General features: G+C 33.1%; 3 protein-coding genes and 1 pseudogene across 4 annotated transcripts; 1 reads left to right on the top strand and 3 right to left on the bottom strand.

The window, feature by feature from the left end:
• The first annotated feature begins 86,801 nt into the window (after positions 1-86,801).
• On the top strand, positions 86,802-87,395 carry LOC145769956 (uncharacterized). Its single transcript, XM_082581519.1, has 2 exons — positions 86,802-87,128; positions 87,217-87,395. The coding sequence occupies exons 1-2, from the start codon at positions 86,864-86,866 to the stop codon at positions 87,360-87,362; spliced, it is 411 nt and encodes a 136-aa protein (XP_082437645.1). The 5' UTR covers positions 86,802-86,863; the 3' UTR covers positions 87,363-87,395.
• A 24,751-nt stretch (positions 87,396-112,146) lies between these two features.
• LOC145769930 (BTB/POZ domain-containing protein 10-like) lies at positions 112,147-242,789 on the bottom strand. Of its 2 annotated transcripts, none has more exons than XM_082581480.1 (10): positions 242,551-242,789; positions 233,623-233,750; positions 193,417-193,579; positions 186,308-186,416; positions 158,811-158,919; positions 154,403-154,523; positions 137,675-137,772; positions 137,364-137,574; positions 136,772-136,980; positions 112,147-115,315 (listed from the first exon to the last, which is right to left on the bottom strand). In XM_082581480.1, the coding sequence occupies exons 1-10, from the start codon at positions 242,657-242,659 to the stop codon at positions 115,241-115,243; spliced, it is 1,332 nt and encodes a 443-aa protein (XP_082437606.1). In that variant the 5' UTR covers positions 242,660-242,789; the 3' UTR covers positions 112,147-115,240. The 2 variants fall into 2 exon arrangements, with proteins under 2 accessions (XP_082437606.1, XP_082437607.1); XM_082581481.1 differs by lacking the exon at positions 112,147-115,315 and adding an exon at positions 126,931-127,048.
• Positions 242,790-243,995: 1,206 nt separating this feature from the next.
• Positions 243,996-250,289, bottom strand: LOC145770563 (uncharacterized). Its single transcript, XM_082582248.1, has 4 exons — positions 250,071-250,289; positions 247,767-247,927; positions 247,440-247,564; positions 243,996-246,414 (listed from the first exon to the last, which is right to left on the bottom strand). The coding sequence occupies exons 1-4, from the start codon at positions 250,107-250,109 to the stop codon at positions 246,170-246,172; spliced, it is 570 nt and encodes a 189-aa protein (XP_082438374.1). The 5' UTR covers positions 250,110-250,289; the 3' UTR covers positions 243,996-246,169.
• Positions 250,290-282,781: 32,492 nt separating this feature from the next.
• LOC145771451 (U6 spliceosomal RNA) lies at positions 282,782-282,894 on the bottom strand (annotated as a pseudogene).
• Between the last annotated feature and the right edge of the window lie 5,464 nt (positions 282,895-288,358).

Genomic DNA, 288,358 nt, shown 5'->3' with positions numbered 1-288,358 from the left:
AGACAGTTTCGCAAAAAAAAATTATTTTTCACTGTATGAAATGTCTTAGAAAAATTTTTTTTGAAAAGACAATTTTTTTCAATAATTTTCACTTTTAGTACGTAAAAAAACCTTCTTAGACAATTTTTAATGACGTTAGTTTCAAACAAAAAGAATTAGACAACTTCGCAAAAAAAAATTATTTTTCACTGTATGAAATGTCTTAGAAAAATTTTTTTTGAAAAGACAATTTTTTTCAATAATTTTCACTTTTAGTACGTAAAAAAACCTTCTTAGACAATTTTTAATGACGTTAGTTTCAAACAAAAAGAATTAGACAGTTTCGCAAAAAAAAATTATTTTTCACTGTATGAAATGTCTTAGAAAAATTTTTTTTGAAAAGACAATTTTTTTCAATAATTTTCACTTTCACTTTTCGTACGTAAAAAAACTTTCTTAGACAAATTTTAATGACGTTAGTTTCAAACAAAAAGAATTAGACAGTTTCGCAAAAAAAAATTATTTTTCACTGTATGAAATGTCAGAAAAATTTTTGAAAATTTTTTTTGAAAAGAAAATTTTTTTCAATAATTTTCACTTTTAGTACGTAAAAAAACTTTCTTAGACAATTTTTAATGACGTTAGTTTCAAACAAAAAGAATTAGACAGTTTCGCAAAAAAAAATTATTTTTCACTGTATGAAATGTCTTAGAAAAGTTTTTTTTGAAAAGACAATTTTTTTTCAATATTTTTCACTTTTAGTACGTAAAAAAACTTTCTTAGACAATTTTTAATGACGTTAGTTTCAAACAAAAAGAATTAGACAGTTTCGCAAAAAAAAATTATTTTTCACTGTATGAAATGTCTTAGAAAATTTTTTTTGAAAAGACAATTTTTTTTCAATAATTTTCACTTTTAGTACGTAAAAAAACTTTCTTAGACAATTTTTAATGACGTTAGTTTCAAACAAAAAGAATTAGACAGTTTCGCAAAAAAAAATTATTTTTCACTGTATGAAATGTCTTAGAAAAATTTTTGAAAATTTTTTTTGAAAAGAAAATTTTTTTCAATAATTTTCACTTTTAGTACGTAAAAAAACTTTCTTAGACAATTTTTAATGACGTTAGTTTCAAACAAAAAGAATTAGACAGTTTCGCAAAAAAAAATTATTTTTCACTGTATGAAATGTCTTGGAAAATTTTTTTTGAAAAGAAAATTTTTTTCAATAATTTTCACTTTTAGTACGTAAAAAAACTTTCTTAGACAATTTTTAATGACGTTAGTTTCAAACAAAAAGAATTAGACAGTTTCGCAAAAAAAAATTATTTTTCACTGTATGAAATGTCTTAGAAAAGTTTTTTTTGAAAAGACAATTGTTTTCAATAATTTTCACTTTTAGTACGTAAAAAAACTTTCTTAGACAAATTTTAATGACGTTAGTTTCAAACAAAAAGAATTAGACAGTTTCGCAAAAAAAAATTATTTTTCACTGTATGAAATGTCTTAGAAAAATTTTTGAAAATTTTTTTTAAAAAGAAAATTTTCTTCAATAATTTTCACTTTTAGTAGGTAAAAAAACTTTCTTAGACAATTTTTAATGACGTTAGTTTCAAACAAAAAGAATTAGACAGTTTCGCAAAAAAAAATTATTTTTCACTGTATGAAATATCTTGGAAAAATTTTTTTTGAAAAGACAATTTTTTTCAATAATTTTCACTTTTAGTACGTAAAAAAACTTTCTTAGACAATTTTTAATGACGTTAGTTTCAAACAAAAAGAATTAGACAGTTTCGCAAAAAAAAATTATTTTTCACTGTATGAAATGTCTTAGAAAAGTTTTTTTTGAAAAGACAATTTTTTTTCAATAATTTTCACTTTTAGTACGTAAAAAAACTTTCTTAGACAATTTTTAATGACGTTAGTTTCAAACAAAAAGAATTAGACAGTTTCGCAAAAAAAAATTATTTTTCACTGTATGAAATGTCTTAGAAAAATTTTTGAAAATTTTTTTTGAAAACAAAATGTTTTTCAATAATTTTCACTTTTAGTACGTAAAAAAACTTTCTTAGACAATTTTTAATGACGTTAGTTTCAAACAAAAAGAATTAGACAGTTTCGCAAAAAAAAATTATTTTTCACTGTATGAAATGTCTTAGAAAAGTTTTTTTTGAAAAGACAATTTTTTTTCAATAATTTTCACTTTTAGTACGTAAAAAAACTTTCTTAGACAATTTTTAATGACGTTAGTTTCAAACAAAAAGAATTAGACAGTTTCGCAAAAAATAATTATTTTTCACTGTATGAAATGTCTTAGAAAAATTTTTGAAAATTTTTTTTGAAAAGAAAATTTTTTTCAATAATTTTCACTTTTAGTACGTAAAAAAACTTTCTTAGACAATTTTTAATGACGTTAGTTTCAAACAACAAGAATTAGACAGTTTCGCAAAAAAAAATTATTTTTCACTGTATGAAATGTCTTGGAAAAATTTTTTTTGAAAAGAAAATTTTTTTCAATAATTTTCACTTTTAGTACGTAAAAAAACTTTCTTAGACAATTTTTAATGACGTTTGTTTCAAACAAAAAGAATTAGACAGTTTCGCAAAAAAAAATTATTTTTCACTGTATGAAATGTCTTAGAAAAGTTTTTTTTGAAAAGACAATTGTTTTCAATAATTTTCACTTTTAGTACGTAAAAAAACTTTCTTAGACAAATTTTAATGACGTTAGTTTCAAACAAAAAGAATTAAACAGTTTCGCAAAAAAAAATTATTTTTCACTGTATGAAATGTCTTAGAAAAATTTTTGAAAATTTTTTTTAAAAAGAAAATTTTCTTCAATAATTTTCACTTTTAGTAGGTAAAAAAACTTTCTTAGACAATTTTTAATGACGTTAGTTTCAAAAAAAAAGAATTAGACAATTTCGCAAAAAAAAATTATTTTTCACTGTATGAAATGTCTTAGAAAAATTTTTGAAAATTTTTTTTGAAAAGAAAATTTTTTTCAATAATTTTCACTTTTAGTACGTAAAAAAACTTTCTTAGACAATTTTTAATGACGTTAGTTTCAAACAAAAAGAATTAGGCAGTTTCGCAAAAAAAATTATTTTTCACTGTATGAAATGTCTTAGAAAAATTTTTTTGAAAAGACAATTTTTTTTCAATAATTTTCACTTTTAGTACGTAAAAAAACTTTCTTAGACAATTTTTAATGACGTTAGTTTCAAACAAAAAGAATTAGACAACTTCGCAAAAAAAAATTATTTTTCACTGTATGAAATGTCTTAGAAAAATTTTTTTTGAAAAGACAATTTTTTTCAATAACTTTCACTTTTAGTACGTAAAAAAGCCTTCTTAGACAATTTTTATGACGTTAGTTTCAAACAAAAAGAATTAGACAGTTTCGCAAAAAAGAATTATTTTTCACTGTATGAAATGTCTTGGAAAAATTTTTTTGAAAAGAAAATTTTTTTCAATAATTTTCACTTTTAGTACGTAAAAAAACTTTCTTAGACAATTTTTAATGACGTTAGTTTCAAACAAAAATAATTAGACAGTTTCGCAAAAAAAAATTATTTTTCACTGTGTGAAATGTCTTAGAAAAGTTTTTTTTGAAAAGACAATTTTTTTTCAATAATTTTCACTTTTAGTACGTAAAAAAACTTTCTTAGACAATTTTTAATGACGTTAGTTTCAAACAAAAAGAATTAGACAATTTCACAAAAAAAAAATATTTTTCACTGTATGAAATGTCTTAGAAAAATTTTTGAAAATTTTTTTTGAAAAGAAAATTTTTTTCAATAATTTTCACTTTTAGTACGTAAAAAAACTTTCTTAGACAATTTTTAATGACGTTAGTTTCAAGCAAAAAGAATTAGACAACTTCGCAAAAAAAAATTATTTTTCACTGTATGAAATGTCTTAGAAAAATTTTTTTTGAAAAGACAATTTTTTTCAATAACTTTCACTTTTAGTACGTAAAAAAGCCTTCTTAGACAATTTTTATGACGTTAGTTTCAAACAAAAAGAATTAGACAGTTTCGCAAAAAAGAATTATTTTTCACTGTATGAAATGTCTTGGAAAAATTTTTTTGAAAAGAAAATTTTTTTCAATAATTTTCACTTTTAGTACGTAAAAAAACTTTCTTAGACAATTTTTAATGACGTTAGTTTCAAACAAAAATAATTAGACAGTTTCGCAAAAAAAAATTATTTTTCACTGTGTGAAATGTCTTAGAAAAGTTTTTTTTGAAAAGACAATTTTTTTTCAATAATTTTCACTTTTAGTACGTAAAAAAACTTTCTTAGACAATTTTTAATGACGTTAGTTTCAAACAAAAAGAATTAGACAATTTCACAAAAAAAAATTATTTTTCACTGTATGAAATGTCTTAGAAAAATTTTTGAAAATTTTTTTTGAAAAGAAAATTTTTTTCAATAATTTTCACTTTTAGTACGTAAAAAAACTTTCTTAGACAATTTTTAATGACGTTAGTTTCAAACAAAAAGAATTAGACAGTTTCGCAAAAAAAATTATTTTTCACTGTATGAAATGTCTTAGAAAAAGTTTTTTGAAAAGACAATTTTTTTTCAATAATTTTCACTTTTAGTACGTAAAAAAACTTTCTTAGACAATTTTTAATGACGTTAGTTTCAAACAAAAAGAATTAGACAACTTCGCAAAAAAAAATTATTTTTCACTGTATGAAATGTCTTAGAAAAATTTTTTTTGAAAAGACAATTTTTTTCAATAACTTTCACTTTTAGTACGTAAAAAAGCCTTCTTAGACAATTTTTATGACGTTAGTTTCAAACAAAAAGAATTAGACAGTTTCGCAAAAAAGAATTATTTTTCACTGTATGAAATGTCTTGGAAAAATTTTTTTGAAAAGAAAATTTTTTTCAATAATTTTCACTTTTAGTACGTAAAAAAACTTTCTTAGACAATTTTTAATGACGTTAGTTTCAAACAAAAAGAATTAGACAGTTTCGCAAAAAAAAATTATTTTTCACTGTGTGAAATGTCTTAGAAAAGTTTTTTTTGAAAAGACAATTTTTTTTCAATAATTTTCACTTTTAGTACGTAAAAAAACTTTCTTAGACAATTTTTAATGACGTTAGTTTCAAACAAAAAGAATTAGACAATTTCACAAAAAAAAAATATTTTTCACTGTATGAAATGTCTTAGAAAAATTTTTGAAAATTTTTTTTGAAAAGAAAATTTTTTTCAATAATTTTCACTTTTAGTACGTAAAAAAACTTTCTTAGACAATTTTTAATGACGTTAGTTTCAAGCAAAAAGAATTAGACAACTTCGCAAAAAAAAATTATTTTTCACTGTATGAAATGTCTTAGAAAAATTTTTTTTGAAAAGACAATTTTTTTCAATAACTTTCACTTTTAGTACGTAAAAAAGCCTTCTTAGACAATTTTTATGACGTTAGTTTCAAACAAAAAGAATTAGACAGTTTCGCAAAAAAGAATTATTTTTCACTGTATGAAATGTCTTGGAAAAATTTTTTTGAAAAGAAAATTTTTTTCAATAATTTTCACTTTTAGTACGTAAAAAAACTTTCTTAGACAATTTTTAATGACGTTAGTTTCAAACAAAAATAATTAGACAGTTTCGCAAAAAAAAATTATTTTTCACTGTGTGAAATGTCTTAGAAAAGTTTTTTTTGAAAAGACAATTTTTTTTCAATAATTTTCACTTTTAGTACGTAAAAAAACTTTCTTAGACAATTTTTAATGACGTTAGTTTCAAACAAAAAGAATTAGACAATTTCACAAAAAAAAAATATTTTTCACTGTATGAAATGTCTTAGAAAAATTTTTGAAAATTTTTTTTGAAAAGAAAATTTTTTTCAATAATTTTCACTTTTAGTACGTAAAAAAACTTTCTTAGACAATTTTTAATGACGTTAGTTTCAAACAAAAAGAATTAGACAGTTTCGCAAAAAAAAATTATTTTTCACTGTATGAAATGTCTTAGAAAAATTTTTGAAAATTTTTTTTGAAAAGAAAATTTTTTTCAATAATTTTCACTTTTAGCACGTAAAAAAACTTTCTTAGACAATTTTTAATGACGTTAGTTTCAAACAAAAAGAATTAGACAGTTTCGCAAAAAAAAATTATTTTTCACTGTATGAAATGTCTTAGAAAAGTTTTTTTTGAAAAGACAATTTTTTTTCAATAATTTTCACTTTTAGTACGTAAAAAAACTTTCTTAGACAATTTTTAATGACGTTAGTTTCAAACAAAAAGAATTAGACAGTTTCGCAAAAAAAAATTATTTTTCACTGTATGAAATGTCTTAGAAAAATTGTTGAAAATTTTTTTTGAAAAGACAATTTTTTTCAATAATTTTCACTTTTAGTACGTAAAAAAACTTTCCTTTCTTAGACAATTTTTAATGACGTTAGTTTCAAACAAAAAGAATTAGACAGTTTCGCAAAAAAAAATTATTTTTCACTGTATGAAATATCTTGAAAAATTTTTTTTGAAAAGAAAATTTTTTTCAATAATTTTCACTTTTAGTACGTAAAAAAACTTTTAGACAATTTTTAATGACGTTAGTTTCAAACAAAAAGAATTAGACAGTTTCGCAAAAAAAAATTATTTTTCACGGTGTGAAATGTCTTAGAAAAATTTTTTTTGAAAAGACAATTTTTTTTCAATAATTTTCACTTTTAGTACGTAAAAAAACTTTCTTAGACAATTTTTAATGACGTTAGTTTCAAACAAAAAAAATTAGACAATTTCACAAAAAAAAATTATTTTTCACTGTATGAAATGTCTTAGATAAATTTTTGAAAATTTTTTTTGAAAAGAAAATTTTTTTCAATAATTTTCACTTTTAGTACGTAAAAAAACTTTCTTAGACAATTTTTAATGACGTTAGTTTCAAACAAAAAGAATTAGACAGTTTCGCAAAAAAAAATTATTTTTCACTGTATGAAATGTCTTAGAAAAATTTTTGAAAATTATTTTTGAAAAGAAAATTTTTTTCAATAATTTTCACTTTTAGTACGTAAAGAAACTTTCTTAGACAATTTTTAATGACGTTAGTTTCAAACAAAAAGAATTAGACAGTTTCGCAAAAAAAAATTATTTTTCACTGTATGAAATGTCTTAGAAAAGTTTTTTTTGAAAAGACAATTTTTTTTCAATAATTTTCACTTTTAGTACGTAAAAAAACTTTCTTAGACAATTTTTAATGACGTTAGTTTCAAACAAAAAGAATTAGACAGTTTCGCAAAAAAAAATTATTTTTCACTGTATGAAATGTCTTAGAAAAATTTTTGAAAATTTTTTTTGAAAAGAAAATTTTTTTCAATAATTTTCACTTTTAGTACGTAAAAAAAATTTCCTTTTTTAGACAATTTTTAATGACGTTAGTTTCAAACAAAAAGAATTAGACAGTTTCGCAAAAAAAATTTATTTTTCACTGTATGAAATGTCTTAGAAAAGTTTTTGAATAATTTTTTTGAAAAGAAAATTTTTTTCAATAATTTTCACTTTTAGTACGTAAAAAAACTTTCTTAGACAATTTTTAATTACGTTAGTTTCAAACAAAAAGAATTAGACAGTTTCGCAAAAAAAAATTATTTTTCACTGTATGAAATGTCTTAGAAAAATTTTTTTTGAAAAGACAATTTTTTTCAATAATTTTCACTTTTAGTACGTAAAAAAACTTTCTTAGACAATTTTTAATGACGTTAGTTTCAACCAAAAAGAATTAGACAGTTTCGCAAAAAAAAATTATTTTTCACTGTATGAAATGTCTTAGAAAAGTTTTTTTTGAAAAGACAATTTTTTTTCAATAATTTTCACTTTTAGTACGTAAAAAAACTTTCTTAGACAATTTTTAATGACGTTAGTTTCAAACAAAAAGAATTAGACAATTTCGCAAAAAAAAATTATTTTTCACTGTATGAAATGTCTTAGAAAAGTTTTTGAAAAATTTTTTTGAAAAGAAAATTTTTTTCAATAATTTTCACTTTTAGTACGTAAAAAAACTTTCTTAGACAATTTTTAATTACGTTAGTTTCAAACAAAAAGAATTAGACAGTTTCGCAAAAAAAAATTATTTTTCACTGTATGAAATGTCTTAGAAAAATTTTTTTTGAAAAGACAATTTTTTTCAATAATTTTCACTTTTAGTACGTAAAAAAACCTTCTCAGACAATTTTTAATGACGTTAGTTTCAAACAAAAAGAATTAGACAACTTCGCAAAAAAAAATTATTTTTTACTGTATGAAATGTCTTAGAAAAATTTTTTTTGAAAAGACAATTTTTTTCAATAATTTTCACTTTTAGTACGTAAAAAAACCTTCTTAGACAATTTTTAATGACGTTAGTTTCAAACAAAAAGAATTAGACAGTTTCGCAAAAAAAAATTATTTTTCACTGTATGAAATGTCTTAGAAAAATTTTTTTTGAAAAGACAATTTTTTTCAATAATTTTCACTTTCACTTTTCGTACGTAAAAAAGCTTTCTTAGACAAATTTTAATGACGTTAGTTTCAAACAAAAAGAATTAGACAGTTTCGCAAAAAAAAATTATTTTTCACTGTATGAAATGTCAGAAAAATTTTTGAAAATTTTTTTTGAAAAGAAAATTTTTTTCAATAATTTTCACTTTTAGTACGTAAAAAAACTTTCTTAGACAATTTTTAATGACGTTAGTTTCAAACAAAAAGAATTAGACAGTTTCGCAAAAAAAAATTATTTTTCACTGTATGAAATGTCTTAGAAAAGTTTTTTTTGAAAAGACAATTTTTTTTCAATAATTTTCACTTTTAGTACGTAAAAAAACTTTCTTAGACAATTTTTAATGACGTTAGTTTCAAACAAAAAGAATTAGACAGTTTCGCAAAAAAAAATTATTTTTCACTATATGAAATGTCTTAGAAAAATTTTTGAAAATTTTTTTTGAAAAGAAAATTTTTTTCAATAATTTTCACTTTTAGTACGTAAAAAAACTTTCCTTTTTTAGACAATTTTTAATGACGTTAGTTTCAAACAAAAAGAATTAGACAGTTTCGCAAAAAAAAATTATTTTTCACTGTATGAAATATCTTGGAAAAATTTTTTTTGAAAAGAAAATTTTTTTCAATAATTTTCACTTTTAGTACGTAAAAAAACTTTCTTAGACAATTTTTAATGACGTTAGTTTCAAACAAAAAGAATTAGACAGTTTCGCAAAAAAAAATTATTTTTCACTGTATGAAATGTCTTAGAAAATTTTTTTTGAAAAGACAATTTTTTTCAATAATTTTCACTTTTAGTACGTAAAAAAACTTTCTTAGACAATTTTTAATGACGTTAGTTTCAAACAAAAAGAATTAGACAATTTCGCAAAAAAAATTTATTTTTCACTGTATGAAATGTCTTAGAAAAGTTTTTGAAAAATTTTTTTGAAAAGAAAATTTTTTTCAATAATTTTCACTTTTAGTACGTAAAAAAACTTTCTTAGACAATTTTTAATTACGTTAGTTTCAAACAAAAAGAATTAGACAGTTTCGCAAAAAAAAATTATTTTTCACTGTATGAAATGTCTTAGAAAAATTTTTTTTGAAAAGACAATTTTTTTCAATAATTTTCACTTTTAGTACGTAAAAAAACTTTCTTAGACAATTTTTAATGACGTTAGTTTCAACCAAAAAGAATTAGACAGTTTCGCAAAAAAAAATTATTTTTCACTGTATGAAATGTCTTAGAAAAGTTTTTTTTGAAAAGACAATTTTTTTTCAATAATTTTCACTTTTAGTACGTAAAAAAACTTTCTTAGACAATTTTTAATGACGTTAGTTTCAAACAAAAAGAATTAGACAATTTCGCAAAAAAAAATTATTTTTCACTGTATGAAATGTCTTAGAAAAGTTTTTGAAAAATTTTTTTGAAAAGAAAATTTTTTTCAATAATTTTCACTTTTAGTAGGTAAAAAAACTTTCTTAGACAATTTTTAATTACGTTAGTTTCAAACAAAAAGAATTAGACAGTTTCGCAAAAAAAAATTATTTTTCACTGTATGAAATGTCTTAGAAAAATTTTTTTGAAAAGACAATTTTTTTTCAATAATTTTCACTTTTAGTACGTAAAAAAACTTTCTTAGACAATTTTTAATGACGTTAGTTTCAAACAAAAAGAATTAGACAGTTTCGCAAAAAAATATTATTTTTCACTGTATGAAATGTCTTAGAAAAATTTTTTTTGAAAAGACAATTTTTTTCAATAATTTTCACTTTTAGTACGTAAAAAAACTTTCTTAGACAATTTTTAATGACGTTAGTTTCAAACAAAAAGAATTAGACAGTTTCGCAAAAAAAAATTATTTTTCACTGTATGAAATGTCTTAGAAAAGTTTTTGAAAAATTTTTTTGAAAAGAAAATTTTTTTCAATAATTTTCACTTTTAGTAGGTAAAAAAACTTTCTTAGACAATTTTTAATTACGTTAGTTTCAAACAAAAAGAATTAGACAGTTTCGCAAAAAAAAATTATTTTTCACTGTATGAAATGTCTTAGAAAAATTTTTTTGAAAAGACAATTTTTTTTCAATAATTTTCACTTTTAGTACGTAAAAAAACTTTCTTAGACAATTTTTAATGACGTTAGTTTCAAACAAAAAGAATTAGACAGTTTCGCAAAAAAAAATTATTTTTCACTGTATGAAATGTTATAGAAAAATTTTTTTTGAAAAGACAATTTTTTTCAATAATTTTCACTTTTAGTACGTAAAAAAACCTTCTTAGACAATTTTTAATGACGTTAGTTTCAAACAAAAAGAATTAGACAGTTTCGCAAAAAAAAATTATTTTTCACTCTATGAAATGTCTTAGAAAAATTTTTTTTGAAAAGACAATTTTTTTCAATAATTTTCACTTTTAGTACGTAAAAAAACCTTCTTAGACAATTTTTAATGACGTTAGTTTCAAACAAAAAGAATTAGACAACTTCGCAAAAAAAAATTATTTTTCACTGTATGAAATGTCTTAGAAAAATTTTTTTTGAAAAGAAAATTTTTTTCAATAATTTTCACTTTTAGTACGTAAAAAAACCTTCTTAGACAATTTTTAATGACGTTAGTTTCAAACAAAAAGAATTAGACAGTTTCGCAAAAAAAAATTATTTTTCACTGTATGAAATGTCTTAGAAAAATTTTTGAAAATTTTTTTTGAAAAGAAAATTTTTTTCAATAATTTTCACTTTTAGTAGGTAAAAAAACTTTCTTAGACAATTTTTAATTACGTTAGTTTCAAACAAAAAGAATTAGACAGTTTCGCAAAAAAAAATTATTTTTCACTGTATGAAATGTCTTAGAAAAATTTTTTTGAAAAGACAATTTTTTTTCAATAATTTTCACTTTTAGTACGTAAAAAAACTTTCTTAGACAATTTTTAATGACGTTAGTTTCAAACAAAAAGAATTAGACAGTTTCGCAAAAAAAAATTATTTTTCACTGTATGAAATGTTATAGAAAAATTTTTTTTGAAAAGACAATTTTTTTCAATAATTTTCACTTTTAGTACGTAAAAAAACCTTCTTAGACAATTTTTAATGACGTTAGTTTCAAACAAAAAGAATTAGACAGTTTCGCAAAAAAAAATTATTTTTCACTGTATGAAATGTCTTAGAAAAATTTTTTTTGAAAAGACAATTTTTTTCAATAATTTTCACTTTTAGTACGTAAAAAAACCTTCTTAGACAATTTTTAATGACGTTAGTTTCAAACAAAAAGAATTAGACAACTTCGCAAAAAAAAATTATTTTTCACTGTATGAAATGTCTTAGAAAAATTTTTTTTGAAAAGACAATTTTTTTCAATAATTTTCACTTTTAGTACGTAAAAAAACCTTCTTAGACAATTTTTAATGACGTTAGTTTCAAAAAAAAGAATTAGACAGTTTCGCAAAAAAAAATTATTTTTCACTGTATGAAATGTCTTAGAAAAATTTTTTTTGAAAAGACAATTTTTTTCAATAATTTTCACTTTCACTTTTCGTACGTAAAAAAACTTTCTTAGACAAATTTTAATGACGTTAGTTTCAAACAAAAAGAATTAGACAGTTTCGCAAAAAAAAATTATTTTTCACTGTATGAAATGTCTTAGAAAAGTTTTTTTTGAAAAGACAATTTTTTTTCAATATTTTTCACTTTTAGTACGTAAAAAAACTTTCTTAGACAATTTTTAATGACGTTAGTTTCAAACAAAAAGAATTAGACAGTTTCGCAAAAAAAAATTATTTTTCACTGTATGAAATGTCTTAGAAAATTTTTTTTGAAAAGACAATTTTTTTTCAATAATTTTCACTTTTAGTACGTAAAAAAACTTTCTTAGACAATTTTTAATGACGTTAGTTTCAAACAAAAAGAATTAGACAGTTTCGCAAAAAAAAATTATTTTTCACTGTATGAAATGTCTTAGAAAAATTTTTGAAAATTTTTTTTGAAAAGAAAATTTTTTTCAATAATTTTCACTTTTAGTACGTAAAAAAACTTTCTTAGACAATTTTTAATGACGTTAGTTTCAAACAAAAAGAATTAGACAGTTTCGCAAAAAAAAATTATTTTTCACTGTATGAAATGTCTTGGAAAATTTTTTTTGAAAAGAAAATTTTTTTCAATAATTTTCACTTTTAGTACGTAAAAAAACTTTCTTAGACAATTTTTAATGACGTTAGTTTCAAACAAAAAGAATTAGACAGTTTCGCAAAAAAAAATTATTTTTCACTGTATGAAATGTCTTAGAAAAGTTTTTTTTGAAAAGACAATTGTTTTCAATAATTTTCACTTTTAGTACGTAAAAAAACTTTCTTAGACAAATTTTAATGACGTTAGTTTCAAACAAAAAGAATTAGACAGTTTCGCAAAAAAAAATTATTTTTCACTGTATGAAATGTCTTAGAAAAATTTTTGAAAATTTTTTTTAAAAAGAAAATTTTCTTCAATAATTTTCACTTTTAGTAGGTAAAAAAACTTTCTTAGACAATTTTTAATGACGTTAGTTTCAAACAAAAAGAATTAGACAATTTCGCAAAAAAAAATTATTTTTCACTGTATGAAATGTCTTAGAAAAATTTTTGAAAATTTTTTTTGAAAAGAAAATTTTTTTCAATAATTTTCACTTTTAGTACGTAAAAAAACTTTCTTAGACAATTTTTAATGACGTTAGTTTCAAACAAAAAGAATTAGACAGTTTCGCAAAAAAAAATTATTTTTCACTGTATGAAATGTCTTAGAAAAATTTTTTTGAAAAGACAATTTCTTTTTCAATAATTTTCACTTTTAGTACGTAAAAAAACTTTCTTAGACAATTTTTAATGACGTTAGTTTCAAACAAAAAGAATTAGACAACTTCGCAAAAAAAAATTATTTTTCACTGTATGAAATGTCTTAGAAAAATTTTTTTTGAAAAGAAAATTTTTTTCAATAATTTTCACTTTTAGTACGTAAAAAAACTTTCTTAGACAATTTTTAATGACGTTAGTTTCAAACAAAAATAATTAGACAGTTTCGCAAAAAAAAATAATTTTTACGGTGTGAAATGTCTTAGAAAAATTTTTTTTGAAAAGACAATTTTTTTTCAATAATTTTCACTTTTAGCACGTAAAAAAACTTTCTTAGACAATTTTTAATGACGTTAGTTTCAAACAAAAAGAATTAGACAATTTCACAAAAAAAAAATTATTTTTCACTGTATGAAATGTCTTAGAAAAATTTTTGAAAATTTTTTTTGAAAAGAAAATTTTTTTCAATAATTTTCACTTTTAGTACGTAAAAAAACTTTCTTAGACAATTTTTAATGACGTTAGTTTCAAACAAAAAGAATTAGACAGTTTCGCAAAAAAAAATTATTTTTCACTGTATGAAATGTCTTAGAAAAATTTTTGAAAATTTTTTTTGAAAAGAAAATTTTTTTCAATAATTTTCACTTTTAGTACGTAAAAAAACTTTCCTTTCTTAGACAATTTTTAATGACGTTAGTTTCAAACAAAAAGAATTAGACAGTTTCGCAAAAAAAAAATTATTTTTCACTGTATGATATATCTTGGAAAAATTTTTTTTGAAAAAAAAATTTTTTTCAATAATTTTCACTTTTAGTACGTAAAAAAACTTTCTTAGACAATTTTTAATGACGTTAGTTTCAAACAAAAAGAATTAGACAGTTTCGCAAAAAAGAATTATTTTTCACTGTGTGAAATGTCTTAGAAAAATTTTTTTTGAAAAGACAATTTTTTTTCAATAATTTTCACTTTTAGTACGTAAAAAAACTTTCTTAGACAATTTTTAATGACGTTAGTTTCAAACAAAAAGAATTAGACAATTTCACAAAAAAAAATTATTTTTCACTGTATGAAATGTCTTAGATAAATTTTTGAAAATTTTTTTTGAAAAGAAAATTTTTTTCAATAATTTTCACTTTTAGTACGTAAAAAAACTTTCTTAGACAATTTTTAATGACGTTAGTTTCAAACAAAAAGAATTAGACAGTTTCGCAAAAAAAAATTATTTTTCACTGTATGAAATGTCTTAGAAAAATTTTTGAAAATTATTTTTGAAAAGAAAATTTTTTTCAATAATTTTCACTTTTAGTACGTAAAGAAACTTTCTTAGACAATTTTTAATGACGTTAGTTTCAAACAAAAAGAATTAGACAATTTCGCAAAAAAAAATTATTTTTCACTGTATGAAATGTCTTAGAAAATTTTTTTTAAAAAGACAATTTTTTTTCAATAATGTTCACTTTTAGTACGTAAAAAAGTTTGGTCAGACAAGTTTTAATGACGTTAGTTTCAAACAAAAAGAATTGGATAGTTTTGCAAAAAAAATTTATTTTTCACTGTATGAGATGTCTTAGATTACTTTTTAAAAAGACAATTTTTTTCAATAATTTTCACTTTTAGTACGTAAAAAAAATTTCCTTTTTTAGACAATTTTTAATGACGTTAGTTTCAAACAAAAAGAATTAGACAGTTTCGCAAAAAAAATTTATTTTTCACTGTATGAAATGTCTTAGAAAAGTTTTTGAATAATTTTTTTGAAAAGAAAATTTTTTTCAATAATTTTCACTTTTAGTACGTAAAAAAACTTTCTTAGACAATTTTTAATTACGTTAGTTTCAAACAAAAAGAATTAGACAGTTTCGCAAAAAAAAATTATTTTTCACTGTATGAAATGTCTTAGAAAAATTTTTTTTGAAAAGACAATTTTTTTCAATAATTTTCACTTTTAGTACGTAAAAAAACTTTCTTAGACAATTTTTAATGACGTTAGTTTCAACCAAAAAGAATTAGACAGTTTCGCAAAAAAAAATTATTTTTCACTGTATGAAATGTCTTAGAAAAGTTTTTTTTGAAAAGACAATTTTTTTTCAATAATTTTCACTTTTAGTACGTAAAAAAACTTTCTTAGACAATTTTTAATGACGTTAGTTTCAAACAAAAAGAATTAGACAATTTCGCAAAAAAAAATTATTTTTCACTGTATGAAATGTCTTAGAAAAGTTTTTGAAAAATTTTTTTGAAAAGAAAATTTTTTTCAATAATTTTCACTTTTAGTACGTAAAAAAACTTTCTTAGACAATTTTTAATTACGTTAGTTTCAAACAAAAAGAATTAGACAGTTTCGCAAAAAAAAATTATTTTTCACTGTATGAAATGTCTTAGAAAAATTTTTTTTGAAAAGACAATTTTTTTCAATAATTTTCACTTTTAGTACGTAAAAAAACCTTCTCAGACAATTTTTAATGACGTTAGTTTCAAACAAAAAGAATTAGACAACTTCGCAAAAAAAAATTATTTTTCACTGTATGAAATGTCTTAGAAAAATTTTTTTTGAAAAGACAATTTTTTTCAATAATTTTCACTTTTAGTACGTAAAAAAACCTTCTTAGACAATTTTTAATGACGTTAGTTTCAAACAAAAAGAATTAGACAGTTTCGCAAAAAAAAATTATTTTTCACTGTATGAAATGTCTTAGAAAAATTTTTTTTGAAAAGACAATTTTTTTCAATAATTTTCACTTTCACTTTTCGTACGTAAAAAAGCTTTCTTAGACAAATTTTAATGACGTTAGTTTCAAACAAAAAGAATTAGACAGTTTCGCAAAAAAAAATTATTTTTCACTGTATGAAATGTCAGAAAAATTTTTGAAAATTTTTTTTGAAAAGAAAATTTTTTTCAATAATTTTCACTTTTAGTACGTAAAAAAACTTTCTTAGACAATTTTTAATGACGTTAGTTTCAAACAAAAAGAATTAGACAGTTTCGCAAAAAAAAATTATTTTTCACTGTATGAAATGTCTTAGAAAAGTTTTTTTTGAAAAGACAATTTTTTTTCAATAATTTTCACTTTTAGTACGTAAAAAAACTTTCTTAGACAATTTTTAATGACGTTAGTTTCAAACAAAAAGAATTAGACAGTTTCGCAAAAAAAAATTATTTTTCACTGTATGAAATGTCTTAGAAAAATTTTTGAAAATTTTTTTTGAAAAGAAAATTTTTTTCAATAATTTTCACTTTTAGTACGTAAAAAAACTTTCCTTTTTTAGACAATTTTTAATGACGTTAGTTTCAAACAAAAAGAATTAGACAGTTTCGCAAAAAAAAATTATTTTTCACTGTATGAAATATCTTGGAAAAATTTTTTTTGAAAAGAAAATTTTTTTCAATAATTTTCACTTTTAGTACGTAAAAAAACTTTCTTAGACAATTTTTAATGACGTTAGTTTCAAACAAAAAGAATTAGACAGTTTCGCAAAAAAAAATTATTTTTCACTGTATGAAATGTCTTAGAAAAGTTTTTTTTGAAAAGACAATTTTTTTCAATAATTTTCACTTTTAGTACGTAAAAAAACTTTCTTAGACAATTTTTAATGACGTTAGTTTCAAACAAAAAGAATTAGACAATTTCGCAAAAAAAATTTATTTTTCACTGTATGAAATGTCTTAGAAAAATTTTTGAAAAATTTTTTTGAAAAGAAAATTTTTTTCAATAATTTTCACTTTTAGTACGTAAAAAAACTTTCTTAGACAATTTTTAATTACGTTAGTTTCAAACAAAAAGAATTAGACAGTTTCGCAAAAAAAAATTATTTTTCACTGTATGAAATGTCTTAGAAAAATTTTTTTTGAAAAGACAATTTGTTTCAATAATTTTCACTTTTAGTACGTAAAAAAACTTTCTTAGACAATTTTTAATGACGTTAGTTTCAACCAAAAAGAATTAGACAGTTTCGCAAAAAAAAATTATTTTTCACTGTATGAAATGTCTTAGAAAAGTTTTTTTTGAAAAGACAATTTTTTTTCAATAATTTTCACTTTTAGTACGTAAAAAAACTTTCTTAGACAATTTTTAATGACGTTAGTTTCAAACAAAAAGAATTAGACAATTTCGCAAAAAAAAATTATTTTTCACTGTATGAAATGTCTTAGAAAAGTTTTTGAAAAATTTTTTTGAAAAGAAAATTTTTTTCAATAATTTTCACTTTTAGTAGGTAAAAAAACTTTCTTAGACAATTTTTAATTACGTTAGTTTCAAACAAAAAGAATTAGACAGTTTCGCAAAAAAAAATTATTTTTCACTGTATGAAATGTCTTAGAAAAATTTTTTTGAAAAGACAATTTTTTTTCAATAATTTTCACTTTTAGTACGTAAAAAAACTTTCTTAGACAATTTTTAATGACGTTAGTTTCAAACAAAAAGAATTAGACAGTTTCGCAAAAAAATATTATTTTTCACTGTATGAAATGTCTTAGAAAAATTTTTTTTGAAAAGACAATTTTTTTCAATAATTTTCACTTTTAGTACGTAAAAAAACTTTCTTAGACAATTTTTAATGACGTTAGTTTCAAACAAAAAGAATTAGACAGTTTCGCAAAAAAAAATTATTTTTCACTGTATGAAATGTCTTAGAAAAGTTTTTGAAAAATTTTTTTGAAAAGAAAATTTTTTTCAATAATTTTCACTTTTAGTAGGTAAAAAAACTTTCTTAGACAATTTTTAATTACGTTAGTTTCAAACAAAAAGAATTAGACAGTTTCGCAAAAAAAAATTATTTTTCACTGTATGAAATGTCTTAGAAAAATTTTTTTGAAAAGACAATTTTTTTTCAATAATTTTCACTTTTAGTACGTAAAAAAACTTTCTTAGACAATTTTTAATGACGTTAGTTTCAAACAAAAAGAATTAGACAGTTTCGCAAAAAAAAATTATTTTTCACTGTATGAAATGTTATAGAAAAATTTTTTTTGAAAAGACAATTTTTTTCAATAATTTTCACTTTTAGTACGTAAAAAAACCTTCTTAGACAATTTTTAATGACGTTAGTTTCAAACAAAAAGAATTAGACAGTTTCGCAAAAAAAAATTATTTTTCACTGTATGAAATGTCTTAGAAAAATTTTTTTTGAAAAGACAATTTTTTTCAATAATTTTCACTTTTAGTACGTAAAAAAACCTTCTTAGACAATTTTTAATGACGTTAGTTTCAAACAAAAAGAATTAGACAACTTCGCAAAAAAAAATTATTTTTCACTGTATGAAATGTCTTAGAAAAATTTTTTTTGAAAAGACAATTTTTTTCAATAATTTTCACTTTTAGTACGTAAAAAAACCTTCTTAGACAATTTTTAATGACGTTAGTTTCAAACAAAAAGAATTAGACAGTTTCGCAAAAAAAAATTATTTTTCACTGTATGAAATGTCTTAGAAAAATTTTTGAAAATTTTTTTTGAAAAGAAAATTTTTTTCAATAATTTTCACTTTTAGTAGGTAAAAAAACTTTCTTAGACAATTTTTAATTACGTTAGTTTCAAACAAAAAGAATTAGACAGTTTCGCAAAAAAAAATTATTTTTCACTGTATGAAATGTCTTAGAAAAATTTTTTTGAAAAGACAATTTTTTTTCAATAATTTTCACTTTTAGTACGTAAAAAAACTTTCTTAGACAATTTTTAATGACGTTAGTTTCAAACAAAAAGAATTAGACAGTTTCGCAAAAAAAATTATTTTTCACTGTATGAAATGTTATAGAAAAATTTTTTTTGAAAAGACAATTTTTTTCAATAATTTTCACTTTTAGTACGTAAAAAAACCTTCTTAGACAATTTTTAATGACGTTAGTTTCAAACAAAAAGAATTAGACAGTTTCGCAAAAAAAAATTATTTTTCACTGTATGAAATGTCTTAGAAAAATTTTTTTTGAAAAGACAATTTTTTTCAATAATTTTCACTTTTAGTACGTAAAAAAACCTTCTTAGACAATTTTTAATGACGTTAGTTTCAAACAAAAAGAATTAGACAACTTCGCAAAAAAAAATTATTTTTCACTGTATGAAATGTCTTAGAAAAATTTTTTTTGAAAAGACAATTTTTTTCAATAATTTTCACTTTTAGTACGTAAAAAAACCTTCTTAGACAATTTTTAATGACGTTAGTTTCAAACAAAAAGAATTAGACAGTTTCGCAAAAAAAAATTATTTTTCACTGTATGAAATGTCTTAGAAAAATTTTTTTTGAAAAGACAATTTTTTTCAATAATTTTCACTTTCACTTTTCGTACGTAAAAAAACTTTCTTAGACAAATTTTAATGACGTTAGTTTCAAACAAAAAGAATTAGACAGTTTCGCAAAAAAAAATTATTTTTCACTGTATGAAATGTCTTAGAAAAGTTTTTTTTGAAAAGACAATTTTTTTTCAATATTTTTCACTTTTAGTACGTAAAAAAACTTTCTTAGACAATTTTTAATGACGTTAGTTTCAAACAAAAAGAATTAGACAGTTTCGCAAAAAAAAATTATTTTTCACTGTATGAAATGTCTTAGAAAATTTTTTTTGAAAAGACAATTTTTTTTCAATAATTTTCACTTTTAGTACGTAAAAAAACTTTCTTAGACAATTTTTAATGACGTTAGTTTCAAACAAAAATAATTAGACAGTTTCGCAAAAAAAAATTATTTTTCACTGTATGAAATGTCTTAGAAAAATTTTTGAAAATTTTTTTTGAAAAGAAAATTTTTTTCAATAATTTTCACTTTTAGTACGTAAAAAAACTTTCTTAGACAATTTTTAATGACGTTAGTTTCAAACAAAAAGAATTAGACAGTTTCGCAAAAAAAAATTATTTTTCACTGTATGAAATGTCTTAGAAAAGTTTTTTTTGAAAAGACAATTGTTTTCAATAATTTTCACTTTTAGTACGTAAAAAAACTTTCTTAGACAAATTTTAATGACGTTAGTTTCAAACAAAAAGAATTAGACAGTTTCGCAAAAAAAAATTATTTTTCACTGTATGAAATGTCTTAGAAAAATTTTTGAAAATTTTTTTTAAAAAGAAAATTTTCTTCAATAATTTTCACTTTTAGTAGGTAAAAAAACTTTCTTAGACAATTTTTAATGACGTTAGTTTCAAACAAAAAGAATTAGACAATTTCGCAAAAAAAAATTATTTTTCACTGTATGAAATGTCTTAGAAAAATTTTTGAAAATTTTTTTTGAAAAGAAAATTTTTTTCAATAATTTTCACTTTTAGTACGTAAAAAAACTTTCTTAGACAATTTTTAATGACGTTAGTTTCAAACAAAAAGAATTAGACAGTTTCGCAAAAAAAAATTATTTTTCACTGTATGAAATGTCTTAGAAAAATTTTTTTGAAAAGACAATTTCTTTTTCAATAATTTTCACTTTTAGTACGTAAAAAAACTTTCTTAGACAATTTTTAATGACGTTAGTTTCAAACAAAAAGAATTAGACAACTTCGCAAAAAAAAATTATTTTTCACTGTATGAAATGTCTTAGAAAAATTTTTTTGAAAAGACAATTTTTTTTCAATAATTTTCACTTTTAGTACGTAAAAAAACTTTCTTAGACAATTTTTAATGACGTTAGTTTCAAACAACAAGAATTAGACAGTTTCGCAAAAAAAAATTATTTTTCACTGTATGAAATGTCTTGGAAAAATTTTTTTTGAAAAGACAATTTTTTTCAATAAAATTCACTTTTAGTAGGTAAAAAAACTTTCTTAGACAATTTTTAATGACGTTAGTTTCAAACAAAAAGAATTAGACAACTTCGCAAAAAAAAATTATTTTTCACTGTATGAAATGTCTTAGAAAAATTTTTTTTGAAAAGACAATTTTTTTCAATAATTTTCACTTTTAGTACGTAAAAAAACTTTCTTAGACAATTTTTAATGACGTTAGTTTCAAACAAAAAGAATTAGACAGTTTCGCAAAAAAAAATTATTTTTCACTGTATGAAATGTCTTAGAAAAGTTTTTGAAAAATTTTTTTGAAAAGAAAATTTTTTTCAATAATTTTCACTTTTAGTAGGTAAAAAAACTTTCTTAGACAATTTTTAATTACGTTAGTTTCAAACAAAAAGAATTAGACAGTTTCGCAAAAAAAAATTATTTTTCACTGTATGAAATGTCTTAGAAAAATTTTTTTGAAAAGACAATTTTTTTTCAATAATTTTCACTTTTAGTACGTAAAAAAACTTTCTTAGACAATTTTTAATGACGTTAGTTTCAAACAAAAAGAATTAGACAGTTTCGCAAAAAAAAATTATTTTTCACTGTATGAAATGTTATAGAAAAATTTTTTTTGAAAAGACAATTTTTTTCAATAATTTTCACTTTTAGTACGTAAAAAAACCTTCTTAGACAATTTTTAATGACGTTAGTTTCAAACAAAAAGAATTAGACAGTTTCGCAAAAAAAAATTATTTTTCACTGTATGAAATGTCTTAGAAAAATTTTTTTTGAAAAGACAATTTTTTTCAATAATTTTCACTTTTAGTACGTAAAAAAACCTTCTTAGACAATTTTTAATGACGTTAGTTTCAAACAAAAAGAATTAGACAGTTTCGCAAAAAAAAATTATTTTTCACTGTATGAAATGTCTTAGAAAAATTTTTTTTGAAAAGACAATTTTTTTCAATAATTTTCACTTTTAGTACGTAAAAAAACCTTCTTAGACAATTTTTAATTACGTTAGTTTCAAACAAAAAGAATTAGACAGTTTCGCAAAAAAAAATTATTTTTCACTGTATGAAATGTCTTAGAAAAATTTTTTTGAAAAGACAATTTTTTTTCAATAATTTTCACTTTTAGTACGTAAAAAAACTTTCTTAGACAATTTTTAATGACGTTAGTTTCAAACAAAAAGAATTAGACAGTTTCGCAAAAAAAAATTATTTTTCACTGTATGAAATGTTATAGAAAAATTTTTTTTGAAAAGACAATTTTTTTCAATAATTTTCACTTTTAGTACGTAAAAAAACCTTCTTAGACAATTTTTAATGACGTTAGTTTCAAACAAAAAGAATTAGACAGTTTCGCAAAAAAAAATTATTTTTCACTGTATGAAATGTCTTAGAAAAATTTTTTTTGAAAAGACAATTTTTTTCAATAATTTTCACTTTTAGTACGTAAAAAAACCTTCTTAGACAATTTTTAATGACGTTAGTTTCAAACAAAAAGAATTAGACAACTTCGCAAAAAAAAATTATTTTTCACTGTATGAAATGTCTTAGAAAAATTTTTTTTGAAAAGACAATTTTTTTCAATAATTTTCACTTTTAGTACGTAAAAAAACCTTCTTAGACAATTTTTAATGACGTTAGTTTCAAACAAAAAGAATTAGACAGTTTCGCAAAAAAAAATTATTTTTCACTGTATGAAATGTCTTAGAAAAATTTTTTTTGAAAAGACAATTTTTTTCAATAATTTTCACTTTCACTTTTCGTACGTAAAAAAACTTTCTTAGACAAATTTTAATGACGTTAGTTTCAAACAAAAAGAATTAGACAGTTTCGCAAAAAAAAATTATTTTTCACTGTATGAAATGTCTTAGAAAAGTTTTTTTTGAAAAGACAATTTTTTTTCAATATTTTTCACTTTTAGTACGTAAAAAAACTTTCTTAGACAATTTTTAATGACGTTAGTTTCAAACAAAAAGAATTAGACAGTTTCGCAAAAAAAAATTATTTTTCACTGTATGAAATGTCTTAGAAAATTTTTTTTGAAAAGACAATTTTTTTTCAATAATTTTCACTTTTAGTACGTAAAAAAACTTTCTTAGACAATTTTTAATGACGTTAGTTTCAAACAAAAAGAATTAGACAGTTTCGCAAAAAAAAATTATTTTTCACTGTATGAAATGTCTTAGAAAAATTTTTTAAAATTTTTTTTGAAAAGAAAATTTTTTTCAATAATTTTCACTTTTAGTACGTAAAAAAACTTTCTTAGACAATTTTTAATGACGTTAGTTTCAAACAAAAAGAATTAGACAGTTTCGCAAAAAAAAATTATTTTTCACTGTATGAAATGTCTTGGAAAATTTTTTTTGAAAAGAAAATTTTTTTCAATAATTTTCACTTTTAGTACGTAAAAAAACTTTCTTAGACAATTTTTAATGACGTTAGTTTCAAACAAAAAGAATTAGACAGTTTCGCAAAAAAAAATTATTTTTCACTGTATGAAATGTCTTAGAAAAGTTTTTTTTGAAAAGACAATTGTTTTCAATAATTTTCACTTTTAGTACGTAAAAAAACTTTCTTAGACAAATTTTAATGACGTTAGTTTCAAACAAAAAGAATTAGACAGTTTCGCAAAAAAAAATTATTTTTCACTGTATGAAATGTCTTAGAAAAATTTTTGAAAATTTTTTTTAAAAAGAAAATTTTCTTCAATAATTTTCACTTTTAGTAGGTAAAAAAACTTTCTTAGACAATTTTTAATGACGTTAGTTTCAAACAAAAAGAATTAGACAATTTCGCAAAAAAAAATTATTTTTCACTGTATGAAATGTCTTAGAAAAATTTTTGAAAATTTTTTTTGAAAAGAAAATTTTTTTCAATAATTTTCACTTTTAGTACGTAAAAAAACTTTCTTAGACAATTTTTAATGACGTTAGTTTCAAACAAAAAGAATTAGACAGTTTCGCAAAAAAAAATTATTTTTCACTGTATGAAATGTCTTAGAAAAATTTTTTTGAAAAGACAATTTCTTTTTCAATAATTTTCACTTTTAGTACGTAAAAAAACTTTCTTAGACAATTTTTAATGACGTTAGTTTCAAACAAAAAGAATTAGACAACTTCGCAAAAAAAAATTATTTTTCACTGTATGAAATGTCTTAGAAAAATTTTTTTGAAAAGACAATTTTTTTTCAATAATTTTCACTTTTAGTACGTAAAAAAACTTTCTTAGACAATTTTTAATGACGTTAGTTTCAAACAACAAGAATTAGACAGTTTCGCAAAAAAAAATTATTTTTCACTGTATGAAATGTCTTGGAAAAATTTTTTTTGAAAAGACAATTTTTTTCAATAAAATTCACTTTTAGTAGGTAAAAAAACTTTCTTAGACAATTTTTAATGACGTTAGTTTCAAACAAAAAGAATTAGACAACTTCGCAAAAAAAAATTATTTTTCACTGTATGAAATGTCTTAGAAAAATTTTTTTTGAAAAGAAAATTTTTTTCAATAATTTTCACTTTTAGTACGTAAAAAAACTTTCTTAGACAATTTTTAATGACGTTAGTTTCAAACAAAAATAATTAGACAGTTTCGCAAAAAAAAATAATTTTTACGGTGTGAAATGTCTTAGAAAAATTTTTTTTGAAAAGACAATTTTTTTTCAATAATTTTCACTTTTAGCACGTAAAAAAACTTTCTTAGACAATTTTTAATGACGTTAGTTTCAAACAAAAAGAATTAGACAATTTCACAAAAAAAAAAATTATTTTTCACTGTATGAAATGTCTTAGAAAAATTTTTGAAAATTTTTTTTGAAAAGAAAATTTTTTTCAATAATTTTCACTTTTAGTACGTAAAAAAACTTTCTTAGACAATTTTTAATGACGTTAGTTTCAAACAAAAAGAATTAGACAGTTTCGCAAAAAAAAATTATTTTTCACTGTATGAAATATCTTAGAAAAATTTTTGAAAATTTTTTTTGAAAAGAAAATTTTTTTCAATAATTTTCACTTTTAGTACGTAAAAAAACTTTCCTTTCTTAGACAATTTTTAATGACGTTAGTTTCAAACAAAAAGAATTAGACAGTTTCGCAAAAAAAAAATTATTTTTCACTGTATGATATATCTTGGAAAAATTTTTTTTGAAAAAAAAATTTTTTTCAATAATTTTCACTTTTAGTACGTAAAAAAACTTTCTTAGACAATTTTTAATGACGTTAGTTTCAAACAAAAAGAATTAGACAGTTTCGCAAAAAAGAATTATTTTTCACTGTGTGAAATGTCTTAGAAAAATTTTTTTTGAAAAGACAATTTTTTTTCAATAATTTTCACTTTTAGTACGTAAAAAAACTTTCTTAGACAATTTTTAATGACGTTAGTTTCAAACAAAAAGAATTAGACAATTTCACAAAAAAAAATTATTTTTCACTGTATGAAATGTCTTAGATAAATTTTTGAAAATTTTTTTTGAAAAGAAAATTTTCTTCAATAATTTTCACTTTTAGTACGTAAAAAAACTTTCTTAGACAATTTTTAATGACGTTAGTTTCAAACAAAAAGAATTAGACAGTTTCGCAAAAAAAAATTATTTTTCACTGTATGAAATGTCTTAGAAAAATTTTTGAAAATTATTTTTGAAAAGAAAATTTTTTTCAATAATTTTCACTTTTAGTACGTAAAGAAACTTTCTTAGACAATTTTTAATGACGTTAGTTTCAAACAAAAAGAATTAGACAATTTCGCAAAAAAAAATTATTTTTCACTGTATGAAATGTCTTAGAAAATTTTTTTTAAAAAGACAATTTTTTTTCAATAATGTTCACTTTTAGTACGTAAAAAAGTTTGGTCAGACAAGTTTTAATGACGTTAGTTTCAAACAAAAAGAATTGGATAGTTTTGCAAAAAAAATTTATTTTTCACTGTATGAGATGTCTTAGATTACTTTTTAAAAAGACAATTTTTTTCAATAATTTTCACTTTTAGTACGTAAAAAAAATTTCCTTTTTTAGACAATTTTTAATGACGTTAGTTTCAAACAAAAAGAATTAGACAGTTTCGCAAAAAAAATTTATTTTTCACTGTATGAAATGTCTTAGAAAAGTTTTTGAATAATTTTTTTGAAAAGAAAATTTTTTTCAATAATTTTCACTTTTAGTACGTAAAAAAACTTTCTTAGACAATTTTTAATTACGTTAGTTTCAAACAAAAAGAATTAGACAGTTTCGCAAAAAAAAATTATTTTTCACTGTATGAAATGTCTTAGAAAAATTTTTTTTGAAAAGACAATTTTTTTCAATAATTTTCACTTTTAGTACGTAAAAAAACTTTCTTAGACAATTTTTAATGACGTTAGTTTCAACCAAAAAGAATTAGACAGTTTCGCAAAAAAAAATTATTTTTCACTGTATGAAATGTCTTAGAAAAGTTTTTTTTGAAAAGACAATTTTTTTTCAATAATTTTCACTTTTAGTACGTAAAAAAACTTTCTTAGACAATTTTTAATGACGTTAGTTTCAAACAAAAAGAATTAGACAATTTCGCAAAAAAAAATTATTTTTCACTGTATGAAATGTCTTAGAAAAGTTTTTGAAAAATTTTTTTGAAAAGAAAATTTTTTTCAATAATTTTCACTTTTAGTACGTAAAAAAACTTTCTTAGACAATTTTTAATTACGTTAGTTTCAAACAAAAAGAATTAGACAGTTTCGCAAAAAAAAATTATTTTTCACTGTATGAAATGTCTTAGAAAAATTTTTTTTGAAAAGACAATTTTTTTCAATAATTTTCACTTTTAGTACGTAAAAAAACCTTCTCAGACAATTTTTAATGACGTTAGTTTCAAACAAAAAGAATTAGACAACTTCGCAAAAAAAAATTATTTTTCACTGTATGAAATGTCTTAGAAAAATTTTTTTTGAAAAGACAATTTTTTTCAATAATTTTCACTTTTAGTACGTAAAAAAACCTTCTTAGACAATTTTTAATGACGTTAGTTTCAAACAAAAAGAATTAGACAGTTTCGCAAAAAAAAATTATTTTTCACTGTATGAAATGTCTTAGAAAAATTTTTTTTGAAAAGACAATTTTTTTCAATAATTTTCACTTTCACTTTTCGTACGTAAAAAAACTTTCTTAGACAAATTTTAATGACGTTAGTTTCAAACAAAAAGAATTAGACAGTTTCGCAAAAAAAAATTATTTTTCACTGTATGAAATGTCATAAAAATTTTTGAAAATTTTTTTTGAAAAGAAAATTTTTTTCAATAATTTTCACTTTTAGTACGTAAAAAAACTTTCTTAGACAATTTTTAATGACGTTAGTTTCAAACAAAAAGAATTAGACAGTTTCGCAAAAAAAAATTATTTTTCACTGTATGAAATGTCTTAGAAAAGTTTTTTTTGAAAAGACAATTTTTTTTCAATAATTTTCACTTTTAGTACGTAAAAAAACTTTCTTAGACAATTTTTAATGACGTTAGTTTCAAACAAAAAGAATTAGACAGTTTCGCAAAAAAAAATTATTTTTCACTGTATGAAATGTCTTAGAAAAATTTTTGAAAATTTTTTTTGAAAAGAAAATTTTTTTCAATAATTTTCACTTTTAGTACGTAAAAAAACTTTCCTTTTTTAGACAATTTTTAATGACGTTAGTTTCAAACAAAAAGAATTAGACAGTTTCGCAAAAAAAAATTATTTTTCACTGTATGAAATATCTTGGAAAAATTTTTTTTGAAAAGAAAATTTTTTTCAATAATTTTCACTTTTAGTACGTAAAAAAACTTTCTTAGACAATTTTTAATGACGTTAGTTTCAAACAAAAAGAATTAGACAGTTTCGCAAAAAAAAAATTATTTTTCACTGTATGAAATGTCTTAGAAAAGTTTTTTTTGAAAAGACAATTTTTTTCAATAATTTTCACTTTTAGTACGTAAAAAAACTTTCTTAGACAATTTTTAATGACGTTAGTTTCAAACAAAAAGAATTAGACAATTTCGCAAAAAAAATTTATTTTTCACTGTATGAAATGTCTTAGAAAAGTTTTTGAAAAATTTTTTTGAAAAGAAAATTTTTTTCAATAATTTTCACTTTTAGTACGTAAAAAAACTTTCTTAGACAATTTTTAATTACGTTAGTTTCAAACAAAAAGAATTAGACAGTTTCGCAAAAAAAAATTATTTTTCACTGTATGAAATGTCTTAGAAAAATTTTTTTTGAAAAGACAATTTTTTTCAATAATTTTCACTTTTAGTACGTAAAAAAACTTTCTTAGACAATTTTTAATGACGTTAGTTTCAACCAAAAAGAATTAGACAGTTTCGCAAAAAAAAATTATTTTTCACTGTATGAAATGTCTTAGAAAAGTTTTTTTTGAAAAGAAATTTTTTTTCAATAATTTTCACTTTTAGTACGTAAAAAAACTTTCTTAGACAATTTTTAATGACGTTAGTTTCAAACAAAAAGAATTAGACAATTTCGCAAAAAAAAATTATTTTTCACTGTATGAAATGTCTTAGAAAAGTTTTTGAAAAATTTTTTTGAAAAGAAAATTTTTTTCAATAATTTTCACTTTTAGTAGGTAAAAAAACTTTCTTAGACAATTTTTAATTACGTTAGTTTCAAACAAAAAGAATTAGACAGTTTCGCAAAAAAAAATTATTTTTCACTGTATGAAATGTCTTAGAAAAATTTTTTTGAAAAGACAATTTTTTTTCAATAATTTTCACTTTTAGTACGTAAAAAAACTTTCTTAGACAATTTTTAATGACGTTAGTTTCAAACAAAAAGAATTAGACAGTTTCGCAAAAAAATATTATTTTTCACTGTATGAAATGTCTTAGAAAAATTTTTTTTGAAAAGACAATTTTTTTCAATAATTTTCACTTTTAGTACGTAAAAAAACTTTCTTAGACAATTTTTAATGACGTTAGTTTCAAACAAAAAGAATTAGACAGTTTCGCAAAAAAAAATTATTTTTCACTGTATGAAATGTCTTAGAAAAGTTTTTGAAAAATTTTTTTGAAAAGAAAATTTTTTTCAATAATTTTCACTTTTAGTAGGTAAAAAAACTTTCTTAGACAATTTTTAATTACGTTAGTTTCAAACAAAAAGAATTAGACAGTTTCGCAAAAAAAAATTATTTTTCACTGTATGAAATGTCTTAGAAAAATTTTTTTGAAAAGACAATTTTTTTTCAATAATTTTCACTTTTAGTACGTAAAAAAACTTTCTTAGACAATTTTTAATGACGTTAGTTTCAAACAAAAAGAATTAGACAGTTTCGCAAAAAAAAATTATTTTTCACTGTATGAAATGTTATAGAAAATTTTTTTTGAAAAGACAATTTTTTTCAATAATTTTCACTTTTAGTACGTAAAAAAACCTTCTTAGACAATTTTTAATGACGTTAGTTTCAAACAAAAAGAATTAGACAGTTTCGCAAAAAAAAATTATTTTTCACTGTATGAAATGTCTTAGAAAAATTTTTTTTGAAAAGACAATTTTTTTCAATAATTTTCACTTTTAGTACGTAAAAAAACCTTCTTAGACAATTTTTAATGACGTTAGTTTCAAACAAAAAGAATTAGACAACTTCGCAAAAAAAAATTATTTTTCACTGTATGAAATGTCTTAGAAAAATTTTTTTTGAAAAGACAATTTTTTTCAATAATTTTCACTTTTAGTACGTAAAAAAACCTTCTTAGACAATTTTTAATGACGTTAGTTTCAAACAAAAAGAATTAGACAGTTTCGCAAAAAAAAATTATTTTTCACTGTATGAAATGTCTTAGAAAAATTTTTGAAAATTTTTTTTGAAAAGAAAATTTTTTTCAATAATTTTCACTTTTAGTACGTAAAAAAACTTTCTTAGACAATTTTTAATTACGTTAGTTTCAAACAAAAAGAATTAGACAGTTTCGCAAAAAAAAATTATTTTTCACTGTATGAAATGTCTTAGAAAAATTTTTTTGAAAAGACAATTTTTTTTCAATAATTTTCACTTTTAGTACGTAAAAAAACTTTCTTAGACAATTTTTAATGACGTTAGTTTCAAACAAAAAGAATTAGACAGTTTCGCAAAAAAAAATTATTTTTCACTGTATGAAATGTTATAGAAAAATTTTTTTTGAAAAGACAATTTTTTTCAATAATTTTCACTTTTAGTACGTAAAAAAACCTTCTTAGACAATTTTTAATGACGTTAGTTTCAAACAAAAAGAATTAGACAGTTTCGCAAAAAAAAATTATTTTTCACTGTATGAAATGTCTTAGAAAAATTTTTTTTGAAAAGACAATTTTTTTCAATAATTTTCACTTTTAGTACGTAAAAAAACCTTCTTAGACAATTTTTAATGACGTTAGTTTCAAACAAAAAGAATTAGACAACTTCGCAAAAAAAAATTATTTTTCACTGTATGAAATGTCTTAGAAAAATTTTTTTTGAAAAGACAATTTTTTTCAATAATTTTCACTTTTAGTACGTAAAAAAACCTTCTTAGACAATTTTTAATGACGTTAGTTTCAAACAAAAAGAATTAGACAGTTTCGCAAAAAAAAATTATTTTTCACTGTATGAAATGTCTTAGAAAAATTTTTTTTGAAAAGACAATTTTTTTCAATAATTTTCACTTTCACTTTTCGTACGTAAAAAAACTTTCTTAGACAAATTTTAATGACGTTAGTTTCAAACAAAAAGAATTAGACAGTTTCGCAAAAAAAAATTATTTTTCACTGTATGAAATGTCTTAGAAAAGTTTTTTTTGAAAAGACAATTTTTTTTCAATATTTTTCACTTTTAGTACGTAAAAAAACTTTCTTAGACAATTTTTAATGACGTTAGTTTCAAACAAAAAGAATTAGACAGTTTCGCAAAAAAAAATTATTTTTCACTGTATGAAATGTCTTAGAAAATTTTTTTTGAAAAGACAATTTTTTTTCAATAATTTTCACTTTTAGTACGTAAAAAAACTTTCTTAGACAATTTTTAATGACGTTAGTTTCAAACAAAAAGAATTAGACAGTTTCGCAAAAAAAAATTATTTTTCACTGTATGAAATGTCTTAGAAAAATTTTTGAAAATTTTTTTTGAAAAGAAAATTTTTTTCAATAATTTTCACTTTTAGTACGTAAAAAAACTTTCTTAGACAATTTTTAATGACGTTAGTTTCAAACAAAAAGAATTAGACAGTTTCGCAAAAAAAAATTATTTTTCACTGTATGAAATGTCTTAGAAAAGTTTTTTTTGAAAAGACAATTGTTTTCAATAATTTTCACTTTTAGTACGTAAAAAAACTTTCTTAGACAAATTTTAATGACGTTAGTTTCAAACAAAAAGAATTAGACAGTTTCGCAAAAAAAAATTATTTTTCACTGTATGAAATGTCTTAGAAAAATTTTTGAAAATTTTTTTTAAAAAGAAAATTTTCTTCAATAATTTTCACTTTTAGTAGGTAAAAAAACTTTCTTAGACAATTTTTAATGACGTTAGTTTCAAACAAAAAGAATTAGACAATTTCGCAAAAAAAAATTATTTTTCACTGTATGAAATGTCTTAGAAAAATTTTTGAAAATTTTTTTTGAAAAGAAAATTTTTTTCAATAATTTTCACTTTTAGTACGTAAAAAAACTTTCTTAGACAATTTTTAATGACGTTAGTTTCAAACAAAAAGAATTAGACAGTTTCGCAAAAAAAAATTATTTTTCACTGTATGAAATGTCTTAGAAAAATTTTTTTGAAAAGACAATTTCTTTTTCAATAATTTTCACTTTTAGTACGTAAAAAAACTTTCTTAGACAATTTTTAATGACGTTAGTTTCAAACAAAAAGAATTAGACAACTTCGCAAAAAAAAATTATTTTTCACTGTATGAAATGTCTTAGAAAAATTTTTTTGAAAAGACAATTTTTTTTCAATAATTTTCACTTTTAGTACGTAAAAAAACTTTCTTAGACAATTTTTAATGACGTTAGTTTCAAACAACAAGAATTAGACAGTTTCGCAAAAAAAAATTATTTTTCACTGTATGAAATGTCTTGGAAAAATTTTTTTTGAAAAGACAATTTTTTTCAATAAAATTCACTTTTAGTAGGTAAAAAAACTTTCTTAGACAATTTTTAATGACGTTAGTTTCAAACAAAAAGAATTAGACAACTTCGCAAAAAAAAATTATTTTTCACTGTATGAAATGTCTTAGAAAAATTTTTTTTGAAAAGAAAATTTTTTTCAATAATTTTCACTTTTAGTACGTAAAAAAACTTTCTTAGACAATTTTTAATGACGTTAGTTTCAAACAAAAATAATTAGACAGTTTCGCAAAAAAAAATAATTTTTACGGTGTGAAATGTCTTAGAAAAATTTTTTTTGAAAAGACAATTTTTTTTCAATAATTTTCACTTTTAGCACGTAAAAAAACTTTCTTAGACAATTTTTAATGACGTTAGTTTCAAACAAAAAGAATTAGACAATTTCACAAAAAAAAAAATTATTTTTCACTGTATGAAATGTCTTAGAAAAATTTTTGAAAATTTTTTTTGAAAAGAAAATTTTTTTCAATAATTTTCACTTTTAGTACGTAAAAAAACTTTCTTAGACAATTTTTAATGACGTTAGTTTCAAACAAAAAGAATTAGACAGTTTCGCAAAAAAAAATTATTTTTCACTGTATGAAATGTCTTAGAAAAATTTTTGAAAATTTTTTTTGAAAAGAAAATTTTTTTCAATAATTTTCACTTTTAGTACGTAAAAAAACTTTCCTTTCTTAGACAATTTTTAATGACGTTAGTTTCAAACAAAAAGAATTAGACAGTTTCGCAAAAAAAAAATTATTTTTCACTGTATGATATATCTTGGAAAAATTTTTTTTGAAAAAAAAATTTTTTTCAATAATTTTCACTTTTAGTACGTAAAAAAACTTTCTTAGACAATTTTTAATGACGTTAGTTTCAAACAAAAAGAATTAGACAGTTTCGCAAAAAAGAATTATTTTTCACTGTGTGAAATGTCTTAGAAAAATTTTTTTTGAAAAGACAATTTTTTTTCAATAATTTTCACTTTTAGTACGTAAAAAAACTTTCTTAGACAATTTTTAATGACGTTAGTTTCAAACAAAAAGAATTAGACAATTTCACAAAAAAAAATTATTTTTCACTGTATGAAATGTCTTAGATAAATTTTTGAAAATTTTTTTTGAAAAGAAAATTTTTTTCAATAATTTTCACTTTTAGTACGTAAAAAAACTTTCTTAGACAATTTTTAATGACGTTAGTTTCAAACAAAAAGAATTAGACAGTTTCGCAAAAAAAAATTATTTTTCACTGTATGAAATGTCTTAGAAAAATTTTTGAAAATTATTTTTGAAAAGAAAATTTTTTTCAATAATTTTCACTTTTAGTACGTAAAGAAACTTTCTTAGACAATTTTTAATGACGTTAGTTTCAAACAAAAAGAATTAGACAATTTCGCAAAAAAAAATTATTTTTCACTGTATGAAATGTCTTAGAAAATTTTTTTTAAAAAGACAATTTTTTTTCAATAATGTTCACTTTTAGTACGTAAAAAAGTTTGGTCAGACAAGTTTTAATGACGTTAGTTTCAAACAAAAAGAATTGGATAGTTTTGCAAAAAAAATTTATTTTTCACTGTATGAGATGTCTTAGATTACTTTTTAAAAAGACAATTTTTTTCAATAATTTTCACTTTTAGTGCATAAAAAAACTTTCTTAGACAATTTTTAATAACGTTTGTTTCAAACAAAAAAAATTGGATAGCTTCGCAAAAAAAAAAATACTTTTCACTGTATGAAATGATTCAGAAAAATTTTTTTGAAAAGACAATTTTTTTTCAATAATTTTCACTTTTAGTACGTAAAAAAACTTTCTTGGACAAATTTTAATGATGTTAGTTTCAAACAAAAAGAATTAGACAGTTTCGCAAAAAAAAATTATTTTTCACTGTATGAAATGTCTTAGAAAAATATTTTTTGAAAAGACAATTTTTTTCAATAATTTTCACTTTTAGTAGGTAAAAAAACTTTCTTAGACAATTTTTAATGACGTTAGTTTCAAACAAAAAGAATTAGACAGTTTCGCAAAAAAAAATTATTTTTCACTGTATGAAATGTCTTAGAAAAATTTTTGAAAATTGTTTTTGAAAAGAAATTTTTTTTTAATAATTTTCACTTTTAGTACGTAAAAAAACTTTCTTAGACAATTTTTAATGACGTTAGTTTCAAACAAAAAGAATTAGACAGTTTCGCAAAAAAAATTATTTTTCACTGTATGAAATGTCTTGGAAAAATTTTTTTTGAAAAGAAAATTTTTTTCAATAATTTTCACTTTTAGTACGTAAAAAAACTTTCTTAGACAATTTTTAATGACGTTAGTTTCAAACAAAAAGAATTAGACAGTTTCGCAAAAAAAAATTATTTTTCACTGTATGAAATGTTATGGAAAAATTTTTGAAAATTTTTTTTGAAAACAAAATTTTTTTCAATAATTTTCACTTTTAGTACGTAAAAAAACTTTCTTAGACAATTTTTAATGACGTTAGTTTCAAACAAAAAGAATTAGACAGTTTCGCAAAAAAAAATATTTTTCACTGTATGAAATGTCTTAGAAAAGTTTTTTTTGAAGACAATTTTTTTTCAATAATTTTCACTTTTAGTACGTAAAAAAACTTTCTTAGACAATTTTTAATGACGTTAGTTTCAAACAAAAAGAATTAGACAGTTTCGCAAAAAAAAATTATTTTTCACTGTATGAAATGTCTTAGAAAAATTTTTGAAAATTTTTTTTGAAAAGAAAATTTTTTTCAATAATTTTCACTTTTAGTACGTAAAAAAACTTTCTTAGACAATTTTTAATGACGTTAGTTTCAAACAAAAAGAATTAGACAGTTTCGCAAAAAAAAATTATTTTTCACTGTATGAAATGTCTTAGAAAATTTTTTTTTGAAAAGACAATTTTTTTTCAATAATTTTCACTTTTAGTACGTAAAAAAACTTTCTTAGACAATTTTTAATGACGTTAGTTTCAAACAAAAAGAATTAGACAGTTTCGCAAAAAAAAATTATTTTTCACTGTATGAAATGTTATGGAAAAATTTTTGAAAATTTTTTTTGAAAACAAAATTTTTTTCAATAATTTTCACTTTTAGTACGTAAAAAAACTTTCTTAGACAATTTTTAATGACGTTAGTTTCAAACAAAAAGAATTAGACAGTTTCGCAAAAAAAAATATTTTTTACGGTATGAAATGTCTTAGAAAAGTTTTTTTTGAAAAGACAATTTTTTTTCAATAATTTTCACTTTTAGTACGTAAAAAAACTTTCTTAGACAATTTTTAATGACGTTAGTTTCAAACAAAAAGAATTAGACCATTTCGCAAAAAAAAATTATTTTTCACTGTATGAAATGTCTTAGAAAAGTTTTTGAAAAATTTTTTTGAAAAGATACTTTTTTTCAATAATTTTCACTTTTCGTACGTAACAAAACTGTCTTAGACAAATTTTAATGACGTTAGTTTCAAACAAAAAGAATTAGACAATTTCGCAAAAAAAAATTATTTTTCACTGTATGAAATGTCTTAGAAAAATTTTTGAAAATTTTTTTTGAAAAGACAATTTTTTTCAATAATTTTCACTTTTAGTACGTAAAAAAACTTTCTTAGACAATTTTTAATGACGTTAGTTTCAAACAAAAAGAATTAGACAGTTTCGGAAAAAAAAATTATTTTTCACTGTATGAAATGTCTTAGAAAAATTTTTTTGAAAAGACAATTTTTTTTCAATAATTTTCACTTTTAGTACGTAAAAAAACTTTCTTAGACAATTTTTAATGACGTTAGTTTCAAACAAAAAGAATTAGACAACTTCGCAAAAAAAAATTATTTTTCACTGTATGAAATGTCTTAGAAAAATTTTTTTTCAAAAGACAATTTTTTTTCAATAATTTTCACTTTTAGTACGTAAAAAAACTTTCTTAGACAATTTTTAATGACGTTAGTTTCAAACAACAAGAATTAGACAGTTTGGCAAAAAAAAATTATTTTTCACTGTATGAAATGTCTTGGAAAATTTTTTTTGAAAAGACAATTTTTTTCAATAAAATTCACTTTTAGTAGGTAAAAAAACTTTCTTAGACAATTTTTAATGACGTTGGTTTCAAACAAAAAGAATTAGACAACTTCGCAAAAAAAAATTATTTTTCACTGTATGAAATGTCTTAGAAAAATTTTTTTTGAAAAGACAATTTTTTTCAATAATTTTCACTTTTAGTACGTAAAAAAGCCTTCTTAGACAATTTTTAATGACGTTAGTTTCAAACAAAAAGAATTAGACAGTTTCGCAAAAAAGAATTATTTTTCACTGTATGAAATGTCTTGGAAAAATTTTTTTGAAAAGAAAATTTTTTTCAATAATTTTCACTTTTAGTACGTAAAAAAACTTTCTTAGACAATTTTTAATGACGTTAGTTTCAAACAAAAAGAATTAGACAGTTTCGCAAAAAAAAATTATCTTTCACGGTGTGAAATGTCTTAGAAAAATTTTTTTTGAAAAGACAATTTTTTTCAATAATTTTCACTTTTAGTACGTAAAAAAACTTTCTTAGACAATTTTTAATGACGTTAGTTTCAAACAAAAAGAATTAGACAATTTCACAAAAAAAAAATTATTTTTCACTGTATGAAATGTCTTATAAAAATTTTTGAAAAATTTTTTTGAAAAGACAATTTTTTTCAATAATTTTCACTTTTAGTACGTAAAAAAACTTTCTTAGACAATTTTTAATGACGTTAGTTTCAAACAAAAAGAATTAGACAGTTTCGCAAAAAAAAATTATTTTTCACTGAATGAAATGTCTTAGAAAAGTTTTTTTTGAAAAGACAATTTTTTTTCAATAATTTTCACTTTTAGTACGTAAAAAAACTTTCTTAGACAATTTTTAATGACGTTAGTTTCAAACAAAAAGAATTAGACAGTTTCGCAAAAAAAAATTATTTTTCACTGTATGAAATGTCTTAGAAAAATTTTTGAAAATTTTTTTTGAAAAGAAAATTTTTTTCAATAATTTTCACTTTTAGTACGTAAAAAAACTTTCCTTTTTTAGACAATTTTTAATGACGTTAGTTTCAAACAAAAAGAATTAGACAGTTTCGCAAAAAAAAATTATTTTTCACTGTATGAAATATCTTGGAAAAATTTTTTTTGAAAAGAAAATTTTTTTCAATAATTTTCACTTTTAGTACGTAAAAAAACTTTCTTAGACAATTTTTAATGACGTTAGTTTCAAACAAAAAGAATTAGACAGTTTCGCAAAAAAAAAATATTTTTCACTGTATGAAATGTCTTAGAAAAGTTTTTTTTGAAAAGACAATTTTTTTCAATAATTTTCACTTTTAGTACGTAAAAAAACTTTCTTAGACAATTTTTAATGACGTTAGTTTCAAACAAAAAGAATTAGACAATTTCGCAAAAAAAAATTATTTTTCACTGTATGAAATGTCTTAGAAAAGTTTTTGAAAAATTTTTTTGAAAAGAAAATTTTTTTCAATAATTTTCACTTTTAGTACGTAAAAAAACTTTCTTAGACAATTTTTAATTACGTTAGTTTCAAACAAAAAGAATTAGACAGTTTCGCAAAAAAAATTATTTTTCACTGTATGAAATGTCTTAGAAAAATTTTTTTTGAAAAGAAAATTTTTTTCAATAATTTTCACTTTTAGTACGTAAAAAAACTTTCTTAGACAATTTTTAATGACGTTAGTTTCAACCAAAAAGAATTAGACAGTTTCGCAAAAAAAAATTATTTTTCACTGTATGAAATGTCTTAGAAAAGTTTTTTTTGAAAAGACAATTTTTTTTCAATAATTTTCACTTTTAGTACGTAAAAAAACTTTCTTAGACAATTTTTAATGACGTTAGTTTCAAACAAAAAGAATTAGACAATTTCGCAAAAAAAAATTATTTTTCACTGTATGAAATGTCTTAGAAAAGTTTTTGAAAAATTTTTTTGAAAAGAAAATTTTTTTCAATAATTTTCACTTTTAGTACGTAAAAAAACTTTCTTAGACAATTTTTAATTACGTTAGTTTCAAACAAAAAGAATTAGACAGTTTCGCAGAAAAAAATTATTTTTCACTGTATGAAATGTCTTAGAAAAATTTTTTTGAAAAGACAATTTTTTTTCAATAATTTTCACTTTTAGTACGTAAAAAAACTTTCTTAGACAATTTTTAATGACGTTAGTTTCAAACAAAAAGAATTAGACAGTTTCGCAAAAAAAAATTATTTTTCACTGTATGAAATGTCTTAGAAAAATTTTTTTTGAAAAGACAATTTTTTTCAATAATTTTCACTTTTAGTACGTAAAAAAACCTTCTTAGACAATTTTTAATGACGTTAGTTTCAAACAAAAAGAATTAGACAGTTTCGCAAAAAAAAATTATTTTTCACTGTATGAAATGTCTTAGAAAAATTTTTTTTGAAAAGACAATTTTTTTCAATAATTTTCACTTTCACTTTTCGTACGTAAAAAAACTTTCTTAGACAAATTTTAATGACGTTAGTTTCAAACAAAAAGAATTAGACAGTTTCGCAAAAAAAAATTATTTTTCACTGTATGAAATGTCTTAGAAAAATTTTTGAAAATTTTTTTTGAAAAGAAAATTTTTTTCAATAATTTTCACTTTTAGTACGTAAAAAAACTTTCTTAGACAATTTTTAATGACGTTAGTTTCAAACAAAAAGAATTAGACAGTTTCGCAAAAAAAAATTATTTTTCACTGTATGAAATGTCTTAGAAAATTTTTTTTGAAAAGACAATTTTTTTTCAATAATTTTCACTTTTAGTACGTAAAAAAACTTTCTTAGACAATTTTTAATGACGTTAGTTTCAAACAAAAAGAATTAGACAGTTTCGCAAAAAAAAATTATTTTTCACTGTATGAAATGTCTTAGAAAAATTTTTGAAAATTTTTTTTGAAAAGAAAATTTTTTTCAATAATTTTCACTTTTAGTACGTAAAAAAACTTTCTTAGACAATTTTTAATGACGTTAGTTTCAAACAAAAAGAATTAGACAGTTTCGCAAAACAAAATTATTTTTCACTGTATGAAATATCTTGGAAAAATTTTTTTTGAAAAGACAATTTTTTTCAATAATTTTCACTTTTAGTACGTAAAAAAACTTTCTTAGACAATTTTTAATGACGTTAGTTTCAAACAAAAAGAATTAGACAGTTTCGCAAAAAAAAATTATTTTTCACTGTATGAAATGTCTTAGAATAATTTTTTTTAAAAAGACAATTTTTTTTCAATAATTTTCACTTTTAGTACGTAAAAAAACTTTCTTAGACAATTTTTAATGACGTTAGTTTCAAACAAAAAGAATTAGACAGTTTCGCAAAAAAAAATTATTTTTCACTGTATGAAATGTCTTAGAAAAGTTTTTGAAAATTTTTTTTGAAAAGAAAATTTTTTTCAATAATTTTCACTTTTAGTACGTAAAAAAACTTTCTTAGACAATTTTTAATGACGTTAGTTTCAAACAAAAAGAATTAGACAGTTTCGCAAAAAAAAATTATTTTTCACTTTATGAAATGTCTTGGAAAAATTTTTTTTGAAAAGAAAATTGTTTTCAATAATTTTCACTTTTAGTACGTAAAAAAACTTTCTTAGACAATTTTTAATGACGTTAGTTTCAAACAAAAAGAATTAGACAGTTTCGCAAAAAAAAATTATTTTTCACTGTATGAAATGTCTTAGAAAATTTTTGAAAATTTTTTTTAAAAAGAAAATTTTCTTCATTAATTTTCACTTTTAGTAGGTAAAAAAACTTTCTTAGACAATTTTTAATGACGTTAGTTTCAAACAAAAAGAATTAGACAATTTCGCAAAAAAAAATTATTTTTCACTGTATGAAATGTCTTAGAAAAATTTTTGAAAATTTTTTTTGAAAAGAAAATTTTTTTCAATAATTTTCACTTTTAGTACGTAAAAAAACTTTCTTAGACAATTTTTAATGACGTTAGTTTCAAACAAAAAGAATTAGACAGTTTCGCAAAAAAGAATTTTTTTTCACTGTATGAAATGTCTTGGAAAAATTTTTTTGAAAAGAAAATTTTTTTCAATAATTTTCACTTTTAGTACGTAAAAAAACTTTCTTAGACAATTTTTAATGACGTTAGTTTCAAACAAAAAGAATTAGACAGTTTCGCAAAAAAAAATTATTTTTCACTGTATGAAATGTCTTAGAAAATTTTTTTTGAAAAGACAATTGTTTTCAATAATTTTCACTTTTAGTAGGTAAAAAAACTTTCTTAGACAATTTTTAATGACGTTAGTTTCAAACAAAAAGAATTAGACAGTTTCGCAAAAAAAAATTATTTTTCACTGTATGAAATGTCTTAGAAAAGTTTTTGAAAATTTTTTTTGAAAAGAAAATTTTTTTCAATAATTTTCACTTTTAGTACGTAAAAAAACTTTCTTAGACAATTTTTAATGACGTTAGTTTCAAACAAAAAGAATTAGACAGTTTCGCAAAAAAAAATTATTTTTCACTGTATGAAATGTCTTAGAAAAATTTTTGAAAATTTTTTTTGAAAAGAAATTTTTTTTTAATAATTTTCACTTTTAGTACGTAAAAAAACTTTCTTAGACAATTTTTAATGACGTTAGTTTCAAACAAAAAGAATTAGACAGTTTCGCAAAAAAAAATTATTTTTCACTGTATGAAATGTCTTAGAAAAATTTTTTTGAAAAGACAATTTTTTTTCAATAATTTTCACTTTTAGTACGTAAAAAAACTTTCTTAGACAATTTTTAATGACGTTAGTTTCAAACAAAAAGAATTAGACAACTTCGCAAAAAAAAATTATTTTTCACTGTATGAAATGTCTTAGAAAAATTTTTTTGAAAAGACAATTTTTTTTCAATAATTTTCACTTTTAGTACGTAAAAAAACTTTCTTAGACAATTTTTAATGACGTTAGTTTCAAACAACAAGAATTAGACAGTTTCGCAAAAAAAAATTATTTTTCACTGTATGAAATGTCTTGGAAAAATTTTTTTTGAAAAGACAATTTTTTTCAATAAAATTCACTTTTAGTAGGTAAAAAAACTTTCTTAGACAATTTTTAATGACGTTAGTTTCAAACAAAAAGAATTAGACAACTTCGCAAAAAAAATTATTTTTCACTGTATGAAATGTCTTAGAAAATTTTTTTTTGAAAAGACAATTTTTTTCAATAATTTTCACTTTTAGTACGTAAAAAAACTTTCTTAGACAATTTTTAATGACGTTAGTTTCAAACAAAAAGAATTAGACAATTTCACAAAAAAAAAATTATTTTTCACTGTATGAAATGTCTTAGAAAAATTTTTGAAAAATTTTTTTGAAAAGAAAATTTTTTTCAATAATTTTCACTTTTAGTACGTAAAAAAACTTTCTTAGACAATTTTTAATGACGTTAGTTTCAAACAAAAAGAATTAGACAGTTTCGCAAAAAAAAATTATTTTTCACTGTATGAAATGTCTTAGAAAAATTTTTGAAAATTTTTTTTGAAAAGAAAATTTTTTTCAATAATTTTCACTTTTAGTACGTAAAAAAACTTTCTTAGACAATTTTTAATGACGTTAGTTTCAAACAAAAAGAATTAGACAGTTTCGCAAAAAAAAATTATTTTTCACTGTATGAAATATCTTGGAAAAATTTTTTTTGAAAAGAAAATTTTTTTCAATAATTTTCACTTTTAGTACGTAAAAAAACTTTCTTAGACAATTTTTAATGACGTTAGTTTCAAACAAAAAGAATTAGACAGTTTCGCAAAAAAAAATTATTTTTCACTGTATGAAATGTCTTAGAAAATTTTTTTTGAAAAGACAATTGTTTTCAATAATTTTCACTTTTAGTAGGTAAAAAAACTTTCTTAGACAATTTTTAATGACGTTAGTTTCAAACAAAAAGAATTAGACAGTTTCGCAAAAAAAAATTATTTTTCACTGTATGAAATGTCTTAGAAAAATTTTTTTTGAAAAGAAAATTTTTTTCAATAATTTTTACTTTTAGTACGTAAAAAAACTTTGTTAGACAATTTTTAATGACGTTAGTTTTAAACAAAAAGAATTAGACAGTTTCGCAAAAAAAAATTATTTTTCACTGTATGAAATGTCTTAGAAAAATTTTTTTTGAAAAGACAATCTTTTTTCAATAATTTTCACTTTTAGTACGTAAAAAAACTTTCTTAGACAATTTTTAATGACGTTAGTTTCAAACAAAAAGAATTAGACAATTTCACAAAAAAAAAATTATTTTTCACTGTATGAAATGTCTTAGAAAAATTTTTGAAAAATTTTTTTGAAAAGAAAATTTTTTTCAATAATTTTCACTTTTAGTACGTAAAAAAACTTTCTTAGACAATTTTTAATGACGTTAGTTTCAAACAAAAAGAATTAGACAGTTTCGCAAAAAAAAATTATTTTTCACTGTATGAAATGTCTTAGAAAAATTTTTGAAAATTTTTTTTGAAAAGAAAATTTTTTTCAATAATTTTCACTTTTAGTACGTAAAAAAACTTTCTTAGACAATTTTTAATGACGTTAGTTTCAAACAAAAAGAATTAGACAGTTTCGCAAAAAAAAATTATTTTTCACTGTATGAAATGTCTTAGAAAAGTTTTTTTTGAAAAGACAATTTTTTTTCAATAATTTTCACTTTTAGTACGTAAAAAAACTTTCTTAGACAATTTTTAATGACGTTAGTTTCAAACAAAAAGAATTAGACAGTTTCGCAAAAAAAAATTATTTTTCACTGTATGAAATGTCTTAGAAAAATTTTTGAAAATTTTTTTTGAAAAGAAAATTTTTTTCAATAATTTTCACTTTTAGTACGTAAAAAAACTTTCTTAGACAATTTTTAATGACGTTAGTTTCAAACAAAAAGAATTAGACAGTTTCGCAAAAAAAAATTATTTTTCACTGTATGAAATATCTTGGAAAAGTTTTTTTTGAAAAGACAATTTTTTTTCAATAATTTTCACTTTTAGTACGTAAAAAAACTTTCTTAGACAATTTTTAATGACGTTAGTTTCAAACAAAAAGAATTAGACAGTTTCGCAAAAAAAAATTATTTTTCACTGTATGAAATGTCTTAGAAAAATTTTTGAAAATTTTTTTTGAAAAGAAAATTTTTTTCAATAATTTTCACTTTTAGTACGTAAAAAAACTTTCTTAGACAATTTTTAATGACGTTAGTTTCAAACAAAAAGAATTAGACAGTTTCGCAAGAAAAAATTATTTTTCACTGTATGAAATATCTTGGAAAAATTTTTTTTGAAAAGACAATTTTTTTCAATAATTTTCACTTTTAGTACGTAAAAAAACTTTCTTAGACAATTTTTAATGACGTTAGTTTCAAACAAAAAGAATTAGACAGTTTCGCAAAAAAAAATTATTTTTCACTGTATGAAATGTCTTAGAAAATTTTTTTTGAAAAGACAATTGTTTTCAATAATTTTCACTTTTAGTACGTAAAAAAACTTTCTTAGACAAATTTTAATGACGTTAGTTTCAAACAAAAAGAATTAAACAGTTTCGCAAAAAAAATTATTTTTCACTGTATGAAATGTCTTAGAAAAATTTTTGAAAAATTTTTTTGAAAAGAAAATTTTTTTCAATAATTTTCACTTTTAGTACGTAAAAAAACTTTCTTAGACAATTTTTAATGACGTTAGTTTCAAACAAAAAGAATTAGACAGTTTCGCAAAAAAAAATTATTTTTCACTGTATGAAATGTCTTAGAAAAATTTTTGAAAATTTTTTTTGAAAAGAAAATTTTTTTCAATAATTTTCACTTTTAGTACGTAAAAAAACTTTCTTAGACAATTTTTAATGACGTTAGTTTCAAACAAAAAGAATTAGACAGTTTCGCAAAAAAAATTATTTTTCACTGTATGAAATGTCTTAGAAAAGTTTTTTTTGAAAAGACAATTTTTTTTCAATAATTTTCACTTTTAGTACGTAAAAAAACTTTCTTAGACAATTTTTAATGACGTTAGTTTCAAACAAAAAGAATTAGACAGTTTCGCAAAAAAAAATTATTTTTCACTGTATGAAATGTCTTAGAAAAATTTTTGAAAATTTTTTTTGAAAAGAAAATTTTTTTCAATAATTTTAACTTTTAGTACGTAAAAAAACTTTCTTAGACAATTTTTAATGACGTTAGTTTCAAACAAAAAGAATTAGACAGTTTCGCAAAAAAAAATTATTTTTCACTGTATGAAATATCTTGGAAAAATTTTTTTTGAAAAGAAAATTTTTTTCAATAATTTTCACTTTTAGTACGTAAAAAAACTTTCTTAGACAATTTTTAATGACGTTAGTTTCAAACAAAAAGAATTAGACAGTTTCGCAAAAAAAAATTATTTTTCACTGTATGAAATGTCTTAGAAAATTTTTTTTGAAAAGACAATTGTTTTCAATAATTTTCACTTTTAGTACGTAAAAAAACTTTCTTAGACAAATTTTAATGACGTTAGTTTCAAACAAAAAGAATTAAACAGTTTCGCAAAAAAAATTATTTTTCACTGTATGAAATGTCTTAGAAAAATTTTTGAAAATTTTTTTTAAAAAGAAAATTTTCTTCAATAATTTTCACTTTTAGTAAGTAAAAAAACTTTCTTAGACAATTTTTAATGACGTTAGTTTCAAACAAAAAGAATTAGACAGTTTCGCAAAAAAAAATTATTTTTCACTGTATGAAATGTCTTAGAAAAATTTTTGAAAATTTTTTTTAAAAAGAAAATTTTCTTCAATAATTTTCACTTTTAGTAGGTAAAAAAACTTTCTTAGACAATTTTTAATGACGTTAGTTTCAAACAAAAAGAATTAGACAATTTCGCAAAAAAAAATTATTTTTCACTGTATGAAATGTCTTAGAAAAATTTTTGAAAATTTTTTTTGAAAAGACAATTTTTTTTCAATAATTTTCACTTTTAGTACGTAAAAAAACTTTCTTAGACAATTTTTAATGACGTTAGTTTCAAACAAAAAGAATTAGACAACTTCGCAAAAAAAAATTATTTTTCACTGTATGAAATGTCTTAGAAAAATTTTTGAAAATTTTTTTTGAAAAGAAAATTTTTTTCAATAATTTTCACTTTTAGTACGTAAAAAAACTTTCTTAGACAATTTTTAATGACGTTAGTTTCAAACAAAAAGAATTAGACAGTTTCGCAAAAAAAAATTATTTTTCACTGTATGAAATGTCTTAGAAAAGTTTTTTTTGAAAAGACAATTTTTTTTCAATAATTTTCACTTTTAGTACGTAAAAAAACTTTCTTAGACAATTTTTAATGACGTTAGTTTCAAACAAAAAGAATTAGACAGTTTCGCAAAAAAAAATTATTTTTCACTGTATGAAATGTCTTAGAAAAATTTTTGAAAATTTTTTTTGAAAAGAAAATTTTTTTCAATAATTTTCACTTTTAGTACGTAAAAAAACTTTCTTAGACAATTTTTAATGACGTTAGTTTCAAACAAAAAGAATTAGACAGTTTCGCAAAAAAAAATTATTTTTCACTGTATGAAATATCTTGGAAAAATTTTTTTTGAAAAGACAATTTTTTTCAATAATTTTCACTTTTAGTACGTAAAAAAACTTTCTTAGACAATTCTTAATGACGTTAGTTTCAAACAAAAAGAATTAGACAGTTTCGCAAAAAAAAATTATTTTTCACTGTATGAAATGTCTTAGAAAATTTTTTTTGAAAAGACAATTGTTTTCAATAATTTTCACTTTTAGTACGTAAAAAAACTTTCTTAGACAAATTTTAATGACGTTAGTTTCAAACAAAAAGAATTAAACAGTTTCGCAAAAAAAATTATTTTTCACTGTATGAAATGTCTTAGAAAAATTTTTGAAAAATTTTTTTGAAAAGAAAATTTTTTTCAATAATTTTCACTTTTAGTACGTAAAAAAACTTTCTTAGACAATTTTTAATGACGTTAGTTTCAAACAAAAAGAATTAGACAGTTTCGCAAAAAAAAATTATTTTTCACTGTATGAAATGTCTTAGAAAAATTTTTGAAAATTTTTTTTGAAAAGAAAATTTTTTTCAATAATTTTCACTTTTAGTACGTAAAAAAACTTTCTTAGACAATTTTTAATGACGTTAGTTTCAAACAAAAAGAATTAGACAGTTTCGCAAAAAAAAATTATTTTTCACTGTATGAAATGTCTTAGAAAATTTTTTTTGAAAAGACAATTTTTTTTCAATAATTTTCACTTTTAGTACGTAAAAAAACTTTCTTAGACAATTTTTAATGACGTTAGTTTCAAACAAAAAGAATTAGACAGTTTCGCAAAAAAAAATTATTTTTCACTGTATGAAATGTCTTAGAAAAATTTTTGAAAATTTTTTTTGAAAAGAAAATTTTTTTCAATAATTTTCACTTTTAGTACGTAAAAAAACTTTCTTAGACAATTTTTAATGACGTTAGTTTCAAACAAAAAGAATTAGACAGTTTCGCAAAAAAAAATTATTTTTCACTGTATGAAATATCTTGGAAAAATTTTTTTTGAAAAGAAAATTTTTTTCAATAATTTTCACTTTTAGTACGTAAAAAAACTTTCTTAGACAATTTTTAATGACGTTAGTTTCAAACAAAAAGAATTAGACAGTTTCGCAAAAAAAAATTATTTTTCACTGTATGAAATGTCTTAGAAAATTTTTTTTGAAAAGACAATTGTTTTCAATAATTTTCACTTTTAGTACGTAAAAAAACTTTCTTAGACAAATTTTAATGACGTTAGTTTCAAACAAAAAGAATTAAACAGTTTCGCAAAAAAAATTATTTTTCACTGTATGAAATGTCTTAGAAAAATTTTTGAAAATTTTTTTTAAAAAGAAAATTTTCTTCAATAATTTTCACTTTTAGTAAGTAAAAAAACTTTCTTAGACAATTTTTAATGACGTTAGTTTCAAACAAAAAGAATTAGACAGTTTCGCAAAAAAAAATTATTTTTCACTGTATGAAATGTCTTAGAAAAATTTTTGAAAATTTTTTTTAAAAAGAAAATTTTCTTCAATAATTTTCACTTTTAGTAGGTAAAAAAACTTTCTTAGACAATTTTTAATGACGTTAGTTTCAAACAAAAAGAATTAGACAATTTCGCAAAAAAAAATTATTTTTCACTGTATGAAATGTCTTAGAAAAATTTTTGAAAATTTTTTTTGAAAAGACAATTTTTTTTCAATAATTTTCACTTTTAGTACGTAAAAAAACTTTCTTAGACAATTTTTAATGACGTTAGTTTCAAACAAAAAGAATTAGACAACTTCGCAAAAAAAAATTATTTTTCACTGTATGAAATGTCTTAGAAAAATTTTTTTGAAAAGACAATTTTTTTTCAATAATTTTCACTTTTAGTACGTAAAAAAACTTTCTTAGACAATTTTTAATGACGTTAGTTTCAAACAACAAGAATTAGACAGTTTCGCAAAAAAAAATTATTTTTCACTGTATGAAATGTCTTGGAAAAATTTTTTTTGAAAAGACAATTTTTTTCAATAAAATTCACTTTTAGTAGGTAAAAAAACTTTCTTAGACAATTTTTAATGACGTTAGTTTCAAACAAAAAGAATTAGACAGTTTCGCAAAAAAAAATTATTTTTCACTGTATGAAATGTCTTAGAAAAGTTTTTTTGAAATGACAATTTTTTTTCAATAATTTTCACTTTTAGTACGTAAAAAAACTTTCTTAGACTATTTTTAATGACGTTAGTTTCAAACAAAAAGAATTAGACAGTTTCGCAAAAAAAAATTATTTTTCACTGTATGAAATGTCTTAGAAAAATTTTTGAAAGTTTTTTTTGAAAAGACAATTTTTTTTCAATAATTTTCACTTTTAGTACGTAAAAAAACTTTCCTTTTTTAGACAAATTTTAATGACGTTAGTTTCAAACAAAAAGAATTAGACAGTTTCGCAAAAAAAAATTATTTTTCACTGTATGAAATGTCTTAGAAAAATATTTTTTGAAAAGACAATTTTTTTCAATAATTTTCACTTTTAGTACGTAAAAAAACTTTCTTAGACAATTTTTAATGACGTTAGTTTCAAACAAAAAGAATTAGACAGTTTCGCAAAAAAAAATTATTTTTCACTGTATGAAATGTCTTAGAAAAATTTTTGAAAATTTTTTTTGAAAAGAAAATTTTTTTCAATAATTTTCACTTTTAGTACGTAAAAAAACTTTCTTAGACAATTTTTAATGACGTTAGTTTCAAACAAAAAGAATTAGACAGTTTCGCAAAAAAAAATTATTTTTCACTGTATGAAATATCTTGGAAAAATTTTTTTTGAAAAGAAAATTTTTTTCAATAATTTTCACTTTTAGTACGTAAAAAAACTTTCTTAGACAATTTTTAATGACGTTAGTTTCAAACAAAAAGAATTAGACAGTTTCGCAAAAAAAAATTATTTTTCACTGTATGAAATGTCTTAGAAAATTTTTTTTGAAAAGACAATTGTTTTCAATAATTTTCACTTTTAGTAGGTAAAAAAACTTTCTTAGACAATTTTTAATGACGTTAGTTTCAAACAAAAAGAATTAGACAGTTTCGCAAAAAAAAATTATTTTTCACTGTATGAAATGTCTTAGAAAAGTTTTTGAAAATTTTTTTTGAAAAGAAAATTTTTTTCAATAATTTTCACTTTTAGTACGTAAAAAAATTTTCTTAGACAATTTTTAATGACGTTAGTTTCAAACAAAAAGAATTAGACAGTTTCGCAAAAAAAAATTATTTTTCACTGTATGAAATGTCTTAGAAAAATTTTTGAAAATTTTTTTTGAAAAGAAATTTTTTTTTAATAATTTTCACTTTTAGTACGTAAAAAAACTTTCTTAGACAATTTTTAATGACGTTAGTTTCAAACAAAAAGAATTAGACAGTTTCGCAAAAAAAAATTATTTTTCACTGTATGAAATGTCTTAGAAAAATTTTTTTGAAAAGACAATTTTTTTTCAATAATTTTCACTTTTAGTACGTAAAAAAACTTTCTTAGACAATTTTTAATGACGTTAGTTTCAAACAAAAAGAATTAGACAACTTCGCAAAAAAAAATTATTTTTCACTGTATGAAATGTCTTAGAAAAATTTTTTTGAAAAGACAATTTTTTTTCAATAATTTTCACTTTTAGTACGTAAAAAAACTTTCTTAGACAATTTTTAATGACGTTAGTTTCAAACAACAAGAATTAGACAGTTTCGCAAAAAAAAATTATTTTTCACTGTATGAAATGTCTTGGAAAAATTTTTTTTGAAAAGACAATTTTTTTCAATAAAATTCACTTTTAGTAGGTAAAAAAACTTTCTTAGACAATTTTTAATGACGTTAGTTTCAAACAAAAAGAATTAGACAATTTCACAAAAAAAAAATTATTTTTCACTGTATGAAATGTCTTAGAAAAATTTTTGAAAAATTTTTTTGAAAAGAAAATTTTTTTCAATAATTTTCACTTTTAGTACGTAAAAAAACTTTCTTAGACAATTTTTAATGACGTTAGTTTCAAACAAAAAGAATTAGACAATTTCACAAAAAAAAAATTATTTTTCACTGTATGAAATGTCTTAGAAAAATTTTTGAAAAATTTTTTTGAAAAGAACATTTTTTTCAATAATTTTCACTTTTAGTACGTAAAAAAACTTTCTTAGACAATTTTTAATGACGTTAGTTTCAAACAAAAAGAATTAGACAGTTTCGCAAAAAAAAATTATTTTTCACTGTATGAAATGTCTTAGAAAAATTTTTGAAAATTTTTTTTGAAAAGAAAATTTTTTTCAATAATTTTCACTTTTAGTACGTAAAAAAACTTTCTTAGACAATTTTTAATGACGTTAGTTTCAAACAAAAAGAATTAGACAGTTTCGCAAAAAAAAATTATTTTTCACTGTATGAAATATCTTGGAAAAATTTTTTTTGAAAAGAAAATTTTTTTCAATAATTTTCACTTTTAGTACGTAAAAAAACTTTCTTAGACAATTTTTAATGACGTTAGTTTCAAACAAAAAGAATTAGACAGTTTCGCAAAAAAAAATTATTTTTCACTGTATGAAATGTCTTAGAAAATTTTTTTTGAAAAGACAATTGTTTTCAATAATTTTCACTTTTAGTAGGTAAAAAAACTTTCCTAGACAATTTTTAATGACGTTAGTTTCAAACAAAAAGAATTAGACAGTTTCGCAAAAAAAAATTATTTTTCACTGTATGAAATGTCTTAGAAAAATTTTTTTTGAAAAGAAAATTTTTTTCAATAATTTTTACTTTTAGTACGTAAAAAAACTTTGTTAGACAATTTTTAATGACGTTAGTTTTAAACAAAAAGAATTAGACAGTTTCGCAAAAAAAAATTATTTTTCACTGTATGAAATGTCTTAGAAAAATTTTTTTTGAAAAGACAATCTTTTTTCAATAATTTTCACTTTTAGTACGTAAAAAAACTTTCTTAGACAATTTTTAATGACGTTAGTTTCAAACAAAAAGAATTAGACAATTTCGCAAAAAAAAATTATTTTTCACTGTATGAAATGTCTTAGAAAAGTTTTTGAAATTTTTTTTGAAAAGAAAATTTTTTTCAATAATTTTCACTTTTAGTACGTAAAAAAACTTTCTTAGACAATTTTTAATGACGTTAGTTTCAAACAAAAAGAATTAGACAGTTTCGCAAAAAAAAATTATTTTTCACTGTATGAAATGTCTTAGAAAAATTTTTGAAAATTTTTTTTGAAAAGAAATTTTTTTTTAATAATTTTCACTTTTAGTACGTAAAAAAACTTTCTTAGACAATTTTTAATGACGTTAGTTTCAAACAAAAAGAATTAGACAGTTTCGCAAAAAAAAATTATTTTTCACTGTATGAAATGTCTTAGAAAAATTTTTTTGAAAAGACAATTTTTTTTCAATAATTTTCACTTTTAGTACGTAAAAAAACTTTCTTAGACAATTTTTAATGACGTTAGTTTCAAACAAAAAGAATTAGACAACTTCGCAAAAAAAAATTATTTTTCACTGTATGAAATGTCTTAGAAAAATTTTTGAAAATTTTTTTTGAAAAGAAATTTTTTTTCAATAATTTTCACTTTTAGTACGTAAAAAAACTTTCTTAGACAATTTTTAATGACGTTAGTTTCAAACAACAAGAATTAGACAGTTTCGCAAAAAAAAATTATTTTTCACTGTATGAAATGTCTTGGAAAAATTTTTTTTGAAAAGACAATTTTTTTCAATAAAATTCACTTTTAGTAGGTAAAAAAACTTTCTTAGACAATTTTTAATGACGTTAGTTTCAAACAAAAAGAATTAGACAACTTCGCAAAAAAAATTATTTTTTACTGTATGAAATGTCTTAGAAAATTTTTTTTTGAAAAGACAATTTTTTTCAATAATTTTCACTTTTAGTACGTAAAAAAACTTTCTTAGACAATTTTTAATGACGTTAGTTTCAAACAAAAAGAATTAGACAATTTCACAAAAAAAAAATTATTTTTCACTGTATGAAATGTCTTAGAAAAATTTTTGAAAAATTTTTTTGAAAAGAAAATTTTTTTCAATAATTTTCACTTTTAGTACGTAAAAAAACTTTCTTAGACAATTTTTAATGACGTTAGTTTCAAACAAAAAGAATTAGACAGTTTCGCAAAAAAAAATTATTTTTCACTGTATGAAATGTCTTAGAAAAATTTTTGAAAATTTTTTTTGAAAAGAAAATTTTTTTCAATAATTTTCACTTTTAGTACGTAAAAAAACTTTCTTAGACAATTTTTAATGACGTTAGTTTCAAACAAAAAGAATTAGACAGTTTCGCAAAAAAAAATTATTTTTCACTGTATGAAATGTCTTAGAAAAGTTTTTTTTGAAAAGACAATTTTTTTTCAATAATTTTCACTTTTAGTACGTAAAAAAACTTTCTTAGACAATTTTTAATGACGTTAGTTTCAAACAAAAAGAATTAGACAGTTTCGCAAAAAAAAATTATTTTTCACTGTATGAAATGTCTTAGAAAAATTTTTGAAAATTTTTTTTGAAAAGAAAATTTTTTTCAATAATTTTCACTTTTAGTACGTAAAAAAACTTTCTTAGACAATTTTTAATGACGTTAGTTTCAAACAAAAAGAATTAGACAGTTTCGCAAAAAAAAATTATTTTTCACTGTATGAAATATCTTGGAAAAATTTTTTTTGAAAAGACAATTTTTTTCAATAATTTTCACTTTTAGTACGTAAAAAAACTTTCTTAGACAATTTTTAATGACGTTAGTTTCAAACAAAAAGAATTAGACAGTTTCGCAAAAAAAATTATTTTTCACTGTATGAAATGTCTTAGAAAATTTTTTTTGAAAAGACAATTGTTTTCAATAATTTTCACTTTTAGTACGTAAAAAAACTTTCTTAGACAAATTTTAATGACGTTAGTTTCAAACAAAAAGAATTAAACAGTTTCGCAAAAAAAATTATTTTTCACTGTATGAAATGTCTTAGAAAAATTTTTGAAAAATTTTTTTGAAAAGAAAATTTTTTTCAATAATTTTCACTTTTAGTACGTAAAAAAACTTTCTTAGACAATTTTTAATGACGTTAGTTTCAAACAAAAAGAATTAGACAGTTTCGCAAAAAAAAATTATTTTTCACTGTATGAAATGTCTTAGAAAAATTTTTGAAAATTTTTTTTGAAAAGAAAATTTTTTTCAATAATTTTCACTTTTAGTACGTAAAAAAACTTTCTTAGACAATTTTTAATGACGTTAGTTTCAAACAAAAAGAATTAGACAGTTTCGCAAAAAAAAATTATTTTTCACTGTATGAAATGTCTTAGAAAAGTTTTTTTTGAAAAGACAATTTTTTTTCAATAATTTTCACTTTTAGTACGTAAAAAAACTTTCTTAGACAATTTTTAATGACGTTAGTTTCAAACAAAAAGAATTAGACAGTTTCGCAAAAAAAAATTATTTTTCACTGTATGAAATGTCTTAGAAAAATTTTTGAAAATTTTTTTTGAAAAGAAAATTTTTTTCAATAATTTTCACTTTTAGTACGTAAAAAAACTTTCTTAGACAATTTTTAATGACGTTAGTTTCAAACAAAAAGAATTAGACAGTTTCGCAAAAAAAAATTATTTTTCACTGTATGAAATATCTTGGAAAAATTTTTTTTGAAAAGACAATTTTTTTCAATAATTTTCACTTTTAGTACGTAAAAAAACTTTCTTAGACAATTTTTAATGACGTTAGTTTCAAACAAAAAGAATTAGACAGTTTCGCAAAAAAAAATTATTTTTCACTGTATGAAATGTCTTAGAAAATTTTTTTTGAAAAGACAATTGTTTTCAATAATTTTCACTTTTAGTACGTAAAAAAACTTTCTTAGACAAATTTTAATGACGTTAGTTTCAAACAAAAAGAATTAAACAGTTTCGCAAAAAAAATTATTTTTCACTGTATGAAATGTCTTAGAAAAATTTTTGAAAAATTTTTTTGAAAAGAAAATTTTTTTCAATAATTTTCACTTTTAGTACGTAAAAAAACTTTCTTAGACAATTTTTAATGACGTTAGTTTCAAACAAAAAGAATTAGACAGTTTCGCAAAAAAAAATTATTTTTCACTGTATGAAATGTCTTAGAAAAATTTTTGAAAATTTTTTTTGAAAAGAAAATTTTTTTCAATAATTTTCACTTTTAGTACGTAAAAAAACTTTCTTAGACAATTTTTAATGACGTTAGTTTCAAACAAAAAGAATTAGACAGTTTCGCAAAAAAAATTATTTTTCACTGTATGAAATGTCTTAGAAAAGTTTTTTTTGAAAAGACAATTTTTTTTCAATAATTTTCACTTTTAGTACGTAAAAAAACTTTCTTAGACAATTTTTAATGACGTTAGTTTCAAACAAAAAGAATTAGACAGTTTCGCAAAAAAAAATTATTTTTCACGGTATGAAATGTCTTAGAAAAATTTTTGAAAATTTTTTTTGAAAAGAAAATTTTTTTCAATAATTTTCACTTTTAGTACGTAAAAAAACTTTCTTAGACAATTTTTAATGACGTTAGTTTCAAACAAAAAGAATTAGACAGTTTCGCAAAAAAAAATTATTTTTCACTGTATGAAATATCTTGGAAAAATTTTTTTTGAAAAGAAAATTTTTTTCAATAATTTTCACTTTTAGTACGTAAAAAAACTTTCTTAGACAATTTTTAATGACGTTAGTTTCAAACAAAAAGAATTAGACAGTTTCGCAAAAAAAAATTATTTTTCACTGTATGAAATGTCTTAGAAAATTTTTTTTGAAAAGACAATTGTTTTCAATAATTTTCACTTTTAGTACGTAAAAAAACTTTCTTAGACAAATTTTAATGACGTTAGTTTCAAACAAAAAGAATTAAACAGTTTCGCAAAAAAAATTATTTTTCACTGTATGAAATGTCTTAGAAAAATTTTTGAAAATTTTTTTTAAAAAGAAAATTTTCTTCAATAATTTTCACTTTTAGTAAGTAAAAAAACTTTCTTAGACAATTTTTAATGACGTTGGTTTCAAACAAAAAGAATTAGACAGTTTCGCAAAAAAAAATTATTTTTCACTGTATGAAATGTCTTAGAAAAATTTTTGAAAATTTTTTTTAAAAAGAAAATTTTCTTCAATAATTTTCACTTTTAGTAGGTAAAAAAACTTTCTTAGACAATTTTTAATGACGTTAGTTTCAAACAAAAAGAATTAGACAATTTCGCAAAAAAAAATTATTTTTCACTGTATGAAATGTCTTAGAAAAATTTTTGAAAATTTTTTTTGAAAAGACAATTTTTTTTCAATAATTTTCACTTTTAGTACGTAAAAAAACTTTCTTAGACAATTTTTAATGACGTTAGTTTCAAACAAAAAGAATTAGACAACTTCGCAAAAAAAAATTATTTTTCACTGTATGAAATGTCTTAGAAAAATTTTTGAAAATTTTTTTTGAAAAGAAAATTTTTTTCAATAATTTTCACTTTTAGTACGTAAAAAAACTTTCTTAGACAATTTTTAATGACGTTAGTTTCAAACAAAAAGAATTAGACAGTTTCGCAAAAAAAAATTATTTTTCACTGTATGAAATGTCTTAGAAAAGTTTTTTTTGAAAAGACAATTTTTTTTCAATAATTTTCACTTTTAGTACGTAAAAAAACTTTCTTAGACAATTTTTAATGACGTTAGTTTCAAACAAAAAGAATTAGACAGTTTCGCAAAAAAAAATTATTTTTCACTGTATGAAATGTCTTAGAAAAATTTTTGAAAATTTTTTTTGAAAAGAAAATTTTTTTCAATAATTTTCACTTTTAGTACGTAAAAAAACTTTCTTAGACAATTTTTAATGACGTTAGTTTCAAACAAAAAGAATTAGACAGTTTCGCAAAAAAAAATTATTTTTCACTGTATGAAATATCTTGGAAAAATTTTTTTTGAAAAGACAATTTTTTTCAATAATTTTCACTTTTAGTACGTAAAAAAACTTTCTTAGACAATTTTTAATGACGTTAGTTTCAAACAAAAAGAATTAGACAGTTTCGCAAAAAAAAATTATTTTTCACTGTATGAAATGTCTTAGAAAATTTTTTTTGAAAAGACAATTGTTTTCAATAATTTTCACTTTTAGTACGTAAAAAAACTTTCTTAGACAAATTTTAATGACGTTAGTTTCAAACAAAAAGAATTAAACAGTTTCGCAAAAAAAATTATTTTTCACTGTATGAAATGTCTTAGAAAAATTTTTGAAAAATTTTTTTGAAAAGAAAATTTTTTTCAATAATTTTCACTTTTAGTACGTAAAAAAACTTTCTTAGACAATTTTTAATGACGTTAGTTTCAAACAAAAAGAATTAGACAGTTTCGCAAAAAAAAATTATTTTTCACTGTATGAAATGTCTTAGAAAAATTTTTGAAAATTTTTTTTGAAAAGAAAATTTTTTTCAATAATTTTCACTTTTAGTACGTAAAAAAACTTTCTTAGACAATTTTTAATGACGTTAGTTTCAAACAAAAAGAATTAGACAGTTTCGCAAAAAAAATTATTTTTCACTGTATGAAATGTCTTAGAAAAGTTTTTTTTGAAAAGACAATTTTTTTTCAATAATTTTCACTTTTAGTACGTAAAAAAACTTTCTTAGACAATTTTTAATGACGTTAGTTTCAAACAAAAAGAATTAGACAGTTTCGCAAAAAAAAATTATTTTTCACTGTATGAAATGTCTTAGAAAAATTTTTGAAAATTTTTTTTGAAAAGAAAATTTTTTTCAATAATTTTCACTTTTAGTACGTAAAAAAACTTTCTTAGACAATTTTTAATGACGTTAGTTTCAAACAAAAAGAATTAGACAGTTTCGCAAAAAAAAATTATTTTTCACTGTATGAAATATCTTGGAAAAATTTTTTTTGAAAAGAAAATTTTTTTCAATAATTTTCACTTTTAGTACGTAAAAAAACTTTCTTAGACAATTTTTAATGACGTTAGTTTCAAACAAAAAGAATTAGACAGTTTCGCAAAAAAAAATTATTTTTCACTGTATGAAATGTCTTAGAAAATTTTTTTTGAAAAGACAATTGTTTTCAATAATTTTCACTTTTAGTACGTAAAAAAACTTTCTTAGACAAATTTTAATGACGTTAGTTTCAAACAAAAAGAATTAAACAGTTTCGCAAAAAAAATTATTTTTCACTGTATGAAATGTCTTAGAAAAATTTTTGAAAATTTTTTTTAAAAAGAAAATTTTCTTCAATAAATTTCACTTTTAGTAAGTAAAAAAACTTTCTTAGACAATTTTTAATGACGTTAGTTTCAAACAAAAAGAATTAGACAGTTTCGCAAAAAAAAATTATTTTTCACTGTATGAAATGTCTTAGAAAAATTTTTGAAAATTTTTTTTAAAAAGAAAATTTTCTTCAATAATTTTCACTTTTAGTAGGTAAAAAAACTTTCTTAGACAATTTTTAATGACGTTAGTTTCAAACAAAAAGAATTAGACAATTTCGCAAAAAAAAATTATTTTTCACTGTATGAAATGTCTTAGAAAAATTTTTGAAAATTTTTTTTGAAAAGACAATTTTTTTTCAATAATTTTCACTTTTAGTACGTAAAAAAACTTTCTTAGACAATTTTTAATGACGTTAGTTTCAAACAAAAAGAATTAGACAACTTCGCAAAAAAAAATTATTTTTCACTGTATGAAATGTCTTAGAAAAATTTTTTTGAAAAGACAATTTTTTTTCAATAATTTTCACTTTTAGTACGTAAAAAAACTTTCTTAGACAATTTTTAATGACGTTAGTTTCAAACAACAAGAATTAGACAGTTTCGCAAAAAAAAATTATTTTTCACTGTATGAAATGTCTTGGAAAAATTTTTTTTGAAAAGACAATTTTTTTCAATAAAATTCACTTTTAGTAGGTAAAAAAACTTTCTTAGACAATTTTTAATGACGTTAGTTTCAAACAAAAAGAATTAGACAGTTTCGCAAAAAAAAATTATTTTTCACTGTATGAAATGTCTTAGAAAAGTTTTTTTGAAATGACAATTTTTTTTCAATAATTTTCACTTTTAGTACGTAAAAAAACTTTCTTAGACTATTTTTAATGACGTTAGTTTCAAACAAAAAGAATTAGACAGTTTCGCAAAAAAAAATTATTTTTCACTGTATGAAATGTCTTAGAAAAATTTTTGAAAGTTTTTTTTGAAAAGACAATTTTTTTTCAATAATTTTCACTTTTAGTACGTAAAAAAACTTTCCTTTTTTAGACAAATTTTAATGACGTTAGTTTCAAACAAAAAGAATTAGACAGTTTCGCAAAAAAAAATTATTTTTCACTGTATGAAATGTCTTAGAAAAATATTTTTTGAGAAGACAATTTTTTTCAATAATTTTCACTTTTAGTAGGTAAAAAAACTTTCTTAGACAATTTTTAATGACGTTAGTTTCAAACAAAAAGAATTAGACAGTTTCGCAAAAAAAAATTATTTTTCACTGTATGAAATGTCTTAGAAAAATTTTTTTTGAAAAAACAATTTTTTTCAATAATTTTTACTTTTAGTACGTAAAAAAACTTTGTTAGACAATTTTTAATGACGTTAGTTTTAAACAAAAAGAATTAGACAGTTTCGCAAAAAAAAATTATTTTTCACTGTATGAAATGTCTTAGAAAAATTTTTTTTGAAAAGACAATCTTTTTTCAATAATTTTCACTTTTAGTACGTAAAAAAACTTTCTTAGACAATTTTTAATGACGTTAGTTTCAAACAAAAAGAATTAGACAAATTCGCAAAAAAAAATTTTTTTTCACTGTATGAAATGTCTTAGAAAAGTTTTTGAAAATTTTTTTTGAAAAGAAAATTTTTTTCAATAATTTTCACTTTTAGTACGTAAAAAAACTTTCTTAGACAATTTTTAATGACGTTAGTTTCAAACAAAAAGAATTAGACAGTTTCGCAAAAAAAAATTATTTTTCACTGTATGAAATGTCTTAGAAAAATTTTTGAAAATTTTTTTTGAAAAGAAATTTTTTTTTAATAATTTTCACTTTTAGTACGTAAAAAAACTTTCTTAGACAATTTTTAATGACGTTAGTTTCAAACAAAAAGAATTAGACAGTTTCGCAAAAAAAAATTATTTTTCACTGTATGAAATGTCTTAGAAAAATTTTTTTGAAAAGACAATTTTTTTTCAATAATTTTCACTTTTAGTACGTAAAAAAACTTTCTTAGACAATTTTTAATGACGTTAGTTTCAAACAAAAAGAATTAGACAACTTCGCAAAAAAAAATTATTTTTCACTGTATGAAATGTCTTAGAAAAATTTTTTTGAAAAGACAATTTTTTTTCAATAATTTTCACTTTTAGTACGTAAAAAAACTTTCTTAGACAATTTTTAATGACGTTAGTTTCAAACAACAAGAATTAGACAGTTTCGCAAAAAAAAATTATTTTTCACTGTATGAAATGTCTTGGAAAAATTTTTTTTGAAAAGACAATTTTTTTCAATAAAATTCACTTTTAGTAGGTAAAAAAACTTTCTTAGACAATTTTTAATGACGTTAGTTTCAAACAAAAAGAATTAGACAACTTCGCAAAAAAAATTATTTTTCACTGTATGAAATGTCTTAGAAAATTTTTTTTTGAAAAGACAATTTTTTTCAATAATTTTCACTTTTAGTACGTAAAAAAACTTTCTTAGACAATTTTTAATGACGTTAGTTTCAAACAAAAAGAATTAGACAATTTCACAAAAAAAAAATTATTTTTCACTGTATGAAATGTCTTAGAAAAATTTTTGAAAAATTTTTTTGAAAAGAAAATTTTTTTCAATAATTTTCACTTTTAGTACGTAAAAAAACTTTCTTAGACAATTTTTAATGACGTTAGTTTCAAACAAAAAGAATTAGACAGTTTCGCAAAAAAAAATTATTTTTCACTGTATGAAATGTCTTAGAAAAATTTTTGAAAATTTTTTTTGAAAAGAAAATTTTTTTCAATAATTTTCACTTTTAGTACGTAAAAAAACTTTCTTAGACAATTTTTAATGACGTTAGTTTCAAACAAAAAGAATTAGACAGTTTCGCAAAAAAAAATTATTTTTCACTGTATGAAATGTCTTAGAAAAGTTTTTTTTGAAAAGACAATTTTTTTTCAATAATTTTCACTTTTAGTACGTAAAAAAACTTTCTTAGACAATTTTTAATGACGTTAGTTTCAAACAAAAAGAATTAGACAGTTTCGCAAAAAAAAATTATTTTTCACTGTATGAAATGTCTTAGAAAAATTTTTGAAAATTTTTTTTGAAAAGAAAATTTTTTTCAATAATTTTCACTTTTAGTACGTAAAAAAACTTTCTTAGACAATTTTTAATGACGTTAGTTTCAAACAAAAAGAATTAGACAGTTTCGCAAAAAAAAATTATTTTTCACTGTATGAAATATCTTGGAAAAATTTTTTTTGAAAAGACAATTTTTTTCAATAATTTTCACTTTTAGTACGTAAAAAAACTTTCTTAGACAATTTTTAATGACGTTAGTTTCAAACAAAAAGAATTAGACAGTTTCGCAAAAAAAAATTATTTTTCACTGTATGAAATGTCTTAGAAAATTTTTTTTGAAAAGACAATTGTTTTCAATAATTTTCACTTTTAGTACGTAAAAAAACTTTCTTAGACAAATTTTAATGACGTTAGTTTCAAACAAAAAGAATTAAACAGTTTCGCAAAAAAAATTATTTTTCACTGTATGAAATGTCTTAGAAAAATTTTTGAAAAATTTTTTTGAAAAGAAAATTTTTTTCAATAATTTTCACTTTTAGTACGTAAAAAAACTTTCTTAGACAATTTTTAATGACGTTAGTTTCAAACAAAAAGAATTAGACAGTTTCGCAAAAAAAAATTATTTTTCACTGTATGAAATGTCTTAGAAAAGTTTTTTTTGAAAAGACAATTTTTTTTCAATAATTTTCACTTTTAGTACGTAAAAAAACTTTCTTAGACAATTTTTAATGACGTTAGTTTCAAACAAAAAGAATTAGACAGTTTCGCAAAAAAAAATTATTTTTCACTGTATGAAATGTCTTAGAAAAATTTTTGAAAATTTTTTTTGAAAAGAAAATTTTTTTCAATAATTTTCACTTTTAGTACGTAAAAAAACTTTCTTAGACAATTTTTAATGACGTTAGTTTCAAACAAAAAGAATTAGACAGTTTCGCAAAAAAAAATTATTTTTCACTGTATGAAATATCTTGGAAAAATTTTTTTTGAAAAGAAAATTTTTTTCAATAATTTTCACTTTTAGTACGTAAAAAAACTTTCTTAGACAATTTTTAATGACGTTAGTTTCAAACAAAAAGAATTAGACAGTTTCGCAAAAAAAAATTATTTTTCACTGTATGAAATGTCTTAGAAAATTTTTTTTGAAAAGACAATTGTTTTCAATAATTTTCACTTTTAGTAGGTAAAAAAACTTTCTTAGACAATTTTTAATGACGTTAGTTTCAAACAAAAAGAATTAGACAGTTTCGCAAAAAAAAATTATTTTTCACTGTATGAAATGTCTTAGAAAAATTTTTTTTGAAAAGAAAATTTTTTTCAATAATTTTTACTTTTAGTACGTAAAAAAACTTTGTTAGACAATTTTTAATGACGTTAGTTTTAAACAAAAAGAATTAGACAGTTTCGCAAAAAAAAATTATTTTTCACTGTATGAAATGTCTTAGAAAAATTTTTTTTGAAAAGACAATCTTTTTTCAATAATTTTCACTTTTAGTACGTAAAAAAACTTTCTTAGACAATTTTTAATGACGTTAGTTTCAAACAAAAAGAATTAGACAATTTCGCAAAAAAAAATTATTTTTCACTGTATGAAATGTCTTAGAAAAGTTTTTGAAAATTTTTTTTGAAAAGAAAATTTTTTTCAATAATTTTCACTTTTAGTACGTAAAAAAACTTTCTTAGACAATTTTTAATGACGTTAGTTTCAAACAAAAAGAATTAGACAGTATCGCAAAAAAAAATTATTTTTCACTGTATGAAATGTCTTAGAAAAATTTTTGAAAATTTTTTTTGAAAAGAAATTTTTTTTTAATAATTTTCACTTTTAGTACGTAAAAAAACTTTCTTAGACAATTTTTAATGACGTTAGTTTCAAACAAAAAGAATTAGACAGTTTCGCAAAAAAAAATTATTTTTCACTGTATGAAATGTCTTAGAAAAATTTTTTTGAAAAGACAATTTTTTTTCAATAATTTTCACTTTTAGTACGTAAAAAAACTTTCTTAGACAATTTTTAATGACGTTAGTTTCAAACAAAAAGAATTAGACAACTTCGCAAAAAAAAATTATTTTTCACTGTATGAAATGTCTTAGAAAAATTTTTTTGAAAAGACAATTTTTTTTCAATAATTTTCACTTTTAGTACGTAAAAAAACTTTCTTAGACAATTTTTAATGACGTTAGTTTCAAACAACAAGAATTAGACAGTTTCGCAAAAAAAAATTATTTTTCACTGTATGAAATGTCTTGGAAAAATTTTTTTTGAAAAGACAATTTTTTTCAATAAAATTCACTTTTAGTAGGTAAAAAAACTTTCTTAGACAATTTTTAATGACGTTAGTTTCAAACAAAAAGAATTAGACAACTTCGCAAAAAAAATTATTTTTCACTGTATGAAATGTCTTAGAAAATTTTTTTTTGAAAAGACAATTTTTTTCAATAATTTTCACTTTTAGTACGTAAAAAAACTTTCTTAGACAATTTTTAATGACGTTAGTTTCAAACAAAAAGAATTAGACAATTTCACAAAAAAAAAATTATTTTTCACTGTATGAAATGTCTTAGAAAAACTTTTGAAAAATTTTTTTGAAAAGAAAATTTTTTTCAATAATTTTCACTTTTAGTACGTAAAAAAACTTTCTTAGACAATTTTTAATGACGTTAGTTTCAAACAAAAAGAATTAGACAGTTTCGCAAAAAAAAATTATTTTTCACTGTATGAAATGTCTTAGAAAAATTTTTGAAAATTTTTTTTGAAAAGAAAATTTTTTTCAATAATTTTCACTTTTAGTACGTAAAAAACTTTCTTAGACAATTTTTAATGACGTTAGTTTCAAACAAAAAGAATTAGACAGTTTCGCAAAAAAAAATTATTTTTCACTGTATGAAATATCTTGGAAAAATTTTTTTTGAAAAGAAAATTTTTTTCAATAATTTTCACTTTTAGTACGTAAAAAAACTTTCTTAGACAATTTTTAATGACGTTAGTTTCAAACAAAAAGAATTAGACAGTTTCGCAAAAAAAAATTATTTTTCACTGTATGAAATGTCTTAGAAAATTTTTTTTGAAAAGACAATTGTTTTCAATAATTTTCACTTTTAGTAGGTAAAAAAACTTTCTTAGACAATTTTTAATGACGTTAGTTTCAAACAAAAAGAATTAGACAGTTTCGCAAAAAAAAATTATTTTTCACTGTATGAAATGTCTTAGAAAAATTTTTTTTGAAAAGAAAATTTTTTTCAATAATTTTTACTTTTAGTACGTAAAAAAACTTTGTTAGACAATTTTTAATGACGTTAGTTTTAAACAAAAAGAATTAGACAGTTTCGCAAAAAAAAATTATTTTTCACTGTATGAAATGTCTTAGAAAAATTTTTTTTGAAAAGACAGTCTTTTTTCAATAATTTTCACTTTTAGTACGTAAAAAAACTTTCTTAGACAATTTTTAATGACGTTAGTTTCAAACAAAAAGATTTAGACAATTTCGCAAAAAAAAATTATTTTTCACTGTATGAAATGTCTTAGAAAAGTTTTTGAAAATTTTTTTTGAAAAGAAAATTTTTTTCAATAATTTTCACTTTTAGTACGTAAAAAAACTTTCTTAGACAATTTTTAATGACGTTAGTTTCAAACAAAAAGAATTAGACAGTTTCGCAAAAAAAAATTATTTTTCACTGTATGAAATGTCTTAGAAAAATTTTTGAAAATTTTTTTTGAAAAGAAATTTTTTTTTAATAATTTTCACTTTTAGTACGTAAAAAAACTTTCTTAGACAATTTTTAATGACGTTAGTTTCAAACAAAAAGAATTAGACAGTTTCGCAAAAAAAAATTATTTTTCACTGTATGAAATGTCTTAGAAAAATTTTTTTGAAAAGACAATTTTTTTTCAATAATTTTCACTTTTAGTACGTAAAAAAACTTTCTTAGACAATTTTTAATGACGTTAGTTTCAAACAAAAAGAATTAGACAACTTCGCAAAAAAAAATTATTTTTCACTGTATGAAATGTCTTAGAAAAATTTTTTTGAAAAGACAATTTTTTTTCAATAATTTTCACTTTTAGTACGTAAAAAAACTTTCTTAGACAATTTTTAATGACGTTAGTTTCAAACAACAAGAATTAGACAGTTTCGCAAAAAAAAATTATTTTTCACTGTATGAAATGTCTTGGAAAAATTTTTTTTGAAAAGACAATTTTTTTCAATAAAATTCACTTTTAGTAGGTAAAAAAACTTTCTTAGACAATTTTTAATGACGTTAGTTTCAAACAAAAAGAATTAGACAACTTCGCAAAAAAAATTATTTTTCACTGTATGAAATGTCTTAGAAAATTTTTTTTTGAAAAGACAATTTTTTTCAATAATTTTCACTTTTAGTACGTAAAAAAACTTTCTTAGACAATTTTTAATGACGTTAGTTTCAAACAAAAAGAATTAGACAATTTCACAAAAAAAAAATTATTTTTCACTGTATGAAATGTCTTAGAAAAATTTTTCAAAAATTTTTTTGAAAAGAAAATTTTTTTCAATAATTTTCACTTTTAGTACGTAAAAAAACTTTCTTAGACAATTTTTAATGACGTTAGTTTCAAACAAAAAGAATTAGACAGTTTCGCAAAAAAAAATTATTTTTCACTGTATGAAATGTCTTAGAAAAATTTTTGAAAATTTTTTTTGAAAAGAAAATTTTTTTCAATAATTTTCACTTTTAGTACGTAAAAAAACTTTCTTAGACAATTTTTAATGACGTTAGTTTCAAACAAAAAGAATTAGACAGTTTCGCAAAAAAAAATTATTTTTCACTGTATGAAATGTCTTAGAAAAGTATTTTTTGAAAAGACAATTTTTTTTCAATAATTTTCACTTTTAGTACGTAAAAAAACTTTCTTAGACAATTTTTAATGACGTTAGTTTCAAACAAAAAGAATTAGACAGTTTCGCAAAAAAAAATTATTTTTCACTGTATGAAATGTCTTAGAAAAATTTTTGAAAATTTTTTTTGAAAAGAAAATTTTTTTCAATAATTTTCACTTTTAGTACGTAAAAAAACTTTCTTAGACAATTTTTAATGACGTTAGTTTCAAACAAAAAGAATTAGACAGTTTCGCAAAAAAAAATTATTTTTCACTGTATGAAATATCTTGGAAAAATTTTTTTTGAAAAGACAATTTTTTTCAATAATTTTCACTTTTAGTACGTAAAAAAACTTTCTTAGACAATTTTTAATGACGTTAGTTTCAAACAAAAAGAATTAGACAGTTTCGCAAAAAAAAATTATTTTTCACTGTATGAAATGTCTTAGAAAATTTTTTTTGAAAAGACAATTGTTTTCAATAGTTTTCACTTTTAGTACGTAAAAAAACTTTCTTAGACAAATTTTAATGACGTTAGTTTCAAACAAAAAGAATTAAACAGTTTCGCAAAAAAAATTATTTTTCACTGTATGAAATGTCTTAGAAAAATTTTTGAAAAATTTTTTTGAAAAGAAAATTTTTTTCAATAATTTTCACTTTTAGTACGTAAAAAAACTTTCTTAGACAATTTTTAATGACGTTAGTTTCAAACAAAAAGAATTAGACAGTTTCGCAAAAAAAAATTATTTTTCACTGTATGAAATGTCTTAGAAAAATTTTTGAAAATTTTTTTTGAAAAGAAAATTTTTTTCAATAATTTTCACTTTTAGTACGTAAAAAAACTTTCTTAGACAATTTTTAATGACGTTTGTTTCAAACAAAAAGAATTAGACAGTTTCGCAAAAAAAATTATTTTTCACTGTATGAAATGTCTTAGAAAAATTTTTTTGAAAAGACAATTTTTTTTCAATAATTTTCACTTTTAGTACGTAAAAAAACTTTCTTAGACAATTTTTAATGACGTTAGTTTCAAACAAAAAGAATTAGACAACTTCGCAAAAAAAAATTATTTTTCACTGTATGAAATGTCTTAGAAAAATTTTTTTTGAAAAGACAATTTTTTTCAATAACTTTCACTTTTAGTACGTAAAAAAGCCTTCTTAGACAATTTTTATGACGTTAGTTTCAAACAAAAAGAATTAGACAGTTTCGCAAAAAAGAATTATTTTTCACTGTATGAAATGTCTTGGAAAAATTTTTTTGAAAAGACAATTTTTTTCAATAATTTTCACTTTTAGTACGTAAAAAAACTTTCTTAGACAATTTTTAATGACGTTAGTTTCAAACAAGAATAATTAGACAGTTTCGCAAAAAAAAATTATTTTTCACGGTGTGAAATGTCTTAGAAAATTTTTTTTTGAAAAGACAATTTTTTTCAATAATTTTCACTTTTAGTACGTAAAAAAACTTTCTTAGACAATTTTTAATGACGTTAGTTTCAAACAAAAAGAATTAGACAATTTCACAAAAAAAAAATTATTTTTCACTGTATGAAATGTCTTAGAAAAATTTTTGAAAAATTTTTTTGAAAAGAAAATTTTTTTCAATAATTTTCACTTTTAGTACGTAAAAAAACTTTCTTAGACAATTTTTAATGACGTTAGTTTCAAACAAAAAGAATTAGACAGTTTCGCAAAAAAAAATTATTTTTCACTGTATGAAATGTCTTAGAAAAATTTTTGAAAATTTTTTTTGAAAAGAAAATTTTTTTCAATAATTTTCACTTTTAGTACGTAAAAAAACTTTCTTAGACAATTTTTAATGACGTTAGTTTCAAACAAAAAGAATTAGACAGTTTCGCAAAAAAAAATTATTTTTCACTGTATGAAATGTCTTAGAAAAGTTTTTTTTGAAAAGACAATTTTTTTTCAATAATTTTCACTTTTAGTACGTAAAAAAACTTTCTTAGACAATTTTTAATGACGTTAGTTTCAAACAAAAAGAATTAGACAGTTTCGCAAAAAAAAATTATTTTTCACTGTATGAAATGTCTTAGAAAAATTTTTGAAAATTTTTTTTGAAAAGAAAATTTTTTTCAATAATTTTCACTTTTAGTACGTAAAAAAACTTTCTTAGACAATTTTTAATGACGTTAGTTTCAAACAAAAAGAATTAGACAGTTTCGCAAAAAAAAATTATTTTTCACTGTATGAAATATCTTGGAAAAATTTTTTTTGAAAAGAAAATTTTTTTCAATAATTTTCACTTTTAGTACGTAAAAAAACTTTCTTAGACAATTTTTAATGACGTTAGTTTCAAACAAAAAGAATTAGACAGTTTCGCAAAAAAAAATTATTTTTCACTGTATGAAATGTCTTAGAAAATTTTTTTTGAAAAGACAATTGTTTTCAATAATTTTCACTTTTAGTAGGTAAAAAAACTTTCTTAGACAATTTTTAATGACGTTAGTTTCAAACAAAAAGAATTAGACAGTTTCGCAAAAAAAAATTATTTTTCACTGTATGAAATGTCTTAGAAAAATTTTTTTTGAAAAGAAAATTTTTTTCAATAATTTTCACTTTTAGTACGTAAAAAAACTTTGTTAGACAATTTTTAATGACGTTAGTTTTAAACAAAAAGAATTAGACAGTTTCGCAAAAAAAAATTATTTTTCACTGTATGAAATGTCTTAGAAAAATTTTTTTTGAAAAGACAATCTTTTTTCAATAATTTTCACTTTTAGTACGTAAAAAAACTTTCTTAGACAATTTTTAATGACGTTAGTTTCAAACAAAAAGAATTAGACAATTTCGCAAAAAAAAATTATTTTTCACTGTATGAAATGTCTTAGAAAAGTTTTTGAAAATTTTTTTTGAAAAGAAAATTTTTTTCAATAATTTTCACTTTTAGTACGTAAAAAAACTTTCTTAGACAATTTTTAATGACGTTAGTTTCAAACAAAAAGAATTAGACAGTTTCGCAAAAAAAAATTATTTTTCACTGTATGAAATGTCTTAGAAAAATTTTTGAAAATTTTTTTTGAAAAGAAATTTTTTTTTAATAATTTTCACTTTTAGTACGTAAAAAAACTTTCTTAGACAATTTTTAATGACGTTAGTTTCAAACAAAAAGAATTAGACAGTTTCGCAAAAAAAAATTATTTTTCACTGTATGAAATGTCTTAGAAAAATTTTTTTGAAAAGACAATTTTTTTTCAATAATTTTCACTTTTAGTACGTAAAAAAACTTTCTTAGACAATTTTTAATGACGTTAGTTTCAAACAAAAAGAATTAGACAACTTCGCAAAAAAAAATTATTTTTCACTGTATGAAATGTCTTAGAAAAATTTTTTTGAAAAGACAATTTTTTTTCAATAATTTTCACTTTTAGTACGTAAAAAAACTTTCTTAGACAATTTTTAATGACGTTAGTTTCAAACAACAAGAATTAGACAGTTTCGCAAAAAAAAATTATTTTTCACTGTATGAAATGTCTTGGAAAAATTTTTTTTGAAAAGACAATTTTTTTCAATAAAATTCACTTTTAGTAGGTAAAAAAACTTTCTTAGACAATTTTTAATGACGTTAGTTTCAAACAAAAAGAATTAGACAACTTCGCAAAAAAAATTATTTTTCACTGTATGAAATGTCTTAGAAAATTTTTTTTTGAAAAGACAATTTTTTTCAATAATTTTCACTTTTAGTACGTAAAAAAACTTTCTTAGACAATTTTTAATGACGTTAGTTTTAAACAAAAAGAATTAGACAATTTCACAAAAAAAAAATTATTTTTCACTGTATGAAATGTCTTAGAAAAATTTTTGAAAAATTTTTTTGAAAAGAAAATTTTTTTCAATAATTTTCACTTTTAGTACGTAAAAAAACTTTCTTAGACAATTTTTAATGACGTTAGTTTCAAACAAAAAGAATTAGACAGTTTCGCAAAAAAAAATTATTTTTCACTGTATGAAATGTCTTAGAAAAATTTTTGAAAATTTTTTTTGAAAAGAAAATTTTTTTCAATAATTTTCACTTTTAGTACGTAAAAAAACTTTCTTAGACAATTTTTAATGACGTTAGTTTCAAACAAAAAGAATTAGACAGTTTCGCAAAAAAAAATTATTTTTCACTGTATGAAATGTCTTAGAAAAGTTTTTTTTGAAAAGACAATTTTTTTTCAATAATTTTCACTTTTAGTACGTAAAAAAACTTTCTTAGACAATTTTTAATGACGTTAGTTTCAAACAAAAAGAATTAGACAGTTTCGCAAAAAAAAATTATTTTTCACTGTATGAAATGTCTTAGAAAAATTTTTGAAAATTTTTTTTGAAAAGAAAATTTTTTTCAATAATTTTCACTTTTAGTACGTAAAAAAACTTTCTTAGACAATTTTTAATGACGTTAGTTTCAAACAAAAAGAATTAGACAGTTTCGCAAAAAAAAATTATTTTTCACTGTATGAAATATCTTGGAAAAATTTTTTTTGAAAAGACAATTTTTTTCAATAATTTTCACTTTTAGTACGTAAAAAAACTTTCTTAGACAATTTTTAATGACGTTAGTTTCAAACAAAAAGAATTAGACAGTTTCGCAAAAAAAAATTATTTTTCACTGTATGAAATGTCTTAGAAAATTTTTTTTGAAAAGACAATTGTTTTCAATAATTTTCACTTTTAGTACGTAAAAAAACTTTCTTAGACAAATTTTAATGACGTTAGTTTCAAACAAAAAGAATTAAACAGTTTCGCAAAAAAAATTATTTTTCACTGTATGAAATGTCTTAGAAAAATTTTTGAAAAATTTTTTTGAAAAGAAAATTTTTTTCAATAATTTTCACTTTTAGTACGTAAAAAAACTTTCTTAGACAATTTTTAATGACGTTAGTTTCAAACAAAAAGAATTAGACAGTTTCGCAAAAAAAAATTATTTTTCACTGTATGAAATGTCTTAGAAAAATTTTTGAAAATTTTTTTTGAAAAGAAAATTTTTTTCAATAATTTTCACTTTTAGTACGTAAAAAAACTTTCTTAGACAATTTTTAATGACGTTAGTTTCAAACAAAAAGAATTAGACAGTTTCGCAAAAAAAAATTATTTTTCACTGTATGAAATGTCTTAGAAAAGTTTTTTTGAAAAGACAATTTTTTTTCAATAATTTTCACTTTTAGTACGTAAAAAAACTTTCTTAGACAATTTTTAATGACGTTAGTTTCAAACAAAAAGAATTAGACAGTTTCGCAAAAAAAAATTATTTTTCACTGTATGAAATGTCTTAGAAAATTTTTTTTGAAAAGACAATTGTTTTCAATAATTTTCACTTTTAGTACGTAAAAAAACTTTCTTAGACAAATTTTAATGACGTTAGTTTCAAACAAAAAGAATTAAACAGTTTCGCAAAAAAAATTATTTTTCACTGTATGAAATGTCTTAGAAAAATTTTTGAAAATTTTTTTTAAAAAGAAAATTTTCTTCAATAATTTTCACTTTTAGTAAGTAAAAAAACTTTCTTAGACAATTTTTAATGACGTTAGTTTCAAACAAAAAGAATTAGACAGTTTCGCAAAAAAAAATTATTTTTCACTGTATGAAATGTCTTAGAAAAATTTTTGAAAAATTTTTTTGAAAAGAAAATTTTTTTCAATAATTTTCACTTTTAGTACGTAAAAAAACTTTCTTAGACAATTTTTAATGACGTTAGTTTCAAACAAAAAGAATTAGACAGTTTCGCAAAAAAAATTATTTTTCACTGTATGAAATGTCTTAGAAAAATTTTTTTGAAAAGACAATTTTTTTTCAATAATTTTCACTTTTAGTACGTAAAAAAACTTTCTTAGACAATTTTTAATGACGTTAGTTTCAAACAAAAAGAATTAGACAACTTCGCAAAAAAAAATTATTTTTCACTGTATGAAATGTCTTAGAAAAATTTTTTTTGAAAAGACAATTTTTTTCAATAACTTTCACTTTTAGTACGTAAAAAAGCCTTCTTAGACAATTTTTATGACGTTAGTTTCAAACAAAAAGAATTAGACAGTTTCGCAAAAAAGAATTATTTTTCACTGTATGAAATGTCTTGGAAAAATTTTTTTGAAAAGAAAATTTTTTTCAATAATTTTCACTTTTAGTACGTAAAAAAACTTTCTTAGACAATTTTTAATGACGTTAGTTTCAAACAAGAATAATTAGACAGTTTCGCAAAAAAAAATTATTTTTCACGGTGTGAAATGTCTTAGAAAAGTTTTTTTTGAAAAGACAATTTTTTTTCAATAATTTTCACTTTTAGTACGTAAAAAAACTTTCTTAGACAATTTTTAATGACGTTAGTTTCAAACAAAAAGAATTAGACAATTTCACAAAAAAAATATATTTTTCACTGTATGAAATGTCTTAGAAAAATTTTTGAAAATTTTTTTTGAAAAGAAAATTTTTTTCAATAATTTTCAATTTTAGTACGTAAAAAAACTTTCTTAGACAATTTTTAATGACGTTAGTTTCAAACAAAAAGAATTAGACAGTTTCGCAAAAAAAAATTATTTTTCACTGTATGAAATGTCTTAGAAAAGTTTTTTTGAAAAGACAATTTTTTTTCAATAATTTTCACTTTTAGTACGTAAAAAAACTTTCTTAGACAAATTTTAATGACGTTAGTTTCAAACAAAAAGAATTAGACAGTTTCGCAAAAAAAAATTATTTTTCACTGTATGAAATGTCTTAGAAAAATTTTTGAAAATTTTTTTTGAAAAGACAATTTTTTTCAATAATTTTCACTTTTAGTACGTAAAAAAACCTTCCTTTCTTAGAAAATTTTTAATGACGTTAGTTTCAAACAAAAAGAATTAGACAGTTTCGCAAAAAAAAATTATTTTTCACTGTATGAAATATCTTGGAAAAATTTTTTTTGAAAAGAAAATTTTTTTCAATAATTTTCACTTTTAGTACGTAAAAAAACTTTCTTAGACAATTTTTAATGACGTTAGTTTCAAACAAAAAGAATTAGACAGTTTAGCAAAAAAAAATTATTTTTCACGGTGTGAAATGTCTTAGAAAAATTTTTTTTGAAAAGACAATTTTTTTTCAATAATTTTCACTTTTAGTACGTAAAAAAACTTTCTTAGACAATTTTTAATGACGTTAGTTTCAAACAAAAAAAATTAGACAATTTCACAAAAAAAAATTATTTTTCACTGTATGAAATGTCTTAGATAAATTTTTGAAAATTTTTTTTGAAAAGAAAATTTTTTTCAATAATTTTCACTTTTAGTACGTAAAAAAACTTTCTTAGACAATTTTTAATGACGTTAGTTTCAAACAAAAAGAATTAGACAGTTTCGCAAAAAAAAATTATTTTTCACTGTATGAAATGTCTTAGAAAAATTTTTGAAAATTATTTTTGAAAAGAAAATTTTTTTCAATAATTTTCACTTTTAGTACGTAAAGAAACTTTCTTAGACAATTTTTAATGACGTTAGTTTCAAACAAAAAGAATTAGACAGTTTCGCAAAAAAAAATTATTTTTCACTGTATGAAATGTCTTAGAAAAGTTTTTTTTGAAAAGACAATTTTTTTCAATAATTTTCACTTTTAGTACGTAAAAAAACTTTCTTAGACAATTTTTAATGACGTTAGTTTCAAACAAAAAGAATTAGACAGTTTCGCAAAAAAAAATTATTTTTCACTGTATGAAATGTCTTAGAAAAGTTTTTTTTGAAAAGAAAATTTTTTTTCAATAATTTTCACTTTTAGTACGTAAAAAAACTTTCTTAGACAATTTTTAATGACGTTAGTTTCAAACAAAAAGAATTAGACAGTTTCGCAAAAAAAAATTATTTTTCACTGTATGAAATGTCTTAGAAAAATTTTTGAAAATTTTTTTTGAAAAGAAAATTTTTTTCAATAATTTTCACTTTTAGTACGTAAAAAAACTTTCTTAGACAATTTTTAATGACGTTAGTTTCAAACAAAAAGAATTAGACAGTTTCGCAAAAAAAAATTATTTTTCACTGTATGAAATATCTTGGAAAAATTTTTTTTGAAAAGAAAATTTTTTTCAATAATTTTCACTTTTAGTACGTAAAAAAACTTTCTTAGACAATTTTTAATGACGTTAGTTTCAAACAAAAAGAATTAGACAGTTTCGCAAAAAAAAATTATTTTTCACTGTATGAAATGTCTTAGAAAATTTTTTTTGAAAAGACAATTGTTTTCAATAATTTTCACTTTTAGTACGTAAAAAAACTTTCTTAGACAAATTTTAATGACGTTAGTTTCAAACAAAAAGAATTAAACAGTTTCGCAAAAAAAATTATTTTTCACTGTATGAAATGTCTTAGAAAAATTTTTGAAAATTTTTTTTAAAAAGAAAATTTTCTTCAATAATTTTCACTTTTAGTACGTAAAAAAACTTTCTTAGACAATTTTTAATGACGTTAGTTTCAAACAAAAAGAATTAGGCAGTTTCGCAAAAAAAATTATTTTTCACTGTATGAAATGTCTTAGAAAAATTTTTTTGAAAAGACAATTTTTTTTCAATAATTTTCACTTTTAGTACGTAAAAAAACTTTCTTAGACAATTTTAATGACGTTAGTTTCAAACAAAAAGAATTAGACAACTTCGCAAAAAAAAATTATTTTTCACTGTATGAAATGTCTTAGAAAAATTTTTTTTAAAAAGACAATTTTTTTCAATAACTTTCACTTTTAGTACGTAAAAAAGCCTTCTTAGACAATTTTTATGACGTTAGTTTCAAACAAAAAGAATTAGACAGTTTCGCAAAAAAGAATTATTTTTCACTGTATGAAATGTCTTGGAAAAATTTTTTTGAAAAGAAAATTTTTTTCAATAATTTTCACTTTTAGTACGTAAAAAAACTTTCTTAGACAATTTTTAATGACGTTAGTTTCAAACAAAAATAATTAGACAGTTTCGCAAAAAAAAATTATTTTTCACGGTGTGAAATGTCTTAGAAAAGTTTTTTTTGAAAAGACAATTTTTTTTCAATAATTTTCACTTTTAGTACGTAAAAAAACTTTCTTAGACAATTTTTAATGACGTTAGTTTCAAACAAAAAGAATTAGACAATTTCACAAAAAAAATATATTTTTCACTGTATGAAATGTCTTAGAAAAATTTTTGAAAATTTTTTTTGAAAAGACAATTTTTTTCAATAATTTTCAATTTTAGTACGTCAAAAAACTTTCTTAGACAATTTTTAATGACGTTAGTTTCAAACAAAAAGAATTAGACAGTTTCGCAAAAAAAAATTATTTTTCACTGTATGAAATGTCTTAGAAAAATTTTTGAAAATTTTTTTTGAAAAGAAAATTTTTTTCAATAATTTTCACTTTTAGCACGTAAAAAAACTTTCTTAGACAATTTTTAATGACGTTAGTTTCAAACAAAAAGAATTAGACAGTTTCGCAAAAAAAAATTATTTTTCACTGTATGAAATGTCTTAGAAAAGTTTTTTTTTGAAAAGACAATTTTTTTTCAATAATTTTCACTTTTAGTACGTAAAAAAACTTTCTTAGACAATTTTTAATGACGTTAGTTTCAAACAAAAAGAATTAGACAGTTTCGCAAAAAAAAATTATTTTTCACTGTATGAAATGTCTTAGAAAAATTTTTGAAAATTTTTTTTGAAAAGACAATTTTTTTCAATAATTTTCACTTTTAGTACGTAAAAAAACTTTCCTTTCTTAGAAAATTTTTAATGACGTTAGTTTCAAACAAAAAGAATTAGACAGTTTCGCAAAAAAAAATTATTTTTCACTGTATGAAATGTCTTAGAAAAATTTTTGAAAATTTTTTTTGAAAAGAAAATTTTTTTCAATAATTTTCACTTTTAGTACGTAAAAAAACTTTCTTAGACAATTTTTAATGACGTTAGTTTCAAACAAAAAGAATTAGACAGTTTCGCAAAAAAAAATTATTTTTCACTGTATGAAATATCTTGGAAAAATTTTTTTTGAAAAGAAAATTTTTTTCAATAATTTTCACTTTTAGTACGTAAAAAAACTTTCTTAGACAATTTTTAATGACGTTAGTTTCAAACAAAAAGAATTAGACAGTTTCGCAAAAAAAAATTATTTTTCACTGTATGAAATGTCTTAGAAAATTTTTTTTGAAAAGACAATTGTTTTCAATAATTTTCACTTTTAGTACGTAAAAAAACTTTCTTAGACAAATTTTAATGACGTTAGTTTCAAACAAAAAGAATTAAACAGTTTCGCAAAAAAAATTATTTTTCACTGTATGAAATGTCTTAGAAAAATTTTTGAAAAATTTTTTTGAAAAGAAAATTTTTTTCAATAATTTTCACTTTTAGTACGTAAAAAAACTTTCTTAGACAATTTTTAATGACGTTAGTTTCAAACAAAAAGAATTAGACAGTTTCGCAAAAAAAAATTATTTTTCACTGTATGAAATGTCTTAGAAAAATTTTTGAAAATTTTTTTTGAAAAGAAAATTTTTTTCAATAATTTTCACTTTTAGTACGTAAAAAAACTTTCTTAGACAATTTTTAATGACGTTAGTTTCAAACAAAAAGAATTAGACAGTTTCGCAAAAAAAAATTATTTTTCACTGTATGAAATGTCTTAGAAAAGTTTTTTTTGAAAAGACAATTTTTTTTCAATAATTTTCACTTTTAGTACGTAAAAAAACTTTCTTAGACAATTTTTAATGACGTTAGTTTCAAACAAAAAGAATTAGACAGTTTCGCAAAAAAAAATTATTTTTCACTGTATGAAATGTCTTAGAAAATTTTTTTTGAAAAGACAATTGTTTTCAATAATTTTCACTTTTAGTACGTAAAAAAACTTTCTTAGACAAATTTTAATGACGTTAGTTTCAAACAAAAAGAATTAAACAGTTTCGCAAAAAAAATTATTTTTCACTGTATGAAATGTCTTAGAAAAATTTTTGAAAATTTTTTTTAAAAAGAAAATTTTTTTCAATAATTTTCACTTTTAGTAAGTAAAAAAACTTTCTTAGACAATTTTTAATGACGTTAGTTTCAAACAAAAAGAATTAGACAGTTTCGCAAAAAAAAATTATTTTTCACTGTATGAAATGTCTTAGAAAAATTTTTGAAAAATTTTTTTGAAAAGAAAATTTTTTTCAATAATTTTCACTTTTAGTACGTAAAAAAACTTTCTTAGACAATTTTTAATGACGTTAGTTTCAAACAAAAAGAATTAGACAGTTTCGCAAAAAAAATTATTTTTCACTGTATGAAATGTCTTAGAAAAATTTTTTTGAAAAGACAATTTTTTTTCAATAATTTTCACTTTTAGTACGTAAAAAAACTTTCTTAGACAATTTTTAATGACGTTAGTTTCAAACAAAAAGAATTAGACAACTTCGCAAAAAAAAATTATTTTTCACTGTATGAAATGTCTTAGAAAAATTTTTTTTGAAAAGACAATTTTTTTCAATAACTTTCACTTTTAGTACGTAAAAAAGCCTCCTTAGACAATTTTTATGACGTTAGTTTCAAACAAAAAGAATTAGACAGTTTCGCAAAAAAGAATTATTTTTCACTGTATGAAATGTCTTGGAAAAATTTTTTTGAAAAGAAAATTTTTTTCAATAATTTTCACTTTTAGTACGTAAAAAAACTTTCTTAGACAATTTTTAATGACGTTAGTTTCAAACAAGAATAATTAGACAGTTTCGCAAAAAAAAATTATTTTTCACGGTGTGAAATGTCTTAGAAAAGTTTTTTTTGAAAAGACAATTTTTTTTCAATAATTTTCACTTTTAGTACGTAAAAAAACTTTCTTAGACAATTTTTAATGACGTTAGTTTCAAACAAAAAGAATTAGACAATTTCACAAAAAAAATATATTTTTCACTGTATGAAATGTCTTAGAAAAATTTTTGAAAATTTTTTTTGAAAAGAAAATTTTTTTCAATAATTTTCAATTTTAGTACGTAAAAAAACTTTCTTAGACAATTTTTAATGACGTTAGTTTCAAACAAAAAGAATTAGACAGTTTCGCAAAAAAAAATTATTTTTCACTGTATGAAATGTCTTAGAAAAGTTTTTTTGAAAAGACAATTTTTTTTCAATAATTTTCACTTTTAGTACGTAAAAATACTTTCTTAGACAAATTTTAATGACGTTAGTTTCAAACAAAAAGAATTAGACAGTTTCGCAAAAAAAAATTATTTTTCACTGTATGAAATGTCTTAGAAAAATTTTTGAAAATTTTTTTTGAAAAGACAATTTTTTTCAATAATTTTCACTTTTAGTACGTAAAAAAACCTTCCTTTCTTAGAAAATTTTTAATGACGTTAGTTTCAAACAAAAAGAATTAGACAGTTTCGCAAAAAAAAATTATTTTTCACTGTATGAAATATCTTGGAAAAATTTTTTTTGAAAAGAAAATTTTTTTCAATAATTTTCACTTTTAGTACGTAAAAAAACTTTCTTAGACAATTTTTAATGACGTTAGTTTCAAACAAAAAGAATTAGACAGTTTAGCGAAAAAAAATTATTTTTCACGGTGTGAAATGTCTTAGAAAAATTTTTTTTGAAAAGACAATTTTTTTTCAATAATTTTCACTTTTAGTACGTAAAAAAACTTTCTTAGACAATTTTTAATGACGTTAGTTTCAAACAAAAAAAATTAGACAATTTCACAAAAAAAAATTATTTTTCACTGTATGAAATGTCTTAGATAAATTTTTGAAAATTTTTTTTGAAAAGAAAATTTTTTTCAATAATTTTCACTTTTAGTACGTAAAAAAACTTTCTTAGACAATTTTTAATGACGTTAGTTTCAAACAAAAAGAATTAGACAGTTTCGCAAAAAAAAATTATTTTTCACTGTATGAAATGTCTTAGAAAAATTTTTGAAAATTATTTTTGAAAAGAAAATTTTTTTCAATAATTTTCACTTTTAGTACGTAAAGAAACTTTCTTAGACAATTTTTAATGACGTTAGTTTCAAACAAAAAGAATTAGACAGTTTCGCAAAAAAAAATTATTTTTCACTGTATGAAATGTCTTAGAAAAGTTTTTTTTGAAAAGACAATTTTTTTCAATAATTTTCACTTTTAGTACGTAAAAAAACTTTCTTAGACAATTTTTAATGACGTTAGTTTCAAACAAAAAGAATTAGACAGTTTCGCAAAAAAAAATTATTTTTCACTGTATGAAATGTCTTAGAAAAGTTTTTTTTGAAAAGACAATTTTTTTTCAATAATTTTCACTTTTAGTACGTAAAAAAACTTTCTTAGACAATTTTTAATGACGTTAGTTTCAAACAAAAAGAATTAGACAGTTTCGCAAAAAAAAATTATTTTTCACTGTATGAAATGTCTTAGAAAAATTTTTGAAAATTTTTTTTGAAAAGAAAATTTTTTTCAATAATTTTCACTTTTAGTACGTAAAAAAACTTTCTTAGACAATTTTTAATGACGTTAGTTTCAAACAAAAAGAATTAGACAGTTTCGCAAAAAAAAATTATTTTTCACTGTATGAAATATCTTGGAAAAATTTTTTTTGAAAAGAAAATTTTTTTCAATAATTTTCACTTTTAGTACGTAAAAAAACTTTCTTAGACAATTTTTAATGACGTTAGTTTCAAACAAAAAGAATTAGACAGTTTCGCAAAAAAAAATTATTTTTCACTGTATGAAATGTCTTAGAAAATTTTTTTTGAAAAGACAATTGTTTTCAATAATTTTCACTTTTAGTACGTAAAAAAACTTTCTTAGACAAATTTTAATGACGTTAGTTTCAAACAAAAAGAATTAAACAGTTTCGCAAAAAAAATTATTTTTCACTGTATGAAATGTCTTAGAAAAATTTTTGAAAATTTTTTTTAAAAAGAAAATTTTCTTCAATAATTTTCACTTTTAGTACGTAAAAAAACTTTCTTAGACAATTTTTAATGACGTTAGTTTCAAACAAAAAGAATTAGGCAGTTTCGCAAAAAAAATTATTTTTCACTGTATGAAATGTCTTAGAAAAATTTTTTTGAAAAGACAATTTTTTTTCAATAATTTTCACTTTTAGTACGTAAAAAAACTTTCTTAGACAATTTTTAATGACGTTAGTTTCAAACAAAAAGAATTAGACAACTTCGCAAAAAAAAATTATTTTTCACTGTATGAAATGTCTTAGAAAAATTTTTTTTGAAAAGACAATTTTTTTCAATAACTTTCACTTTTAGTACGTAAAAAAGCCTTCTTAGACAATTTTTATGACGTTAGTTTCAAACAAAAAGAATTAGACAGTTTCGCAAAAAAGAATTATTTTTCACTGTATGAAATGTCTTGGAAAAATTTTTTTGAAAAGAAAATTTTTTTCAATAATTTTCACTTTTAGTACGTAAAAAAACTTTCTTAGACAATTTTTAATGACGTTAGTTTCAAACAAAAATAATTAGACAGTTTCGCAAAAAAAAATTATTTTTCACGGTGTGAAATGTCTTAGAAAAGTTTTTTTTGAAAAGACAATTTTTTTTCAATAATTTTCACTTTTAGTACGTAAAAAAACTTTCTTAGACAATTTTTAATGACGTTAGTTTCAAACAAAAAGAATTAGACAATTTCACAAAAAAAATATATTTTTCACTGTATGAAATGTCTTAGAAAAATTTTTGAAAATTTTTTTTGAAAAGACAATTTTTTTCAATAATTTTCAATTTTAGTACGTCAAAAAACTTTCTTAGACAATTTTTAATGACGTTAGTTTCAAACAAAAAGAATTAGACAGTTTCGCAAAAAAAAATTATTTTTCACTGTATGAAATGTCTTAGAAAAATTTTTGAAAATTTTTTTTGAAAAGAAAATTTTTTTCAATAATTTTCACTTTTAGCACGTAAAAAAACTTTCTTAGACAATTTTTAATGACGTTAGTTTCAAACAAAAAGAATTAGACAGTTTCGCAAAAAAAAATTATTTTTCACTGTATGAAATGTCTTAGAAAAGTTTTTTTTTGAAAAGACAATTTTTTTTCAATAATTTTCACTTTTAGTACGTAAAAAAACTTTCTTAGACAATTTTTAATGACGTTAGTTTCAAACAAAAAGAATTAGACAGTTTCGCAAAAAAAAATTATTTTTCACTGTATGAAATGTCTTAGAAAAATTTTTGAAAATTTTTTTTGAAAAGACAATTTTTTTCAATAATTTTCACTTTTAGTACGTAAAAAAACTTTCCTTTCTTAGAAAATTTTTAATGACGTTAGTTTCAAACAAAAAGAATTAGACAGTTTCGCAAAAAAAAATTATTTTTCACTGTATGAAATGTCTTAGAAAAATTTTTGAAAATTTTTTTTGAAAAGAAAATTTTTTTCAATAATTTTCACTTTTAGTACGTAAAAAAACTTTCTTAGACAATTTTTAATGACGTTAGTTTCAAACAAAAAGAATTAGACAGTTTCGCAAAAAAAAATTATTTTTCACTGTATGAAATATCTTGGAAAAATTTTTTTTGAAAAGAAAATTTTTTTCAATAATTTTCACTTTTAGTACGTAAAAAAACTTTCTTAGACAATTTTTAATGACGTTAGTTTCAAACAAAAAGAATTAGACAGTTTCGCAAAAAAAAATTATTTTTCACTGTATGAAATGTCTTAGAAAAATTTTTGAAAATTTTTTTTGAAAACAAAATGTTTTTCAATAATTTTCACTTTTAGTACGTAAAAAAACTTTCTTAGACAATTTTTAATGACGTTAGTTTCAAACAAAAAGAATTAGACAGTTTCGCAAAAAAAAATTATTTTTCACTGTATGAAATATCTTGGAAAAATTATTTTTGAAAAGAAAATTTTTTTCAATAATTTTCACTTTTAGTACGTAAAAAAACTTTCTTAGACAATTTTTAATGACGTTAGTTTCAAACAAAAAGAATTAGACAGTTTCGCAAAAAAAAATTATTTTTCACTGTATGAAATGTCTTAGAAAAATTTTTTTGAAAAGACAATTTTTTTTCAATAATTTTCACTTTTAGTACGTAAAAAAACTTTCTTAGACAATTTTTAATGACGTTAGTTTCAAACAACAAGAATTAGACAGTTTCGCAAAAAAAAATTATTTTTCACTGTATGAAATGTCTTGGAAAAATTTTTTTTGAAAAGACAATTTTTTTCAATAAAATTCACTTTTAGTAGGTAAAAAAACTTTCTTAGACAATTTTTAATGACGTTAGTTTCAAACAAAAAGAATTAGACAACTTCGCAAAAAAAATTATTTTTCACTGTATGAAATGTCTTAGAAAAATTTTTTTTGAAAAGACAATTTTTTTCAATAATTTTCACTTTTAGTACGTAAAAAAACTTTCTTAGACAATTTTTAATGACGTTAGTTTCAAACAAAAAGAATTAGACAGTTTCGAAAAAAAAATTATTTTTCACTGTATGAAATGTCTTAGAAAAATTTTTTTTGAAAAGACAATTTTTTTCAATAATTTTCACTTTTCGTACCTAAAAAAAATTTCTTAGACAAATTTTAATGACGTTAGTTTCAAACAAAAAGAATTGGACAGTTTCGCAAAGAAAAATTATTTTTCACTGTATGAAATGTCTTAGAAAATTTTTTTTGAAAAGAAAATTTTTTTCAATAATTTTTACTTTTAGTACGTAAAAACACTTTCTTAGACAAATTTTAATGACGTTAGTTTCAAACAAAAAGAATTAGACAGTTTCGCAAAAAAAATTATTTTTCAATGTATGAAATGTCTTAGAAAAATTTTTGAAAATTTTTTTTGAAAAGAATATTTTTTTCAATAATTTTCACTTTTAGTACGTAAAAAAACTTTCTTAGACAATTTTTAATGACGTTAGTTTCAAACAAAAAGAATTAGACAATTTCGCAAAAAAAATTATTTTTCAATGTATGAAATGTCTTAGAAAAATTTTTGAAAATTTTTTTTGAAAAGAATATTTTTTTCAATAATGTTCACTTTTAGTACGTAATAAAACTTTCTTTGACACTTTTAATGACGTTAGTTTCAAACAAAAAGAATTGGATAGTTTCGCAAAAAAAATTATTTTTCACTGTATGAAATGTCTCAGAAAATTTTTCTTGAAAAGACAATTTTTTTTCAATAATGTTCACTTTTAGTACGTAAAATAGTTTTGTCAGACAATATTTAATGACGTTAGTTTCAAACAAAAAAAATTGGATAGTTTCGCAAAAAAAAATTATTTTTCACTGTATGAAATGAAAAATTTTTTTTAAAAGACAATTTTTTTTCAATAGTATTCACTTTTAGTACGTAAAAATACTTTCTTAGACAATTTTTAATGAAGTTAGTTTCAAACAAAAAGAATTGGATAGTTTCGCAAAAAAAAATTATTTTTTACTGTATGAAATGTCTCAGAAAATTTTTTTTAAAAAGACAATTTTTTTTCAATAATGTTCACTTTTAGTACGTAAAAAAGTTTTGTCAGACAAATTTTAATGACGTTTCTTTCAATCAAACAGAATTGGTCAGTTTCGCAAAAAAATTATTTTTCACTGTATGAAACGTCTTAGAAAAATTTTTAAAAATTTGTTTTGAAATGACAATTTTTTTTCTATGATTTTCACTTTTAGTACGTAAAAAAACTTTCTTAGACAATTTTTAATGACGTTAGTTTCAAACAAAAAGAATTAGACAGTTTCGCAAAAAAAAATTATTTTTCACTGTATGAAATATCTTGGAAAAATTATTTTTGAAAAGAAAATTTTTTTCAATAATTTTCACTTTTAGTACGTAAAAAAACTTTCTTAGACAATTTTTAATGAAGTTAGTTTCAAACAAAAAGAATTAGACAGTTTCGCAAAAAAAAATTATTTTTCACTGTATGAAATGTCTTAGAAAAACTTTTTTGAAAAGACAATTTTTTTTCAATAATTTTCACTTTTAGTACGTAAAAAAACTTTCTTAGACAATTTTTAATGACGTTAGTTTCAAACAACAAGAATTAGACAGTTTCGCAAAAAAAAATTATTTTTCACTGTATGAAATGTCTTGGAAAAATTTTTTTTGAAAAGACAATTTTTTTCAATAAAATTCACTTTTAGTAGGTAAAAAAACTTTCTTAGACAATTTTTAATGACGTTAGTTTCAAACAAAAAGAATTAGACAACTTCGCAAAAAAAATTATTTTTCACTGTATGAAATGTCTTAGAAAAATTTTTTTTGAAAAGACAATTTTTTTCAATAATTTTCACTTTTAGTACGTAAAAAAACTTTCTTAGACAATTTTTAATGACGTTAGTTTCAAACAAAAAGAATTAGACAGTTTCGAAAAAAAAATTATTTTTCACTGTATGAAATGTCTTAGAAAAATTTTTTTTGAAAAGACAATTTTTTTCAATAATTTTCACTTTTCGTACCTAAAAAAAATTTCTTAGACAAATTTTAATGACGTTAGTTTCAAACAAAAAGAATTGGACAGTTTCGCAAAGAAAAATTATTTTTCACTGTATGAAATGTCTTAGAAAATTTTTTTTGAAAAGAAAATTTTTTTCAATAATTTTTACTTTTAGTACGTAAAAACACTTTCTTAGACAAATTTTAATGACGTTAGTTTCAAACAAAAAGAATTAGACAGTTTCGCAAAAAAAATTATTTTTCAATGTATGAAATGTCTTAGAAAAATTTTTGAAAATTTTTTTTGAAAAGAATATTTTTTTCAATAATTTTCACTTTTAGTACGTAAAAAAACTTTCTTAGACAATTTTTAATGACGTTAGTTTCAAACAAAAAGAATTAGACATTTTCGCAAAAAAAATTATTTTTCAATGTATGAAATGTCTTAGAAAAATTTTTGAAAATTTTTTTTGAAAAGAATATTTTTTTCAATAATGTTCACTTTTAGTACGTAATAAAACTTTCTTTGACACTTTTAATGACGTTAGTTTCAAACAAAAAGAATTGGATAGTTTCGCAAAAAAAATTATTTTTCACTGTATGAAATGTCTCAGAAAATTTTTCTTGAAAAGACAATTTTTTTTCAATAATGTTCACTTTTAGTACGTAAAATAGTTTTGTCAGACAATATTTAATGACGTTAGTTTCAAACAAAAAAAATTGGATAGTTTCGCAAAAAAAAATTATTTTTCACTGTATGAAATGAAAAATTTTTTTTAAAAGACAATTTTTTTTCAATAGTATTCACTTTTAGTACGTAAAAATACTTTCTTAGACAATTTTTAATGAAGTTAGTTTCAAACAAAAAGAATTGGATAGTTTCGCAAAAAAAAATTATTTTTTACTGTATGAAATGTCTCAGAAAATTTTTTTTAAAAAGACAATTTTTTTTCAATAATGTTCACTTTTAGTACGTAAAAAAGTTTTGTCAGACAAATTTTAATGACGTTTCTTTCAATCAAACAGAATTGGTCAGTTTCGCAAAAAAATTATTTTTCACTGTATGAAACGTCTTAGAAAAATTTTTAAAAATTTGTTTTGAAATGACAATTTTTTTTCTATGATTTTCACTTTTAGTACGTAAAAAAACTTTCTTAGACAATTTTTAATGACGTTAGTTTCAAACAAAAACAATTGGATAGTTTCGCAAAAAAATATCTTTTTCACTGTATGAAATATCTTAGAATAATTTTTTTGAAGAAACATTTTTTTTTCAATAAAGTTCACTTTTAGTACGTAAAAACAGAAACTTTTAGTTTAGTACGTAAAAATCAGACAATTTTTAATGACGTTAGTTTCAAAGAAAGAAAATTGGATAGCTTCGCAAAAAAAAATTATTTTTCACTGTAAGAAATGTCTTAGAATAATTTTTGAAAATTTTTTATTAAGAGAAAGTTTTTTTCTATAATTTTCATTTGTAGTAAGTAAAAAAACTTTCTTAGACAATTTTTAATGACGTTACTTTCAAACAAAAAGATTTGGATAGTTTCGCAAAAAAAAATTATTTTTCACTGTATGAAACGTCTTAGAATAATTTTTTTTGAAAAGGAAATTATTTTAATAATTTTCACTTTTAGTACGTAAGAATACTTTCTTAGACAATTTTTAATGACGTTAGTTTCAAACAAAAAGAATTGGATAGTTTCGCAAAAAAAAATTATTTTTTACTGTATGAAATGTCTCAGAAAATTTTTTTTAAAAAGACAATTTTTTTTCAATAATGTTCACTTTTAGTACGTAAAAAAGTTTGGTCAGACAATTTTTAATGACGTTAGTTTCAAACAAAAAGAATTGGATAGTTTTGCAAAAAAAATTTATTTTTCACTGTATGAGATGTCTTAGATTATTTTTTAAAAAGACAATTTTTTTCAATAATTTTCACTTTTAGTGCATAAAAAAACTTTCTTAGACAATTTTTAATAACGTTTGTTTCAAACAAAAAAAATTGGATAGCTTCGCAAAAATAAAATATTTTTCACTGTATGAAATGATTCAGAAAAATTTTTTTGAAAAGACAATTTTTTTTCAATAATTTTCACTTTTAGTACGTAAAAAAGTTTTGTCAGACAATTTTTAATGACGTTATTTTCAAACAAAAAGAATTGGATAGTTTCGCAAAAAAAAATTATTTTTCACTGTATGAAATGTCTTAGAATAATTTTTTTGAAAAGACATTTTTTTTCAATAATGTTCACTTTTAGTACGTAAAAAAACTTTCTTAGACAATTTTTAATGACGTTAGTTTCAAACAAAAAGAATTGGATAGTTTCGCAAAAAAAATTATTTTTCACTGTATGAAATGTCTTAGAATAATTTTTTTTGAAAAGGAAATTTATTTCAATAATTTTCACTTACTACGTAAAAAAACTTTCTTGGGCAATTTTTAATGACGTTAGTTTCAAACAAAAAGACTTGGATAGCTTCGCAAAAAAACAATTTTTTCACTGTATGAAATGTCTTAAAAAAAATTTTGAAAATTTTTTTTTAAGAAAATTTTTTTTTCAATAATGTTCACTTTTAGTACGTAAAAATACTTTCTTAGACAATTTTTAATGACGTTAGTTTCAAACAAATAAAATTGGATAGTTTCGCAATAATAAATTATTTTTCACTGTATGAAATGTCTTAGAAAATTTTTTTGAAAAGACAATTTTTTTCAATAATTTTCACTTTTAGTACGTAAAAATACTTTCTTAGACAATTTTTAATGACGTTAGTTTCAAACAAAAAGAATTGGATAGTTTCGCAAAAAAAAATTATTTTTTACTGTATGAAATGTCTCAAAAAATTTTTTTTGAAAAGACAATTTTTTTTCAATAATGTTCACTTTTAGTACGTAAAAAAGTTTTGTCAGACAATTTTTAATGACGTTAGTTTCAAACAAAAAGAATTGGATAGTTTCGCAAAAAAAAATTGTTTTTCACAGTATGAAATGTCTTCGAAAAGTTTTTTAAAAAGACAATTTTTTTTCAATAATGTTCACTTTTAGTACGTAAAAATACTTTCTTAGACAATTTTTAATGACGTTAGTTTCAAACAAAATAAATTGGATAGTTTCGCAAAAAAAAAATATTTTTCACAGTATGAAATGTCTTAGAAAAGTTTTATTTGAAAAGTAAATTTTTTTCTATATCTTTCACTTTTAGTACGTAAAAATACTTTTTTAGACAATTTTTAATGACGTTAGTTTCAAACAAAAAGAATTGGATAGTTTCGCAAAAAAAAATTACACTGCGTCACAAATAATTATGGCATGTCGGTAACTGAAATACCAATATCCATTCTAGACGTAGTTTTGGGAGCTGATTCCGAATCTGAAATCGGTTTTGCTCTATCACGTCAGGTTTTTGAGTTATTAACAATTTTTGTTTTCTCTAAATTGGCTTATAGTTGATTATATTGGCAATTGCTAGTGTGCCTCTAAATCGCTTTATTGCCTGCAAAGTTGCTTTTATTGATTAAAAAAACATGACTGTTCTACTACACAATAGAAATGAAAACCCGTCAGTTCCAGTGGCCAACAGTACCAAGACCAAAGAAACATATGAAGCAATAAAGAATTTGCTAACATGCATCAGTTATGAAATTTATAAATGGCATATACTGTATGTGGTGACCTAAAAGTTGTTGGACTCTTACTTGGTTTGCAGCTGGGTTACACTAAGTACATGTGTTTCCTTTGTTTGTGGAATAGCTAGGCAGATGAACAGCACTATAGTACAGAAAAATGGCCCACCCATGCAAATTTCAACCCAGGAAATTTCAATGTGCAACTTCAGCCATTAGTTGATGCGAACAACATTTTCCTTCCTCTACTCCACATAAAGCTTGGTTTGTTCAACAATTTTGTGAAAGCCATGGATAAACAAAGTGATGGATTTAAATATATTTGCGAGATATTTTCTTACAAATCTGACGCAAAGCTGAAGCAAGGAATCTTTGTTGGACCAGAAATAAGAAAATTGTTGAAAGATGAAATTTTTAAAAGCAAATTAACTCCACAAGAACTTGCGGCCTGGAACGGTTTCTTTTTGGTTGTTGAAAATGTTCTTGGTAAGCACAAAGCAACCAATTACAAAGAAATTGTCAACCAAATGCTAAAGTCATATGAAGCGATGGAGGGTTCGGATGTCGCTGAAAATGCATTTTTTGCATAGTCACCTAGATTTTTTTCCGCCCAACAATGCTGATGTCAGTGATGAACATGAAGAGAAGTTTCATCAAGACATTAAAATCATAGAAGAAAGATACCAGGGGAATGTCAGTCCTGCCATGATGGCTGACTTTTGTTGGTCTCTTCAAAGAGACACCAATGAAGACCATCGCAGGAAGAGAAGATGCCCACAGCATTTCTAAAATGTTCAATGAGAACCTTTTTTCTGCAAAAAATGACTGCCATCTTGGTCTTATAACGTAGCCTTTATGCTAAAAGACGACTTTTTAAGCTAACAAAAGTTTGTTAATTGTGATATTTGTTAAGTGTTTGCGCTTGCATTTAATTTGTTCGTATATGGTGCATATCAATTAACAACAAGCTTAAAAATAGCTGTCAATTGATGCAAATATTCGTAAAGTTAGGCTCCTTATTACGCATATTATTTTTCAAGTTGAATTGAATTTTTGATTCGCAGTGATTAAAAGAAATTTCCAGACTCTTTCGTGAATTTTAAAAACACTTTTTGACTACGGCAAAAAAGAGACGTTATAACAAAATTGACCCAATTTTCAAAAATTTAAAAATAATAAATTGTGAATAACTCAAAAACCTGACGTGATAGAGCAAAACTGAGTTCAGATTCGGAATCAGCGCCCAAAACTACGTCTGTAATGGATATTGGTATCTCAGTTACCGACATGCCATAATTATTTGTGACGCAGTGTTATTTTTCACTATATGAAATGTCTTAGAATTTTTTTTTAAAAAGACAATTTTTTTCAATAGATTTCACTTTTAGTACGTAAAAAAACTTTCTTAGACAATTTTAATGACGTTAGTTTCAAACAAAAAGATTTGGATAGTTTCGCAAAAAAAATTATTTTTCACTGTATGAAATGTCTTAGAGAAATTTTTTTAAAAAGACAATTTTTTTCAATAATGTTCACTTTTAGTACGTAATAAAACTTTCTTAGACAATTTTTAATAACGTTAGGTTTAAACAAAAAGAATTGGATAGTTTCGCAAAAAAAAATTATTTTTCACTGTATGAAATGTCTTAGAATAACTTTTTTTAAAAAGGAAATTTTTTTCAATAATTTTCACATTTAGTACGTAAAAAAACTTTCTTAGACAATTTTTAATGACGTTAGTTTCAGACAAAAAGAATTGAATAGTTTCGCAAAAAAAAATTATTTTTCACTGAATGAAATGTTTTAGAAAATTTTTTTTGAAAAGACAATTTTTTTCAATACTGTTTACTTTTAGTACGTAAAAAAACTTTCTTAGACAATTTTTAATTAGGTTAGGTTCAAACATAAAGAATTGGATAGTTTCGCAAAAAAAAATTATTTTTCACTGTATGAAATGTCTTAGAAAATTTTTTTGAAAAGAAAATATTTTTTCCATAATTTTCACTTTTAGTACGTAAAAATACTTTTCTAGACAATTTTTAATCACGTTAGGTTCAAACAAAAAGAATGTTCACTTTTAGTACGTAAAAAAACTTTCTTTGACAATTTTTAATGACGTTAGTTTCAAACAAAAAGAATTGGATAGTTTCGCAAAAAAAAAATATTTTTCACTGTATGAAATGTCTTAGAAAAATTTTTGAAAATTTTTTTTGAAAAGGAATTTTTTTTCAATAATGTTCACTTTTAGTACGTAAAAATACTTTCTTAGACAATTTTTAATGACGTTAGTTTCAAACAAAAAGAATTGGATAGTTTCACAAAAAAAATTATTTTTCACTGTATGAAATGTTTTAGAGAAATTTTTTTGAAAAGACAATTTTTTTTCAATAATGTTCACTTTTAGTACGTAATAATAAATTTCCTTTCCAGGGGTGTCAATTTCGTGGTGGGGCAGACGAAGGAAACGCGAGCAGAATGGTTTAAAAATGGAGTAAATGTCAAACGTATTTAAAAGTAAATAGAGATTTTAACGTTTATAGACGCCTTCAATTAAGCGTCTATAAAAATATTTTTCGGAATTTTATTTTTGAATCGTGTTCAGAATTAAATTTCCTTTCCAGGGGTGTCAATTTCGTGTTGGGGCAGACGAAGGAAACGCGAGCAGAATGGTTTAAAATGGGGTAAATGTCAAACGTATTTAAAAATAAATAGAGATTTTAACGTTTATACCCAGCTAGAAATTTCACGTGTATTACACGTAGATTCTACGTACCTTGGGTCGTGTATTATACGTTAATTTTCACGTATAATACACGCATATGTGTAGACACTATTTCACGTGCATTACACGTATATTTGGTGGTGGATTTTACGTGTTTTACGCCCGCATTACACCTAATTTCCTCGTATCTGACAACACTAATACACGTGTTTTCCACGTATATTTGGTGGTGGATTTTACGTGTTGTACACCCGCATTACACCTAATTTCCTCGTATCTGACACGTAGATTCTACGTACCTTGGGTCGTGTATTATACGTTAATTTTCACGTATAATACACGCATATGTGTAGACACTATTTCACGTGCATTACACGTATATTTGGTGGTGGATTTTACGTGTTTTACGCCCGCATTACACCTAATTTCCTCGTATCTGACAACACTAATACACGTGTTTTCCACGTATATTTGGTGGTGGATTTTACGTGTTTTACACCCGCATTACACCTAATTTCCTCGTATCTGACACGTAGATTCTACGTACCTTGGGTCGTGTATTATACGTTAATTTTCACGTATAATACACGCATATGTGTAGACACTATTTCACGTGTATTACACGTAGATCTGGTGGTGGATTTTACGTGTTTTACACCCGCATTACACCTAATTTCCTCGTATCTGACACGTAGATTCTAAGTTTCTTAGGTCGTGTATTATACGTTAATTTTCACGTATAATACACGTATAAGTGTCGACACTATTTCACGTGTATTACACGTATATTTGGTGGTGGATTTTACGTGTTTTTACACCCACATTCTACCTAATCTCCGCGTACCGTATCTGAAATCAACAATTTAACACATTTGTATTTATTTAACACATTTGTATAACACATATTGTTATAAGAGGCTACTGTCCAATTGTGACCCTTCTAGCACTCATCCGGAGAGTTAACGCTTGTTTTGAACTTTATTTGGAATTAGAGAAGAAAAAGAGCAATAGCAGTGGTGGGAATCGAACCCGCGTCAATGAAAGCCAACCAGCTGACAAAACCCCTAAGCCAACCAGCTGACAAAAAACCCAACACTTAATTTGCTTTCTATCATCTTCTTTTCGCCATTTTTACGTCACTTAAACCGGAGCTTATGATTGGTTGGCGGTTTCATTCTAGTCATTTTTAGTGGCAGAATTTCGACTTGTTAAAGTGGCTACCGTACCAAACCTTAGTAAGTAATTGTTTAATATCAGTAAGCGAGACCACTTAAATTTACACTAAGAACTATCGTTAAAGGATCACATTAATTTGCGACTAAAAAATGTCATGAAGTTTCCTTTTTACATAACATAATAAAAACGTGTAAAGACACCTACAAAAACACATAATCTAACTTATATCCTAAAAAATGCGAAGGAGCGTGGTTGACACCAATCCACTTGAGTGGAGAATTCTTTCTGTTTATACCGTCCTTGGGAGGTAGTTTTACCTAACACAGATTAAAAATTGCCCAAATGAACGAAAGAACTTCAACACGTTTAATATACGTGGAAAACACGTGTTACTTTTCAACAGATGGAAACGTGCAATACACGTGGAAACAACATATAATCAAAATACAAAAAATTCCGATAAAACATCCTTCTGCTCGGGTAAACATTTTTTCTCTTTTGTATGCCCTCTTCTGGGTGTGATTTTACCTTATATACCTTAAAAATTAGTCAAATAATCATAGGATTTTGAACACGTGTAATATACGTGGAAAACACGTGTTATTTTTGCAAGAGTTATATTCAAAAAATAATCCCTGATAAAACTTCTAGAATCATATTTACACACTAGTCATACTAAATGATAGCTAAAATATGTCTCTAAAAAAATGTTTTTTAAACAAGTGAATTTGTGTTAGTGTACACAAACTCCTTAATAACACCTGAATTCTACCTAAGATACCATACTACCTAAAATCAACCAAAAATCAACGTGTAATATACGTAGCTTTCTAGCTGGGTAGACGCCTTCAATTAAGCATCTATAAAAATATTTTCCCGAAATATTTTTCGGAATTTTATTTTTGAATCGTGTTCAGAATTAAATTTCTTTTCCAGGGGTGTCAATTTCGTGGTGGGGCAGACGAAGGAAACGCGAGCAGAATGGTTAAAAATGGGGTAAATGTCTTACATACAGTATTTAAAAATAAATAGAGATTTTAACGTTTATAGACGCCTTCAATTAAGCGTCTATAAAAATATTTTTCGAAATTTTATTTTTGAATCGTGTTCAGAATTAAATTTCTTTTCCAGGGGTGTCAATTTCGTGGTGGGGCAGACGAAGGAAAAGCGAGCAGAATGGTTTAAAAGTCTTACGTATTTAAAAGTAAATAGAGATTTTAACGTTTATAGACGCCTTCAGTTAAGCGTCTGTAAAAATATTTTCCCGAAATATTTTTCGGAATTTTATTTTTGAATCGTGTTCAGAATTAAATTTCCTTTCCAGGGGTGTTAATTTCGTGGTGGGGCAGACGAAGGAAACGCGAGCAGAATGACCTTATTGAGTGCATCTCCGACATATACGTCGCTAACACCTGCACCGTCCGCTGTGGCAATGGTGAAACCGACCGTATCCCTGTGGGGCGGGGAGTCCGTCAGGGCTGCCCGTTGTCTGGGCTGCTATTCAATTTGGTCATCGAGGTGCTCCTCAGGGGCGTCCGTGACAAAACGGATTGCGGCTACAACCTTCCTGCTAAAGAAGACATCAAAGTACGTTGTATGGCATATGCGGACGACATCTGTCTCGTTTCTTCCGATCGCGAGCAGATGATCTCCCTCTTATCTACTACTGATCCCTTCTCTTCCTGGTCCGGGCTACGGTTCAACCCACGCAAGTGTGGCACCTTATCCTATAGGAAGGCGTCGGCGTCTCGTCTGCGGGTCGACCCGGAACCTTACTCCCTAGTCGGGGAGGAAATCCGAGTCATCCCCAAAGGCGAAACGTACAAATATCTTGGCACTCGAACCGGTTACGCCTCGGATGCGTCCCTTACCCAACCTTTCATCTCCACCCTGGAGAAACACATTTCCTCTTTAATGAAATCTTTCCTTACTCCAAGCCAGAAGCTTCTGGCACCTAATTCTATCATTCTTCCGTCCGCGTCATATCATCTGCGAGTGCGGCGCTTCAGACAGTATGAGCTTCTGAAGCTCGATCGACTGGTATTGCAGTGTTTGAAGGTGGCGTGGCGTCTTCCCAGGTGGGCGTGCAGCGCTTTCTTTTACTGTAAGCCTGCATTGGGGGGCTTTGGTGTGTTGAATCTGTGTCGCGAAAGCGACACGCTTTCGATAGCCCAGGCCTTCAAGATGCTGACGTCTCCTGACGACCGTGTCTCTGCCATCGCTTTCTGGCAGCTTAGGCGTTGTGCCAGTCTGAGGTTCGGCACTCCAGATCCTACCCCGTGCCAGCTAGCCAGTCACTTGAATAAGGACCCCCCCCTGAAGGTGCCCGTTCTCGACCGTGCCCAACAGGCGAAAGCTTGTGGGGCCGCGTCCCGGCGGCTACCCGTCGTCTAAATGTACGTTGGTCCGCACGCCCGGATGGCGGTCTCGAGTTGACCGCGGGGAGCTCCAAAATCACCCCTCCCCTAAGAAAAAAAGTGGTTCCGACCCTCCACCAACACAATGACTTGTGGTGAAGGAGACAGTGGGAATCCAAACCTGACCAAGGCAAGACGGTCAGTGCCCACTGTCTGTCCGGATTTTCGAATTCTTGGACTCGGCGACCGGAGCTCCTGGATCACGCGAACCGTGCATTTGCTTATAAAGCCCGCCTAAACCTACTTCCCTTGAAATCAAAACCAAGCCATGGCCACCCATATAAACCTGCCATATGTCGCGCGTGTGGGAAAGCGGAAGAGACTCTCCCTCATATATTGAACCACTGCCCTACCGTGAAGCCTGTTGTCACGGAACGACACAATTCAGTATTGTGGGAGATCGTGAAGCATGTACCTGCCGAATGGCAACCCTTGCTTACCATAGATAGTACGGTTCCACAACATGTGGAAGCGGGCGGTGCTGATCTGCGCCCTGACATTGTCCTGCAACGCCCTGACGGTGTCACGGTTGTATGTGACGTCACTTGCCCGTTCGACTACGGCGCGGATTCCCTTCGAAAAGCCGCCGACAGGAAACACGACAAGTACGGCGAGTTATGTGTAAACATATTGGAAGACAGGAAGCGCCCTTGCAGGGACGTCCTGTCACTTCCGTTCGTCGTAGGCTCCCTCGGGAGCTATGCTCCGTTGAGCTCTCGGGCTTTGGCGGCCTTGGGTGTTCCTGCTCGTGGGGTAGCAGAGGTGGCTAGAAAAGTGGCCTCCCTCTCAATCGAAGGTTCCCTCCGTGTCTGGAAAGCTTGGAACGCCGGGCTCACTCGTGGAGGGGCTACGTCATAGAAAAGACGATTCCAGCGATCAGAAGCTCAATTTCCCCAACAGCAGAAGCTCTGCAGTAAGCATCCGAGCGCGCAAGACAGCAAACCTCAAAACCCGCCAGTAATTGTGTGACGCCGTAGTATGTTAAATCCATTGTTTCATTATCAATTTACCTGTAAACAATTGTCGTTTCATCAGCATGCTGCAGCTCAATGAAGAATACAATCATCATCAATAAAATAAAATAGCAATATATGAATTAAGTATATATTGCATATCGTGAATGGACTCATATCATCTATCAATGACGTAATATCATTAACAACACTGGATCTGTATTTTCATATTTCGATATTTTAGATTATCACACACTACCTTCTTCCGATATGCTGCTCTTTCCCGCTCGGATCAACCTCGCGTTGCTTTTAACTCATCGATAAACATGATTTCCCGATCAACTCGATGCAACCTCCAAAGTTTCATCCCACTATTCTATATTTTTCCTGGTAACGTAGCCTAGTTATATCTACGCTTCGATCGCTAGTCCCCCCGACCCATCTGGGCGAACCTGCCTCAACGTCTGGCCAGTGCACATCCGTGCTCGTTGGTTCAACGTCAACATTTTTTTGGTAGGTAAAGCATACAATATATTCCCACTTACCATCTTTTTTTGTTTTTACACCAATTAATTGAGCCTTTGCTCCAGATTTTATATAATTTTCGTCTCCCACGAGTATTCAAATCGTCCTTGTAGCTAAGCTTTTCTTCCTCGTGGGAGACCCCAAAGTTTATCCGCTCTGCCTACGGGCAGACCGGGTATAGGAGTCAAACGTACCTGTGTTACGGTCACGTGATGGAGACGTGGGCGCTGCCTGGCCTTATAAAACTTCTGTCGCCCGGCCCGTCGTGAGCTGACTTTTTTGCGTTTGCAGAAAGCAAAGCCCGTCTCCCTGGCCCGTTCCGCCATTCTAGCTTTTGCGGACGAGTCGCACAAAATTTTCGATCCACACTTTCCTTCCACAGGTACCTAGACTCCCCAGCCTGGCCCCCGCGACCTAAGCTGGTGGATTTCCCTTCCGGGTGCATCGCCACCCCATAATCACGCCGCTCCCCGCCTCCACGGGGCGTGGCAGGCCGGTTCTTTAAAGTCTCTGACCTGGCTATGTTTATTGTGTTCTTCTCGCCGTGTCAATTATTTTGTACTCGTGCGTCGTTGATCAAAATAAAACAGTTCATCATCTTACGTATTTAAAAATAAATAGAGATTTTGACCTTTTTTAGTATTTATACACTGGAATGGCTATGAAGGTAAATACCTCCATGTGACATTTTCCTATTTGTGGTACGTAAGCACCAAAAATAGTACTACTGCCAACCTTGCCAAAGTGTTCCAACTGCAAGCAGGCCCTGACATTGTCCTGCAACGCCCTGACGGTGTCATGGTTGTATGTGACGTTACTTGCCCGTTCGACTACGGCGCGGATTCCTTTCGAAAAGCCGCCGACAGGAAACACGACAAGTACGGCGAGTTATGTGTAAACATATTGGAAGACAGGAAGCGCCCTTGCAGGGACGTCCTGTCACTTCCGTTCGTCGTAGGCTCCCTCGGGAGCTATGCTCCGTTGAGCTCTTGGGCTTTGGCGGCCTTAGGTGTTCCTGCTCGTGGGGTAGCAGAGGTGGCTAGAAAAGTGGCCTCCCTCTCAATCGAAGGTTCCCTCCGTGTCTGGAAAGCTTGGAACGCCGGGCTCACTCGTGGAGGGGCTACGTCATAGAAAAGACGATTCCAGCAATCAGAAGCTCAATTCCCCAACAGCAGAAGCTCTGCAGTAAGCATCCGAGCGCGCAAGACAGCAAACCACCTCAAAACCCGCCAGTAATTGTGTGACGTCATCATATGTTAAATCTAGTGTTTTATTATCAATTTATCTGTAAACAATTGTCGTTTCATCAGCATGCTGCAGCTCAATGAAGAATACAATCATCATCAATAAAATAAAATAGCAATATATGAATTAAGTATATATTGCATATCGTGAATGGACTCATATCATCTATCAATGACGTAATATCATTAACAACACTGGATCTGTATTTTCATATTTCAATATTTTAGAATATCACACACTACCTTCTTCCGATATGCTGCTCTTTCCCGCTCGGATCAACCTCGCGTTGCTTTTAACTCATCGATAAACATGATTTCCCGATCAACTCGATGCAACCTCCAAATTTTCATCCCACTATTCTATATTTTTCCTGGTAACGTAGCCTAGTCATATCTACGCTTCGATCGCTAGTCCCCCCGACCCATCTGGGCGAACCTGTCTCAACGTCTGGCCAGTGCACATCCGTGCTCGTTGGTTCAACGTCAACACTTTTCTAATACGGTAAGTACAATATATTCCTACATACCATCTTTTTTTTACACCAATTAATTGAGCCTTTGCTCCAGATTTTATATAATTTTCGTCTCCCACGAGTATTCAAATCGTCCTTGTAGCTAAGCTTTTCTTCCTCGTGGGAGACCCCAAAGTTTATCCGCTCTGCCTACGGGCAGACCGGGTATAGGAGTCAAACGTACCTGTGTTACGGTCACGTGATGGAGACGTGGGCGCTGCCTGGCTTTATAAAACTTCTGTCGCCCGGCCCGTCGTGAGCTGACTTTTTTGCGTTTGCAGAAAGCAAAGCCCGTCTCCCTGGCCCGTTCCGCCATTCTAGCTTTTGCGGACGAGTCGCACAAAATTTTCGATCCACACTTTCCTTCCACAGGTACCTAGACTCCCCAGCCTGGCCCCCGCGACCTAAGCTGGTGGATTTCCCTTCCGGGTGCATCGCCACCCCATAATCACGCCGCTCCCCGCCTCCACGGGGCGTGGCAGGCCGGTTCTTTAAAGTCTCTGACCTGGCTATGTTTATTGTGTTCTTCTCGCCGTGTCAATTATTTTGTACTCGTGCGTCGTTGATCAAAATAAAACAGTTCATCATCTTACGTATTTAAAAATAAATAGAGATTTTGACCTTTTTTAGTATTTATACACTGGAATGGCTATGAAAGTAAATACCTCCATGTGACATTTTCCTATTTGTGGTACGTAAGCACCAAAAATAGTACTACTGCCAACCTTGCCAAAGTGTTCCAACTGCAAGCAGGCCCTGACATTGTCCTGCAACGCCCTGACGGTGTCATGGTTGTATGTGACGTTACTTGCCCGTTCGACTACGGCGCGGATTCCTTTCGAAAAGCCGCCGACAGGAAACACGACAAGTACGGCGAGTTATGTGTAAACATATTGGAAGACAGGAAGCGCCCTTGCAGGGACGTCCTGTCACTTCCGTTCGTCGTAGGCTCCCTCGGGAGCTATGCTCCGTTGAGCTCTTGGGCTTTGGCGGCCTTAGGTGTTCCTGCTCGTGGGGTAGCAGAGGTGGCTAGAAAAGTGGCCTCCCTCTCAATCGAAGGTTCCCTCCGTGTCTGGAAAGCTTGGAACGCCGGGCTCACTCGTGGAGGGGCTACGTCATAGAAAAGACGATTCCAGCAATCAGAAGCTCAATTCCCCAACAGCAGAAGCTCTGCAGTAAGCATCCGAGCGCGCAAGACAGCAAACCACCTCAAAACCCGCCAGTAATTGTGTGACGTCATCATATGTTAAATCCAGTGTTTTATTATCAATTTATCTGTAAACAATTGTCGTTTCATCAGCATGCTGCAGCTCAATGAAGAATACAATCATCATCAATAAAATAAAATAGCAATATATGAATTAAGTATATATTGCATATCGTGAATGGACTCATATCATCTATCAATGACGTAATATCATTAACAACACTGGATCTGTATTTTCATATTTCAATATTTTAGAATATCACACACTACCTTCTTCCGATATGCTGCTCTTTCCCGCTCGGATCAACCTCGCGTTGCTTTTAACTCATCGATAAACATGATTTCCCGATCAACTCGATGCAACCTCCAAATTTTCATCCCACTATTCTATATTTTTCCTGGTAACGTAGCCTAGTCATATCTACGCTTCGATCGCTAGTCCCCCCGACCCATCTGGGCGAACCTGTCTCAACGTCTGGCCAGTGCACATCCGTGCTCGTTGGTTCAACGTCAACACTTTTCTAATACGGTAAGTACAATATATTCCTACATACCATCTTTTTTTTACACCAATTAATTGAGCCTTTGCTCCAGATTTTATATAATTTTCGTCTCCCACGAGTATTCAAATCGTCCTTGTAGCTAAGCTTTTCTTCCTCGTGGGAGACCCCAAAGTTTATCCGCTCTGCCTACGGGCAGACCGGGTATAGGAGTCAAACGTACCTGTGTTACGGTCACGTGATGGAGACGTGGGCGCTGCCTGGCTTTATAAAACTTCTGTCGCCCGGCCCGTCGTGAGCTGACTTTTTTGCGTTTGCAGAAAGCAAAGCCCGTCTCCCTGGCCCGTTCCGCCATTCTAGCTTTTGCGGACGAGTCGCACAAAATTTTCGATCCACACTTTCCTTCCACAGGTACCTAGACTCCCCAGCCTGGCCCCCGCGACCTAAGCTGGTGGATTTCCCTTCCGGGTGCATCGCCACCCCATAATCACGCCGCTCCCCGCCTCCACGGGGCGTGGCAGGCCGGTTCTTTAAAGTCTCTGACCTGGCTATGTTTATTGTGTTCTTCTCGCCGTGTCAATTATTTTGTACTCGTGCGTCGTTGATCAAAATAAAACAGTTCATCATCTTACGTATTTAAAAATAAATAGAGATTTTGACCTTTTTTAGTATTTATACACTGGAATGGCTATGAAGGTAAATACCTCCATGTGACATTTTCCTATTTGTGGTACGTAAGCACCAAAAATAGTACTACTGCCAACCTTGCCAAAGTGTTCCAACTGCAAGCAGGCCCTGACATTGTCCTGCAACGCCCTGACGGTGTCATGGTTGTATGTGACGTTACTTGCCCGTTCGACTACGGCGCGGATTCCTTTCGAAAAGCCGCCGACAGGAAACACGACAAGTACGGCGAGTTATGTGTAAACATATTGGAAGACAGGAAGCGCCCTTGCAGGGACGTCCTGTCACTTCCGTTCGTCGTAGGCTCCCTCGGGAGCTATGCTCCGTTGAGCTCTTGGGCTTTGGCGGCCTTAGGTGTTCCTGCTCGTGGGGTAGCAGAGGTGGCTAGAAAAGTGGCCTCCCTCTCAATCGAAGGTTCCCTCCGTGTCTGGAAAGCTTGGAACGCCGGGCTCACTCGTGGAGGGGCTACGTCATAGAAAAGACGATTCCAGCAATCAGAAGCTCAATTCCCCAACAGCAGAAGCTCTGCAGTAAGCATCCGAGCGCGCAAGACAGCAAACCACCTCAAAACCCGCCAGTAATTGTGTGACGTCATCATATGTTAAATCCAGTGTTTTATTATCAATTTATCTGTAAACAATTGTCGTTTCATCAGCATGCTGCAGCTCAATGAAGAATACAATCATCATCAATAAAATAGCAATATATGAATTAAGTATATATTGCATATCGTGAATGGACTCATATCATCTATCAATGACGTAATATCATTAACAACACTGGATCTGTATTTTCATATTTCAATATTTTAGAATATCACACACTACCTTCTTCCGATATGCTGCTCTTTCCCGCTCGGATCAACTTCGCGTTGCTTTTAACTCATCGATAAACATGATTTCCCGATCAACTCGATGCAACCTCCAAATTTTCATCCCACTATTCTATATTTTTCCTGGTAACGTAGCCTAGTCATATCTACGCTTCGATCGCTAGTCCCCCCAACCCATCTGGGCGAACCTGTCTCAACGTCTGGCCAGTGCACATCCGTGCTCGTTGGTTCAACGTCAACACTTTTCTAATACGGTAAGTACAATATATTCCTACATACCATCTTTTTTTTACACCAATTAATTGAGCCTTTGCTCCAGATTTTATATAATTTTCGTCTCCCACGAGTATTCAAATCGTCCTTGTAGCTAAGCTTTTCTTCCTCGTGGGAGACCCCAAAGTTTATCCGCTCTGCCTACGGGCAGACCGGGTATAGGAGTCAAACGTACCTGTGTTACGGTCACGTGATGGAGACGTGGGCGCTGCCTGGCTTTATAAAACTTCTGTCGCCCGGCCCGTCGTGAGCTGACCTTTTTGCGTTTGCAGAAAGCTAAGCCCGTCTCCCTGGCCCGTTCCGCCATTCTAACTTTTGCGGACGAGTCACACAAAATTATCGATCCATACTTTCCTTCCACAGGTACCTAGACTCCCCAGCCCGGCCCCCGCGACCTAAGCTGGTGGACTTCCATTCCGGATGCATCGCCACCCCATAATCACGCCGCTCCCCGCCTCCACGGGGCGTGGCAGGCCGGTTCTTTAAAGTCTCTGACCTGGCTATGTTTATTGTGTTCTTCTCGCCGTGTCAATTATTTTGTACTCGTGCGTCGTTGATCAAAATAAAACAGTTCATCATCAGGTGTATATCATATTAGTATGGGTTGCCCACAAACCTTGGAAGCACTGTGTGGGTAGCCCATAGTCTGCCCATAAAAAATGTGGGCATCCCATAGTCTGCCCATAAAAAATGTGGGCAGTCCATGGTCTGCCCATAAAAAATGTGGGCAGCCCAAGGCCTGCCCATGAAAAATGTGGGTAGCCCATGGTTTGCCCATAAAAAATGTGGGCAGCCCATGATCTGCCCATAAAAAATGTGGACAGATCATGTTCTGCCCATAAAAAATGTGGGCAGCTCATGGTCTGCCCATAAACAAAGTGGGAAGCCCATCAATATTTCATGCTTAGCCCATGATCAATAATTTTATGTAGCTAAATTTATTAAAATGCATTTATATGATCACGCATTTGAAGATTAGAAGTTTTATGTTCCACCTTGTCATTTAGCAACACATTCTGCAAGAAAGCCCATATTGGGCACATATGGCAAAAACACAAAAACCCACATAGAACCCACATGCCCACAAGCCCATTAAAATAGTATATGGGGCCCATATGGGCTTGCTGGCTGGGATGTGTTAAATTGCACAAAATTATACATACAGTCTATAATATAAAGCAAAAACACTGCGATACGAGAGCACGTATATGATATACTGAATTCATCATTTCCAGCAGCTCAGCAGAATTCTTATTCAATTTGGCGTTACAGCTGAGCTGATGATTAGCCTATTGTAAAAATAGCAACAAACAGTTTATTACATCAAACCTAAGCGAATGATACGCTATATTATAGCGGCTATAACGTATAGCTCAACAAAATCAAAACAAATTAAATATTCACCAATACTGATGTGATGTCGAAAGGAAATGGTTTATTGGTGTTTGAAAAGTATTGTTTTGTGAAGCGTTTTACGAACCAATTTACCTTGTATTTGCTTGCAGGTTTCCTTACCAATGTGGTAAAACCTAATTTTTAAATAACATTTGGACACAGTTTTGACTAGCGTAAAAATGTGATTATCGGTAACGGTGCATTCAAACACATGATCCGTGAAATTAGTAAATATCTTGGAATGATTTATATTTCCAAGCACAGCTACCGCAATAGCTTCCACAATGCCTGGACGAAGAGATAATTTCCCAGCTGTGGTAGTTAGTAACCGTTTAATGCATAATTCAGTTTCCTCACAAATATATACAACACTGAAAGAAGGTTTAAAAAGTCCACTTCTATCTTTAAATGATAAGAAGCTGGGTTGAACAAGTAAAGTGTGTCAACTCAGTTCAAAGCGGCACCTTGCACATAACGTTATCTTTGCGCACATTTTGGCAGCATAACCAGCAATGTACGAAATTGCAGCTTTTTTGTAAACTGACAAAACGGAAATGTTTGGACTGTTAGCATAATGCAACGTTTTGCTACAACGGAGAAAATTGAAAGCAATCAATCTCTATTGAACAGAATCCTGGTAAAAGCTGCGGTTGTATTGTTGCATAGAAAACTATTTGTTTTGTCAATTATTTGTTCACAACAACTGAGTTTTTTAAGAAACGCAAATATTATGGGAGAATTACATTTTGTAGAAAGTTAAGTTGTGTTCAGTCGTGTTCTCATTGCTTTAAGAATTGGCGCTCCAGTTGTTTCAGGAACGAGGAGGCGACTGATTCTTAACTAATTCATCTACTTCTACTTGTTTTAAAGTATCAGGTTTGGTGGCCGTGCTTAACTACTGTATATTCATTGATTCATATACCGCAATATTAGATCCTTTCATGCACGTCTTAAACCATTATGGTTTTGCCACCTTTTCCTTTTGTTGGTTTTGTTCCTGTATTTCTTTTTCACAATATCATTTCTTTTGCATTCTGACAAGGAAAAATAAAATGAATTGAATTAAAAACAATGAAAATTCATTACGGGTCCCTACAAAAGCATTGACAAACGCGAGGAATAGGTACACCAACAATGACGGACATCTGAACGTGCTTTCTTCAAAAATCGTAAACGAGAGAAGTGACGATGCGCGGTCTAGTTATAATAAGATGTCTATGGAATGATGGTGGTATATTTAATCAGGTGACCGCTGGTAACCGCGATAAAAGATTTACGAAAAATAAAGGGGAGAAATTCGGTCGTAACAATGAAAATTACATAATACTGTATTCCTGAGTTGTGCAATTCCTATTGTAAAGATATTAACATAAAACACATCAAATAGCCTACTAGAGTTGAAAATTTATTTTAAACGAGAGAAACAAGATAAAACAAACTTGCTACTAGCGTGTAAAAAACATGTGTACATCACGATAAAAACACGTGAGTATACAGAAAAAAAAAGTGAATATGCAGCTGCAGAGATTTTTTAAAGATATTAACATAAAACGCATCAAATAGCCTACTAGAGTTGAAAAATTACTTTAAACGAGAAAAACAAGATGAAACAAACCTGCTTCTGGGGTGTAAAAAACACGTGTACAACGCGATAAAAACACGTGAGTATACAAAAAAATGAATATGCAACTGCAGAAATTTTTTAAAGATATTAACATAAAACGCATCAAATAGCCTACTAGAGTTGAACTATTACTTTAAACGAGAAAAACAACATGAAACAAACCTGCTTCTGGCGTCTAAAAAACACGTGTATAACACGATAAAAACACGTGCATATAGGCTACAGAAAAAGTGAATATGCAACTGCAGAGATGTTTTAAAGATATTAACATAAAACGCATCAAATAGGAAATAGCCTACTAGAGTTGAAAAGTTACTTTAAAGGAGAAAAACAAGATGAAACGAACTTGCTACTGGCGTGTAAAAAACACGTGTATAACACGATAAAAACACGTGAGTATGCAGAAAAAAATGAATATGCAATTGCAGAAATTTTTTAAAGATATTAACATAAAACGCATCAAATAGCCTACTAGAGTTGAAAAATTATTTTAAACGAGAAAAACAAGATGAAACAAACTTGCTACTGGCGAGTAAAAAACACGTGTATAACACGTTAAAAACACGTGAGTACACAGAAAAAAATTAATATGCAACTGCAGAGATTTTTCAAAGATATTAACATAAAACGTATCAATTGATATTCTAGAGTTGAAAAACTTGCTTCAAATATGATATAAAGCATTATAGCAATTGACGGCATGTGTGTAAAAAATCCGTGTTAAAGTGGTGTAAAAGGAACGTAAGTTACCCCAGTATTACATGAGTTCCCTCAGAATTTCACGTGTTTTCACGAGCCAATGTTTATGGGGCACTAATTTCATTTTTCGAGTTCATATTCTTTGATTGGATGCTTATGCTGTCTTACACCAAAGAATAGGATAACGCTTTTCAGCGGTCTGTGGAAGTCTCTGTCAGAGAAAAACGTTGGCATTGATGATGACTGTTCGACCTATACCAAAGCTAGTGCAAAAGCGTCTTAAACCTGATAGGGGAAAGTGGTGTAACTTGGACCAGTGTGTAATTTAGACCAGTCCCCTAACTCAAAAAATAAAAAAACGTTTTGTCAATATTTTTGAACAGCTTGAAAGAAAACATAATAATAATAATAGCCCGGATGTGAAAAACTCAGCGCATTTGGTTTAGAAACGTGGACGGGAGATTGGAATTTGTGGTTTTGGGTATGCTGATGTTATTTTGGGGAGTAGGTTGCTTAGCGCTCAGATGTTATTGGCATGACGTATGAGACTGATATGATGTTGGTATTATCTCCTATAAGGAGATGTTGTGATCAATTACAAGACTTATAAACAAGTATGGAGGTCATAGTTGGTAATTTTTAATAGTGCATGACAGTGTGTAATTTAGACCAGTCATCTCACCTATGCAGTATCGCGTCAGTTCAAAATTCCCAAAGCTAGACTACATTGTTAAAACATGTCAATAATACGCTACCAATAAATATGTTACACAAGGGTCAAAAACCATTGGTCGACAACTCGATCTTTCCGAAAATATTGAAGATCAACTGGTCAAACATGTTTTGGAAATGGAGTCAAGATTTTATGGTTTAAGGGCCACAGACTTAAGAAAGCTTGCGTCTGCCAATAATATAAAATACCCACTTCAACAGTGAAAAGAGTTTGGTTGGAAAAAGTTGGCCTGAGGGGATTCTTGAACCGTCATCCAGAAATTTCATTGCGAAGACCTCAAGCAACTTCGGTTCCAATTACATGCTCCAAAATACACACCCCAATGGTCCAAAATACACACCATATGTGTAATTTGGACCATTTTTTATTGCTTAATTATTCTGTATTTTTATTGTACGTGGTTTATATTTTCTACACTGGTTTGCAAGTACCTAGACTGTATCTGGATGAAAAATAATACACATTGACCAGAAGTTGGCTGAGTTGTGCTTATTTTTCTTTAAGAGGTTTAAAATACAAACCTTTCCCCTAGTTAGCTTGCATTAGCTTTGTTTAAAATTTAAATGATGGCACATTAGAAAATGGACAGAACAGTTCAAATATTACAGAACTATAGATTTTTTTAAATGAATTGTTAAAAATCGAGCAATTCTTCATCATCTACAATAAACTATGGCTCAAAATGCAAAACAAATATTTTCTGTGGAGAAAATCAAATGAACTGTAGGGACCCGAATGAATTTCCATTGTTTTTAGCTTTCTACAAAATGTAAGTCTCACATAACATTTACGTTTCTTAAAAACTCACTGAACCCAACAGTGAGAATAAATAGTTGCGTCTCTTAAGAAAACTCACTTGTTGTGCACCGAGATAATATTGATGGATCATTTTTTACTCAAATAACCTTTCACCAGCAGCTTTCCTCAAGTGATTCTGTTTAATGGCAAGTCATCGCTTTCAATCTTCTCTGCTTTAACAAAACGTTGTATCCGCAGTTCACCTCTGCGACGGAATCTCACCAGGAGTTCACTCCAGTTCGTAAACATTGTTGAAATTTGCCAATTTTAAATTACGTAACTGCTTTGCTTTTTCCTTTTTCTGAAAGCGGTTTATATACCTCTGCACAAAACAATTTTAACAGAGACTCATAATATTACTGAAAATAGACAGAGACTCATAATATTACTGAAAATTAACTCAAACTCATAAGATAACTTTTCAAATCTAAATTCAATTCGAACTCACGAATAAAAGTACTTGAGACTCATTTGCGTTACGTCTGTTGCCATTGAAGCTTTGTTACGCCAGCAGCGGTTCTGCTGTCATCAGGGAAATAAACATTTATAGATCAACAATAAAACCTTTAAACCCCTGCAGAACAGCAAAATGTTCATTGACTGAATCTGACAAATAAATAAGTTATGTTTTCATCTAAGATGTAAAAATTATTTAAACGTAAAAATCCACTGGCATTTTACTTGCTTACTAAACATGTCCTCTTTTTGGGTGATGAAAATATGGTAGGCCTATATGTAGGCGATGTCTCAATAACTATTATACTTAAAAAAAATATTTAGGGTGGGCCAACTTACCTGAGTCTCCCCTACACCTCACAATATGAAAAATTAGCCTACGTTACAAAAAAACTTAAAAATGCCAACGATGGAGAGAAATGGAGGAGTCACTACATGGGTTACCACTGGTCGACCTCTAATATTTAAGCTTTGTTGAAGCAAAGTGGAAAAGAGGTTAATCAATCTGGCAACGTGTAATTTGAAATAGAAATACAGTAGAACTCGGTTAATCCGGATAAAACTGGAAGTACAAATGATTTGTAATCTTTTTCTTGAGAAACAGCTTCGGATTCTCCGGATTATTTAATCCGGATCTTCGCCTATTCCGGACAAAAGTTGCGCTTTCTCTATCGCTTTATCCGGATTTGCCCGACAGTTTTGCCATTTTATGCTAAAACGTAACGTGGCTTATTGCGAGAAATTTCTTATCTATTGTTCCGTTAATGTGATGCAATAAATTATTGCGGATTTCTTCTTTTCATGAACAGTAATCCCTCCTAACGCAAAATTCTTGCCGAAATGCCCAAACTCGTACTGCAACTTGAAAAGATGTCTGTGGAATTTTCGGCGGTAGCCTATGTCGGTGACGTTTTTCCAATAGAAGACTTTGTTTGACCGTGATTTGTTTGTAAGTTTTCCAAAGAAACTCGTCTTCCGTAACTGTTTTCAAAAGTTTTGAGTGACTACAGATTATTCCGACACGCATGTCTGAAGATATAACTTTTGCCAGTGTGTTCTTGCGTTAGACGCAGAGTCTACAAATACATTCACATTTTACATGCATTTCAAAAGAATTCTATCACTGGGTTGCTAATGTGGTGATCGCGCGTCTCGGAATTGGCAGATGACTACACTAATAGTCCAGTCGTTGAAAGGTTTTACCTTGACTTAATTGGTGTAAAGCTGAAATTTTGTACATTGGTTCTTTTCATTGTGTACAATGACCAAAAAAAAATCCCCGTGAAAATTTTTTGGTGAAAAAAAGTTATCCGCTTTTTTCGAAATTCCGCCATTTTTTTCAAAATGGCGGATGTCCAAATACTGAATTATTCAATTTTTGTGAAATTATTGTTAGTGTTGGTGCTCATTTAAAAGTAAATTTCATACTGCAAGTATTTCACATTTGCAAAGTTGTGGTCCGCCGTGATTGCCGGAGGAAGTTTACGGATACACGGAAAAAGAGTTCAGGGAAAATGCCTGCAAAGAAATTACGATCTGTGACAAGGAAATTCAAGCTTCTGAAGCCTCCAGTATACTGCGTCAAAAGGGTGCTGATGGGATTAATGCTGCCAATACTAATAGAAGGGACAACACTGTTGCGACAGCTGGTCGAAAAGTACACATAGACTGTCGTAAACATTATAGGCCTACTAAGCCAATCGATGTACAGCTTAAGAAGAACAGAGAGGAAAGTGGGTCCTGCGTCACGAGGAAACGAAGTGTTCGAATTCTTGATGGCAATTTCGGCAGTAAGACTCATTGTTTGTTTTGTGGGACTCGAGTTCTCACGGATAGACCTGGCTTTAGTTTTGTTAAAACAGATGTTTTTGCAAGGACTATATTAGAGTGTTGTGAGAGACGTTCTGACGATTGGTCATGCGCCGTGAAAGGTCGTATTGAATACTACGGTAGCGATTTGCATGCTGCAGACTGTTTATACCATCATTTTTGTAGTGTTACTTTTATATATGGATTTAACGTACCCTTGCAATGCGGCGGAGTACCTGAGGCAAAATGTCGAAAATTTGGGCGACCGAAGGATGAGGAACAGGACCAGGCATCTCTAAAGATGTGTTCTCATGTTGAACAGAATGATGAAGAACAGTTAACGATATCAGACCTCAGATCTAAAATGAAGGAGTTTTTAGCAAATGATGATTGCCTTCCTTATGGATCAAAATATCTGAAGACCCAATTATAGAAATAGTGTTGAATCTATTTATGTAAATGAAGGTCAGGGCCTTCATTGCATTGTCACTATGAGAGAGAAGACATCCGAAATCTTCCGATCTCATTTCCTAAAAACAAGGCATGAGGATGATGAAGAGTCACAAAGGAGAGAAATAATTAAAACTGCGGCAAAGCTCATCAAAAATGGTGTTCCATCTGTTAATGATCACTATCCAAGCACAGACGCACTCAATAATAATAATAATAATCGTGTTTTATTTGCCCCCATTGCGATACATAACATACAGTAACACTGCGATCACAGATGCGATAGCCTACAACAGACGACAGGAAGCAGCGAAGTGACATATAGGCCTAGTCTTCGAGTCAGCTGCTCCCCTTATTTCGGCTTACCATTAGGCCTAAGTGTCTGTGCTGAGACACAGCCGCGTGCTCTGGAGCAGTGTCGAACCCACGTCCTTTCGAACGTCGCGCAGACGTTTTCACCACTCGGCTACGCAACCGACACTCAATCTCGGTCCTGCTCTAATGTAGCCCACTTGCCTGAAACTTTACGAACACTGTTGAGTTCCTTATTAGTAGGAAAAGACACAAAGCAAAATGTTGCAAGTAGGCCTATTGGCCAAGTTGTCAGACCACGAGCGGTGATTGCACCATTGCAAATTGGTCTTGCTGTTCAAGGACATCATTTGTACAGGTCGAGATTTCTTGTTGATACTTTACAGTTTACACAGTATGGGATATTGTTCTTCTTACGCAGAAGTCCTGAGGTTTGAAAAGAATGCAGCTGATTGTGTAGCGTCAGAATCCATTGTTCAAAAGAACATAGACCTTCTCGAAAGTACAATGTTATTTGCAGCTGATAATGTTGATCATAATATTATCACCCTGGATGGGAAGGGGACTTTCCACGAGATGGGAATGATTGCTGCCTTGACACTGGGTCAGAAAGCAAACCGTGTGATTCCAAGGCACAACATATCACAACTCAACATCACAAAGAAGACTAGGATTGAAATCATGCAACTCCGCTTTGCCAATGAAGCGCAGAAGACATCACTGGCTGGTTATGTAGCCTACCTTTTTCTTAGGATCAAACCCTGAGCAATATTGTGAATGGTGAGGCCGAGGATGACGTTAATGTGCATGAACATAAACAAACGAAAAAATGATCGACTTGATCAGTAAAACATTTCGGGGTAGTCTAAAGGCTGCAAAGTGATCAATGCCCCAGGGGATGCTGATGTGCCGATTGTGAAGGCTACTGTTCTTAATGCAGTGTCACTCTCGACAACGTTGATTGGAGAAGACACAGTTCTGTTGGTCCTGCTTCTTCATTATGCGCAACAAGCAAACAAAGATCTATATTTCCGTTTCGACAAGGAAAATGCTGACAAAGTGTATCAAAAATGGTGATGGGTGAAGAATTATGTTCCCAATTACTTTTTCTATATGCCTACATTGGATGTGACACAACATCAAGAATCTTTGGTGTGGGTAAGAAAATCTGTGTTTCACAAGCTGGTAAAGGGGGATGCTACTCTGAAAGACTGTGCCAATTACTTCCTTCTTCCAAAGCATGCAGTAGCATCCATTGTGAACAAAGATTGTCAAGCGATGGCTGTGATTTTTGGGGGCACGCGGACGGACTCCCTCTCGTCAGCACTACAGAGTACTAAGAAAAAAAGTAGTCTCTTCCCAATCATTTGTGACACCAGAACGCCTACCACCTGCTGAGTCATCGACAAAATTTCACCGTCTAAGGGTTTACTACCAAATAATGGTCTGGCTAGGACAGAAGAGTGATATGGAAACTTACGGGTGGGGTTGGAAACTGAAAGGCAGTCAGTTTGTGACAACAGAGTCGGACATGAATGCGGGTATGCGGCCCCAGATTCCCTGTTATAGATTATCCACTGCAACTGCCTGTAGCACTGCCAGGTGTAGCTGTAGGCAGAATAATCTACCCTGTACCTCAGCATGTAGACAGTGCAACTTGATGCCTGTGACAATACGTAGGGGAAGGGAAGGTAATTTGATACACTTTTAACATTTTTGCCTGTTAACTGAAAATTATCTGACACAAACTATTGATTTTAAGCTGAAATGAAAGTCTGATCCCTTACACACTTTTTAAAAACATTTTCACTTTTTTATTTTTGTTACTTTTTTTTTAATTGAAATTTTAAAAACGTCACTCAAATGTATCAAATTACCTTCCACGGAAGGTAAATTGATACACCCGGAAGGTAATTTGATACAGTAATACTAATACAGAAATCCCCTTTGACAGCAAAGCAATAAATGAAAATTTAATATGTGATTGGCGTGCTTGGGTGCAAAGATGACTGTTGAGGCCCATGTGTGCAGCCAAGCTTCTGCAGCGGGATGGTCATGGGAAGGATCATTGGCTGGAGTTCTTATTCAAGGGGGGTGCTTTGCACTTTTCTCATGTTTTGACAGCAGATAGCGTGTAGGCCTACGAAAGCCTATATAATAGTTGTTTCCCAAAGTAGCAGGTCTTGTTAATAAAGAATAACTTATTTAAAACAAGTAGATCAATGTCAACATTTATTACAGTCACAAAAAAGAATTTAATATACTGTATCAATTTACCTTCCCCACATGTATCAATTTACCTTTTTAAAAAAAAGTTATAAAATACTGATTTTTGTATGCTTGGATGCACATTGCAGAAAAAACGTGACATGCCCTTGAAGCCTTATCAATGAACTGTCAAATGAGTTTGGTTTCATCTTTCAGGAACTTTTCTTTAATTTTCCAGACGAAAATAATCATGAGTTAAAATTTTTACGAAAATACTCAAAAAACACACTTTCACAATTTTATGCCATAAAAGCACGAGTTAGCTGCATGGTGCAATTTTTGTAGGCATTATTTTCACAGATCTTCCACCTAATGACAATATTTTTGACCAATATTTTTTGTACATTTCTGTAGGGGGGGTGTATCAAATTACCTTCCGTATCAAATTACCTTCCCTTCCCCTACAATGAGTCATTACTGGATGAAGATGATGACCAGGACTTATTAAGCAACTGAATGTAAATAACTTAATAAGTGGTCTGCGATTCTTGTACTGCCAGTGTTTCACTATTGGTTTTGTTTCATATAAGTCTTTCCATTAAACTAATTAGTTAATTTCATTTTGAATTGTCTTATTGAATTCCTTACCTTTGAATTGTCTTATTGAATTGAATTCAAAACTTTAAACCTAGGGATAGACGCCAGAATTAGAGCTCTAGCATGAATATTAAGTGAATTATTGTCATTATACTGTTTTGGCGGCCATCTTGAAAATGACAACTCTCCGGTGCTCTGATGCTCCTAGATTTTTAATATATTATTCTTGATGAAAGATAGGCCTACTAGAAAAAAACTTTGGAAAACCTTTTGTAGCAATTTTTTTGGGTCAAACCATATATTTACCTGACTGTAAGTGAACAAAATAATCGTTTTTGGAACAATTATGCATTATCGTACCGGCAGGCTATTATATAATATTTTGTTAATGTCACTTCGTTTAAAGTCAAATATAAATGTTATTGAGTACCTACTTGCTTATTAATTGTGACAATGATAATATCATATTTTAAAGAAGCCATAGTATGACGATACTTCGAAAAAATATTCAAATTTTGTTTATCCGCCAATTTGAGAAAAAAAAATGGCGGATTTTCAAAAAAGGCGGATAACTTTTTTTCACCAAAAAATTTTCACGGGGATTTGTTTTTGGTCAATGTACATAATCAACAGAAACAATGTGCAAAGTTTCAGCTTTACACCAATTAAGTCAAGGTTCGGCCCTTTTTTTCGCTTCAACGACTGGACTATAATGCGTTCAATTTCGGTGATTTTTACTGATTCCCTTCTATCTAGGTAACGTCAGGCTTGATAGAACTGTCATCGGTTAATCCGGATGGAATCGCCGGTCAAATCGAATCCGGATTAACCGAGTTCTACTGTACTAACTGCTTCGTTCGAACGTATGGCAGCCTAACTGAAATAATAACTAATCACTAGCTCGTCACGAAGGTGGACACGAAGATTGGCTTCCTTGCCTTCCCGTCCACTTAATCTTCAACCACCAGGTGTAAGCCTGGATACGACAAACAAAAAAAACTAGCTCGTCGTCGTCGTGTGAGCCTCTGGGCCGAGAGTCTATCCTTTTACCACCCCAGATTCACGATGTTCCCGGACTACACTGGAAGGCTACTAGAGAGCAGCCAGTCTTTGGTTTCATCATCCATAACACGCAGACCTTCCACTCAGTTAGGTGGCTTGAAGGTGGTACAGTCATTGATGTGATCTGCGGTCTGTTCCTCGGCACCACATTGACAGGAGGAACCGATATAATGTGACGAATGAACTTTATTGTGTCATCACAGCAAGCATAAAGATCGCCCAGCCTCGTTAAGTACAGGAATGGGTAATTTTTAATGACTGTTCAAAGAAAAATAGAAGTCTTCAAAGTCAGAGTAGAAATTTTTCCAAATTTAGCTGAGAAAACGAATAGATGGTATTAATCAAAAGTGCTTAAGGTTGATTTCTCATTTATATGAACAGCAACTCAGACAACTTGCATTTTTATTTTTTAATAGCAAACATATACGAAAATCAACAGAGTATTGCAAAAAAAATTCCCGTAGCCTGGTGTTGTGATTTGAATAAGACAAGTTTGTAAGACAATGAATAAAATTAACGTCATATCACGGTTTTGACTCATGTAGCATTGTGTTGTGATTTGAATAAGACAAGTTTGTAAGACAATGAATAAAATTAACGTCATATCACGGTTTTGACTCATGTAGCATTAACTTTTTTTCTGATTTTTTTGTCAGTATGAAAACAGTAACCAACACTTTAAAACACAACCCATTGGTGAAGTGGAAGTGGTTCTTGCAAATATAATCAATAATGCATCAGCAAAAACACAGAGTGAAACGTTGTAGAAAATAGCCTACCAAGCAAATAAATTTTCTTTTGTTTGTGATGTCAGTGCAATCACATAGACAAATGAAATTAAAGATGCCATTTCCACAGATGCTTAATAACTTTCACGTTTATTTAGACCATATACGTTTGTAGCAATACTAGCACGAAGAGGAAAGTAACCAATGAAGTGTTGGACCTAACGCAGCCATAAGCGAAGGGTACCCGGACATTTTGCCGAAAGGACTAAATGCCGATTGGAAAAATCGCCGAAATTATACAAATGTATTATCATAACGTAATAACACACACCGTAAACCGGGGTGGCTTTGGCCCAATTTTACTATTATTTTTTATGTTTTCTGTGATATTCTGATTACCAAATGACTTCGGGTTGATTTTATATTATTATATTGTAGACAGAGCTCTTTTGCTATCATAACCCAAAAATAATTTTTAAATTATGTCAATTTGACGTGTTTGTTTTTTTAACAAAACTTGGGCCAAAATCACCCCGTGGTTGGGGTGACTTTGGCCCATGTCTGCTTTTGCCTTCCCATCCTACCCAAATTTTATTTTGAACAATGTAACAAAGTCAGGAGGGTGTCTTTGGCCCAAAAACGGGTTAAAAAATGGCAGTATAGTATACACTATACAGCATGTCACAATATAACCCAGTGACAATTAGGCATACAGATACATTTATTTTCCTCATGGATTTTCAGGTAGGGTGAGTACGTTTTTTTTAAGTTATGAAATTATGAATGAAATACTATTTAGCCTAATCTGATTGTGATTTAATAAGCATGTATATAGCCTACAATACTTCTGCCTCACATTCATTAAATTTTCTCTAGCATAGTCGGAGGTGAAGTTTGAAACAAACTGCCGTTGGGCCAAAGCCACCCCAAACACGACAGTTTTATATACTATTATACAATTTGGCATTTATCTGAGATATAAGGATTTGTGGAAACAAAAAAAGTATATACACCTCATCACGACATCCCAATAACCCACATTAAATGAAAAAAAATTAATTAGAAAATTATATTTGACATACTTTGACAGAGAAGTTTGAGAATGTTTTTTTGTTAAAAGTTTGACATTCTTTAACCAACCCAACATAATATCATAAAAAGTTTCCTATATTAGTTGTATTCATAACACTGATTCCTGAAATTGAAAATACAGATTGTTATCTTTCATTTGACACCAAAACTGAGTATAAAAATGAACATGTTAGAAAATTACACCATTTCATGTAATTTTATAAATTTTGGGCCAAAGTCACCCTCAAGGGCCAAAGCCACCCCGGTTTACGGTAACCTTTCGGAAAAATGAATTTCGGCAAAATGTCCGCGCACGAAGCGAAGATAATTATAATCATTCCGAAATTAAATCAGTTCAAGCAATACGTTGGCTATATTGACATCAACACAACGGGGTGACCTCTATAACCCACTGTTGCTTAGTTTTATGAAATCAATTGTACCCCCATAAACATTGGCTCGTAAAAACACGAGAAATATACGTGTATTACACGAGTTTCCTCAGAATTTTACGTGTTTTTCACGACCAATGTTTATGGGGACTTAAACCATTTTCAACTAACTTTTGCATGCTTAACTAGCAGAGACTAAAGGTGCCAATTGAACAAAGCGTTAAAAATACATATAAAGCTTTCTAGATGACGTATCACGGTATCAGTCATGGTTTTATTGAAGTTGCAACTACAAAATTTTACTGTGAAGTTTCGAATGCTCATTGGAAGATGACAGCAACAAATTGGATATCGGCATTTCTATAAGATATCATAGGAAAAAAAACTGCTGAGGTGTTAACTCGCATGCTGTACCAAACGAAACTTATCACGAAATTTCATTCCAGGTTTTTCCACGATGACTCAAAAGTCAAAATATCGCAGTCAAAACAAGTTTGCGGTGAATTTTATCACATTTACGCTTCAGTAACACCGATTAAGTAACCTAATAAGAATCAATGAAGAATTTAGAAATAGTTTGAAACCCAAACACATCAAATTGAATCACCAAAAATAGACCAATTTGGCTCTGGCTGTCAAGTGGTAGCCTAGTCATTCCTTGCAAAAACGACTTGTTGAGAAAACACGCATGGTGACGATTATTTTAAGGTTAGCTGTTAGGACAGACATTCTTTCAATTTTATGTGATCACAACTCGTGGTAAATAAAGCGCAGTATGTCACCACTATACTATGAATCTACACTTTCAAAACGTCACTTACAACCCAACAATTGTTGGATGAAGCGCAAAGTTGATTCAAAGCAAAATTAGTTTACTTGTGATCAAACACGAGCTGTTTGATGGCGTTCGTGCCATGTTACCCAACAGGTCTCAAAAACCTTTTACTAACTTGTAAAAAAAAAAAGTGTACAATTACTTAGTTTAACAATTACAAAGGTTAGAATACAAACGTAATTTTTTTTTGGAACACTTTGAATTCATTTTACAAGAAAAGTTGTAAAATTGTTTTGAACTCAAACCCTCTTGAAAAAAATTGGACCAGTGGTTTTACTGTAGGCAACAGATGCTGATACAGTGTGAATCAAGACAAATATATTTTTGATAAAATCCTGCATTTGTTCACACCCAGAGATAATTCGGAATATCAAGAATACGGATACAATCTAATTGCATATAAATAAAAACTTAACTAGAAGCACAATAGTTTAAAGTCCACATTTCAACCAATCACGCGTCTTCTCCCTCGTCACGTGACGCCACATTTGGCAAGTCGTCAACAAGCTCTGCTTCCGCTTGAACAAACTAAAAGAGAAACACACATGTAAACTTCTATATGTTTTATTTTGGAACTACTTTATCATTTATTAGATAACCCAGTTTGATGGTGTGTGACTGATTGAGCCTGGTTGGTTTCAGACAAAATGTTTCATGGAACATGTTATAAGATTTATATCAATGTCATGTTTATTATATGTTTGACAATCAGGTCTGTTTTATCTGTCAGCAATATTTTACTTATACAGGATCATCAATAAAGATGTAAATGCAAAAAAAACGAACCGTTTTTTTTTTGTGTTTTTTTTTTAAAAAAAAACTTGGGCCAAAAAAAACACTCGTTTTTTGGTTGTTTTTTCATATTTTTCTGGAAAAGTTGCAAATTTTTTTTACAATTTGCAGTTTAATTTCATTACAGCGCTCTTGAAAAACGTTAAACTAGTAAAAATGGTTTTTATGGTTGTGCTGAAATTCCTAAGTGTTAGTGTTTGGCAGCAGCATATGTTTTTTGCATAGTCCTACGTTGTTTCACTTTTTTCTTCATTCTCAGGCATGTTTGTGGCATTAGACCTGACAAACGTTGAATTAATGCAACTTGATACATGACATAATGTAGATGAGTTAATTTCTTTTTCCTTTTATGGAAGTTAGCCTACGATGTTAGTATACCGGGACTGGTTATTCTTGTACACACTCAATGGGTTGACGAAATTTTGGCAAAAACAAGATGGCAGTATTCAGAACACACATTACCTTGTTTGTGGTAAATTACTAATGTAAGCTATTGCCAATAGCTTGTTTAAACATGTTTTTTAACTGATAGCTTAACAACGATGCAGGCTATATGCTGTATAAATGTTGAAACAGAAGTATTGTTTTCGTGTGTTGTAACTTGTAAGGTCTTATACACTTTGTCATTGATGCTTCATTGCTTCTTGCAGATCATTTGTGACATAATGCAAGAGATCTTATCACTGATATTTTTAGCTGTCATAAGTAAGTGCATTTGTCAGAAAAGGTTTAGGTTAATGTTCCTTTCAAATGCCCACCACTCATGTTGACTATTGCTAGTAACTAGGCCTACCAACCTTGAATAAAGAAATTTTTCCTTTAAAGTGGAGTTTTTCAGCACTGCTCAGTGTTCACATAGTGAATAAATGCTTCATAATACTTTTCCTGACAAGTATAAAGTTTTACCCATATTCCCGCAATGCAAGATAAAAATACAAAACAAACATCAAAGATGAAAACTTATTTTATTTGGGAACTAGGCCAACTATTTTTTGAGATAAAAAGAAATTGACCTCTTGTCGTTATGCACCAATAAAACCATGATGCATAACTTTAATTTTTTTTTTATTGGATAGAGGAAATATTGACGAAAAGATTAGCAAAAACAGAAAAGTGCTAAAGTCTCAAAGTCCTGCAAACTAGTTCAAATTGGATGGATTAAGTGCAACCATACTTCTTTTAAACATGTCTATCAGTGGCGGCTCGTGCCATGGGGCTGCAGGGCTGCAGCCCCCCCTGAAAGAAAGAGAAAAAAGGGAAGATATGTTTTCCTCTGTGTTTGTCCGACCCGATTACTTTTTTCACTTATGGATTGCGGATTGAAAATTAAAATATTTAAAAATTTGTTTGGAAACATGGCTTTGGGACAACATTCTTTGCAGCCCCAGATTTTGGATTTCAAGTGCTCTGATTGGCTAAAAAGTATCCTTGAAGCTCCACCTCTTTTGGTATTTTACAGAATACATAACAGCAATTTTTGAATCTGTTGGGGCTGCATGGAAAACAGCCCCCCCCCCTAACCGAATAATTCTACAGACTTTTTAAAGTTAAGTTTTGTTTCGCAGAGTAGCGATGAGACATGACTGTAAATGTGATAGCTGTAGGATTAGGGTATTCAACAGGTTATAGGATGTACCGGTACTAGGGCAAGAAAACAACAGTGCTAGGACAAGAAACAATAGTGCTAGGACAAGAAACAATAACTTACACTGGATCTCGAACCTCAATCGTCTTAGGCTACTGTGTGACTGTGATGTGCAGTCTGACCATAAAAAGAGCTCAACACCTGCTCTCCTGGGCCACATCGAAACCTGCTTTTGCCTGAGGATGGGTTTCTTTTATGTCCGGTTTTCTTTATCCATCCTATTATTGCTATTACAAAGTGGCTAGTTTTACACACTTGTTGCCATAGTTACAATCAGGTGTTGCCAGAGTTAGGATTAAAGTTAGGTAGGGTTAATTAAGGTAAGGGTTAGAGTTAGGAATAAGGTTAGGGTTTTGATCTTTGCCCAGTTTTGATCTTTGCATGTGACTCCATGCTGCTGAGGGTTGGTATAGTATTTTCTAGGGCAAGGAACGATAATTGTTTCCACTCAGTGATCCGTCAGGAGTGATAGATAGTTAAGTTAGGTGCTTCACTAGTGTCTGCCCTCTAGGTCTAGTACCGGTATGCTGCAGAAGTGCATCTACATGAATGATTTATCTTCTGAATTAAACGGTCTTTCTGTTGGCTGCTGCATTGGCAACTCCTGTCTTCAATCATTTAATGTATGCTGAAGGCTTGTGTTGTTTTGCATCAAGTGTCAAGGGACTCCAGAAACTCATCAATGTTTGTCAAATGTATGTAGTTTCTCATGACATTATATTTAATTGCAACAAAACTGTTGGTGTTTTATATAAAGCCTAGATGTTGAAATTTGGCTATAATCCGATCATATATAATACGGTATTTAAATAAAAATCGTATCTGCTTTGAGACCCTTGAAATATATTGGAGTAATAATTAACGCTGCTACCTGATGATAAAGACATGAAACGACAATTACGGTCATTGTATTGTTCTGAAAACATGTTAAAAGCAAGGTTTTCCAAACGTTTGATTGCTGTTAAAAATGTGTTGTTTCGTTCCTATTGTATGCCTTTATATGCCTGTCAACTATGGTGTAACTATCTTCTATCCTTACGTGTTGGATACAATAATTGTTACAGAATGTTGTTTAATCTGCAGAGACGATGCAGCATCACCTCTGCATTCGTTGATAACAATATCACCATTTTTCAAGCTTTCATTTGTAAAAAATTATATCAGTTTGTAACCCGCTGTAACTTGTCTTCCAACCAATGGATATATGAACTAATGCGAACAGACTGTTACTCTCAATCTTTGTATTTGGTACATTACGACTCAGCTCTTCGGAGTTGAGTATCTGCTTTGTTTCTACTTTCATCTTGAGTCTGATGCAAATAAATAAAAAAAAAATGTCATATATATATGGATACTCTTATTTTGACTCTGAATCTACCTTCATTTAAAAAAATTGACAATGATTTCATTTGTCTTAACAGGTTTATGCTATAATAATTTACACTTTAATTGGAACATTTTGCAATTTATATACAATGGATAATTCTGTAATGTCATTGAAAAAAATTAGGTTTTCCCAGTTGTCTCTGCAAGAAAAACTTAGCATCAAAGCACAAGGAAGACCCACTCCAAACCTTGACATTTCCCAATCATCCACCAGTAGAGGTAACCCTTATGCAAGGAAGTTTAACAGAAATGTGTATGATGATCATGACTGGCTGTGTGGCTGCAACAGTGAAAATGCTTTCTTTTGCTTTCCCTGTTTACTGTTTGGTGGAGATCAAGAACATTCCTGGACCAAAGTAGGTGTGAAAGACCTGAAACATCTCAGTAGAAAGACAGAGAAGCATAGTAGATCAACTTTCCACATGAACAATACTTTGAGTCTTTCAGTGCTTGGCAGAGTTAATATTGCTACACTTATAGATTCTGGATATCAACTCTCCATTACTAAACATAATGAAGAAGTAACGAAGAACAGAACAGTATTGTCAAAGATTATAGATTGTATAAAATTTTGTGGCAGATTTGAATTGCCATTAAGGGGACATGATGAAAGTCAAGGCTCAAAAAATCCTGGTGTGTTCATGGGGTTAATTGATTTTGCTTCCAATCTTGACTCACACTTCCAAAATCATTTTAATTCTGCAAAGGTATTCAAAGGTACATCCAAAACTATTCAAAATGAGCTTTTGGAAACGATTCTTGAGCTTTGCAAAAGCAAAATTAAAGAAGAAATATCACAGTCTGAATTTGTAGCAATCATGTGTGATGAAACTACTGACGTCTCAGAGAAGACACAGATGGTGATTGTACTACGGTATGAAAGTCATGGGAAGCCTGTTGAAAGATTTTAGGTTTTTTTTAATCCTGCTAACCAGACAGCAGAAGCTCTGTCTTCAATCCTATTTCAGGAACTTAAAGTTTTGCTTGGGAGCAATACATCCAAACTTGTAGCACAAACTTATGATGGTGCTGCTGCTATGAGTGGTGCAAGAAATGGTGTGCAATCAAGAATCAAGCAAGTATATAGCAATGCACACTTTGTCCATTGTTATGCACACCAGCTAAACTTGGTTATACAAAAAGCCACTTCGCAGAATACCAGTGTCAGAGTCTTTTTTAACAGTCTTTCGGGAATCCCAAGTTTTTTCTCCAAATCTCCTCAAAGAATGGCTGCTTTGGACCAAGTTGCTCAAAGGCGTATTCCTCGCCCATCAGCAACACGATGGAATTTTAAAAGCAGGACGGTGAATGCTGTATCGGAGGTAAAAGACGCACTTATAGAATGCTGCTCAACTTTGGAACAAAGCAACTCTTCGGTGACTGGCTTTGCTGCTGCTGGTATAAAACGAATGCTCATAGATCCAAAATTTGTGTTTTGGTTAGATTTCTTTTCGAAAATCATGCCTCATGTTGACATACTGTTTGCTCAGCTGCAGTCTGTGGAGCTTGAGTCATTCAAAGTGCAGTGCTCTCTGGATAATTTTCTGTCAGCAATACAAAGAATAAGGGAAGGCATTGCTGCAGACAATGAGTCACCTTCACCCACACGGAGAATGCCTGAATCCCAAATCATTGATGCTAAAGAAGTATGTGATGTTGTCTTAATGCAGTGTCAAGAAAGGTTCAAGTTCACCAATCATCTTGAAGCAAGCACTTTATTTAATTTGAAAAATGCTTCACAATATGCAAGACAGTTTCCAGAAAAAGCTTTAGAAAAATGTTGTGAAGCATACCCTATGTTAATCAAAGACAAGCTCAAACCGGAGCTGTCTGTTCTCTATTCTAGAAATGACATGCATTCAGTGAGTGGACTTGTGCAGCTGCTTTCGTTGCTAAACCTGGAAGGAATGCAATCAACTTTTTCTGAAGTAATAAAGCTAGCTAAAATTCTACTTACCACTCCAATGTCAACAGCAGAACCAGAACGTTGCTTTTCATCACTGAAAAGGATTAAAACCTTTTCCCGCAGCACCATGTGTACTGAAAGACTTTCTGCATTAGCCATGGTGTCAATAGAAAATCGCTTAACAACTGAAACCAAAGATTTCAACGAGAGGGTAATTGACCATTTTGCCATGGCAAAAAGTCGCCGAATGGAATTCATCTATAAATAAAGGTCCGCTGTCCTTTATATGTGATGCTCAGTAATGTGTAGCAAAGAGTAAATGTGGCACCTATGGCTTGAGCGAGATCAATGGTTATAATTACAATATGTGTGTGTGTATTTGTTTGTTTTTGTAATGTTAGGTTCAGTCGTGTTCTCATTGCTTTAAGAATTGGCGCTCCAATTGTTTCTGGAATGAGGAGGCGACTGATTCTTAACTAATTCATCTAGTACTTGTTTTAAAGTGTCAGGTTTGGTGGCCGTGCTTAACTATATTTATCGATGCATATACCGCAATATTAGATCCTTTCATGCACGTCTTAAACCATTAAGGTTTTGCCACCTTTTCCTTTTGTTGGTTTTGTTACTGTATTTCTTTTTTACAATATCATTTCTTTTGCATTCTGTCAAAGAAAAATAATTTGAATTGAACTGAATTATACTTGCCGTCCAGTGGGCATTTATACTTGTGATAGAATTGAGATTTTGTCTTTGTCCTTCTGTATTGTGATACATGCAGGGTTGCTAGCTGGCTTCAGCTGGCAAAAGATAATTTTTGTAGGAAAGAATATAAAATGTTAACTTCCAAGCATTTTTAGTTCTGGAGCAGTGGGTGCATACATGCAGGGTGCTCCAAAAAAGATGTAGCTACGGTTATACTACATGTATACTGCAATATACTGTGTGTGTGCGAAGATTATGTACTTTGTAATGAGATCGTTTTTAACTGCAAAAAGTCGTTTGCTATGTATTTTCTAACTAATCACTTAAAGTTAAATTTAAATCCAATTTCACGGCTCAACGGAAGTCAAATCCAATTTGTAGATAGCGTCAGATACTTGGGTGTATTTCTTGACACGGCAATGTGTGATGACAAGGATATAAACCGACAAGTACGATCATTATACTGTTTTACCAATAAATTAAAATTTTACAAGAGCTCCAGTGAAGTTAAAAATGTTCTCTTCCGTTCATATTGTACCCCAATGTATGCATGTCACCATGGGAAAATTATCACCAACGTGAATTAATCGCTTGCGTGTTGCATTCAATAATGCATTTAGAATTATTCACCATTTGCCCAAACATTATAGCGTAGGCTACGTGAACATCAAGTCTTGTGTAACATTGTATGTCATATAACATTTGATGCATTACAACGGAAAAGGACCTTTTTTTTGTTGGGTAATGTGAATCATCGTCAAACTCTATTGTTGATTCCCTGATAAGGTATGACTGCTATCGTAACTCAAACTACCTCCTTCATTATAATACCACTATGTAGGCTATGCCGTTACCTAGCCTTGATGGCTGCTATGGCACAGCAGTGATATCAACATTCTAAAGTTTAAATTTCTTTTTATAGTTGGGTGTTTGAACAGATTAAGTATGATATTTCATTTTGAATATTGATTTTTGTTTCGCATGTTTAATTTGTGTGATATGGATCGCATGATCTGAAATGGACGATTGATTAATAAATTTATTGCTTACTTCAGCGTCATTCCTGTGAATGTACTTCTGTTTGTCTTTTGTTTCTGTGTATTTTTTTTGTGTGGATCGTATGTGGACAATCGTGTCCGATGCCGGCGATCGACAATAAATATTTGCAGACAACAAACTGAGCGAACTATTGAGAAAACGACGAAGTGCATAGAACATAGTTTGATTTGTATTTAGCACTGATTTTGAATATAAAAATTTGAAATATTAGTATTTTTCAAGCTCTACAGCAGCATTTTTGGCTGTTATTCCACTCCCAAATTTCTTTTGAAAATGCTCTCAAAATGCACCAAATTAAATGTAATTGTAAAAAATTTTCTGGGGGAGGCCCCCCAGACCCCCCGCCGTGGGTGTCGCCTTCGGCGACACGCCCGCAAGGTTCGCCTGATATCGCCCTCCAACAATTCTTGGATATGCTGCCTTGCAGCCCCCCCAATTCAGGAGGCCACTAGCCGCCACTGATGTCTATGACAGCTCAATGGTGTGATTAAGGGAAAACAAACATGACTATGACATTACAAAGGAGTATTGAAACTCTTCAGGGAAAATAAAAAACATCAAAATGTTTCCATCTTTCACTACATTTAAATGTGATTTGGGCTAAAAGTTGGGACATTAGCACTACGCTGCTTTTGCCAAACTTTTCATTAATCTTTCCTCTACCCAATTAAATTTTTTTTTTAAAGTTACGCATTATGGTTTTATCGGTGCTTAACGACAAGAGGTTAATTTCTTTTTATCTCACAAAGTAGTAGCTAAAACTTGTTTTAATGTTCATAAACAGATAGCCCACCCATAAAACATGGGGGTAGAGCTAAAAATTATCCAAATATGTTGAGCGGTTCTTGAGATATTGCCGTTTTTCTATTGCTCCTTATCTATGAAGCCACCTAGTGGCTAAGGTTATTTCACTTATAACTCGAGAACCGCTTGTGTGGTTTTCATCAAGTTTGCACCAAATGGCAAATGCACATCAACTAGAACAACCTCTTGACGTTGTATATACTGGAAAAGGTGTGTTGTGCTGGTCAAAAGTGCCTTTGTGAAGCAGAGAAACAGGACACTGACCACCTGGTCCTAACATGCCCATTAACCAAAATCCCAAGTGGCTTTTAAACTTTACACGAGTGTTTGTGGTACTGCATTTAACAACTGGGTGGACCAAATTACAGACAATACTTGAGATGTGCCAACCATAGGACACTGTTACTACTATTTGAGACGATGAGAAATCTTTATGGCTCATGCGTTGAGACTTGAGATCTACAAAATTGCAATGAAACAATATAACAGACATATAATCTGATTTGAAATAAGTTATACGAGTTATGAGACTGTTTGTTTGTTGAAAGGGACGCTATTGCAATGAGTTTACCCTAATTGCTGCATATTGTGACATTTAATGTCAAAATAGGTAAAAAAGCAAAAAAAAAAAAAACGATAAAAAACGAGCTCGTTTTTTTAAAAACAAAAAAAAACCGTTTTTTTTTACATCTCTAGTCATCAATAACACTGGTCTACAAAAAAAGATTTCTTTTTCTGCTGTTTGGACTTTGAAAACTGATTGAAGGTAATTTTGGGGTGCTGAATCCGAATCTGAACTCAGATTTTCGCTATCACATCAGATTTTTGAGATATGATATAACAAAAATGCTTTATTTTGCCAAAAGTGGAAGATTTGGAGTTGTAATTAATTAAACTACCATTCAACGTTTTATAGGCAGAGAAAACTTTTTCTCGAACCGTAGAAAATTTCATTATCAAAACACCGCTTCAATGCGTGATGGAAATCTACACATAAATCTGCATCAGGCATTGCAGAGTGCAAAAAACAGTGTTGCATTTGGAGTTGTGTTTACCACCAGCATATGCAGTGCTATAACGAAAGGTTAGTGTTAGACAGGCCAAAACAGCCTAAATAAGGTTACTGGACAAGCATTGCCATAGACGTGCTTAAATCTTTGAGGTTTCATGCAAAACATTGACGGAGGAGGGGGGGCGGCGGTCAGTTATACCTTTAGCCTCCTTTTTACCTTGTTATTACTACCTAGTTAATAATGTTGCTTAGAAAACAAATTGGTATCAAAATTATAGTTTGTGGGTATATTTCAGCTATTTATGCAAAACATGACCTGGATTTCGGGATATAGCACAATGTGTATGTGTGATAAACGCAATGTCAAATTTTCCACTTTTGACAAAAGTGACAATTTGTTGTTATCGTATCTCACAAACCTGACGTGATAGGATAAATCTGAGGTCAGATCCGGATTCAGCACCCCAAAATTACTCTAAATCAGTTCTAAAAGTTGAGCAAAAATCCTGTAGACCAGTGTAATTAACGTTACAAGAGATCCAATTCAAAAACCGGCAAAGGAGGCAAACGTGGCCTATGGAATCATGTTCACGGTTCTCAAGAAGGATTTGAAGATGAGCCCATTCAAACACACGAAGAAACAGTTGCTAAATGCCAATACCATTGAGAATCGTCTCTCCAGAGCCAGAATTCTGTTTTGTTGCCTTGGGCAAAGAAACACTTAAAAAAATACAACTGGTCATGATCACTTCAAACAATCAAGAAACTTCACTACTACAACTAACCAGAATGTCTTGTGTTCCGCTGTGGAAAAATACCAGGGTTGTCGGTAGTTTACCCAACCCAAAAAAACTCATGCCAGCATGTACTGTGAGTGAGAGGCACTTCATTGGTAAAAAGTAGTATGTGAGGTGAAATAAGCATGAATCTACTTTTTTTGCATCTTTTTTCAATAAAACCCAAAAAAACCCGGATTTAAAAAAAAACCCATACAGGTTGGGCTTTTTAAAAAAAAAAACGGGTTTTTCTCAACCCTGAAAAATACAGGGTCATTAACATTACAACTTCAAACAACTGTATTTAACAAATGGTAGACAATTTTTGAGTAATAAACATATAATATTATTGTCAAATAAATAAATGTTTAGGAAAAGCAAGTTTTACTCAGTGTGTCCGCCATTTGCGTCGATAACAAGTCGGAGACGCTTCAAAAAGGACCTGCAAGAGTCATGAATAACTCTTTGAGGTATTTTGGTCCATTCTTTTTTCAGATTAGCCTTCAGCGCTTCCAAACTTTGGCGGTGTTTAGTCAAAACCTTGCTCTCCAGGTAAAACTAGATGCCAAAGTCTAGGGGGTTCAAATCTGGGGATGAAAGACGCCATTCTTCCATGGAAATGAAGACCAGCACATTGGCTGAAAGCCAGTTTTGCGTTCTCATAACTCCATGTGAAGGGGCAGAATCTTGTTGGAATGACCAATTACGTTTTTTGAAGTGTTTCTTTGCCCAAGACAACAATGAACCCTCAAGAATATCATTTCGGTAGTTTTCTTGGTTCAATTTCACTCCTTGGTCGACAAAAATCAAGGGACTCCTTCCTGATTCGTTGACTGTGGCCCATACAAAGGCATACCATCAGTCCATCAATAATGCCGCTCCTCGATTTTTGACATTTCCTTTTTCTTTGTGCCTTTTGAGAGTTCTCCAAACCAACATACTGTTAATTTTTAAGTCCTTGCAAATATTACTCCTTGACTTGCCAGATTTGAAGAGCTCTACAATAGCTATTTTTTATTTAAATTTTCATTCATGGCCTATAAAATTTAGGCCCAAAAATATATATAATCGAGAAATATTCAATTTATTAACATTGTAACGCTAAATATTGATGTTAAATACGGTTGTTTGAAGTTGTAACGTTAATTATTGATGACCCTGTATAGACCTAAGATGACATTAAGAGCTTAGAGGCCACACTTTTCGTGTCAAACCCAAAGGAAACTCCAAAAAAATTAAATCGTGTTGCAGCTAAACAATGAAGTTAATCACATTGATTTGCTGTTTTCAGTGTGATGTCTGTCCGTGTTCTGCTGCTGTGAACTTCTAATCTGAAATAAGGCTAAACCTAAGCTCACACACACATTTAATGGACTTGTGCCAGTGAACATTCACACATTCTTGGCACTGTAACATTTACAGTATTAAGCAACTGAGCCTCACCACGATGGTGTACCACACGATAGTGAAGATTTAAAGAACGATGAAGTGGGCGTTGATGTCTCTTAACTTCTGTTTCGGTTTCTTGGTGTAATTGAAGATTAAAAGTGATACGTAGGATGATCCTTCACGTAGAATGCAACCAAACGATTAAACATAACAAGTAAATAAATCAGCCAAGTTTGGAAACTTGGTTAATTTTTTGATAAAGCTTTTGCCACCGTGAAGCCGATCTCTTCAGTATTCGATTCATATTCTACTTGATGTTAGGCTTTCCTTCACATATTGCAAGTATTCTTTGGAAAAGCTGTTAATGATCCAGAAAATTGTGCCATAACTTTAGGTTTGATATTGCGTAGACTTTATGTAAAAAAGATTTCCTCCAAAAGTCTTGCCCAATGCCCACCCATCTATTGCTTAGATCAGGGGTTCCCAACCTTTTTACGATCCCGTACCACTTGGACGCTCTGTACTGCCAAGTGTACCACTTCTTGCAGAACAATTAATTTGATCGAATCATATTTTATTCAGAAGAATGATATTGGCGTACTAAAATAAGTTAAATAACACTAAAGCATCACAATTAAATTTAATGAGATTTTTGTTTAATGTCCACCAATTGGTCCATACGCGGTGTAAATTTGCTAACAGCGCAACGAAAGTCATTTCCGGGTGCATCTAGTCAGTTTCGATTTTTTGAGTTGATGTTCATCATGACTGAAAATCCCTGCTCGTATTCCTGCGTAGAAGGGAAAATCAGTAGCTGTGGAACAGCATGGGAAGCTAGCGTTGAATATGAAGAGGCCACACTGAGCCAGAAGTTTATTGGAGAACATTCCTTGTAACTGTTATTGAACATTTTATTTCGATCCATTTTTAGCTTACAACTAGCATTATTCAACGCTATTTGTAGCTTAAGCTATAAAACGGTAGATGATATCTATCAAGAGCAATCATTTGACATAATTAACACCCACTGTCCCACAGCGTCGTACGACTTTTCAAAGCAACTGTGCTCCTTGGTGACAATTGACATGACCTGCATTTTGAAGATGTAATGACACGAAACAACAAGAATAGCTACGTAACAATAAGAATAGGCTTCGGGAATTTTCGGAATCGGAAGATACCGGCGTACCACCTGAAAAACCTTCGCGTACCACTAGTGGTACGCGTACCACAGGTTGGGAACCCCTGGCTTAGATATATATTTTTAATATCTGGATCTTAATAATTGGAATGTATACATTGGGTCCATTGAGTAGAACTGAAAAATCAGACAGGCAGCCCACGTCCACCGGAAATCAAAGCAACTGCTTTGCAGCGAACGTTTTCACAGTTAGCACAAAACAGGTGACCAAAACAAATGCTGAGACCAAACATACAAAAAGCTTTCCTAAAAACATTCTCCATCTCTTGGAGAAGCTCAGCTGCAGAATGAATCACGTAGCATCGTATGCACGTAGCACAGTTTCATCTCCATAAAAGCTATCAGCGGTGAAGCAATGTACGTTATCCAGCGTCTAGAACATCGCACGGCCCGAGTCTTCAACTAGAACGGCACCCCACAACCATCTTCCTCCTACTTATCATAGCGCAAGGATCAGACTTACATATCATGTTCGACACTATGCACGCCTTCGAGTGAGCACAGAATATACCTGATTTAGATTCGTTGGCCTTCTTCAAACACAAAGGCTGAATACTATCAAGTCTATGCAAATAAGAGCCAAGATACAGAGAAATGTTCCTTTCTATTTTATCAACAACAAAAAATAGTCAACATTCTTGGTATAAAATGCATAATTGAATAAGGTGCTATATTACCCTGGTCAATACCAAGCATTTATTATCAACACCGTTGGCCTGATTGTAACATGCTATAAAATGTGCTTTCAAATGTTCCAAATGAAACCAGGTTTTAAAACAAGATTGGTTCCCACAACCTGCAGCTTAACGCCATCATTGTGCATTGAACGCATGAATTAACAGCTCTCTTTACAGTATTTGGTATATAAAGCAAATGAATGGTATTTTAAAGGGGACCTGAAGGGAAAAATTTTAATTTTTTTGATGATTCTTCGGTAGTAAGTATTCTCTTTTTGAATTTTTTTTATCATATACGCAGTGGCGCCGCCAGACCTTCAACAATGGGGGGGCAAAATATTGACAGTGCAAGACAGTAGCGTAGTGAAAAATTTTGAAAGGGGGGGTGTTGACAGCCGGCGGGCGCACCGGCGCAGCCCGATGGAGTGTTCGCCGAGGGGTCTGGGGGGCCTCCCCCAGAAAATTTTGAAAAATTACTTTCAGTTTGGTGCATTCTGAGAGCATTTTCAACAAAATTGTGGGTATGAATATTTCTGTAAAATGGTGCTGTCCGGTGGCATAGCAAAAGGATAAGATCATGTTTTCTTCGGCATTTTTCGGAAATAAAGCTAAGTTTCTATGTTTTTTTGTTGCTAATTCAGGACTGAGATATTTGAATGCTTGGTATTGGTAAAACTCGCTCTTTTAATGCAGTTTCGTTTAAAATTAGGCAAACTTTGTTTTAGAGACAAAGGTTGATTGCTTTTTTTTGCGAGATTATTACAGTTTTATTATTTATCAATTTTCTCCTTGGTTGATTCAAAAAGCGATCTTATTCCGGTAAGTCACTAACTTTTATGCTCTGAAGTCAACCCAAAGTTTTGAAAATGTAACGTCATAGAGGTCATACATCTTGATGAGTGTCAAACAAAAAGCTTTGAGACAACGAAGTTACTTTAGGCTATTTCTGATATATTCAAGTTTTGCATAACGAATAGCTGTTTAGATGTTAATCTAGATCAAACAAGCGATCTCAGCAGTTGCAGATGGCTTGCATCCTTGCACAGTTTGACGAGAAATTACATCATAGGCTAAAGCTTTTCTAGTAAACAATGTATTAACATCCGTAAATTCAATTTGAAAGGTTGAAACCCCCGAACTCCCCTCCCTTGGCTACGCCACTGGTGCAAGACAGTGGTATATTATTTAATTTCTCTTGTTTTCTACCAGGGCTGGAAAAAATGTTTAGCTTCTCGGGAATCTGTTTTTAGAAAAAAAATTTCCCACGGCTTACAATCACGATAATGAGAACCTTATATTTTACTGATCTCGGGGGCTGACGTAAACCGTAAAAGTCATGTCGACATATTCTTGATGCCCCCCTTATCGAAAATTGCTCTTTGTAATACCGCTTTGAAGGAGGATTAGTGTTACGACTATGAACAAAAGAATACATTTTAAACTTCATTTTGAATTGAAAAGACATGACGTAATGTCTTCCAACCTTAATTATATATTTTTTCATTACGTAACGTCTTGTAGGAATAAATTGAAAATCAGTATGATCACTCAAAATGAAAGCAATGGGACTAAGAATCCTCACTAAACCAATCAATCAATGGTCTTGTTGCACCAAAGATGACAACCTTATATTTTACTGATCTCCGGAGCTGACGTAAACCTTAAGGCATAGATCTGTTGACTCAAAGCAAACCCTTTGAAAGTTGGGGGGGGGGCTGTCAATTCAACTTTTTTGTATCAACAGTTGTATCTTAAAACCACTGAGGCTGCGACTACGAGATTTCTTGACTTTTCCTAACTTTTATTCACCTCTATTGAGCTGAAATTTTGAGCGAATAAAGGTTATAAATTGAAAGATATAAGGCATTTCTCAGCACATCCTCTGATATATTTCATATTCTATTGTGAAACATTTTCCCACCAGCTGGATGAAAGTAATTAATTTGGCCCATGCCTCGTTAATCCTATTTTACAGCGTGAAGGGCATTGGCTGTATGTAAAATAATGTAAAAAAAAATTAATCACAACATTACAATGCACGTTCTTCATTACTCTACCAAAAAATAATGTGTAAACTCACGCTACAAATTACACTCATAAGTGACCTCAACATTTCAACGTATATGAGCAGTTCTAAAATTCACATAGTTTTAAAGTTTGGATATGCTCAGCGTGAATAATTTTACAAAGTGAATCTCAAATTTTGAAACCTTGCCAAAATAACAGAGATATCACTCCTGAAGCACAAGAAGAATCGACAGCCTCCCCCCCCCAAACTGAGCAAGACTCCAGGAGCCCAACCTTCTAAGGGTTAAAAGTCATGTCGACTTATTCTTGATGCCCTCCTTATCGAAAATTGTTCTTTGTAGTACCGCTTTGAAGGTGGATTACGAGTTACGACTATGAACAAAAGAATAAATTTTAAACTTCAACTTGTATTGAAACTACATGACGTAATGTCTTCCAACCTTATCACATTTTTTTTTACGTAATATTTACCACCACCAAACCACTTTTGACGATCGAATTTGTTAATTTATTATTCGGTAAAATGTTTAGATGATGTCACGTCATTATGCCGATTTGAGATATAATTTCATTTATGACGTCGTATGGATGAAAAACTTTTACAAGTTTTATACTCTGCTAAGATTAAAGAAGAAACATAAATGATAAATATTGGAGAAATTGAGTCTCCTTTACAACTTAAGAATTGAACAACTCAAAACTGCTGAAACAAAATGTTTTGTTTAAGTGAAAGAATCACTGCAAGCAACCAATGCCAAAATGCGCGCGGAAGAAGTCATGGGAGTGTGAGGTATCAAAAATTTAACAGGTTGTTATTTTTCTACATCAATGTGACGTTAGTTAAAACTTTAAAAAGTCTATATCTTTGCTTCTATAGAAAATCTTTTTATCTACTGTAAATTTAGTCATCAAGGTTTTTCATACTTTTTTAAAGAGAGAGCTTTTACCCCCCCCCCCCCCCCCCCTTGCAACTTGAGTTGACTTACTTGAGGTTGGCATCCAAATATTAAAAAAATAATATTAATATGTATTAATAAAAAAAAAAAATTAAAAAGATGATGCCCAAAACATTGGGGGGGGCAGCTGCCCCGCCTGCCCCCCTCCCCTGCCGGCGCCACTGCATATACGTAAATTTCTGTTTGGTAATCATTCTTTATTACAAAAATACATGGAAAATCAGCAGAGCCCTATTGGCATATGCATTTCGCTCTAACTGTAGAGCATCATTAGTGCCTAAAAAGCAAACATAAGAAAGCATTACCTAAAAACTGTCACTAAATAAATAAATGAATCTGCAGTAGCCTAAGATACTGGCCAAGACTAACTGGTAGAATACTGCGTAAATAATTACAGGCTGCGTAAAATATTGAGAGTAAAATATTGTGCGGTAATTTCCGGAACCACAATAAAAATATGGTTCCTTGGACCCGGGTAATACAATCTAGGGATAGTGTAATCAAACTGCGGCAAGACCTTAATTGTAGCGACTATGGGATATATGTTGCTTCCTGCAAACTTTGCTCGGAACAATATGTTGGCCAAACCTCCAATCGGTTTTCTACCAGGTGGTCCGGCCATAGGTCTGCAATCTGCATGGAACACTTTTGACACCAGTCCGGGGGGTGATAAGGCAGCATTACTCAAACATTACGCCTCCCGCCACTCTTTGTACATAAACACAAAACCATCTATTGCAGACTGTTTCACAGTAACATTTGTTGAAAAGCCACCCGTTGAAGATTTGGACATGTGCGGAGATAAATGGGCTTCACTGATCAAATCTTCAATTAACATCAAGAGAATGATTTTGCCTCTTGTTAAGTAGAGATTTCGGTTTGCTGGTCCTGCTTTTCCAGCTTTATTTCATTGTGAATTTATCGCTGCGCTATCTTATTGATTTGCACTTAACACTTAGGTCATGGACCCATTGTTTTTGCCATGTTTTGTCACTTAGTTTTATTTTGACATGCTATCTTCACACAGTTTCATTTTGTACATATTGCTTTAGCCATTCGACCCTCATCAACCTTGGTTTGCTCTTGCGCATTGTCATCATTATTTTGTCATAGTAGTTAGGTTCGTGTAGTTTAGTTTAAATTTGCCTCTTAATATTTTACGCAGCCTGTAATTTTTTACGCAGTATTCTACCAGTTAGTCTTGGCAGTTAGTCTTGGCCAGTATCTTAGGCTACTGCAGATTCATTTATTTAGTGACAGTTTTTAGGTAATGCTTTCTTATGTTTGCTTTTTAGGCACTAATGATGCTCTACAGTTAGAGCGAAATGCATATGCCAATAGGGCTCTGCTGATTTTCCATGTATTTTTGTAATAAAGAATGATTAATTGATACTTGATGGAGAATCGCTGGCCTGCTGCTTCTTAGTCAGGAGATCCCCTAGCCTATCCTTAATGGACATCAATATATGTATTTCTGTTTGGTAGAAATAGCAAAATAAAAAATAAGCCACCGGATGGCGCTGTTTGTCAAGTGACGTCATTGGCGAGGGACGTAATTGTTGGATTCAAGCATTTACTTTGAAAACGTCGCATAGGTTATTGCAGTGGTTTCCAATCAGGCTTCCAATGCATGGGTCGCGACCCAAAGTTGGGTCGCCTGATTATTTTTTTGGTTCGCTTGTTTTTCAGGCATAATTGTATCTTGGGCGAAAAAATAACAATAAAAAAAATTTAAAACGTGAAGAGATCGATCACAAAACTGGAAAACATAAACACAAGTCATGAAGCGTTTCATATCGAGACATCGGAAAGCTTTGTACTTGTAGCATGTTCGTGGTGCAAGAACTTTTAACAGTTTTCGTTTTTATTATTGTTATTATTATTGTTATTGTAGGGTGAACTATATTCTAGTTAATTATTAAGCTTACGAAAAATGGCAAAACAATCATACAACGAAGAGTTTTTAAAACTTGGTTTCACAAAACTAGACGGTAAACCAAAATGTGTGGTATGTCTGAAAGTTCTCTAGGCAGAATCAATGAAAAAAAACAAATTGGAATGCCACTTAGAGAAAAATCATGCAAACTGTGTGAATAAGCCTGTTGAATTTTTTGAGAGCAAGTTGAAATCGATTCAAGGACATAGAAATATTATGACAGCATTTACAGCACAAAATAAATTAGCTGTTTACTTTTCGTATGTTGCGTCCTATTAAATTGCTAAGCAGAAAAAATCTCACACAATTGGTGAGGATTTGTTAATATCAGTTATGAAAGAAGTAGTAAAAATAATGGTTGGTGAAAAAGAAAGTGAAAAGTTAAATGCAATTTCTTTGTCAAACAACACATTGAAAAGACTATGATGTTCTCGAGCAGATTATTATCCAAGTGAAGGGATTTTCCCTTTTATTCCATTCAATTGGATGAATCCACCGATATTGAAGGTTTGCCCCAACTTCCCATCTTTATTCGCTTTATCAACAATGAGGTTGTATCAGAAGATTTGCTATTTTGCGAACAACTGAAACTACACGCCAAGGTTAAAGATATTTTTCAATTGTTGGATGATTTCTTTACGGAGTATTTCATTCCTTGGGATTAATGTGCTGGCATTTGCACCGATGGTGCAGCAGCTTGTACTGGCATCAAGGCTGGTGTGGCATCAAAGACATAGCCCCAAGTGCTGTATGGACTCCTTGCTTTGTCCACAGAGAGGACCTTGCTGTAAAAAGCTGTCTCAATAGCTGCACGAGGTGTTGAATGATGTTGTGAAGTGTGTAAACTTCATCAAACCAAGGCCACTAAATCGGCATTTGTTTTCGTATTTGTGCACTGACATGAATTCTGATTATCAAGCATTGCTGCTGCACAAGGAAGTGTGATGGTTTTCACGAGGTCGTGTCCTGAAACGAGTTTGCGATTTGCGGTAGGAGATTGCTATCTTCCTTATAACAGAACTGTGTGTGATTAGCCGAGAAGTTTTTGCAAGAAGATTCAACGCAAAAGTTGCTTATCTTGCCGATATATTTGACTCTCTGAATTCTCTAAATTTATCTATGCAAGGCAATGGTTTTACAGTGATTGATCACGCCGCAAAAGCTTCTACTTACTACAAAAACTCATACACTGGAAAAGTTATGTCATCAGAGAGGAGTAGGATATGTTTCCTCAGCTAACGCAATATATTTTCGGCAAGGAAGTTGATATTAAGCAAACCATAATTGGACACCTGCAAAATCTTGCCAAAAAGTTTGTGCACTACTATGGAGAATCACATAATAGCCAAGATTGAATAATTCATCCATTTGTTGGAAAAGATCTGCCTCAACTTCCCATCTATGTTGCAGAACAGTTTATGGACATAACGACAGAAGCAGCAAATCGTAATTCTTTTGAGTCCTTCAAAGACAAATACCCCAAAGATTCTGCAAACATCCACTTTTGGGTTTCCATGTACAAAGTGTATCCCACAGTTTCAAAATTAGTGTTTCAAAAACTGATTCCATTTGCAACAACTTGGCTTTGTGAGACTGGATTTAGCGCCATTTATGCATTGAAAACTAAACAGCGAAACCGGCTAGAAGTTGAAGCTGACATGCGGCTATGCCTAAGCAAAATAAAGCCTCGATTTCAAAAACTCACTGACAGCAAGCGAGCACAGCTACCTCATTAATGATTTTTGTTTGCAACCTAATCTTGTATGGTTTTTAAAATATTACGACAATTTGCGTGGGTTGCAAGATTTTACCGAATTGAATTTTTTTTAAATGTGTTGCCTTAAAAACGTGTTGGGAACCACTGGGTTATTGTATCTCAGTTAACAGAAAATCAACACTAACTGTCTAACAAGTTACACTGCAATTCAACTTGAAATCTCTTACGATGTCTGAAACTAGTCAAGGATTTTTGTTTGAACCAAAAAGACGGTGATTTGACAGCAATGAACATCCACTCGCGACTCGAGATCCAGCAGCACCAGTTCTGACAACAGTCAGATGGATAACTTGCATTGGTGTAGGACTGTAGGTGAAGTAAAATTGTCAGGTGAAATTGTGCCATCATGCCAACAATAATTGAAAGCGAATGTTGCCAGGAGAATGATGCAGGTAACGAAAACGAACACAATCCGCCAATGTAGGCCTATAACCTAGGCAAGCAGCTTTGAAAAGATGTGCCTGGATACAGAAGTCTTGGAAACTGCATGGTTGCGCTGAAGGAAGTAGACAAAGATCCAACTTCAAACAGGTCAGTTTGGATGGTTGCAAAATTTTATCTAAACTTATAATTTCAGAACCCTTATATATAGCAGTGGTTCCCAACCTGGGGTTCGCGGACCCCTTGGGAGTCCGTGATTACCTTGATGAATTTAAAAAAAAACAAAAAACGAAAAGCGATCTTTTTACTTTCATTTCTCTCTTTAAATGCAAATGTGTCAAGCTCAAGCCCGCGAGAATAAACCGTACCGGTATGCATTAAAATAAATCTATGCTGCTGCCTACAGTGTGTAGGCCTATATTGACCTTAGACTACATCTGCCACAACGCATGTCGATTACAGTCAAATCAGGATTGGCTCGTCTATTACGTAATAGAAAGCATGCGGTGCAACCAAAGTTCAGTCGATTAGTTCAGGAAAGGCAACAACAGCCCTCTCATTAAATTTGCTCTTTGAAAAAGTTTCGGCATGGCAATTTGGGTCACCTTAATATTGCTGACATTTCTTGAACAATTCATTCATTTTCTTATTTGAGCAACTGTTTAACCTGATATTTGCCGCAGAAGTCATAGCGGCAATGCAATATGACACAGTACAGTAGTTGAGTACGGTACCACAATTATTAAAACAGTCAATAGTATGTTAATTGCGTTTCAGGCAAAATTTAGGTAGGGGTGCGCAGAATGAATAATTTGTCTAAAGGGGTCCGTGACTACAAAAAGGTTGGGAACCACTGCCTTATAGTGAACTTTGATCTTATAAATTTGTGTTGCGTATAGGCCTACTGTACTGTAGCCTACAACTCCGCAGAAAGACCACACAGGACAAAATTGGAAATTTTTTAGACGAGTTACCAGACGAGTTACCACGTACATGCCCCATTATTTTTGTCTCCATTGTTAGGAAAAAGAGATTGGATGAAGCGTTGGAAGTTACTTGAAAGATTCTCTGACAAAGACAGTTCTGAAGAAAATTGTGATAACATCACTGCCGTTCAAACGTCTGAAGAAATTACAGTGTTTATCGCTTCACTGGATAATGGAAATATCACTGATGAAGATTTAGGTGACGAAGGAAATGTGCAGCTGGGCAATTTACCGCGTGATCAGCTTACGGCTGAAGCTATAGTGGCAAGGCCCCGCAGGCCCGCACCCGGGTTCCTAACGCTCCAGCAAGAAAAAAGTCAAGACTACGAAAAATGGGTCAATGAAAGCTTGCCCACGTCTGACATTGAGCTAAATCACACCATATCACGCCGTCTGTAGCTGATCTTCCACGGACACCAAGTGAAATTTTTGAGTTATTTTTGGATGACGATGCCATTGAACTTTTAACAAATGAAACCGTAAAGTATGCATCTAAAACTGGAAATCACAATTTTGTTCTATTAGCTGAAAAATATTAGATAATAAGCCACATTGACATAACATAGCTTACAAGGCCGTGATCTTGTGGAGTGTCAGCTGCGGCTGCAACCAGGTTGGTGATGCTTTTCGACTTTGATACGCATTGGAAATCAACATGGCGAGATTTACTCTCTTCCTTTTCCCAAGACATGGCGATGAAAGAGCGCTGAACGTAATCATAGATCACCTCCTGTCTACCGCTGCTTCGTCGCTTCACCTGATCCATTGAGATGGGATAGCCTGTGACAAGTGTTGGTAATGATTTGGTGGGTTGTTGGCGATTGTTTGTGATTAACGTGATTGTTTCTAATTAACTATGCGTTCTGCAAATCTTTCAACTTATGTAAACTAATAGCTACAGCAGCTACGCTACCACCTATGAGACACCACAAACGTTTTTGGCGTTTTGAAACTGCAGCGAAAAAATACAAGCAAAATGTTTAATATCGAAAAATACTTCTTTCAGAGTAAAATTAAGATTCGAGACTACACGAAAAACACACAACTGATGACAACAAATCTTAAGTAAACCATGAGCCGGAGTTAAGCATTACATTGCATGGTAATCATTCTGTAGTTTGTCATGGCTGTCGTGGAAACTTGTTTTTAACGAAAAACCAAACCTTCAATCCCGAGGCGGATCTTCTTCAAACCCTTTTCTTTCAGGACAGCTTTTGCTACTTCCCTGTTTTCAATGTAGCGAAAGAATCGGTGAAGAGGAGTGCTTGCTACAGTTTCCGTATACTCTTCTCCCATCTGTGGGGGGAAGTCTGGGTCCCATTCAACTGTGTCCTCATCAGTAAGAACCACAATGTGGCATTCCCTGTCACCACGCTGATCAAGGACAAAGTAAAATCAAGAAAATATAAACTTTTTTAACTTCAAATTTAATTTTTTATTGTGAACATTAAATTTATCTTTAAAATTTCTTCACCTGCGCCACTTTGACCATCAATGGTAAAATATCTTTATCTAAGAAGTTCTTAAACTGAAGACGAGCCCCATCGTTCGACAATTCATGCATGAACGCACCTAAAGACCAATACATGATGTCAAAGGAAAAAAAAATTCATAAAGCAATGAAACATTTGTGCATAAAATTCTCACGACGTAACGTATGGAGTGATAATTCGCTATTTGAGGAAACAAAACTTTCTGCACTGAAAATGGAATCCTTTTTATCGCTTCTACTCTGTGATACTATTCTGTGCATTTTATAATTACACATAGTTTATAGAACGTTTTCGGTTAAACTTAAGCCCTCACCAGAAATCTGAAAATACTTTTAAAGTACAATATATTTAAATTTCTTAAAAGTAACTAATGTAGCTAATTGACTGAATAACAATGAGACAGGTGAAGCGATGGAAAACCAACAAAGCGAAAAAAGAGACAGACGAAGCAAATGAAATTACAGTACATTAAAGAAAACGTAACTAACTACAAACGGGTGAACACCACAGGGTAACCTGATACATCTAGAAAATGTTGAGAAGAATCGATTCGATACGCCAGCAAATAATTGTTTGTTTAGATTTGGACTGTGGTGTTTGATTTGTCAGCGCTTCCTGAATTTTTGTGTCAAATTGAGATTTGCCTTTGCGTTAAATTGTAAATGAGTCAGTAAGAACTTTTTGGTCAGTGCAAAATGAACATTCCATAATATGGTCTTTGATGGCACCTTTTCCTCAAGTACCAAAAGTTCAGATGCTTCCATACTCTTGTGGTCAAACATCTGGTGGGCATACCGATGTATGTCACTGCAGAATCACATGGACAAGTAATACTATAAACGACACTTGAACAGGGAAGCGAAGGCGTCCAGTACTTTAGTTGAAAACACGGACTAACTTTGACTGTTGACCCTCTTGGGCGAGACCATGTGGGTGACGTTAACGAAAGTTTAACCGTTCGGAACGGTGGTGACCTATATAATTTATCTAGTTGTTTTGCGGTGTCATGGTCCGTCCCTGTGGAAGTTCATTGATGCTCTTCGTTAAATCCAAGTTACGTGATGCGGATTACGAACAAATGATCGCTGGATACGAACCGCCAGCGAAACGACCGCATTATGCGCCTCGTTGACCGACTTATTGACAATGAACAGGATCCACCACAGACTACGTTGGACTTCTTAAGAGGCATAAGTCATAATTTTAACATAGGCACTTAAAATATAATCATTTACTGCAGTAAGCTACTGATTTGTGTGTGGTTAGTACAACAAGCTGTGTCCTCTGCTACTGAACATCAACTTATATTTTTTAATTCGAATGCTGTAGAGACGCTGCGTAGGTGCATCAGCAGTTTACAGAACACATTGTGACTGACAGTCATTACATTTTAAGAGTTGAAGTTCCACGGAATCAAAACCACGGAATCAGAATTTCTAACTACCCTACCTTCAACATATGTTTCCTAAATAATATCTTTTGTTTTATAAAATAACAAATTAAAACTCATAAAATTTCTTGCTTTGCTATAAAACAGAAATTTTCAGTTGTTAGTTCCGATGCTATTCTTTTTGCTTCTCAATGCTTGACAAGTTCCAAGTTTGCCTCTTTTTTTCCTGGACCTTTCTCTTTCTACCCACCTTCAACACCCATTGATATACCTGGTCTGACTATGGTCTCAACATAATTATGTCTCCCACATTTCATCTTCTGTTCTACAAAATTCAAAACTAAACAATTTTTTAAAGGACAACATGTGTTTTGTTACAAAATCGAAACTTTCAGTTGTAAGTTCCTTTGTTATTCTTTTTTCTTCTTGATGCTTGACAGGTTGTACAGCGGCTCTCCAAGTTCGTCTCTTTTCCCTGGACCTTTCTCTTGCTACCCTACCTTCAACAACCAATAATGTAGCTGGTCTGACAATTCTCTCAACATATGTCCGCAAATTTCATCTTTATAGTTTTACAAAATTGCAAACTAAAACTTATAAAGGTCTACTCAATAAAATTACAGATTAAAACTTATAACATTTCTTATAAATTTGAAAAAGAAATTTAATTAAAGGACAGCTCTGTGGTTTTCTATAAAAAATAAAAACTTCCAGTGGTTATGAAGTCGTCCGCTTGCCGAGTCATGCGTTGTAAACGTTTTGCTACAATTGATTTTTTTTCTCATCACCATCTTAAAAGCCATATAGTATGAGGTATGTGCTAGGTGTTCATTTGTGTGTCTCTTTTATGCAAAATACTTGCGTTTGTTTCTCATATTTAGAAAATGTAGTCTTTTTATCATTACAAGTAGTTTAAAATAAAACTTGAAATGACTACAACACTCAGAAGTTTACCTAAAAATCCTATTAGTGAACATTACCTAAGCACGTCATAGATCGACAATGTCTCACCTGATAATTTCAAACACATCTCTTGTTATCACCTCATGCAGAATCACACGTGAGGAAACCTGATAGGCAAGTCTCTTACATAATCTGAACCAAACATCTTCAATCTTCATACAAACCTCAGAATAAACGAATTGTTGTAGACTTATGGTATGTTTTGCATGCATGTTCTTACAAAACAAAAGTCTTCTAGGTGTTAATTTGGGTGTCCTTATTGTAAAAGAGAGTGATCGTTTACCATGTTGTGTAGTTATATTATGTCATTGTTTAGTTGTAGTTAGCATCATACAGTTATTTCCAAATATACAAGTAAAATGACAAACTTAAATTTACATCATTGCGACAAAGTTATGACTTTTTCAGACCTTAAGTTGTAATAACTTCAGGGTTTACTGCAGCTACAAACAATTAGTATCAAGCTTTTAACTAAAGCCGTTGTTGACCTTCACAACACGGCGACGTAATGGAAGTTTACCAAAACGGGTCTGCTACTATTCGGTGAGTCCGATTCGGTTAGTCCGATTTGGTAAGTTCCTAACCTCTAACCCCTAACCCTAAAACGGCAATGATAATTAGGCTACGGTACCCGATAATTTAAAAAAAAAATAAAAAAATCCCTCGTTAAGGGACCGGACTCACCGAAACGGGCCATTCCGTACCAAAACAAGTATAAACTGAAACAAGATGAAAGAATACAGGATTTGTTAAGTTTTTGGGTGACTTGAAGGCAAACTATTGGACATATACTAGGGATAAAAATTAAACAGTATTGCAATACAGTTTGAGGCAATTGCGAAAGGTTACACAAATACACTAAATGATAAGCGACTAAGGAACCCTTTAAAACCTTGGATTGCGATAAACTTAAACCAACCAAAAAAATAGTTACCTAACAAAGTGAAATAACTTAGATGATAATTTTTTATAAAACTAAAATAAAACTGAGTAACCTTAACGGGTTTGACATACTTTTTTACACACAAAAATATAACATTATTAAAATAAACTCAAACGTTTTCGACACGTACGTGTGTCCTCATCAGGAATTAAATCTGCAATATAATTAAAATGAAAAATCGTAAGATAAATTTGACTTTGCACTATGACTGTAATGACACTCTGGACTGAAAAGCCCAAACTGAACAAATGATGCAATATGCGGTGGGAAACAGATCGCATGAGGTGTAAACTACAGGCATTGGACAAACAATTAGAACACACACAAAAGGAATGATGTGCCACAGGCGAATAACTGCCGGTTGAGATATGGATTGATACGTTTGATTCTTAAGGCTTCCATGATCTTAGTCTGAAAATCAGATCTGCCACGAGAGATGATTTTAAATTGGTCAATCGAGACATTGTCAGTACACGTTTCACAAGAGGCAATGTGCTCTTTAATTGCACTTTTAGCTGTTAGGTTAGGGTTTAACGTACGTGTTCACTGTTCAGGTCTAATGTACACGTGTGGTTTGGGTTTAACGTACACGTACGTGTCGAAAACGTTTGAGTTTATTTCAATTATGTTATATTCTTTGTGTGTAAAAAAGTATGTTAACCACTTCCGCTCGGCGGTCGGCCACAGCCGACATTTTTTTCCGTGCCAATTCGTCGGACGTCGGCAACTCCCGACAGATTTTTCTTGGTTTGATGGCGGTAGTCGGTTTTTGCCGTCCTTTGCTAGCAGTTGAGAGGGGAATCACCTAATGGTTCTGTTATCTTGAGGAAATGATTCAGCTGTAATAAATCAATGTTATAGCGGAATTTTGTTTGTGAGAAATTTGCCTGTGACGTAAGCTTTCTGAGCTACTGTTTTAGCATGAGTGAATTAAAGGTATTCCAATGGTTACTTAGCTGTAAGATGTGGCTCGCGAATTTTCTTTTGTTGTAAACCGAACTTGAAGTAGTGGTTGCTTAACTGTAAGGGGTGGCTACGCGAATTTTGTTTTGTTGTAAACCGAAGTATTTTTCCAGTAATCTTTTCGTAATGCTTGCAATGTATTTTATGCGTTTTTGTTTCTTGTCTTTCAGTGATATATATAAGTTTTACATTAGTACGTTATCAATTTGAAAAATGGCTGCGAGAAGAATGCTTACTGTTGATGCTGAAGTTGGTCTTCAACAAATTCTTGGCTCTGCAACGTTTGGTGAGTCCGGTTCCGAAGATGAAGATGTTGCTGAATTGGAAAATTTGGTTGACACGTTTTCTCTGAACTCAAGCGACAGTGAAAGTGATGAGGATCAAACTCCTTCTAGGTCACCAAATCAGAGTGTGGCACAAAACTTGACTTGGAATTGGAGTCCAAATGAACTTCATCCCCAAAGTTTTCCTTTTGTGGGCACTAGTGGCATTCTAGTGAACCTCGATGAAAGTACCTCGGCCCTGGACATTTTTCAACGTTTCGTTACTTCCAAAACGCTTAAAAACATCGAAATGGAGACTAATTTACAGTATATGTCACACAGCATCCTGAAGCCACCAATTCTGAAAGTTTTCTTGGCTACATCCATCATGATGGGAGTGGTGAGTCTGCCAGAATTGCAGATGTATTGGAGCAAAGATGGGATGATCAATGTGCCGTTGTTCGGAAAAACCATGCCGAGGGATAGATTCATCAGGATCATGCGGCACCTTCTCTTCCACAACAATGATCTGGATGATGGAACTGATCGTTTGTTCAAAATAAGACCTCTCCTTGATGTATTTCTAAATAACTTTCAGGAAGTATATTCTCCACAGAAGTACATCTCTGTGGATGAATCCATGCTAAAATTTCATGGCAGGCTGAGGTTCAAGCAATACAATCCTTCAAAGAGGGCAAGGTTTGGACTAAAGCTGTACTGACTCTGTGAACCAAGTGGGAGTATGTGTGGATACACCTGGAATTTTTAACTATACAGTGGCCAGGATCGAGACAGTACTGTACCAGCAAGTATAAAAGTGGTCATGGATTTGTGCCATGAGTTACTTGGAAAAGGTTATTACCTTTATATCGATAACTGGTACAGCAGTCCACAGTTATTTTGCACATTGCTGCAAAATAAAACCCACACAGTTGGCACAGTTAGGCTGAACCGGAAGCACATGCCAAGCAATCTTCCAGGGAAGACATTAAAAAGAGGAGAGCACGTGTTCAAGAGGGCAAATGGTGTGATGGCAATGGTGTGGAAGGACAAAAAGGACGTTAAAATGCTCTCTACATGGCATTCATCAGAACTATGTCCAACAGGTAAAACCAACCTCAATGGAAATCCCATAATAAAACCCACTTGTGTGATTTCTTACAATCAAGAGATGGGGGGAGTTGATCGTTCAGATCAGCTTTCAGCAACCTGCCGCTCTGTAAGAAAGCACACAAGGTGGTACAAAAAGTTGTTTTTTTACATGGTGGACATAGCATTGGTGAATTCATTTCTGCTATTCAAAAAGCTCCATCAAAAGCACAGCTGATTGACTTTGGTAAACTTCAAAATCATGCTAGCCCGTGAGATGTTGGAATCGGCAGAAATTCCAGAGTATCCAAGACCTGGCCGAAAAAGATCTTTTCCCACCCCTGACCGTCTCAGAGCTAAAGAAGAACATTTTTTGGAGTTGAACCCGCCTACAAAATCTAATTCAAATTATCAACGGTGTATTGTATGCAGAAAAAATGGTCAGAGAAAAGAAACAAAGTATCGATGTGACAAGAGCGAGGTATCGGTTTGTCCTGTACCATGCTTCAAAAACTACCACACCAAAACCAATTATTGACTTCTTTTTCCAAGTTTTTTGTATTTGTTCTTTTATTTCGATGTAAAATTTAATGCCAATGTTTGCTTTTATATAAGACACCACTGTTATTTTTATTTTTCAAAGTGTTTGTTTATTTCAATGTAAAATCAAATGTCAATAACTGACAATGTTTGCTTTTATACAAGACACCACTGCTGTTTTTATTGTTGAAAGTGTTCGTTTATTTCGATGTAAAATCAAATGTCAATCACTGACAATGTTTGCTTTAACACAAGACACCACTGCTGCATTCATTTTACAAAGTTTTCTTTTATTTTGATGTAAAATTAAATTGTCAATCACTGACAATGTTTGCTTTTATACAAGACACTACTTTTTGTACAAGACAGTGCAAAATGCAGAAACGCGAGAAAAAAAATAAAAAAAATGCCGTTTACTGCGTCACGATCGCAGCGCGCGAATACCGATGGGAAGTGGTTAAACCCGGTAAGGTTACTCTGTTTTATTTCTCTGTGGTTCAACAAAGCAAACTCTCTACAAAAGCTTTAAAATAAAACTTTAATTCAACTAGTCTTCTTAGCTCAAGCTGTCAATACTTAGGTAAGGAAGTCATTAACAACAAATGCTCTACCTCCTACAAAATGATGACACATTGACATTGCATAAGTCATGCCACCGCTCCAAGCATTGTTTGCGGCTTTCCCATTTAACAAAACAATTAATTGATTTGAACTAAAATAAACCTCTTCTAGAGTTGTAGCTTGCAGAAGCTGGATTATTTCATTGCATCGAATCAGGCTAGGTAAAATATTTTTCATACACACGTGCTAAAATTACATGGTTGGCAAAAGAAATATGATCATGCAAAGCTGAACCGTCTGGAAATAGATTTCAACTTAACCCTATTATCCCTAGGTTTTTATTTCCACCGCATCCCCAGGTGGTGCTGATTCAGCACCCAGTTTAAGCGCTTATAACGCTTTTAATATGAGTCTCATCATTATCATCTTTTGACCAAAGATAGAAAATTTATCTGGGGTTATCAAAATTGTAAAATTGTCATTCAATTGCTTAAAAAACTCTTGCTTCACAGTGTTTTTTTACCACATTTAAAATAAAGAAACACTGCGATGATCGTTTTTTCTCACTCTTCATGTTATCAGCGTTTGCGGTTTCTTTACTCTCGAGGGATTGATAGCCGACAAATGACTTTAAGATTTTACTGTCTGCGGTTTTCTTGCTGACGTATTTGTCAGCACTCAGTGTAATGGTCACGAGCTGTTGATTTTACAAAGTTTTACTGTCCGAAGACGTTAGTCTGATTTTGAGTAACGCAATAGTAGGATTGCTTTTCCTGAAAAGGTTTCTCTGTTGACTTTCAAGATAGTCAAAGAACGAATGTACAGAAACAATTCAAACTGTTTCTTCTATGTATGGTTCACATAATTTTGTATTGTTGAGAAGCATCTTATTCTGTGCGAGTCAAACGGGTCTTCAATACACTCTGGACACCTTTTTTTTTATAAAAACGTCTTGCACTTTGTTCACCTCACCAGAATAAAAATATTTGTTTTTGATTTTATTGAACATTCAACAACGGCAATGTTGGTCTAATGTGGTGCTATCAGTCATGGATCGCCAGAATTCTTGTTCTATATTAAAAATTCTTTGTTCAGTCATATTCTTATTCTATGCTGTTGTTAAGTTTTGTTTCACTTAGTAAAAGAAACAGTATTGAGTAGGACCGTTTGTCACAAAGTAGATTACAATAGCAAAAAACAGTTGAATTTTTTGCAGCATCACGGAAGTTTAAAAAAATGCACGAATAAACCTCAAATAAGTTTTGAAGTCCATGCCGACTTGCCTAGTACTACTCGTCAAGAAAAATTTGTGGTTTTTGCATTGATTCAATGTCTGTAGCAAACATTAAAACAACCTAGTTCACATTGTAATCTTGTATTGTTTTTTCCACATGTGCTGTTGATGCAAATAAAAGAACTTCTCTCTCTCTCTTCTCTTCTGTAGACTTTTTTCTCAGTACTAAAAAGACAATACTTTAGTAGCTAGGTAAATGTTCATACAAACGGCAACGTCAGTGCTGCAACTACACCGATTTCATAGTCCAGCAACTCTTGTTTATTCAATCAAAACTAAGATCAGAAAATTATCAAAGTTTGTATTGCAATGCAGCACAAGCAGTTTATAATATTATGCATTTAAAATTTTCTATTGTATGCCTGTTTTACTTTGCATTGCAACAAATTGCCCAATGGCGACAAAATAAAATCCTGCTTGAGACTAGAGGCGGATTGAACATTGCGACTTTGGTATAGCGCTTGTATTGCGAAGTCCACGCAGAAGTTATTTTCCAATGCAGAGCTAACTGTCATCAAATTGTGGTGATATTTAGCAGGTGGAAATATGAAAAGCACTGTGATACCTCTGTACTACGGTTGGGTATAATGTGTTGCCTAACAGCAAACCTTGTCAGTGTTTTGGTTTCACTTTTCTTTAGTTAATAGAACTAAATCAGATTCGATATTCTAGATTCGCCATGACTATTCTAGAATAGATTTAATTGTCAACTATTCGAAACTGTTTAACCTGGGCTTGTTCGCAACTCTTTTCGAGTGAAATTGATCAGAAAGATAACACAGATGATTTTCATTGTTGATAATAATAAATTAGCCTAATATCAATCATCAGAAATTGTTACAAGGTGACTAGTAAATATCAAATGGTAAAAAAATTGTGTAAGTAAGTAATCACTAAAATATAAGCACTGTTTAACAAGAAGTACAGTAACAAGACAGTAACTAACAGCAACAGCAAGATAACTAGCAACAAGACAATAACTAACCACTAAAAATATACGATAAACTAACAAGCCAAATTGTTTGTAGTGCATTGATGTTTACAATACAATCATGACCAATATAAAAATGAAATAATTGAAATGTTTACAATTAAATCTATGGCAGCATATTAGGCTATAGCCGCTATATACGCCTACACGATAAGCTGCATCAGAATACAATGGCAGTGGGCCTATAAATCAAACAAATTTTCAATCTTTAGCTTGGTACAAAAGGTTTTGCAGACATTTACATTTAGTCCGAAAGTTCTGCATGTGTCCAGCAAATAAGCAAATGCTGTGACTGTTTAGCGACGAGACTTGGGCTTACATGAGTAAAATCCGATTCTCTGGTCGACTGTGATGTACTGTTTTTTCTGTTTGTTGTCTTTTGTAACGCTCAGTAATGGCTACATGGTCAATATGAGCAACATTGCACTTGCCCGTACTTTTAGTGTCCACTACGTATGAATGGAGATTAAGAATCTTTTGGTTTGCTTCCCAGAACACTTCATAGGAAAACTTTTCCCGGTTCTCTATACTCCTAATTTCAGTCGGAATTCTTTTTTGCGTAGCCTTTATAGTTCCGACTGAAGTTATGTTTCGCTCTAAAAGCCACTCGGCTAACGTCACCGACGTATACACTATACACTGTATAGTATACAGTCTATCATAGGAAATGTTGCGTCCCCGTAAATCCATGTTTTGTGCCAACTCCGACACCATTGCTTTCACTACTGCTTCTGTGCCACATATATAATACAGATAAGGTGTTTCCACTGGCTTACCGCAGTACACTTTTGTGATGAAGGTGCATGCATTGATAGATTTGAAAAGCATTCCGTACTTTGCAGGCTTAATTGGGTTGAACTGTTTAAAACCTATTTGCTTTCTTGTTGGGTATAGCGTTTCATCTAGTGATAAATATTTGATAGGCACTAGATGCTCTCTGCAGTTTTCATTGAATGTTTCAAAAATATCACAAAAAGCAGCAAATCAATCATTTTTCCAGCGTCTTGATCAGCTAATGAAATCATCAAATGAAATTTTAGCCCTCAAAAACTGAAATCGGTTTTTGCTCATTGAGGCTCCAAACACAGTGTTGCCAAAAATATCATGAAACAACATAGCGCTTTTGTGACCAGCTTGCCCTAATAAACCTCTGATATAGAAGAGACCAATCAAACTCAGCATTTCTTGGTTGTTTGTTACTCCTACATACGGTGTGGAAGACAACCCGCTTTCAGAGATGCTTGCCATCAAATGCGCAATTCTTCGGTTGGTTTCATCAACGATTTGACTTAGCATGTTTTGTGTGAAGAATAAATGCCACGCTTGAAGAGGAGAAGCAAGATCTTTAGCCACACTTCTCACTCCACTTTGTCCATGTATGATGTTAGCTCGGTTGTTCCTTCCACACGACACAATAATTGATAGGAGAGTTTGACATAAAAGTTACTGTATTCGAAATATAATTATGCGTCAAAGAAGTATTTGCTGATAGAAGTATTGCAACTGAAAATGAAGAACCACAACATAGAAACGTTTTTGAAGCTGGTCGTAGAAGAAAAGTTCCAACAAAATATCATCTGGTTCATGAGGTCAGCTCTGCTTTAGACTCACAAAACTATGATGCTATGCATTATGATTCAACGGAAAAAGTATTCACAACCTATCTGGAAAAACCAATAAATAAAAGCAACTCTGGGAGGATCATCAGTCATCACTTGGAAAAACACTCAACCATGCTGATAATTGCATTGCATAATCATTATCATCAGAACCCGATGAGTAAAGTTCGTTTTCTAATCGTTTTCTTCATTGTCAAAATCTTGCAATACTTGTTGCAGCAATTCTTCTGTAAGTGCCTGTATTGCAATCTTGCCATTTCTAAAGTACAGCCTAGATATCTAAATCAGCCCACATTTGATAAATGGATTCATAATTATCAAAATAACTTATGAAATGAGACCCTGATTGTGATTTAAAAAAAAAAAATCATTTACATGAACATGACAGACCAGCCACCAAATTAATCCTTTTTAGCTTTGGTTCAACGTCTGCAAATGTCTGTCTGGACGATGCTTAGGAAAAAGAGGGTAGCTTCATTCCTAATAATAGGCGATGCAAAGAAATTTATTTTTACACGAGTCAGTTCAATCATATATAGCTAAAAATCGATTTCGATCAGCTAGAAGCTAGATCATCTTCAGTTAAGCTAAAAGCAAACAGCACAAAAATCAAATGATGAACGTGCAAAGGACTGAAAAGATGTTTTACTCTAGCTACTTCAAAGAATTGATGGAAAAACTAACAATCAAAGGCAAAATAAAAGGAAAATGGCACGAAAGAGTATGGTATAGAATTGTACCATCATAAGCCTAACCAGAAACACATCAACAATTTACGAAAAATATTGGTTAAAATGACAAAAGGTATAAAGTCTGCGCTTAAACCGATAATGATGAAAAGAATTAACTACATCAAATTACCTAGAACTACATCTACAGAATTAACTACATCAAATGATATCTAAGTGGTAACCTGACAACTTCCTGCACAAAAAAATTTCTGTTTGATTTTTAGTTTGACACCTGTCAGAAGATACTTCATTTTCTTGACTATTAATAGGCGTCATCCCTCTGCGATTTACAAGAAGGTATCTTTGCTCACTTCAAATGCTTCCATCTCAGCACTGATGTAACAGTTGTCGCCTTTTCGTTGACATAAATGTTTAATCAGTGGAAGAAGGATTTAAAAATATTAATTGCAATATTTTTATTTAAATAGAAAGATAATGCAGTTAATTTTGTGAATATTCATTAAATAAGAATATTGAAATTCTTAGACCTATTCAGAAACTTTATTTTGCTCTATACAAAGAACTTCAAGTTTCATAATAACTATATAGAATGTACAAACTTGTACAAAAGTAGTATTGCTACTTTGCAGTTTTAAAGGTAAAGCGAGAAATACATCGTTGTTAAAAAGGTGAACTAGGTTAGTTGACATCCGAGGGGAAAACACATGTCTTCATAGTTGAGAAATGTTCCGCTGTGGGTTAGTGACTTCACAGCCTCAATGGTGACATCATAACAGATTAAATGGTCAGGTTTTATGAAAGGCCGTAAGCAGTTGAAACAATTTACTGAGCTGCGAGCAGTTTAAACAATTTAGTGTCGTTAGATGGCCGCAATACCGGATTACAATCCTGATAAGGAGTTATTGCGTGGTACAGCGATTCTATTGCAGGACGTCGCCCAGACTCGTATTACGCTAAGTGATCATTTTAGCATTGTTGCAAGTTTAATTGTATTTACTTGTATTATTGTTATTTGTATTTTGGCCTGGCCAAGCATGTAGATTTGGCCGCCGAGAAGGAGCTCTCCGTAGGCCACGATGGCTGCCGAGAAAAAAACACGAGTTTTAAGGCTTGAAATATATATGCAGTTGCTACTAAAAGAAATTTATACACTGTGTTTGTAGATTATTCCCAAGAGAAGAAGTCTATCTCACAGAAGGATCACATGTCTCACTTTTCAATGTTCTGATGAAACACTTCGAAAACCATACGTTATTAGACTAAATATATACTCGTTTTTTTTTCTAGGTATGGCAGAGCCAGCAAATTCGCTCTCATAACATTGATTCATTGTGCTACAAAAGTAACAACAAAATAAATTGCTGACTTGATAGTGTGGTTACACTTTGCAAGTGGCCTTTGAACATTTAGGAGACTGGAAAAAATTCAAGTTTGCAGTGATATAACGTTTTTGAATGAAAGTATTTCGTATTGTTGTGGCCACTTTACAGTTTTGAAAGTAAAGTAAACAAAAATATGTGCAGTTTTGTTGTTAGGAAAGGAATTCATGGATTTCGTTTGAAGATTATTTCTAAAAGAAGAAGTCCATCTCGCTAAAGGAATTGTGACATCACAAATTTCACTTTGCCTTCCCAAGATAGGAGAAATGTTGTACAAACAATAATTATAAGATCAGTGGACAAATAAAACGGTTGCACATAGACTTGCGTTGAAATGACGTTTCAAAATTACGGTATTGGCGAATTCACAATGTTGCATTACCACAGCGCGTACCTATAGTCTCGCCGTCTATCCGAAATTTGACCGCATGGGGCGAAATGCCACCATTTGGAAGATTTTACTATGATGAATTTTATAGTCGGTGCATTATGACGGCAACAAATTATGATTTTCTTTGAGTTACGTTACAACTTAAAGCAGGTGATCGATGCAAAAAATAATAATAACAAGTTTGTAGACAGAGAAAAGTGATCAAATTCTGATCAAACACTTCGAAAACCATACGTAGTTAGACTAAATATATACTCGTTTTTGTAGGTGTGACACAGCCAGCATATTTGCTCTCATAACTTTGATTCATTTTCTACAAAGGTAAACAAAAAAATTGCTCACTTGGTAGATTGATCGAATCAGTATTTGCGTTGAAACAATGAAATTCGCACCAAGCACTTTCATGAAAAATTGAAATCTGTCCAGAAAATGCGCTTACATATTACAAGTGGCCTTTGAACATTTAGGCGACTGGAGAAAATTCAAATTTTCAGTGATATAACGTTTTTGAATGAAAGCTTTTTGTATTGTCATCTCCACTTCCCAGTTTTGAAGGTAAAGTAGATAAATATGTACAGTTTTGTTGTTAGAAAAGGAATTCATTGATTGCGTTTGAAGATTATTCCCAAGAGAAGACTAATTTCATCTCGCACAAGGAATTGTGACGTCATAAGTTACAATTGCCAAGAATCTCACAGCAAACAAGATTTTTTTTATTTAGCAAATTGACTAAAGATCAGAGTTGCGTTCAAACGATGAAATTAGTAGCAAGCGTTTTGATAAAAAAAATTGACATCCACCAAGAAAATTTGCTTTGGTTTTGCACGCCGCCTCTAAACGTTTCCTGGGGATGTTACGTTTACTGCAGCAATATGACGTTTATGCATAAGCATATGAGCAATAAAGAAACACACAATCTTCTCCGAAAAGAGCAATTTAGCAAAATTTCAACAATGGCATTTCAAAATGCATATGTTTGCATGAAAAGTATAAGACATTGGAGGCCCAAATTTACACACAATAAAACTCGATAATATTTAGGAAAAGTCAGAAAAATCTGGATGTAGGGAGCCAGTGGTTCAGCCAAATTTGAAGTACTTGGTGCTGATTCAGCACCACCTGGGCAATATAGGGTTGACAAATTTATTGAAATTTTGAACAAATAACTAATCACGATTGTCTTTACAGATGCCACAAACACAGGCATACGGATTCATGGATATTGCAGGACATTGTTTCAATGGACCACATAGCAGTTTCACACCTGATCAGCGAGTTTTGATCACCAACCATTGCTGCAGAACAGAACAACATGTTCTTCTAACGTATGTTACAATTACTAATATCTAACGAAAGAAATTATAAACTCATTCTAGGGTCATTTCATTACAATACAAACAAAATTTTCAAATTTTGGCACCACCTAATTTTTTATTGACTTAAAACATGCTCCTACTTTTCTAAGAATGATGCAAATTTGATGAAAATCACACGAGCGGTTGTTAAGTTATAAGTGAAATAACCTTAGCCACTAGGTGGCTGCATAGATAAGGAGCAATAGAAAAACCACAATATCTCAAGAACCGCTTAACATATTTAGATAATTTTCAGCTCTACCCCCATGTTTTTCTAGGGTTGGCTATCTGTTTATGAACACTAAAACAAGTTTTGGCTTCTACTTTTTGAGATAAAACAAAAATTGACCTCTTGTCGTTACGCACCAATAAAACCACGATGCGTAACTTTAAAATTTTTTTTTTTTAATTAGGTAGAGGAAAGATTGATGAAAAGTTTGGCAAAAACAGTGTAGTGCTAAAGTCTCAACTTTTAGCCCAAATCACATTTAAATGTAGTGAAAAATGGAAACATTTTGATGCTTTTTATTTTCCCTGAAGAGGTTCAATACTCCATTGTGATGTCATAGTCATGTTTGTTTTCCCTTAATCACACCATTGTGCTGACATAGACATGTTTAAAAGAAATATGGTTGCACTTAATCCATCCAATTTGAACTAGTTTGCAGGACTTTGAGACTTTAGCACTTTTCTATTTTTGCCAAACTTTTCGTCTATCTTTCCTCTACCCAATTAAAAAAAAAAAAAATTTAAAGTTATGCATCATGGTTTTATTGGTGAGTAACACCAAGAGGTCAATTTCTTTTTATCTCAAAAAGTAGTAGCCAAAATTTGTTTTAGTGTTCATAAACAGATAGCCAACCCTAGAAAAACATGGGGTTGAGCTAAAAACTATCCAAACATGTTTTAAGCGGTTCTTGAGATATTGCCGTTTTTCTATTGCTACTTATCTATGAAGCCAACTAGTGGCCAAGGGTTATTTCACTTCTAAATCGAGAACTGCTTATCTGATTATCATCAAATTTGCACCATTCTTCTCAGAAAAGTGAGAAGCCTGTTTTAAGCCAATAAAAAAATTAGATGGTGCCAACCCAAGTTCCTATTATACTGAAATGACACTTTAACAACCTTACGTATCACACAACAACACAGTAAAATATCAAATTACGTCGCGCACGGTAGCAGAAATCTTAAGGGAAAGCAGCGACTTTTTTCATCTCTTCCAGACGTACTAAGATTATGCAGAGTTGTAAGATTGATGACACAGTGGAATTGTTTTTACCAAACGGTAATGTTGTGGTGTGGTTTAAGCTTTTCTATTCTCATAAAATAAGAAAAAGGTAAAGGTGAATCTCATACTTGATCCAAGCATCGGGGGATGAGAAGATAAGGTTCTCGTTATACTAAACCTTCGGCACTAACGAGAGTAGGGTGGCCAGTTCCTTTCTCTCGGCCGTCTTTCCTTCAGCAACTATGACCACCCAATTTATTACACCCTGGGCACTGGGCAGAGGTGTTTTTCAACAACTGGTGTTTTTCAATTAAACCGGGAGTTGAACCAAGATTGCATGATTGGAAAGCAAGCGCCTTATCCGCTGTGCCATCCAACCAATCAATAAACAAACAAGAAATAAATAATGCCATTGCTCAGCTTTCAAGACACTGCTTTGTTTGGCTACCCTGCTTCTTGCTGTATACTATCAGACGTAGCATTGTATGGTGACTGTCTTTCTCACAAAACAAAAAGGATATAAATAATTTCGATTTGACATAGTCGCTCAGGGCTCAGGTCTTTATTCTGCCAGGACTCTTGCTCTGTTAGAACTCAGCTTTTCTCATAAAATAAACAAACAAGAAATAATACTCAGCTTTCACAGCTTTGCTACACTATTCTTCCCCTTTGAATCTACTAGGACTCTGCCAGGGCTCAGGCCTTTAATATGCCAGGACTCATACTGCCAGAGAACTGCTTTTCTCATAAAATAAACAAACAAGGCAACTGTCAAGGCATTGGTAGGACCTTTGGTCTGCTTTAGGCTCTGTCAGGGCAGTGCCACTGCTTTTCTCATTAAACAAGCAAACAAGAAATAATTTAACATAAACAAGAATTTTTGCTCAGCTTTTGGCTCTGCCAGACTCAGCTTTTTGGCGCTACCAAGACTCAGCTTTTGGCGCTGCCAAGACTTAGCTTTTGGCTGACTCACTCAGTTTTATGCGTCAAGAAAACACGTTAATTTGGTTGAAAAGAAGGGAAACATAAATATAAATCAACTTACCAAAATTATTGCAACGTATTGTCTGATGGTTGAAAGGAATAAGAAAGTATTCACAAACATTACGTAATTCAGCCACAGCGATCCCAGGCGGACAAACAATGAGGCCAGCAGTATAATATTCCTGGTTGTAAAACAAAGAAAAATGATTGCTTTTTAATTAAAATAATAATTTATATCGGGACATTCCCGTCACGAAAGTTATCAAAGGTTTCATAGATTAATAAAAAAAATGAAACCTTTGTCTAAAAGCTCATAAACTTAAATTTTGTAGACTGCTTTCAGAATCAATTGTAACACAAACTTATACACCACACTATAAACAAATTACGATACAGTCGCAATAGTTTCATGTTTTCATTGTCATGCTGTGCTCGTTTCATGTTGAACCCAGTAAAGCATCCTAAATTGTTAATTATGTCTGTTTACAGTTATTATAATGAATATTTTCGATGGTCAACAATCCTCTCCTGCTCAACATCCTACAACAGTTTCACATCATTTTAAACATTCTACACGTGATCCTCGGCAAACTGTGGAGCACGTGAACACTAGGGTGGATCGATTTAGGTGGGTAAAACACTTTTTTCCTCATTTTGCTTAGCTTGGGGTTGGAAAACTTGCCATTGGGTGTATAGAACACTCTGTAAAAAGTTTATTTCGATCGAACAAATTTTTGATCTGCCACCAGCCACTTGAAAATTTACTATTTCCTTCTACATTAGGGTGGATCAATTTAGGAGGGGTGTAAAACTTTTTTTCTCATTTTGCTTTGGTTGGGTAGCCAAAACTTGCTATTGGGTATATAGAACACTGTGCTAAAAGTATATTTCGAACGAATAAATTTATGATCTGCAACCAGGCTATTACTTATCGACTAAAAACGCAAAATACATGCAAATGCATTTGAATTTGAGTTGACGTAAGCATAGAGATTTATTGCAATGCAATGGAAATGATAATATGCATCAAACTTCCTCGCTTTAGATGGAATAGTCACATTTCGATTCGAACTTGGGCATTTCTTCTCGTGATTCAATGCGTGAGCGTATAAATCCATCTCGCAAATTAACCCCGCACACCGCCGCTGAAGCTTCCGTCACCAACTTGACGCACCTTTCTACCGTCTGTGTGTGACACGGAAATCGAGGGAATAAAAGTTCTGGAGTGTCCTTAGCTGCAATCATGTCTCGTAGTTCTTTGTCCCCCATATTTCTTGTAACAGGAGGCTCGGTGAGATCAAGAGCTTGCCAGTCAACCATATCGTAGTATTCGTTGGCGTCAAACTTTAAGGGCGGAATGCAGAATCTTTGCACTGTTCTTTTTTCGCGATGGCTTGATCAAGCTTTCTGAATTCGCATAAGTCCAAGCTCACGAATTATTTGCCCCTCATCAGTGATCATAGCCAACGTAATGTTTTCTGGGTGTGCAAAGTATCCATTTCTCTGGAGAGCAGTATCCACAATATCTTTTATGTCGCTAGTAAGGTACCTTGTTCTCTTTATCATCTCATGCATATGTTTCGCACCATCTTTGCATGATGGTTTACACTTGATGACAAACCACATCGGTGCATACACTCTGATTATGAATGTCACAAGCGTCTTTAAATTTTCAGATGGACTGCTAACACCGACGTAACAGCGCAGGATTCTGCTCGCAGTGGTTAGCCATCGTGAGTGATTAAGCAGACCAGGATTTCGTGTTGCTAAATGTATAGGACATTCACCATTGTCTATGGCATCACACATTTCCCTCAAGTAACGTTGATCTGTACTTAAGTCCATCATGTCTATGGCAGGCAAAGGATCTGTAAGAGGTATCCTCTCGAACTGTTTAGGAAGATGTTCCATACACGAAGCAAGGGCTTTTCCAATAGGACCGGAAAATCCACGTGGTCCAGTTGTTGATCCATCCAGATGTGCAAACACATGTCTCAAAGGAAGTTCGTTGGCATGTAACATGCAGACAAACCAATGAAGCGGACGTCCAAATGACTCTTCCGGTCTCCGTATAATACCAGCCATGACTCCCGTGTTTACTGCCGTTCCATCACATCCAACGGCTACTACTGCACCATAATCAACACCCTTTTCATCGAGACTCCCAATGACAGCTGAAGTTATTGATTTGCTTGATCCATTAGTTGGCGTTACATGAGAAAAGTATCCGGAACCAGGCTCTGAAATGATGCTGACATGTTCTTCGATTACTGTCTTACGGTGATATTTTCCATCAATATCCATCACTTGTTTCATTGTTTTGTCCTTCCTGCCATCAAAATACAATCCCAATATACCAGTCATTCCTTTGTTTTGCAATCTTTTTCGTGTTTTTTTTTCTCTCTGCGAATCTTACTTTGGTCAATTATTCTGGATTGATCTTTTGGAGAGATAATTCCCACGTCTTTCAAAATGGCTGAAGTAATCATAGCAGCAGATCTATCAGAGACACCTGTGCGATCGTATGCTTTTGCCACTGATGGCAGAGACATAGTCATTTTATCGTCAATTGGTGGTGTTTCTAGGACTCTTTTCGCCTTTTTTGATGGACGTGGTTTGTAAATTGTAATTTGTATGTGTATTGTCATCACTAATATCATTGCTATCGTCAGCACTACTATCACTAAGAGCAGTGACATGAACTTCTTTAGCGGGAACTTTATGCTTCTCATGACGTGCCAGATGAGCACTATCTCTAAAGATTTTCTTCCGCAGCCGCCTTGTTTTCACCTATCAATTGGACCGATGAACATTTGTCTTGGCCCCCTTTGATCTTCCAGAAACACTCGTTCTTCAAATGGCACTTTGTCACGTCTAGCACAGTCACAATTGTCAAAACTGGCACATCTACATTTCGAAATGTCAAACAGTTTATCAGCGTCTTCCTTGAATGTTTGGAGTTGTTGTTTGTAGCTGTCTCTCTCCTTTCTGGATTTGTATGGCTTCAGTATGGCTTTGTACTTTTCATGATATCGCCGTAATTTCTCGATGATGCGGCAGCTGCTTATTGTCGGCAGAGAAGCCCTTTTCCATATTTGTTCAATGTTTGAGCACAATGTATATGCAAAATATCCGCAAATGCAGGATACTTCTTATTTGAGGTCATTAATTCATGTCGTCTCTGGATGTATGATTTCATGACGTCGGTATGTGTTGGAAGTACATTGCCTGGAAGTTCTCAAGGAGCACCGAAAATCGCACACAATAAACTGTACCTAGTCGCCATTTTTCTGCAACACATAGCACAACATTGCCTTTAGCAATAGGCCTACCTTATAAAAGGCTTACTTTTACACCCTAAAAAACTAGGCTTCCAGTCACGATAAAAATCACTTAGCCTTTTTGCACCATATTTGTGGTTTTCGGAACCAGTTCCTGAAACCGATCCACGAAGCAGAAAGAAGACGACTGGGCCATGAATTTACACTAGTAATTAATTGAGGCCGGTTTGACACTAATTAGACATATAAGCCTACCCCTCTACCCGTCCTACACGCACAAAGGCACATACATTCATACAACTCTCTCAATCAAATGATTAAACTGCATGGCTGTGAAGTGTGAATGCTAAAACTAACCTTAATTCTAACTCGCAAAAGAATATCAACGCAGCTCTTGCAATCGTTAAAACGATAGTGTGGCGACTTGGCTAACCCTACCCCCTAACTAGGCATCTCAGCACCAGGCATATAGGTTATAGTCCTACATTCAAATTGAGTTGAATGATGATGCAGCAACTGATGACACACCATTTTACAGTGAATGACTACCAGGCTCTAATCTACTAGCCTACTAAGTTAAGCTCCATTCCTGACTCTAGCCTAAAACATTTACTGGTAGGGTTTACAGTTGCACTCATGCCCTGAAACTATCCCCTGGACTAACTTTCCTAAACAAACAACATCCTAACCATAACCAATTAACCATCCCATCTTCACAATAATGCGGTTTTTGCCCAGAAATACGCCCATGAGCATTCTGAAGGCCTACTTGCCGTACTATGACTGAATAGGTTCAACGTAACATGTGTATGTGACGTCACAATAGAAAACAGAGGGAAATGTACTCACGTAATACACGTAATGTAGAAGGAAATAGTAAATTTTCAAGTGGCTGGTGGCAGATCAAGATGTCGTCAGATTAAATTCTAATTTTGCACAATTGTTTTTAGTAGTAATTGGCAAGTTTTCCAACCCCAAGCTAATAAAAATTATATAAAAAGTGTTTTCACTCCACCCTAGTGAACACCAAGGTACATTATAGCCATTTCTTGTTTAAGTCCGCTTCCACCATGCCTAAGCTGTTACAATATCTTGTATTGATATCATGACTTTATTTGAACCTTCAATACCAAGGAAAGCTGGATTACATCCAACAATGCCATGATCATAAATTCACATTTGTCTTACAAGCAATGCTTTAAAAACGCAAGCAGAGATTCCCTCCGCAAGTTCATATTCGCCTTTGTCATTAGGCATGGTCCAACCTCTTTCTTCAATCATGCAGGAACTGAACATTCTGAAACAAATTTAGTAATGCAAATAATTTTGTGCACAGCATTCAACTAGGAAAAAGAATTTAGGAATACATATAATTAAAGAATCGCATAGAAAAACGAGAAGCTCTTTATTATATCTGTATAAATACAATTTTACTTCTGACCATGTTCCCGATGGACGCATGGCTGTTTCAGCGAGAGCGATTCGGCTAGTTTGATTTGGCAAATTCCCTATTCGGCGAGAGCCTTTTTCGGCGAGTACCCTATTCGGCGAGTTTTTGAAATTTTTGAAAGGAAATTATCGGGTACTGTAGCCTAATTATAATTGCCGTTTTTACATCGTTTTAACGGTCGCTAATCGTTGAAATCGTGCAGAAAAGAATAAAAATAAAAATGTTTGAACTATTAGATTAAAATTCGTCATGTCAGTTCAGTTCTTTTTATTTCTGACTGTCACAATCAATGTGCAAGATCTCGCGTCGGGCTGCTTTGCGTCTTGACAGAATGTGCTGTTTTCATTATGGAATTTTGAGCGATGTGTTATTATCGGGTATTGACCTGAAGTAACCTTTGAATGAGAAATCTGTATTATGTAACGTATTTCTAGAATCGTCTGTAAGCATGCAAATCTAGAAGGTTCTGTTGTTTTTCATGATTTCTGAGCGTCGTTTGTCATGACGCCATGAGGTTGTTTATCAGTAAATGTCTGATTGCGAAATCGTTATTATGTAAGATTCTTCTTGCGAACGTGACATTCTTTAGACTTCTATAAGCTTCTGCTTGTTGACATTTATTGCAACTTGATAGAACAATGTGACATTACGTAACCTTCTCGATGTTACCAGACCGAAGCCACCTTCTATAAATAGTGATGTAATTTGCGTAATTGTTATTCTGAGATTATTATGAGTTGATTATGAGAGTTGTGTTATGAGTTGTGGATTGGTAGTTGGTGCAGAAATTATTGGTGATTGAGACTTGAAGTAATCGAATACAAGTAGATGAGAATTGGTGCTGATATAAATTGTATTCGAAATTAGAGTTATTTGAGAAGCCGTTCGTTAAAGTCCTTCAAGAAGTCAGATTATCATTTCACTAGTAGAATTATTCGACATTTAATTGACTGCTTTTCGGTTTGACCCATTAAACTACGTCATTGAACCTTTCCAAGTCTTTTTCCTGGTAAGAGATAGAAAGAAATCGTGACATCATATCAAAAACAATACACGTCAACATAATTATAGCAAAGGTAGAAGCGACAAAACGCGTCATGATATCAAAAGCAATACACGTCAGCATAGCAAAAGTGTAGAAAAACGTAGAAGCGACAAAACGTGAAGGGGAAAAAAAAAAAATCAAGGTTATGTCTATAAGTTAGTACTTTTGAATAGTTAAAATGATTAGTTTGGATCAACAAATGTGTGGCCTACAGCTTGAATTGAAAGGAAATTATCGGGTACCGTAGCCTAGTTATCCCGACCAGCAAAAATTTGTTCCAAGAACCCAGTTAGCCTAACAATTCATTTGAATGAAAAGGTTAACCAAATGTGTGGCCTACAGCTTGGATTGCAAGGAAATTATCGGGTACCGTAGCCTAGTTATCCCGACCAGCAGAATTGCCGTTTTTACATCGTTTTAACGTCGCTAAACATTAAAATCGTGTAAAAAAGAGAACCTTTGCAGACTAGGATACGTTGATACGTTGCATTTTTAAGATTATGTTTTTCAAACACTGTTTTACTGATGCATAATTTAAACTGGGGGAGAAGAACAAGCACCTTCTCGTGGTCCCTCCCGTCAGTACCATATCTTTAAGAAAAAGATATGCGAAGCGAAGCTTGTCACACTCGAGCAAACCAGGCCCAGGTTCAGCCCAGGGTGGATAGGAAAACGCCCTTCTCAGGGCGCGGCGCCGCGGCAGCTCCTCTGTCGAAAAGTACCGACGACCCACCGTACTGCAGCTGAACACCGAGGGCATTACAGCCAGCAAGCTCAGCATCATCGAGTATCTGGCCACAAAACATCAGGCCCTCATTATTCTCCTCCAGGAGACCCACTACCCATCTGTGGATAAGTTGGTATTACCCAACTGCACACTCGCAGGCGCAACCATCAGCAGGAAACACGGCCTCGCCACGTTTGTCCATGAGCAACTGAGCTGGACCCCAATAGACCAGTCCAGTGCCCAATCGGAGATAGAGTGGTTATACATAGACATATCAGGCTATCACATCATCAATGTATATAAGGCACCACCCTCCCGCTTAACACCAACAGCCATCCCAGTGTTCCCCCAACCCAGCCTCTATGCTGGCGATTTTAATTGCCACCACGTTGACTGGGGCTACAACACCACCAACACCGACGGAGAAAGCCTGGCCTCATGGTCAGCCAATAACAACCTCACCCTACTGCACGATCCCAAGGGTGCAGCGAGCTTCTTCTCCGGACGCTGAAACACTGGTACAAACCCCGATCTGGCTTTTGCAAGTGATGACCCCGATAACTGCCAACCGGACAGACGTGTGCTAGAGAAGTTCCCCAGGTCCCAACATCGACCCTCGATTATCACGGCTCCAACGCTCATAATGCCTGTCCCGAGCAAGCCTGTTAATCGATGGAACTTCAGAATGGCTAACTGGGAGTACTATAGCCTCCTCACTAATGAAGCCACACAGTATCTCCCATCCCCTCACACAAACAACGCGGAAGAAGCCTACCAGCACTTTTGTGATGCAATAACATCAGCGGCAAAACAATCCATCTCCCGCGGCCGACGAAAGACCTACATACCGTGCTGGGATAAGGAGTGCGAAAGCCTCTACTCCGACTTCCTCCACGCCCCTCAGGGCAATGACACTAACAGCTCAGCCACAGCTCTGCTGGCAAGGCTGGACTTAAAGAGGAAGAAGCGCTGGGCAGAAGCCGATGAATCAATCGACTTCACGCACTCCAGTCGCATAGCATGGAGTACACTGAACAATCTAACTGGCAGATCACGTGCCTCTCGTCAACAATGTCCCGTTTCAGCAAATTCCATCGCCTCACAACTTGTGGAGAACGGGAAATACAAATCGAGAGACCGTGAATCAGATAGATCCGTCTTGCAAGAAATGACGGACCTCTGGAGGGTAACAACCCCAGACGGGGACAACATCTCGGGTGAGTTCACCCCGGAAGAATTTTCCGCCGCCCTTCAGCACATAAAGCCACATAAAGCCCCGGGCCCTGACCACCTATGCCCGGAGTTGATACTCCATGCTGCTGCCTCCTTAAAGTCCTGGTTAAAAGACTTCCTTTCCTGCTGTTTGCGCCACCTGAGAATTCCCAGAATCTGGAGAAGAGCCCTTGTGGTTGCAGTCCCTAAGCCGAAGAAGCCCCCAGGGGACCCGAAGAGTTACCATCCAATCTCACTGCTCTGCATCCCCTTCAAGATCCTCGAGAGACTCATCTACGCCCGTGTCGAACCAATAATGGATCCGCAGCTCCCCCGTGAACAAGCTGGTTTCCGACACAGACGATCAACTGTAGATCAGGTCACACTTATGACCCAAGACATTGAGGACAGCTTCTCGGCTAAGAAGAAGGCTGGCGCCGTGTTTGTTGATCTCACGGCTGCCTATGACACCGTATGGCATAGCGGCTAGGGTGCGTCATCCGCCTCCCAAAATTTAAAAAATGACTGAAAACAAAATTATTTTTTTTTGTGGGTGAGGCTTTCAGACTAAAAAAGCAAAATAACAAAATTTCAAAGAATTTTTTCAAGGTTTAGGCGCTCCACATCCCAATTGCCCGTATCTCCCCTTGTTAGCTTGACAATAGGGTGAATTGAAAAAAAATCTTTTTTAAATAAAAAGAAAGGGGGGTCTAGACCCCTGACAAATTGGCAAAAAACAACAACAAAACTGGTTTCAGGGAGTTGCACCACCTATTGGCCGTGCTACCCCCCATTTTATGGGGGAATACCCCCAAAATTCTCAAATCGGATGTAACTTTGGAACTGCTGTTGCTAGGAACATGAGTTTGGTATCAAATGATGCAGAATCATAATGTTTCTATTTGCTCTAAGAAGACTGTTTGCCTTAATTTCACTAGAAAAAAAGTTATGACAAAAAACGTACGGTATATATATATACACTATATATGTCATGTTTTATGCACCTACACTTTAAACAGTCCAGTTAGTAAACTCAGGTCGTGCAGTAAAGTTGTTACTTGCTACTGTGTGTACATGACATGAGCACTATATTGTATTACCAGCTGTACAGCATATGCTGTAATGATGGGTAGACGTAATTGGTGATGGGTAGACTGTGATCTGCCATGAAATCATTGTCAAGAAAATACCAGCACACAGATTGATGTACTCCATACTGCTGCATGTGCTAGACTAGCGGTACTACATTGAGACTTCAGCAATCAGCACAAAGGGGTGAACACTGAACATGTCATCAATCTAGTGGGTTAACCTTAGTGGGAATTGCTTCTTGCTGTTGAATTCTTTCATAAGTTGACGAGATCGCACCTTCTGACGAATCAACCCATCCCTTCTTTGAAAACCTACAGCATATAAGCTTGCTTCAGTCACAAGATTGACGTGACGCTCCACTGCTTGGTTGTGGCAAGGATAATCCAGCTGCAGAGGTTCGTCGATGACATTGTCAAGCTGTTGATCTGTTAGCGATCTCATGATAGGTGGCTCAAACTTATAAACTGTGCCAAGCTTCACAAGTTGGTGGTATGATTTTGTTTTAGTGTTAAGCTGTGGCACAAGAAATCTGCATGTTGCCGGTGGCACCGTTGGTGAAATTTCCTTTCTCAGCTTTCGATTTTCATCTTTTGCTTTTTGTGAGGAGCCAACATGATTCTTGCTTTGCTTTTCCTGTGCTTGTGAACCTAAGGAATAGATTTGTTGGACTGCTGCTCTTCTAACTTGGCAGTCGTCATCACCTAGCATACCAACAATGACATTTTCAGAGTGAGCGAATAATGCATTGCATTCCAAAACCTTCTTTGAAATCTCCTTTACTTCTTGGTTTGGGAACATTTCTTTGCAACATGTTGAAGAAGTTTTTTGACCCATCAGATAATGAATTGTGGTGTTTTATTTCAAACCAAGATGGGAAGCAAACCTTGATGCAGTACTCAGACAAGATCATGAAACTTTTGGAAGGGTTGATTGCATGAGTGTATTTACGAAGTATCCTACAAGCAAGTGTTAGCCACCTTGAATGACATAATTCCCCGACTGACAAAAACTGCAAGTCTTCATCAACATGCCCAAGCACAATGCAGGCATAATCCATATATTACACTGGTCTACAAAAAGAGAATTTTTTTTTGCTCTATGAACTTTGAAGACTGATTTAGAGTAAGTTTGGGGTGCTGAATCCGAATCTGACTTCAGATTTATCCTATCACGCCAGGTTTGTGAGACATGATAACAACAAATTGTTACTTAATTGTCAAAAGTGGAAGATTTGGTGTTGCGTTCACCACCAACATATGCAGTCCTATAACGAAAGGTTAGCGTTAGACAAGCCAAAGCAGCCTAAGTAAGGTTACTGGACAAGCATTGCCATAGGCCTGTTTAAATTTTTGTGGTTTTCATGCAAAACATTGCCATAGGCCTGCTTAAATCTTTGTGGTTTCATGCAAAACATTGACGGGGGAGGGGGTCAGTTATACTTTTAGCCTCCCTTTTAACTTGTTATTACTGCCTTGTTAATAATGTTGCTTGGAAAACAAATTGGTATCAAAATTATAGTTGGTGGTGTATATAATATATCAGCTACTTATGCACCACATGGCCTGGATTTCTGGATATAGCACAATGCGTAGGCTATGTGCAATAAACGCAACGTCAAAACTTCCACTTTTGACAAAAGTAACAATTTGTTGTTATCATATCTCACAAACCTGATGTGATAGGATAAATCTGAGGTCAGATTCGGATTCAGCACCCCAAAATTACTCTAAATCAGTTTTCAAAGTTCATAGAGCAAAAATCGTGTAGACCAGTGTTATCTTAAAACAAGGTATTTTTGGAGTATGGGGGTCAAATTCCTGTATTTTTAACTGCAATGTGGAGGACCTAAACATTAATATTTTTTGCTGAAACTTCATATTAGTACTATTTCAGTGAAACCTCACCATTGAGAAAAAATAATACAAAAAATATGAACATTGGGGCACACGACGCACCCTAATAGCGGCCTTACCTGCAAGTTACTCCGTCTGCTCCCTGACAGACACATAGTCCATATGATGATGGAACTTGTGCAAAACCGCAGTTTTACCCTCACAACCGGTAGCGGTCGTCGAAGCAGACTACGCCGGCTTAAAAACGGCGTCCCACAGGGTTCAGTCTTGGCTCCTCTCCTGTTCAATATTATACACCTACGACTTGCCCCCCACCATCTACAGGAAATATGCTTACGCAGACGACCTGGCACTCCTGCACTCAGCAGGAAACTGGCAGTCAGTGGAGAGGAACTTCAGCCAAGACATGCAAACACTATCAGCATACCTCCAGAAATGGAAGCTACAGCTCAGCAGGGGTCGATCTTAACTTTTTTTTTCACTAGCCTACCGGACTAGTTGCTCCCCGTTTTCACTAGCCCGCACGATTTTTCACTAGTTCAACCAGTGTACTGACTTTTCACTTGTCTGATGACAAGTGTTTTGGCTTTGTTAGACTGAAACTAACTAAAGGCTTTCAGATTTTAGTACGCACAAGAGAGCAACAATACGCACCAAAACACCTTAACTAGGTCACGGAGGCACACAAGCTCTTCAACTACTACTACGACAAGGTAGCAATCCAAAGAAGCCTCAATAGCAATAACTACCTAGCTAACACTAAGCGTTAGACACTTTGTAGTAACGTTGAATCAGCATTTGATCACAATATATCAACAAAAAAACGTTAATTTCGCTAACTGCTGCTTGCTGGGATGCTGACTTCTCCGTGCAGACTACTACCACACGTCGTGTCTAGCGAAAATGCGAGAAAAAAGTATATAGTCACGTGCTCAGTCGACCGACTTTGCCGCCTTCTTCGTTTGCAGTATTTCAGAGTGACGTCGCCGATCGCCATTTGTAAACCAAAACTTTTCACCGGCGAATATTTTCACTAGCCAATCGGACTAGTACTGCAAAATTTCTACTAGTCCGCGCAAATTTTCACTAGCCATTGGCTAGCGGACTACCGCTAAGATCGAACCCTGCTCAGCAAGTCAAAGACAGTGTCGGCGGCCTTCCACCTTAACAACCGGGAGGCACAGCGTGAGATAAACATCAAGATTGATGGGGAACGCCTGCCCTACTGTGCCGAACCTACATACCTTGGCATAACCCTGGACAGGTCACTCACGTACCGTCGGCACTTGAAGTCACTGCGCAAAAAACTATCTACACGCGTCGCACTTTTGAGGCGATTGGCGGGTTCCGGCTGGGGAGCTGGTGCTAAAACTCTTCGTACAGCTACCCTAGCCCTTGTTCATTCCACCGCTGAGTACTGCGCGCCAGTCTGGTGTCGTAGTTCTCACACCCACCAGATTGATACCGCCATCAACGACGCACTGCGCACTGTGACTGGATGCCTGCGTCCCTCTCCAACGGACTGCCTACCCATCTTAGCAGGCATCCAACCCGCTGAGCTACGCCATAAAGGAGCCACGATTTCTCTCGCTCGTCGCGCTTTGGACCCCGACCATCTCCTCCATGCAACATTCAAGAGACCACCATCATTTTTCTGGATCTAATTTTTTGCCGTATAAGCCCATCATGTCGCTCAAATGTTGCAACTGCTGTTGCTGCTTCACTGACAAGCTTAATGTGGCGCTCAACTGCTTGATTGTGGCATGGATGTAGCAGCTTGAGAGGGTTGGTACGAATGTCATCCACTTCAGCAGAGGACTTCTTCCTTATTGCTGGTGGTTCAGTAATACCGTCTGTAATGTTCATAACTTACGTGTAACGGTAAGTTGATCTTTGTGGGCTCTTCGTAAATCAAGATGAAGGCAGATTCATTTACTCTAAAATCTGGTGACCTACCACAGCTGTAAACATAACATAATAATGAATGGTTTGATCGGTACAGTGCAGTAATCAGTGGAGCGTGTTAAATCCACATGAGGCAGTATTTCCCATCTGTTACACCTCCCTTCTTGCAGGATGTTCCTAAGCATTACTAAAGACATTCACAACGACTGATAACAAATCACAAGCACGGTGTAAATAATTCAATCACGATATCTTGCAGGTGTCTTAATAAGAGTATTCTCAACAACCTGCGGAGTAGTTTCATTTGGTGGGGACACTAGGTTGCTCTGTGTGGATGACACTTGCGCATTGTGTGGGAAGCTGGATGAAACTATGTCATCTAAATAATCATAGTTACGTACAGGTGTTGAATTACAAGCTTTATAAAAATCACGCCGGTTTCGTCTAATTTGTCCATGAGCATTTTCAATGACGTACGAACGAGGCTCATCTCTTTCATTATTTACCATAGCTTTTTCCCAATAATTGTCTTTACGATAACGGACTTCATCTCCCTTTTTCAATACAGGCAATGACTTAGTTCCACGGTCATAATGGTGTTTCTGACGACTTTGCCGGTTACACAAATCATCGTAAGCATCAACAATTTGCGGTACAAGCAACTTCGTCGCGATAGGCAATTTTGTACGTAGTCTTCTGCTCATCAACATTTGTGCAGGTGAATACTGCAATCCAGCAATAGGCGAGTTACGATACTCTAACAATGCAATATACAGATCAGTATCATCATCATACGCTTTTTTCATCAAATTTTTGACAGTTTGGACAGTTCTTTCAGCCTGGCCATTACTTTGACTAAAACCAGGGCTAGATGTTGTGGACTTAATACCCCATTTGCTGGCAAATTGTAAAAACTCTTTACTACCAAATGGCATATTATCCGACACAATTTCCTCAGGAATGCCATGACGTGAGAAAAATTGGTTTCAATTCATTAACAACACTTTTTGCAGTTTTATCAACAACTTTCACTACTTCAGGGTACTTGGAGTAATAATCTACTACAACAAGATAATCAACATTATTAAGAGTCATTATATCCGTTCCGACTTTAATAAAACGTCCATTCGGAATCACATGAGAGATTAATGGTTCTCTCCATAGGCGTAATTTCGGGGGTGCGAAGGGTGCTTGAGCACCCCAAAATGAAAATCTGAGGTAACAACATAAATGCGAGAGCACCCCTGGGCTCTGGGTTGTATACAAAATACACTGATTCAAATGGAAATTTGCATTGCTAAATAACGTTTTTTTTTCTTTCTTGAAAGTCGTTTCACCAAAGCGCAATATTTTCAGTGTTTTACATTTGTGGGTGGCACGCAGCGCCACACACATCAAAGGCAGACATAATTGTACTATTGCGTAACAATTAAGCACCAACACGCGCACTGCGTCAAGAAGTGCCGTTCGAGAAAAAACAATTTGTCAGCCGTCAATGGTCGATATAATGCCAAATATATATATATGGAGCTTTGGTAACTTACATTGTTATGCCGACTTCTTCCTGTGAAGCTGAACGTTCCTTTTCGTTATTACGACGATTGAAGTAGGGATGTGCCGATTACAAAATTTTTGTCGATTCCGATACCGATGCCGATTCTTTGGTTAAATGATTAAAGCTGCTTTTAGTTGGCGCTCTACAAGTGGTTGCGATTTTGTTACAAGTTGCTGCCTCTGAAATGTCTAAAAGCGTTCACTTTGTCGCCTGCTCTAGACAGCGTGATTTTTTACGGTAGTTCTTCACTTCTTGCGCGCTACAAAGTGGTGATAGACACGCGTTTTATTTGTTGCGGAAATCAATGAAAAGAGAAAAATCGCCATTGCTCACAGAGTGCAAAATATTATCTTGTGCGGTTTGCAGTATTTTTCTCGCAGAATTCAAGAAGGTGCCAGAAACAAGAAGAGAAAAGGACTAGACTAGAGTGTAAAAGAAAATGAACGCAGCGGTATTGAATATACAAAAGCCTTTAAAAAAGTAACACACCAGCCCCGCATTCAAAGCGTATCAATAGGCGAAAAAAGAACAACATCTTGTGAAGAAATTAGTACTGTTTTCGAACGCAGAGTTGCAGCCAATCTTGTTACTTAGCAAACATGTGAAGATTACCGGGTAGCTGGTTTGATTACGTTTGCGCAATCACACGATTGTTTGTTGAACGCATTAAGCGTAATAGGCCTATACTTGGAATTTACTTCTCTCTGCTTAGTAAATTAACATTAAGCAACTTTCAGTAACTGCGAATTTTACAACGATTAAACAATAATTACAAAGAACATCTCCGCTTTTTAATTTTCAAAATTAAAGGCACGTAAATTAAAATGCAATAACATCAACTTTTCTCCAGTTGCTGAAGTAAGTCTGTTCCGTTGAGGCGTAAAAATATTACCACCTGTGCTAAAAATTCGTTCGCTTTCGATCGACGATGGTGGTGACGAAAGCAATTTATTTGCAAGCTTTTAGGTAATCTTTTTCCAAGTGTTTACTAAGTGACAAGATTAATTCACTGCAATTCAGTGTCTGAAAAGATATAACTTGCAACTTCACTCGTTGTTTTCCATTGACGCCCTTTGTTTTTTTATAAAAGCGTTTTAAATCTTTCAGACAGTAGCTCTCATTTTCTTTGCCGTTTATACTCCCTCGCTTTTTCTCTTCTTGCTTTTAGCGCCTCGCATACTGCAAGCGGCACTAAAATAATAACTATTATGTAACAATCCATTTCTCCTTTAACTTCTAACCGTTGTGTAATCATTCAACTTTTATATTTTGATCTCGTGCCTACTAAACAAGAATTTACATAACGGCGGACAATCGTCATAATTTAGACTACCGCTCTCCGAATGCTAGTTGACGCTGATGCGGTTGTTCAAAGAAGCCGTTCTTTGATCGGTATTTCCACGCGCTCACGCTACCTTTGATTAGGAAACTTTGATAAAGAATCGGCAATTTTTTCAGATGCCGATTCTCCAAAAATTGCCGATACCTGCCGATTCCGATTAATCGGCACATCCTTAGCTTGAAGACCTACCTTCGCAGCACTCAAACGCAACAACGACTGAACAATTTGGCTGTTATAGGTAGTCATCGCAAATTGGCGGAGAAATTAAACATGGAAGAACTTGTCACGGAGTTTGTTTCCAAGACGACCCGCAGAAACAAATTTGGATGTGATTAATTTATAGCAAGCCGCATTATAAGGCAGACGTGAACAAATTAAAGTCGAGTATATTTCAATATTCAATGTAAGATCACTTTCGCCTCGCATGTAATATATACTTGTTTTCATTTCTATCTGATCGTTTGACATACCGCTGCAGTCTATTCGCTTTCACATACGACAAAATTATCTTTTGTGTTGATTCGACGTTTCATGACGTTGGCTAAACATGGTTGAATTTACTATTATATCGAGTCATTTGTTTTAACATTTTCCATCGGTCAGGTTTTCAATTGATTAGCCTATATTGACAATTTTCATAAGATAACTTAAAGCACCCCTAATTTCGTCAAATTTTTTAAAAAAATTACGCCAATGGTTCTCTCTGATGACATCTTTGATACTTGCTGCAAGTTTGACAGTTTGCGACAACATCTTCAATGTCTGCACACATTCCAGGCCAATAAAGCAGTTCTCTTGCCCTAGATTTACATTTTTCACCACCTAAGTGGCTTTCATGAATTAAAGTCAACATTTCAGATTGTAACTTAGAAGGAACAACAATACGTTCATTTGAAAAAAACAATGCCTTCAGAGAAGTGCAATGTGTTCTGCATATCCCAAAAACGTCTTGCTTGAGCCGGTACGCTTTTTCGTAGACTTAGCCATCCATTCAAGCAGTAGTTGGATATGGTTTGTAAGGTTGGGTCTTCCCTTGTAGCTTTTCGGAATTCTTCAAGTTTCGGAGAAGAAACAGGTAAATTTGTAATCAGTGAGTGTATAACATACTCAAGCTCTTCATTCAATGCATTGTCTGATGTCTCCGGTAAATATGCTCTCGATAACGTGTCAGCCATATACATGTACTTTCCTGGTACAAATTTTACTCGAAGATCATATGGTTGCAATCTCAGCATCAGTCTTTGAAGTCTTGGTGGAGCCTTGTTTAAAGGTTGCTTCATGATTGTTTCCAGCGGTTTGTGGTCGCTTTCAACAGTCACGTCTTCTTTTCCATACACATACTGATGGAATTTCTCGGTTGCAAACACAATGGCAAGCATTTCCTTTTCAATTTGTGCATAATTCTTTTCGGCTGATGTCATTGTTCTGGACGCATATGCAATAGGCTTACCCTTTTGCAATAAACAAGATCCTAAACCACTCTGTGATGCATCGCACTGAATTGTTACCGGATTGTTTATACCATAAAACGATAAAACTGGCTTACTTGTTAACACAGTTTTCAAGTGTGTCATCGCTTTGTCGTGTTCATCTGTCCATTTCCATTCAGCGTTTTTCGTTAAAAGTTTACGAAGGGGTGCTGTAATCGTTGACTCATTCGGTATGTACTGCGATAAATATTTTGTCATCCCCAAAAATCTTTGCAGAAATGCAATATCGTTTGGTTGAGGCATGTCTGCAATAGCAGATACTTTCTTGTTGTCTGGCTTCAACCCATCTTGTGACACGAAATTTCCCATGTATTCGACAGAACTGACTTTAAATTGAATCTTGTCCTTGTTGAATTTCACACCCTTGTCCTGTGCTCTGTTGAGCACACTTCGAAGAATTTCGTCATGTTGTATTTCATCAGTGGCTACGATAATCAAATCGTCAGCAATAACATGTACACCCAGTAAGTCGCCAAACGTTTCTTCGTTTCGTTTCTGCATAACTTCACTGGCGGATGAAATACCGACGGTACACGACAACTGGGCGAGACAAAGTGGGCGATGCCACCTTGGGCGAGACCAGGTGGGCGACGAGTCAAGTGGGCGACGAGCCAAGTGGGCGACGGCCAAAGTGGGCGACGTGCCAAGTGGACGACGGCCAAAGTGGGCGACGGCAGCGAAAGTTTAGCTGGTCGGAACGGTGGTGACATATATAATTTATGTACAGTAGTTGCTTTGCGGCGTCACGGTTTATCGTGAAGCTTAAGAGAATAAAGTCATATTTTCTGTTTTAGATCATAAAATATGACTTTTTATTTTTACTTTAAAATACAATGATTGAACCCTAGTAACTTCCTAAATGCAGTTCAAACAGCTCCTGTAGACATTGAAATTTGATAATTTGTGAAAGAGAGGCGATGGGAGTTTCACAAGCATGCTGTAATAACGCTTGCTGTTTGATGTTAATTTGCATTGTGACATCATCTTGACACATTATTTTGCAACACACAAACCAGTTTCTGAATATTTTAAACCAGGGGTGTGCAACGTGCGGCCCGCGGGCCAAATGCGGCCTGCGAAGAAAAATTGTGTGGCCCGCGAAGATGTGCCAATTTTGAATTGTGTGCGGCCCGGGAAACGTGTTTATAATTTAATTTAGTCTGGTACGTTTGAACGATTCATTGTGAAGTGGATTATTGTAGATTTCGCACCTTCTGTTTCACCATTTTAGAAATCTCTCACCGGCCACTGCTAATCCGATTGTAGTTAATTATTTGGAACGTCAGTAGATCAGAGGCACAACATTGCACAAAGAATAGCTGAACTACGAAACCGTATTCTGACGGTAATTTTGTGAAGCAGTGTCTTATTGATGTCGCAGAAGAAATGTGTCCTAAAATGAAGAGTGAGCGAGAAAATAAGTCTGTCACGGTAGACGATAGCGAGGCGTATCATTCATTCATAGCTTGTCACGCCAGTGTCGGAGCCAGGTAAGAGCATTGTTTGTGATGTTTTTGAGGTCGTTGTCATCACATGAAGGGCTAAGGGGGCAGTTGGTGAAGATGTGCTTCATCGTCTGATTGTCTAGGCCGCAATCACACGTTGGGTCAGGAGTCATCTTCCATCGGAAAAGATTGCTTTTATTTCTCCTGACTCCGCAGCGGGCTCTGTTTAGGCAGCACCACTCTCTTCTCTCAAGGGTGGGAGTTTGTTGTAGACTTTCGGAAGGACTTGGGATGGCAGGATGTTGTGTCCTATCGGGCTCAGAGGTCCACATTTCTAGTCGTGCAGCTGTCGCGCTTGTGTGTTCCAATGGGCCGACTTTGATGAAGCTTTTGCGTGACTTGAGTCTTGCTGGAATAAATTTGTGTTCATAGAGAGGGTGGCGTTGGTCGGATATTTGTTTTACTCTTTCCTTTTTTGTAGTGACTTCTCTTCGGATATGAGGTGGAGCTATAGTTGCTAAGTTATAGAGGTCGGAGATTGGTGTTGGACGGAGTGTGCCAGTTATGATTCTACATGCTTGGTTTAATTCGGAGTCAATTACTTTGGTGTGGCTTGACCTAGCCCATACTGAAGCGCAGTATTCAGCGGTCGAATAACAGAGAGCCAGTGCTGTTTGCTTCAGTGTGTGCTCATCTGCTCCCCAGTTTGAGTTTCCCAGCTTTTGCAAAAGGTTATTGCGAGCAGATAATTTTTTCTTAAGCTTTAGTAGGTGTGTCTTATAGGATAGGGTCCTGTCCAGTGTTATGCCAAGGTATACAGGAAAGGGGTATATTGTAAAGCAGTGTTTTCCCAATTGATGATAAGTTTTTGGCTAGCCTTATGATTGTTCAAGTGAAAGCATGTTACTTGGGTTTTGGAAGGGTTTGCATTTAGGCTCCAGTACTTGTAATATGTGGAATACTCGGAGAGTGCTCCTGTTAAGGTCTTTTCTATAACCGAGAAGTTTTTTGATTGGGTAGCTAGGCAGAGGTCGTCGGCATAAATGAAACGACGTACGTTGGGGGGTTTTGGTTGATCATTGGTGTATATGTTAAATAAGATAGGTGCAAGGACAGAGCCTTGCGGCAGGCCATTACGTTGGGTTCTCCAGCGGCTTTTTCGACCATTCATCTCAACAAAAAATCGTCTATTTGTAAGAAGTGATTGAATAGCTTGGTTGATTGTGGGGTTCTTGATGACTTGATCCAGTTTAAGAAGCAAGGCCCTATGGTTGATGGTATCGATGATCTTGCTTGTGATATTAGTGACACACTCAGGGATAAGGTGAAGAACTTTGTTTTATGGAGTTTTGCGATCGATGAAAGTACGGACCAAAAGGACACAGCACAGTTGGCCATATTTATAAAATGAGTGGACAAAGACTTGAACGAAACGGAAGAGCTTCTGTCACTACAGTCAATGAAGGGCACGACAACTGGTGCTGACATCTTCACTGAAGTAATTGATGCTTTTGACAAGTTCGAACTGGACTTGTCCAGCTTATGCGGAATCGCAACTGATGATGCTCGATCCATCTCCGGAACTGGCATTGGATTCACAGGTCTCTTGAAGTCTGCCTTGAGGGAGAGAAAAATCGATGATGAGATAGCAATTTTTCATTGTATTATTCACCAGCAAAACCTGTGTGCAAAATCCTTGAAGTTCAAACACATCTTGAGCCGGGTTATTAAAGCATTAATTTCATTCGAGCACGAGGGCTCAACCATCGTCAGTTTCAAAAGTTCCTGGATAATCTCAACACGACACATAAAGATCTACTTTACTTTTCCGAGGTGCGTTGGTTAAGCAAGGGCTGCATGTTGCAACAATTTTGCGAACTGCGGAAAGAAGTAGTGAATTTTTTGATTTTTACCGAAAACATCTCAACCAAGGTGACTTTCCACATTAAAAATTTTATGGCTTTAAAAATGGCTCTTTTTGGCTCAACGTATTTGTGCGAACAAATTTTTCCTAAAATATGCGTCATGAAATATCCCTATCGATCGGTTCTGACAGACGAACACTTGGAATACGGACTTCGAATTGCGAGCACTGCCATTAAATTAAATTTGGAAAAAGTTGTCGGGAAAAGAAACCAGCTGCAAATTTCTCACTGAACTCGTAGTCGGTGTGATAATAAATTTGAATAGCAGTTTTCTTCAAAATTTATGCGTCTTAACTTATTCTTTCTGCAAGGAGATAACCTCTAATAATGTCATAAGAATAACATGAATAACAAAAGAAATACTTTTTTTTGCCTGCAACTACTAGTAAGCATATGTTAAATAAACGTGCGGCCCGCGGTTTCATACAGATATTTATATGTGGCCCTCCTGTAATAAAGGTTGCACACCCCTGTTTTAAACGCTTGCGTTAGGTCACTATGTAGGGTTTTTAACTATCTTACTACCCCAGCGTAGGGTTTGGCTGTCTAATTGTCGTAAATTTGTTTATAAAAATAAAAAGGATAATTTAAAAGAATATTGAAAGACTTTCAGTCTCTAATTAAAAGGGATAATTTAGGCTCTTTGTCTGTCTAGTCTAGGGGTATGACTTCCTACAAAAAGCAAACCAATCAAATAGAATCATACATTTTATTATTTATCAATGTTACAAATTTTAGTATTCGGGGAGTTGAGAAAATGGACTAACTAATCTAGTTTATTGAGACGGGTGTCGGATGAGTGACATTCTCCCGGCGTGAATTTAACCTTCTCGTTCTAAAATTCAGTCCGTTTGTTTTGCAAGTCTATTTTCGAATGCTTGTCTTTTTCAATTCCCCGCTTACTTCATAATATACCGGTAGGGCCTTTTCATCAATAACAGCTATCGTAAGAATCAAGGGAAAAGCTATACCGGTTTCATAGTTATGTCGCATTAGAAATACAGATGTGTTGAGCTAGATTCTGTGTGAGTGGCGTTTGTTACAGGAACCTTGACTTACAGTATGTTCTGTGAGAACGCTAGGTTTTGAATTTGCAGCATTGAAATGCATTTTGCAATAATGATAAATTTCGGTTAAATGTTAAAATATAAATTTGTTAGTTAAAAACATGGTACATGTTACAACTAGGTCAGCCAGTGCTGAGATCTTAACTACTAAGTAGCTGGAAAGATGTAATTGAAAGTCTTTTATAATTTATTTAGTTGCTTTGCGGCGTCACGGTTTATCGTGAAGCTTAAGAAAATAAAGTCATATTTTCTGTTTTAGATCATAAAATATAACATTTCATTTTTACTTTAAAATACAATGATTGAACCCTAGTAACTTCCTAAATGCAATTTAAACAGCTCCTGTAGACATTGAAATTTAATAATTTGTGGAAGAGAGGCAATGGGAGTTTCACGAAGCATGCTGTAATAGCGCTTGCTGTTTGATGTTAATTTGCATTGTAACATCATCTCGCCACATTATTTTGCAACACACAAACTAGTCTCTGAATATTATAAACACTTGCGGTAGGTCACTAGGTCAGCTAGTGCTGAGATCTTAACTACTAAGTAGCTGGTTTGGTAGGTACATGCATTAGACATTTGAATTTTCTAGTGATTTTCAAGCGAAACCGAAGTTTTTTGTTAGTTATTTGAGTGTGTTATTGTTCAAAATACTCTGTAACCATTATCGAAAGATGTAAGTGAAAGTCTTTAAGGTCATATTTTTTTTAGTGGTGAAGAAAGTTGTCAAACCGATAACAGTGAAACAACGACGTTGCTACGGGGTCAATTTAAGAAGTTATAAAGTCATATTTTCTGTTTTAGTTCATAAAATATGACTTCTCATTTTAACTTTAAAATACAATGATTGAACCCTAGTAACTTCGTAAATGCAATTCAAACAGCTCCTGTAGACATTGAACTTTGATAATTTGTGGGAGGCAATGAGAGTTCTCACGCTGAAGCTGAGTTTCACGAAGCATTGGAAGCAACATTTTCATTATTTTTTGTAGCCTAGTAATAGCGCTTGCTGTTTGATGTTAATTTGCATTGTGACATCATCTTGACACATTATTTTGCAACACACAAACCAGTCTCTGAATATTATAAACACTTGCGTTAGGTCACTAGGTCAGCCAGTGCTGAGATCTTAACTACTAAGTAGCTGGTTACGTGCATTAGACATTTGAATTTTGGCAGTGATTTTCAAGCGAAACCGAAGTTTTTTGTTAGTTGTTCGAGTGTGTTATTGTTCAAAATAGGCCTACATGTAAAAACTTACATACGAATCATTAACTACGGAGATTAGCATAAATTCGATGCTCTAAAAATAAAGTCATATTTTTCAATTTTTAGGTCATAAAAAAATTGCCCTAGTGAATAGTAATGACTTATTAACTTAACAATGACTGTTGACTTAACAAAGCAGACCAACAAACAATTTCTCAAAAGTTGTTTAGATTTTTCATTGAATTATTTTATATTGATTCAACGTCTTTGTTTGCAGTACAACGTTTAAACATAAGATTATGGTCTGGGATTACAGACATTTGTCTTTGTTTTGATCGCATGCGTCTGTCCCACAATCATTCGATTGGTGACCTATATACATGTAGGCCACGACATTCTGGAGAAGCGTGCTCACAAATTGAAATGACCTGAATACTTCCTATAAAACATGCAAGGCAAGTCGTACTTGTCATCACAATCGAAAGCGTCTTTCGAGTTTCGAACGATACTCAGCTACCGGTACTTTAACAAACAAGTCAGAAAAATACTTCGGTACGAACTGTCAACTGATATTTTTTAATCCGAATGTTCTAGTCTAGACGCTGCGTAGCCGCATCAGCAGTTCACTCAGAACACATTGTGGCTGACAGTTCTTACTAGGGCCATTTTTTATGACCTAAAAATTGAAAAACATGACTTTATCTTTAGAGCATAAAATTTATGCTAATCTCCATAGTTAATGAATCGTATGTAAGTTTTTACATGTAGGCCTATTTTGAACAATAACACACTCGAACAACTAACAAAAAACTTCGGCTTCGCTTGAAAATCACTGCCAAAATTCAAATGTCTAATGCACGTAACCACTAACCAGCTACTTAGTAGTTAAGATCTCAGCACTGGCTGACCTAGTGACCTAACGCAAGTGTTTATGATATTCAGAGACTGGTTTGTGTGTTGCAAAATAATGTGTCAAGATGATGTCACAATGCAAATTAACATCAAACAGCAAGCGCTATTTACTAGGCTACAAAAAATAATGAAAATGTTGCTTCAAATGCTTCGTGAAACTGAGCTTCAGCGGAGAACTTTCATTGCCTCCCACAAATTATCAAAGTTCAATGTCTACAGGAGCTGTTTGAATTGCATTTACGAAGTTACTAGGGTTCAATCATTGTATTTTATAGTAAAAATGACAAGTCATATTTTGGTCATAATTTATGACTGGTAGATCTGAGATCGATTCCAGGTCGGGTCAAACTGAAGACTTTAAAAACGGTACCGATTGTGTTCTATCCTGCATAGCGCAGTGAGAATGAGTCGGGTAATAATGTGATAACATCGTAAACCTGATATAAATAAAAAACGAGCCCTGTCGCTAAAAGACCTTAGCTGTTGTAGAGCGACAATAAATAAAACCATAATATTATTATTATTATCGAAATACCAAGCTAGAGAAATGCCAATGTGTACCACGGATTTCGGATTTAAGTTATCGTTGTTAAAGCCATTATAAGTTTATACAAAATCAGGTTTTTATCCCAACTCGCTAACTCAATAAATCAAAAAACAACAAGAAACAATTGCAAGTATGATTGAGGCAGACCGAGGAGGGATTGTAGGTAGGCAGTGAGCACCTACTCTTGTAACCAATGACCTACCGCAAGTGTTTGTAATATTCAGAGACTAGTTTGTGTGTTGCAAAATAATGTGTCGAGATGATGTCACAACGCAAATTAACATCAAACAGCAAGCGCCATCACAGCATGCTTGTGAAACTCCCTTTGCCTCTCTTCCAAATTGACATCAAACAACAAGCGCTATTACAGCATGCTTCGTGAAACTCCCATTGTCTCTCTTCCACAAATTATTAAATTTCAATGTCTACAGGAGCTGTTTGAATTGCATTTACGAAGTTACTAGAGTTCAATCATTGTATTTTAAAGTAAAAATGAGAAGTCATATTTTATGATCTAAAACAGAAAATATAACTTTATTCTCTTAAACTTCACGATAAACGTGACGTTTGGCCGTCGCCCACCTGGTCCGTCGCCCACTTGACTCGTCGCCCACGTGGTCTCGCCCAAGGTGGCATCGCCCACTTTGTCTCGCCCAGTTGTCGTGTACCGAAATACCGAAGGGCATTCTTAAAAATCTCTTTCGACCCCATATGGCGTGTGAAATGTTGTGAGATAGGATGATTCGTCACTCAGCTTCACATGCCAATACGCATTCTTCATATCAATAACAGTGAAAACATTTTTTCCTGATAACTTTGCTTGTACATCTCCTGGCGTCGGGATGTTATGACGTTCGCGCATGATAACCGCATTAAGTGGTTTGGGGTCTAAGCATATACGCAAGTCTTTGTTTTTCTTCTCAACTACCACCAAGTTGCTCACCCATTCTGTTGGAATGTCTACATTCGCAATGATGTCATCCTCTTCAAGCTTGTCCAGGACGTTTTTTCAGTTTGGGCTCTATTGCATATGGGACTCTACGGGGTAGTTGAACTACAGGTTGTGCATCAGGCTGTATCTGGATGTGGTACTCCTTCGCATAGGTACCAACGCCGGTGAAAACATTAGCATACTTAGTGTTTACGCTATCACGTGATAAAGGTTCACTACATACATCCACTCGCATAACTAAATTAAGTTTCGCACACGATGATTCACCCAATATCGATAAGTTTACAACATCAGTAACATAGCACAATAAATCAAAATAATCACCGTTCTTATTTGCACATTTAATCACAGTAGTGCCTAAAGGCTTCACATTTAGACTTCCAAAACCACAAAGCTTAGTGTTGGTTTTAGTTAGTACTTGACCAGTCATGGCACTAAACAATTTCAACGGTATCACGTTGGCTTTGGCTCCTGTGTCTAGTTTAAACAAGACAGAAAATTTGTGATTATCTCCATCAATAACGGTAAGATGAGTTTTCATTCTGGATGTAAACTCTTCGTTACTGTTAATTGATGAGATTCTCAGGAAACCTACATCCTCATTTTGTGCTTCAATTTCATGCACGGGTACATGTCTTGCCGTACTGTCATTTGATCTCCTACAAACACTAGAAAAACGATTACGTCCATCACATTTATGGCACGCTTTGCCGTAAGCTGGGCACTTTCTAGGGGCATGTTTACCACCACAATATTTACACTTAGTAGGCCTATAATCAGTTTTTTCTACTGCACGTTTAAAATTATTGTGCCTAGTATTAGTACTGTGCTTGCTCACAGCATTGATAACATGTCCGTTTGCAGAATTCATTACTTTCATGTGATCCTTGCTGGCTTCTGCCGCATGACATATGTCCAGTGCTTTGGCTAATGTTAGATCAGGCATTTGCAATAACCTTTCTTTCACATGCGAGTCCTGCACACCAAACACTACTTGATTTCTCAAGTTTCGCTCTTTTTCGCGTACAGTCTCAAAATTACGGGTCTGCTACGATTCGGTGAGTCCGATTCGGTGAGAGCCTTTTTCGGTGAGAGCCTTTTTCGGTGAGAGCCCTATTCGGTGATTTTTTTGAATTTTTTTTTGAAAATTATCGGGTACCGTAGCCTAATTAAAACCCCTAACCCCAAAACCCCAAACCCCCTAACCCCAAACCCCAAAAACCCAAACCTCAAAAAGGGTCATTCCATGTCAAATCACCCAAAAAAAATTGAAATTTTAAACACCACCTTCTCCGATTTTGATGAAATTTTGCACGTTTGTTGCATATGGGCAGAAACCCCCAAATATAAAATTTTATCGCGATTGGACCATTCGTTCTGGATATATTGACCTTTGAACTTTTAACCTTTTCGACGAGGCGCCAAATTATAAAATTCAATATCTCATGAACCACTTGACCAATACCCATGTGTAAGGTATCATATTAAAGGGAATTGACTCAGGAATTCATTTTTGACAATAAAATCTGAATTTAACTCTGTTCAGAAGTAATGACCTTTTCACCTATATTTTGACCTTGAATTTCACCTTGTGGAACAAGTTCGATTTTTGTTTTGAAACACCCAAATTGTAGTCAAGATAATGGACTATTAATTCTGTAAAAATCAGAACACTATTATTTTTCGTTTTTGAGATATGTAGATGTAAAAATTCTGTATTTGGTGAAAAAAATATTTTTTGGGTAAAAATTTTTGCAAAGTCAAATGTGGTATCTGAATGATTGCTAATTTGAAGTTTAGACTTCAGGACTGAATCACAAAATAGTTTTACAATAAATACATCAGAAAAGAGCATTGATCTTTGATGTTTTATCATTATTCTCCTGTCATGACAAAGCAACAGCGGCAGTATATAATTATAATATATTGGATGGATCTGCATCCATTTAGGAGTTTTCCAATTGCTTGATATGCATAAATTCACAATGATATGACACAACCGTGTAATACGGTATCATACATCTTAAGTACAGAATTAATAGACTGAATTACAGCAGTTTTGTGATATTTACCACCTTCCTGACTAATTTATAGACTTGTACTAATCATTAATTTAGTATGTTCGAATGTTAGTCTAAGTTAAAAATGTGTTTTCAAACGTTTTTGTTGTTTTTTGACTTTGCTATTTACCTGCAATATTTGGTACAAATACAATGCTCAAATTAAGAAAAAATTCATGAGCTATAATTAGCATGCTGCATATTTTCATACCAAAGAAAAATTGCAATCAACACAATGACAAAAATGTTATTTTTCTGATTTCAATGATAGTAATGTGTACGGTACAAGGTTACTTTAGGTAAAATACCCAGCAAGACATTAGATGGTGAGCACAAGAGTTTATGATCATTGTACCTCAGACTCAGAGCATGTAGTTAGACTTAGGAAAATTCATAAGCCGCACAATTTGAGAAAGTGGTTACTGAAAAAAACAGTTTTACTCTTCTGCAATGGAGGAAATAAGCGACCAATTTGGACAAACTTCAGTCACGTCAAATACGCTACTTCAGCCACGTCAACATGGAAAAAATAAATGCCAGAAATGTTGTGGAGGCACCATTCGAACATTGATGTAGTGGTTGAAATATGATCAGTGGAGGGTCTTTGGAGGTTTGCTTTACGAACAAGTCGTTTGACTGTAGCCTACCTCCAATGCCATCGCAGGCACTCTTGCCATGTGAGGTGACAAAAAAGTTCCATTTGCACTATAGGTCAAAGTCTGCTTGGTGGTAACACAAATTGATAAAATTGTATTTATTCTTGTATTGACCACTGCACCCGTCTGTAAAGTAGTGAATTTTTTCAACTTGTGGAATTTTAAGTTTCAGATAGGGGATTACATGCTTGAGAAAGGTGTGGACTACCACAGTGTTGTGTTCCTTGCAGTTACTGATAACACACATGTTAAGGTGTTCAAGGCTTTCATCGTCAGAGCGGTAGTATGCAACAAAGGGGTGGAGGGTAGCTTGTGAGTTTTCCCAATGGTAACTTTGAATCTCGTCTTGGATAACAAAGGAATAGTTTTCTGCAAAATCACCTTGTACAACAGCTTCTTTCATGGGCGTCATGGTAGATTTGAGATTGTTCATGTAACCTTTTTGAGATTTAGCAATATATATAGCTGTGACGTGTAATGTAAGTTTTGAAATCGAATTACTCAATGTATCTACAAATTCTGCTTTTGGCTCTACAATGCTGATTAATTGAGTACGATCAACAGTCACCCATTGCTTATAACCTATTTCATCCAGATCTGCTAATTCACCACAATTTTGCAAAAAATCGATAGTTCCCTGTTTGCTAGGGCAACTCTTACACCTATCGATGCCATCATGCACGCTTCATTTTCAGTGGAACAGACACAACTTGCCATTAAGTGATTTGTTGTGAACTGAAGTTCCAGCTAATACGCACCATTTTGGTTAAAGAGCTGCAAATGAAGAAAACCTTACTTTGCTCAAACCAAACTGCATTTGAATCTCATTGAAAGTTGCATAGTGCATGTAGCAGGTAGCTCCTTCAAATTACATAGAACCAAATAATATGAAACCAAGGAAGTTTCCAGAAATATTTAATAAAACTACCATTCAACGTTTTATAGGAAGAGAAAAAAGTTTTCTCTGCCTATAAAACGTTGAATGGTAGTTTTATTAAATATTTATAGAACCAAGCGTTTCTGGTGTTCTTCTTTTTCCCATTTTTGTTACAAACACTTACTTTCTTCCTCGCTCCTCTCATGCGACTGTTGTCATCATTTTCATAAAAATGCATTATTTTATCCCGGAGTGTCAAATCCATAGCTTTTCCCTTCTTTTTGTCACATTGGCCTAATATTCCTTTTTCATTTTTGACAGGACTTCCTGCTCTTTTTAACTATATATGTAGTTTGTTGCTTCAAATAGTTGCATTGTGCGCTTAATGGTGAACGGAGAGAGAGTCAGTATTTGAACACGTTCAGCATAGGAATTACTTTGTTTGAATCTATTTATCAGCTCACCGAACATAGAATTGTATAGTTGAAGATCGTGGTTTTCATTATCAGTCTCTGATTCTGATGATTCCAGTTGAGTTTCATGAGCTTTTCTAGACCATGTCTTAGTTTGATTGTCCCTCTTTTTAGCTTCTGTTTTCCTTTCGATTTTTTGCTTGGTGGTGCCAAGCCTCCAGTTTTGACGGGTCAGCTATAAAATGCTTGCACTGATTGTGAAATTGACGCAGATGCATGCGCGACGGCATTACCTCATACACGAAGAAAAATAAAGAGAACATCAATTTACCACTGCTATGCAAATTGAAATTGTTTTAGAATTTTCGTTGTTTATTTTTTGGTCAATTAACCAACATGGCCATAGCATTTTTTAGGTCACTGCAAAATCATTTTGGTTCAATTTCATGCCTGTTTTTTTATTGGTCAGGACTTGAAATAAGTTTGGTCACTTTTTAAATGCAGTCTAGTAACTTTGAGTCATACTAAATTATACTGCAGTTCATAATGCTAATTGTAAAATAAAGAATATCAAGTTCCAAAAGCCTAGATTTTAAGTGACAACCAAAAAAAAGTTACTTTTCATAAAATACAGAATTTTTACATCTACATAATTATCTCAAAAACGAAAAATAATAGTGTTCTGATTTTTACAGAGGTTATAGTCCATTACCTTGACTACAATTTGGGTGTTTCATAATAAAAATCGAACTTGTTCCACAAGGTGAAATTCAAGGTCAAAATATAGGTGAAAAGGTCATTACTTCTAAACAAAGTTAAATTCAGATTTTAGTGTCAAAAATGAATTCCTGAGTCAATTTCCTTAAAAATGATACCTCACACATGGATATTGGTCAAGTGGTTAATGAGAAATTGAGTTTTAAACTTTGGCGCCTCGTCGAAAAGGTCAAAAGTTCAAAGGTCAATATCTCCAGAACGAATGGTTTGATCACGATAAAATTTTATATTTGGGGGTTTCTGCCCATATGCAACAAACGTGCAAAATTTCATCAAAATCGGAGAAGGTGGTGTTTAACCCATTGGGTGATTTGACATGGAATGACCCAAAACCCAAACCCCAAAAAAAACCAAAACCCCCAAAAAACCCAAAACCCCCAAAAAACCCCAAAACCACAAAAAACCCAAAACCCCAAAAAACCCCCAAACCTCCCAAAAAAACCCAACCCCCCAAACCCCAAAAACCCCCAACCCAAAAACCCCCAAACCCCTATCCCCTAACCCAATAACGGCAATGATAATTAGGCTACAGCGCGCAATAATTTAAAAAAAAAACTCACCGAATAGGGAACTCACCGAATCGGACTCACCGAATCGGACTCACCGAATCGGACTCACCGAATCGGGCCATTCCGCAAAATTACATCCTGTGGCAATGGTTCTTAAGTCATTGATCCATGAGTCAACGCTTTCTCCTTCCCGCTGTGTGCGCTGCTGGAAGCGATGCGTTTCAAATATTTCGTTTTTTTGTGGTTCACAGTAGGTCTTAAACTTTTTCAGAACGTCTTCTAAAATATCTTTCTTGTCTCCCTCTTCATTGGAGAATACAAAATTGTCAAAAATTTCCTGGGCCTCAGCCCCAGCCGCATTCAAAAAATTAGCTATCTGGACTTCCTGTGCCTTTTTGGTGAGTTCAGCTGCTACGTGGTACACTCGATATGCACGCTCGAATTTGCGCCATGCTTCTGCAAATAGCTACATGTTTATTGTTAAGAATACCATGAGAATCAAGATATCAGCAGAATCAAGGTACACGAAATCAAGAGTGACCCAACTTGCAAAACACTCAGTATGTTAAAAAATTCGTATAATAATCCAGAAGTATTTTGGGCCTGTGGGGGTTGCTTTCCTTCACATAGTATCTTGTTATATCTTAGTCTGATCACTGTAGTCATCCTGATCACTGTAGGCTTCGTTCGCTATGGCATGTTTAGTTGTTAACTTTAAAGCCACTGCTATTAGGGGCTTGCTTATTCTTAAGGTAGGGCTTACACACTAAATCATCCTTGCTGGCGTCTAGTCTTATCAGCGTGTTACATTTAATGTTAATTTTCTATGTACTTACTGTCTATTTCATGGACGTTATCGAAAAGCCATGATCTTAACGGACATGCCAGATATAAGCCGACATGTTGCTTGCAATTCGCTTGCCGTCGCTTTCTACCCTATTGGCCTTGTTCTGCTCCTGCTATCGTTACCCAGTTGTTATAGATATAAGCTGACATGTTGCTTGCAATCTGTTTGCCCATGGCTTTCTGTCCTTATGGCCTTGTCTTGTTACTGCTATTCGCATTCACTTGTCCGCCGTGGAGTCGGACAAAAAATATACGACTCCAGCTCCTCGGTTTCCGATTTCAGTGTTATCAGATTTTTAGGTTTGTCAATTTTTTTTCAATTTTTGGTATTTTTCAATTTTTTAAAACTTAATTTCACTGAAGTTGTAATCAAAATTGAAATTTTAACAAAAATTGACAGCAAACACTAACCATTTCCATTTTCTGAAGAGTTTTAGACAGCAATATGATATAAAGAACAAGAAACAAATTTTGAAAAAAGATTCCACACAAAAAGTTTATTGTTCATCGCTTTGTATCAAGTCAGAGTCGACTTTTTTCAACGACTCTGACTGTGGATATGCCAAAATCCCTCCGACATGTCCATAGCCCTGTTAACATGTATCTCATAAATTGTGTCACAGCACAAACACTTTCACAAGCAGGCTTTTTATCATGATCACATCCCTCTCTTATGAAAGGCAATTTGAGAATTAGGTAATTTGTAACATGCTATTTGGTGCTGTGACAGAATAGATAATGCACAACAAATAGATAGACCTAATACACAACAACCTAAAAACATTTCACTAAACAAAGTCATACAAAAGTATTTACTTGGCTAGCATGGTGTCAGGTTTCGAAGAAAACAAATGTTTTTCAACTACAAAGCGTGTTTCGTCAACAAGTAGTACCAACTTTTTATCTGCATCAGACTTTTTGGATCCTGAAAAAGTATAATGCATGAAAATTTTTACCTCTTTAACACATTTTCAAATTTGCGAAACGAATGCAAGCAACCAATTTGTACATGTAGACAATGGCAATTTAAAATACAGGGTCCACGTCTTTTAGGCAAGACAGTTAGGCGCCGGCCAGATAGGCGCGCACACTGTGGCACCAGGATATTTAAGTGCAGAGCACTGTGGCGCCCGTTAGGGATGGGCAAAATAGAATACCGAATATAGAATAACCGGTTGTAGAGTCTAACCGGTTTCAAAATGCATATGAAATCGGATAATTGAAACCGCTTTAACGATCTACTTCGTAATAGTCCGTTTGATCGCAACGAATTCGCTGCAGCGAAAGTAGAATTGTTTATCGATTCAGTGCGATGCGGCGTCGGAAAAACGCACGAGTTTCATTGTTCGCATTAAAGAGATCTTTCTTGTCAAGCGCTTTGTAGTCCTCACAGTCTTGCGGAAGTGTGGTACGAAACAGCTTAATCCGCTTTCAGGATTTTTCTCTATTTCAGTACCACAAACCTAAGTTGTTTCTGGTAGAATACAACAGTCGACTTGCCTTCGCTAAGCTACCTAACATCGTGGGCTCCAACTCTCGTATGCAGGGCAACGTCGACCACAGGGTGTGCTTATTAGCGACCCTCCCTGCTGAAGTACGTACGGGGGCTTTGTCTTAGCTTTTACTGTACTGCCGCAGAGCAAGGGGGGGGGGGCAATTTTTTTTTAGGGGGGCCGAAAAAATTTAAATGGACAAAATCATTATAATTGTAGCTGTTGCTAGAGAATGTTGGGATTTTGCCAGGGGGCAACAATTTTTAGGTGGGGGGGCAAGGCTCCCCGGCTGACTGCGGGCCTGTAATACCGTACATGCCAGTACAGTGACATGGACGACTTGTTGAGCTGTGGGATTGAAGATGCTGCTTGCAGTAGTGAAGATGAATCAGCAAATTTGGCTTCCCCTGCTTCAGAAATAGATACATATCTCACGTTGTTGAAAGCATTCACTACATCTCTTCAAAACGCCCTTGTTTGATGGAAAGCAAAACTAAAACCAATTTTCTTGTTTCTGTCAGTTAGTTTCAAAATATTTTTGTGTACCTGCTACATCTGCTTCTTCAGAGAGATGTTTTTCAAGTGCAGGTTTAACTGCCACCAAGTTGAGATCTCGTTTGACTGGTGAAAGTTACACTGCGATAAGCAATTTTTGTGATGTTCATTGTTTTTGTAAAGTCATAAAAATCATTAAAATGTGTCGATGGTAAAAACTGTCAATTATTCTAGAATACATATCTGTATTCTATATTCGGTTTCAGTATTCTAGAATATTCTAGAATAGCTAATTATTCTATTTTGCCCATCCCTAGCGCCCGTTCATTTAGGTGCTATTCCTAATAAAGTCTGCAGATTGTATCAGCTCAGCTTTGGCAAAACCTAGTCGGGGTTTTGACAGAAAACTAAGTTACTCTTCACTCTGAAAGCAAAACTAAGTTACTCTTCACTCAAGCCTACCACCCGCTTGAATATTGGATATGGTAATTTTTTACTGCTGTTTAGTGTAGTTATTTATTGACTTATATAACTAAAAGTGAACTCAGTCATGTTCGGAAACTTGAATAATTTATTGATAAAGCTTTCGCCAACGCAAACCTAGACTAACAACATATAAATGCCGAACAGGAACACGCTCATTAAAAAAAGGCAGTGGCTGTTTGACCGGCTCCGGTCTTTTAATCTGAAACACTAGATTTGACTGGTCATGGCGTATTTTTTTTCTTTTTCTCTTTCAAAGCAAAAGACAAGAGAAGAAAAAAGTGCCTATATAACTTCTGAATTCAATAGTTTTATTCAACTGAATCAGCGGTGCGTATGATGCTTCTCGGGCTGGTATGCCCAAGGGTATGAGTTCGATACTACCCAGAGGCGTTTTATTTTAAACTAACTTGCCTGCTAAAAAACACTGCCTAAAAGTAAACTTGACATTGATGAAACCATTTTTTAAAGAAGTACAGCCACCAAACTAACTTGTTGAAAGCAAAAATGTAATGCTTCATTCGGCAAACACGGTCACATCCTCTTAAGACGAACGGAACTTACCCAGAGAAATTCACAAATTCCAGCAAATTAAAAATACTCTAACTTTATTACTCACATTTGAAAAGACATTAAAATTGTGCTGTAGGCTACTCAAATTAAAAATTGACCACAAAAATGCAACAGCCTAACAATTGAGTCATTACGGGTCAAAATTTAGTTTAAAAAAAAAACGCTTCCGAGTAGTATCAAACTCATTCCCTCGCGAACACCAGCCCAAGAAATATCGTACACGAATAGCTTGCTCACTGCTCAGTGATTCCCAACTATGTGTTCCCAACGGGTCTGCTACTATTCGGTGAGTCTGATTCGGTGAGAGCCTTTTTAGGAGAGTTCCCTATTCGGTGATTTTTTGAAAATTATCGGGTACCGTAGCCTAATTATCATTACCGCTTTTACATCGTTTTAATGTCGCTAAACGTTGAAATAAGACCCTAACCCGTAACCCCTGCCCTTAAGCCTTAACCCTATAACGGCAATGATAATTAGGCTACGGTACCCAATAATTTAAAAAAAAATCACTGAATAGGGCTCTCACCGAATAGGGAACTCACCGAATCAGACTCACCGAAACGGGCCATTCCGGTTCCCAACTACACACCAGCGAGGTTTACTATGCAGGAAGCATATTGCATTCCAAAGCATCATTGACGCATTAACTATAAACATCAACTACGCATCTTGATGTTTATAGTTAATGCGAAAAAGAATTACCTATACCTAACAGGGGCAAAGTAAAATCTCCTAGTGTAGTAGTGTATGTCATGCATAGCGACCTACCGTATATGCACAGGCCTTGCAAACATACGCCCCTATATTAATCTTCTCTCGTATTGCTATCTCTTCATTGTTGCTATTTATCAGGGCACCATGCGGTTATGCAATGTCATATCAATGAAAACTATTTAAATAAGGTTCTATTTGAATAAGATTAAGATTCTATTTGAATAAGAACCTTCTGATGATCCTCCTTTTAGGTGAAACAGGCTGTCAAGGGTTTAGAGAGTGATAATTATATTTGATTAAATGAAAACTAGATCTTCCATACTACGAGGTGGTCTGTACAGCAGGCAATCCTTAATTATGTGAGCAGCAGTCTGCATTTCACCACACTAACAGGCAACACTCTCTGCCAAGTCCAACATGTTTGCACCAAAGCATCCCCCACACCAGTGAGCAAACGGTTATGCTTTGATGAGGCAAGTCTAGAGAAGCTATGAGCCAAAGTGGAACACTTGCTTGGGGACAAAATCAAGCAAGTACCTCCATGGTCCACGTAGCCGGCGGAAGTACTAAGTTGGGAAACTAAACTTGCTACAACTGTTGCTATAAAACCCATAATAATGAAAGGAAGTCAATGTAATTTTAGTTTTGAATTCGAGGCTAAATCTACTCTTCATCTTTTTGAAAGGGTACGATAGTTATAAGAAATCGAATGTGAAATTAAGAACTGTGTTCACTGATCTTTAAATCACTGCAAAGCTCCTGCTTTCACTTTTTGAAAAATGACAAACCTTTTTCTATTACCAGTGTTGCCAGATGTCCACAGATATCAAGCACAGTGTTAAAATCTATTGCAATATTTCCATAACAGCAGCATAATATTAACCCAACCAACATCACACAAAAAACTATATGTTTCAAGTAATAGTCAAACTATTATTAACATACACTACATCGATTAGGACTGCTAGCAAGCGTAGCAGATCGGAGTCCAGACAAATTTGAGGCTTGCACTTCGACAGGACCTGTGACCTGGGTTTGGCTCACCATGACTAAGAGATTAGTCATGCACTCATGCAATGCCAACTTTATATATATGATGCAGGATTGCAGGTCGCAGTGATGTTGTGCTATTGATCGTCACTGTACTTCATACGTGCTTATATTGCTGAACAATACATTGACTTATTTTGAAATGCAGAGATACCTGCAAACAAATTGCGATGACATTTTATAAGAGGAGGCTTGAGAAGCCTTGATACACTGCACTGTTCAAAATAATGTTGTGTTTTTAGTAGGATTGCTGCTTAAACAAAACCTTAACTTTTTTTTGGTTTCGTTACATTTTCTAAGACTGCAATAAAGTTAATAGGATTTGGCATTCCAAATAAGGCTAAATAAAATATTTTAAAATACATTCATTCTGTAAATGATTCAAAAATGCCTTTTGACAATCTCTACAGCACAGTTGAACAAGAATTGATAGTAAACTGCACACAGACCTCGAAATACAGCATGTAATGTCCGCGGGATGTACCATCTAGATCGGTCATATTTGTCGGCCGAGAAATAACACAGGAACTAGCGATACAAATCGTCATTGCATAGTACGAACAACTGTTGTGAAAATATAATTTCCAGTGCATTCTAGCACGTATCTAGAAAATGTGAATACTGTATCCCTTAGCTTCCATTCAAGCAGAAAAGCTTTCGATTTTTACGTTACGTCAACGATTGATGACATTGAATTGGCGTAACAAAGGTGATTTATTCGCTAAGAATGTATGGGAGTACCAGTGCTTCTACACTAATCAGGCGCAACTAAGTTCAAGTCTTACGTCACAATGTCTGGCTTTGATCTCCGAGTAATATTGATTAGGCAAGGGTGGTTACAAAATTAGATAATACAAGTAGGCCATTACAGCAAGATGCAGTAAAATTTGATAAGTTTTGGTATTACTGTGAGAAAGAAAAGGCCCAAGCAAAATTCACTTTCGCTCACATGACATGCAAAAATAAATCTAAAGAAAAAAGCCTAGTGAAATTTTGCACAGCAGAAAATAGTAGCGTTAGTGTAGAAGTTTTTCGACTCGTGACCAGAGCGTTGTGACGCAACAAGCCACACGGCTTTGTTCGGTGGAAGTTAGTCAGTTATGTGGCGTATTAAGCAGCTACACCGCGCTTTGACTCTTCTTCAAGCGCATGTCGTTGGTCTGATGAAAGCGTTTGAGAGTCACTCTGCTGAAATTTTAAAAAACCTTCTAAACCGTAGCTATAGTTCTCAAATGGCGAAGAATTATGAAGATAAAGTGATTAAGCATGACGATCGACGCTAAAACTGGTATGTCCGCCGTGAGACTTAATTTGTCCGCCGAGATAGCTGCTCAGACCGGACAGTCGGACACGTTTGTCCGCCATCAACAAAAACGAATTTCAAGGCCTGGCACATGAGGAAATAACTACCCAAACACTGTGTTGTAAAATGATACTTTATGGGAGATTGATTAAACATTTGAATATTCAGATAATATGAAACCAAGGAATTTTCAGAAATAATTATTTAAACTACCATTCAACGTTTTATAGGCAGAGAAAACTTTTTCTCGAACCGTAGAAAATGTAATTATCAGATCACCGCTTCAATGCGTGATGGAAATCTACAGATAAATCTGCATCAGGCATTGCAGAGTGCAAAAAACAGTGTTGCAGAACGCGTTTTCGAATATTAAATTTTCATCAGTGCAACTACGTTTATGAACGCAATAACAACGGTTAAATTTAAACTCAATACAATACATTACAAACATTATAAGGACATATTCTCAGTGTTCAATTGAATATTAATAAATCCAGAGACATCAGAAAATCACTTCCCGCATGCAATTCCAGACCGACATTACTCGCTTAAGGTTTTTTTTTGTTAAAACAAACTTAATGTTCAAAGCAAAAAAGCCATCACAATGAACATCTACCGAAGTATACTAATTTACAGTACTTTAGATAAGCACTGAAAATTAATAGACGGTATTGTTATTAATATCAATTCAATATGATTTCAGTGATTATAATACAATGTAATACAGTAGCGTATCCAATTAATTAGCGACTACCTTCTAAAGTACACGTTAATTCGAACAGAAATAAGAATTTATCAAAAGTCTCAGTCATTTTAGAAGATTTCACCACCGGTTACAGGACCATCTTTGCTTGTTTTCTTGACAGAGTCAACTCTGATTGATCATATACGCCTTGGAGAGTAGCTAGTTGAGAAAATTCAGATAATATGAAACCAAGGATTTCCATCACGCATTGAAGCGGTGATCTGATAATTACATTTTCTACGGTTCGAGAAAAAGTTTTCTCTGCCTATAAAACGTTGAATGGTAGTTTAAATAATTATTTCTGAAAATTCCTTGGTTTCATATTATCTGAATTTTCTCAACTAGCTACTCTCCAAGGCGTATATGATCAATCAGAGTTGACTCTGTCAAGAAAACAAGCAAAGATGGTCCTGTAACCGGTGGTGAAATCTTCTAAAATGACTGAGACTTTTGATAAATTCTTATTTCTGTTCGAATTAACGTGTACTTTAGAAGGTAGTCGCTAATTAATTGGATACGCTACTGTATTACATTGTATTATAATCACTGAAATCATATTGAATTGATATTAATAACAATACCGTCTATTAATTTTCAGTGCTTATCTAAAGTACTGTAAATTAGTATACTTCGGTAGATGTTCATTGTGATGGCTTTTTTGCTTTGAACATTAAGTTTGTTTTAACAAAAAAAAACCTTAAGCGAGTAATGTCGGTCTGGAATTGCATGCGGGAAGTGATTTTCTGATGTCTCTGGATTTATTAATATTCAATTGAACACTGAGAATATGTCCTTATAATGTTTGTAATGTATTGTATTGAGTTTAAATTTAACCGTTGTTATTGCGTTCATAAACGTAGTTGCACTGATGAGAATTTAATATTCGAAAACGCGTTCTGCAACACTGTTTTTTGCACTCTGCAATGCCTGATGCAGATTTATCTGTAGATTTCCATCACGCATTGAAGCGGTGATCTGATAATTACATTTTCTACGGTTCGAGAAAAAGTTTTCTCTGCCTATAAAACGTTGAATGGTAGTTTAAATAATTACATTTGAATATACATACCTTTTTTCGATCCGGAAGGAATAGCAGTGTTAGAAGGATCACAGTCCCCTTGGAAAGAGCTGCTGTGTATAGCATTGTCACTGACAAAGTTTCTGCTGGTACCAGACATTTGTTCTTTTGAAAGACTGCCTGATGCTTTCTTTCCAGTAAGACTGCCTTTCATCTGAGAGACAATATGCAGTGTACTTGCCATGATATTTTGGGCATTAAACTCCAAACACTCTCAACGCCAGAAAGCCTTAGCTTTTAAAAAAAAAATTTTAACCTAGCTTTTTATGGTGCATACTAGATTTAGTTTACAAAATTTACATCAATGTTGCTAACAAAGCAGGCCACCACAATAATAATTATATATGACTATTTTTTGCAGAGTGATGAATCCATCACACATATGCATTGCTCACAGTAGTTTGTAATGTCTCAGAGTTAGACTTGGATGACAGTCCTTGGGGGTGAAGGAAATATGATTGATGTATTAGGAGCCCCGCGATAGCTCAATTATTTGCAGCAAATAGCTCAGTGTCTGCCACGACAGCTCAGTTAATTACATAATTAGCCCATGACTTCATGAACAAACAAGCTAAAAGAACAAGCGGCGCTGGTTCAACTCTCGGTAACCGGCCCTGCGTCAAAGGCCTCAACAAGTATGCGAAACTACCAGAAATAACCTATCAATGCTTTTTCAGTATGCAGTCTTCGAAATTAGCATATTTTTACTTCGGCAAAAACGTTGCCGAGGCCAAACGGCAAAAGGTTAATTTGCCTCGGCAATTGCTGTAAACGTTTAAAAAGAAATAATTGTATCAAAACATGAAACGAGAAGCGAAAAATATACTAGAGTAGATACTAGAGAGATCAGGGTCGCATTGTTTGATTTGTTGTGATGTAATAATACCAAAAGTAGTGATAAAGCGAGCAACGCGATACGCACGCAGATACGGTAATTCACATTAAATAACTCACGGGGTTAATTTTGGGTTAATTCAACGTTCGAGTCAGTACAAATCGATTTCATTTTCCTGGCGGGTTATATTGCGTAACAACAATGCCCAATAAGACATTTACGTTTGTTTTACATTAATTTGACATCTAGCCACGTTGAATTATCATAAAATAACGTTAAATGCTCAACCAGGTAGGCTACCAGGAACAAATTAATAGCTCCCTGCGAGAAGATTGCCTCGATTTACGTATACACTAACATAATTTCGGCACAATTGGGACACTGCAAGCAACACAAAGTCTGTTTGATAAAGAACTAGTTGAGAAGGAGCGATCTTCCTGGCGTCAGCACTACCTGACTACTGACGACAGAACAGCGAGCATTGTGTTTCGCTAACCATACCGGTGTAGCCTCCACACTAGCCATCAAGACATTTTCCCAGAAACAAAGAACTAGTTGCCAGAATCATCAGATGCTGCATCGGGGGATGAGATTGTCGCGTTATCACTGGAATCAGACACATCAAGAGGCTTGTCGCTTGGCTCATTGGCTGTAAATCTACACTGTCTTCGTCGTTCGCAATGAAGCGTCCCCGTTTTGTGGTTTTCATGCTTTAATACCTATCCACACGCCTCTTTCGCAGAGCTCCATCAGGGTGTTGAGTAAGGAACAAATCTATGGCTGTGCCATAACGACTGGGAGAAATGTCTAATCCTAACCTTACAAGCGCTCGCGTGGCCTCAGCATTTTTATTGCCGACGCTAATGCGCCATTTATGCATTTGCGTCGGCAATCACCTCGGCAATTGCAGACTGCCGAGGCTAATTTCGAAGACTGAGTATGAGGATAAAATTTATAACTAAACCATTAACTATTTTGAGGGCCTTCACAGTGATTGTACTATATGTTCACCTTTGACTATATCATGATTATTTGTGGATAAGCTTACACAAATAAGTTGTTTGCATAATCTATATCTAGCATTTCTTATTTCAGTACAATGCAAATTGGTTTTTAGCACATCTTTTAGACACAGTATGTAGAGTAGGCACCCTCACTATGGTGCTGGAGGGTGGGGTTAAGCTTTATTCATAGTAAAGTGTATTTCATTGGGTGCATGTTAGTTATGACAACATGAAATATTTTATTAATTAATGGGTATTACTTGTAACAGCTACAATTAAGAACACTTATATTCAAAATTGTTCTCATACTCATAGATTTTCCGCTTTTCAGCTTGATAGATTAAACCAGGACCATGACGAACCTTTTTTATTGTGTGGGTTACAAAGATACCTTAATCCTTAAAAAAAGTGCACCATACATAGAATTACATGTCAACATTATACAAACCTTGCTGCTGCATCTTCTCCGCAAGTCTTATCATCCTTGGTTTACAATGAGTAGTTAGCTTTACATATGCAGGACTCATACATCATATCTGATTTGAGATGACTTTATGCATTTTACTTTATACATGTATGTGCGAAAATAAGGATTTGCACAAATGTGAAAAACCAAATAATGTCAACAAAGCTACTGTAAATCTTTTCATGGTTTCAAACAAATTTGGCAGAGATCCACGTTGTGATCAGCTTTTCAACATGGGTTTAAACAGGAGAAAAGTTACAACCATCCATATCCGTTTATTTTAAATGTAGGCAAAAATCTTTACAAAAAAATCCCGACTGGTAAATATACAGGTTTGCTACTATTCGGCAAGTTCCCTATTTGGCGACAATCTTTTTCGGCCAGTTTCCTATTCGCCGATCTTTTGAAAATCCAACGACGCCTTCTGTAAATCTAACGATTGAATATTATTCAATATTCAGACATTGAATCAAATATGAACTGTTAGACTAATTGCGTTCTTTGAACAAATCGAATGGCTTTTGTATATGTTTCTTAGGTACAACCTATAGTTATACCTGGTCAGCAAAAGCTCCCTTTTGTACACGATTTCAACGTCTGGCGAAGCTAAAACGATGTAATTGCCTTTACATTACATTCAAAAGTTTTGTTCACATCAAAAATTCTTTGACTGTTTTGAGTAGCAGCATCGTTTTGAGAAAAAAGGTTGTTTTGATGTAAAATATATTTGAAATACCGGAATCATATAAAATCAACAAATACTTTTCTAAAAAATGAATGACATGACGAATGACATAAACATGACGCGAAAAAGGTGGATGACGTAGGATACATGTCAATTTTATGTGAGGAAACATTTTAACTTAATGGTTCAAATATTTTTTGCTAAATTTCATTTTAATTTATTTTTCTTTGTCGGAATGCAAAAGAAACGATATTGTGGAATAAAATACAAAATCCTTTAAATAAACGGAAGGCGTCGTTGGATTTACAGAAAACGTTGTTGGATTTTCAAAAAATCGCCAAATAGGGAACTCGCCAAAAAAGACTGTCGCCGAATCGGACCATCACGTAAATATACTTCTTTTTTGAGAGGGAATATTTTTGAGTAAGGATATTTTCTGTATAGATTTAGACATGGTGGATATCCCAGTCTGACAGAATCAGCAATGACATGGTAAAATGGCTTTGGGGGGTATCAGGTGTGAAACCTTCCGCAGCAGATTTTGAGTGTGGTTTATGTACTTTGGCCTGATTTAACATTAACAAGTTGAAAAATGAGCTGGCACTGCAAATGCTGACAAGCTTGTATGTATGTGCAAATTTCTCAATGAAAAATAAACTGCTAATTTTGATCTGATCTTTTATTGCTTTGGTACCGTATCATAATATAAATTTGCAGTAATAGTTAAATAATTACCACATTAGTTACAAAAGATCTGATTGTAAGTAGGCTAGCCTATCTAATGAGAAAAAAACAAAGTGATATGTGTGATAAAAGAAGGCATGTCTGAATAGTTGTAAGTCTGACGAGATGAGTTCTGACATCAATCTTGACTATCAAATGTAATACTGTGCAACATTGGAATGGCCCGTTTCGGCGAGTCCGATTCGGCAAGTTCCCCATTCAGCAATTTTTTGAAAATCCTTCTGCGACAGCCTTTTACGGCGATTTTTTGAAAATCCAACGACGCCTTCCGTTTATTTAGAAAATTTTGTATTTTATTCTACAATATTGTTTCTTTTGCATTTAGACAAAAAAAATAAATTAAAATGAAATTTAGCAAAAAATGTTTGAACTATTAAATCAGCGTTTCATAACTGGGGGTGCTAGCACCCCTTGGGGGTTCTGGAATAGACTGTAGTGTAGGGGGTGCTAAATGCATGCAGTATAATATCAATTTTACTTTTCTGCATTTTTCGTCTTACTGCCAGTATCAGCAGTTGTCATATCGTAAAGTAGCCTACATGATTTGCTGTTATTGTAATCATCTTCCAGTCAAGTACGCAAATTGATCCTGAGTAGTTTGTGCGAACTTACCTGGTGGGTGCTTTGTTGTAATATTGTTGCTCACCTCTCGCTTCCAGAAAGCACCATGGCAAAATACGGGTATAGGTGAATTGTTCGTAAACAGTTGTTCGTAAAACAATTGTTCGTAAACAGTTGTTCATAAATTAATTTTTTGTAAAACAACTCTTCGTAAATCATTTCTTCGTACTATACATCAATTGTTCGTATATAGTGAATTGTTCGTAAACAGGTGATAGGTCAATTGTTTGTGAGCAATTTTTTAGTTGTTACTCAGGGGCGCCGGAAGCGGGGGGCAGGGGGGAGCATCATGGAGGGACAGGGAGCAATGATGTCCTTTTAAAGTCATGTAAGCTACTGCACATTTTGCAATATAACAATTTCTGCTATTTGCTTTTAGCCTAATTATAACACAGGCCAACAAAATTTTTTTAGCACAAATAAAGGTGAGAGTAATTTTAAAGTATTTCAAGGCCCCTGATTCCGAAAATGCACTTAGTTTTTTCGAATTGGCTCTACTTTTCAAGATATTTGACAATAAAATATTTTTGAAATTGTTAATCAAAAGCTTTCAATCAAAAGCTCAAAATAATATTCACAGCACAAATTCTGCAACACAATAGGTTACATCATTATAACATAGCATGATGTCCTTCTTTGTATACCGGACACTTAAAGTGCAACTGCACGATGACTTTGACCCGCACTTTATCTGAAAGAGCATGTTTCAATCTGTAAATACCAATCTCGCCCTTACATTTTAGGGTCTGCTACTATTCGGCTAGTCCGATTCGGCTAGTTCCTTATTCGGCTACAGTCCGATTCGGCTAGTCCGATTCGGCCAGTCCGATTCGGCTAGTTCCCTATTCGGCTACAGTTTTGAATTGTATTTTGTATTTTATTCCGCAATATCGTTTCTTTTGCATTCTGACAAAGAAAAATTGAAATGAAATTTAGCGCAAAATGTTTGAACTATTACATTGAAATGTTTGCTCACATAAAATCGACATGTATCCTACGTCACCATCTGTATGCAAACTTAGAATATATTAGAATCCTCAACTATTACAAAATTCCAAATCCAACGACACCTTCTGTTGATTTAGAGACTGTTGTATTTTATTCCACAATATCGTTTCTTTTATAAGTGAAATTATCGAAGCTTTAGATGAGTGGGGTTTAGACCTAACCACTGAAATCTCAAATCATATTTATGACACCGAAAACATCCCTAGTGATATGGTACATTCCATATTCATAACTTTACCAAATAAAACCGTAGCAACAGAATGCTCACTCCACAGAACAATTAGCCTTGTGAATCATCTAACTAAGATCTTACTCCGAATCATGATGATGTGATTGAGACGAAAACTAAAATTCCAGGTCATGCAACGCCGAAACCCAGGTTTATTCTAAACTGCCACTTAGGTTTTAACTTCATCTTTTATGTCAAACGCTATTTGGCAACTGTCTTTTTTTCGTTGACACGTTTTCGCTGAGACTTTATCTCATTAACCTCTATTGTTAATCATGAAAAATGTTATTTTGATGTAAAACACTTATTTTGAACGAACCCAGACAACAAAATTCGTCATTTTTATATTGATTCAACGTCTGCAGACTGATTTTGCCGTCTGGGAAGGCACTCAAAGGTAAACACTGGATAAAATGCAAGAAGGCAAAAGAAACGATATTGTGGAATAAAATACAAAATTCTCTATAAACAGAAGAATCGGTCATACATCTTTTTGTTATCATTTTTAATGTAAAAATTCAAACTGTGCTATTGAAATTTCCGATTTTAGTTTTGGTTTGCATACAGATGGTGACGTAGGATACATGTCGATTTTATGTGAGCAAACATTTCAATTTAATAGTTTAAACATTTTGCGCTAAATGTCATTTCAATTTATTTTTCTTTGACAGAATGCAAAAGAAACGATATTGTGGAATAAAATACAAAATGCTATTCAAAACTGTAGCCGAATAGGAAACTAGCCGAATCGGACTGGCCGAATCGGACTAGCCGAATCGGACTGTAGCCGAATAGGGAACTAGCCGAATCGGACTAGCCGAATTGGACTAGCCGAATCGGACTAGTCGAAACGGGCCATTCCGTACATTTTAAGACTATATTTATCTCAATAAAAATTATCAAAACTGTGGTTTTCCACGCGCTTGTATTTTTGGCCACGTTCCTTCAATGGCGGATTGCATTGCGCAACACGCGGATTATGACGTCAGTTGGAGTCAGACTGAAGCGACAATCGCTTTTGCAAGTCCTTTAGTTGTGTTTGTTCTAGAGCAGTGGTTGGCAACCTTTTTTAACAAAAGAGCGATTCTGTTACATATTTTGGCAGATATGACCACTGACCAGCTGAGAGCCACAAAACGTAACATATGTGTTTCAAGTAGCCTAGATCAGACCACAGTTTCTTTGCTACCGAACAATTCTTTTTTATGCCGTCATCTCTATCTGTGTAGCCTACGGCTTTCCTCGCTTAACAATTTATTGAGCTACCACAAACTAGCAGCATTGGCAGTGGCGGATTCAGAACGTAATTTATGGGTGGGCCTAGGAAATATCTTGGTGGGCCTTTGAAGTGATATCATGCTGTGAACTAGTGATGCCACAGACAATTCAGTGCCACAGTGTTAAACAATCTGATTTTGGGTGGGCCCACTGTCAATCTGGGTGGGCCTGTACCAATCAGGCCCACCCGGTAGATCCGCCTCTGAGCATTGGTGTGGCATGGGGCTGTTATCCATTTATTGATCTATTGAGCTTCGATCTTGTTGCACGTGCTTTTTATGTGAAGGCAGGTAGTAGGCTATAGGCTCTTTGCAATCTCAAGTTTGAAAAAAATAAGCCAGGTCTGTTGACTGATCCATTGAAATTGTTGGTTAAGAGACAGACCAAAGCTGTCATCGGCCCATGCGAGGTAAGGTACGTCTTAACCAATGTTATGTGACATTCGAACCACAAAATCGAGCAGTGTGTAAGGGTGCTTAACGGCATGGCGGAGAGCACCTCTTGCATCACTGTGTTGGACGACTTCCATGAAATGGTCAATCCAGCAGTCCTACAAGAGTCAGCAGTCTTCCTATCAACCCTACACATTCTGCAGGGTTGATAGGAAGAATTGGGTAAAAGATGGCAAGCCCAGAGGACGCGATGGAAAGTTGTCAAATGAGTGAGTTTACTTGAGCTTGTTTACTGTTCAACAACCTTTCAAGAGCTGGTTGCGTAATTGTTCCATTCATTATTAAACGAAGCTGTTATATCTCCCAGGCAATTCAGGCTGGTCACTTATAGGCACGTGCTGCAGTGGCTGTTGGATGGAGAAGTTCTGGGCAAGTCAAACAGAGTCGTGCTGCCATCCTGCATTGTCTCTTTCATCCGCAGAAAGTACCCCAGCGACGATGGAGATTATGCTGGGTTCCGAAGACCAGTGTTACCATTTTAGTCTTTAACCAAATCTGGTTTATTTGCAACCGTTTGGTTTATTTTTTCGATTTAGTGTTTTTTTGGTTTGTTTTCGATTTGTGTATCGTAATGCGATTTGTCATCAGTATTGTATGTTGGTTTATTTTTTAGTTTATTTCTGGTTCAATTTGGTTAATTCTGGTCTTTTTTTTAGCTTCATCTAGATTATTTAAAAAAAACCTAGATGTCAACACTGTCGAAGACAGTCCCAATAAATGCTAAAGCGTTATCGCATAATAGTCGACTGTACTATGTCCTACAATACAATACAAAATGTTTTCGATATAGGCTAACCAAGTTTGGCTGTTGTAATCTACGAAACTAGCCTTCGGTGATGGGCTTCGCAAACCACTCCTGGCACACAGACATGAAGAACTAAATTTGTATAATGCTGGCTAAAAGATGCGCCTTTATTATAGATGCATTATAAATTTAAGCATTCACTAGCAACCAAGCCTATCTCGGCTAGTTTGGTCTCCACTCAGCTCGACTCCAACTGACGTCATATCACTAGGTGGCGTTGACGAGTTTGCCACTTCCAGGTAGCGTGAGAGAGAAGCGCTAGAGAGCGTGGGAAACGGCTCGGTTTCTCGGCTGTGGGCCTCAATTGTCAGGAAGTGAGTTTTTCAACAGGTATAGGATGTCTTGGCAATGGATTCTAGCCAATGTTAATTCGATCGTGCAGTTGCACTTTAAGTGTCATTACTCGATAGTGAGCTGATAGATGAGCATTATCGCTATATCTTATCTTAAAAGTTTTACAAAAATTGGCCTTTCAATCAATCCATCATCAATCATTTTATTTTTCGTCATTAACGCGTCCAGGACGAAAAAGATACTAACTACAAAAATCGATATAAACCTACCAGCACGTTAACAAACGGTAAAAGGTGGCAAAACCTTGAAAGGTTTAAAACGTGCCTGAATGAAAAATTACCGTATGTAGTAGGCTATATATCAGTAGTTAGCACGGCCACAAAACCCAACAACAAAAGTGCCCTTTTTCATAATCCTGCCCCCCCCCCCAGTCAAAAATTGTTTTGGCGCCCCTGTTGTTACTCGTGTAGGACATTTCCTTTGAAAATGCTCAAATTTCCAATAAGTAGTTTCTTGCCCTTGTGCGTTAAGTGCACTATAATCTTTGTAATAAAGCTGGCCACCATACAAAAGTTTTGGTTTTCCTTTTTCGCTGCCATTGTGAATCAGGAACTCTACACTCTGTCTGCTGGTCTACAGCATGTCACATCTAGCACATCTCTAGCATATACGCTACACTAATTAATTGTTCGTAAAGAATTGTAACTGTTTTACGAATAATTAGTATTACGGTCAATTGCACGCACGAAGAAATGCTTTACAAAGAATTGTGTTACGAAAAATTAACTTTACGAACAGTTGTTTTACGAACAACTGTTTACGAAAAAAACGTCGGACATCGCAAAATACGTTCCCACAAATCACTTATATCCACAGTGGATACAGCAGCCCTTCTTGGCAGACATGAGTGATGATAATAAACTAAAGAAGGAGCTGATTGACATGCAGATGAATCAGAGTTGTCGAACAAAATTTTGTCAACTTCCGCTTGCTGATTTCTGGTATGATCACTGATCAGTTGACAGCATATTATCCTGCATTGGCACGAGCAGCATCAGAATTGATCGTTCCATTTCCGACTACCTACCTGTGTGAAAAGGCGTTCTCCACCATGCTCCAAATCAAAACAATTGGCCGAAACTGCCTTCAATGTGGGTTGCTCCACAGTATGAGAGTGGCTTTGACCAACATAAAGCCTCGAATACAGAAATTGGTCACACATAAGCAACAACAGAAATCGCATTGATACATTACATGTGTATCAATACTAGTTACCTAACTGGGTAACTTAAGTACCGTATTTTACGGACCATAAGGCGCACTTTAAATTCTTTTTTTCCCTCATAAATTGATCGTGCGCCTTATGGTTCGATGCGCCTTATGTATGGATCAAGTGCGGTAGTGCTTTATTGCCTACACTCAAAACCAGTACCGATATACTATTATATATGGTCCGGTGCGCCTTATGGTCCGGTGCGCCTTATAGTCCGGTGCGCCTTATAGTCCGGTGCGCCTTATGTATGAACAAAAAACTAATCAAAGCAATTTATTGACAGTGCGCCTTATAGTCCGGTGCGCCTTATGGTCCGTAAAATACGGTATGCTTAAGTTTTTCCATGTTTTTTCACTATTCTCGGGTTTTCCTATTTCTTTTATCACCAATGAGTCAATGACGACAGTAGTTTTGAAGAATAAACAAAATGATCAATTTGTACATCGCTTTCCTTTCAATAGTGCAGGTCAAAGTTTAATGGCGGTGCCGAAATTTTGACATGCTTAAAGTTAAAGGTTAAGAAACGCTGTATTAAATTAAAATGTTTGCTCACCTCAAATTGACATGACTGTATCCTACGTCATCCACCTTCTTTGTGTCATGTTTATGTCATTCGTCATGTCATTCATTTTTGAAATAAGCTATTTGTTGATTTTATATGATATTTCAAATATATTTTACATCAAAACAACCTTTTTTCTCAAAACGATGCTGCTACTCAAAACAGTCAAAGAATTTTTGATGTGAACAAAACTTTTGAATGCAATGTAAACGCAATTACAGCGTTTTAACCCTTTGCTTTTCAACCTTTTTTTGGAAGTTAACTGCTCAAGGGGGGCCGTTTTTGGATTAAATTCAATCAGCTGTTACGTGTTATCTGCTGGTGCTATTTCAGCAGAAGTTGCACTGGTGTGAAAAAAAATCATTTGTCTATAAATTTGAAAAGTCATTATTCTAAAATTTTATATATTAAACTTGATATTTCAACTTTTGCAAAGGTACCCAAAAATGAATTTCTTTGTCTTGCCGCCGTTTAATTACCGTGCTAATCCGATTTCATGCAAACTTCTGTAGAACTAAGAGCTCGATCAACCGCACGAAGTGTGTGTGCGGTGTGCCGAATCATTGCATTGATGAAGATTTACGACTTGCGAGCAAATCTTATTGTAGGCTACTCATTAATTCTAAAATAGTTAAAGAGTAATATTGTTACACGAATTTGATAAAAAATACAACTGCGTTTGTTGTTTTATATTTTTTGTCCTCAACTAATGCTTTCCGAAATTCATGGCTAGCTTTTAGTTTTATGGAGCCAAACTTCTCATTTTATACGTAGCACCTTAGCCTACTTGAATAGCTGTTTACATCTTCGTTTGTGTATTTTAGGTCTACAATTGAGTTTGTAGTATGAATATTTTTAGTAGAGAGAAGACAATTGAACAAGCTGTTGAAATTATCTGAAATTTCTAAGTTCAAATTAGGTGCTTTTGAAATTGTGGATTTGTGTCAAGTTGCATCACAAATATCATGCAGGCTACATCATAAGTCATTTCGCTTACGGGAGTTTATAAACATGACTCATAAATTACATCCACAGAACAATGCAACAGCGAATTGAGGAACATGCATAAACAAAGGTAATGTGAAATAATCCACAGTTAGCAAATCTACATAAATTTAACGTTTACAAATGTTAAATCAATGTAAAAGGACTGAATTGCTGACTGGGTCCTAATTGTTTGAAGCACAAAAAATGAGCGTGAAGGCGACAACATCAGCAAGGCAGCGATTATATTTCTGGCCAAAAATAATTAACTTTTGACTTCAAAGATAAAAATGATTATAACGAAGCTTCAAAGTTTGTTGTAAAAAATATTGCAGAGATACAATAAACATAATGATTTTGTGCCAGATTGTGAGAATACTTCCTACATTCTTTCCAAACATTTGCATGATTGCAGATTAGAGATGTACCGATACCAATATTTTGGCCGATGCCGATACCACTTTTTTAGGCCGATACCGATATTTTGGCCAATACTTTAGTGTTACAAAAAGAAGCAATTTTGGTATTTGCAAGTAATTACATCAAATGCTAAGTTTTACCTTATTTGCATAAAACTATTAAAAAAAGCTTTGAATTGGCATATTCAAAGCTTTTTTTAATAGTTTTATGCAAGTAAGGTAAAACTTAAAACACAAGAGCACAAGATCAAAAGTAAAACCACAAGATCTTGTGCTAAAACACAAGCCGTGGCACCATAGGCGCCGACTTTTATTTTTACACGGGGTGGCGGATAGCACAATATGGCAACCTAAAAACTTAAGCCAAGGGAATTCGCTTTCCCACGATTTTTGATAGCTTCTCCCTTCAACAGCGATTATCCTGCTCGTGCTCGGTTCTTCCACCTCCTTGATCATGCTAACGCCTTTTGGCAGTGGCACACTTTCGTTTCGTTCAGGCGTTTGGTCACTTTCATGCTGGCTGAAATCCTGACTAGACGCAACAAAAAATGACTCAATGGAGGGCTGCAATTTTGAACGCGTTTTCGGTGGCACCTTTAAGCTGAATAAAACTGGAATGTCGGCGAAAACTTTTACTGGACTTTTCGTAATTTTTTCTATGATGTAACAAGCAACTCCTATGTCAGACCAATAAATTCCCGCCTCACAGTTTGTCACGCCATATTACTGCATGAAGTAGATAACAAAGTAGAAATTAAAGCATGAAGTAGATGACAATACACTCCAATTGAAATCGCAAAATAATTCAAAATGCAAAATCTTGAGCAATTGAAAAAGGTTGCTTTTATTATTGGGAATTGGCAGGGGGTGTAGCTTTCCTCGAATAGAATCATGTAAACGTGGAAATTTGCAGAACGTTAAAACTGCTACTTTACTAAGTGCACTTTTTAAATGAAACTCAAAAAGTTTCGAAAATTGCATTTTTTTAATGAAATTTGAAAATAGATATTTATTTATTCATTTAGGCCTTTAGGGGGTGGAGCTTTCAATCATCGAGATAATTTTAATTCCAAGTATTTGATAGCTGTCGTAATTTATAGCGATATTATAAGCAGTTTAAAAATTTAAAAAAAAATTTTTTGAGGGAGGCAATGGAAAGATCGTATTTTATTGATTAATAAATCCCATTGTAAACCTGACAAATGTAACAATGACTTATGACAAGTAACAAATAAAACGATCGCAACAACAACAAGGAAAAAACTCGTAGCCACGTGTTGCGTAATCTTCACGTAGCTTGCTTGATGTTACGCGAGTATCATGCTTGTGACAAAAACAATCATTTTCTTCGCAATACTGTATTGGTTTACCCCTTGCTTTACATTGACTTGAAGCGAAAACCAATGATCAAAAAAAGATTGAAACGTCCGTTCAAATTACATTTATTTGCAGTAAGTAATGTAACCTAAACGGGGTGGCGGCTGCCACCCCGCCACAGAGGTTACGGGGTGGCGTGGCCACCCCGTATCCCCGTAAGTCGGCGCCAGTGCGTGGCACCACCGCGGCTGACACAGTGACAAATTAGTCTAAAACCAAAAAAATCCCCAAAATTCAAAATTAGTTGTGTTTAAGTTTGGCGCTTACAATAAATAAATTCCAAAATACGCCACAAAACCAACCAACTTTGGAAATTTGTAGAGCAGCAAGGGGAACTTCAAATGGGCAACATTAGGTGCCAAAGGGACAATATTACGTCATTATGAGTGACAATGGACGGATTTGGAAGTCCTTGGCACTTGAAGAGTCAAGAATCCAATTTATAGTAGGTTTTAGTAATGAAAGGCCACCATGATTGAGGACTGGGGTATACTATAAGGGAAGAAACATTACATCATAATTGGGGTTTCTGAAAAATTAATGAAGGGTTTGCGCAAACTCTCCAAATAGGCTATCATAATTGATAATACGATGTAAAATGCAAACCAAGTCATTTGTGTTGTCGTACAAAAACTATTCGACAAGTAATGTGCAACCTAAGGGCGGTAGGCACTTTAACATACTGATATCCCATTGAACCACGAACCATCAACCAATCAGAAGCTACGCTGTTCATGACGTCATCAAGGTTGCGTTTCTCGGAACAAAGGTAAAATGCAACTTTCCACCACTGTTATTGCTCTTGTTGTGTAATTACCAAAAAAAGTTTAACTCTCTGGCTGAATGCTGAAATGGTCACAATTGGACGGACAACCTAACATCTGATGGTTTGTGGTTCAAGCTCGTTCAATTGGATATCAGTATGTTTAAGTTCCTACCCCTAAGGGCGCATGTCGTTTGGTTGAGGAAACTTTTGCCAGACCAAGCCAAGACTACCCAGGTACCAAAAATGTATAATTTTGCATCGTTTTTACGTTGCTAAACGTTTAAAAAACCCATGTAACTTGGTTGTTTTTAGTAAGCTGGTTCTATCAGTTTGTGATTTAATTTCCACCTTTCGTTGTAATAAACTCATCAAGCTTAAATAATGTCAGAGTAAGTAGGCTGCGCATTGCCCAACGTACTCCCACAGCCACAGTTATCACCACTTGCTGCTGACAAGTCAAAGAAAACATCTATGTCTTTTGATGTTGCCTATTTGCGTCACATTTTTGTGTTTTTTTATAGTGATGCTTGCTCTTGTTATTTCTGTTACGTTTAGATGATGTCACGTCATTATGTCGATTTGAGATATAATTTAATTCGACGTTGTATGGATGAAAAACTTTTACAAGTTTTATAGGCCTACTCTGCTGAGAGTAAAAAAGAAACACAAATGATAAATATTGGAGAAATTGAGTCTCCATACACAACTTAAGAATCGAACAACGCAAAACTGCTGAAACAAAACGTTTTGTTTAAGTGAAAGAATCACTGTAAGCAACCAATGTTAAAACGTGCGCGCAAGAAGTTATGGGAGTGTGACGTATCAAAAATTTGAACAGGTTGTTATTTTTCTACATCAACGTGACGTTAGTTACTACTTTAAAAAAAATTATACCTTTGCTTCTGTAGAAAATCCGCAGAAAACGCCTTTTTTACGTGTTTAGTATCGGCCACAGTATCGGCCAAATTTTGCCGATACCGATACTCAAAAAATGGCCGATATCACCGATACCGATATATCGGTACATCTCTATTTCAAATTATTTTCTATATCTTTATATTGCCAAAAAATGGCTTCTTTGTTGAAACAACGTAGCTACAACTCTATAAAAAATTCTTAGGCCTACTAGTACTACATTGAAGTAATGAAATGTTTTTTTTTGTGATTTTGCTGATGACGTTTTACAACATCCAAGAAGTAAAAAATAATAATGATGAATTATTTTACAAAACCATGGTTTATAAGCGCTTCACAAAAAATTGTTGGGGAAAATTTACTATTAGACGTAAAACGTTTGTAAAAGATAACTGTCGGTTTACGTATTTATAATGTTTGTTGTGCTGTTATCGAATTATAAACTGCCTGTATTGTCTAGCTTTGTCGTTGCCGGCCAGCTTAGAGCAGCATGCAAACTACGCGTTTATGGTATTTGCATTGTGTTATGATTCTCAAAATTTCCCACAACGTCTTTAATAAAGACTCTTTATTTTTATCGTGATATTTTGTATCTTTTCTGTCCTAAACTTGAAGTCACTGCGCAGCACAATCCACATTGGTTTTTAGACTCAGTCTTCATTGAAAATCTTTTGTGTGGTGCATCATTTCAAGTAGTGTCTTCCCCTAAACTGTTACACAAACCGCCCAGAACCAGGTTGATTATGTACTGTATATGACAGCCGTTATTGTATGTGTGGAATTATCAGATGTCTGACTAAATTCATGCCAAAGTCGAGCAAATTCTTCTTTCGGGATCCTTGCTGTTATTTACGGTATTTTTTGTTGATAAGTTTAGGCAGCATTTTTCAAAGATAAATGAAAACATCGGTATTGTTCGTCACTTAGATTTAGTTTTCTCAGCATTGTTTATTCATTCTTTGATCCACTAGTTTGTCCCACTTTTGGTATAATCGGATCGTTTATAAATGGCGAGTCTTCACAATAGCCGGCCTCTTATACATTGGCGCAACATATTCAGATGTTGAATCAACGATCAAGAAAGCTGATTTGTTGTTTATCTTATGTGACGCCTAGCTTTATGCGTCATCTACACTACAAAATATTTTGTAGTGTAGACAAGGCATTATCATCTTTATTTTGCCCTCTTTGGAACAACACACAGTGCACTGTGAAACAAAAATGCAGGACATAACAACAAGTAGGCGACATAAAGCAGGGAAGGGACATGTAGCCATCGAGTTAGCTTCTACACTCTACAGCAGTGGTTCTTAACCGGGGAGGCGCGCCCCCCAGGGGGGCGTGAAGCCTCTCTCAGGGGGGGCGCGAGCTCTACAACAATTTCAATTTTTTTAAATTACTTTAATGTCCTAGGACCTATGCTTTTGTCATATTTTGTATTTTATTGTATTTACAGTATTTGTATTTATCTGCGAAGCATTGAATACTCTCAACCTTTAGCTTCAAGGGAAAAACATCAACATCATTAAGCATCATGACATCATTCGAACTTTTATAGCCAAACTTGACCTCTGGAAGAGTCGAATTGAACAAGGAAATCCAGCGAGCTTCAGTAACTTGGATTCTGCTCTCAAAGATGGTAACTTTGAGTCTGAGTTGAAGAAACAAATAGAAACCCACCTTAATGAATTGAAAGCGGAGTTCATCAAATACTTTCCAGATATAGATGAGAAGCGTGAAACCTGGAAGTTCATCAGAAACCCGTTTCAATGCGAAGTAGTTGATATTTTCGAAGAAGGACAAGAGGAGTTTCTTGAGATGAAGTTCAACTCCACAGCTAAAGAAGACTTCAAAGAACTGAAACTTGAGACGTTCTGGGCCAATTACCTTCCTGTTTACCCTCTTATCGCAACTCGGGCTCTTCGAATTCTAACGATGTTTGGATCCACGTATCTTTGTGAAGCTACATTTTCTGCTCTCGTTGCTATCAAGACCAAGTACAGAAACAGGTTGAGAGTTGAAGGAGACTTACGTTGTTCACTCTTTAGAGTTAAACCTCGCATTAAAAATCTAGTTGCTAAGAAGCAGTGTCAAGTATCTCACTGATGTGTACAATAAACAGACAAAAATGCAATTTTTTTGGTATGATACTTATTTAAAATCTAGGGGGGCGCGAGGCTCATGACCATTATTGAAGGGAGGCTTCATAGAAAACAGGTTAAGAACCACTGCTCTACAGTAAATGGAGCCTATCTCATAATTTTGAGTGTATCTCACAATTACTGTTTGCAGTGATACATTTCCTCAATTGCAAGTTTTGTCAATGAGAGCATTTCCATAGGAGGTTTATTTCGAAACTAGGTTTTTCGTGTCTTTACCCAAGCGAAGATTTCTTATTGTAACATCTTTTATTCGTCAATGAATATTATCTGCTTGAAACAACTGTTTTGAATAACTTGTGGCCTACAGTACATAGCCTACTATTTTGATCGTGGATTGCTATTCTTTGTAGAGCTGGTAACGCAAAAAACGTTTGCTATTATTGTTTCTAATTAACAGCTTTGTGATCACTGGCTTTTCTTTTGTAGCATAAGAAATAACGCGCTTTGTGTTATTGAGGTCAAACCAAACAATTGAATACTAGAGGATTATCCTCTCTGCTCACGCATATCGATGCACGAAGCAATTATGAGCTTATGGCTTGTTATCGCAATGTAATCCATTTCACACTTTGCTGGAAGTTAGCTAAAAATAGCAAAAATTCACCAAAATCTTGAATTTACAAGAAAACTACACAACTTTTAGCATCAAATTTAATATCATCAGATCCGCCTGGCAATTTTAGGAAAAGTCAAGAAAAACCAAGCGCATGACGTTACTGTGCTTCAAGTATGGTAATCAAAGGAAATATGAGGGGGGGCAAATCTGGCCTCCCTTTGAGGAGCAAAGTGTTTACATCGCCAGACGTTGCAATCGAGTACAAAAGGGAACTTTTGCTGACCAGGTATCTAAGAAACATTTACAAAAGCCATTTGATTTGTTCAAAGAACCCCAATTAGCCTAACAGTTCGTATTTACATTGATTTAATGTCTGAATATTGAATAATATTCAATCGTTGAATTTACAGAAGGCGTCGTTGGATTTTCAAAAAATCGCCGAATAGGAAACTCGCCGAAAAAAGCTGTCGCCAAATAGTAGCAGACCCATACAACATTATCAAAAAATATACCGCAGCCCAAGTAATTATTGGGTCAAAAGCATAGATGTACTGATACCAATACTTTCACTGATACCGATATCACTTTTTTATTCCGATACCAACATGCTTGCCAATAGTTTAGTGTTACAAAAAGAAGCAGTTTTGGCATTTGCAAGTACCGGTAGTTAGAATGTTAAATCAAATGTTTAATTTAACCTTATTTGCATAAAACTATTAAAAATCCTGGAATTAGCATAATTAATTTGTAAAGATTCATTATCCCTTCTTAGATTCAATCTCAATTCCATTGTTGTATTATAATTGTAGTATCTTAATAATATTAGTATCTGTAATATCTTAATATAATTGTAATACCAACATAATAAAAGGAAAATATTACAAGTTCGGTGAAAATATAATAACCGGCTTGGTGGCTTAGTGCACCCGCCTCTGAATCGGTAGGCATGGGTTCGATACCTTGTCGGGTCATACCACAAACTTTTTAAAAATGGTACTGAATCTAATTCCTGCGTGGCACTGAGCAATGGAGTGGATTCGGGTTATAATGTACTCACTACTCAGTTGCGCCTCTATACGGCTGCATTGACACTGTCTGTTTTGTAAAGTGCTGAGGAACAACGCATTCTGCGATGGATACAACGCTATATAAAAACTAGCATTAGTGAAACTAGTGTTATAAAAGCTGTGAAGAAGCTGAACAGGAATTGACCTTTAAAGTTTAATTAAAAAAACAGTCCTGATGAAGTAGGTTATACAATTGAATGAGTTTTGCTTTTAGCAGCATGATCGTTGCTTACTTCACAGTGTAGATTCAAACGATCTGTTATAGTTCGCCATCCTCTTCATGGACACCCTTGAAAATCAAACATTGCGGAACCTGACAAACCTCACCCTCTACAGACGATATGTTGACGACACATTCTTGCTGACAGTCAACAATAAGGAAGCCTTAGCTATCCAAAATGCTCTCAACCAAGCGCACCCAGCCATCAACTTTGAAATAGAATTACCAACAGCAGACAACACCATCTCACTTCTGGACTTCACCATCATCAACAGTATCATAGCCGATGCGGCCTTTGATGAACTAGATGCTCAGTTCGTAAATTTTTCCAGTGTTCCCTTTGTCGCGCAGTGTCCCAAAGTGTTCTTGGTTGGCTGATTGATGTATTGAAATTGGATATAAATGTTATTCTTTGTCTGCCACGAGCACGTTTCCCGAGAAGGCGGCCGCTTAGACAGAGATTTTCGAAATCTTCCTTTCTGATAATGTGACCGAGAAATTTGAGTTGCCTTTGAGTTATGTTGTTCAATAGTTCCTTATCTTGATGTACTTGGTTCAAAACTTCTGCATTTGTGATGTGATCAGTATATGAAATCCTGAGCATTCTTCTGTAAAACCACATTTCTGCTGCTTCAATGTTACGCCTAGTTTCTGTGTTGAAAGTCCATGTTTCACAACCATACTGGAGAACAGACCACACTAACACTTTGAGAAGTCGCACCTTCAGAAGAATAGAAAGCTTGCGATCCAATAGAATAGGTCGTAGTCTATTAAAAGCGTCTTTAGCTAGGCCTATTCTTCTTCGTATCTCTTTCTTACATCGTGCGTCCGCTGTTAAGAGAGAACCAAGATAGTTGAAAGAAGACACTTGTTCAATTGTGTTGCCTCCCTGGTGAAGTACAAAGTGGGGTTCAGGACTTTGTTTGGAGATAGTCATGCATTTTGTTTTTTTGTCATTAATTTCAATTCCATATTTTGCACTGATGTCTGAAGTTTTGTTAATTAGTGTTTGTAAACCATCCGGGGATGTCGCTATGAGCACAGTGTCATCAGCATAGCGAATATTGTTTAATGAGATGCCGTTCACTAAAACTCCCTCATCAATACCTTCTATTTCTCTGAGAATCATTTCACTATACAAGTTAAACAGATCTGGTGACATCACACAGCCTTGTCTGACCCCACGTTGAATTTCAAAATATCTAGACAGACCTTCAGGTAGGCGAACTGCAGCTTGTTGTTGGTAATACACATTCTTATTTATGCGCAGGTCCTTGTGATCAACGTTAATGTTGTTCAGCATCTCAAAAAGCTGTTCGTGACGAACTTTATCGAAGGCTTTTTTAAAATCTACAAATGCTAGATATAGGTCTTGCTGGACTTCGATTGCTCTTTCACCAAGCATTCTCATCGTGAAGATTGCGTTGGTTGTTCCCCTGTCTTTCATGAAGCCAAATTGATTGCCCCCTATTTCTGGAAGCAATTGCCTTCTTAAGCGTTGGAGGATGATCTTTAGCAGCAATTTCACAGTGTGTGAGATCAGACTAATAGTGCGATGTTTGTCGCAATCAAGTGTTCCTGGAACTTTGGGTAGTGCAATGAATACTGATTTCAACATGTCCTCAGGAATCACACCACTTTCTTTCTAAGAGCTTCCAAATGATGTCTATTCCTTCTTCGTCTAGAGCTTTAAGCATTTCCACACAGATTTCATCTGGCCCAGCTGCTTTTCCTGTTTTCATTTGATGCAGAGCCCACATAACTTCGGCTTTCAAGATCGGTGGACCTGTCACATCTCGAGATGCATCTTCAGTAAGCTTGCTTCTGCTTGCATCCCGAAAGAGGTCCTGTATATATTCCTCCCATCTCTGAGTTACATCTTTTGGGTCATGAAGGATGTCTCCATTTGCCGCTCTGATACACTTCGATGTTGGTGCTGATTTTTTGCCTACAAGCTCGTTTATCTTTTTGAACATGTGTTTCCCATCAAGTCGAAGTTTCTCAATTTCTAGACATTTTTCTTCAAGCCATTTTTCTTTAGCTTTATGGCATTCTTTTTTAATTTCAAGGTTTACTAAACGATATTGTATTGGATCCTGTTTCAATTTACGACGTTTGTCCATTAAATTCCTTATTTCAGAATTGAACCAATAAGTTGAAGTTTTCTTGCTCTGGTCCATCTTAGGAATATTAGTGTATGCGGCTTCCTTGATAACGGTTGAATATACATTCCAGTAAGTTTCGGGGTCTTGCGGCAAAGTATCTGGCAAGTTTTTCAGGACATCATGTTTGAAGTTTGCACAAACATCTAAATCACCGAGAGACTGTAGGTTAAACTTTAGGTTTGGTTTTGGTTTTTGAATGCACTTGAAAAACAGTTGAAATCTTGCAACGACTGGATTGTGGTCCGAGTCAATATCTGCTCCTGGGTATGCATGGCAATCTTTAACAGCATTCCTGTATCGAGTATTCATCAAAATGTAATCTATTTGATTTCTTGCTCTGTCTCCTGGGCTTGTCCAGGTGTACCTTCTTCTTCGATGTACGTTAAACCAAGTGTTAGTAATTGTCAGGTTTTTGTCCCTACACCAGTCAACCAGCCTGTCACCTCTCTCATTTCGTTCACCAAGCCCAAACTGACCAACAATTTTACCTTCCTCCATACATCCAACTTTGGCATTAAAATCTCCCATAACCATTGTAACTTCATTTGGTTTGCAAGTTTTGTAGAGATCATTCAAGGACTCATAGAACTTATTGATTTCATGTTCGTCCGAGTCAGCTGTGGGAGCATATACAACTATAATGTTTACGTTGAAAGGACTTGATTTGAGTTTCACCATTAGCATTCGTTCATTCTTTGGCCAGAAGGAGAGCACTGACTTTGCTAATTGCTCAGACAGTATTAGAGCTACTCCATGTTGATGTTTTAAGCCGGCTGAATAGAAAATCCTTTTTTTATTTTTAGTAAATTCTCCCGAATTAGTCCATCTAATTTCACATAGACCCAAGCAATCAAGTTTCATTCGGTCTAGCTCTACCAACACGTTATCTAACTTTCCTGCTTGATGGAGTGTTCTAACATTCCATGTTCCAATTCTAGATATCTTTTTCCTAAAGTTTCTTGCATTGTTTGAGTTGGCATAATGTACCACGGTTGCTGAATGACAATCCCGCGGACCCCGTGGCCAGTGCTCTGCCTGTGGCACTTGTAAAGATCCTGCGTTACCGGACGCGACACCTGCACGCATTGAGCGGCGACTGGTCTCGTTTACGTCGTTTGTGTTTCTTTTAATTTGTTGCATCATAGTTAACTAGGCCGAATACTGGGGTGGGTGGCCTATGTATCCTTCCCCAGGGGACGATATTGGTTCAAGAGGAGACGCCGTCAGCAAGAACTCCTCTCTATCCAGGAGCGGCGGTGATTGAAAATCGATCACACACGTGGAGGCTCCGTCCCAATCGGACTTCACCATAAAAATCGACAAAGACGGCACAGTCCACCACGAGTTCTACCAGAAAAAAGCAAAGGCAATACTACTCCCACACTTCGACTCAGCCCTACCCACAAGCACTAAGAAGACCATATTCTTAAACGAAATACAGAGATGAAGGGATAGATGTTCTTCACCCAATAAAGCAGCACCACACCTGACTGAATTCGAAAAGACAATCAGGAAAAACGGATACCCCAAAGACTTCCTTAAACAACCACCTAGACGACGACCACACCGACAAAGCAAACAACCCTCCCCTCAGACATCATACAACCCAATACATTTCGAATTTCCTTATATGAGCGACGACGCGGACCGTAAAATAAAGAAAATCTTCAAAGACCTGGACTTACCAGTCCGCCTCTTCCAGCGCTCCCGAACCCTCCGAAACGCACTTAAAAAACCACAAAAACCCGAACCCTGCCGGATGCAAAACTGCCAACTACGGAACGACGACATGTGCAACACCAAGAACTGTGTCTATAATATTATATGCAAAAAATGCAGGGAAAGCTACATAGGCACCACAATCCGCCCACTCCACTCCCGCCTCAAACAATGACTTTGAATTTAAAATTATTGCAAGAGAAAATGACGCGGTACAATTACGTTTCAAAGAGGCCATATTCATAAGCAGACAAAATCCTAAAATCAACAACCGCGCCGAAAGGGAAGAACTACGTCACCTAATCTACTAATCAACTGATCCAACAAAACCTCACAGCAATAACGCCTAACAGCACAGAAACTCCACAGCCGGCAGCCTCAAGCTAAACCAAAGTGCCACTTTAAAGAACCACTCACTGACTTCAACACCATTCGTCATAGCACATGACTAAGGAACTGTGTTCCGAAAGCTAGTGTAATTTGATATTGCCAAAAAGAACCCGCAGCATCAGGCTATAACAGATCGTTTGAATCTACACTGTGAAGTAGGTTATACAAGTTTATGAAGGTTCTGAAACAGGATGGGGAAGATGTGGATGGTAAACCATGTATCAAAGGAAGAGATGGAAGACTTGGTTTCAATTAGAAAGGTCATGAAAGAATTTGGAAAGAACCCATGGAGATGATAATGAACGAGGAAAACGATTGGGATCAAAATGTGGAAGCTGGCGTGGCAGCAGATTCAATAAAAAGAGTAATTCGAGAGGAGGTGACACAAGCATTGAAAAACTGAATTAAGAGAAGGCTCATGGAGTATATGAGGTCACTGTGGAAATGATACGCGCAAGTGGAGAGACAGGATTCAAAGCAGTGACACAGGGCTGCGATTTTTGCCTTTTTTGGTGACGAGGTCACTCGACACGCGCCATCACTGTTCGACAAACGCCGTGCATTACGGAAAAAAAACCAAAAAAAAGGAAAATAAAAAGGAAAAAAAACTGAGAGAGGACTAAACGTCGTCAGGTCGAGGAACAATCGGGGGGGGGGGGGCATCACGTGGTGCAATCATAAGAGTGCTGACTTATATAAACTTTCTTGCGCCAGGTAGCCTACTTCAAAGCAAGGTCTAAAAGCGACGCTTCACACGAGAAACTCCCAAGGCATCAGCGCCGCCATTTTGAACACTGCGGGAGAATGCTTTGATCGAAGTTCCAACGCTTGGCATCAAACATTTCGCAACACACGTTTCGTGCTATTCGACACAACGGGTTTCTTTTATAGATGAAATAACCTAGGCCACGTTGAGTTGTCAACGTCTATGCCAGTTTGTGTTTCGCCGTTTGAGCCAATTAACAATATTGCTCTGGTAAAATGACTGTTGGATGCTTGCTATGAAAGTTTTTCACATGTAGAAAACAGCTTAGTTTCCGACCAGATGTTCAAAAATACAGATGAAAAAAGCCGCTATTTTTATGGAAAGGAGTTCTCTTCCAGAACATTTTGAACACTGCGGAAAATGCTTTGATCGAAGTTCTAACGCCTGCCATCAAACATTTCGCCACACATGTTTCGTGCTATTCGACACAACGGTTTTCTTTTATAGATGAAATAACGGAAGTAGGCTACTTTTAGTTGTCAACGTGTTAGCAAGTTTGTATTTATATCTGACTTACGCACTTGTTCCAAGATTGCAGAAATGTTTTGCAATGTGAATAAAGAATAGTAGACAGATAAACACGGTTGCAACTCGACTTCCTTCCACTAAAAGGGTTTCTGTGATAACGTAATGGGCGATTTTGCACTTGCATTCACAAAAGCACACAACCCAGCTAGCAAAACCCGTCGTTTTTACATTGATTCAACGTCTGCAGACATTGAACCGAAAAAACGAGACGCGAAAAATATACTAGAGTAGTCTATCACGACCGCACTGTTTGATTTATTATGATGTAATAATACCAAAAGTAGCGATACGCACGCTATTACGTTAAATAACTCAGGGGGAAAAAGTAAGTTAATTTTGGGTTGATTCAACGTTCGAGTCAGCACAAATCTATTTAATTTTCCTGGCGGGTTATATTGCGTACTTTTACATTGTATTTTTACATTGATTCAACGTCTACAGACATGAAGTCAATGCAAAAATAACGAATTTTGTTGCCTGCGTAACAATGCCCAAGAAGAAATTCACGTTTGTTTTACATTAATTCGACATCTAGCAATGTTGAATTATTATAAAATAACGTTAATTGTTCAACCAGGTACCGGTAACAAATTAATATCTCACTGCGAGATGATTGCCTCGATTTACGTTTACACTAACATAATTTCGGCACAATTGAGATACTGCGAGCAAACACGAGTCTGTTTGATAAAGAACTAGCTGTCAGAATCGGAATCATCAGATGCTGTATCGGAAGATGAGGTTGTCGCGTCGTCACTGGAATACTTGACGACGCAAAACTGCCCGTTCATGAATGTGCGATGTAATATGATCGGAAGCATTACTTTACTGCCAAAGAACCATTCATAGAATTTCGTACTACTTTCATAACTGGACCCCGTAGCTTTTCTAATTCTGATTTGTTTCCGTCATAAAATTCTTTACAAATTTTGCAAAATACCACACTAACTTTACCTTCTGTTTGATAATTAATCTATAGCAGGTAAATTCCACTTTTTAACTATATCTTCTTTCACCATGATTTATATTCGCAACGACACCGGTAAACAATAAGCATTCGACGAAAGAATAACTTCTGCGTAACAATAAGCTGATATTTATAAGGTTGCAAACTTTTTACAGTTCACAAGAGCATTGTCAGCGCATAAAATAGCTTGCGTGATGCTTTGGGCTACCACCGTGTGACACGCGATGAAGAAGCGCATAAAATTTCGTTTGATTACACATTGAAGCATACGGTAATTGTCGCCGCAATCCAAGGTGTGTTGATTTGGCGACGGCAATGTTTTTGCCGTCGTAGATGGAAGCTAATTTCGAGGGCTGTATACATGTCCGGTAGGTACATAACTTAGCGCTTGATACTCCTTTGCAATCACTCAACCAGCGTGCGATTAAAAACTTAAAGTAAGTGACTTTGATACCACACAACTTGTGTGGTACGGTAACTCGCGGCCAAACGCTTATAATATGACTCTTGTGACGTCATATTATTACTATTCGACAAACAAGCGTAAAATTTTTGGTCGTTCGACAAGAAAGAAAAAATCGCAGCCCTGCAGTGACAGAGATCAGTATGTTAAACAGACATCAGAGATCAGCGTGTGTTAGATGGAGAAAGAGTGCCAAGTGAATGGAAGACGAGCGTAATGATACCCATGACCAAGAGTGCAATGAAGGTAGTGGAAAAGGTGTTGGAGAATGGAATAAGATCTTTAGTGAACCTGGACGAGATGCAGTGTGGATTTAGGGTCCACGTCTTTCAGGCGCAGACAGTTAGGCGCCGGTCAAATAGGGTGGGTCGATTTCTCCATTTATCATATATATTTGAACATAGGTGCGACTTTACCTTGTAAACATTTCCTCAAAGTTTAAAATCGTTTTGTGCACAGCAACCCATTACTCCAATGACCCGCTGTTTCTACAACAGGGTTGCCAGATTGGGCAAAAAGTTGCAGAAATTTTTGTCATTTTATCTCATTTTTTCACCCAATCCGGCAATCCTGCGCGGTGAGCAAACTTCTAACAGTTGTGCGGTTTAACACGCCACAAAAAAACTTTGTGAAACTGACTCTTTATCTTATTAATCCGATAAAGATCCGAGTTTCAAGGAGAGTTTCTCAACAAGTAGTGCCTACAACACCATCCCGATCCCTTGTGTTGCAAGGAAAGTAGATCGAAAGATGGTTTCTGACGAAACAGTTGCTGCTATTGCCACTGCTACTTTGCAGGGTGTGGTAGGAGAAGACTTCTCCACAGACATCATTATTGACCCACGGAAAGTGAGACATAGCTGAGTCAAGAGGCGTACTGGATTGAAACCAACCTAACAAGTCGTCAATAATTTTATATCGCTCTATTTCGATGGGAGAAAGGATGAATCATATGTCTTTGATGACTACCACCACCGGAGAAAAATAAAAAAAAGAGCATTACGCTTTACTGACATAACCTAGTGACATCTACATCTTTCATGTCACAACACCAAGTGGTCGTTCAGTTGACATTTTAAAATGTACGATCGACGAGAATATGAACGTGAATAGAATTCGAATAACAGGTTGTGACAGGACAGAGGTGAACACTGAGAATCGTAATGGAGTAATTGCTAGAATAGAAGATCATATCCATTATCCAGTATGAAGTTCAGTGGAATATAATATATGTTGGCCTATGCTGCCCATCAATGAGTTACCATTGCTGCATCTATTTGGATTATTTGGAAAGACATCTGGTCCAGACACATTCATTGGTGAAATTGGCGATATTCTGTGGTCAAACCTTATAGCCTTGGAGATCGCATTGTTTGATAAAATTGAAACTCCCCATTTGCGAAAATTGGACAATTCAAAGCATCTAAGCAGAGACCAGACGTAGGCTACCTTTTGGAAATCTGCCATGCAATCAGTTCTGGGGAATGCTCTGAAACACTCTTACACAGACATCCTGGGAAATATAATCATTCACAGGAGCAAATCGAATGTGCCGCTATTATGTTAGTCAAACCCATCCATTAGACTCTGTTAAGACATTGACACGATTCATTGCAACTGTATATGGGCCTGTATGGTTTGCACTAAGATGGCCACAGATATCAGCGATGCTCCAGCAGTACTTTTCCTTATGATACAACTCAGTCATGGACTTGAGCCAGTAAAGGTGCAGTCTGTTATTGACAAATCGATCAAGCAAAATTGTTATGCAGCTCACCCCAAAAACTTGCTATATGCCATGTTTCATGACAATAAACCTGCCATTCGTGAAGTAGCTGTTAGACGAATTCTGAAATCAGGAAAGCTTTCATCTACAATAATATTAAGATTCCATCGCCCTGCTGATCAACTTAATCCTAATGCAATGGATTATATTGTTATTGATCGATTGGACACAGATTGACGTTATTGAACCACTATTATTATCATCTAAGAACTAAGAGTGAGGATGAACTTTGGGACGCAATAAAGTCAGTCCCAACCACAAACTCAAGCCGTTGAAAGAATGATTCGTGTAGTTGCTGAGGTCAGTCTCAAAACTGTCGAAAAGGAGAAAAGAAATTCTATGATTCATTCTATCTTAGATGTAAGGAAGCAACGGCCTATAATTGAATCAAAGAAATACTGTGTTGTTTAGTTTGACATCCAAGTCAGGCCTGGATTTGGGGGGGGCAGAGAGTGCAGGTGCTCCCCGACTTTTGAAGGGCCCCCTCTACGTGGAAAAATGTGATTTTATGTTAATATTATTTTTTTCTTTCAACCTTTGAAGTCTCTGCAAAATGCTGGGTTAATGCTACTGTAGACGTAGAGGTGGTTTTCCGCACCGTAGGTGCAAAAAATATTTTTGCGCGGGGGCCCCTGATCTAAAAGTGCCCCAGGCCCTTTATCAACTAAATCCGGCCCTGATCTAGGTGTGGCTTTAACTCATTACATTTCAATTGTGTTTCGTTTTCACTGTAGCCTACCTTTTGAATATAATTTACTGTGAAGTAGAAAATTGTATTTTTCCATACCATCTGGGGTAAGTGGTTAGGAGGACACCGTCACATTGAAACTTTAACACTTTATTTAGTATGGCGAGCCTCGCCTAAATACCGATTTATGCGGCAATCCGACAATTTTATGTGAAAATCGACCCACCATAGCGCGCACACTGTGGCGTCAGGATATATAGGTGTGGAGCACTGTGGCGCCCGAGCATTTAGGTGCTATTCCTAGTAAAGTCTGCAGATTATATCAGCTTGGCAGGTAGGGCAATGCTTTTCACACAAAATGTTATATTGAACAGAAAAATATGTTGTTTTGTTGATGCGCGACTGCGCGTGCATTTATTTGTTGTTAGTCATGGCTTCAGTGAGTGAAGCTGCTTTATCCGGCAATGCTTTTCACATAAAATGTTATATTGAACGGAAAATTTTTTTTTAATGCGCGTGTTTGGATTTATTTGTTGTTAGTCCAGGTTTGCGTCGGCAGATAAAGCAGCTCACGCCATATTACCTGGTTAGCTGTAGTATCCCTGTGAATTCGAACGTTGCATCCCTTGTTTCGACTAACACAACGCCAAAACTTCTTAGTTTTATCGACACTCATTCTTTCAAATGTATACATGAAGCCATCAGCAGCAATTTTTTCACGATTACGTGAAGTTAAAATAGTCGAAGCTGGAGCTGCAATATTAATCTGTGCTTCATGATGTAACAAACTTACCAAACTTTTCGGTGCATAAATGAAGAGCTAAGATCCAATATCGGCTTATATGCAGGGCAATTAGAGCAGTAGACTACCTGATCTCCACAGGACATGTACTTCTGGAGTAGAAGTTGCTGGTTTAAAGATGCAGCTTTGTGCAATCAGTTACCTTTAACCCATTAGTGCCCGGACTGCCGCGCGTCCTCACAAGGACGTGAAAAGTGGGCATTTTAGATTCCGAATTGCTTTCTTCAGATTGCTAATTTTTTTCAACTTTTTTTTTCTTCGGTTAGAATACCATTATAGCTATAGAAACAGCGCAAGAGCGTTTTCGTAAATAAGTCTCAGTGTTCACTATGCAACGTTCAATGTGGACCTTTTGTAAAATATGGAGCCAGCACATGATACACGAACTGTGACCTGCAAAATCGAGGTATGTAAAATTGTTTTTTATCAACTTTGTGTTTTGATAAATTTATTAATATGTATAGCTAGGTGCCCAAAGCGAAATATTTTTTTTTCTCTTATTATTTTTTCTGAATACAAGTTAGAAGTTAGGTGAGTCCCTGTAGGGACGCTTGGGCACTGGCGCGGACGCTTTGTGTCAACTGTAGACATATAGGCAGGGTCGCCTAATGCTATAGGATTTCGTATGTTTTCATTTCTGGGCAAAAACAAACGTTATTTGTAACGCGCTGATATTCAATTTGCAAAACTGGGCGTTTTAGTTCGAGTAGTAGGTTAGGTTAGGTCATCACTTTCGTACGCGGACGGTGGTGCTTTGGGATCTAGGAGTAGGCGCTTTCACAGTTTTTGTACTGCAAATTGAGGTCTTGTTATAAATATTCATGTATCTTTAATTTACCTTTATTTTTAAAAGTTCATGCATAATTAAATTTTTTCACTTTTTATAGGAAAATTCATTTCACTGTTCAAGAAATTTTGGAAGAGGCTCCACCCAAGGAGCCCACAGATATTGTAATTTTTTCCTCCTGATGAATCCGGCAACGTGAGCGATGAGGACAGTGAAAATGAAGATGAGGGTGTCAAAAACGTGAACAATGTAGGAAAAGAAATCCTGAACCAGAAAGGCAAAATAGTGATTCATCACAATGAAGATACTCAGGACATGGATTTTGTTGAAGATAAGGAGAGGCATACATTTGATAAAAATGAGACAGAGCCGCTACCGGAACCATCCAAAGCCAACCCATTGCGTTGGAACCCAAGAAGAAACGTAAAGAAAGTACTGGCAACACAAGAAAGTGGGTCAACGCCCGTTGCGTTACATGACCTGGAAGAAGAACTATCGTACAACCAGCCTGCCAAGAGAAAGTTTACAGAATTACCCAAACTAATTGGAAAAGTCACACCTGTAACTAAAAAGAGGAAGGGCGTCCATGAAAAACTGTGTCTCCTAACTCATCATCAAGTAAAGAAGAGTTAACAGAAGAAAAGATACCACCTGTACGCGTCAGAAACAAAGATAGGATCCAGTCTATAGCCAAAAATCAACTGAGGAAAAAAATTCCTCCTTTTCCTGAAGCTGAAAAACTATGATAATTTACCCATTGATCCTGATAATGTGAAAACGCCGTATGATGTTATGAAACTCTTTTATCTCTGACTGATGGGTTTGTGAACAAAGTAGTGAGAGAGACCCAGAGGTATGCAGCACAACAAAACCAATTGGCCTTCCAGTCAAAGATGGATAATTCCTTAATAAGAGCAAGTCATGCAATAATGTTTATGACAGAATACATCACCCCTTTCACACGCAGGATGCATTGGGAGAGGAGAGATTATACAAGCAATGTGATGGCAAGAAGAGCAATGTCAATGAATATTTTTGATGAGGTAATGCGCTATAGCCATTTTTCCAACTTAAACCACTCTAAAGACGACTCATTTTGAAAAATTACCCTTCTTTTTGAGACTTTGAATGAGATAGCAGCCAAATTTGTAGAAAAAAAATGAGTGCGTATAGCTGTAGACGAATCAATGATCCGTTATTTTGGCCCCCCACCCTCTCAAGTAAATCATAAAGGGCAAACCAACAAGACTCGGGTTTAAAATTTGGTCTATGTGCACTCCCTCTGGAAAGCTTATCCACTGTGTCCCTACGCTAGAGCAAAAACAAACATCTTCAAGTATGGATTGAGTCAGGGGGCCTGACGTTGTTTATGGCCTTATGAAAAGTGCTCGACTGATTCCTGGTTCGAAGGTTGTGTGCGACAATCTTTTCAAGAGCCTGGATTTGATAGATCGTTTGTCTTAGAAAGAGATAGGTATTTTGGGGACAATGAGGTGAAATCGAATAAACAATCTATCTTTACCATCAAAGAAAAAGATCAATGATGTGAAGAAGGGAGATATGAAGCAACTTTACCTTGGAGATGATCAAACCATTGTTGTTGGAAAGATTGGAAAGATTCTTGAACACGGTACTGTCTTTCAGTTATAGTAGGTAATCATTTTATCAAATTTTAGATACTCTCGTCATGCAGTAATGAAACTGGACGTGGATCAGCCTTACTTACTCAAGATCTACAGTAACAACATGGTAGGTGTGGGACTGTTGGACAATCTCAGTTCCTGTTATTCCATCCGCTCAAGAAACCGCAACTGGTACAGGGGTGTGTACAATTGGATTCCAAATATCAGTATAGTGCAAGCTTGGAGGTTTTATAGAAAAAATTGGTGCAATCACGGAAGAGAGAGAGATATAGAAAAGATTAGCCTCCTTGACTTTATCCGATCATGCGTAGAAATGACAGTTATGATCAATGGGAACAAGACATTTCTCTCTTACCATCGACACATGCACTTGTCAACCGTGAAGAGATCAGAAGGGATCAGGGCAATCACCTGATCATCAAGACAGACAAAAAAGGTGTCTGCAAACACTGTCACAAATGAACGTCAATATACAGATGCCGTCGGTATTATATTCGACTGCACCCAGAATCCCAGATTGCTTCGAAATGTATCATACCTGAAAGGAATTTGTAACATTATCTGTTTAGATCGAGTTTCGTTTGTTCGTTTCTCAATAAATCTAATGAAAAAACGATGCATTTTTATTAGAAATTCATTTTTAACGCATCTCAGGGCAGCAGTATTGCATTTTATGACTTCAAAAATTCCATTACCGGAAAATGCTAATTTCTTTTATTTTACATCAAGCCTTCGTACGAATGCCCAAGCGTCCATAGAGGGGCGTACCATTTTCTGCATTCCTGGTACAGATATCAGAAAATTTTCTTTTGAATATTCATATTCAACCCATAAGGACCTTACATGAAACTTTTTGTAAAAATATTCCAACTAGAACGATGACCGGGCACTAATGGGTTAATAATTACTTCTACTCGGAATGGATTGGTCCTGTGGCGAGTACGTGTGAGACAATGCTCTACTACATGAATACAGTATTGTTCGAATTAATTGAAACTGTCAAGAAAACAGGCTGAAATTATGTATATTTGGTTTATTGCAACAATTTAACAAATGTGTATAGTTTAATACCTAATGTGGCCTCCACTTTTTTCAATATTGCACGAACACGGTTTGGCATGGATTCGATTAGTTTTTTGTAGTTTTCTGCAATCTTTGGGTCCCAAAACCACACCTGAATGATGGCCTCCATCAGCTTCCTTGTGATGATGCAGTCCTTCTTGCGTAATCGTGCCTTGATTATGCTCCACAAATTTTCGATAGGATTAAAATCCGGAGATTTGCCAGGCCAATCTAATATGGTAATCTTGTTTTTCTTCAAAAAATTAGTGTTTTTTTTAGAAGAATGGCATGGTGCGAGGTTTGTGAGAAAGAGAGTTGGAGAGACGCTAAAGCCCTGCCATTTCAATCAATGTGTAAAATAACCTCCCAAAAAGATGTTCTGGGGAAGTTTTAGCCACAGAGGTGTTGGATCACTGTTTCCGGTGGAAGGAATAATGAATTCTGAACGATACATCGATGTGATCACAAAAAAGTTATCCTAGACCTGGGAAAAGCATTTCCTGAAGAGGGGGGCATTTTTCAGCAGGACCTCACACCATGCCATTCTTCTAAATAAAACACTAATTTTTTGAAGAAAAACAAGATTATCATATTAGATTGGCCTGGCAATTCTCCGGATTTAAATCCCATCGAAAATTTGTGGAGCATAATCAAGGCACGATTACGCAAGGACTGCACCATCATAAGAAAGCTCATGGAGGCCATCATTCAGGTGTGGTGGCGGGACCCAAAAACTGCAGAAAACTAAAAAAAAAAATAATCGAATCCATGCCAAACCGTGTTCGTGGAATATTAAAAGAAGGTGAGGGCCACATTAGGTATTAAACTATACACATCTGTTAAATTATCACAATAAACCAAATATACACAAATTCAACCTGAATTCTTGACAGTTTGAATTAATTCGAACAATACTGTACATTTCTATAGGGCATATGAACCCTGGCTACAAGTTGCAAGCATAATGGTGAGACTTTGCTCGTTAATAAACCTAGTCAGGGTTTTGACGGAAAACTAAGTTCTCTTCACTCAAGCCTACCACCCGCTTGAATATTAGGGCAGGTCGATTTTATACTTTTTTTGGAATATTAAAGTGAGTAATGTACCGGTAGTTAGATTTAGCTAAAAATCTCACTTCTGTTAAATATCAGTCATACCAGATAAGAAACGGCTTGCGGAAATTCATTTGAATTTTTTCCGATTTTTAAAAGAAAATTGCATTACCACTAGATGGCGCAAAACCAACTACGAAAATGGCTGCTTATTTTTCGTTTAAACTGCTTTGACTCAATCCTTTGGGAACTCAAAATGAAAACTTTTATGTTCAGGCGTACTCTTCAAAGTAAAAAATTAATAAAAATGAAACAAATATTCAGTATACGCGAACTACAGCAAGTGAAAGTTGGTTGGCTGAGCTACAGCTCGGACTGCAATTCGTCGTAAGAGTGACGATAATGACCTTAAGACGGAAACGGGCGGCGCATATTTCTACTGAGAGCTTTGGCAACAATTGTTTTGTGACAATTTTCGAAACCGTAGGAAACTTGCGAAACCAGTTTTATGCATCTCTCCACAGTTAGAAATGTTCGGTTTCCGATCGTTGTCAACAAAAGATTAAAGGTCCTCGTTTGAAACTTCCTATGTCAGTAGTGGGTTTGGGCTTTCAAGATCGCTGATATCCACTAACTCTTGCCACTCGTTTCATTCCAGTTGACTAATGGAATCTTTTTTGCTGACCTGTGCTCGGTAGAAAAATACAAAAATAATTTAGCGACTGCTAAAATTTTTACTATGGATGCCAAGAAAAAAACAGTTCAGATTTTGCTGCTGTCTGTAATTTTTCACCGATAACTTTGAGTTTTGCTTTGGCTCAATCCAGTTTGGACTTATTCATAATAATGTGACGGAGATCAACTTCCGGTCTCAAAAGATGTTTTATGTCATGTAATAATGCATTGCCAAGCGATGATACACAGTCACTCCTCACAAGCTCTAAACGGAAAAAAGGAAATTTTACGGTGCTGTATTCGCACACAGGCACTCTTGCTTGTCCTAAAATGAAACATGATGACAATTGACATTAAAAAAAGTAACTTACGGTAATAATAAATCTGTGATACAAATCAAATGTTACTGGCCTAAATTATTAACATTCATACATCAGGGATTGAAGGCAAACAAAGGTAAAATAGTTTCGTTACATAAATTTTTATGTTACTTATACTCTTTGTGCACTGAGCTTATTAAATGACTTCAATATGATGCACGTGTTGATTTTTTCATTGTGGTACCGTACCAATTCATATGTATCACTTTCAATCGCCTAATAAATCGTGCTTACCTTGTCTGACGCCCAACTTGACGTACTTGAGCTACTTATCCATTCGGGTAATCTTGATGGTCCAGGTATGTCGCCTTCCTCCCCATGGAAGTCATGGGAAGTTTTTGTAGCCGTTTTTCATTATTCATTATTTATTTATTTTGAAACTGCTGATCGATCAACCAATAACATTTGAAAGATGCCTTTAGGATCAATTTTTAGCCTTTGATCCATCAGATACACTCTTTCTTCCAATGGAATTTTGGCATTTGCAGAGAATACACAGAGAATGTGCTCTTTCTTGCAATCCAAGACCTTGCAGTTGACTCGAGTATCCCTGCATGCCACAACTTCCAGAGAACAAATACATGCCCAGATTAACTTTTGCTCAGCCTTTTGCGTGCATGCAGTTTATATCCTTAACCAAATTCAATAAATCTTTAATTTTTCTGTTGATGGCTTTGTCAGAAATCAAACATAGGCGAGGATTTAGCTTACTGCCTGCTAGATACTAATTAAATCCTCGCTGATGCGCAAAACAATACCTCAAACAATTCTTTTAATTTTAGCACTGTTAAGCTGGTAATAATATTGAATTAGTTGTTTATAAGTGCTGGGTTCCGTTTTGGCAAGCTTGCAAGGGCCTCCTCCATGATGCAGTCTTCGAAATTAGCCTCGGCAATCGGCAATTGCCGAGGTGATTGCCGAGGCAGATGCATGAATGGCACATTAGCCTCGGCAATAAAAATGCCGAGGCCACACGAGCGCTTGTAAGGACCACAAGATTACAAAAATAACCCTAATTTCTTATTGGGCATTGTTGTTACGCAATACAACCGGTCGGGAAAATTAAATCAATTTGTGCTGACTCGAACGTTGAATCAACCCAAAATTAACATACTTCCCCCCCCGTGAGTTATTTAACATGAATTATCGTAACAGCGTGCATATCGCGTTGCTCACTTTATCGCTACTTTTTGGTATTATCACTTCACAACAAATCAAACAATGCGGTCTTGATAGACTACTCGATTACATTTTTCGCTTCTCGTTTTACATGTTGTGGTAGCCTACAATTCTTTCGTAATAAACGTTCACAGCAATTGCTTTGATTTAGTCTCAAACGAAAGAAGAAGAAGAAGACAGCAATTGCCGAGGCAATTTCAACTTTTGCAGTTTGGCCTCGGCAACGTTTTTGCCGAAGTAAAAATATGCTAATTTTGAAGACTGATGATGCTGTTCACTTTGTCGTGTTAAATGCGGATTTTCTTTTGGCATGTTTAAATAAGAGTTTGTAAACAAGAAAGGTTATCACATGCTAGCTGAAATTAAATAAGATTTAAAAAAGCTTTATTTAGATTTTAGATCAACTGATTCACTGGCTTGTCAAATTATTGCTCAAAACGATCTATTATATTCATAAGAAGCACATTTCCAATGCTGTAATGATAAGCTGATTACTCAATCTAACGGATAGCCTAAGTATATAGAGACACGTCAGGCTTAATACAAGCACTAGGCCTACAGTCTAGCACTGAATTAAGTGCTTATTTTCAATTCGAGCTAAACAACAACTTTTTCACTGTTCAGGTCTCCTATTCTTATAAAATTCCGCTAACTTACTGTAATTAGGTAAGCCTACATCATCTATAAAGTATGGAGAAAGTCATCGGGCATTTGCGGCTGTTATGACGACTTCCGCTAACGGCGCTACATATTCGCGCTTTTCAAAAAAAACGGGGGGGAGCAACTTTTAAGAATTTAATCGTATTTCCACAAGCGATCATTGCACTTTACTTATTTTTTTCACTTGCGGAAGGTGTTTTTCACTTATTGGCAACTACCGGCACTTTATTCCACATCAAATTTTAAAATTGACCTGCCCTAAGTATTGAATATAGGCTATGGTATATTTTTACTGATGTTTAGTGTAGTTATTATTTGACTTACCGGTAACTAAAAGTGAACTCAGTCATGTTCGGAAACCTGAATAATTTATTGATAAAGCTTTCGCCGACGCAAACCATGACTAACAACAAATAAATGCAGAACACGCGCATTAAAAAAACAATATATTTTTCTGTTCAATATAACATTTTGTGTGAAACTGAAAAGCATTGCTGGATAAAGCAGCTTCACTCATGCAAGCCATGACATATTTTTCTGTTCAATATTATATTTTGCGTGAAAAGTATTGCCCTAATGCCCTACCTGCCAAGCTGATACAATCTGCAGACTTTACTAGAAAGCACCTAAGTGAACGGGCGCCACAGTGCTCCACACCTAAACATCCTGACGCTGCAGTGTGCGCGCCTATTTGACTGGCGCCTAACTGTCTGCGCCTAAAAGACTTGCTCTCTGGATTTATGCCTGGGAAGGAAATGATAGATACCATTCATACTTTGAAAAGGTTGCAAGAGGAATGTCGAGACAAGGGAAAAAACTTAGTTGTATATGTGTTTTGTTAATGTCATTGTGCTAAGTGAATAAGTGTGAGAAAAAATGTGATTGCTTTCTGTTTCTCGCTAAATTGGGATGAGTTTAGTGACAAATTAAATGGTAGGCTTAGTGATGCATGTACTGTTTCAAGACGAGTTTTCTTCATCACAAAATTATATGTCAGTCATTAGGCTACATAATGTTGCTGGGTACTGCAGCTATGATGTCACAAAAAGGTTGGCTTGCTTTGAATGCAAGCAGAGAGTAGTTAGTTCTCCCAATGATGCCAGACAACCCGAAAATTCAAATAGGCCTATTATACATTGTTAAATTGTTTTTAATGGCGTACGTTATAATTAATAAAATCAGGATTGGAAAAAAACATGATTTTTTTAAAAAAATCAAAAAAATCGGATTTTTTTATTTAAATCGGATTTTTTTGATTTAAATCAGATTTTTTTTATATAAAAAAGCGTCGAGTCTACTTGGGGGAAGAGATCATTTTAGTAAGATAGCAGAATTATTTTTAACCCCTTGATTGATTGAAAGGCTTTGCTTTGCAAGTGTTTAATCATTTTTATTATCATATTGTAGGCTAGCCTACGTAGGTCTATTGCACATATTTTTAAGTAGGTGTGATATGTTGCTTTATACTAAATCATAATGTGCATATCGAGATTGAGGTACGTCTCAGACTGTCATCTCACTACACTAAGATCTTTCCTTACGTTTGAGCACACATCACTTTGCTTTTTTGCTCAACTGATGCATAGCCTACAACTAGACTTTTTGCAAAGAAAGTTTAACTGTGTAATATATGTTACTGACGTACCATACCAAAACAATAAAAGTTCAGATGACACAAAATTGCAGTTTATTTTTCATTGAGAAGTTTGTACATAAATATAAGCTAGCCAGCTTTTGCAGTGCCCCATCAATTTCGAACTTCTGATTGAACCAGACCAAAAGTGGAAAAAACTTGCTCAAAAACTATGTTTAGTGAACAACACTGTTAGTGAACTGCCAAGTAAACTAAGTTGCCTTTCAAAACATGCATAGCCACCATTTGCCTTAAGTATTTAAATATAACTTTTGTATTACAGAGAAGCAGTGAAACTTTTGTTGATGTATTTATTTTTATTTTAGCAAATAAAAAATCATTTGATTTTTTTAATTGATTTTTTTGATTTTTATTGTTTGATTTAAATCATGATTTAAATCAATGATTTAAATCGTTTGATTTAAATCAACCAACCCTGAATAAAATATGTGAAACTAATCAGTTTCAAAAATCCTGCTCCCAAAAAGTTCATGCTATTGATAGGCTGCTTTGGAAGACCACGATTTTATGTTTTTTTCAGGAGAAAAAGTGTGGAAATAGGCATGAAAATGCAAATTAGTAAGAATGCAATTATATAGTTAAGTAATAATTGTGTTTTTATATTTATTCAGGTAAATGCACACATAAGTCATTGAAACATATTTGCAGTTGTATTTAAGTGTACTGCTTCCCAAGTAGGTGTAGAGAAACCATGAGAAACCTTTAAGTTTTTATAGGTCGATGCTTAGCCTTTTTTGTGAAACTTTCATCAGCAACATTTTCATCGTCAGCATGTAAAAGGCTTTGCTTTGTTTATGAAAAGGTTGCGAGGAAAAGAAAACAACATTTCACTACCAAATGCAAGGGGAGAAAAATATTGAAATACCAACAAAGTGGAAAAATGTTGGGTTGTGGAGGCGACCAAACACAGCCTACTGGCGTGGTAGTTTCGAATTTCTATTTAATGACTTCTCAGCGGCCATGGCTGCTGGGAGTTTAGATGCCTGCCATTTATTTTTGTTATGGGAGTTGACTACCGTACGTATATCACATATCGATATAATATGGATAATTTGTTCCACTAAACATCAAAGTCAGAAGTATTTATTTATCATGTTTATTCTAATTTATTTTCCCTATGGCAATCAAATTTGATGATTTATTATTCGATAAAATGTTGAGATGATGTGATGTCATTATGCCGATTTGAGATATAATTTTATGACGTAGTATGTGCGAAAATTTGTTCATTAGAGAAATTAACATTGGAGAAATTGAGTTTCCTTCACAATTCAAGAATTGAGCAATGCAAAACTGCTGAAACAAAACATTTTGTTTGAGTGAAAAAAATCACTGCAAGTGGCCCATGTCAAATAGTGCACGCAAGAAGTCATAGAAGTGTGAGGTATCAAAAATTGAAATATTGTTGTTATTTTTCTACATCAGTGTGACGTTATTTCTAGCAAATGCATTTTTATGTTTTTGGTATCATTATCAGCCACAGTATTGGCCAAATTTTCCAATACTGATACTTCAAAAATGTACCGATATCGGTACATCTCTAGTCGAAAGTAAACCTGTCACCAAAATGATCTCTCCCTCTCCTTAATTAGGCCATAAAATTCTGTTTAGTGTTTATTTAAAAAATTAACTTTTGGATATTTTAAAGATCAAGATATTTTTCAATCCTGTGACGACTTTCAACAGCTTTTTTCGGATCAAAGTTTGAATATTTATTAAATTCATCATTCCTGCCTTATTGAATTTAGTTTTTACCACATATGAAATCACTATTATGCGTTAAATTTACCTCAAGTTGAGAACTTCTTGAGTCTGAAGTAAACTATTTGATAGTTAGATAACTATATTGATTAAAAGATTCGTGATGAGAGATGGTTGTACAGTACATCTCGGGAGGAGATGTCTGTCTGCTAGAAAAAATTACACAAATATATGCTGTGTCAATTATTTATAAAAAAGAACACAAAATTTACAATGTCTACATAACCTTTACAAAGCAAACATTGCCTGTCAAAAAACAAACATGACTTTTATAAATATCAATAGCAGTTAAAAGAATGTATATATGAGCTTGGGTGTATTTACACGTTAAAATATTTTATTTTCAACCTCTTTTGGTTCTTTATTTCCGGGCATAATTTGTGAATCAGGGGTTGGGAAGATGACTATCTCTTCACATGAGCTGCGACGTGATGAAAGAGGCGAAATAGTATGGGATGGAGATGAACTTCTTGACTCTGAAATCAGAAAATTAATTGAGAATCTTTTAATTGAGAAAACTCAATGCAAAAATATACAACAAAAACGCAAAAAAGTTTAACTAAGCACAGGGTTGAAAGACAAATTAAGAATTATTGCTTAAGTAATTGTACCAGGGCATTTGAGTGAAAGGTCCAAGGAGCAACAACTTTTGCTAATAACCAGACAGATTTCAAACAGACACTTCTGATCGGTGCTTAAGTCTTTGGGTTGCAGTATGTGCTCTAAATCACAAGGTATTTTGTCAAAATTTACCAGTGGTTGACGGTCACAGGTATAAACGGCTTTGCCGATTGGTCCTGCAAATCCATGGGGGCCAGTAGTTGGACCATTTATCTTCTGAAAAAGATACCTGAGAGGTATCTCATTTGCATGCATGTCACCTTTATTTTGAAAGTGTATGCACCAACGTGGTTCTATATTAAAAAGGCATCTTTATGTACAGAAGGAGCAAAACATGTCTACAACATGGTAGACAAGGCCAGATATCTTGAGGATGAGCTTAAGGAAGTTGTTATGAATGCTATCCAGAAAAATGCCTTTTTTGCGCACCCTGAAGACGTTCTGCTGGCAATGTTGGCAGACGACAACATCAGTATCAGAGAACTGGCTCTCAGTCTCAGGCGAATACTGAAGTCCAGAGAACGCAAGAGCAGCAGTACAGTGCGAGTTTTTAGAGTGCCAACCTTGAACCTTCACGCTAGGAATTATATAGAAATAATTGATTGGCAAACCAAAGATATCACTGAATCTGCCCACACCAAGAACCTTAGAAATGAGGATTTGATTAATATGATCAAAACAAATCCATTCACAATGAGTCCTCTCACAGTTGAAAGTTTCCCCTGTCATAACCAGGCTGTGGAACGCCATGTTAAGCTTGTGACAGAGGCTTCAGGCTCCGTTTGTGGAGAAGATAACAGGGATGGTTTCATCAGGGCTCGATTAGAGAGCAGACGCAACATGCCAAAGTTTGACAGCAAGGCTGATTTCAAACTTTAGAATTTCAGTAAAGGTTACATTGAACAGGTCATTCTGGGGTGAAATTCATATCCCTTGGACTTCCCAGAATGCCCTTGTGCGACAAACGTATTCCATCCCCGGTTTGTCCCCTAAAAGGTTCACATGTAGGACTGCCTCCACGTGGTGTGAACTGGAAACGTTAATTCTATGGGCTTAATGGCTAAACGTCCTATCCTACTCTGTTGCAATTATTGAAGGTATTTTTAATTTCTAGATGAATACTATACTAAATAAAGCTTCCATCTGTATTTACTATTATCAAGAGAAACAATCGTACCCACGACCGAAGACAGCATAACCATATAACTGTCAAACGTTGGAGCAAATCGAAAAAGAAGTGTGTAACATGGATAGGAAATGTGAAAAACTGAAGTTGGCGGTCATATTGGATTTGGTGACGTCATAATTTGCTCACGCTGTTATCATATGTATTTCTAGTGTTTTATGACATGAACAAGAAAAGCTTGTTGAAATATGATGAAAATTAGGCAAGTATTAGCAAAGTTATGGTGAATTTACTGTATTTTCAAGCAAAGTTGGCGGCCATTTTTGATTTGTGGATTGGGCTTCATCAAGAGATTACTCTTTTTGTTTTATTTTTTCACAAATGTGTTTTTCATGAACAAAAGCAACTTTTAGGGGGCTATGTTTTTGGGGTCTGCTACTATTCGGCGAGTCCGATTCGGCGAGTCCGTTTCGACTAGTCGGATTCGGCGAGTTCCCTATTCGGCGAGAGCCTTTTTCGGCGAGTGCCCTATTCGGCGAGTTTTTGAAATTTGTGAAAGGAAATTATCGGATACCGTAGCGTAATTACAATTGCCGTTTTTACATTGTTTTAACGTCGCTAAACGTTAAAATCGTGCAGAAAGGAATAAAAATTAAATGTTTAAACTATTAAATTACAATTCGTCATGTCAGTTCAGTTGTTTTTATTTCTGACCATCATATGAAAAACAATACACGTCAACATAGCAAAGGCGTAGAAAAAGGTAGAAGCGACAAAACACGAACGTTGAAACGTGCTTGTGACCGAAGTAAGTTATTGAGTTGAAAGAAACATACGCGTCGACTTCCGGGGGGCGGCGCCCCCCGTAAATTTATGGTTGAAGGGCAACAAAAATGGTGATGACAAGTGGTGTTTCAAAGATAAAACACTTCGTGAAAAAGATTTAGATAATTTAAACGGTCTTAAAGAATGCCGAAAGCAAGAAAAGCCTACGTTGCTCTTGCCCGCAAAACAGCAGCTGATCGCATGGCTTTCTCATGCGGTATGGAAGTTTCAAAGTAGATGGTAGAGTAACTTGCACTGCTGGAATAGTCACGTAACTATTCACTGCAATATTAAGTAAACCAGCTAAATTAGACGCGCTATTTTCAACGAGGCCTTCCCGCTGTGAGACAATTATGATTCAACAGAACGCATTGTTTTCTTCGCAATGTGTGAGAATTAAATCGAAAACCGATAAAAGAAAAGGTGTTTAATGGTCTTGGTCGCAGATATTGCCTGCATTAACGACGTCTCTTACCGCTATTATCACCTAGCTAACCTGACATCATTGTTTTATGCGGCCGCTAAGGTTTGACATCGACTTCAACGATCATGGAATGTTACGTTATAATAAGAACGATTATATCCCACACGCAAAAATAAAAAAATGATCTCCTCTTTCTGTTTTGTCTCGTGAGCTTTGCATATTGCTCAACAAGTGCATAAAGTTTAGAATTGACAAGAAATCATTGAATTTGAAAATTAAGTTTGAATCACTGCAAATAAACGTATTCAAAAGTTTTACTTAGGCCGACGCGATTTCACACTTACGTAATCTACGTCGACAATGATTTTTAGTGCGTTCATTTTGAAAATTGCCGAGCTGGAGACAACAGCTTGTCCCGTGTTAGTTGAACTTGTCTTTTTAAGGTGAAAATCACTTGCGAACATCTCGACCTTTACTCGAGTATAGCCTACTGTATTCAATAAAAGACTATAAAGACTTTCGATAAAAAACAGAAGAGAAAACACTTCGCAGTTGTTAACGCTTTGAAAGTAATTAGCGAAACGAGGTTAATAAAACTGATAGTGGGTTTTCACTCTGCTTGAGATCATGATTTTTTGCGTTTTATTTCGATAACTTCACTGTCTTGATTGTTGTTATTCACTCGCACGAAAAGGAAATGAATCGGCTTGTTTTCCAACAGTTCCAATTATGAGCTAACAATATCAAAATTTTTACGACTAGGCGTACTGCATGCGTAAAACTAATCCTTTCAAGCAGCGCTTCTAATAAATTCAGTTTGGGACCTATTTGTTAATATAAACAAGACACTAAGCTTGATCAAAGACTATTTTAATTGAGTAAAATAGCGTTATGGTTATGACGTCATCACCTTTCTCGCCCCCCAAGGTTTTTTGAAAAATCGGCGCCTATGGAAAGAAATTTGGCACGGTCGCAACACCTTCAGAAAAATTTAAGATATGAAGGGAAAATAAAACAAAGACAATGTTACAAAAAAAATCATGTTTATGTCTATAAGTTAGTACTTTTGAATAGTTAAAATGATTAGTTTGGATCAACAAATGTGTGGCCTACAGCTTGGATTGAAAGGAAATTATCGGGTACCGTAGCCTAGTTATCCCGACCAGCAAAAATTTGTTCCAAGAACACAGTTCATTTTTACATTGTAGGAACAGAATGAAAAGGCTAACCAAATGTGTGGCCTATCGTGTTAACGTCGCTAAACGTTGAAATCGAGTAGAAAAGGGAGCTTTTGCTGACTAGGATACTTTGAAACTGAGAAACATTCACAGAAGCCTTTCGATTTGTTCCAAGAACCCAGCTAGCCTAACAGTTCATTTTTACATTGTAGTAACAGAATAAAAAGGCTAACCAAATGTGTGGCCTACTGTAGGCCGCCTACAGCTTGGATTGAAAGGAAATTATCGGGTGCCGTAGCCCAGTTATCCCGACCAGCAAAAATTGCCGTTTTTACATCGTTTTAACGTCGCTAAATGTTGAAATCGTGTAGAAAAGAGAACTTTGCTGACTAGGATACGTTGAAGCTGAGAAACATTCACAGAAGCCTTTCGAATTGTTCCAAGAACCCATTTAGCATAACATTTCATTTGTACATTGATTCAACGTCTGAATACATTATCTTAAAAATGCAACGTATCGTAGGGCTTCTGTGAATGTTTTTCAGTTTCAACGTATCCTAGTCAGCAAAGTTTTCTTTTCTACACGATTTCAACGTTTAGCGACGTTAAAACGATAGGCCACACATTTGGTTAGCATTTTTATTCTGTTACTACAATGTAAAAATGAACTGTTAGGCTAACTGGGTTCTTGGAACAAATTTTTGCTGGTCGGGATAACTAGGCTACGGTACCCGATAATTTCCTTTCAATCTAAGCTGTAGGTCACACATTTGTTGATCCAAACTAATCATTTTAACTATTCAAAAGTACTAACTTATAGACATAAACATGATTTTTTTTGTAACATTGTCTTTGTTTTATTTTCCCTTCATATCTTAAATTTTTCCGAAGGTGTTGCGACCGTGCCAAATTTCTTTCAACTCAATAACTTACTTCGGTCACAAGCACGTTTTAACTTCGCGTTTTGTCGCTTCTACATTTTTCTCGACCTTTGCTATGTTGACGTGTATTGTTTTTGATATGATGGTCAGAAATAAAACTAACTGAACTGATATGACGAATTTTAATTTAATAGTTCAAACATTTTATTTTTATTCCTTTCTGCACGATTTCAACGTTTAGCGACGTTAAAACGATGTAAAAACGGCAATTGTAATTAGGCTACGGTACCCGATAATTTCCTTTTAAAAATTTCAAAAACTCGCCGAATAGGGCACTCGCCGAAAAAGGCTCTCGCCGAATAGGGAACTCGCCGAATCGGACTAGTCGAATCGGACTCGCCGAATCGGACTCGCCGAAACGGGCCATTCCGATGTTTTTGAATTTTGCGAAAAAGTTATTTTCACTCCACCCTAGTGTATAGCCAAGACAGCAACTAACAATCGTACAACATGTTTTTCAATACCGAGTGCAGACAAAGTCCTTGGACTAAAATTAAATTTTAATTTACTATGTCCTTAAAGGGCATATTTCAAAATTGTGTGACAGAGTAAGAAAAAATAAAATTGTAACGCAGTTAAGTCTGAGTAGGTTCAAATGTTAGGGTAATGTTTCTACAGCAAATATTTAACCTTACTTTGTTTTTATCATTACAGACAAACTTTTTCTTAATTTCTGAAATCTCCACCTGCTCACAAGCAAATTTTCATTAAAATTTCACTTAGAATGGTACAGGGTGTAAATGACTTTTGTTTTATTCTATTCTTCTAATTTCAATGTATATATCTGAAGAAGTCATATACATATGAAACATTATAAAAAAAATTAGCTCTGTGTTTGATACATAGTTTAGAAAATAGGTATGCAAGTTTGGTAAGCCACACATGTCTGTCCGTTACCAAAAAATTTTAGAAAAAATATTTTTTTACAAACAACTATATGTTTTGTAACTTCTAACATATTGACTATCTCACATTTGGCAGCACATATCTACCCCATACAATTATCTTTCCTCCAATTTAAATCACTAGATTAATGGAAGTTTGATATTGTGTCTGTTCGTTACCATAATTTTGATGAATTTGTGTAGATTGTAAATAGGGCTTTAAACACCAAGACTGTCAAAGATGACTAGGTATGTAGTCAGAAAGGGAAGGTGGGAACTAGCCCTAGCGCATTAGTAGATTTATAGATTGAAAATTATAGATTGAAAAAAAATTGAAGTAAAAAAAAAATTATATGTAAATGTTTTTTCTTAAAAAAAATCCCCATTATAATTGTGATTCGTTAATGAAGATCATGTTTTGAGTCAGAACAAACATCTTTGATATTTCCCTAACAATTGTTGGTTACTTGCTGCAAATGTCATTGACAAGTTTTGATTGCAAGTGAAGAGAGAGTAACTGTCAAATGTTATTCCAAAGCCAACATATCAGGATCAACATGGAGATGGCCAAAGGATAAGGACTTCCACGATTACCCTGTAAGTGATGTTGTGCAGGCTATAGCCACTCTCAGTGATGTACGCTAGGGTGATCTCGAAAACCGAATTTTAGAAAATGCAATGTGACAATACCCAAAACATCTCCAAATGACCAAAAATGGACCCTGTAAAAATTTCAGAGAGATTGAACTTAGTCTAGAGGTGCCAGATTTACCTTGAAAATTCAGATTTTTTCCTTATGCAAACATATGGGAATTGGGAAGCTACAGTCTGTAAAACCATACTTGACACACTGAAGTTGTAATTATCCAACTGTTGATATAGTAGTAGGCAATGTCCTCTTTTAAACTGGGTTTTAAATCTCTTTTTTTCAGCATGATGTTGTTCCATTTCACTGACCACCATTACTTTGCTGCCATGTTGATAGTCTTAACAGTAGATAAAATTATGTCACACCAGCTACCAAAGCTTTGTCTGTAGTTGAGCAAATATTCTAGATTCAGCTAAAGCTAGTTCCATTCAGCAATACTGGTCAGAAGTCTGGTGCTTGTGTCCTAATTTCGCAAGAATTGAACCATATTCTGGAACTAATATTACAAAAAACCTTCTTGACATGCCTTGGGCCATCATCTGGACCAGACATTCTCCTTTTTAAGCAATTTAAATCAAAATGGAGTTCATTGAATAAAGATGGGTATGTGACATTGGAAAAAGATGACAGCAGCTTTTCTGATGAAATCATACAGTTCTGTATCCACCATTTGCATAACAATAATCAGCCAAGAGACGACTGCCAAGAATTTCTAGAATTATCGGTCATAATGCTCAATGGAACACCACCGCATGGAATTCGATTCTGTCATCCTGGTACCCTTTATCACGCTAGATAGATGGCAATTGGCAACTGCTGTATAGTGTATATGCACTCAAAATCTGGTTATTTCGAATGCAGTTTGATTTGTCAAGTCAGGAGCAACGTGGTTTAAAGCAATTTGTTCTGTTTGTTTATAAGGTGTATATGTAAAATCATGGTTCACAGCACCTTCAGCTAAATGTGCACCACGACATGACCTGGAGCTCTTGAAAAGGGTAAATGAGTATTAGCAACATGATGCAGGTTTATCTCAAGAAGCCATGAAAACATTTTCGAGGCACTTGTGATATATAAGTGAACTTGTGGGCCTGGCATTTTTTAATGATGCTGTTTCTGTTACTCAATAAAAAGCCATGGTTTCCACGTTAACCCATCAAAGCAGTACACCTTCAAAGCATCTTTCTCGAGTACCAGATGATTTGTCATCAAAAGATCTGTTGCACTTTGTCACATCAAACACCATGAGATTTTTCCAGATTCTTAACTTACCATGTGACTTTCTGAAGGTGGAAATCAGATGTGGTCTGCAGTCTGTTCCTCGGCACCACATTCACAGGAGGAGGAAGAGGCCAATTCCCCAATGGCGCATGGTTGACCGGAAAAGCCCGACGCCCGTACGAAGACGGTTGAGGCGCACCCATGCTTGTCTTTGTAGTGTCAGGCCGATGGGGCATGTGTCGGCGTTGGGGATGAACGAATGAAGTCCGGTGGTACTTGACTTCCTTTCAGAATTCCATTTATAGTCCGCCCAAGTAGCCGCAGAGATGAAGTTCATCTGCTGCGTTGATCAGAAGTTGAGCGGCTGGCACGAATGGTTGTCTTGACTTTAGTCGACTGGGGTGCTGGTTTGGGGAAGCAGAGATCTTGTGGTGGAGAAGATGGTTAGGCTTTAGTGCCCGTCGGCCAAGAAACAGAGTAGCTTCTTCGCGACGAAGCTCAGAAGGTTGGATGCCAGCGAGAATGGCACAATTATCCAATGGTGTGGGACGCAGGCATCCGGTAACTGTGCGCAGGGCGCTGTTTATGGCAGTGTGCACTGCAGCACCAAACAGGTGCACAGTAGCCTACTCTGCTGAAGAGTACACAAGGGCTAAGGCTGCTATACGCAAAGTGTCAGCCCTCGCCTCCCAGCTTTAGCCTGCCAGGCGCTTGAGTAGTGCAGCGTGGGATGTCATTTTCTTGCGCAGTGACACCAAATGGTGGCGGTATGTGTACGATCTGTCTAGTGTCACCCCAAGATATTCTGGTTCAGAGCAGAAGGTCAGAGGTTTTCCATTGTTCTGAACATGTAGCTCACGATCGATCAGCTTCCCGATTGTATAGGTGGAAAGCTGCCGCCAAAGTTTTGTTTTCGCTAAGTTTCAGTCGCCAGTTCTGGAGATAAGCTGAGAGAGTTTTCATGCCCTGGCTCAAGCTGTCTTCCAGGCTATATACTGTATATAACCGTGGGCTTCACTACTGTACTACAATCGAAAGTATAAATTTTCTTGTAGCCTACCAAATTGTACGAAACTCAGCACATCGAAGACTATATGATTGTATTTATTTTTGCCATACAAATTATATTTATGGTAATTTTAAACCGTTTTGCGACCCACTGTGAATGGTCTCACGACCCAAATTTGGGTCACAACCCACTATTTGCGGACCCCTGGAGTAGACAACCGGAAACAGACATTGCAGTCGGCTGCAGCGTGGGTCAGGTGAACGTCGGAAGGCGTACACCGATGCATAGCGCTCAAGTCCGCTTTCCCGCAATGCAGGATAAAGATAAACAAACAAACAAACAAAAACAAACAAGAGTACAAAAAAATCAATAATTCAATAAATCAAATACTCGCCCACCAGTTGTGCTGTCTTTATTGTTGTGTCGAGTCCGGAGACATGATGTTCTATTCTGTCTTGGTGAAAAGTTTGTTTCATTGGCCTTTTTTAAAGAGCCATGCAAAGCCATATTTCCATTTGAACAACAAATGTAACTTAAATACACCAGAAAAAGTATACTTCTGAGAGTTTAAGAAATTCATGAAAGCACATAACTTGATATATGTCTGTGGTTGAAGAAAGGGTGCTCTTCCACAAGACGCCCTGTTGGTCAACCAGACAAAATGATGACGTCACACACATTGGAATGTACTATTATGAAGGAGGAAGTGCGGGGTGGAATTGCAATGAAACACACCAGAAGGAAATCGTCTCCCATTTATTGATTTGTTGTTCAATTTAAAGGAATTTGCGATCGTTGAAAAGCACAAGCATGGATCTAACCAACTAAATTAATACCAAGTCCCAAAATACTACTAGCTCCATCTGGTGGCCACCTAAACTTGACCAAATTCAAACCATTATCAAAAGTTTATTTGCAATGATAAACACATTAAACGACAACCAATTAAAAGAACATGTTACTGTTTATTGAAGGGCTAACTTTCATTTTTATATCTTATTCAATATATGAGCAATCGTTGTTCGAAGACAGCCCCCCAACGAAGCTTTTGCCCAATGCATTTCAATGGCGAATCGATCGTCTTCCAGTTCACGCCCTGCATGTTCACGATAATTAATTGTCTCCCATTCATTCATTTCTTGCTCAATTTCAACAGATTTGCTATCGTTGAAAAGCACAAGCATACATCTAACCAACTAAGTTAATACCAAGTCCCAAAATACAACTAGCTCTATCTGGTGGGCACCTAAACTTGACCAAATTTAAACCATTATCAAAAGTTTATTTGCAGTGATAAAAACATTAAACGACAACCAATTAAAAGAACATGTTACTGTTTATTGAAGTGCTAACTTTCATTTTTATATCTTATTCAATATGCGCGCAATCGTTGTTCGAAGACAGCCCCCCAACAAAGCTTTTGCCCAATGCATTTCAATGGCGAATCGATCGTCTTCCAGTTCACGCCCTGCGTGATCACGATTCTTCTTCTTACGTTTGAGATCACGATAATTAATTGTCTCCCATTTATTCATTTCTTGCTCAACTTCAACAGATTTGCTATCGTTGAAAAGCACAAGCATAGATCTAACCAACTAAGTTAATACCAAGTCCCAAATACTACTAGCTCCATCTGGTGGCCACCTAAACTTGACCAAATTTAAACCATTATCAAAAGTTTATTTGCAATGATAAACACATTAAACGACAACCAATTAAAAGAACATGTTACTGTTTATTGAAGGGCTAACTTTCATTTTTATATCTTATTCAATATGCGCGCAATCGTTGTTCGAAGACAGCCCCCCAACAAAGCTTTTGCCCAATGCATTTCAATGGCGAATCGATCGTCTTCCAGTTCACGCCCTGCATGTTCACGATAATTAATTGTCTCCCATTTATTCATTTCTTGCTCAATTTCAACAGATTTGCTATCGTTGAAAAGCACAATCATAGATCTAACCAACTAAGTTAATACCAAGTCCCAAAATACTACTAGCTCCATCTAGTGGCCATCTAAACTTGACCACATGCAAACCATCCCCAAAACTTCATTTTAAATGAAAAACAATCTAAATCAAATCCAATTAAAAGAACATGTTACTGTTTATTGAAGTGCTAACTTTTATTTTTGTATCTTATTCAATATGCGCGCAATCGTTGTTCGAAGACAGCCCCCCAACGAAGCTTTTGCCCAATGCATTTCAATTACGAATCGATCGTCTTTCTGGATTCACATTGCGTGATCACGATGATTAATTGTCTCCCATTTATATTGAAAAAATGCTAAAGTCATAGTGTTGTGTTGAAAATGAATTCTTAGTTCCGCCCGTGAACTCACACCCATAGATGAGAAGTATAAAATAAATGATAACTTTAATGTACAAACGATACCACCCAGTATATCGTGGACGCGTGAAAATAGCAAGACAGTCCGACCCTCGTGTCGTTATCTTCTATCGTTGATCACGGTCTTTCTGTAAACGAAAAGACCTTGGCTACTAACATAAAATAATTACGCTTAAAATGACGTTATAAACACGTTCAAATTAAAACAATCTACGATATACAGTATAAGAATCAAAGGAGTCTACAAAACGGCAAACAAATCTACAAATCGATGTTACGTCGGAAGAACCGAATTATTAAACATTTTATCGAAATGTGCTCTGTTGATCAATAACTAAAAAACAATAATGAAATAGCAACATAAACTCACCGAAATTTTGTCGGGCGATCCTTATAACTACTAAATCGATTCTCAACAGAATTGGTACGTTCGTGTACTGTAGTTAACTAATGCAACATTAAAATTATGAATTTCGCTAAGAACAGACTTCATATATAGTACGAAAAGAGAAGAGAAATGATTCCAATGATAGCGTCATACTCAAAAGATACAAGCTGCCTTTGCCGGCGCAAACTTCTAACTACGTTGGTTCAACGTCAAGATACACAGAGTAGACAAAATGTAAGATTTTGCTGACGCTCAGATAAACCGCTAAACGAAGCAGCATTTACAATAACAACACATTGGGCATTACGTAGCGGGTTTAGCATCAAAACAAACCAGTCAGTTGAGGTCAGTTGCCTAAAAAACGCTGTTTATGGCACAAATTATCAACAGGGGTTATATCAATCAGTGGGGACATTCTCTTTAAATGCTCGAAACAAAGGAAATAATTTGTTTTTCTTGTTATGACCCCAAGTTACTTAGACATCGACTTCCGATTTCGAAACTAAAAAACAATGATGTAATTAGGGTGCGAACAGTGAACGTAACACATAAAAAGTATTAGGTTCAGGCACACAAATAGCCTAATTGGTGGTGTGATGGCTTGTCCGAATCAAGTAATGTAACAAACACTGATCAATAGGAAAGCGATGTGTGCTCTAGAACGGTAGAACTTTGATCCTTTGGGAGGTCGTGGAAGAATTCTTGTCACTCGGCCCTCAGTCGACATCTACTGGAAAAGCTCGGTTGAGGAAGCAAGTGAAGTCAGCTCCAAGTGCAGGAGCCAGAAAATTGTTCCTATTTGGATGGAGAAACCTCTGCAAATAATAAAAAGCAACAACAACCAGCGAGACAGTGGGTGCGGATACTTATGTTTTGTTCAATGCTTAGCCAAGAAATTTTTTTGCAACACATAGGCTAAGCCTAATAAACCTAGGCTTAAATATGGATCAAAGGTAAGTAACGAAACCGTAATGAAATGACTTGGGCTTGCATTCTCGTGTTCTTTCATTACCACACGAAGTCTTTTTCCCAAAGGCATCCGTGTGTGTAAACAAAATGATTCATAGGTCCAAACCTTAAACGTTGACACACAAAAATCATGTTACAAACGTAAGTTAAAAAAAATATTTTGTTTCATCTGACATTGCACTTATTTTAGCCTAGTTTGTTTGTTATAGAATAAATATCACAAAGTAGGCTATGTCGGCAGCAACTCTTTTTTATCATTAGGTAGCCCTGAAAAGGGCTGTTTTTTTTTTGGCAAATGGACGATGTGGCGGCTACAGTAAGGGGTAGGACTCCCTTATGGCGCGGAGAACTTCCGGAAAATGTCGTCCCCGTGGAAACTGATGTCGCCACATAAATTCATCAAGATACCCAGGTATCATGTGCCTTGTGGTGCCACCCATTCTTTTACATTTCCGTTTACAATTCAGCCACAGGTTTTCAATGTGGTTCGTATGAACCCCTGTGGCCGAAACATAATGATGGTGATGGTTGACCGTTTGGTGGCGATATCCAAGATCTAAAAAAATACGAAAGCAACTTTAAATAAATTTCAGCGTAAAATGCTTGCTGCAACGGTTTCCAAATAGAAATAACAAAAACATGTTAAATTGTTAAATTTATTTGGATGCATAATTGTTTTGGTATGAGCCATCGTGCTTTTTGAAAAAGAGCTGTGCAGTTAAGTGGCGAGGTCAGTTGATTTTTTTTTCTGCTCCCAAAGTAACTTTAAATGGTTAACTGTTGTTAACAGTTTCTACACTATGAATAAGTTGTATCAAGTGGGACCTGGCATGACAGTTTAAGCCAAATGGTTGGGTCTGATGCTATCACAACAGAAAAGTACACATTGTACTGTGATATGTCTTCAGACAAGCTAAACACAAACTGGTGGTTGAATGACCAATGGGACAATGGGACACTACACTTTGCTATAGATCATGGCAAAAGTATATACCTTTTTAGATTTCAATTCATTGAACCTTTAAAGTGTCTTATTTTATCATGTCTGAAGAAAAGCGGGTCTATTTATTGATGAAAACTAAGAAAACAAGTTCTGCTTCTTTTTCTCTTGAGTCCCTTTCATTCCATCATACCCTTGACAACCAATTGATGTATCTAGCAAAGTGTCCCCTGGGACATAACCCCTTGTCCCATTGATCATGTATGTAAGCAACCTATGGGACAGTTGTCTGACACTTTTTAATGATGAAAATAAACAATAAAGAATATTAGCCTACAGTCATCACTGTTTTGATTTCATGTTATGAAACAATGACTAAACTTTGCAATAAAATTGCTTTAGTTCATGATTTGCTTTAAAATAACGTTTTTTTTTAGAAACAATGTCATATTCGTCCCATAGGTGCCACATCTCCCCTACACATTTTTACTCTCAGTACACCTAGTCTACACAAATGTTTAATCTACATGCATTTTATGTACTTCATCCAATACATTTAATGTTTAACATAATCTACGTTAAGTGTTTACATGTTAGTGTAGCCTATGTCATTTTAAAATAGAACTACAAGAAACACTCACTAGACAAGTTCGAGTATGCACCCCATTCATCGGAATGAATCTCTGTTCCTGGTGCGATGTGGCGTAGAATTTCTGCCTCCAGTGTAGCCCTGTCCCGCCGCAGTACCATTACGATGAAGCATTCTCTAATAGCACAATTTTACTAGGGATATCTACAGGCATTGAGAAGCAAAAGAACGTGCCCTAAGGAGGGTGGGTTAAATAAAAGTGTTGTCAAATATTCCTTCAAATCCCAAGCCCAAGTGATATTGCTCACCTGCTCGAACGTAGTTGACTAGGCGTAGGCCTAGTTGTAGTGCGTAAACATGCACATAATATATAACTTACTTTGTTGTGGTGTCAATCCCGCCGAAGATCCACTGCTGTGGCACTGGGCGCCCTTGTGAATTTCCTCGTTTTCGTCTGGCCACCAAGGACTCATCAATAGCGACGATGTGGCCAGGTCCACCGATTTGATGCTGATTCCTCAACAAATCCTCCGAACAGACCTGTACGTTATCAACAAATAGCGAATATTCGTGTTCATCAATAGTGATGGTGTGGCATGAAGCCACATAGTAGCCTATGCTTTTCGTACAAGCACGAATGTTTGTTGTTCCAAAACCGTTTGTGTTTGAATATTTTGCTTGGAGACCCAGAGCCTATGAGAGGGGGATATTGAGGATACGGCGTACCCTTGAGGGCCCAGGCCTGTGATTGTTGGGAGGCCCAAAATTTTGATTTTATACTTTACGCGAAAACATGATGGTTAAAACAGGGCAGGTGGGAATGGGCTCAGTTCGTATTCTAGAACCTCATCTAGAGAAAAGTCACCTGCATTCGATATGACCAAAAGTCTCTGAAAAAGTAGGGCGTCATCGATGGATCTATCTTGGGAAACTTTGATGCAACATGAATTACGTAAAGTTTTCACTTTGTCCTTCCTTTTACTTGCATATGTAAAAACTGGCTGACCCTCCATTTTTTCTAAGATTTTCCTTCCGACTATTCGATAGTCATCAACATTTACGTCATCTTTCGCAATCACTCCAGTGATGATGTTCCTCAGCGTTGGATCCGCACAAAATGGACTGAATGCTTGGAGCTTTTCTTTGATTTTCGCGAGGTCGGCCTGATCTCTCTTCATCCTTGCCCCACTCATTTCCTTATGCTGTGCACTCGTTGTAAATGCTACGCTTGTTGAAGTCCTCCATCGCATGATTGTACTCTGAACAAGCTAACACCCACAAGTCTCGCTGCTCCTTGCTCATTCCACTACCCCTTGTCAAGCCACCGGTTGTCTTTAGCGATCTCATCAATGTCTGTTCAATTACAAGGTCCGAACCAAGGCCAGCCCAGACTTTGTCGTTTCGCCTGATGACATGTAATCCATCCTGAAATTTCTTGAAGACAGCAGGGTCCTTCATTTTGAGGTTTTGCAAGTACAAGTATGCTGATTTCAAGTAGTTGTGGTGCCCTGCAGCAGAAAATATTGGTAAGCACTCGGCAACAGCACTAAGATGTCTATCCCAGGAACCAAATCGATCTGCCATCAGCAGCATTCGTGTACATTTGACCATGTTCATGTAAGAAATCCAAAGCTTACTTGTCCTGGATTTATCAGACAAGCCAAGTTTCTTCTTGTCAAGTGCTTGCTGAAGTTTAGCATTTGTCTCCGAAGTAGCTACTGTTTCCAATGTGGTCTTTCCTTCTATCAACAAGGTGCACATGTCCTTACACGACTTCACTGAACCAGCTAACTCGGGATCACTAGATCCATCATTTCAGAGACCAGCATCCCATTCAAGCATTTTTCTATCGAGAGGTGGCCCCGCAAAGCTCTCTGCACAGGTTTGCCACCCATCATATGCTTTACTGCATTGTCCCCATAAACAGTTTCGAGAATGTCCATCAGACCTGACCCTTGTGGACAATGCCAACTTGTGTCCTGTGAAAACCCAAACAATGTCCTTCCATTGGATCAAGACGACACAGACAGTACCGATGATAATTGTGACGACTACTAGTATGTAACAATCATAACTAGAAAAATGGCACTTCATCTCTGACATTCTCTGACGTTTAGTGCATATACTCTTCCATCATAGGCGTCGATTCCCGGGAGGCAGGGGGGTGCGGCCCCTAGTAGAAATTGTTTGGGGGGGCAGCCACCCTGCTTTTCTGTTTTTTTTTGTAGCTTTGACAGTGTAATTTTATGGAACTGTTCAAATTTGGGTACATATTTCACACTTTTTATCATCTTGCCCCCTCAGATTTTTTCTTAAATGTTAAAAAATCGACGCCTATGTCTTCCATGACATCATAATGACATCACAGACGGTTTCTGATATGTTTACTTGGTGCACAGATACCATGTTTTTTGTGTTTAATACATTTATAGTGTGTTAATTGAACTAAAAAAAATTTGTGTACATTTCTGAGTAGTGTACTACTGTACACCCATTGGTACACAACATACAATTTAGACCTACTATCCTCGCCAGAACGAACCTTTTTTGCCTCGAATCAAAATCAGAAGACGGTAAATAAATGAGAATAAAACTTATTTGCTGGGCCGACTCTACACAATTTCAACCTAATTAAATAAATTTAACAACCAAACTAAAGCCATTCTTTTCATCTTATTCTTACCTTTTGTAGGTGTTGTAACAGACATGATTTTCCACACATTGTTGCAATTAAATTTATGAAACAAGCAGCATCTTTTTTTCATTTCTTCATCTTTCGGAAATCAAAACATTGGTACTTTCACTAGTCTTGCAAGACTTGTACCCACTTTTACAGCTTGTTACACAACACACAAACCCCATTTCACAAATATAGATTATTAAAGCACCGAATTTATCACAATAAAACCTAAATGAAAGATCAGATTAAAACCTTGGATTGCTACTAAAATTTAACATATGTATACTTTTGTTTATAAATAACTTTCTGGACTACTAACAAGCTAGCCCTTTAGTTAGCCTATACTGATGTACGGGGAATCGGGGATGCAACCTAGTTCGTGCCTTGAACAGTTCGTACCCTGAAAAGATCGAGAGAGTAAAATTTAAAAAAGTGGAAGTCGCTGATCGCAGTTTCCGCAAACATTTTAAAATTTCCCCCGTGAAAAGATCGAGAGAAAGATAGCACAAAACCGATGTCGCTGATCGCAGTTTTCGCTAACCCTAACCCTCGCTGATCGCAGTTTCCGCAAACATTTTTCCTGCACTTTCCGCTAACCCTAACCATAGATTAATCTATGCTCTAACCAGAGTCACTATATACATAGTCTGGAAAGTCAATGGCAAATCTGACTGAGCTTGTTGTTTACAGCGCCACCTAGGAAAGCTATGGTTAAATCACAGAATCTGCTTGGAAGGTATGCAAATACAGGCATATTGTCTACTATCAACGGTGAAATTGTGCATGATATTGTGGTTGCAGACTTGTTTTTAACTATTGTAGAATGTTTAGGATGTTAGTTACAGTTATTATCTAGACAAATTCGTTTGATCTACTTTTCTGAGGCTTAGGTTAGCATGACTACAAGTAGTTAAAAGATGATGTGAGTTTTCAAATTACTAAGGAATTGATTAGTTTATAGTTTGAAGTAGTGGTCTTTAAAGTTCATAAGTTTCAATGTGCCAAGTTTATACATCAGCTTACTAATTGAAGGGATTAATTAATAAATATTTGTGGAAGTTTTAAGCTGAAGTAGGCTTGAAATTAGTACCGTAATTGGCAGATGCTACTTAGCCAGCATCATTTCCAAAAACATTAATTGATTGATTAATTCAGTCGACAGTTATTTTAAAAAGGTCTATAAAGTTGTTTTATTTAGTGATACAACAAAACGGTGATAAGTTTCAATCTGTAATACTCAAAAAATAATTCAAAATATAATTCGCTCCCAAAAATAATTCATAAACAAAGAGCATTAGCAAGACAAATTTGAGTGTAAGTATGTTGTACGGTATGTACCGGTAGGTTCAGTAATTTAAAGCAACAATATCGCAAAGTTCTGAGATTTAACTTAAAACTAGTTAGGCTGAAGGAAGATACAGCAGAATCAGATACCTACCGTAACTTGTTCCATATTTGGGGAACCTGGTTTGCGACATAGCATCTTAATTGGTTATGTACAGACTGGAAATTTGATTGAATGGACCAGTTAAGGCACTTATGCTGACAAAGGTTATGTTTTGTTTATTTCCTTTGTGTTGCAATTTCGTATTTTTTATTAGCATGCTGTTTTTTTGTAGGTCTATCAGTCTACTTTGAGACTACTAGCAAACACTGGTTTAATGCAGTAACCGGTTAACTACTAGCCTACTTTGCTTTGTATCATCTTCTTTTTCACATCACAGAAAACATAAGCTTATGACTGCTTGAGGTTTCAGTGGCATGGCTGAAGTTTTTCTTGAAGTGGCTACCATTACTAATTGCTTGTGATCTGCTTGACATATGTTACAAAAATATAAGCTATCATAACTTGTCAAAATCAACAACTTGGCAGTTCATTTTAAATATGTGAATTAGTTAGGAAATTGGGATGCAACCTAATTCGTACCATGAACAATTCGTACCATCAATTCATACCTTGAAAAGATCGAGAGAAAAATTAAAAAAGCCGAAGTTGCTGATCGGAGTTTCCACAAACAAACAAAAACTCTTAGGATCATTACCGGAAATTTTACGATGTTTGCGGAAACTCCGATCAACCCTAACCCTTTTAAAATGTTTGCGGAAACTGCTATCAGCAACTTCGGCAAATTCTTAGGATCATTACCGGAAATTTTAAAATGTTTGCGGAAACTGCATTTAGCGACTTCGGCTTTGTTCTATGTTTTTCTCTCGATCTTTTCAGTTTGTTTGTTTGCGGAAACTCTGATCAGAACCTAACCCTAAACCCGAACTAACCATAACCCTTTTAAATTTTTTGCAAAAACTGCGATCAGCAAGTTCGGCAAACTCATTAGGGTACCGGTAACTTACTTTTGAAATTTGAATGCAAACAACTAGCTTCATAGAAAAGGAAATACAGCAGTTCTATATTTCGGATATGTTACATTTTAGCATGTTACTTGTGGCCCTGTCACTCCTGATATAGAAAACAATTTATATATATGCTTAATATAAATAGAGAATGTTCATAAATACAGTATATATTATATATATAAAACAATGAAAACTATTAATACTACAAAAAGTGCTCAATGCTAAGCAAAAAGGCAAAGCAGAGCAAATTAAATCAAATATATATATATAGTTATTACTATCTGAAGCCTTCTATTACTATTTACTTATTATTATATTATTATTTACTATATTGTATTCTTATTACTATCTGAAGCCTTCAGATAGTAATAACTAGGGCCATTTAAAGTCATTAAAGTCATATTTTTTTCTATGCATCAGTAAGTCGTGAAATCAACTTTAACACAAAAACCGCATCCCTATGAGGTATATTAAGAAAGTTATGAAGTCATATAAAGTAATATTTTCCTGGTTAGGTCATAAATCAGCTTTTTATGTTATATAGTCATATTTTTGAGTTATAAAGTCATACCGTTGTATACTTTAAATAAAAAGTACCAATTTAAGCGGTAAAGCAATTAAGCGAAGATCCGCTTGAGCTCAAAAATTACATTAAGAAGCGATTGGACAAAAACGATGTGAAACAAATTATGGAGCTACAAAGACAAGACATTTCACCAGCGCTTTATGCAAAACTGCAGAAGTGTCAACCCACATCAACGTTTGTGGAGTGCTCATTTTCCTTACTAAAGTCATTTTTACATCCAAATCGTAACTTCAAAGACTCTTAACATTCCACACTACATGAAACTGTACTACAACAATGGTTTAAAATAAAAATGGATGTGTATTACTGTTATGTTGCGTATGTTTTACTCTTTAGTTCCGTGAGTGACGTTGTTTGCATGTAAAAATAAACGATTTTCACATAAAGTCATATTTTCCAAAAAATAAAGTCATATTATTGATTTTTTAATGTCATATAAAAATGGCCCTAGTAATAACTATATTTGATGTCTTATATATATATATTTATTACAATGCAGCAATAAGTGTACAAAAAGGTTTACAATTATACAATTTTTAAAAGTCATTAAAATGTTGTCACAATGCTTGGAAGCTCTTCAAGACATGAGTGAAGAAGATCTTATATTTTTCGATGAGGTATGTTGAGCTTGACTTGTTTACATGCAAAATACTATTCAATCAAATATAATTATTACTATCTAAACCTAAAGCTTACTTTTTAACAATTCTCCCCAACAGCATTATCAGTTAACCTGGTTATTGTGATTATTCTTGTATTTTTTTTTTGTCTTTTTGCATGTATGGTAATTAATATGGACTTATTGGTGTGATGCAAATACCGTAAAACCTCTATTTCACCGCCATGGCACTCTATTTTTCAACTCTTGTTTAAAAGTGGCGTTCTATTAGAGGTGACGTTCAATTAGAGGTTGGCGCACTACTTTTCGACTAGCTGGTCAGAATTTTGAAATAAAGTTTATTAATGAAAAGAAAAAACACCAAACACATTTACCGGTATATACAGGTAATTTTTAGTTTAAAATTCGTTTGTTTTTAGTTTAAAATTGAAGCAACCTGTCAGGCCCCAGGATTGGCAACACGGCAAAGTGGTGTTCTATTGGAGGTGGCGTTCAATTAGAGGGAGGCGCTCTATTTTTCAACCCTTCTTTAAAAGTGGCGTTCTATTAGAGGTGGCGTTCAAATAGAGGTGGCGCTCAAATAGAGGTTTTACGGTAAATTGTAATAATAATATTATCAATATGAAATTTGGAAATCTAGCCAATGAAATACTTAACTGCTTCAGGGTTGAAATACTTAACTGCTTCAGTACTTAGTTGCTTCAGGGCCTTCAGGTTGAAAAAGTTAGTTTTCAAAAGCATAATTTACACGATTATGATGGTGCTACTTTAGAAGTGCATTAATTCAATAATTCCGAGCTATATTTACATTTTGAGGTACCAGTAATGAACGTTCTTCTTTGGATGCCATTTTTTGCATACTATATATAGCAATTGAATGTGACTTATTTTACACATTTACATTACTGGTATGCTAAAGAACAATGGTATCACGTGGTCACCTTAGTTCGTAGAGATTAATGGCACTTGAAGAAGATGGTGCATTACTGAATTTATTTGTATTTTACAGTTGAATGAAGATTTTTATGGTGGAAATTCGCCTATGAAAGAGAAATTCTCTTCGAAAAGTGGGGTATTACACCGACATATTGCTCAATGAAATCAACAACCTTAATCTGCCTAATGCATATCAATCATGACTATTGTAAAGAAAGCTTATTGCCGGACTTGGACTGTGCAGGGTATACAGCAATCCATTAACTGGAAACCCTCTACGAAGGCGCTTTTGAAGAACTTTTCTAGACCCTTGCTATGTTAACATGTATTGTTTTCGCAGTGATGGTCAGAAATAAAAAAAACTGAACTTATAAAAAAAAGTGCTGTATGCGTCTGAGGAGCTAACAATCGCATAAGCCGAACAGTGCACTACGTAGCACTCCGAAAAGTTTAAACAATTCTAAAAGCAAACATTGAGGGAGAATTCCTGTTGTATTTTGTTATCCATTTTTCATTTGTACAATAAACATTGTAGCATGCTTTCAAGCTGATTTCATAGTGCATTACTTTAATAAAGAATAAAATAGGCTTTCTATTAATACCGTAACTTAAATACTGTAAAAAGTACACAGAAGGGTGCCAATGTGGCAATGATGTAGTTGCAGTGAAAGTACAGTAAACCACTCTTATAACCCCCATTCATTCGAATGAACTAAAAAGTATAAGAAACCATGCGGATTAAAATTCTCGTTTATGTACTCATACTGTATGTTATATGTGAGGTTTACTGTACCGGAAATTAGCATACAGTATGCATTGTAGATACGGAGTTCCTTCAATGTAGGTAGCCTACAGATTCTCAAAGTGCCAATTTCAATCACTGTTTTATGCAGTCTTGAGTAAAGCGCAGTATGCTGGAGTGGTTAGTCTAATGTTCACTTTCAACATTAGATCCCTTCACTGCAGAGTGCTTTACAATATCTAAAGTTTTAGCGGTACTGCTAAACATTCGAACTGTAGGCACGGTATCACATGCAACTCTTTGATGCTGTCGACCGAAGTAGTGTTCAAGAGGATCCTGCTTTATTCTTGCTGGTACGGTACATAGTTTGCGCCAGCAGCAGACGTTTCTCGAATTATTGCTGGTAAGGACGATACGAGAAGAGCATCTGAAGCTTTACTTAGTAGTACCTTTTCTCTATTGACATCCCAACTAAATCTGAAAATCAATGACCTATCATAAATAACATTTAGCAATGTATGTTACAATTAGCACACGTGTTCATGACTAATTAACTATACACAGGGATGCTAGATTAGTGAATCTTCTCAATATACGAGTACCGTACAGTAGCAGTGAGCACCAATGCTAATTGCTTAAATTAAAGAAAAAAACATAATATGTGTGACACATTACGTGATTCACTAGGCATAAGCTCTTAATTTTTACTAATGTCAACCATCATGACATATATACAGCATAAAATTATACTATTTTATTGTGTTGATCTTACCTGATGAAACTGTTTTGCCCACTGTGCTGTTGAAACAGAAAACCTTTTCTTTTAATCACTTGGAACTTTGTACAAGTAACAAAATCCCATATTTGTACTGCTGTTACATTGTGGTAAACAGCAGTTTATTCCACCACATTTACGCTTAACTTGGGACATTATCAAACTAAATAATCATAACTAAGATAATTCACAACCCTAAATAAAGTACAGTATTTCATTATGAACTGTAATGCTAATAACAACAAAAGATAATTGCTAACAAAGGTAGTGGTTAACCAGTTAATGCATTAGTGTCTGCTGGTAGACCAATTGATCTTCAAAGAACGGCATGCTTAAGATAAGAATAGGACATTGCAACACAAAGGAAATAAACAAAACATAACCTTTGTCAGCATAAGTGCCTTAACTGGTCCATTCAATCAAATTTCCAGTCTGTACATAACCAATTAAGATGTTATGTCGCAAACCAGGTTCCCCAAATATGGAACAAGTTACGGTATCTGATTCTGCTGTATCTTCCAAATTATTTTTGGGAGTGGCTATTTTGAGTGCCACAGATTGAAACCTAACAACTTTTTGTTGTATCTTTATACATTATTTTAAAATAACTGTCAACTGAATTAGTTGATCAATCAATGTTTTTGGAAATGATGCTGGCTAAGTAGCATCTGCCAATTACGGTACTAATTTCAAGCCTATTTCAGCTTTAAAGCTTCCACAAATATTTATTAATTAATCCCTTCAATTAGTAAGCTGATGTATAAACTTGGCACATTGAAACTTATGAACTTTAAAGACCACTACTTCAAACTATAAACTAATCAATTCCTTAGTAATTTGAAAACTCACATCATCTTTTAACTACTTGTAGTCATGCTAACCTAAGCCTCAGAAAAGTAGACCAAACGAATTTTTCTAGATAATAACTGTAACTAACATCCTAAACATGCTACATTAGTTAAAAACAAGTCTGCAACCACAATATCATGCACAGTTTCACCGTTGATAGTAGACAATATGCCTGTATTTGCATACCTTCCAAGCAGATTCTGTGATTTAACCATAGCTTTCCTAGGTGGCGCTGTAAACAACAAGCTCAAAACACGGGTCCCACGAATTACCCATAAGCCCCATAAGTACCCATAAGTACCCATAAGCACCATAAGTCGCGTCGAATTACCCATAAGTCGCGTCGAATTACCCATAAGCCCCATAAGTCGCGTCGAATTACCCATAAGCCCCATAAGTCGCGTCGAATTACCCATAAGCCCCATAAGTCGCGTCGAATTACCCATAAGCCCCGTAAGTCGCGTCGAATTACCCATAAGCCCCGTAAGTCGCGTCGAATTACCCATAAGCCCCATAAGTCGCGTCGAATTACCCATAGGCACCATAAGTAGCATTGAATTACATAGAAGTAACGTCGAATTACCCATAAGCCTGTATAGTGTAGTCTATAGCCGTCTAGAAGCCTAGTAGTCGGCTGCATAGCCGAGTGGTGAGGAGCACGGGCTGGACGTTCCAAAATATAGTTCGACACCGCTCAAGAGCAGGACACTTGAAGGCATGCCTAAAGGTGGACACAAAGATTGGCTTCGTTGCCTTCCCGTCCGCTTATGTGTAATCTGCAGTTTGCTGCAGCAGATGGAGTGTTTTGTCCGATAAAATACCTTAACATTGGACAATTTTCCCTATGAACCAGGTGACTGCAGCATAGCAATCGTTCTCGCACTCAGCCAAAGACTTAATTCTTGCTTTAAACTTGATAATTAAAGAAAAAAAAGAATAATGACAAGGGTGGGAATCAAACCCGTGTCACCAAATTCAGTAGCCTTTGCCTTAACCACTCAGCCACGCAAGAGCTCGTAAAATCTTCGCTTAATTTGTTTATATGGCTAATGTTTCGAGAACGCTCACAATATTATCAGTTTAGTTTGTAAGAAACTGTACCTAAATTGTTAAAATTTGTCCAGTATACAATGTCTATCCCTGTATTTAATGCCAATGTTGAGAGAATTTTCAGTGTTATGGGTAACATATGGACAGATGAGCGCAGTGGCGTAGCCAAGGGGAAGTGTTTTGGGGGTTACTACCCCCCCTCCCCCCCCCCTTTGTCACGCGTGTGACATATTGAGAATGATGCTTTCAGTCTCTATGCCTCAAAACAAAGTTTGCCTAATTTTAAACGAAACTGCATTAAAAGAGCGAGTTTTGCCAATACCAAACATTTAAATATCTCAGCTGGGAATTAGCAACAAGAAAACATAGAGACATAGCTCTATTACCGAAAAATGCCCAAGAAATAATGATCTTATCCTTTTGCTATGCCACCAGACAGCACCATTTTACAGGAATATTTATACCCACATTTTGGTTGAAAATGCTCTCAGAATGCACCAAATTCAAAGTCATTTTTCAAAATTTTCTGGGGGAGGCCCCCAGACCTCCCGCCACTGGGTGTCGCCTTTGGCGAAGACGCCGTCGGGCCTCGCCCGCCGGCCGTCAACCCCTCCCCCTTTCACAATTCCTGGCTACGCCACTGCTTTGAGAACATTGAGGATGCGGTCACGCGCTTTCAAAATGTTCACTATTTTGAGGAAAAATATCTGGCAACCCTACTTATGGGGCATTTGGGTAATTCGACGTGACTTATGGAGCTTATGGGTAATTCGACTCGGGTCGAATTACCCATAAGTCGCGTCGAATTACCCATAAGCAACGTGGAATTACTTACGCTTTCATGTCAGCGTATATGTAATCTGCAAGTCGCTGTTGCGACTTGCGATCGTGTAACTTGTTTGTTTGTTTGTTTGTCTTAAACTGATTGTCCTGCTTTGGTATCATGCACGTTATAACGTCCGCGTTTTGTCGCTTCTACCATTTATAGACCTATGAACCAGGTGACTGCAGCATAGCAATCGTTCTCGCACTCAGCTAGAGACTTAATTCTTGCTTTGAACTTGATAATTAAAGAAAAAAAAGAATAATGGCAAGGGTGGGAATCAAACCCGTGTTACCAAATTTAAAAGCCTTTGCCTTAACCACTCAGCCACGCAAGAGCTCGTAAAATCTTCGCTTAATTTGTTTATATGGGTAATGTTTCGAGAACGTTCACAATATTATCAGTTTAGTTTGTTTTTATTTCTGACCATCACAACGAAAAAACAATATACGACAAACTTAGCAGAGGTCTATAAAAGGTAGAAGCGACAAAACGCGGACGTTATAACGTGCATGATACCAAAGCAGGACAATCAGTTTAAGTGACACGATCGCAAGTCGCAACAGCGACTTGCAGATTGCATATACGCTGACATGAAGGCGTAAGTAATTCCACGTTGCTTATGGGTAATTCGACGCGACTTATGGGTAATTCGACGCGAGTCGAATTACCCATAAGGCCCATAAGTCGTGTCGAATTACCCATAAGCAACGTGGAATTACTTACGCCTCATGTCAGCGTATATGTAATCTGCAGGCTTTGGTATTGTGCACGTTATAACGTCCGCGTTTTGTCGCTTCTACCTTTTATAGATCTGTGCTAAGTTTGTCGTGTATTGTTTTTTCGTTGTGATGGTCAGAAATAAAAACAAACTAAACTGATAATATTGTGAGCGTTCTCGAAACATTACGCATATAAACAAATTAAGCGAAGATTTCTCGAGCTCTTGCGTGGCTGAGTGGTAAAGGCAAAGGCTATTGAATTTGGTGACACGGGTTTGATTCCCACCCTTGCCATTATTCTTTTTTTTCTTTAATTATCAAGTTTAAAGCAAGAATTAAGTCTTTGGCTGAGTGCGAGAACGATTGCTATGCTGCAGTCACCTGGTTCATAGGGAAAATTGTCCAATGTTAAGGTATTTTATCGGACAAAACACTCCATCTGCTGCAGCAAACTGCAGATTACACATAAGCGGACGGGAAGGCAACGAAGCCAATCTTTGTGTCCACCTTTAGGCATGCCTTCAAGTGTCCTGCTCTTGAGCGGTGTAGAACTATATTTTGGAACGCCCAGCCAGTGCTCCTCACCACTCGGCTATGCAACCGACTACTAGGCTTCTAGACGGCTATAGACTACACTCTACACTATACAGGCTTATGGGTAATTCGACGTTACTTCTAGGTAATTCAATGCTACTTATGGTGCCTATGGGTAATTCGACGCGACTTATGGGGCTTATGGGTAATTCGACGCGACTTACGGGGCTTATGGGTAATTCGACGCGACTTATGGGGCTTATGGGTAATTCGACGCGACTTATGGGGCGTATGGGTAATTCGACGCGACTTATGGGTACTTATGGGTAATTCGACGCGACTTATGGGGCTTATGGGTACTTATGGTGCTTATGGGTACTTATGGGTAATTCGTGGGACCGCAAAAGACTTTCCAGACTATGTATATAGTGACTCTGCTCTAACCCTAACCCAGTGGTTCCCAACCGGGGTGCCGCGGCACCCTGGGGTGCCAATTTCCATGCTCAAGGGTGCCGCGAGATAATTGAGATATTGCAATACTGCGGCCCATAATCTGCGGTATGCCTTTGTTTTCTCGCTTAAAGGAAAAACAGCGTGAAAGATATTTTGACTCGTTGCTGTTCTTTCCATAAAAACGTTTGAAACTCATCATTATTGCCAGGTTTCATGATTTTATTTTGCGAAGAAATCAAGAAATCCATTTTTATTGGACTCTCATATTGTTTTGAATCTTAAAAAAGAAGAATTAATTGACATTTGTAACAATGGAAATTTTAAGCTTATGCATAAGCAGATGCCTCTCGACCAGTTCTGGATAAAAATTCAAAATGAATATCTTTGCGTTGGAAAGAAAGCTATTATAAGCTTTTGCTTGCTGCAGTTTTCCACGTCATACCTATGTGAAAGTGGATTTTCCGTATTAACGAACATAAAAACTAAAAAACGAGAACGACTGCTGTTTATAGTCGAGGAAGAAATGCGGGTGGCTTTATCGAATGTGTCCCCAGATATTAAGGGACTTTGTGCAAGAAGTCAAGCCCAAGTTTCACACTGACTTTTAAATAAATACAGTTATTTATGCACACTATAGGCTACTGTACAACTCATTCTGTGTCATTTCATACAGTTATTTGAAATACAGAAACCTCATAAAATTGATTCAGTTTTGCCAGGGTGCCGCAAACTATTTATCTCTTTGATAGGGTGCCGCAAGGTCAAAAAGGTTGGGAACCACTGCCCTAACCCTTGCTGATCGCAGTTTCCGCAAACATTTTTCAGTAGTTTCCACTAACCGCAGTTTCCGCTAACCCTTACCCTAACCATTGAGTAATCTATGCTCTAACCCTAACCCTCGCTGATCGCAGTTTCCGCAAACATTTTTCCGCAGTTTCCGCTAACCACAGTTTCCGCTTACCCTAACTCTTACCATCGAGTAATCTATGCTCTCTAACTAGGGATGTGCCGATTACAGAATTTTTGCCGATGCCGATTCTTAACCGTATCTATCACTGCTTCCTTTTGGCGGCAAGAGTCACTGGCCGAGACCATCAGGTCTACGTCTCTCTTATTGCTAATTACTCCGTCGGCTTATATCAAATAACAACGAGAAAAAGTATGCCGTTGGTCAAAAGCCTTATCTATCACTTCAATCAATTTATTTCGCAAAATATATTCGTGATTGTGTATTTTAGGTAAAAAAGGTGATAAAGACTCGATTTTTGACATATTTTCGCCATTTCTTGGTCAAATTTCTCAGTTCACATTTTATTTTGAAAGTCTTTTTGCCTTGAACACAGAATTTCATTAATTTAATTTTTACGTTTCTGTGCAAACAGTATTCCATGCACTTTTTGCACTACAAAGCAATTTGCCCGAATAACAAATTACTTTCCTAATTGATGTCTGCCAGCAAAGAATGACTCATTCGAAGCGCGGTCTCTCTTCATGCAGCGTGAACGTCTGAACTGTCATAAAATGCCATATGTGAAAGTAACTAATGGGTTGGTGTCCATCTTTACGTTGATTCCACGTCAAGTAATGCCGAATAATTGTACATAACCCTGTAGCAATTATTTTCGACTTGGATAGGCGATAGCGAAATTCCTTAGTCAAAAATCTCATCTTAGGTAAATTTGACATTAGTAGATGTTAAATCAACGTAACCTCTTCATTGACTTGCATGGCTGAAAGCGTTTTCCGCAAGCTAAGGAAATAAACTCAATCATTATCAGTGATAAACACAAAATGAAACCGCACGCTAATAGTAAACTGTCAATCAAGCTATTGAATTTCAGCAAGTTTCTTGCATTTCATAACTGGCTGTGACAAAATGTTTATTGTGAACTTCACAATTATCCGATACCAACATAATCGAGATTAAAAGTTGGGGCAAGAAAAAAAAGTAAAAGTCAAGAAATCTCAGGTTTCTAGCGTCACTGCTTCTATGTGAAATTGCTGAATTAGCAGAGGGCGAGACCATAAGGTCTACGCCAGTAACAGATACGGTTAAATATTTGCCGATTCCGATTCTTTGGTTAAATGATTAATGCTGCTTTTTATAGTTGGCGCTTTACAAGTGGTTGCGATTTTGTTACAAGTTGCTGCCTTTGAAGTGTCTAAAAGCGTTCACTTTGTCGTCTGCTCTAGACAGCGTGATTTTTTACGGTAGTTGTTTACTTCTTGCGCGCTACAAAGTGGTGATAGACACGCGCTTTATTTGTCGCGGAAATCAGTGAAAAGAGAAAAATCGCCATTGCTCACAGAGTGCAAAATAAACGTAGCTTAATGCAGTGTGCAAAATATAATCTTGTGCGGTTTGCAGTATTTTTCTCGCAGAATTCAAGAATCAAGAAGGTGCCAGAAACAAGAAGAGAAAAAGACTAGAGTGTAAAAGAAAATGAACGCAGCGGTATTGAATATACAAAAACCTTTAAAAAAGTAGCACACCAGCCTTGCATTCAAAGTGCATCAATAGGCGAAAAAAGAAAAACATCTTGTGAAGAAATTACTATTGTTTTCGAACGCAGAGTTGCAGACACCTCTTGTTGCTTAGCAAACACGTGAAGATTACTGGGTAGATGGTTTGATTACGTTTGCGCAATCACACGATTGTTTGTTGAACGCATTAAGCGTAATAGGCCTATACTTGGAGTTCACTTCTCTCTGCTTAGTAAATTAACATTAAGCAACTTTCAGTGACTACGAATTTTACAACGATTAAACAATAATTACAAAGAACATTTCCGCTTTTTAATATTCAAAATTAAAGGCACGTAAATTAAAATGCAATAACATCAACTAAAAATGTCTGCATTAAGGTATATTCCACAGATCAAAGAAAACTCCCAAATTTTGCCGACTAGAGCTGGGACAGCATTTGGCTGTAACATAGCCCGTTTCATGGGTTGAACAAACAATCGAGTGATTATTGCGCAAACGAGGTAATCTTTTTTCACGTGTTTACTAAGTGACATGGCCACCTGGAGATGCGGCCTGATTTGTCACATTTTGCAGATTTTGATTACAGCTACTGCTAGTGCTTGACTGACATTGTTTGAGATGTTTTTACTTTTTGCGGTTTCCTAATGACATAAAACTTTTTTGTTGCCTTGGGGAAGCAATAGCAAATGAGAAAAAGTAAGTTGAAAAACGCAAAATCAGACTGTTATTGAAAATTAACAGTCTGACTAAAATCTTCAAAATCAAATTTTCTTTGTTTTTCAACATGTGAGGATGTTAAAATTTATTGTGTCATCTGGGGAAAAGAATAAAGAAAGCGTAAAAATCTAATTTTAAAAAAAATTTATTTAAACGTTCGCCCAAAGTTAGAAAAACCTGGAAATTTCTGCAAAATGTGACAAATCAGGCCGTATCTTTAGGTGGCCATGTAAGTGACAAGATTAATTCACTGCAATTCAGCGTCTGAAAAGATATAACTTGCAACTTCACAGTTCACACGTTGTTTTCCATTGACGCCCTTTGTTTTTTTCTAACAGCGTTTTGAATCTTTCAGACAGTTGCTCTCATTTTCTTTGCAGTTTATACTCCCTCGCTTTTTCTCTTCTTGCTTTTAGCGCCTCGCATACTGCAAGCTAATAACTTACGTAATAATCCATTTCTCCTTTAACTTCTAACCGTTGTGTAATCATTCAACTTTTATATTTTATCTGGTCTGATTTTCTCTTTGAACATTTTTCGTCATTTCAAAGAAAGAAAGTATTTTGATCTCGTGCCTACTAAACAAGAGTTTACAAAATGGCGGACAATCGTCATAATTTAGACTGCCGCTCTCCGAATGCTAGTTGATGCTGATGCGGTTGTTCAAAGAAGCCGTACTTTGATCGGTATTTCCACGCGCTCGCGCTACTTTTGATTAGGAAACTTTGATAAAGAATCTGCAATTTTTTCCAATGCCGATTCCGATGCCGATTTTCCGAAAATTGCCGATACCTGCCGATTAATCGGCACATCCTTATCTCTAACCCTAACCCTCGCTGATCGCAGTTTCCGCAAACATTTTTCCGCAGTTTCCGCTAACCCTAATCCTCGAGTTGTTTGCGGAAACTACGATCAGCCACTTCGGCTTTGTGCTATTAAACTGCGATCAGCAACTTCGGCTTTTTTTAATTTTTCTCTCGATCTTTTCAGGGTGCGAACTGAGGGTACGAACTGTTCAGGGTACGAACTAGGTTGCACCCGATGTACGGTACTTCATATTATAGCCTAGGCCTACAGCTATATCCGTACAAAGTCACTTTAGGGGGTAAAAATGTGTGCAATTTTAATGAAAGTGTCCAAATACCAAAACAGCCATCGACTGAGTTTAAGAATATGCTAGCGTATATTACAACTACAGCTACTGCAAAACTGGCCAACTCTGCACTTTACGTAACTCACTCTGTCTGTTATGCAGTAGACTACTAAGACCTTCGTCATTTAAAATAAAAAAATAACTATGGTCAGCATGATATTAACAAAGTATCATTATGTATTAGCTAGTATTAAGCAAACAAAGTATATACGGTATTCAAAACTGATGAGCAGAGCTGCATGTCAATTTTCTCTAAAACATGGTCTTTCCATAATATATATTTCTTATGCCTAAACAGAAGAAATGTTTCTGTTTCATAAAGGAGTGATTGAAAATTTTTAACATTTTTAATCAAGTAAACAATTCTTCAGGTGGACATGAAGTAGCAAAAAGTGTAGGCCTATTCAGTATGTTTACAGGTTTTTGCAATTTCTATTTTGGGCAGATGCACAAAGGTTTACAAATGATTTCATGTCTGTGGGTGCAAATATTGCTATCCTGTTATGGAGTTGAGCCTACAAATTAACATAGCCTACTTTATCAGATTGTACTAGTTTTGTAGTTTCCCAAACATTGCTTAATTACATACATTTTTGCCAAAATTAGTGACTTTGTTGATGATAGAGCCCTGGGCAACTGCTTCACCTGCCTATGGCCTAGCACAATTTAATATACACAAAGCTACATTGGATTAGTCAATGATACTAGTCAGTGTATGGATGGTGTGATGTATTGAAATTAACCCATACTCTTACTACTAGCTCTTGTTCTGACAAATTAACTCTTGAAAGCTCTCACTACAATGACAAGGCTACATATCCAATGTACCGTAAGCCCACAAACTAATCATTTGTATAAAAAGTATCCTCAGACCTCAGTCATGTTTTTAATACAAAAAATAAACCTTAATAACCTCAGAACTGCCTGTTTTGTTTCTTATTATTCCACTTTGCACAGGAAAACAACACTGATCACACAAATTTGCTTCAATGGACAATACAAAATACCGTAATGTCTTATAAACCTAGTCTAAATCCACTTGTAAAGTATTTAAATGTGTATTTGCAGATAGCCTACAGAAAACCAGCATGCAAAAGACGTTCATTAGCCTTTCTGTCCCTATTGCACAACTAAACTTCATTACTAACTAGTCTTCAACGTGCAGCCAACCACCAACAGCCCTGTTTAAACTTTGAATACTTGCCAAACAGTGACACTACTGTGCGCAGAAGTGCTCTCGCGAGGTCACGTGATTTGGTATCCCGAGCTCACTATATCCCCGGGTAAACCATAATCTCTTCGTGGGAAAATTGTAACATAAGATTCCCGAATCCGTTCGTCTGTATGTAATGACCGAAAAAGAAACACTCTTCCGAAACGTCTTTTCAAAATTGTATTTCTGTAAAAATAGCTTCAAAGCTGTCAAAAATGGAGTGCAACGCGATACACCACTAAAAACTTGTCACTACAATACAAATTACTTGGAGAAAAGACGGAAATTTTATCCAGCTGACAAGCACTAAGCAAACAGTTAAATTTGCGACCAACTTTCAAGCAACCATTTTACGAATGACTAGAATATTTTGCGATATCTCAAACTCACGTACACAGTAACTGTGACGCAATAATGAAAGACATTGTCACGCAATTCAAACAGGTGTTCGTCGTCGTCGTCGTCGAAAGGTGTTGAAAGGCGATGATGCAATGTTTCATCAGGTCTTACAATCGATGGTGCAATATTTGGACATTTTCTAGCAATTTCCATGACGTAAGATGCCAGCTAAGATTCAGTAGACCTGAACGGTTTTTATATGACGTTTGATTTGGTGAAAATTGTCCGTAACATAGCGACCCCTAGTTATGACAGTCTAACATGGCATAACTAAAAAAGAATTTAAGGACAATTTTGAGCCAATGAATAAAAACACACGATATATACACAAATTGTTTGAATCACTCACGTTTAAGTTAATACGTAAATACAAAGGGCATGCAAAGAATGAACAACAATAAGAATAATACACGACGATACATGAAATTGGTACCATAGGTACACGCTAAAATGACGCTATGTACAATGGTTGCGATAATAACCGACTGCTCTGGACTCAGACAAGTGTCGGCCACCGCAGACAAAACCAGGCTCAAGCCCTAACACTTAGGTGTTCTTTACTTGAGCGAGGCACGAAATATCCCTCAACACGTAGTCTACTTTCGCTTTCCCCGTACTCTCATCATAGTTGCAGACGGCAACTTTAGCTCTACGAACCACAGGCTTCCCTTTCCTAATTTGTGGAACTACCTCATGCACCCTCCCAAGTTGATGCTTCACGTTTACCAATGTCTTGGAGAGAACTCACCACTACAAGTTGACCAGGTTCCAAATTCTCGGCCATTTTTAGCCATTTTTTCCGGCCCTGATGACCTGGCAAGTAAAAATCTATCCATTTACTCCAAAACTGCTGAGAAAGTGACAAATTGAATCGATAATCCCTTCTTAATTGGTCACGATCATGTGGTTTCTCAACAGCACAGTATGGGTCTAAGTATGGGGTCAAAAGTGAGGCAGGGGTGATGACAGTAAAATCCCTAGGGTTGTCACTCAAAGGTACCAAAGGGCGTTCGTTCACGATCCGAACGGCATTGCCTGTGTACGTAAGCAGTTCAATAAAATTGGGCTTACGAATTGAAAAGTCCAAAATGTGAAAAAAGTACTTGGTCATATCGGCCACGAAACCAAATCTACTCAGCCGAAATCTAGCCAAGACATCTACCAGAGGGTTTAACAAATCAGGACACGAAAACATTACATCATTAACACAAGTTCCTCGAAATTCAGACTTGCCATCGTAAACAATGCTTTTTTAATTGTGACGTCACAAAGTATGGTAAATACCATTCAAATCCCTTTACATTTTCTGCTTCACTAGCACGCTCAATATAGCCATTAGATTTAAGATCCTTCGTGGTGTCAGTATAGAAATCACGAAGTTCAGGTTGTTTTAAAGCCTTCTTCCTTAAAGCAGCAGCTCTATCTGACGCCAACACAAAATTGTTAGGTAAATCAATATCTTCCTTCAACGGTACAGGTATCTCAAATCGACCATCTCTCAACTCAATATTCGGTTCAACAGGTTCTCTAGCCAAAATGTCATTGCGAGACAATTCACAGGTTTCATTTTGCAAGGTCAAATCCTGAATGACTTTATTCAGGTCTGCTATTTCCATATCACGAGACTCAATTTTACGCTGAAAGCCAGAGATGACATCCGACTCTAAAGACGTCTGCACTCTGCACACGTTAGCAACGCTTTCATCTAAGGGTGACTTACCACCACAAGCCAACCAACCGAGAGGAGTGAGCAAAGCATGTGGTTCACTACGATTCTCACCAACACGCTCTTCTTTAGCCCACATCAAATAAGCGTTGTCGTTGCCAATCAGTACATCTACAGTACTACAATCGTTCAAATGAAACATATTCACGTCATGAAAATGACGGAAACCACTTAAATCCTGCTTATGCGGTAAAGTTTTAACATCGTCAGCCCAAGCTGGGTTAACCACCTAAGTTACATCACAAAACAGTTCATTCGTCTCTAACGACTGAATGTTGAGTTTAACAAGGTCAGCACAAGTAGGTTTCTGACCAGCCATAAGAGTATCCATTTTAAACGACGCTTTGTCATACCTCAGTTAACACACCTTAATCGTGCCGGTATAGGGCCAATGCGGTGTTATATCGGGTCCCTTTATTGGCACGATACAGTAATCTATACAGGCCCGGTAAGAAAATGCAAACAAGTTCTATTCTGGGCCGATACAGTATTACTACAGTTGCCGGCACGATGCCATTACCTAACCGGTATTTGTACCTTACACCCTCGTTCTGGCCTGTACAATGCCATTACTCAGCGAATATCACTATACGATGCCAATAATGGGCCAGGGCAATGCCATTTATCTGCCTGTACCTCTAAAACATACCATGCCTGCGCCTACACCATGCCAATACCTACAAATGTACAGGCATATACAATGCCATCACCAAGCCTGCATCAGTAACCCTAACCCGTACTTTCAAACAGAAACAAGAAAATTCTTATGTGAAAATTTATTGAACATATGAGCAACCGACGGTTCGTCTTTTCCGTCCCCCTTCGCGGTCATTAAAATTTCGCATCCAAGTGCTGATACATTTTTCTATGGCACTTTCAGTGGCACCATCCAAGTTTGGTGTTCGCATAACAGCACCTGTAAAAGCAGATATTTTATTGTCTCAGAATAAGTAATGTTTACAGAATCATGCATCAAAACCATTATTAGTCGGCTGCATAGCCGAGTGGTGAGAACCCAGGAACGGCAATCGAAAGGGCGCCGGTTCGACACCGCTCGAGCATGCGGCTGTGTCTGTGGCAGGACACTTAAAGGCATGCCTGAAGGTGGACACGAAGATTGGCTTCCTTGCCTTCCCGTCCACTTAATCTAAATCTTCAACCACCGGGTGTAAGCCTGGATACGACAAACAAAAACATTATTATTCAGTCCAGCCGTGATGGCGTGAGAAGGGCGACATGGAACTTGTCGTAGAAAGGCGCACTTTGCTACTGCTAACGACGCCCACTCACCTTAAAAGCAAGGTGTTTAGAAGGCATGACTGTGTCACGTTATCCTCCCAATGTATTGATGCAGACAATATCCCTGATATAAAAGCGTCACGAATCGCTTCATTGCGGCAAACTTCCGCGGTTACGGCTTTATAATTGCAATCTCGAGATAGCCGCTTCAAGTTTAATACGTAATCATCTAATGACTGTTCTGCCTGTTGTTTGTACGTCATTAGCAAATATCTGGCAAATATGAGATTATTTGGTTTCACGTATAATCTTTCTAACGTTCTTATTGCAAGGTCTTAAGTATTACATTCACTGATGTAATCGTAAACATCCTTATCAACGTGGGCGATCAAACATCGCAGTTCATCGTCATCACTGATCTCTGGTTCAGCTGGAAATGCTGCAAAAAATTCGCGAATGTTCGATGCCAATGTTTCCACTCTTTACTAGCTTGACTAGAGTTGGGATCAGCGCTGAACAAACTGGGCTTTATAAACTTGCTATCCATCTTCAATTAGTTCGTTAAATTGCCGTAAACTAATACATACTTTATTACGCAAGCTTATAATTTATTAGCTTTAACAAACTAAATGGAACATCTAAATAAATATAAACAAATGAATTAAGCTTAGTACTTCAGACAATAAAATTATCAACCTGAACCGCACCTCAACATAACATAATAATAATAATAATAATGTTATGGTTTTATTTATTGTCGCTCTACAACAGCTAAGGTCTTTTAGCGACAGGGCTCATTTTTAGTTTGTATCAGGTTTACGATGTTATCACATTATTACCCGATTCATTCTCACTGCGCTATGCAGGATAGAACACAATCGGTACCGTTTTTAAAGTCTGCGGTTTGACCCGACCTGGAATCGATCTCAGATCTACCAGCACCAGAGCCGAAGGCGAAACCACTCGGCCACTGAGCTGGTAGCCTCAACATAACAAGCAAGTAAACAAAGTGGGAGCGCCAACTGAACAGTTGCGTTGGCCAAAGGCATTATGCGTGGAACGCGGCAGGAGTTTCTACTGTAGCATACAACGCAAATCACACGACAAACAGCTAAACTCGGCTGCAAGCTTTCTCAAAAGTTTGATTTTTCTCTCTCTCTACCACGCACGAATGTAGCCACCTGGTTTACCTCGCACGCGAAGTGTGTTCCCGTTAGTAGTAAACTGAAAACCAGTGATGCCAGGTTGGTTTTTGAAAACAAGCAAGTGAATCTAAAAAACAAGCCCAAAAGAGCCAAATCAACACAAAAACAAGCCAATAATTTGCAACCAAACTGTAGCTACAGTGTACAGTGTTGCCTTTACCAAACTGTACTGTGCCAATATCGGCTGTACTGTGCCAACACCTTACCAAACTGTACTGTACCATTGCAACACCGGATTGCCATTATAAACTATAGGCCTACAGGTTTGCCTTTACCACACAGTACTGTGCTAACACCGGATCACCCTTACACAAACTGTACACTTTTGCCGTTACACAAACTGTACTGTGCCAGTAGGCTACCGGATTGCCCTTACACAAACTGTACAGTTTTGCCATTACCAAACAGTACTGTGCCAATACCGGATTGCCCTTACACAAACTGTACAGTTTTGCCATTACCAAACTGTACTGTGCCAATACCGGATTGCCCTTACACAAACTGTACAGTTTTGCCATTACCAAACTGTACTGTGCCGATACCGGATTGCCCTTATACAAACTGTACAGTTTTGCCTTTATCACACAGTACTGTGCCAGTACTGGATTGCCTTTACACAAACTGTACAGTTTTGCCATTACCAAACTGTACTGTGCCAATACCGGATTGCCCTTACACAAACTGTACAGTTTTGCCATTACCAAACTGTATTGTGCCAATACCGGATTGCCCTTACACAAACTGTATAGTTTTGCCATTACCAAACTGTACTGTGCCAATACCGCATTGCCCTTACACAAACGGTACAGTTTTGCCCTTACAACATTGTATCGGCCCGATACAGGCTTTGTATCAGACAAACTGTACCATTTTGCCGATACAATACTGTACGTTGCCGGTATTGGCCCAATACAGTGCAAACGTTACCGATACACCCGATACACGCCGACACAAATACAGTATTGGCGCAATACTGTGATGTTTGCTGGGACGGTTTAACGCCAAGCTCGCCCACCAAATCACTCGAAACAAACGTCAACTGCGAACCAGGATCATGCTGACAATACACCAACTTCGATTTGCCAGTCATTGGATTCAAAACACGAGCAGCAGTAACGCGGTTAAAAGCTGCTTTAACATTTCCAATCTTAACATTACGCACTGGAACTCTGGCACCAGCATCATCTTTGCCAATCGAATCCAGAGAATCACGTGACGTCACATAAAAATCATGCAGAAGAAAATAGGATTTCCTATCGTTGTTAGGGCCACACTTACGACAGTTGTTTGCATGAACGCAATCCCTAACCATAATTATGCTGGCGCAAACAATTCAAGCATTTGCCAGCTTTCACAATGACATCTCTCCGATCTTTAGGTGTCAAGCGCAAAAAATCTTTACAATTAGACAAAAAATGATATTCAACTTGACCACGTGACGAACAATAAAAACATGCCGGTATGTCACTACGTCTGGCCACACCACCGCGCGGTGCGCCAACAGCAGTCGAGTACTGCGGACTCCCTGAAATCACATTATCATGGGGTTTTACCGACGTCTGTCTAACCGGACATGAAGGCAATTTTCCTTTGCCAAACTTTTTAAAATGCTGCGACCCACCAGAATCGCCCATTAGCATAATGCTAAAATCAGTCGACTTGCGCGTTTCCTCCCGTACTACAAATTCAAGCAAACTCTGAAAAGTAGGCTCATCAGTACCATCATACTGATCACCTAAAAAGTCAAGATAACGCTGCTTAGCGTCAAACGGGAGTCGCTTAGCCAAATCCAAAACAAAACGTCCTTCTAATTTATCACGCTGACCAAAAGCTTGCGCGTAAAGCAGACACTGTGACAATTCATCTTTAAACTCTTTCAAATCACTGGAAAAGATCGAAGTCAATTTGCTACCATAGCGATACTTTTTAATTTCCGGTTCGGCAAAAAGAATTCCACGAACTCCAAAACGCTGGGACAAGCGAGCTAACGACATTTCTATCCTGTCTTCTTCTGACAAGCCAGGAGTGTCGGAAACCAAATTAGCAATCGTTTGCGCAGCTGTTCTAACACAAGCTGCTTGTAACAAAGTCAAACGAGTTCCTTTAAAGGGCGAAGCTGCCACTAAGGCCGTAATACGATTTTTAAAGAAGACAAATGGCATATTATTACCATCGTAACCAATCAAGGCCGCCTTATCGAACAACGTCCTACTATTTTGGTATTCAAAAAAGCAATCCTGCTGTTGAGAACTCGATTTAGCGGGAGACGACAAGCTATATCCCTTAAGGGGCTGGTTGGGCTCAGTTACATGCACAGCCCGATCACGACTTTCACAAACGTTAAAATCAGGAGACGCGATACGCCTCTCACAACCACCCAAATTACGTGTAGCTGGGCGATCAAAAACTAGCGGCGCAGAAAACTGTGAAGGGGGCAAAGCATTACTGCTAATGGCGGCCCCGTGACCTGTACGCTCTGGGGGAGGAGTTCGGATAAAATTCGCAGGTCCTGGCACTAGGTCCTTCGGAAGACCCTTAGCCGCGGCCCCGAGACCTCCTGAAACAGCTGAAAAACGTGTGGATTGCACTGGTCCACTTACAGATTGAACAGGCGTTTGGAAAAGGTTATGTAAATTAAACTGCGATTGATGTTCATTTCTGGAATGGCTAGAAGAGCCCTTCTTAGAACTACGCCGGGAGCCCAACTCTGATCGATATTCAGCTAAAACTACCTCTTTACGTTGTTCAGCCCTCAACTGAGCGTCTTTGAGTGCGAACTCAACAGCTCTCGCTTCGGCTTTCGCGGCGGCCTCAGCAGCTCTCGCTTCGGCCTCAGCTCTCACGGCAGCCTCTGCTCGTGCAGCCTCAGCAGCTCTCGCGTCGGCCTCAGCTTTCACGGCAGCCTCAGCTCTCGCGATGGCCTCAGCAGCTCTTGCTTCGGCCTCAGCTTGTATCTGGAGTTCCTCTATTCTTAGCTGTAGGTTAATTTGTGCAACTATCCGAGACGAGCTCTTAGACATCCTAGTGCTTACATTTGAGGCGCTATCCTCAGGATGTATGTCAGCATCCAACATATCGGTGAACTCACTTACTTTTTGTTCGAAGTTATTTTTCAACGAGTTAAATTCGGGATCTACCCTATCACGAAGTTCTGCCAAAATTGCAGAGTTAAAAATTTTACTCAAAAGAGCATGGAAATGCCGTAATTCCTCTTCTAGAGTAGATAAGTTAGATCGAAAAATTAACAGTTTCTGCTTATCACTCAAAGAACCTAGGGCTACAGAAAGTTCCCCAATTTGAGTCAAAATATCCCTTCTAAGATGCCGGGCCTCTCGAACTGACTTAGCCTCATCGTTACTGGGTCCCTCCCCAGAATGGCCTGCCCGACTGCAAAGAACATCATTAGGCTTAAACTCAGTCGAGTCAACGGCGGTCGAGTCCCTGTCGCCACCGAGTGTAGACATATTAAATGTTGGGGCTAAATTTAACAATTAAAAAATTAAGTTACACAAACACACAAATTAAGTTATAAAAAACTTAACTGCAAAGACCGTAAAAATTCAAAAAGAATTTAAATGCACAATACCGTAGTTGTAGGGTTATATGAAGTCCTAAAGTTGCACAAAACTTGCTTGGATTCGTCCACTTGAATCTTCAAGCCCTGTTCGATTGTCTTTAATCTTTTATCTTGCCAATGAATGTCAATGTAGTTTTTTCTTTAGAACCAACAAAGAAACGCCTTTAATTTTCAGCTTGAAGTTCTTCAGTACCAACTGAGAAGAAATGTCTTTAACTTTCTTTTGCTTCTGTAGACTACCAACCAACAAGATCTTCTTTTATTATTTCTTTGCTTTTGTAGCCTACCAACCAACAACTTCGTCTTTTATTATTTTTGTCTTGCCTGTGCTTCCGTACAAACACTAGCCAGAGAACCGTCTTTTATTATTTTGCTTCTGCAGCCTACCAACTGACAAGAACTCGTCTTTTATTATTTATGGTCACAGCGGTAAACCATAATCTCTTCATGGGAAAGTTGTAACATAAGATTCCCGAATCCGTTCCTCTGTATGTAATGACCGAAAAAGAAACACTCTTCCGAAACGTTTTTTCAAAATTGTATTTCTGTAAAAATAGCTTCAAAGCTGTCGAAAATGGAGTGCAACGCGATACACCACTAAAAACTTGTCACTACAATACAAATTACTTGGATAAAAGACGGAAATTTTATCCAGCTGGCAAGCACTAAGCAAACAGTTAAATTTGCGACCAACTTTCAAGCAACCATTTTACGAATGACTAGAATAATTTGCGATATCTCAAACTCACGTACACAGTAACTGTGACGCAATAATGAAAGACATTGTCACGCAATTCAAACAGGTGTTGAAAGGCGATGATGCAATGCTTCATAAGGTCTTACGAACGATGGTGCAATATTTGGACATTTTCTAGCAATTTCCATTACGTAAGATGCCAGCTAAGATTCAGTAGACCTGAACGGTTTTTATATGACGTTTGATTTGGTGAAAATTGTCCATAACAATTGTTTTCGTAAATAGCTTCGTTGAGCGGTTACATTTGAACAACGATTGCTCGTTTGTAGCTAACATATAAACGTGAAAGTTGTTAGGTAAATAAAGCAAGACATTCTCTTTTAATTTGTGTTGGTTTGGTACTTTTATTGTAAAAAATGAATTGCTGAGAATTGGTACAAAATAGTAAAGTTTAAGTTAGCGCTACATAAATATAATGCCTACTTTAGACTGGCAATTGATTTATTCGGGTAGATGAGGCATCATGATTTCCAACGATGGTAAAACTGTTAAAATCCGAGCAGAAATGAGAAAGCTACAGCATATTTGGTGGAGGCAGTATTTACCGATCACAACAAACGGGGGGGCGGCTTATAATGAACAATGATCGAATCGTCTTGAAGAATGCATTGGAAAAAAGCTTCGTCGAGCGGTTACGTTTGAGCAACGATTGCTCGTTCTGTTGATAACATATAAACGTGAAAGTTAACAGATGAATAAAACAACACATACTCATTTCATTTGTGTTGGTTTGGTATTTTTTTGTTGAAAAGTTGAATTGCTGAGAATTGGTACAAAATAGTAAAGTTTAAGTTAGCGCTCCATAAATATAATGCCTACTTTGTACTGGCAAATAATTCATTCCAAGTATAATGCCTACTTTGGACTGGCAAATAATTCATTCGGGTAGATGTGAGGCATCGTGCTTTCCAATGATAGTAAAATTGTTAAAATCCGAGCAGAAATGAGTAAGCTACAGCACATTTATGTTGAAAAATCGATATCCATTCCGCTTTCACTTCTATTCCGTGTTTTTGCACCCTTCTCAAAAGTAGTTGTGTTTTTTTGCATGACGACACACATTTTCATGACGTCATTGACCAAGGCGGCCGATGCTAAACCAGCACCATAAAAAGATGCTTCTATTAGATTGTAAGACCAGATGGAACAGCTTGCTAATCAATCAATCAAGTTTATTTCGGCATAGCTCCACATTCATTTTCAATGTACACATCAGAGGATATAACAAATCGCTTTTTTGATATGGAAACTACACCATGGAGGCACCGAAAATACCGTACCATGCGGTTATCTAAGTCAAGGTGCCCAGGTAGCCAGTTTGCTAACAATGCTGTAGAGGTTCTACGAGATGAGGAAAGATTAGCAAGGACTTGAAAAAAGCTTGAGGTCTCGAATCGACGAGTGTCGGAATGTCAAACTGGTTCACCTGTTTGGGTACCTCAAAAAGCCTTCCGACATTGATCAACTAGATCAGGGGTGACGAACCTTTTTGCAGTCGCGGGCCACTTTGTCAATTACACATGAGTTATCGGGCCACACAACTTTTTAATCGTAACCTGCTATGAAATCTTTTACAAGCGATTCAAGATATTATTCATGAAAAGTAACAAACGGCAGATGAAAGTAATAAAACCCACACAGTTGAAATTATCTTATTTTTATTTTTTATTGCTGTATGTTTCGATTCTGCGTAAGCCTTACGCAGAATTGAAACATACAACAGTAAAAAATCAAAAAAAAATCAACTTGAGCTAAAAGGATAGAGCAACAGTACTTGCACTGATAATGAAGACAATTTAATTTTCGAAGCGTTTGCTTTCATATGAGTATGATTTCTTCTTTTTTTGGCTCTATCTTTTTTGCTCAAGTTGACTAAATGTTTCTACCATTATACTCCAAAGCAACAAATCAGTTAATGAAGTTTCTTTTTCAAACAACAAACAAAAGCCCATGCGAATCATCTACAGCTGAAGCTATCTAATGCAGCAGGGTCAAATCATTATAATTCAACAAGGGGTGTCACCCAATGTCTCAAAAACTCATAAATTTTTGATAAGGTGCACTTGAATGAGCTAAATCTGATAAAAGAAATTTCAATGAAATCCATTAAGAAATGGCAGAGCTACACTGATTTTATTGTACCACTAGAGGCGCTGTGCGCGATAAGGTAAAAATACAAATATTGATAAAATTTGCAGTTCTAATGCTAGGAATGTGGCGAAAACTGGTAATGTACCATTTTTGGGGGTGTAGAATTCAAAAATGAGGTCAAATTAAGCAAAAGACTTGCAAATGGGTCAAAACTGGAATTTTATTTTCAAAAGTGACCCATTTCAAGCGTGTGCCCTCCGAAAAGGGGATCATGTTTCGAAAAAATAAAAATAAGAAAATGACCTTCGGGAATCAAGGAATCATGTCCAATATTCAAAACAGGTGCCCCAATGCGTTGTAAAAAACTTGTAAAAACTGTATGAAAAATGTAATGTAAAAATGTAAAATATTTTCATGTTTGAATTTGATCACTAAATTGCAGTATTTAGTGCTATTTCAGAGTTTTTTTCATTGCAATTTTAAAATTTGAAATTTGTCTATAAAACGCATTGGGGCACCTATTTTGAATATTGGACATGATACCTTGATTCCCAAAGGTCAGTTTCTTATTTTTATTTTTTCGAAACATCATCCCCTTTTCGGAGGTTACGCGCTTAAAATGGGCCACTTTTGAAAATAAAATTCCAGTTTTGACCCATTTGCAAGTCTTTTGCTTAATTTGACCTCATTTTTGAATTCTACACCCTCAAAAATGGTACATTACCAGTTTTCGCCACATTCCTAGCATTAGAACTTCAAATTTTATCAAAGTTTTTATTCTTACCTTATCGCGCACAGCGCCTCTAGTGGTACAATCAAATAAGTGTAGCTCTGCCATTTCTTGATGGATTTCATTGAAATTTCTTTTATCGGATTTAGCTTATTCAAGTGCACCTTATATCAAAAATTCATAAGTTTTTGAGACATTGGGTTACAAATTGCAATTTTGTGCAAGTATAGAATCCGCCACCCCGGTCAACATACGTCACAAAACGGACACAACTATTATTGGGAGGGTGAAAAAAAGGAAGGTAAAAAGCGGCGGAATGGAGGTGAAAAGGCGGAATGGATATGGATTTTTTGACAATTTTACTGTGTTTTTACAATAAAAACATTGAACCAACGTCGAGTGTTGAATATAACTACCTAGAATTCAAACGCAGCCGCTGGGCGACATTTTTTTCCAATGTATTGTAAAGGCGAATCGATCCTTATTCAGAATAAGCCACCCTCTGTTTGCAGTGATCGGTAAATAGTCCTTCCACTAAACTTGCTGTAGTTTTCTCGTTTATACTCGGATTTTAACAATTTTGCCATCGTTGGAAAGCACGATCATACATCTACACGAATCAATTAAACATTAGCACAAAATAAGTACTAGCTTTTTCTTGTGATAACTTAAACTTCACCAACTTGTAACGATTCTCAGCAACTTAATTTTTACAACAAAATCATTAAATTTTTGCAAACTAAAAGAATATGTCTTGCTTTATGCACCTGGGAAGTTTCAGGTTTATATCTTATCTATAAAACGGGCAACCGTCGTTCAAACGTAGCCGCTCGGCGACACTTTTTTCCAATGCATTGTAAAGGCGAATCGATCCTTATTCAGTATACGCCACCCCATGTTTGCTGTGATCGGTAAATAGTGCTTCCACTAAACTTGCTGTAGTTTTCTCGTTTCTGCTCGGATTTTAACAATTTTGCCATCGTTGGAAAGTACGATTATATATTTACCCGAATCAATTAAATGCAAGCACAAAGTAAGTACTAGATTTATCTTGTGATAACTTAAACTTCACCAATGTGTGCAGATTCTCAGCAATTTAATTTTTACAAAAAAATCATTAATCCTTTACAAATTGAAAGAGTATGTCTTGCTTTTTTCACCTGACAAGTTTCAGGTTTATTTCTCATCTACCAAACGAGCAATCGTCGTTCAAACTTAACCGCCCAGCGAAGCTTTTTTTCAATGCATTGTAAAGGCGAATCGATCCTTATTCAGTATACGCCACCCCCTGTTTGCAGTGATCGGTAAATAGTGCTTCCACTAAACTTGCGGTAGTTTTCTTGTTTCTGCTTGGATTTTAACAATTTTGCCATCGTTGGAAAGCACGATCATACGTCTACACGAATCAATTAAACAGTAGCACAAAATAAGTACTAGCTTTATCTTGTGATAACTTAAACTTCACCAACTTGTAACGATTCTCAGCAACTTAATTTTTACAATAAATCATTAACTCTTCAAAAGCAGAAAGAGTATGTCTTGCTTTATACACCTATAAAGTTTCAGGTTTATATCTTATCTATAAAACGGGCAATCGTCGGTCAAACTTAACCGCCCAGCGAAGCTTTTTTCCAATGCATTGTAAAGGCGAATCGATCCTTATTCAGTAGGTACGCCACCCCCTGTTTGCAGTGATCGGTAAATAGTGCTTCCACTACACTTGCTGTAGTTTTCTTGTTTCAGCTTGGATTTTAACAATTTTGCCATCGTTGGAAAGCACGATCATATATCTATACGAATCAATTAAACAGTAGCACAAAATAAGTACTAGCTTTATCTTGTGATAACTTAAACTTTACCAACTTGTAACGATTCTCAACAACTTAATTTTTACAACAAAATCATTAAATCTTTGCAAACTAAAAGAATAATGTCTTGCTTTATGCACCTGGAAAGTTTCAGGTTGATATCTTATCTATAAAACGGGCAATCGTCGTCCAAACGTAGCCGCTCGGCGACACTTTTTTTCCAATGCATTGTAAAAGCGAATCGATCCTTATTCAGTATACGCCACCCCCTGTTTGCTGTGATCGGTAAATAGTGCTTCCACTAAACTTGCTGGAGTTTTCTCGTTTCTACTCGGATTTTAACAATTTTGCCATCGTTGGAAAGCACGATCATACATCTACACGAATCAAACGGCTACAAATCTAAAACAAGTACCATCTTTTTCTTGTGATAACCTAAACTTCACCAATGTGTACCGATTCTCAGCAATTTAATTTATACAATAAAATTATTAAGTTTTTGCAAATTGAAAGAGTATGTCATGCTTTCTGCACATGAAAATTTTCTGATTAATATCTCATCTATCAAACGAGCAATCGTCGTTCAAACTTAACCGCCCAGCGAAACTTTTTTCCAATGCATTGCAAAGGCGAATCGATCCTTATTCAGTATACGCCACTCCTGTTTGCTGTGATCGGTAAATAGTCCTTTCACTGAAAGTGCTGTAGCTTTCTCATTTCTGCTCGGATTTTAACAATTTTGCAATCGTTGGAAAGCACAATCATACATCTACACGAATCAATTAAACAGTAGCACAAAATAAGTACTAGATTTACCTTGTGATAACTTAAACTTCACCAACTTGTAACGAGTGTCAGCAACTTAATTTTTACAATAAAACCATTAAATCTTTGCAAACTACACGAACATGTATTGCTTTATGCACCTGGAAAGTTTCAGGTTTATATCTTATCTATAAAACGGGCAATCGTCGTTCAAACGTAATACCAATCCAATCGTCGTATCACAAGATAAAGCTAGTACTTATTTTGTGCTACTGTTTAATTGATTCGTGTAGATATATGATCGTGCTTTCCAACAATGGCAAAATTGTTAAAATCCGAGCAGAAACGAGAAAACTACAGCAAGTTTAGTGGAAGCACTATTCACCGATCACTGCAAACAGAGGGTGGCGTAGGCTATACTGAATAAGGATCGATTCGCCTTTACAATGCATTGGAAAAAACTTCGCTGGGCGGTTAAGTTTGAACGACAATTGCTCGTTTGGTAGATGAGATATAAACCTGAAACTTTTTAGGTGAATAAAGCAAGACATACTCTTTCAATTTGTATAAGATTAATGATTTTATTGTAAAAATTAAATTGCTGAGACTCGGTACAAATTGGTGAAGTTTAAGTTATCACAAGATAAATGTAGTACTTACTTTGTGCTTGCATTTAATTGATTCGGGTAGATATATAATCGTGCTTTCCAACGATGGCAAAATTGTTAAAATCCGAGTAGAAACGAGAAAACTACAGCAAGTTTAGTGGAAGCACTATTTACCGATCACAGCAAACAGAGGGTGGCGTATACTGAATAAGGATCGATTCGCCTTTACAATGCATTGGAATAAAGTGTCGACGAGCGGCTACGTTTGAACGACGATTCTTAGTTTTGTAGATAAGATATCAACCTGAAACTTTCCAGGTGCATAAAGCAAGACATACTCTTTCAATTTGCAAAAATTTAATCACATTATTGTATAAACTAAATTGCTGAGAATCTGTACAAATTGGTGAAGTTTAAGTTATCACAAAAAAGATGGTACTTGTTTTGGATTTGTAGCTAATTGATTCGGGTAGATGTATGATCGTACTTTCCAACGATGGCAAAATTGTTAAAATCCGAGCAGAAACGAGAACACTACCGCAAGTTTAGTGGAAGCACTATTTACCGATCACAGCAAACAGAGGGTGGCGTATACTGAATAAGGATCGATTCGCCTTTACAATGCATTGGACAAAAGTGTCGCCGAGCGGCTACGTTTGAACGACGATTGCCCGATTTATAGATAAGATATAAACCTGAAACTTTCCAGGTGCATAAAGCAATACATACTCTTTTAGTTTGCAAAAATTTAATGATTTTGTTGTAAAAATTAAGTTGCTGAGAATCGTTACAATTTGGTGAAGTTTAAGTTATCACAAGATAAAGCTAGTACTTATTTTGTGCTAATGTTTAATTGATTCGTGTAGATGTATGACCGTGCTTTCCAACGATGGCAAAATTGTTAAAATTCGAGTAGAAACGAAAAAACTCCAGCAAGTTTAGTGGAAGCACTATTTACCGATCACTGCAAACAGGGGGTGGCGTATATTGAATAAGGATCGATTCGCCTTTACAATGCATTGGAAAAAAGTGTCGCCGAGCGGCTACGTTTGAACAACGATTCTCAGTTTTGTAGATGAGATATAAACCTGAAACTTTCCAGGTGCATAAAGCAAGACATATTCTTTTAGTTTGCAAAGATTCAATGATTTTATTGCAAAGATTAAGTTGCTGAGAATCGTTACAAGTTGGTGAAGTTTAAGTTATCACAAGATAAAGCTAGTACTTACTTTGAGCTTTCATTTAATTGATTCGTGTAGATCAGGGGTCACCAACTGGCGGCCCGCGGGCCGCATGCGGCCCGCCACGCTGTAACGCTGCGGCCCGCGGAAGGTATCAGCGTACAAGTATAACCAAAAATACTTTTCTTGAGGAGTTAAAGAGCACGAAGGCAAAAAATACTTTCCGAGAAGCATATTTTCGCTTTGCATACGATTCCACCGACCGACCAATCAGATTATAGTTCTAGGTGGGGGTTGCTTAAAGTTATTCCAATGCGATGTCCAGCCACACCGCCCCAGTGGTTGATTAAAACGTCTGTTTTCGAAATTGTCTGTGAGCATAGGGTTGCTTATTTTAAGTTTGTAAATGTCATGTAAACACCAGTGTGCGTTTCACCGTTATTGTGTTTCTCGAGCAGTGTTCTCTTTATGCAAGTTTTTGTTGGCAAAATTGGTCGGTGTGCCAACTCAATTTATAATAAATTGGCAAAATATTATATATAAATTTAAAGACTTTTTCTGATTGTATAATGAAAATATTTAGCTTAGTACTGCAAAATGTTTTTTGTTTTTAAAGAAATATGGAACGCTTCACGATTTTGCGTGTCATCCTTGCGCAGGAGACGTAGCCTACTAATTTTCTTTGTACCGTATCGCTCCAATTTTAGCATATGTAGCCTACTGCTGAAGCTAGTACTGCAAAATGTTGTTAAAATCAACAAATTCTTGCCACGCTGATAAGCACCGCAATATCTATAATAAAAGAAAGGCGGTTTTATAGACTCTCACAAAAAGGATGAAAAACCAACTCATTGCTTTTTTAGAGAGAAGACTGTTCATGAATTACAAAAGAATTACGATTTTTCGATGATTTCCACAAGCGTTTGTTTCATGGTTTCCTGGTTTCTTTTTCCCTGTTATTGGAGCCTATTTTTCGCTGATATGTTTGCAGATCACTATTGTTGCCTGTATTGTGATGTGTCAAACATTTCCTTGTTTACTGAAATTGTTAATTGCAAGATATCTTTTGTGAAGCGAAGTGACAACACCACTCTTGCTTGGCGATGAATATTCTGATGAAACCGCTCGCCTCACTACAAGTGCGCAAAACAAGTGGCCTCGTTTATTAGGTATTGTTAAAAAAATCAAAAGTGTTGTAAAAGGAGCTTGGCCTGGCAGTAGCGTTGTTCGATTAATTTTGTTGCTGCGGTATTCTAACATAAATATGAACAACATGTAACGCTGGATACTGGGTACGAAATGCGTTCTTTTCTAGCATTAAGGTGCGTCTACACGACGACTGTTTTCTTGCTTAAGCTAGCCAAACTTCTTGTTTCTTTCAGTTAAATCGCAGTTTGTGCCGCTTACTTTTAAGAAAATGGGCGAGTAAGCGAGCCGTTGAGAAAAAATACGCTCCAGAGCGAAAAACTGGGCGCTTAAGCGAGTTCTCTTGCTTAGAAATGTTTTTCCCGCCAAAATCTCAGGTCTCCTCTCAGCTCAGTATCCAGACAGGCCAGGGCGGTATCGTTAAAGGATTTTGTTAAGTTTTGATTCCAACCCGTTCTTATTAATGTTGCGGGCTGAACTGGCGGTGACCGTTTTCGAAACAGCCCAAAGATAGCACAATATTTTCCAATTTCAAATCCAAAACAGGATCTCAGCAGAAAACTATTGCCATTGCACACCGGGTAATAAAAATAGCGGAGAAATGATCTTGCTGGTTGTTACCAGTCACCCACGCTGACACGAAATTCTGTTTCCAACATTTCAACCTCACTGAGGTGTCTGAATGCTTCAATAAGCAGTAAATTGCGGGTTTGCATCCTTCGCTTTTTGCAGCATTTTTTACACAACTTCTGGGAAGCCATGACTGAAAGACTGCAACAACTTCAAATGCCAGCTTACACCAACTAGAGAACAGTCAGTTGCTTGGTCTACTCTGCTGTACTTTAGCGCGAACTGCTATGCTTTTGGCGCGAACTTTTTAAAACGTGACGTCATTGAGGATTAGATACTCACGTGACCGCGATTCAAGCGAGCACAATCTTCGTCGAGATTGCCAGTGTAGACGAAACGAGCTTAATCACTAGCTTAAGCAAGAATTTCTAAGCAAGAACACTTTCTCGTGTAAACGCACCTTCTCGTGTAGACGAACCTTAGACGCACCTACCTAAAATTTTATTAGTGCGGCCCGCCACAGCTTTCCTTAGTGCCAAAATGGCCCGCATGCAAAAAAGGTTGGTGACCCCTGGTGTAGATATATAATCGTACTTTCCAACGATGGCAAAATTGTTAAAATCCGAGCAGAAACAAGAAAACTACAGCAAGTTTAGTTGAAGCACTATTTACCGATCACTGCAAACAGGGGGTGGCGTATACTGAATAAGGATCGATTCGCCTTTACAATGCATTGGAAAAAAGTGTCGCCGAGCGGCTACGTTTGAACGACGATTTTCAGTTTTGTAGATAAGATATAAACTTGAAACTTTTCATGTTCATAAAGCAAGACATACTCTTTCAATTTGTATAGGATTAATGATTTTTTTGTAAAAATTAAGTTGCTGAGAATCTGTACAAATTGGTGAAGTTTAAGTTATCACAAGATAAATCTAGTTCTTACTTTGTGCTTGCATTTAATTGATTCGGGTAGATACATAATCGTACTTTCCAACGATGGCAAAATTGTTAAAATCCGAGTAGAAACGAGAAAACTGCAGCAAGTTTAGTGGAAGCACTATTTAACGATTACAGCAAACAGGGGGTGGCGTATACTGAATAAGGATCGATTCGCCTTTACAATGCATTGGAAAAAAGTGTCGCCGAGCGGCTACGTTTGAACGACGATTGCCCGTTTTATAGATAAGATATAAACCTGAAACTTTCCAGGTGCATAAAGCAAGACATTATTCTTTTAGTTTGCAAAAATTTAATGATTTTGTTGTAAAAATTATGTTGCTGAGAATCGTTACAATTTGGTGAAGTTTAAGTTATCACAAGATAAAGCTAGTACTTATTTTGTGCTACTGTTTAATTGATTCGTGTAGATGTATGATCGTGCTTTCCAACGATTGCAAAATTGTTAAAATCCGAGTAGAAATGAGAAAGCTACAGCACTTTCAGTGGAAGGACTATTTACCGATCACAGCAAACAGGGGGTGGCGTATACTGAATAAGGATCGATTCGCCTTTACAATGCATTGGAAAAAAGCTTCGCTGGGCGGTTAAGTTTGAACGACGATTGCTCGTTTGGTAGATAAGATATAAACCTGAAACTTTATAGGTGAATAAAGCAAGACATACTCTTTCAATTTGTAAAGGATTAATGATTTTTTTGTAAAAATTAAGTTGCTGAGAATCTGCACACATTGGTGAAGTTTAAGTTATCACAAGATAAATCTAGTACTTACTTTGTGCTTGCATGTAATTGATTCGGGTAGATATATAATCGTACTTTTTAACGATGGCAAAATTGTTAAAATCCGAGTAGAAACGAGAAATCTGCAGCAAGTTTAGTAGAAGCACTATTTACCGATCACAGCAAACAGGGGTGGCGTATACTGAATAAAAATCAATTCGCCTTTACAAATGCATTGGAAAAAAGTGTCGCCGAGCGGCTACGTTTGAACGACGATTGTCAGTATTGTAGATAAGATATAAACCTGAAACTTTTCATGTTCATAAAGCAAGACATACTCTTTCAATTTATAAAGGATTAATGATTTTTTTGTAAAAATTAAATTGCTGAGAATCGTTACAAGTTGGTGAAGTTTAAGTTATCACAAGATAAATCTAGTACTTACTTTGTGCTTGCATTTATTTGATTCGGGTAGATATATAATCGTACTTTCAACGATGGCAAAATTGTTAAAATCCGAGCAGAAACGAGAAAACTACAGCAAGTTTAGTGGAAGCACTATTTACCGATCACTGCAAACATGGGGTGGCGTATACTGAATAAGGATCGATTCGCCTTTACAATGCATTGGAAAAAAGTGTCGCCGAGCGGCTACGTTTGAACGACGGTTGCCCGTTTTATAGATAAGATATAAACCTGAAACTTTTCAGGTGCATAAAGCAAGACATACTCTTTTAGTTTGCAAAAATTTAATGATTTTGTTATAAAAAATTAAGTTGCTGAGAATCGTTACAAGTTGGTGAAGTTTAAGTTATCACAAGATAAAGCTAGTACTTATTTTGTGCTACTGTTTAATTGATTCGTGTAGATGTATGATCGTGCTTTCCAACGATGGCAAAATTGTTAAAATTCGAGTAGAAACGAGAAAACTACAGCAAGTTTAGTGGAAGCACTATTTACCGATCACTGCAAACAATGGTGGCTTATTCTGAATAAGGATCGATTCGCCTTTACAATACATTGGAAAAAAATGTCGCCCAGCGGCTGCGTTTGAATTCTAGGTAGTTATATTCAACACTCGACGTTGGTTCAATGTTTTTATTGTAAAAACACTGTAAAATTGTCAAAAAATACATCTCCATTCCGCCTTATCACCTCCATTCCGCCGCTTTTTACCTTCCTTTTTCTCACCCTCCCATTAATAGTTGCGTCCGTTTTGTGACGTCATGTTGACCGGGGTGGCGGATTCTATACTTGCACCGCAATTTTCTTGTTGAAATATAATGATTTGACCCAGCATTGAAACATAAAATTTATTAAAAAATAACATTGAAGCATTGCATTTTTTGCTTAGTGGGATTTTTGGAAATTTTTTTGCTTGAATAAGCGTTCAATATTAGGTCAAACAAACGATGTGGCAACTCTCAACTGCATACTATGATTTTCATCTGTCAGCCTCGACCTGTAACGACTTTTTGTAAAGTGCATTTTAGAAAAGAACTGTTGGCATAGCTACGTGCTGCCGAAAAGATATGACCATTTGAGATTGTCGAATTGTTTTGGGGGCCGCACAAAATTCTTTGACGACCGCAGGTTCGTCACCTCTGAACTACGGTAGATCAACTGCAGGATCCACTTGGTCATAAAATAAAACGTCAGAAAATTCCTGCCCTAGCCACGAACGTTTTTCAAAGATTGTTCCCAAGCCCAACTGTTCAATTGGATCAAAGCTCTACTGAACAGAAGGATGAAGATGCTATTACAAAAGATAGTAGGCTCCATGACACTGAAATGACTTTAACTCAAGAGCTGCATGCTTTCGTAGCAGAAGATGAAAGTGAAGATTGAAGAAGCATAAAACTGTGATGTTAGCGCTCGAGTAATGCAAAATGAAATGCTGCTATATGAAGCAAGCAAAAAAGGCCAGAAGACCTGAACAATTTATATGCAGCATTGAAAAGTATTAAGCCAACATCTGTTGAGGCTGAACGTATTACGGTACAATAAATAAATGTGGTTTGTGTGTTAAGCCTGGTCTACACTACAAAATATTTTGAGCTGAGCGTGGCGCATTCTTTGTTTATTTAACACAAAGCTTCTCTCCGCAACAGCGCCGTGGTCGGCCTGAAAACGTCTGGTCATCGCGAGCTTTTTTTACGCTCTGGAGAGATTCGCTTGACCAAGGTTCTGGCTCAGAATTTAGTTTGAGCTCAGGTCTTGGCATTTTGTGGGATTTTGGTGGAAAGGCAGTTTCAGTTTTCTGTTAAAATGGTACTCTGTTTCAGTTAATAGGTTAGTTGGTGTGTGTAGATAAAAATTAAAAGGTTAGCTTTAAAAAAGTCTTACATAGACCTACTTAGCTGTTAGTTTGGTTAAGGTGGCACTTCACTAGGCTTTTGGTATGATTAAAGTTGGCCTTCCAGCTAGTATGGTGGTCCTACCTCTTAGACGGATTCAAACTATCTTTAGCTGTTGGTCAGGTTTAGGTAGCACTTCACCAGGCTTTTGGTCAAACTTGGGTTCACCTGCCACAAAAACAGTGGCACCTGCCACCAAAATTGGTGGCACCTGCCATAAAATCGGTGGCACCTGCCACAAAAACAGTGGCAGGTGCCGCGGCAGTGGCACCTGCCACCAATTTGTCACAACCTCGACTCGCAGTTAGCTAACTATCCGTGGCAGTTTACTCAATATATCCATAACAGGCAACTTATGTATGCGGAAGTTAATTAAGGCAACATATATCCATATCAGGATTGATACCTTGATACACTGCTTCGTCAAGTTCACGTCTGTA

This window comes from Aplidium turbinatum, chromosome 5 (genome assembly GCF_918807975.1).
Source record: "Aplidium turbinatum chromosome 5, kaAplTurb1.1, whole genome shotgun sequence".
NCBI classification, from domain to species: domain Eukaryota; kingdom Metazoa; phylum Chordata; class Ascidiacea; order Aplousobranchia; family Polyclinidae; genus Aplidium; species Aplidium turbinatum.
This window is presented reverse-complemented; position numbering and strand designations above follow the sequence as displayed.

What these genes read in the sequence shown, in the direction of transcription:
- LOC145769956 (XM_082581519.1), top strand. Translation starts at nt 86,864, where the DNA reads ATGGATAAACAAAGTGATGGATTTAAATATATTTGCGAGATATTTTCT. An exon ending in GTCATATGAAGCGATGGAGG is followed by an intron (nt 87,129 to 87,216) that starts GTTCGGATGTCG and finishes ATGAACATGAAG; the next exon opens with AGAAGTTTCATCAAGACATT.
- LOC145769930 (XM_082581480.1), bottom strand. Translation starts at nt 242,659, where the DNA reads ATGGCTTTGCATGGCTCTTTAAAAAAGGCCAATGAAACAAACTTTTCA. An exon ending in TGATGGTCAAAGTGGCGCAG is followed by an intron (nt 137,575 to 137,674) that starts GTGAAGAAATTT and finishes GTCCTTGATCAG; the next exon opens with CGTGGTGACAGGGAATGCCA. An exon ending in CTCCACAAGATCACGGCCTT is followed by an intron (nt 115,316 to 136,771) that starts GTAAGCTATGTT and finishes TTTCTCTTTTAG; the next exon opens with TTTGTTCAAGCGGAAGCAGA.
- LOC145770563 (XM_082582248.1), bottom strand. Translation starts at nt 250,109, where the DNA reads ATGTGTGGAAAATCATGTCTGTTACAACACCTACAAAAG. An exon ending in TGTTACAACACCTACAAAAG is followed by an intron (nt 247,928 to 250,070) that starts GTAAGAATAAGA and finishes GATAACGTACAG; the next exon opens with GTCTGTTCGGAGGATTTGTT. An exon ending in GGGATTGACACCACAACAAA is followed by an intron (nt 247,565 to 247,766) that starts GTAAGTTATATA and finishes TTGTGCTATTAG; the next exon opens with AGAATGCTTCATCGTAATGG.